Genomic DNA, 257,453 nt, shown 5'->3' with positions numbered 1-257,453 from the left:
CTTACGTTCTAGCATAATAAATTGAGGAGCACAGTTTGTATTCTAGGAAATTGATGCCTATTTCTAAAAATTGGCCATCTCAGCAGAGAGGATATAAACTGAATAAGATTGTCAATTTGACTGTCTCACTTTTGTGAAACATTCTTTGAAGACATGTTGGGGGATTATTTTTGTTTGCTTGTTTTTCTTCCCTCTTCAAAAGCTGGGAAAAAAAGATGATACATTGACAGAATATAGATTTGACAATCAATCAGCATTCAACCTAGATACTGCTATGGGATCTAATGTGATATGGTAATACATGAAATTATATGCATGTTATGCACTGTTACCTTATAAAGTGTGATAATTATATGTTATATGTAATACACATATAATATTTAATATAATGCATATTAATGTATATCATATATTATATAAAATAATACATTATTATTATAATATATGATATAATGTATAATGATTTGATATTTTAATACATAAAAGCAATTTCCTACTATCTCTCTTTTTTAGGTTGAGGTAAAACTGGTATATACCATTATGGAAGTTTCAGGCATACAATACCATGATTTGACGTTGGTGTTCATTACACACTGATCATCACCAAAAGTCTAGGTACTATTCATCACCATATACTTGACCCCCCTTTAGCCATTTTGCCTACCTCTCAATCCCCTTCCTCTCTGGTAATCACCAATCTGTTCTCTGGGTTTATGAGTATTATTTTGTTTGTTCATTCATTTCTGTTTTTGTTTTTTTAAATTCCACATATGAGTGAAATCATACAGTTTTTGTCTTTCACCTTCTGACTTATTTCACTTACCATAATACCTTCAGTGTCCATCCATGTTGTTGCAAATGGCAAGATTTCATTCTTTATTATGGCTGAGTAGTATTCCATTGTGTACATATACCACATCTTCTTTACCCATTCATCCAAAGATGGAGACCTAGGTTAACTATTTCCATATGTTGGCAATTGTAAATTATGCGACTATGAACATTGGAGTGCATATATCTTTTTTTGGGGGGGGGCTGCATTGTGTCTTTGTTGTTGCCTGAGGGCTTTCTCTGGTTGTGGTGAGCGGGGGCTACTCTTCATTGTGGTGCACGGGCTTCTCATTGCGGTGGCTTCTCTTGTTGCAGAGCACGGGCTCTAGGCACATGGGCTTCAGTAGTTGCAGCACACAGGCTCAGTAGTTGCGGCACGTGGCTCTAGGGCACTTGGGCTTCAGTAGTTGTGGGGATGGGATTAGTTGCTCCATGGCAGGCCAGGGCTCGAACCCATGTCCCCTGCACTGACAGGCGGATTCTTAACCACTGCGCCACCAGGGAAGGCCCTGGAGTGCATATATCCTTTTGAATTAGTGTTTTCTTATTCTTTGGATAAATACCCAGAAGTGAAATAGCTGGATTGTATGATTCCTACTACCTTCAAACATTTGGGGAGCGATAGAAAATAGTTGCACTAGTCAGAATTGGAGAGGCATATGGGTTGGCATTTGGATTATGTGAATGATCCAGAATTATCTTACGTATAGTCACTTGGCACTTTTGTCACTGTAGCAGACTGTGATTTTTTAAAGACAATTACAATAGTATCTCTTATCCACATGCTCTTCAAGACCCTTGCCACTACCCAAAATGTGTAAGTCTCTTCCCTGTGAACCTGGGAAAGCCATTGTGACTGTTTCAAGCAAAGTAAAGTCATAAACATGCCTTCCATCTCCACCTGTCTCCTTGGGATTCTCACTATTGGAGCAACAACTGTGCTATGAAGGGGCCCAAGAAAACCATGAAGGGACCCATGTGAAGAGGAATAGAGGCCCCTGGCCACAGGTGAGCTCCTAGCTGACAGCCAGCACCAACTTTTGACTGAACCACATTGAAACTGGACCCTCCAGCCTCGTGTCATGCCAGCCCAGCTGACACCACATGGAGAAGAGATGAACCACCTGGCTGAGCCCTTTCCAGTGTGCAGATATGTGAGCAAACTAAATGACTGTCGTCACTATGGTTTAGTAAGGTTTGTCATGGGGCATTAGATAACTGATGTAGTGACCTAAAAGTTACATTAGAACATGATTTTGGAAAATAGCTCTGCTTTAATCCCTGAAAGTGGTAGCCAGTGAATATGAAGGATTTAAGTATTTCCTATGCAGATAACATTATTGGAATCCCAATAATGTGACAGTGTTGAAGTGTTAAAGATTTGCAGCTGTATTTTAAAACCTCCACGGTGGAGCAGCTTCAAGATGGCGGAAGAGTAAGACGCGGAGATCACCTTCCTACTCACAAATAAAACAGAAATACATCTACACGTGGAACTGCTCCTATAGAACACCTACTGAACGCTGGCAGAAGACGTCAGACCTCCCAAAAGTCAAGAAACTCCCCACGTAGCTGGGTGGGGCAAAAGAAAAAAAGGAAAAACAGAGACAAAAGAATAGGGACAGGACACGCACCAGTGGGAGGGAGCTGTGAAGGAGGAAAGGTCTCCACAGGGGTGGAAAGGGGGTGGTGGAGGGGGAAGCTTCAGAGCCACGGAGGAGAGCACAGCCACAGAGATGCGGAGGGCAAAGCGGAGAGATTCCCGCACAGAGGATCGGTGCAGACCGGCACTCACCAGCCCGAGAGGCTCATCTGCTCACCCGCTGGGGCGGGGGTGCTGGGAGGTGAGGCTCGGGCTTCGGTCGGAGTGCAGGGAGAGGACTAGGGTTGGCGGCATGAAGACAGCCTGAAGGGGTTAGTGCGCCACAGCTGGCCGGGAGGGAGTCCGGGAAAAAGTCTGGAGCTGCCGAAGAGACAAGAGACTTTTTCTTGCCTCTTTGTTTCCTGGTGCGCGAGGAGAGGGGATTCATAGTGCCGCTTAAAGGAGCTCCACAGAAGGGCACGTGCCGCGGCTAACAGCGCGGTCCCCAGAGACGGGCATGAGACGCTAAGGCTGCTGCTGCCACCACCAAGAAGCCTGTGTGCGAGCACAGCTCACTATCCACGCTGCCCCTCCCGGGAGCCTGTGCAGCCCGCCACTGCCAGGGTCCCGGGATCCAAGAACAACTTCCCGGGGAGAACACCTCGGGCTGGTGCAACGTCACGCCGGCCTCTGCCACCACAGGCTCACCCCGCATCCGTACCCCTCCCTCCCCCCGGCCTGAGTGAGCCAGAGCCCCTGAATCAGCTGCTCCTTTAACCCCGTCCTGTCTGAGCGAAGAACAGATGCCCTCAGGCGACCTACATGCAGAGGCGGGGCCAAATCCAAAGCTAAACCCTGGGAGATGTGTGAACAAAGAAGAGAAAGGGAAATCTCTCCCAGCAGCCTCAGAAGGAGCGGATTAAATCTCCACAATCAACTTAATGTACATGCATCGGTGGAATACCTGAACAGACAACAAATCATCCCAAATTGAGGCAGTGGATTTTGGGAGCAACTATATATATATTTTTTCCTTTTTCTCTTTTTGTGAGTGTGTATGTGTATGCTTCTGTGTGTGATTTTGTCTGTATAGCTTTGCTTTTATAATTTGTCCTAGGGTTCTATCTATACTTTTATTATTATTATTATTATTACTTAAAAATTTTTTTCTTATGATTATTTTTAATAACTTTATTTGATTTTACTTTGTTTTATTTTATCTTCTTCTTTCTCTCTTTTTTTTCTCCCTTTTATTCTGAGCTGTGTGGATGACAGGCTCTTGGTGCTCCAACCAGGCGTCAGGGCTGTGCCACTGAGGTGGGAGAGCCAAGTTCAGGACACTGGTCCACAAGAGACCCCCAGCTCCATGTAATGTCAAACAGCAAAAACCTCCCAGAGATCTCCATCTCAGCGCCAAGACCCAGCTCCACTCAATGACCAGCAAGCTATAGTGCTGGACACCCTATGTCAAACAACTAGAAACACAGGAACACAACCCCATCCATTAGCACAGAGGCTGCCTAAAATCATTATAAGGCCAGAGACACCCCAAAACACACCACCAGACGTGGACCTGCCCACCAGAAAGACAAGATCCAGCCTCACCCACCAGAACACAGGCACCAGTCCCCTCCACCAGGAAGCCTACATAACGCACTGAACCAACCTTAGCCGCTGGGGACAGACACCAAAAACAACGGAAACTACGAACCTGCAGCCTGCAAAAAGGAGACCCCAAACACAGTAAGTTAAGCAAAAGGAGAAGATAGAGAAGCACACAGCAGATGAAAAAGCAAGGCAAAAACCCACCATACCTAACAAATGAAGAGGAAATAGGCAGTCTACCTGAAAAATAATTCACAATAGTGATAGTAAAGATGATCCAAAATCTTGGGAATAGAATGGAGAAAATACAGGAACCATTTAACAAGGACCTAGAAGAACTAAAGAGCAAACAAACAGTGATGAACAACACAATAAATGAAATTTAAAATTCTCAAGAAGGGATCAATAGCAGAATAAGTGAGGCAGAAGAACGAATAAGTGACCTGGAAGATAAAAGAATGGAAATAACTACTGCAGAGCAGAATAAAGAAAAAAGAATGAAAAGAATTGAGGACAGTCTCAGAGACCTCTCGGACAACATTAAATGCACCAACATTCCAATTATAGGGGTCCCAGAAGAAGAAGAGTAAAAGAAAGGGACTGAGAAAATATTTGAAGAGATTATAGTTGAAAACTTCCCTAATATGGGAAAGGAAATAGTTAGTCAAGTCCAGGAAGTACAAAGAGTCCCATACAGGATAAATCCAAGGAGAAACACGCCAAGACACATATTAATCAAACTGTCAAAAATTAAATACAAAGAAAACATATTAAAAGCTGCAAGGGAAAAACAACAAATAACACACAAGGGAATCCCCATAAGTATAACAGCTGATCTTTCAGCAGAAATTCTGCAAGCCAGAAGGGACTGGCAGGACATATTTAAAGTGATGAAGGAGAAAAACCTACAACCAAGATTACTCTAACCAGCAAGGATCTCATTCAGATTTGATGGAGAAATTAAAAGCTTTACAGACAAGCAAAAGCTGAGAGAGTTCAGCACCACCAAACCAGCTTTACAACAAATGCTAAAAAAAACTTCTCTAGGCAAGAAACACAAGAGAAGGAAAAGACCTACAATAACAAACCCAAAACAATTAAGAAAATGGGAATAGGAACATACATATCGATAATTACCTTAAATGTAAATGGACTAAATGCTCCCACCAAAAGAAACAGACTGGCTGAATGGATACAAAAACAAGACCCATGTATATGCTGTCTACAAGAGACGCACTTCAGACCTAGGGACACATACAGAATGAAAGTGAGGGGATGGAAAAAGATATTCCATGCAAATGGAAACCAAAAGAAAGCTGGAGTAGCAATTCTCATATCAGACAAAATAAACTTTAAAATAAAGACTATTAGAAGAGACAAAGAAGGACACTACATAATGATCAAGGGATCGATCCAAGAAGGAGATATAACAATTGTAAATATTTATGCACCAAACATAGGAGCACCTCAATACATATGGCAAATACTAACAGCCATAAAAGGGGAAATCGACACTAACACATTGATAGTAGGGGACTTTAACACCCCACTCTCACCAATGGACAGATCATCCAAAATGAAAATAAATAAGGAAACACAAGCTTTAAGTGATACATTAAACAAGATGGACTTAATTGATATTTATAGGACATTCCATCCAAAAACAACAGAATACACATTTTTCTCAAGTGCTCATGGAACATTCTCCAGGATAGATCATATCTTGGGTCACAAATCAAGCCTTGGTAAATTTAAGGAAATTGAAATTGTATCAAGTATCTTTTCCGACCACAGTGCTATGAGACTAGATATCAATTACAGGAAAAGAGCTGAAAAAATACAAACACATGGAGGCTAAACAATACACTACTTAGTAACGAAGTGATCACTGAAGAAATCAAAGAGGAAATAAAAAAATACCTAGAAACAAATGACAATGGAGACATGATGAACCAAAACCTATGGAAAGCAGCAAAAGCAGTTCTAAGAGGGAAGATTATAGCAATACAATCCTACCTTAAGAAACAGGAAACATCTCAAATAAACAAGCTAACCTTGCACCTAAAGCAATTAGAGAAAGAAGAACAAAAAAACCCCAAAGTTAGCAGAAGGAAAGAAATCATAAAGATCAGATCAGAAAAAAATGAAAAAGAAATGAAGGAAATGATAGCAAAGATCAATAAAACTAAAAGCTGGTTCTTTGAGAAGATAAACAAAATTGATAAACCATTAACCAGACTCATCAAGAAAAAAAGGGAGAGGACCCCGGAGGAAGATGGCGGAAGAGTAAGACGCGGAGATCACCTTCCTCCCCACAGATACATCAGAAATTCATCTACACGTGGAACAACTCCTACAGAACACCTACTGAACGCTGACAGAAGACCTCAGACCCCCCAAAAGGCAAGAAGCTCCCCACATACCTGGGTAGGGCAAAAGAAAAAAAGAATAAACAGAGACAATAGGATAGGGACGGGACCTGCACCAGTGGGAGGGAGCCGTGAAGGGGGGAAGGTTTCTACACACTACAAGCCCCTTCGCGGGCGGAGACTGTAGGTGGCGGAGGGGGAAAGCTTCGGAGTAGCGGAGGAGAGCACAGCAACAGGGGTGCGGAGGGCAAATCGGAGAGATTCTGGCACAGAGGACCGGTGCCCTCAGGCACACACCAGCCCGAGAGGCTTGTCTGCTCGGCCGCCGTGGCGGGCGGGGCTGGGAGCTGAGGCTCGGGTATCGGCTTTCAGTCGGAGCGCAGGGAGAGGACTGGGGCTGGCGGCAGGAAGAGAGCCTGAAGGGGTTAGTGCACCATGGCTAGCCCGGAGGGAGTCCGGGGAAAGGGTCTGGAGCTGCTGAAGAGGCAAGAGACTTTTTTCCCTTTTGTTTCCTGGTGCGCGAGGAGAGGGCATTAAGAGGGCTGCTTGGGGAAGCGCCGGAGACAGGCACGAGCCGCGGGTAAGGCACGGACCTCGGAGACGGGCGTGGGCCGCCGCCGCCGCCGCCGCCTGCCGCCGCCGCCCGCCGCCGCCGCGGCCGCCGCCGCCCGCCGCGGCCCGCCGCCGCCGCTGCTGCCGCCGCCGCGGGGCCTGTGTGCGAGCGCGGGTCACTGTCCGCCCCGCCTTCCGGGGGGCCTGTGCACCCCGCCACTGCCGGGGTCCCCGAGACCCGGGGACGGCTTTCCCGGGAAAGCGCACGGAGCGCCACGGGCTGCTGCAACGTACGCCGGCCTCTGCCGCCGCAGGCCCGCCCCACACTGCGCGCCCCTCCCTCCCCTCTGCCTGAGTGAGCCAGAGCCCCCGAATCAGCGGCTCCTTTAAACCCGTCCTGTCTGAGCGAAGAACGGACGCCCTCCGGCGACCTACGCGCAGAGGCGGGGCCAGGTCCAAGGCTGAGACCTGGGAGCTGTGAGAGCAGAGGCAGGGAAATCTCTCTGTGCAGCCTCGGAGGCAGCGGATTAAAGCTCCACGGTCCATTTGATGTGCCCTGCGTCTGTGGAGTGCATGAATGGACAGCGAATCATCCCAAACTGAGGAAGTGGACTTTGAGGACAAGATTTAAGACTTTCCCCCCTTTTCCTCTTTTTACAACGAATTATTCCAAATTAAGGAGGTGGACTTAGAGAGCAAGATTTCAGACTTCTCGCCCTTTTCCTCTTTTTACAACGAATTATCCCAAATTGAGGAGGTGGACTTGGAGAGCAAGATTTTTGATTTTTCCCCCTGCTCTCTTTTTGTGAATGTGTATGTGTAATCTTCTGTGTAAGATTCTCTCTGTATAGCTTTGCTTCCACCATATGTCTCAGGGTTCTATCGGTCCGGTTTTTTTTTTTTTCAATAATTACTTTCTAATTTTAATAACGCTACTATATTTCATACTTTATTCTATTTTACTTTACCTGCTCTTTCTTTTTTTCCTACTCTCCCTTCCTCCCTCCCTCCCTCCGCTCCTCCTTTCCTTCTTTCTTTTTCTTTCCTCCCTCCCACCCTTCTTCTTTCCACTTTCTTTTTCTTTCCTTCCTCCCTCCCTCCTGTCTTTCTTCCTTTCCTTCCTCCCTCCGTCCCTCCTTTCTTTCCTTCTTTCTTTCCATCCTTCCTCCCTCCCTCCCTCCTTTCTTTCTTCCTTCCTTCCTTCCTTCCTTCCTTTCTTCCCTTCTTCCTTTCTTTCCCTCTCTCTTTCTTTCTTCTACTAATTCTTTCTTTCTACTTTTTCTCCCTGTTACTCTGAGCCGGGTGGATGAAAGGCTCTTGGTGCTGCAGCCAGGAGCCAGTGCTGTGCCTCTGAAGTGGGAGAGCCAACTTCAGGACACGGGTCCACAACAGACCTCCCAGCTCCACATAATATCAAGCAGCAAAAATCTCCCAGAGATCTCCATCCCAACACCAGCACCCAGCTTCAGTCAACGACCAGCAAGCTACAGTGCGGGTCACCCTATGCCAAGCAACTAGCAAGGCAGGAACACAACCCCACCCATTAGCAGAGAGGCTACCTAAAAACATAATAAGGCCATAGGCACCCCAAAACACACCACCAGACGTGGACCTGTCCACCAGAAAGACAAGATCGAGCCTCAACCACCAGAGCACAGGAATTAGTCCCCCCCACCAGGAAGCCTACACAACCTACTGAAACAACCTTAGCCACTGGGGTCAGACACCAAAAACAACGGGAACTACGAATCTGCAGCCGGCAAAAAGGAGACCCCAAACACAGTAACATAAGCAAAATGAGAAGGCAGAAAAACACACAGCAGGTGAAGGAGCAAGATAAACACCTACCAGACCTAACAAATGAAGAGGTAATAGGCAGTCTACCTGAAAAAGAATTCAGAATAATGATAGTAAAGCTGATCCAAGATTCTATTTCCATGATCCATAATCTTGGAAATAGAATAGACAACATGCAAGAAACAGTTAACAAGGACCTAGAAGAACTAAAGATGAATCAAGCATCGATTAAAAACACAATAAATGAAATGAAAAATACTCTAGATGGGATCAATAGCAGAATAACTGAGGCAGAAGAACGGATAAGTGAGGTGGAAGATAAAATAGTGGAAATAACTGCTGCAGAGCAAAATAAAGAAAAAAGAATGAAAAGAACAGAGGACAGTCTCAGAGACCTCTGGGACAACATTAAACGCACCAACATTCGAATTATAGGGGTTCCAGAAGAAGAAGAGAAAAAGAAAGGGACTGAGAAAATATTTGAAGAGATTATAGTTGAAAACTTCCCCAATATGGGAAAGGAAATAGTTAATCAAGTCCAGGAGAAACAGAGAGTCCCATACAGAATAAATCCAAGGAGAAATACACCAAGACACATATTAATCAAACTGTCAAAAATTAAACACAAAGAAATCATATTAAAAGCAGCAAGGCAAAAACAACAAATAACACACAAGGGAATCCCCATCAGGTTAACAGCTGATCTCTCAGCAGAAACCCTACAAGCCAGAAGGGAGTGGCAGGATATAATTAAAGTGATGAAGGAGAGAAACCTGCAACCTAGATTACTCTACCCAGCAAGGATCTCATTCAGATTTGATGGAGAAATTAAAACCTTTGCAGACAAGCAAAAGCTGAGAGAGTTCAGCACCACCAAACCAGCTTTACAACAAATGCTAAAGGAACTTCTCTAGGCAAGAAACACAACAGAAGGAATATACCTACAATAACGAACCCAAAGCAATTAAGGAAATGGGAATAGGAACATACATATCAATAATTACCTTAAATGTAAATGGACTAAATGCTCCCACCAAAAGACACAGAGTGGCTGAATGGATACAAAAACAAGACCCATATATATGCTGTCTACAAGAGACCCACTTCAGACCTAGAGACACATACAGATTGAAAGTAAAGGGATGGAAAAAGATATTCCATGCAAATGGAAATCAAAAGAAAGCTGGAGTAGCAATTCTTATATCAGACAAAATAGACTTTAAAATAAAGACTATTAGAAGAGACAAGGAAGGACACTACATAACGATAAAGGGATTGATCCAAGAAGAAGATATAACAATTGTAAATATTTATGCACCCAACATAGGAGCACCTCATTACATAAGGCAAATACTAACAGCCATAAAAGGGGAAATCGACAGTAACACAATCATAGTAGGGGACTTTAACACCCCACTTTCACCAATGGACAGATCATCCAAAATGAAAATAAATAAGGAAACACAAGCTTTAAATGATACATTAAACGAGATGGACTTCGTTGATATTTATAGGACATTCCATCCAAAAACAACAGAATACACATTTTTCTCAAGTGCTCATGGAACATTCTCCAGGATAGATCATATCTTGGGTCACAAATCAAGCCTCGGTAATTTTAAGAAAATTGAAATTGTATCAAGTATCTTCTCCGACCACAATGCTATGAGACTAGACATCAATTACAGGAAAAGATGTGTAAAAAATACAAACACATGGAGGCTAAACAATACACTACTCAATAACGAAGTGATCACTGAAGAAATCAAAGAGGAAATTAAAAAATACCTAGAAACAAATGACAATGGAGACACGACGACCCAAAACCTATGGGACGCAGCAAAAGCAGTTCTAAGGGGGAAGTTTATAGCAATACAATCCCACCTTAAGAAACAGGAAGCATTTCGAGTAAACAACCTGACCCTGCACCTAAAGCAATTAGAGAAAGAAGAACAAAAATACCCCAAAGCTAGCAGAAGGAAAGAAATCATAAAGATCAGATCAGAAATAAATGAAAAAGAAATGAAGGAAACGATAGCAAAGATCAACCAAACTAAAAGCTGGTTCTTTGAGAAGATAAACAAAATTGACAAACCATTAGCCAGACTCATCAAGAAAAAAAGGGAGAAGACTCAAATCAATAGAATTAGAAATGAAAAAGGAGAAGTAACAACTGACACTGCAGAAATACAAAAGATTATGAGAGATTACTATAAGCAACTCTATTCCAATAAAATGGACAACCTGGAAGAAATGGACACATTCTTAGAAATGCACAACCTGCCAAGACTGACTCAGGAAGAAATAGAAAATATGAATAGACCAATCACAAGCACTGAAATTGAAACTGTGATTAAAAATCTTCCTACAAACAAAAGCCCAGGACCAGATGGCTTCACAGGTGAATTCTATCAAACATTTAGAGAAGAGCTAACACCTATCCTTCTCAAACTCTTCCAAAATATAGCAGAGGGAGGAACACTCCCAAACTCATTCTACGAGGCCGACATCACCTTGATACCAAAACCAGGCAAGGATGTCACAAAGAAAGAAAACTACAGGCCAATATCACTGATGAACATAGATGCAAAAATCCTCAACAAAATACTAGCAAACAGAATCCAAGAGCACATTAAAAGGATCATACACCATGATCAAGTGGGGTTTATCCCAGGAATGCAAGGATTCTTCAATATACGCAAATCAATCAATGTAATACACCATATTAACAAGTTGAAGGAGAAAAACCATATGATCATCTCAATAGATGCAGAGAAAGCTTTCGACAAAATTCAACACCCATTTATGATAAAAACCCTGCAGAAAGTAGGTATAGAGGGATCTTTCCTCAACATAATAAAGGCCATATATGACAAACCCACAGCCAACATTGTCCTCAATGGTGAAAAACTGAAACCATTTCCACTAAGATCAGGAACAAGACAAGGCTGCCCACTCTCACCACTCTTATTCAACATAGTTTTGGAAGTTTTAGCCACAGCAATCAGAGAAGAAAAGGAAATAAAAGGAATCCAAATTGGAAAAGAAGAAGTAAAGCTGTCACTGTTTGCAGATGACATGATACTATACATAGAGAATCCTAAAGATGCTACCGAAAAACTACTAGAGCTAATCAATGAATTTGGTAAAGTAGCAGGATATAAAATTAATGTACAGAAATCTCTGGCATTCCTGTACACTAATGATGAAAAATCTGAAAATGAAATCAAGAAAACACTCCCATTTACCATCGCAACAAAAAGAATAAAATATCTAGGAATAAACCTACCTAAGGAGACAAAAGACCTGTATGCAGAAAACTATAAGACACTGATGAAAGAAATTAAAGATGATACAAATAGATGGAGAGATATACCATGCTCCTGGATTGGAAGAATCAATATTGTGAAAATGACTCTACTACCGAAAGCAATCTACAGATTCAATGCAATCCCTATCAAACTACCAATGGCATTTTTCACAGAATTAGAACAAAAAATTTCAAAATTTGTTTGGAAAAACAAAAGACCCCGAATAGCTAAAGCAATCTTGAGAACGAAAAACGGAGCTGGAGGAATCAGGCTCCCTGACTTCAGACTATACTACAAAGCTACAGTAATTAAGACAGTCTGGTACTGGCATAAAAACAGAAAGATAGATCAGTGGATCAGGATAGAAAGCCCAGAGATAAACCCACGCACATATGGCCAACTTATCTTTGATAAAGGAGGCAGGAATGTACAGTGGAGAAAGGACAGCCTCTTCAATAAGTGGTGCTGGGAAAACTGGACAGGGACATGTAAAAGTTTGAGATTAGATCATTCCCTAGCACCATACACAAAAATAAGCTCAAAATGGATTAAAGACTTAAATGTAAGGCCAGAAACTATCAAACTCTTAGAGGAAAACATAGGTAGAACACTCTATGACATAAATCACAGCAAGATCCTTTTGGACCCACCTCCTAGAGAAATGGAAATAAAAACAAAGATAAACAAATGGGACCTAATGAAACTTCAAAGCTTTTGCACAGCAAAGGAAACCATAAAGAAGACCAAAAGACAACCCTCAGAATGGGAGAAAATATTTGCAAATGAAGCAACTGACAAAGGATTAATCTCCAAAATTTATAAACAGCTCATGCAGCTCAATAGCAAAAAAACAGACAACCCAATCCAAAAATGGGCAGAAGACTTAAATAGGCATTTCTCCAAAGAAGATATACAGACTGCCAACAAACACATGAAAGAATGCTCAACATCATTAATCATTAGAGAAATGCAAATCAAAACTACAATGAGATATCATCTCACACCAGTCAGAATGGCCATCATCAAGAAATCTAGAAACAATAAATGCTGGAGAGGGTGTGGAGAAAAGGGAACACTCTTGCACTGCTGGTGGGAATGTGAATTGGTACAGCCACTATGGAGAACAGTATGGAGGTTCCTTAAAAAACTACAAATAGAACTACCATATGACCCAGCAATCCCACTACTGGGCATATACCCTGAGCAAACCATAATTCAAAAAGAGACATGTACCAAAATGTTCATTGCAGCTCTATTCACAATAGCCCGGAGCTGGAAACAACCTAAGTGTCCATCATCGGATGAATGGGTAAAGAAGATGTGACACATATATGCAATGGAATATTACTCAGCCATAAAAAGAAACGAAATTGAGTTATTTGTAGTGAGGTGGATGGACCTAGAGTCTGTCATACAGAGTGAAGTAACTCAGAAAGAGAAAGACAAATACCATATGCTAACACATATATATGGAATCTAAGAAAAAAAAATGGTTCTGAAGAACCTAGGGGCAAGATGGGAATAAAGACACAGACCTACTAGAGAATGGACTTGAGGATATGGGGAGGGGGAAGGGTAAGCTGTCACAAAGTGAGAGAGTGGCATGGACATATATACACTACCAAACGTAAAATAGATAGCTAGTGGGAAGCAGCCGCATAGCCACAGGGAGATCAGCTCGGTGCTTTGTGACCACCTAGAGGGGTGGGATAGGGAGGGTGGGAAGGAGGGAGACACAAGAGGGAAGAGATATGGGAACACATGTATATGTATAACTGATTCACTTTGTTATAAAGCAGAAAGTAACACACCATTGTAAAGCAATTATACTCCAATCAACATGTTAAAAAAAAAGATCTGTATTGGGTCTTTTTTTCATAGCAAAATTTTATATAATCCAAACTTTCCACATAATTATTCAACTCGTTAATTGTGCATATATAAGTTTTTACAACGTTTCTAGCCTTTCTAACTTTCCATTCATTTTAACTGTGGAGAAAAATCAGCAAATATTAAGTTTTCTAGCATTTTCCCATACGTTCCATTCTTTTTCTAGATATCAGAACTAATCTTATTGTCCTTAAGGTTAGCTCAGGACTGGGCTGTGATCCCCTGACTTGTCTGGCCAAGAAAACTCCAAATTCATTGGTTACCTTTCAAAAGATCAACTGATGTTCCTGCTAACATTTAGGAGTCTGTTAGTCTCCTGAGTCAAACGGCATCCAACAGAGATAGAATTAACAGCAAACTTGATTTCTGAACCACAGCTTAATGCAAAAAAGAAAGTAAACAATTCCTAAGAATGTGAAGAAGCACAAGTCCTTCGAGTAAAGGCTTATCCATACGACATTTTCTTCAAAGTCAAATTCTAACCTGTAAAGAGATACATTACCATTGTCTAGCAAAGCTATAATTCCCAAATTACACTGGCCTTTAGAATATTCACATCAATAAACCTGAACACCATAACTGCTTGAATAATTCAATTGCTAACCTAATTATTATATTGATTAAATCATTTGTTTTGATTGATTCTAAGTAATTCCTTTTTAGAGAGTATGGATTTCTTTTGAAACAGTGGTGTAAGAGAAACATTAGATTATTTGCTGCCTGCAATCAAAAAGACATACAGTGTTTGCTAAACTTATTGTAATATGCTATAGTGATTGGTTAGTCAGATAGTTTTTTAATGTATTTATCCATCTTATTCATAAAATACATCTATTATCAGAATTTATTTTTTAATATTAGAAGCAGCAATGTTGCTCAAAAGTTTTAAAAAGTTGGAAAAGGGTTCCAAAGAACAACATAAATGGATCCTCATCTTTCTGAGTAGCTGGAAAATAAAGATTTTAATTACCTGGGGTACTGCATTGCCTCAAAGATCACTCTTATCTGTGACTCCAACTCAATGATTTATAATGCTGGAATATTTACTGGAGGTTAATACAATCAGCGCTGAAATTTCTTATAATGACTCCCCCTTTCCATTTAAAGTAATCTTTTAAATATAAATGTATAATATCCTCACATAAAGCTATAACCTACTAAATATAATTTTATAACTTATGAGTTAAATTTGATACTTTTATATTGCTTTAATGATTCAAGATCTTAGAAAATTTTAAGATCACTATTTTGAACATTGATTCTAATTGAACAAAATGGCATATGGAATATATATCATCTCTTTCAAATAACTATTGTGTTAATCTAGGTGCTCTGAGAAGCAGATGCCAAGACAGGGTTAAATAAGGAAATTACGGCCAGCGTAAAATGCTTGTGCTAAAAAACAATGGGGAGAGGTCAGATATGGTTGGGAGACAAGTCAGACCCTGATGCAAGTCTGATCCCAAATGAGGAAGAGAGAAGAAGATGGGAAGAAGGAAGGTTGGTTGGGACCTTGTAGACTTCACTACAGTCAATGGAAGGTTCAGCAAAGCTATGGGTGAGTCCTTGAACCAAAGTTGGCTGACATTGGGATGCTTTGTCTTTATTTCTTTCTCCCTTTCTTTCTCCCTTTCTTTCTCTCTTTCTTTCTTCCTTCCTTCCTTCCTTTCTTTCTTTCTTTCTTTCTTTCTTTCTTTCTTTCTTTTCCTTTCTTTCTTTCTTTCTTTTTCTATTATTTTTTAAAATTGAAGTGTAGTTGATTTATAATATTGTGTTAGTTTCAGGTGTACAGCAAAGTGATTCAGTTATATACGTATACATATTTTTTCTAATTATTTTCCATTATAGGTTATTACAAGATATTGAGTATAGTTCCCTATGCTATGCAGTTAATCCTTGTTGTTTCTCTATTTTATATATAGTGGTGTGTATCTTAATTCCATACTTGTAATTTACCCCTACCCCTCTCTTTCCCCTTTGGTAACCATAAGTTTTTTTTCTGTGCCTGTGAGTCTATTTCTATCTTGTAAATAAATTCATTTGTATTATTTTTTAGTTTCCACATATAAGTGATGTCATATAATATTTTTCTTTCTCTGTCTGGCTTACTTCACTTAGTGTGATAATCTCTAGCTTCATCCATGTTGCTACAAATGACATTATTTCATTCTTTTTTACAACTGAGTAATATTCCATTGTATATATGTACCACATCTTTATCCATTCATGTTTCAGTGGATGCTTAGGTTGCTCCCATGTCCTGGCTTTTGTAAATAGTGGTGCTATTAATATTGGAGTGCATATATCTTTTCGAATTACGGTTTTCATCTTTTCCAGATATCTACCCAGGAGCGGGATTGCTGGATCATATGGTAACTCTATTCTTAGTTTTTCAAGGAAACTCCCTACTGCTTTCCATAGCAGCTGCACAAATTTACATGGAATGCTTTGTCTTCTTGAGCTGGTCTGCCTTAGTATTGCTACTGCACCTACTCATTGTCTCGAAGTCACCTGTGAGATGCATGTCCTCAGCTCAGATACTGAGGTGAGTTTACAGTCCAATAGCTGGGACCTTCAGTTAATTACTTTCCCTACAGTAGGACATTTGTCAGGCACATTCCTGACACTGGTGGCTGACACAGCCACCAAATCGGCATCTCCAAGTCTGGCCTCTTTCCTGCTCCTAAATTGTGAACTGTCTACTGGAAAGCTCCATCTGAAAGACCTCTGACATCTCAAATTCAGTGATTCAGTGCATTCCAAAGTGAACATTTAGTGCTGTCCTAACTCATACCACCATTCTCCCAAGTACCAACAGCAAACTTTACCTCTTCTTTTCTTTGCCTTCCACATCCAAAAAACTAATGAATTCTCTCAATCCAACCTCTACCCTATTTTTCTTTCTCTTCTTTTTTCTGCAGGCTCCCAGTGTTACTGCTCAGGTTTAGACCTTCATCATATTTATGGTACATTATATGCACTGCTGGCCTCTCTACAGGTGTCCCCCACCTCCCAGAGCTCCTCTCTAATCCATTTAAAGTGCTGCTGCCAGGTTAATCTCTTTCAAAGGGCAGCTATTATACTATTTCCATTCTTAAAATAAAAACCCTTCAGAGATATCTGCACACCCATGTTCACTGCAGCATTATTCACAAGAGCCAAGATATGGAAGCAACCTAAGTGTCCATTAGCAGATGAATGGATAAAGAAGATGTGGAATATTAATCAGCCATGAGAAAGAAGGGAATCCTGCCAAGTGCAACAACATGGATGGACCTTGAGGACATTATGCTACGTGAAATGTCAGACAGAGAAAGATAAATACTGTATGATCTCACACATGCGGAACAGGAGAAAACTGAACTTGTAAAAACAGAGAGTAGAATGTTGGTTACCAGGGCCCAGGGGTAGGGAGATATTAAAGTGTACAAACCCAAAACAAGTAGATAAATAAATCCTGGCGATCTAATGCACAGCATAGTGATTATAGTCAACAATACTGTATTATAAACTTCAGCGTTGATAAGGGGCTAAATCTTAACTATTTTCAACACACAAAAAATAATAATAAGTATTTGACATGATAAAGGTGTTAACTAACATGATGGTGGTAATCATACTGCAATATATAAATTATCAAACCAACACACTGTACACCTCAAACTTACACGATGTTATATTTCAATTAAAGCTCAATGAACACAAAACAAAAACCCCTTAAATGGCTCCCAATTTCTTACAGAATGAACTTCTATACTCACAGCCTTTCATTCAGGGCCTCCATGATCTGGCTCCACGATCTAGCTTTTCAATATTTCCTCCTAAACTTCCTTTTATACACACTAATCATAGTCTTCCTGAGTTACAGCAGGGCCACAATTATACCCTGAACTTTCCTACCTTCATGAATTTTCCTCCTAGACTTGCTTTTATTTTCTCAGTAAGTCCTGTGTTGCTACAAAACCATCCATCACAGCCCAGCTGAAATGTTACTTCCTCTACAGATCTTTCCCCAAATCCCTTAACTGGAAGTGCTCTATTTGCTGACATTCGCTGGTATATAAAATATGCCTCCAGTTTGTAATGAAATTTGTGTTATGGGATGTGGGGATGAGTGCACATTATCAAACATGTATTGAAATTGATTTTGTGAGGAAAAATGTATTATTTGGTTCACGCAAATACCAATACTGTAATCCAGCAGGAAGGCATCAATTCTGGGTATGCAGAACTCTTAACCCTAAAAGATGGCAATTGCAAATTTCAAAAGAAATGCTTTGATTTCCTGGAATACTGGCATATAGCAGGCAGCCACACAGCAAGTTTACTGGTAACTGGAGATCACATAATGCAGTAGAGCAAATGCCACTACAGTATTTCAGCAAGTACTTTAACTAATACCAAGCCACAATATAAAGTAAATGTGGCTGAATTATTATACAGATAGCTGAAGTACATTTAGGAAAAAATCATTGATTATGAACCAGAACAAAAGATAAACCACAATAATGCAGCTGAACGAACTTCATTATCGTGTTTATACGTGAAATGTTTGTTGAATATTAGTACCTAGCAAAAAACAGTAAAAAAAGGAAATACATTCACTTGTACATGATATTACAGCAACACCATTACTGCATTTAGCTATGGCTTATGCTAGGAATAAATTTAAATATGTAATGTTTGGGGAATAACTGAGACACTATATTGGATCAGCCTGCAGTCTGTGGTTTTAAATTTTTGCTAAGAAAGATGGCAATAGGATGCAAATGCAAAAACGGTTGTTTTGTTTCCCTCTTCTGAACCCTCACAGCACAGCGCCAGGCATCTCTCGGTACATGGGTCCATTTCAACCTGCTACTGTATTTACACTGAACTCTACTGGACTAGGATTCTTGAGGGTAGGCTCTGTGCTAATTCAACTTTATATCTTCACAGTTATTTGCTCATGGATGAATGAAAGAAATGAGATCGCCTGATAGGTAGTCAGAAGAAATAGAAGGACAAGTAGAGGTTGATCAGACAGACGAGGGAGAAAAGGGAATCACAGGCTGAGAAGAGCACGTGGGGAAGGCCTCTTCGTGTGAGCAGGAAACTCAGTATATGGAGGTACCGTGAGAAAAGCAGCTGAACAAGTAGAAGCCGAATCACAAAATCTTCCCATGTCACACTGAAGAGTTTGGACTGTGTTCTTTAGGCCAAGGGAGATCGTACAAGGAAATGGAAAGATAAGATTTTTAGACAGATCTTTCTGGCAGAGCAGAGGTTGGCTGGGAGTGTGGGGAAGGGATAGACATGATGACAGTGGGGACAGGGAGACCAGTTAGGAGGAGGCTATTACAATATTTCAGACAAGACACGGTTAGGGTTTATCTTAAAGCCAAAGCAATGGGAATGAAGCAGTGGAAGGAATCTGATAAGTATCTAGAAGCTTTAAGCAAAGGGACTTTGTAATTGACTGTACACAGGCCGTGAAAGAGTGGGAGGATGAGTCTTAGATATTTGGTGGTGGTGCCATCCATGAGAGCAGTGTTTTAGGAAAGATAATTAATTCTGCTTTGGGACCTGAGTTGGGACTCATAAGCAAATCGAAGAAATGTGATTCAAGAGATAGCCCAGGACTTCCCTGGTGGCGCAGTGGTTGAGAGTCCGCCTGCCGATGCAGGGGACGCGGGTTCGTGCCCCAGTCCGGGAAGATCCCACATGCCGCAGAGCGGCTAGGCCTGTGAGCCATGGCCGCTGAGCCTGCGCGTCCGGAGCCTGTGCTCTGCAACGGGAGAGGCCACAACAGTGAGAGGCCTGCGTACCGCAAAAAAAAAAAAAAGAGATAGCCTGAGGGCTTCCCTGCTGGCGCAGTGGTTAAGAGTTCGCCTGCCGATGCAGGGAACACGGGTTCGTGCCCCGGTCTGGGAAGATCCCACGTGCCACGGAGTGGCTAGGCCCGTGAGCCATGGCCGCTGAGCCTGCACGTCCGGAGCCTGTGCTCCGCGGTGGGAGAGAGGCCACAACAGTGAGAGGGCCGCGTACTGCAAAAAAAAAAACAGATAGCTAGAGAGCCGAGAGAGCGCTGATTATTACATTGCACTTAACTGTGCTTTATCTTTCCATACCTTGGGCTATCATTCTTCCCTTCTAATCAGGCTTCCAGAATCTCTTAATATTCATATTCTGTATAGAAGATTGCTTTCAGAATCCTCTATTTTTTCCCATATGTAAGGCTCCTTGACCTGGTGTATGTTTCATGTATTTCACTTATCTTATAGAGCCCGTCCCCATCCCTTTTACCCCAACGATAAAATTTAGATTAAAACCTGGTAGGCCACTAGGTCATTCTAACAGGAGATTATTTTTCAACATATATTGAGAACACCTTGGATATTCCAGAATACTTCATGGGTAGCACTTTTCCTATATTTTTTTGTATCAAATCGTGAACCAGCATTTTTGGTGAGCATGAGTATAAAGCTTTATAAAATTGAATTTGTGAATTCCTAAGTACCAGTCAGAATCTCTGAAGATAGTATTTTCATAAGCAAAAGATGCCACCATGCTCCCTAAAAAAGAAAAAAAACAATGAACCTCTACATTTCTAAAGCAGTACATTATCTTTCACAACAGAGATTTATTTCTAAGGACAGGACTAGAGGTTTGGATAGCAAATTTAGTTGATGTTTAAAGTAAAAAAAGAAAGAAAGAAAGAAAGAAAATATTCTTACTTAACTGAATATTGACCTGTTTCTCCATTCAAAAGCAAATGTGGGAATTCCCTGGCAGTCTAGTGGTTAGGACTTGACACTTTCACTGCTGGGGCCCGGGGTTCAATCCCTGATTAGGGAACTAAGATTCTACAAGCAGTGCATCACACACACACACAAAAGCAAATGTGCCTGCAGAAAAAAGAGAAGTATTACATATGATAAACTCACAACCAACATAAAGCAGCTCACGGTCTCAAGAAATTTACTTTATCTTCTAAAGGATAAATTTATCTTTATGGGGGTCATACATTTTTTACATGAGTAAAAATTTCAGGAGATTGCACCCAATCCTGTCCCTTACCAGCACTAACTTGAAAAGTACCTTGTTCCTTATTCAAATTTGTTTCTAATGAAAAAGAACTCTTTTACAAGGCACCTTTCTGTAGTGCTCAAATATCAATCATAACCCTCCTGAAGTCATCATGCAACATGCTGAATCTTTCTTGCTTATTAAAGAGTAAAATTTAAATGCCCTCATTTCAGTCTTAATACTTGGGATCCTGAAATGGTCAAGATCACTTACAGGTTTCAAAACCCAAGGGGCTAAAATGGCCAACAAACATGTATGTGAGAATCATTGATTTTTACCAGTGACGTGAAATCACCTCTAGGCCACATAGTCTCGGATAGAACTAAATTGGTGCGTAATTTCTCTTAAAGCAGAAAGTGAGAAGCTTTCAGCTGCAGGAGAATTTCCAAATTTCAGACAACACAGACTTACATTGGAATGTATCCCAAGACCTTGGAACCGATACTCAAATTATCTATGACACATAGGCCAGAATTTAAGCACTTGAATTCTCAGCACAGATATCATCTTATGTAGATGACAAACAAATTCACAGCCGCCAAGTTTTATGATTCAGTCAGGAGATAATTTATTGAAACTTTCCGCATGATCTCAGTATCCTTGGACTTTACTGTGAAAAGCTGGGAAGTTGGAGAAATAGTAAGTGGTGGAATAATTTAAAATATGAAATATTAAAATTCTACTATTTTAAAAAAATATTTATTTATTTATTTACTTACTTATTTTGGCTGTGCAGGGTCTTAGATGGGGCATGCGGGATCTTCAATGCGGCATGTTTAGTTGCAGCCCATGGATTCTCAGTTGTGGCATACATGTGGGATCTAATTCCCCGACCAAGGATCGAACCCGGGCCCCCTGCATTGGGAGCGCTGAGTCTTACCCATTAGACCACCAGGGAATTCCCCCTAAAATTCTACCTTTCAAAAACCAGGATAATAACTTGAATTCTTTGAATTCCAATTCTGAGATGTGCAAGTAAAGTTTAGTGACTTTATTCTCTTGGTTTTCATTCCTGGGTAAGCACAGATGTCCAAAGGAGAGTTTGGCTACACTGTGTTTCCATAGACTATTGCATAGTATTTTTCACTTGTTCTGAATGGTGAACATTTTTTTCTTACAAACATTACTGGTCACTTTGACAATGATAGAAGAAATTCTCTATTTCAGAGGCTTGTTAGGAAAAGAAGTCCCACAAATGCTTAGCATCTTCTATGTTCCAGGCAATTTTACTGGCTATTTTCATTTTTGCTTAATTCAAATGACTCAGTTTCATTTTATGAAATTCATTTTATGAATTCAATTTATGTCAACTCTAAGTATGAGAAGTATATTAGTTTTCTATTGCTGTGTAACAAATTAAACAAATTATGACAAATACCACCCATTTATTAGCTTATTGTTGTGTCGAAGTCTGGACAGTCTGGGCATGGTGTGCCTGGATTCTCTGCTTAGAGTCTCGCATGGCTAAAATCAAGGTGTTGGCCAGGCTGTGTTCTCAACTGGATGTCATGATCCTTTTTCCAAGCAGAATTCAGTTCCTGTGGCTGTAGAAATGAGGCTTGCACTTCCTTGCTGGCTGTCAGGAGGGAGCTTCTCTTAGCTCATAGAGACCTCCTACATTCTTTGCCACGTGGCCCTCTCCTTCTTCAAAGCCACCAATGGAGAATCTCCCTTGTGTCGAATACTCCTCACATTTCAGATCTGTCAAGGACGGACCTAGTCCCTCTTTTAGCCTCACTTAATTAGGTTAGGCCAAACTTGGATAATCTCCCTATTTTAAGGTCACCTGATTTCAGATCTTAACTGCATCTGCAAAATCCCTTCACAATAGCACTTAGCTTAATGTTTGATTGAATAACTGGGGGAAGATGTGTGTACACCAGTGGGTAGGGAGTCTTGGGGACAATCTTAGAATTCTGCTTATCAGTCTCACAAGTCTGTAATCAAAATGTCAGCTAGGCTGTGCTCTCATCTGGAGGCTTGATTGGGGAAGTAAGTGCTTCCAAGTTGATTCAGGTTGTTGGCAGAATTCATATACTTGTAACTGTGTGATTGAAGACCTTGGATTTTTGTTGGTTGTTGGCTGACAGTCACTCACTGGTCCCAGCAGTGACCCACAGCTCCCTGCCATGTAACCATCTCCATAGGCAGTTCACAACATGGCTATTTGCTTCTTGAAGACCAGTAAGAGAGTATCTTTGTCTAGTCTACTAAGACAGAATTTTATATGATGTAATCTAATCATGGGAGTGACATCCTATTATCTTTGCCATATTCTTTTAGTTAGAGCAAGTTGCAGTTTCCATCCTGCAGTCAAAGGAAAGAAATTATACAAGGTTATATGACTCACTGAGGGTCACCTTACATTGTATCTGCCACAAATAGTCTGTGCTCAGAGCAACTTTGGAAGAAGTTCAGATCAAAGTGGCTTCCAGGTTTTTAGAGAACAGGGCCTTGCTGAATGTGCAGTAGTTGCCATCAGATGTAACCACATGGTTAAATGGGTATCCTGTTTTCAAACTCCAGACCTGATATCAGATTTTCTGTTTGAATCCCAGTTCTTCCATGGATTAACTGTGCAACTTTACCTCTCTGTGCCTCAGTTTCTTCCTCTACAAAACGAAGATGACAGTACACTGCCCCCCGCCCACGAAGGATCATTATGAGGATTAAGGAGACATCATTTAAAATGGATCCTGATATACAGTAAGTGCTCAGTAAGTATTAGACATTATTTTATATTCCTGCTCTCCCTCTGGATGATTATATTGCATCTTTCATTCATGAATTTATCTAAATCTATTCTTAAACCTATGTATTGTTCTTTTTTTGATCTTTATTTTTTTTAAACAGAACTTTCTTTTTTTTAATTTTTATTTTATTTGACTTTTTAAATGTTTGGCTGTATTGGGTCTTCATTTCTGTGCACAGGCTTTCTCTAGTTGTGGCGAATGGGGGCTACTCTTCATTGCGGTGCATGGGCTTCTCATTGCGGTGGCTTCTCTTGTTGCAGAGCATGGCCACTAGGTGGGCAGGCTTCAGTAGTTGTGGCTCGCAGGCTCAGTAGTTATGGCACACTGGCTTAGTTGCTCCACAGCATTCCCAGACCAGGAATCGAACCTGTATCCCCTGCATTGGCAGGCAGATTCTTAACAACTGTGCCACCAGGGAAGTCCCCTATGTATTGTTCTTGATATATCCTTATCCAGTCTTTTCAACTTTAAGAGTTCCTCTTTACTTCTTTTCATGCATTTGGTGAGGTAGTCCACATTCATTCTCTGTTCACATATTATGATGCTGATTATGCTTTCTCAAACACTTTTAATTTTCAAACTATTAATAAGTCTCTTGAGGGAAGTGAATCTTAATGTAAATTTCCTTTGACATATTTTAATTTTATGTGTCTTGTTCTTTAGATGAGATTCAGTGGTAGACTATGATTAAATGGTGATTAAATCTGGTGAGTGTTGGTCGTTAAAAAATATATATATATTATATACAGTTTGTAGTGCTGGGTGAGGAGATATATATGGGGGTGATCATTGATCACAAAAACAAACATCCTGGGAATTTACACAGTCTGTATGTTGGAGGGAAGCTGAATCAATTTTACTGAATTAAATTGAGTAGCACTAGTTCTGTGCTCAGCTCTACACCAAGCTCTATACAAGAACAAAAATGAGATAAACCTTGTTTTCTATTCTGAGGCTTACAGTGTTGCTAGGGAGACAAAGCTCATGCATATTAGACAGACATACTGTAAGATGGCATAGGATTACATTAAAATTAGATAGATGAGTATATGAGTATAAGTGATGTCAGATCTCAAAGGAGGGAGGATGGATTAGAGAGAGCTTGCTAGAGAGGCTTTGGATTATAAGTAGAATTTGGAGAGGTAGAAAGTAATGAAACACACCTTCAGGGATGGGAGATATTTTGAGCACTAGTTTGCCGTTAGAACTGACCCTTATCTCTTACAAGACAACAAGGAGAGCAGAATAGGGATTTATGTTAGGGAGAGAGCAGCAGAGCTTTTACTCTATCTAATCTTTATGAGGTGATCATTGCTCTTATTTTGTGACAGTAGACCTTAGGGTAATGGGAGTTAAAACACCTATTTGAAACATGAAAATGCCAAAATGTGAAGTGACATGCTCAATGTCATACTACAGGATGTTAAGGTAGGATTCAGTTGTCTAGTTTCTTTGTTCATTTGTTGTTTGAAACAGAAAACCCTACTGTGAATCTTTTCCATATTTTATAACTTAAAAAAAAAGGTGGCTAGCCTTGCATGTAATTGCAAATGAATACCAGAGACAACAAAACAGGGTATTAATTTCTCATCTAATTAAAAGATCTCATAAAGTATAAAATGCTTCATCTTGTCTTACAATTATGTAAGTTGAAAAAGTACTTTCCAGTCCACACTTTCTTTAGATTCCTACAGCAAATCTTTCAAAAGAAAGCATGGTTTATAGGTAGCTACTTTCTACTGTAATAACCTATCTAAAAAGTTATATTTCACTATATGTAATAGAAGAATGTAGTTTAAGTGGCTATTTATAAATTGCAATTGCACTAAACCATAAGGCAATATTATTCGTTGAGAAAGCTAGTAATTGAATGTTATTATCCAATTGTTTATGACCTTATCATTTTTCAGAGTCTCTCAGAAACCAGTTTTCTACAATGAGCTATTGGAGCAAGGAGAAAGACAGTTAGAAATTCCTATAAGCTGAAATCTACTTCTCCCAGCTATAAATTCTTTGTCTAGTAAATACTGGCTCATCTTGTGCTCATAAAGTAGGGCACTACACGTCTTGTCAGCTATTTTAGTACATCTTGAATGTGCTTCTTCTCTAACTGAAAAAAGATTTGTGCTCATAAATTCTCCCTGAACTCCTGAGAGCCCCAGTAAGCACTGCCTACAGAGAATCTATTCCAGTAGATAGACCTGGGATCAATATTAATTGTGACATTAAATAAACGGGTTTGATCTTCCCTTTTCAACACTCAAGACTACAAGTAATGCAATCTCAAAGAGAAAGAGCAGGAAAAATAGGCGTGGGAGTGGGGAATCCAGGTTTATGTCTTGTGCCAGAAAATAGGCTAATTGTCATTTGAAGTGTCTATCTATTTCTAAGTCAGGCAGCAAAGAGGAATGGAGCCTCCCAAATTCACTTTAAATGTAGCTAGAACCTGAGGGTTGCCTGGCTTTTTGTGTGTGTGTGTGCACTACCCAAGGGCACCTGCTAAGGGGGCAAGTGGGGTTAAATCCAGCTCTCAGTTGGTTTAGCAATCTATGTGCCTATGTGAGAATATACCTACTTGGATGAAGGGGGTGTCTTTTTCTCATTCACACAACTGCTCTTGTGTAGAGTGGCTGTGGCCCTACTAAATACCACCCCACTGGCCCACAAAGCAAATGCACTAACCATGCCTGGGGAATCTTGAACCACTGGGATAAATGTCTTCATTCTGCTTATTCTAGTTAAACATGTGCCTTCCTTTCTCTGTGTGAAGACCATGTTAAGAAGAAATTCTCAACTTATCCTGAAGACAACTTTCAACTCTCTTCAACAATGAAGAAAGGAAAAAATATTCCACCTTCATAAAAAGTTACTGCTTATGTTAATCCTCCCTTTCTGTGATGAAATTTTAAAAAATATTTAGCTCCGAGATAAAACAGAATGTCACTAGTTTCTTACGTGGATCTTTATCACCTGCCACCTGCTAAACAGTTCTATCATGGGACTTCCAAACATACTTTGTCATTCCATAGTTGACATTGGTTTTTTTTTAACCATCTTTATTGGAGTGTAATTCCTTTACAGTGGTGTGTTAGTTTCTGCTTTATAACAAAGTGAATCAGTTATACATATACATATATCCCCATATCTCTTCCCTCTTGCGTCTCCCTCCCTCCCACCCTCCCTATCCCACCCCTCTAGGTGGTCACAAAGCACTGAGCTGATCCCCCTGTGCGATGCAGCTGCTTCCCACTAGCTATCTATTTTACGTTTGGTAGTGTATATATGTCCGTGCTACTCTCTCACTTTGTCCCAGCTTACCCTTCCCCCTCCCCATATCCTCAAGTCCATTCTCTAGTAGGTCTGTGTCTTTATTCCCATCTTGCCCCTAGGTTCTTCATGACCATTTTTTTTTAGATTCCATATATACGTGTTAGCATATGGTATTTGTTCTTCTCTTTCTGACTTAATTTTGCTCTGTATGAGAGACTCTAGGTCCATCCACCTCACTACAAATAACTCAATTTCGTTCCTTTTTATGGCTGAGTAATATTCCATTGTATATATGTGCCACATCTTCTTTATCCATTCATCTGTCAGTGGACACTTAGGTTGCTTCCATGTCTGGGCTATTGTAAATAGAGCTGCAATGAACATTTTGGTACATGACTCTTTTTGAATTAGGGTTTTCTCAGGGTATATGCCCAGTAGTGGGATTGCTGGGTCATAAGGTAGCTCTATTTTTGGTTTTTTAAGGAACCTCCATACTGTTCTCCATAGTGGCTGTAATTTACATTCCCACCAACAGTGCAAGAGGATTCCCTTTTCTCCACACCCTCTCCAGCATTTATTGTTTGTAGATTTTTTGATGATGGACATTCTGACCAGTGTGAGATGGTATCTCATTGTAGTTTTGATTTGCGTTTCTCTATGATTAGTGATGTTTAGCATCCTTTCATGTGTTTGTTGGCAATCTGTATATCTTCTTTGGAGAAATGTCTATTTAGGTCTTCTGCCCATTTTTGGATTGGGTTTTTTGTTTTTTTGATATTGAGCTGCATGAGCTGCTTGTAAATTTTGAAGATTAATCCTCTGTCAGTTGCTTCATTTGCAAATATTTTCTCCCATTCTGAGGGTTGTCTTTTGATCTTGTTTATGGTTTCCTTTGCTGTGCAAAAGCTTTTAAATTTCATTATGTTCCATTTGTTTATTTTTGTTTTTATTTCCATTTGTCTAGGAGGTGGGTCAAAAAGGATCTTGCTGTGATTTATGTCATAGAGTGTTCTGCCTATGTTTTCCTCTAAGAGTTTGATAGTGTCTGGCCTTACATTTAGGTCCTTAATCCATGTTGAGTTTATTTTTGTGTATGGTGTTAGGGAGTGTTCTAATTTCATTCTTTTACATGTAGCTGCATAGATGACATTTTTATTCAAACTCGGAAAGCTCTCCTTTATCTTCATTGCCTTTCAAAATTCCCCTTCTCCTGTCATTCAAAGCTCAGGACAAATTCTACCTTATCCAAGGACCATTTCGTTTTCTCTCTTCTATGCTAGAATATTCCTCCACCTTATCTGTTCATCTCCATAACATACAATTGATTGATACAACCCAGGGCCCAGGCTATAGCAAAAGAGCACATAATTCAGAGCAAGTCAGCTTGGATGTAGTGGGTGCAGCATTGGCAGCCTCAGTAGGAGGAGAGATTAGGAGAAGAGACAAAGCTGGCAGCAGCAACAACATCAGAGAAATGCCATGGGGATGAGGAGATGAAGCGTGTATCATAAGGAACAGTGTTGCTTTAGTCTATTCTCTCAGCAGAGACTACTGCCATTAGAGGTACCCATAGGCCAATATGGAGAGTTCTTGCGTCCTCTGATACTGTCCAGGAGAGGATAAGAACTCAAGGAAACAGGAGGATAGCTTTCAACTGGGGGGTACTCATCCAGAGCCTCTTTATAGTGTGTGCCATTCTGTTACTCTGTTGCTCATAGCTCTCTGATTGTCTGGCCTCAGGCTGATGAATGAGGAATCATGTAAGATTCCAACACCGCCTACACCCTCAAATTGCCTTTGTGCAACTCTGCCACCCCCTCAAGCTTTATTTACTGCTTTACTTTATTTCCTGCTTTTTTTTTTAACTGCATGTTTACTTCCTTCTCCGTCTTTCCACTCTCCCTTTTATGGCATGATATTATTCCTTTTCTCTGATATTAGGATTAGTCCTTGAGTGTGGAAAATATTGGTCAAGTGGTCCTGCTTTGTGAGTAGAGTAGTAAGTACGCAGCTGGGAACCAAACAGGCCCAAGCACACCAAATTATCCTACCTACTCTCTTTGGAATATGCCCTTAGATGTTCTCTGGTGTCTCCGCTCATACAAGTCCAACCACCTTGACAAGTTTTCCCATCCTGTTGCCCTCTTAAAATCAAACCCATCCTTTAATATTCAAGTCAAATGCTAATTGTTTCTTAAAGTATTTCCTGAAATATAATATTTTACTTCCTCTTGGCATACATCTTACAGATTTAGAAACAACTTGAGGCTGGATGAGTGCATGGAAGGCCAGATGGATGAGAGCCAGGATGCCAGTTCCCAGACAGCAAGTAGGAATCTAAAGGTTGAGGAGATATCCAGACCACCTCCAGCATGTTAAAGCTAAGAATGGCGAGCAAGTGGGAAGGCAGGTCAGGATCCAAGAATTGAAGCCAAAATTTTGGATATAAGTAGAGCATTGGGGCCAATGTAAGGAATCTGTGGATGATCCAGGACTTTGGAAAAAAAAATATTTTGGAGTTCATATCTAGCTTTTGATGAAATGTTCTTACTTCCCAAAGAATTGGTGTTTGTGAGACAGTTCCAGAATTTTCTGTTCTTAGTTTGCTCTTCTCTTATAATGCTCACCACGCTGTACCCTGTACCTTGAAAGTGCTCATCTCCCTTACTAGCCTGTAAGCCTCTTGAGGGCAGACACTGTGGTTTACTCTTGTTCACCTCACCTGCATTGTCTAGTGACTACTTTTTACATAGAAATGTCAACAAATATCTCTTGAATTGTAGTTTTGAAGATGAATTGAATTTGTGGAGACTACTATGAATTTAATTTTACACATGTCGAGATTATGGCATTCAGAGGGAAATATCCAGCAATCAGCTGGAGTCGAAAGACTCGTTATATAGAAGTAGTGGATGTATGGACAGATATATTTGGGCGCTTTCCATATACGGATGAAAACCTAAGATGTGTGTGAAGAGATAAAAGGGCTCTAAATTGAAAACTGAATAGAGGAAGATACAAATTTATTTATCCAGCCAACATTTACTAACCTTTTAAGGTGTTCCAAGCACTTAGGTAGGCACGATTATACAAATATACTTAATGGAGTAAGATAGTCTCTACCATCAAGGATCTTCAGTCCTCCAGTGCTGGCAACATGCTAGTGAAGAGATGACTGTAAATATCAATATATTAAGTGGAGAAAGAAGAATACGCAAGAAAGTGCGTGTGACTAACAAGGATAAAAAAATGCTTTTAAAAATGAACACAAAAGACTATTTTATTTAGTTGTAATGAGATCATTGGTCATCTTCGAAAATTCTGCTTCAGAGCAGAAGTGAGGCAAATCTGTGTTAATGTTTGTCATACTTGTTATGTGATGACCTAAAAATACATATACATTTTAGTAAGTCCTGTATTGTTATTAGGTGCAACACCTCCTAGGAAAATTCACATATTTCCACTTTTTTTTTTCTTCAAAGGGCATTGTTTTTTCCACTAAATGTGACGATCTGAATAATCTAAATGTTTTAGTTGACCTTCATTTATAAACATAGGACTTAATTGGCCATATTAGTCCAAACCCCAAGGCTCCAGAATCCTATGTGAATGAATTGTTTGGAGAAAGACGAAAGAGTGGTGGTAAAAAGTGTAATGAGGTTACCCACATGGACCCAATTTACTCTCTTCATAATAATGTACTTTTCAGCTTCAATATATTTTTAGACATCTAAAGTAGATTATTCAGTAAGATCATTTCAAGGCAACCGCCATATTTAAAGATTTGAATTAAACATTGATGACCCATTTTGCTCACTGAAGTTTTGTTCCAGTGTTACTTGTGCCACTGCTGCTAGTTTACAGTTTCACATTGTTTGAAATAAAAAGGAAGTTCTCCATTTCAGCTAAAACAAATTCTACAACCTGTCACCAGGAAAAGAAAGTTGCCTTTCCCATAAATTACTAAATATTTAGAAAGGTGTGGAGCCCACATGCAAAAAGTGTTGCAACCTATTGAGAAGAATACAATGAGCCAGTTACAGAGACTTGATACCTGCCATGTGTTGCTCAGAGATTATGCATCACTGTGGATATGAAAGTACATAGCAGAGACTGGTATACCACATATGCCTTGCAAATGATAGTTCAAGTCCAAATTGTTTTATTTTTTAGTATATAACTGGATAAAGATTCTGCTGACAGGTATCATTAATCAGTGGTTATTTATTGATTGATAAATCAATTATAGATAGAACTGAGAGGATTATCCATGAGGTCTTAATGCCAGTAGCTTCAGAGGTTCTAAGACCAGTGTCTTCCTTAGGGTGAAGGGGAAAATTAAGTTGTTTATTTTCCCAAGGCTTCTTGATCTGGATTTCTGGTCTGGGTAAAATTAGTGGTGAGAGGTCTTTTTTCATTTCTTTGTTAATTGGTATTCACTATTTTCATAAAACACATTTAAAAAATATTAGAGACATGAAATTAAAATATGTGGTATATAATATACTTAAGATTTTGATGTTTTCCCTCAAATATCTATCATAACTGATTAGCACATGATTTGACAAATATTTAGAAATTATTAGCAGCATTTCTTAATGGAAATCTCACTAACTCCATTTTATTTGAATTTGAGCAGTAAACACCTAGCATGATCCTTTAATCAGGAATAAATAATAAATAAATAAATAATAATATATACATGTGATTTCACAAGTATATATCAACTATTTTAGTGCTCATAAATGAGGTTAATAGTAAGATAAAGCAAATTCAAATATTCATTAAGTAAGGGACTCATTTAACAAATCGAATGACCCCTCTTTGCTGGGTATTATTCTAAATGCTGGGAATAGAGCTGAGGAAGGGTCGGGAATTTTACTCAACTTTCAAGCTAATAAGCTAGCCTGTTATTGTGTCTGGATGCTGACAAGAGACATGAGACTCTTGGGTCAGAGATGAAGGACTATATTACTCATGGCACAGCAGGCAGCATGAGCTTTCTCTTTGCTTATGTCAGTTTCTCATGACCCCCAGTTTCCACAGGATGACACAGGCGGGCCTATGTGGTTGCCTACACAGGCGTTGGGTTGCATTACAGGAGAGGAACACTGTGCTTGGAGACTCCATGACTTTCAGAATGAACAAGTCTGTTCTTTGTCTGGAGGGAGGTGCTACCTCTTCCCTCACAAGTTACTTGCTACAAATATAACCCAGAAAAATGACCGAGGTAAAGACCAGTGAAGACCTGGTATTCTTGGCATACTTAGCAAGACTATGCAGGGACTCTTAGGGCCCATTAGCAGATTGCCTCTCCTAACAAATCCCTAGATCCTTGCCCTTACAGAGCTTATATTCTATTATTAGGCTTCTTAGTGGTTTAAGGGATTTCATCCTTGGCTGTTTTATTCCTTCTGAATTACTGTCAACATTACCTTGAAACTTGCACTTGGTCGTTTCCCCATTTTTACTCTTTATACACACTGTTGCTTCGTGTTCCATTGCTATTTATATCTTCCTTGTTAAGTCTCATGCATGAGTCAAATTTTGCCTATATCCTAGGAGCCACACTACTATCAAAGACTGGACTGAGTTCCTCAAGACATTTCCAGGCAATTTCCTCAAAGCCTCACTATCCATTCAGGGTATCTATCTTGGCGTAAAGCAATTGTTCCATGTAGGCCTGAAGCCTCAGGTCATTCAAAGTTTTGTCCAGGCCACCCTGAGCTGGGCCTCAAGACTCTGAGCCTCTCTGTCTGGTATGTCCAGCTAGCTGTTACATATTTGTGGTAGGAGAGAGAGGGCTGTCTGTCTACTTACTTTATCCCTTTATTTTTTCCTATTCTCAGCTCTGGTTCTTTATAGCATGATCGTACTCGGAAATTTTTCATTGAGTGGTTACTAGTGTTAGAAAGAAAAGATTTGTCTGCTTTACAGTTGCTCTGCTCTGAAGAATCTGAAACACTCAAGCCTACTTCCAAGAAGGAGTATAAGGAGGCCTAAATTCACCTCTGATCTCTCACGATGTAAACAGGGTGTTCTGGGGTAGAGCAGTAGTGCTGAGGGATAGAAAACAAGTGTGGCTTCTCAGAAGGGTGACTTGAAGATGCCCATATAAGGTTTATTCTCTATCTTCTAGTAAGATGGTATCATATAAAAATAAAGAAATATTTTGCACTATCCTCTGATGTCCAATGGTGTTCATTCTGGCAAAGTACTTCATCTGAATACTGTTCCAGATAGTGTTGGGTACAATAGACAGGTTACCCATCAGTACATCATAGTACATCATCCATCAGCACATCATAGTCTGGTGGTGACGAACATAGTTCAGAATGAGAAGAGAGGGAGAAAGATCAGAGAAAATAGAAGTGTCAGAGATTGTAGTTATGTGGGTAGACCTGTATTGTATGTTTAAATCAGCAACAGTTAATTTATATGTGTGACTTTGTATGTCTGTACATGACTCATGGTTTAAAGGTGGTTATGCATTGCAAGTATATCTATGTATACACACATGTACATGACTGAAATATCTAATTTATAGTATATTAGCTCCAAGATACTATCATGGTTTTAGAAAGCTGAAGCAGTCATTTCCTCACCAGTTTTATTATGTCATATAGAAATATATGTTCTGTGTGGGAGAGAAAAAAATGTTGTACAGGCAAAAGAATTTGTATGAGAAAGACAGAATATTTGAAAGAGACTTAAAATCTGTGACTAAATGAGAGAAGGAAATGACATTTCGAATACAATGCCCCTGTCAGGATATGCTAGAGAAAATTTATGTCACTGACAAGCCAAAGAAGGAGGCATTTGTATGCTACTGACGGTTGGTACAATATGTATGTGGAAATGAATTTAAGTGTGGGGAAAAAAAGGAAAAAAAAACTGAAAGAAAATAGACTATAGAGAAAGAACAACCAATCGAAACAAATGTTTAGCCATATGTAACGTTTCTTAAACATTATCGCTTAAGATTTTCAGTGATGGATCTGTGCTGACATGGTGTCTGAGATTTCAGACCAAGTACTCAGGTTCACTTTGGGTTAAAATCAATACCCCAGACTTGAGTCAAGAGCTCACCTCTATTGTGGCAACTCAGGTGTTAGCCTCATGGAGTATGAGAGTGTAAGTTGATCAGAAAGAAATCCTGGTTTCAGAATAGAATGGCAAAGTTATAAAGCCCCCATGGAGATGACGCTGCAGTCAGAATTGCAAATATTGGCTGAATAGATGGTTTGGGCACAGAGTTTCAAGCAAAGAATCTGGATAAGTGCTATTATGAGTTAACTATATCAAGGAAATCTAAAAATGTTTCTTAAAGTTGCAGGATGGGAATTAATGTTTATACTACCTTCCACAGATGCCCACTTTCTTAAGAAATTGATCTTTTTTGGTAGTTGTGGAGGAAATGAACCACCTCTGGGATTTATGTGACTGTGCAGCTTGCAGTGAAATAGGCTTTGAACCACTGGTAGGAGGAACTCCCTCCCAGAATCCAGAGACATTCAAGAGGGGTCAGAGAACTATGAGTCATGTTTGGCACATATGAAAAAGTGCTGCTAGGGAGGTGGGTTTGGGAGGCCAAGAAATTAGGGAGATTAAGTGAGAGCCTACCTATTCAGTGCTGGGGATTATTTGGCTAACACATACTGAGCTCAGGTAAGTTTTTCATAAATACTTGATGGATGAACTCATTGTTTCAGTCTAAGTATTTTGTATCCCTCATGAACTATGGAAACTAAACTGGATTTGGTATGTTAATGTCATTGCTATTTATGTATTATAACACTGAGCAAACAAGTGAGTAACTATTGTTAGTAAAATATCAAACTCTTTCTAATTGACAGGGATAGAAAGAAATATGAGAAATGACCCTGTCATTAAAGGCTCATACTTTGCGAGACAAGACATACCCATAAAGGGAGAACTAGTAAAGCAAGAAAATACCAGATTAGTTGTGACTACATTTGTTTCCTTACTCCCCAGAGACTTGGAAGGCAAAGCTTTAGCCCTGGGCTTCCCTGGTGGTGCAGTGGTTGAGAGTCCGCCTGCCGATGCAGGGGAGACGGGTTCGTGCCCTGGTCCGGGAAGATCCCACGTGCCGCAGAGCGTCTGGGCCCGTGAGCCATGGCCGCTGAGCCTGTGTGTCCGGAGCCTGCGCTCCGCGATGGGAGATGCCACAACAGTGAGAGGCCCGCGTACCGCAAAAAAAAAAAAAAAGCTTTAGCCCTTTGAGCTACTTTCTCTTTTTCTTTATCCCTCTTCTCTCATCCTTTTACCATACTCAACACTAAGTGTTGAGTTGAAAAATTTAGATCATTTGTAAGTTCCTATCATAATTTAATTTGTTTGAGAAACACAGTGTAGGCAGTAATTGTAGAAGGTGGTAGTTGCTGGGCCCTTTACAGAGAGAGTGGGACTCAGATAACTAGAAATATGTGGGAAGGATATTGCAGGAAGGAGGGAGAGTCTGAGTGGGCCACGTTTGAGGAATGAATGAGTAGATCTGTTTTGCTGAAATGGGTAGGACAGGATACTCTGGGAGAGAAAAAAATGTTGGAGGGATATGGGGCAGTCGGCAGATTGTAAAAGATCTTTAATAGGGACTAATATAACCTATAAGCAATGAAAAGTCAATGCAAGTTTGTACATATGTGTGTAATTTATACCACGTAGCATTTAAGAGGAATTCTGGACTGATGTATAGGATGGACTGAGGAAGTGAGGAGGTAAGAGGTAGACAGTCTATACAGTGGCCCTTACAAGGGCTAGAAATAAATGAATTAATCATCTTATTCAACTTACCCGTTTTCTGATAATGTGAGAGTGTGGTGTGTGTGTGTGTGTGTGTGTGTGTGTGTGTGTTGCGTGGAGGGCGAGGAAGTTTGGCACAGAGGTTCCCTTAGGTCACAAGCTAATTAATAGCAGAGACAGACTAGAACCCAAGTATCCTTACTCACAATTTAGGACTGTTTACGCCGTATCGTGGTTAGGAATCTGTTGCAGCATCCAGAGCTAACAAATGAATGCCTGAATTAGATACTGCCATTTGAAATTGAGATGAAAAAGACATTTGAGAGGAAGTGTAAAGTAAGAACCAGTGAAGACGTGATTGGTGATTGGACTGTGTATTTGTTTCCCATTGCTGCTCTAACAAATTACCACAGACCTGATGGTTTAGAAGAACACAAGTGTATTATCTTACCATTCTGGAAGGTCAGAAGTCTGAAATGGGTTACCCTGGACTAAAATCAAGATGTTGGCAGGGCTGAATTCCTTCTGGAGGCTCCAGGGGAGGATCTGTTTCCTTATCTTTTCCAGCTTCTAGACATTGCCTGCCTTTCTTGGCTTGTGGACTCTTTCCACCCTCAGAGCCAGAAATCACCTGTTGAATCTTTCTGAGGCTGCATCACTCTAACACTGACTCTTCTATCTCCATCTTCCACACCTAAAGGACTCCTGTATTACATTGGGCCCACCCATACAAATCGGTATGATCTCCTTATTTTACAGACAGCTGATTAGCAACCTTAATTCCATTTCCAACCCTAATTTCCCCTTGCTATGTAACGTAACATATTCACAGTTTCCAGGGATTAGGACATGAACATCTTTGGGAAGTGGGAGAGGGAGGTGCCATTATTCCACCCACCATAGATAGATTACATGAAGGTAAAAAATCAAGGATAATTCCAAGGTTTTGAACCTGGGAAACTGGAAAGACAATGATACCAATGACAGAAATAAGAATGCCAAGAGGGGAAACTGACATGTGGGCAAAGCATCTTGAGAAATGTTGAGTTTTAATTAATGACGCTATACTCAGAGGAAATTTCCCAACAGGCAATTATTGGGATCTCAGTGTCAGAAAAGTTGCTCTGTGGCTAGTGCTTATTACTAGTATGGTAAGACCATTTCCATGTTCTTAATTTTTCTATTTGTATATTTCAGTATATTCAATATTTTTTACCATAAACATTTAAACATAAGTGTATATGGAGTTTTAATGCACTATAGAAACTCATATTACGATTAATGTGTCTTACTATTTCAGAATTTGGTTATTTTGCCTTTAAAATAATTATTCCACATACACATAGTTTTATATTCTAAAAAAAACTGAAAACAAGGCTTTCTCATATCACCAGTATTTTAACAGAGTTCTATGCATCTTCAGAGGAAAATCTTTCTATCAATACATAGTAGGTACAATATTCAATATCCAGAGGCAATTTCCTTTGTAAGCCAAAATCATAGCAGCTGGTCATGATTCAAAATACTTTCAGATAGTTGCACATATCACTAACAGGTACCACTGTGAATTATTCCAAATAACATTCCAAAATCAGTGCCAACATCTTATCATTTTGAGAAATTTATTTCCTTAAGTATTTTCCTTCACAAGTTTATTCTGTAATTGGTCAAAACATTGCTGATAGGGTACCAAAAAATAACCAGATAGCAAGACTTATATGATATAGTAATTAAAACAGCATCATATTAACACAAGAAATGATAAATAGACCAAGGGGAAAGAATCAGTAAACCAGAAACAGCCAAAAATCTATACAGGGAACTTGATGTATAACAGTTATTAATCAGTTGAGGAAAGGGTTCTGGGATAAGTGCCCATTTAAGGAAAAGGTGAAAAATATTTCTCTACTTCACACAATACAAAAAAATCAATAAATTTCAGGTGGATTATATGGCAAGTGAAACATTAAAATGTTTAGAAAAAATGTAGCAGAATTTGTTCATGTCACTAAAAGCACCAGCCACAAGAATAGATTGTTAATTTTTTTAAGTAATTAATTAATTTATTTTTGGCTGCATTGGGTCTTCGTTGGTGCGCAGGCTTTCTCTAGTTGCGGCGAGCTGGGGCTACTCTTCGTTGCAGTGCACGGGCTTCTCATTGCGGTAACTTCTCTTGTTGCAGAGCTTGGGCTTTGGCACGTAGGCTTCAGTAGTTGTGGCACTCAGGCTCAGTAGTGTGGCTCGTGGGCTCTAGAGAGCAAGCTCAGTAGTTGTGGCGCACGGGCTTAGGTGCTCTGCGGCATGTGGGATCTTCCTGGACTAGGACTCAAACCCGTGTCCCCTGCATTGGCAGGTGGATTCTTAACCACTGTGCCACCAGGGAAGTCCCTAGATTGTTAAATTTAATAACATAAAAGTTGAAAATCTGCATCTGACAAAGATGTTATTTAAAAACTTGAAAAGCAAACCAAAATTGGGAAAGATGTTTGAAATACATATATTAACTAATAGACGATTACAATCCAAAATAGTGATACATGAAGAGTTCCTGCAAACCAGTATGAATATGATAAATAACCCAATAGGAAAATAAGCAACGGATAGGGAAAAAATATTACAGAAACAACACCCAAAATACAATAAACACAAAGATGCTCAATCACACCTGAATTCAAAAAAATAAAATTAAAATACAATGAGATATTATTTCACTATTATCACATTAGCAAAAATTTGAGGTGATTGACAACACCAAGAGATGGCCATGGTGAAAGGAATTAGTATCCTCAGACACTTCAGCAAGGATGTAAATTGATACAAATGCTTTGGAAATTATTTAAACTGACCATAACCTCTAACCCAGAAACTTTCAACTTCAAGTAGGTATACCTCTAGATAAACTTCGGTAAACACACCCATAAAAGCATGTTCAAGGATGGTTTCTCCAGTATTTTTTGTAGCAGTAAATATTTGGAAACAGCTTGAATTTTCATCACTAGAACAATGGGTAAATTAATTGTGCTATTTTAACACAGTGGAGTACTATACAGAATTTAAATGGATGAAGTAGGTCTATATGTTTACTGGACATTTACAAATTTTAAATACCATGCTAAGTAAAAAAAGTGAGGTTTGAAAGCTATTTTTTATTATACCATTGATGTAAAATGTCAGAAACATTCAAAACAGATTCATGTTTTATTTATGGATATGCACATAAGTCGTGAAATGATCAAAATCTGCATGGGAATGATGCTCACCAACTTCATGATAGTGGTTATTTCTGGGTAAGGTGGAAAATGTGAAGACCAAGGATTTCAATTTATTTTGTAGCCTTTTGTTTCTTAAAAAAATTTGGTGCAAAACAACATATTTAAAAATTTTAGAGAGGGCTTCCCTGGTGGCGCAGTGGTTGAGAGTCTGCCTGCCGATGCAGGGGACACGGGTTCGTGCCCCGGTCCGGGAAGATCCCACATGCCGCAGAGTGTCTAGGCCCGTGAGCCATGGCCGCTGGGCCTGCGCATCTGGAGCCTGTGCTCCGCAATGGGAGAGGCCACAACAGTGAGAGGCCCGCGTACTGCCAAAAAAAAAAAAGAAAAAAAAATTTTTGGAGATACCTGAATGGGTGTCTACTACATATTCTGTATGCAATATGTAGCGTTTTTTTCATTCTATGTATTTTCTAACAGTTTTGCTGAAATATAATTCACATACCATAATATATTCACCAATTTAAATCATGCAATTCAATGGTTTTTAGTATATTCACAGAGTTGCGCAATTGTCACCATAATAAATTTTTAGAACATTTCCATCACTCCAAAAAGAAACCATGAACCCATTAGTAGTCACTCCCCATTTCCTCCAAACCCTCCACAGCCCTAGGCAAGCACTAATCTTTTTTTTTGTCTCTGTAGATATGCCTATTTTGGACGTTTCATAGAAATGGAAATATATGTGATGTTTTGTGATTAGCTTCTTTCACGTAGCATAATGTTTTCAAGGCTCATCCATGTTGTAGCTTATATCAGTACTTCCTTTCTTTTTATGGTCAAATAATATTCCATTGTTTGGATATAGCATATTTTGTCTATCTATTCATCAGTTGATGGACATTTGGATTGTTTCACTTTTGGCCATTTTGAATAACGCTGCTATGAACATTTGTGTTCAAGTTCTTTTGTGGACATATGTTCACACTACCTAGAAGTGGAATAGCAGAGAGGCAAATGGGTGCTCTCCCTTAATCATTTAAAATAGATCATAAAGGGCTTCCCTGGTGGTGCAGTGGTTGAGAGTCCACCTGCCGATGCAGGGGACACGGGTTCGTGCCCCGGTCCGGGAAGATCCCACATGCCGCGGAGCGGCTGGGCCCGTGAGCCATGGCCGCTAAGCCTGCGCGTCCGGAGCCTGTGCTCCGCAGCGAGAGAGGCCACAACAGTGAGAGGCCCGCGTACCGCAAAAAAAAAAAAAAAAAAAAAAAAAAAAAAGATCATAAAATCTGGAACAGAAACTTCTAGCAAAACAGTTTGTTCCATAAATACATATTAAGTTAAAAAGCAAGTATTGATCTCTATTACAGACTGTTGTAATTCAATCATTTAAAATTTTAATGAAATTTGATCATTAGGTCAAGGATCAGATCAATACATTCTTCTACTCCATGAATAGGGTAACAGTGCCAGAAAATGACATAATGGTGAAAAACTTATTTACAAAGAGCTGTGAATTCATAGTGGGTATGCATTGGGAGAATTAATCAAATCTTTGTTTCCTGAAGTATTCTCATTCATTTCAAATACTGCACCTTGTTTAAGGGGAAAGTGTATCTTTTTTTTTTTTTTTTTTTCCCCAGTGAGAAAGGAGAATAAAAACAGTGTTCATGGTGGTGTGATGAATTGGGCGATTGGGATTGACATGTATACAGTGATGTGTATAAAATTGATGACTAATAAGAACCTGCTGTATAAAAATATATATATTATATTATTCAAGTCATCCAAAAAAAATTACATTATCTCGGTGTACAGTACTATATTAGAGATAATAGTTCCCACATCATTAAATATCGCTAGTGATGTAGCTAACACTAAAAATTCTAACAATGTGATCATAGGCTTCTTCGATGAAGAATCCAGCCTGGGATATAAATTCACTGAAATTATGATATGCTCGGGTAGGAGATTTTGCGAGCAAATGAGGCAACAGCTTTTGGAGGCATCTTCAAAAGATAGTACAAAAGGCCATTGGTGAGAAAGAACACATATTTCAACCCTCTTTGAATCCTGTGTATTAAAAATTTTAAATTAAAATGTATCTTAATGTCAGCATAATCAACAATAAAATTGTCTTCTTTCCATTTAATCCCCTCTCCCCCGCAACTAAAAGATTTGTTAGCAGGTCTTTGTTTTGCACATAGAACCTGTTACCAATTCCAAAGGGACCTAACAACTTTAGTAAAAAGGGAGTAATCCCATCATCATCAAAATACTTTGTCAGGTGTCCTCTTACATGTGGTACTCTACAGGAATTATACAAAGACCTTTTCTTAATAGTTTATAATATAAGCTATAACATAATAACAACTAGTAATTACTACTTATCAAGTGCCTATTATATACCACATGGTTTTAAATGCATTAGTCTCACAACACATCTGTTAGGTAGTGGTGTATGATGAAGAATTTGACTGGTCTTGGTCCCTGATTCCTAGAAGGAAGACTCCTCTGAATTTCCTGAGTGATAGGAGTTTCCTTGTTATTCATGATGGGCCTTTGGAGCACATCTGAGTTTATGCTAATCAAGTGACTCAGGAAGGGGGCTGTTCACAACAGAAAGACCAACCACGTGATGAAAGGGTTGGGGCTTTGAGCCATGTGATATCAGCCTGACCTACTGGGAAGGGGTGGGAGGGGTCTGGAGACTGAGCTCAATCGCGTGGCCAGTAATTCTATCAATCATGCCTATGTAATCAACTTCAATAAAAAACTCTGAAGCTCAAAAAAAATTAAACAAAAATAATGTTCATAGTGAGAAAATCTAATTAGTGAACACACAAAAAAAGACATAATTCCTTTAGGAGCTATGTTGAAAGAAATACATAATATATCTGTATTTTATACATTTGGACATGTCCTAAGCATCATCAATTTAATTCATATAATACATGAAAATATCAGTAATAACTTCAATGATTATAACTAAGGAAGGGAAAAAATTGTCAAATTTTTCTCTTTAAGTCTTTTTCTGCCCTCCTCACTAATTTCAATTTTGGTCAGACTTATTTGCAAATTTAAGGAAGAACCAGCCTCCAGCCTACATGACTTTCACAAAAGAAAGGGCACAGGCAAATCTCCTAGGACTAGAGCAGTGACTATGCATGACCAAGAGGATTACTGGCCATTCACTCACTCAACAAATATTATCACATCCTTCCATAGGCCAGGCACTCCAGACGCACAAGGTGTAAAAAAGAAGTAGATAAGTAAACAGATCATAACAATGCAGAGTGATAAATGCTAAAGTTTAATTCTCCATAGGGTTTTAAGGGGGGATAGGGGTACCAAAGCTGAAAGTCTTCTTAGAAAAGATGACCCTTTAAAAAAAATTTTTATTTGAGTACAGTTGATTTACAATGTTCTGCTAGTTTCAGGTGTACAGCAAAATGAATCAGTTTTATGTATACATATATCCACTCTTTTTAGGAAAAGATGACTCTTGAGCTGGGCCCCAAAGAATAAATTTCAGAGACAGAACCAGGTAAAGCATTTGGGGAAGTGAATTACACACAGAAACAGTATCATATGTCCAAATGCAAAAGAGAACAGCGCATTTGGAGAAATGCTCAGAATTCAGTATATTTGAACTTGTGGGCCTGTGTGTGGTGACAGAAGACTGGTAGGAGAGGACATTGGCAATGCAGCTGTTTAGGAATTGCCTTGCTTGTGCCATGCTAAGGAATCTGAGCTTCCTTTTGAGGACAGTAGGGAGGTACTAAAGGTCTTAAAGTAGGGCATTAATATGAGTAATGTGATTTAGAGGTCTAGGCCTCAACAGCCTATGACTAAAAATAAGATCATATTGACTTTCAATGATCAAATCATGTCCATCATAATGACAAGCATTTATATGGCATTGCCTCTGTGGCAGCTGCTGTTCTTGGTATGTACCGTTTATTCATCTGTTTAACCCAGGCTTCTCTATTTTGTGTCCACAGGGCTGCACCTGTTGCCTCTGACCTTCATGAGGTATCTGCCTTGCCAGGCAGAGCTGCCTTCTGTTCACTGCCTTTGCAACTCCAAGAATGAAGCACAACTTCTGCACAAATCCCACCTCTTGCCCCCCTTCTCTGATCAGGCAAACAGCTTGACTAAATCCATGTGCCAGGGGCAGGTCATCAATTTCCACCAAAACCGTTGCATATCTCCTTTTTTGGGAGACAGAGATCAACTGCTTTCTAGCCCAAGAGATAGGAAACCTCTCTCTTCTCACATCTTCAGCTGTCACTGATTCTCCAATTCTCAGTTATGGACATGGGATTTACTTAGTGAGTAGATGATTGACGCGGTGAATATGTAGCCCCTTCAGGGAGTACACCATTCCCAACTGCTGCTCTCATGATCCCAAGAGCATGGTCACAAAATTTAGCCTCATCCAACTACCACATTCACATACCACATTTAGCCTCGTCCAACTACCACAGTTAAAATGGAGTTGGATTCTGATGTGATTTCTAGTTTCTCCTCACTAAGGGACAAAAGAAACATGGTCAAACATGGTTAAAGAATTATTTCTGTTTTAGTGTAATAGGGAAGAGCTTGGGTTTCCAAGTCAGACTTTAAGACCTGGCTCTGTCACTTACTAGACTATGTGACTTTGATAATTTAATTAACTCCCCTAAGACAGGTTCTTCATCTGTAAAATGGGATAAACAATAATACCTACATTTAAGACTGTTGTGAGAATAGAATGAGATAAAACATATAGAGTTCCAGCACAGTGCCTGGCATACAATAATAAATAGTAGAAATTATTATTATTATTACTGTAGTTATTTATAATTTTGTTTCTTCCCTTTCTGCTGATTATTCTGTGTTTCACATTGTTCCACATTATTATTTTCCTAATATAAAAACTTTTATACAATAGCAAATAATTTTCAGTATCTTCTGCCTCTGTAATTGTTTAGAAAGTTACTTTCATTTGCTTTTTTCTAATCATGTCTTCTGAAAATTTTCTGGTTTTAATTATTACATAGGAAAGCATCTGATTCTACTTATTTAAACCTGACACACTGAACTTTCTTTTTATTGTGACTGGATTTCAAAGTGTTACTTCTTCTGGGTATCTAATTTTAAGTCTTTTCTCTCTCAAAGTAAAGTGTAGTACTCTCTCTTAACACAGTTTTAGAAATTAATAAGCATTCTATATTTAGCATAGTTTATCTTCACATTTTTCTTCCATTCATACTACACAGCTTAATTGGTAGGTTTTGTGGAGGGTTCTGCAGCCAGATGCTGCTGGTAATAAGTCATGGTTCTTCCTCTCAAAGAACTCATGCTTTTCTGCAGAAGATGGACATGCGAAGGATTATAGAAATACAATCTTTTAAGTGCCATAATAGAAGTTATGTTTGGTTTAGGCAAAATTGGTAGCACAATACATTTAGCAATAAACCACCTGCAGCAGAGATGGAGGGGTGAGGAAAGCTTCAAAGAGACGGTTATATTTACACAAGGTCTTGGCAAACAGAGACACTATAACTATGAAGAGAGGGAAGGAAAAATTCCATTTAAAAAGGTGTGTGTGTGTGCTTATGAAGGTATGGAAGCATGAAAAAATATGATGTCTCTTTCAGGAAACTGAATATTTGGGGGAATCAATGGAGAAAAATATAATAGAGAAGAAGGCAAGGGCCGTATCATGGAGGGCGTATTATATTTGATGACAGAGACTGGACTCCACTCTATAGGCAATGAAGGAAGATGTTTCAAGTATGATAGTCATGTGATCTTAGTTGTATTTTGAGGACAGTCATTCGGGCAGCAGTTCACAGGATGGTTTGGAGCGAAACTGGAGATAATTTGACCTGTAAGGAGACCTTTGCAATGATCTAGGAAAGAAATACAGGCCTGAAAGATGTTAGTGGTAAGGGGGATGAAAAGGATCTGGCAAACATGAGCATGTTTTCAGAAGAAGTTGATAGGACCTATTGACCTAGTGGATGTGGGTGAAAGGGAGCAACTGTCAATGATTTAGGAAGAAGGATGACATCCTGTAGGACATGTAGACAGAAATGCTGGCTTACAGGTGTGGAACTCAATAGAAAAGTTTGGGCTAGAAGTCAAAATATTAGGAGTTGTGATCAGGAAGTGTAGAATTATAACAGAAGAGAAACAGATGCAACACTCTGCAGACGTGACAGTCTCCAGGTGGAAAGAGGAGGGAGACTGCGGAAGACTGCAAAGAAGCTACTGGTTAGGTAATATAAAGCCTGTGGGAGAAAATAGCAGTATCATCACAGTTTTCAAGGAGGAAGTGGTCTTCTGATCGATAGCACTAGAAACTCTGAATAGCTTGTACTTGGAAGGAAAAACACTGCCAGTGCAAATACCTACTTTTTTTTTTTTTTTTTTTTTTTTTTTGCTGTACGCGGGCCTCTCACTGTTGTGGCCTCTCCCACTGTGGAGCACAGGCTCCGGACGCGCAGGCTCAGCAGCCACAGCTCACAGGCCCAGCCACTCCACGGCATGTGGGATCTTCCCGAACCAGGGCACGAACCCGTGTGCCCTGCATCGGCAGGCGGACTCTCAACCGCTGCGCCACCAGGGAAGCCCTAATCTAGACTTTTTTTTTTTTTTTTTTTTGTAGTACGCGGGCCTCTCACTGTTGTGGCCTCTCCCGTTGCGGAGCACAGGCTCCGGATGCGCAGGCCCAGCGGCCATGGCTCACGGGCCCAGCCGCTCTGCGGCATATGGGATCCTCCCAGACCGGGGCACGAACCCGTATCCCCTGCATCGGCAGGCGGACTCTCAACCGCTGCGCCACCAGGGAGGCCCTAGACTATTTTTAATGCCAAAAATTATGATAGTTTCTCTACTTAAACTCTGTTATATTTTTATTGTGGCTTTTATTTTCAAAACTGGTAATCTTCAGGGTTTGCCCATAATATATCATAAAGAATAGAGAATTTCCATGGGAATGAACCTTGAAAATAGAACCAAATCCTCTTTCCAGGCTATGGAGATTAAAAACGGGACATGTCTTTAATCTGGGTAGGGTTTGTGTGACTACTACAATGCAGCAGAAGTGATGTTATGACAACTGCTGGACCTAAGCCTTAAGATACGGACAGTTTCAGCTTTCTATTGGAATATTAGCCTCTGGAACACAATCGCCATGCTATGAAGAAGCCCAGACAGTCCCGTGTAGAGGCCCACATGGAGAACCTCATGCATAGAGGACCCAAAGTACCCAGCCAATAGCCCCAGTTGAGTTTGCAGCAGAGCTAGTACACTTGCCAGCTAAGTAAAGGAGTCATGTTGGAAGTGGATTCTGCCCCAGTTAAGCGACCCAAACTGATGCTGTGGTGGACAAAAGCAAAGCCCTGCCCAAACTGTAGACTCATGAGCAAAAAAATGATTATTGTTCTTTTAAGTTGCTACATTTTTGGTGGTCTGTTATGCAGTAATAGATGACTAGAATATAGCCTTAGAAATATCATAGTGTAAGTGAAGAAGATTCTGTAAATAAATATTTATATTGCCGTTTCAAAGACACATGATGTTAAAACAAATTCTTTTTGCTTTTTTTTAATGGTTAAAATAGTTCTCTCATACTACGCATAATAAGAGTAGAGTTACTACTTTTTTTTTGTTGTTTGTTTGTTTGTTTGTTTGTTTTTGCGGTACGCGGGCCTCTCACTGTTGTGGCCTCTCCCGTTGCGGAGCACAGGCTCCGGACGCGCAGGCTCAGCGGCCATGGCTCACGGGCCCAGCCGCTCCTCAGCATGTGGGATCTTCCTGGACTGGGGCATGAACCCGTGTCCCCTGCATCAGCAGGCGGACTCTCAACCACTGCGCCACCAGGGAAGCCCAGAGTTACTACTTTTAATGTTCGGACTGAATAAAGTGGAAAGCTGGAGCTCTGGCTAAATAGAAAAGGTATAAGAAATTAAAACACTGAATTCAGAGTACAACACTGGCAGATACAATGTTTCCAAATATGCTAGCTGTATTAATTTAATTCCACTGGCTATGTGCATTCTCTGACACTACAGTAATGGCTTGACATGGGCCAGTTTTCATTCTCAAGTTCCTAGTTGGAACCCACTAGGATCACAGGCTGGGCAAAATGACAAAGAAATTAAATATAACTTTACCTCAATGAATTACTATTTCCATCTAAACAATAGTTACTGTTTCTGGGCTACTAAAATAAGATTAATATACCTTTGATGGACAGGACTGTAGCCATCGTTGACAAATAGAAAACTATTGCAATAATTCTTTTAATTTTTAAATTAAAAACAGTAATTTAAAAATTCTATTATCCATGCAAATATATTGTTTATTTAAATTGGGGCCTTGAGAGATGGCGAGGAGGCAGTATATGTAGTTGTTTCTGTATGGTGACAACCCTATTCCCCTTCATGATTGATTGCTCTAGGGGAGGGTATGTGAACCAAGTCTGGCCAAAAAGACATGGGGAAAGTTAGCTGGGGATGTTTAGAAGAGATTTCCTTTCCTATTAACAGAGGCCCTTAAGGAGAATACCTCCTTTCTTACTGGTTTTAAACTTTTTTTGTGTGACTACATGATGCTAAAGAAAGTTCTTTAACCATCTTGCAATCACAAAATTGGCAGAGGGTAAAGATGGAAAGAACCCATGCTGTTTATGATTTTACTGAAAGTCTTCCTCTATTTTTGAACTGCCTACCTCCAGACTGCTTTTTGAGTGAAATAACTAAACGTCTCACTATTGCTTAAGTAAATTGTAATAGGATATTTTAATGCTTGCAGCCAAAAGCAATCCTAATCAATTCAGTAGTGCTATAAACAGCCTCCACTGTGTCTGAAAAATAGCTTGTATTTAAAAACTTTGATTATTGCTCCTATAAGTAAAATATAAGGTAAAATATAAAGATAAATATGTCAAAATCACCATTGATTCCCACTGGCTCTTCATAATCCTTCCTCACTCTGAAATCTCAAACTATTTTGTCCTTTTATTATTATTTTTTGACAACAATCACAAATGCTTTAAATTTGAATCATTTGTGCACATGATTTATATTGATTACAAGATTAAAATCTTTCTTTTGTACCACTAATTGCCTTATATCCAGTAGATACTCAACAACTACTTGTTGAATAAATTAATGATTACATCAGTGTATTTAAATTACATAAATATGCAAAAAGAAGACATCATAATTTCCAAGGAGGACTGTATTCTCAACATGTGTGTGTGCAACTTAGCAAAATGACACAATAATTAATAAATTTTCTGGTAGTTTTATTTCTGTTTACATTTTTGGACCCTACCTTTGACTAAATTCTAATTTTGACTTCAAGATGGAAGTTACATAAGAAAATTTAAAGGCATTTGTGTATCTCAACTAGGATTCTTCTTAGGAAATAGAGTAGAGGTCAGCCTAGTCCAGTGAAGTCTGATCAAAGATGGACAACCAGGAACCTTGGTTCCTGCCAAGGTGCTCCCCTAAGCTTCTATTCAGCTCAATTTAAGTTCACTGCTTTTGGTTACAATAATTGCAGAGACATTTTGACCACAAAATCATGATCAAATAATTCTAGACTCTTCCAGCTTTTCTATATTAGGGAAGAAGTGTTATCTAATATGCAAGTGTTCAGTCTCAAAATCTCAAGCATTGTGAAGCAATGAGATGCAAGATTGCTGAAGGGAAATCAGACTTTAGTACGGCTGAGGATAGCTGGGCATACAGATCCAGGCACATGGGCCCTGGGTGAGGGAAGAAGTGTCCACAGGACAAGCTTTTGGAGTTGGTTGGGATGGATAAAGTCAAAGGATGTGGGCACCAAAAGTTAGGTCTTGTGGGGAAAGGAAAGAAGAACTGAACATCAATTGTATTTTTAAAGTTTTCTTCAGGACCAGCCACAAGACAGGGAAATGGGAAAGAAAGAAATTGTATGGGTCATGTTTATCTCTCATTTTATTCAAAGAGCCTTCTTTGGAGCTAAATATTGCAACTTGCTACCTGTGTAAATTTGGATAGATTACTTCCCTCCCTTTCTGAGTTTCTGCTTCCTCAATTGTAAAGTGGGGAAAGCAATACTTACTTGAGTTCTTGAGAAGATTACGTGGAATATATATGGGGTGTGCGTGTGTGTGTGTGTGTGTGTGTGTGTGTGTTTGTAAAATTACTTAGCATAGTGCCTGGGACATAATACTCACCGACCCCACCCCTCTATGGAATGTTAGATTTATTCAGCAAATGGTAATTGAGTGCCTAGCAGCTGCTCTGCTTTTGGCACTGGTAATACAGATGTGGGCAAGATGAAGCCTACATTCTAGGGGCTGAATGAAAAGAAGTGTGGTTATTAGAAATGACTGACCAGCTTTAGCATCTAAAAACATACTTAAAATACAGGTCCTTGCTGTTAGAAACGTAAGTATAATATGAAATAAAGAAACATATAAAAGGTTGGCAAGTATTTATAAGGGAAAATACATACTAAATTTTAATACACAATTGATTTTTTCTGTGTAATTTAGAATTTCCTTTTAAAACATTTGCATTTCTGGATGGTAGTGGACACAAGAGTATGATCTCCTGGAGGATTTCATAAAGAAGGCAGAGGAAAAGTTGAATAGAACACAGAAATGGAAGGACAACATAGAGGATTTAGATCCAAACAGGGTTAGGAAAAACCACAGAGAGTGAAGTCAGTAGGTGTAATGAGGCAGAAAAAAGAAATATTGTATTGTTTGGCAGTCGATCATAAAAGAACAAAATAAAAGTAGTCTCTTTAAATTATGTAAATATTAAACAAACAAACAACAAGGCAGCAGCTGGAGGCTAACTAGGAAGAAATAGCCAAGGCAGAAGCTAAAGAAGGCTGAACAGTCGATAATATAAAATACTTTTTATGCAATTTAGGAGGTTATTTTTTTTAATCAGATCCAGTAAGATAAAATGTAAGCGGGACATGCATATATTTACCAGGAAATCTTTTATTGAAAGCTGGGGAATTGACAAAAGAGCATAAATAGTAGCACTAGTTGCATTCAGAAAAGTGGAAAGAATTTTCTATTCACATTCTAATCCCTTCCAAGAGACTATGTATATACCTGTCTGAATGCATATCTTAAAAAAATAAAAAATCTATAAAAGACCATTAATCTGAGGCCATATGTAAAATAGTTTGGTATTACAGATTCGTTAAGAGAAATATTTTTATTTTCATTTATGTCACAGACCTACATGTTTTCTTAGTAAATTAGTTTTTGAGCCAGAGCAGATCCAAAAGGCTGCAGTTGTTTAGAGCTTTCAAAACATCTGGGAAGTTATTCTGGCAAGTAGAGTCAAATCCATTAGCAAAGCAGATGTTTTCCACTGTGGCTGGAAAAGACAACTTTCTTATACGTACTGCATATGTTCCAAAATCCACTTCAAAAACAAGATTCCACCTTATAAAGGGTCTTGGGACCACAGTGGTCTCTTAGACTCTGCCAATAAAGGTATGGCCAAGGCCATTTAGGTGTTTGAAAGTCAGTAGTTTAGAATAATCTTTTTATCTCATGTTTCATAAAACAAGAGGAAAAAGTTATACAACTCTAAGTTGCTTCTCTAAGCCCTCATTTAAAAAGTTGGATTAAAACCAATGGGCAATCTCTGGCAGGACCCCTGGGAGCTAAAAGCAGGGAAGGACAAGAGGTCATGAGAGAGAACAGTGGCCTGAGAGTTGTTCTGGCCTTTCCTCCCAGAGAAAGTGAAAGGAAGCTTCTTCTCACTGACTCTTAGGAAAGAGTATCAGAAGCTCTAGGAGATGGGTCTTGTCAAACAGCCAGAAACTACTGTGCCCCAGGAATACAGGAAATTCGAAAACTCGTTTTGGGAAAAATTTTCCTTCTACAGATGCCTCTTACGTTCTCATATACAGATGAATTCTCACTATTAGATGGCATAAATCACGTGTTCTAGATATTTTTAGCCTTTGTAAAAATAGATATAAAAGTTTAATAGAGAGAAAGCATTTTGCATTGGCCTTTTGCAAATTAATTGTTTTTAGCTAAAAAGTTCCATATTCTTAGCCAATGCAATATTTTCCTGGTTTAGCAATTCAGTTTTACCTTATTTTTAATCAAGAACAAGCAGAAATAAGGAAAAATAGAATGAAGATATTACTTATTTTTTATTGTATCAAATAATGTGAGAATAATTCTTACAAAGAATAAGATGGAGGAACCCTTGCTGATTAAACTCATTAAATTGGTTTAAAATCATCAGCATTGTCAATATTTGAAAATTTTGCTTATATATAAAGAAAGAAGTACTTGGGTTGTCCCAGATCACTGCTGAGTATTCTAAACTATTTTATAATTTCAAAAGCACAGCCTGTAAAGATAAAGGGGGCAAATCATTATTTGGCTTCAGAGATATGGAGATTTCTGCTATTTCTAGAGAAAGGTTGCCTGCTGTCATGAAACATTTTAGGTCTCTTTATAATGAGGTGCTATCATGGTACTGGCTACAGTACTGACAAAGGTCCTTTATTTGCACTCTGTTCATCTTTGCTTGGTGCATACACCTGCCAAAATAAAGACTATTATGAATGATGGGATTTGGATTCAGGGAAATGTGAACAGAGTCAATTACTGATACTAGGCAGACATGTCTTATTTTCAACATCTTATTAATATTGTAACCTGCTTCACTTATGATATCATAGCCATCTCTGTTTACTCTCATTCCTGTCTGAAACTAGCTCATCAGGAATTTTAGAGAGAGAGCCTTTGAACCTGAAACACTTTAATTATCACCTTGCTCCGGGGAATTGAGAGCTAGAAAGATATCATGCTTTGGAGAGGAAAATAAAGATCTCTCTGTGAAGATTACTTGTGTTTGTCTAAGAGATAAATACTATTCATCCATTGTCTGGAGGGGTGCCCAGAATAGAAATGAGCAAAGAGCACAGATTAGCTAAGTGGATAGCTTTCTAATTCCTTTTGAGACATGTCTTCCAAGTAGCGCTTTACTTTGTTTGGAGTTCTGTGATTTTCCAAATTTGGGTATATATCAACTTTGGTAAGTGTGAAAACACATCCCAAAGCCAGAAAAGAAATGAGTTTTGTATTGCTATTTTCCATAGCCAATCTCTCCCCCATCTCATAGCCCTACTAGGAGATCGTTGAAAACTGACATTGTGTGGCTAGGAAAAGGAGCAACTAGAGATGGAAAAGTTGTTCAAAGGTGTGAAAAAGATAGGAATATGTGTCACTGAAGGACGTGTGCCAATAAAGGGCTCCATAAGGTAAGAATAGAGGGAAAAGGAGGGTCTAGTGTAATTTCTGGGATTGGTATGTGTCCACTCCACTTGGTCATAGAGGAGGAGGAAAGGAGAAGTTTAGGAAAGAGGAAAAGTGTCTCAAGGAATAGTTAGCAGGGAAAGAATCGCAGGAAACAACACTAATGATTAAACAGTTTAGGACATGTTGTGAAAGAAACATTATGGCTTGTCTATAACTGCCTGCACTTAAATTAATTTTTTCCTGTGCAAGGAGTGGTAGAGTACAAAAGGGAAAAGGCAATGGAGAAAAAGGATGTGAACCTAGATGACCCTGACTCTATCCTAACCTAAGGAAAGAAAGTAAAAATATGTTCTTGGGCCAAATCTAAAGACAAGAAAAACTTTAGCTTCCTCATAAAGACAGGCCGCATCACTGACTAGGATGCGAAAAGATGAAAAGCTCATGAATCATAAGGAAACTCAAATAAAGAGGTCCCTAGACTTCTATTTATATACCTCTTTAAAAGTGTATTAAATTATTTTTCCAACTAATGCTATCAAGTGAAATCTTCCATCTGGCTGCACTGAGAAAGAATTTCAAAGTTGTGGAATAATAGAATCAGAGCTGGAAGTAACCTGAGTGTCTTTTCAGCCAACCCCCTCATTTTTCTTTTAGCAATTCTGGGGTGTGATGTAAACAGACTGTAGCGAGTCCACATGCACCAGACTTGCTCATTAAAAACACAAGACGGCTTCTGACACTCCTGTGTTCCTTTCCAGCTACTATCTGTCCCTCTTTCTTCCTAGTGAACCGCCTTGCAGTAGCAGTCTACATTTGCCCTCTCTCCACTTCTTTGCCTTCCTTTCCCCTCCCCAGGCCACAGAGCTGCCCCTCCATTGAAACCATCCTCACTCAAGGCCCCTCACAAAACTCACTCTCCCATCTGTGCAAAGAGGGCTTCAGAGCGAGATGGCTGAACTTGAAATCTTGCTTCTGTCATTTACTTCCTGTGTAACCCTGGGCAGCTTCACCTCTCTGTGCCTCATTTTCTCATCTATAAAGAGGGGATAATCATCATCATCATCATATCCTCATCACCCCTGCTTCACGAGGTTGTTCTGAGAATTGAATGAGTCAAGCTGTGTGAACTGCTTAAAATGGTCTCTGGCATGTTATAATCCCTTAATAAAATAAATCTGAGTTCTTAGCTATCATTATTATTATTATTATTATTTTGGCTGCGTTGGGTCTTCATTGCTGCACGTGGGCTTTCTCTAGTTGCGGCGAGCGGCGCTACTCTTCGTTGCGGTGTGCGGGCTTCTCACGGTGGTGGCTTCTCTTGTTGCAAAGCACCGACTCTAGGAGCGCAGGCTTCACTAGTTGCAGCGTGCGGGCTCTAGAGCACGCCGGCTTCAGTAGTTGTGGCGCACGGGCTTAGCTGCTTCGAGGCATGTGGAATCTTCCACGACCAGGGATGGAACCCGTGTCCCCTGCATTGGCGGGCGGATTCTTTAACCACTGCACCACCGGGGAAGTCCCATTATCTTTCTTGATAGCTTTGTAGTCTTACTGTTAACCAGTTCCCTCCTTCCAAGCTTCCTTCCAACCCTCCCTCTTTCCTTCTTTCCCTACTTCCCTTTTTTTACAAGTATTTGTGTGTCTCTTTATCCTGTACCAGGACACTGGGGCTACAGTAATGAGCAAGACAGCACATGCTACTTCTCATGGGCTTAAACTCCTAGTTTTCCTCTTACCACTCTATTAGCTGCTTCTTAGTTTTCAGTGGACATTCCTTTTCCTCCCTCTGCCTCTCGACCTCTTAAATTATCCTTGAATTTCATCTTCTTATCCCAACATGTTTTCCTGAAGATAAAGGCATCCATCCATAAAGGCTATTCCAAACCTGTCTTCTGTCTTGACTTTACTCCTAGGTTAACCCTTCCAACCACATATTAGTTGTCTTCCCCTATTACAGAGAGACCTCAATCCCGAGATGTACAACCCAGGATAGATTATCTCCCCAGCGCAGCCTCCTTTCACCATTCCTGGTTTTACCGTGTGGTCAACGGCACCACCACCCATCTGGATACTTACATCGGGATCCTCTGCCTTCATCTACTTCCCCCACTTCAATCACATCACAATTCTACTTGCTTTGCAAGTGTGGTCTTCCTTCTCTATTCCCACTTTCTTCATTCAGGCCCTCTTTATTTTCCTCTTTGTAGAAGACCAGGCTTCTCAGTGATCTCTACTTCCTGTCTTCTGTTCCACCCATCTATGCTCACACATTTTCTAAGACAAAAACCTGATCATTAATTCAATCGTGTATTCATTCACTCATTTACTCACTTGCTCTCTCACTTATTTGCTTAATAACGTTGAATGAAAACTCACTGTGTGCTGAGCACAGATCATTTTATTTCTCTCTAAATTCCTCCCAAGGTGCCTTGACTCCTTTTAATTACCCTTGTGTCTCTGTACATGCTGAGTCCTCCCTGCCTCCGCACACACCTTGTTCCCTTGACAAGCCACGACATGCTCTTCATAACTCAACTCAAATTTCTCCTCATTCATTCATTTATTCATTCACTCATTCAACTCTGTCCAGTGCTGGGGATAGAGCAGTAAATACAACTGATAAATCCCTGCTCTCACAGAATTTACATGAGGGAAACAGACAATAAATAATTGGACAAGATGATTGCAGATTGTGATAAGAGCTGAGGACAAAAAAGACAAAGTCAGGCAATAGGGAGAAAGAGAGAGAAAGAGTTGAGTTTGCGTGTGTGTGCGTGTGTGTGTGTATGTGTATGTGTGTGTGTCTAGGGGGTACAGTTTTTTTTTTTAATTGAAGTATAGTCGATTTACAATGTTGTGTTTGTTTCAGGTGTACAGCAAAGTGATTCAGCTTTATATAATACATTTTTTTAGGTTCTTTTCCATTATAGGTTATTACAAGATATTGAATATAATTCCTTGTGCTATACAGTAGGTCCTTGTTGGTTATCCATTTTATATATAGTAGTGTGTGTATGTTAATGCCAAAGTCTTAATTTATCCTTCCCCTTGGGTGGTACAGTTTTAAATAGGGTGATTGGTCAGAGAAATCTTTTCCGATGAGGTAGCCTTTGAGCTGAGACCTGAATGAAGTGAGAGAGTGAGCCATGTCGATATCTGGAAAAAGAGCGTTAGGGGTCAGGGAACAGCCAGTGCTAGGGCTGCAGTGGAAGCAGGCCAGGGTGCTCGAGGAACAGCAAGGAGGTTGGAAGGTGGTCAGCAAAGGGCTGTCGAGTGAGTCCCTGTGATGCCTGCCTGATTTTGCACAGCAGAGTTGAGCGTTCATTTCTCTGCGGCTCAGATAGTGCTTGGTATTGCATTGTGCTGTTACAACATGGCATATGTTTGTCTCTATTTATTTCTGTCTGTTTAGTTGCTAATACTGCAAGCCCTCAAGGGTGGGGACCCTTCTGTACTCCTTTTTATATCCCCAAAGCCCATCCCTGTGCTTGGCAGGTGCTTGAAACTTCGCTGAATGAATGAATCAGAGGCCTTTAGATGCTTTCTTACTAGTGAGCCATCTGATTGGGTTTCTGGGTTCTTACTGCTTTCAATACTTTTCTTTCATCATGTCACTCTCTTAGCACCTGGTATTGATCTTTCACTTGCTTTGGCTACTTTCCTCCTGGAAACTTGAATCACGGACATTCCTGCACTGATTTCCAGTCATGACTCTCCACTCCTCCCCAGGTTTCTTTGTCTTGCAGTGATAAGTGTGCCTTGTGTGGGCAACACCAAGGAAGGGCTTTACATATTGGAGCTGTGGAAAGCTCACAGCAGGAGCACTAATAAATGAAGATAAATGTACAGAGTGGGGTCAGAATACAGAAGGACTTGCAAGTTGAGTAAAGAAGAAAAATACAGGCAAGTGACTGTGATGATTTAGAAATGTCACCCTGAGATCGTACTTTAAGGTTTTATAAATACCTTAATATTTATTGTCATCACTTATTTTTTGTGCAAGAGTAAATAAACTTTAGCCCTTAGCTTATTTGCGTATGACCAGAAGGTCATATATGCATATATTAGAATAGCATGCTTTCACAAGATGTCTATTTCTGAAAGTAGGTGACTTCTATAAAATGAGACATTGTATTTTTTTTTTTAGAACAGGAAGTTAGAGTTGCTTTTTTAAGGATAAAAATCTCAAAAATTGTGAATACAGGTGACAATCATTAGCAAACCAAAGCCTCTAACTTGTTGAAATAGGTGTCAAGAATGCAAGCAAAATGCACATATCATGAAATAACTCTAGCGCTCCTTCTGTATAATCTACTTACTCTGTTTCACACATGATTATAATAACTTGGTTATCTATTTTTTTCAGGTCACAGCCGATTAAACATAATAAATTATCTGGGCAGGAAGGTGGTAGAGGAAGTCACAGCAACAAAATGGATGGAAGGCACACAGGAGGCAGAAAGACATAAAGAAGCAGACATCAAGCCCTCAAAATGATAGCCATTTAGAGTCTCAAATGCAGGGCAAGCAAGGCAGTTACTCCTGTGGCACCATCATACAGGTGCATAACAGCTTTATCTGCAAGGTCAAATCAAAAGTTTTTTTTTTTTTTTTTTTGGTACGCGGGCCTCTCAGTGTTGTGGCTTCTCCCGTTGCGGAGCACAGGCTCTGGACGCACAGGCTCAGTGGCCATGGCTCACGGGCCCAGCCGCTCCTCGGCATGTGGGACCTTCCCGGACCGGGGCACGAACCTGCGTCCCCTGCATTGGCAGGCGGACTCTCAACCACTGCGCCACCAGGGAAGCCCCAAGTCAAAAGTTTTTTAAAAAGTTGTTTGTTTGTTTTTTCAAATTTCATTTGGTGACAAAGCCTGACCTGACTTGTGCTTGTCTGATAGCAAATCTAATCTGAGGGGCTATGAGGCTACTTATGAACTTCGTTCTAATTTGTGTGAATATGATTTGCTGCAGAAATCATGTGTTAATTACAGACCCTGCTGGGTTGCTATGAATACGTATGTGGTATAAGCATCACGTTACCTTCACAAGATGCAAACATCTGGTTGCAAGGGTTTGGATAAGGAATTGTGTACTTGTGTAGTACAACACTTAATGTGCACAATGATAACTATGGTTAGTAAGATAAACACTCTGCTTAATAAGAAAGTGTGGAAAATGCTTTGAAAGCTTTGCATTGAAAAAAAGTGTTCATTAAAGGAAAGGAAAGTGTATTCGGAAAGCCAACACACGTTTAGAGATTTGTGTGTGTGTGTGTGTGTGTGTGTGTGCTTGTGTGTATCCAAGTTCTTTAAGATGAAATTAGACTTGGAATCTGGGACATACTTTTGCTGTTGTCTTGCCAAAACTTGGATTTAAGCACTGTTATCAGGAAAATTATCTTTAAGGCTGCTGGAGTTTTCTTGAACACCAGGGCTATTGGAGTGAGAAAGCTAATGAGAGATGCGAATTTGCTTCTTAAAACCTTTAACTTTGTAATAGGAGTCCTCTTTTGTTTTGTTTTATTCCCTTCCCACCTCCCCCGCCCCAGGATTCTACTGTCAGTGGAGAAAAAAATTGGGGTGCCAACTTAAGGAAACAGAGTCTTCATTTGCAATTCCAATGAGGTCCCCAAGGGGAATTGTTAAATAGCCTGAGGGTATTTTAGCTCAGTAAACTAAAGATAGTTTAGACTTTAGGGATAGAAATTTTAAAACTCTAGTTGAATTCTACACGGAGTAAAGAATTCAGAAACACAAAATTCACAAAATATTACAATGTTAAATTTTCTCTGCCAAAAAATAATACAGGTCCATGGTTTTCAAATATTATAGAAGTATATTAACCGAAATAGTGAAAGGAACTCCTGCCTCCACCATCATCTCTTTCCCTATAAAAGAAACTGTTAAAATATGGCTTGTATTTCTCTAGCTGTTATTCTTTTTTTACATAAATTCATTCCCACATTTAAAATTAACCAGTTTCTGAGGTTTACTTTTCCCCATGGTTATTTTATTTTTCTCCTTTTATTTTCATCTGCTTTCCTGGTTAGGCACAAGTAGAAAAATAAAAAGCTTAGATTTGATTAGAAAAAGCTGTAAATAGTGAGATAACTGTATTCAAATGGCAAATTTCCAGTTCTGTGGAACGAGCAGTACAGTTATCTCAAAAAGATGAAACAAGTGATGTCTCTTCTGAATTTTAAAGACTATTCAGGGAGAATACTAGTAACTAGTTTTGTTACTAGTAAAGAAATGAGTAACAGGTGTGAGAATTAAATTTTCCTCAGCTGAGGTACCGAGGCATTAGAATTTCTGGAGGAAATAAGCCTTATTGTAAAAATCAACTTTCACATTTAAAATTAAGGACAGAGTACCTGTGGTCCTGCTCGGAAAGGAGTGTTTTATGTATTGAGCTCACCAGACATTCAAAGGTCAGGGATAATAGGCGATGAGACATTCTGATGACCTGTGTCCAGGTAAATAAGAGAACGGTAACTGGATCGCTTTCACCACAAATCAGAGTAACAACTGCCCTGTCCCTCCTCTGTCATTGTATGCAATTCAACAATCTTTCCCTCCGCAGGAGTAAGGAGTGTAATTAAGGTGAACACCTGTGACACACATTACATTATTCTTGCAATTTATCTATAAAGCCTCCCTGTTCCATTTCCCTTCCTGCCCCTCAGAAGTAACCACTATTCTTAATTTTATGATAAACATTCCTTTGTTTACATACTAGTTTTAGCAAATATATATGTGTTCCTAAATAATATATCATTTAGTTTTGCTTGTTCCTGAGCTTTGTAAAAAGGGCAACTTACTGCACATAATTTTCTGTGATCTTAGAAACTTTATGTTTCTAAGAGTAATTGATTCTGCTGAATGTGGTGGTTGCTTCCTCACATTCACTGCTATAGAATATTTCATGATCTGACTATATCAAAATTTATTTTTCTTTTTTTTTCAGTTTGAAGTATTTTAAAATTTTCATTCACAATTTCCTCTTTGATCCATGGTTATTTGGAAGCCTATTTCTAAATCCCACTTATTTAAGTGAATCTTTAAAAATTAAAAGGTACTGTTATTTAAATTTTAAGTTAAGTCTTAACAAAAAAAATTAGTCTGAAATATATTTCTAAATCTATTGCCTTGCAAGCAGAGATTACAAGGTCTAGATCAGGGATCAACAAACCCAGCCACCACCTGTTTTTCTACAGCTTGTGAGCTAAGAATGGTTGGCACGTTTTAAATGGTTAAAAAACACAAATATTTTGAGGTATGTATAAATTAAATAAAATTCAAATTCAGAGTGCCTAAATAAAGTTTTATTGAAATACAGCTATGGTCATTTGCTTAATTACAATCCGTGTTCCTGCAGGAGGAGAAGATAATTGAATTGCATAAGCATATTGACTATGACAGCTTTCAAGTTACAGGGGCAAACTTGAGTGGTTGCAATAGAGACCACTGACCTGCAAAGCTAAGGTATTTAATATCTAGTGCTTTACAGAAAAAGTTTTTCAACCCTCGGTCTAAATAATCCAAATTCTTTGAAATATGTTAAGGTACACTGGTGAATTTATGTAAATATTTCTTACGGGTTTGATGAGAATGTGTATTCTCTTATTGCTGTATGTCGATACTGTAATCTCTAAATATTGTATACCTATATATCTATGTCTATCTATGCACATGGAGTTGTCAATAACTTATCAATAGGTGAGAGAGTATTGAAGTAGCCCCACCATAATGGTGGATTTATCAATTTCTCCTTGTAGATTTGATCATTATGTGGTGCCCTTTCTATCCCCAATAATGCTTTTTTATCTTAAAGTCCATTGTGATTGTGTGATTTTAATGTAGCTACACCAGTCTTCTTTTCATTATTATATACCTGATATATCTTACGGTTTCCATGTCCTTATGTTTGTAAATAGCATATAGCTATGTTTTTAAAAACTACTATGACTCTGTCTTTTAGCTGTAGAGTTTAATCCATTTATGTTGTGATTACTTACATATTTGGATGTTTTTCCCTTTGGTCTTTCCTTTCTATTAGGCCCTCTTTTTCTACAATTCTTTCTTGTATTTTTAAAATTTTTCTTTGCACAGGGTAGATAGGTGGAGATACTGTTATGTTTATTTGTTTATTTCTTATTGCCTTTCTCTTCCTCTACTGTTTTGGAATTTCTGCATTCTGTGTCTATTCTTTCAGAGTCTTTAAGATACTGTAGAACATAACCACCAAAGCCATGTTCTCTGGAGCTAAGCTGTTTGAGTTCAAATTCCAACTTTGTCACACAGTAGTTAGATGACTTATGGCTCATGTTTTTGTGTTTTTTATCCTCATGTATAAAATGGAGACTGTCAGAAGATTGTTGTAAGAATGTAAATGAGTTGATACATATACAGCATTTAAACATTGTAAATATCATATGGGTAGTTTCTCTTGAAATTCTATCTTCAATGCTTTTCTTACAGACATTTAAAATTAATACTTTAACCCCTTCAAAACAATACAAGGACTGCAGAACAGTTTCACTCTGATCATCCTCCAGCTGATTTATGTTATTGCCCAATATTTTAATTGTGTTTTTTAACCCCACAAATTTGACATTATTATTATTATTATTATTATTATTATTATTATTTACAGACCAATTTTCTTCAGATTACCCCAAATGTTTATCAATTTATTTGCTCACCATTTTTTCCTTGCATCTCAGTATTTCTTATTGGGTCACTTCCTTCATCCAAAGGTGTGTTTTAGGAGTTTGTCTAGTGAAGGTGGTAAAAAGCAAAGCTTTTATTTTTCTAAAAATGTCTTATTTCCATTTTTGTTCTGGAAATATAATTTTTCTGGACACAAAATTATAGGTTGACAGGTTTTTTTTTCAACATTTAGAAGATATTCTAGTGTCTTCTAGCTGCCATTATTGCTGTTGAAAATTCTTTGGTCTACTTGTTTTTCTTCTCGCAATGCTTTTTTTGTGTGTGTGTGGTATACGGGCCTCTCACTGTTGTGGCCTCTCCCGTTGCGGAGCACAGGCTCCGGACACGTAGGCTCAGCGTCATGGCTCACGGGCCCAGCCGCTCAGTGGCATGTGGGATCTTCCCGGACCGGGGCATGAACCCATGTCCCTTGCATCAGCAGGCGGACTCTCAATCACTGCACCACCAGAGAAGCCCTCACAATGCTTTTAATATGGCCTTTTCCTCTGGTGTTTTGCAATTTCATTCTCATGTATCTTGGTTTGGTTTTCTTTTCATGTATATTATTTGATACATATATATGTTGTTCTTTCTCTTTCTGGTTTTCTTTTTAGGTATTCTACTTGATACGTGTACATACCAGTATTTCCTCTCTTGGTGGATTCATGTCTTATATTAATCTTGAAATACTGTCAGGTATATACTATAATCTATATCTAATCTAAGAGAGTATAAACAGTCTCTTCACCTCTAGCCTCTAACCTATTCTTTTTGGTATCTTATTCTGGGATTCTGATTAGATAAATGTTACATCTTCACATTCTATCTTCCATAACTCTTTAAAAAAATTATTTATTTATTTTTGGCTTCATCGGGTCTTGGTTGCTGTGCACGGGCTTTCTCTAGTTGCAGCGAGCGGGGGCTACTTTTCATTGTGTTGTGGTGTGGTGCATGGGCTTCTCATTGAGGTGGCTTCTCTTGTTGTGGAGCACGGGCTCTAGGCACGTGGGCTCAGTAGTTGTGACTCACGGGCTCCAGAGCGCGGGCTCAGTAGTTGTGGCGCACGGGCTTAGTTGCTCTGCAGCATGTGGGATCTTCCTGGACCAGGGTTGGAACCCGTGTACCCTGCATTGGCAGGTGGATTCTTAACCACTGTGCCACCAGGGAAGTCCCCAAAATGTGATTTATCCTCGTTAATATTCCACATGAGCTTGAGAAGAATGTGTATTCTGCTGATTTCAGCTATGTCCTTACTGATTTTCTACCTACTGGATCTACCCATTTCTGACAGAGGGATGTTGTCATTTACTTGTTTTTGACTAATAAAGTTCCTTGTAGATAAGTAGGGGTTACACTTGGAAAGACTCTTTGTTAAAAATATTTCACTTCCCTCCATGCTTCAAAATTTTCACACGTCTACTTATATGGTATATAACAAATAAAGCATTTTCACATTCAAAGAATAAGCAAAGTGAATTTGCTACACCCAAATAGAGGTAAAGAACCATAACAAACAAGAAATATAGATATCAATTACAAGATAAGAAGCAAGCTCAAGCAGTTTCTAAAGTGAGAGCAAAAATAATAATCGAGCAATTTGGCCTGTTTCTTCAGCAAGGCTGAATAAGAATGTCAGCTGTAGCCAAAATGAAATTAAGCATATCTCAACTTCAAGATATGCTTAAAATATTTAGATTAGATCATAAAAATAGTAATATTCTTTTTTTTTTTTTTTTTTTTTTGCAGTACGCGGGCCTCTCACTGCTGTGGCCTCTCCCGTTGCGGAGCACAGGCTCTGGACGCGCAGGCTCAGCGGCCATGGCTCACGGGCCCAGCAGCTCCGCGGCACATGGGATCTTCCCAGACCGGGGCACGGCAGGTGGACTCTCAACCACTGCGCCACCAGGGAAGCCCAGTAATATTTTTAACTACAGTAAACATTATCTAACTTATCCATAGGTACATTTTGCATTACTTGGCTTTAAGACTGCCTACAAAGATAAACACAGCAGTCCCTAAATGATACTCACACATCATACTGAGAGATTGGAGTAGAGACGGTGTTTGAAAAATACATTTGATTCTTGGGAAGTTTACATATAGTTCTCGGTCTTCAGGTTACATTTAGCCATCATCATTTCTTCATATTTTCTGTATCTAGCCTTTACACCCAGGTATAGATTTTACCTGTTTCTCAAGTTTTGCTAGTGTACTTTGTATTTGGGAGACCCCATTCACTCCATGTATCTACCTTCATTCTGTTCAACATCATTTTCATCTCCCATACCAACATTAGCAAATGAAACCTTCAAGAAGGAAAAACTTGTATAAGGCAACACAATAAACAGGGGAGTTGGACATCAATTCTCAGCAAAAGTGTAAAAAGATGAACATTGGTTCTAAACACTTAGAAAAGTAATGGAGATCATTGATACCAAAAGTGGTTCATTTTTCAAAAGGTCCTGTTTATTTTTTTTTAAGAGTTACTTGAACTTGTAGATGTAGGAATGCTAGAGACAGTGAATTTTCATTTCAGCAGAGCATGTAGAAAACCTTTTATGAAATCCTTCCACATGTGCTATGAAATCCTTCTTGGTTATAGCATTGTTGCATGAACTAAAGTGCTTGATCTTGAAAAGTATTCGTTCATAAATGTATTATTATCTCAGAGGTCATTTTTGGTGGTGGGCTGCAAGGCTCTTTGTAAGCCTGTTTTATGTTTTTCTGTTTTTAACTGTTTTTCTCTCTTTTTTTTTATTAGACTTAGGTGGAAACAAAGAAGGCATGTCATTAAATTTACAGATGTTATAAATTGAAAGTGATCACTAATAATATTTTAAAATCTGAAATTATGTCCTAAAACAAACAAGATGAAATTTAATATGGTTTAAAGGTAAAAATTAGGTTTAAACATTAAATTATGGAAGTACAGACTATGTAAGGTGAAAGATATGGTTTAATTGTAGTCTATGTGAAATTCACTTGGATATTTGATCTGACTCTCTGTAATATGCTTGCTAAAAAACCTAATGCAAGTTCGGGATGCATTATTGTCAGGGTATGCTTGGATCAAAGAGGCTGATCCCTGTGTGACTCGGTTCTCAGCCCACTATATTTGAATGTTGTGTTCTCTTCCGAGTGTACAGTTTAAGGAGAAAAGTGAAAAATCAAAGCACATTCAAAGCAGGGTATGGAATGTGGTTATGAGGGCTCACCATTGCATTTGAAGAACAATGAAAGGTTCTAGAGTTTTGAAGAAGAGGAAAATATGAGAAGATCTGTTAGTTACTTAATAGTTAGTTGGTTCAAATATTTCAAGGCTTGCAATGTCTATAAGAAATGAGATTAATTTTGTGTGGCTCTTTGTGGCAGAGCCAGCACCAGTGGTGTAAGTTAAGGGAAGTTGCTTTGATGTTCACAAATCAAATGACACAAACTTTAGAGTTAAGCAACCCTGGATTTTAATTCTGGCATCAGCATTGGCTTTGGCAAAAGGAATGAAACTTCTGAGCTTCATTTTCCTGCTAAATAGTTATAACAAGGCTCATCTCATTTTAAGGATTAGAAATAATAATATAAAAATGGCTTAGTTCCTGGCACAGGTACTCAAAGAAAAATTATAATTATACATAATATTGATAAAAATAGAGATTTCCAACAATGGAAAAGTTTAAGTGGTTGATGGTGTAGTGGAAACATTGGAGAGAGGATTTCTACTTAAGATAGCAGAGTAAGGTCTGTTCCAACTTTTAGGATAATGGTTTTATTTCCCATCTTGGTTTGAAATCTCTCTTTCCCCTGACTGCGCTTCTCCCTTGCTTCACAAAACAAGCAGGTCCAATCTACTTTCACCAAGTTTATTTTATAGACTTTCATTGATTTCTGAGAGTCAAGTGACCTTAAAGAAGTTAGAAAGGAGGGGGTTATAGCTATGACAAAGCTGGAGTTTCAAGAAGTAGCAAATGCAATGTCACAGATGGAAGGACTTCTCACTTAGTGGCTCCGGGGGCTACTGGGGGGAGAAGAAGGTTATAAAGGTTGGTTAGGTCACGAGAGGCATTATGTGAAAGAAGCCTCCACTACTTCAAACCACATCAGGCTCTTGGCAAGAGCTGCGAGAAAAATAGGATCCAAGGCAGGCGTGTGATGCGGGTCTGGGCTTGCTGCTTGCAGCTAAGGACCGGTAGTTTGGAGACTCCCCGGGACCGAATGGAGGCCCTTGAGTGCCACCAGTTTACGGCATGAGTTTGAGGAGATTAAAAAAAAAAAAAACGGAAGCGACAAAAGGGGAAAAATAGGGTCCCAGCAGGAAGACCAAGGCTGGAGGGTCTTTGGGTGCTGCAGGTTTACTGCTCGCAGGTTAGTGGCCACTAATTGCACACTAAGACCCGGGGCGCTGTAACTGGCTTGCTCCCTCCGCCAGGAGCATCCACTCTTGTCCGGGGCAAACCTCTCCTCGCGCTCTACTCCTCACGCCTCCCAGCTGCTAGTGAGTCCTGCTAGGGCACTTCTGGAAACCCGTCGTCGGCTCAGAACTTCGGTCCGACTTTGATCGCGGCCTTGATAACTCAGCGCGTTGCCCTGCCCTCTCTCCTACCTTCCCTCTCCCGCCCACCCGGCCCCGCCGGCCAGTTCTCCTCCAGCGCTGTGGTCGACCAGATGCTCCGCGCCTCGGCTGCCGCCAAGACCCGGAGAGCGGAGCGGCTCCCGGCCGCGCGGCGCGCGCTCGCTGGCTCGCTCCCCGAGATGCACTGGGCATGCGCGGCGCGCGGCCGGCTTGGGCGAGCGGGTGAGCGGGCGGGCAGCTCCAGAGTTCCCCGGCGGCGGCGGCGGCGGCGGCGGGCCAGGCGTTCTAGCCGAGCGCGAGGCCGGCGCTGAGCTCGCCCCAGAGACCGCGTCTCCTCTACTGGACGCAGACGGCGGCTGGGCGGCTCGCGGAGGATTGGGAGGGCGCGGTCCGGGTCGGGGGCTTTCTCCCGGCCGCCTCCCGCCGGGTGTGGGTTCGAGACTCCTCCGGGGAAGCCGCGGCCCCGAGGGCAGATCCGAGGTAAGAGCCCCTCGGCGAAAGGCGCCCGCTGGGGTCCGGCGGCTCGGACTCTCCCTCGATTTTCAAAATCCGCCTTTGTGTGCCGGGATGGAGTGATGCCAGGCGCCGCGTCCGCCTTCATTCACTTTGACTGCTTTCAACTGGTGTCGGGAGCCAGGTGTGCGAGGGCGCCGAAGTGTGTTCGCGGGCGGGTCCCGGGGCGCCCGGAGCCGGTGCCGACCCTCGGTCGCCCGCCGCGCCCGGGGCTCCTGCATGGTGGGCAGAGAAGATGCACACCGTCCCTGTCATATTTCCCGGTAACCTGAGCTTCCGCAGATACACCTGCGCTTCTCTGGTCGGTGGGGCGACTCCAGAACGAGTATTCTTCTCCTGGCTTGTCTTAGACTTGGGGTTTCGAGAGCTACCCTCCCCACCCCCAAATGGGTGGGGGGAGTCTTTTCCAATTGACACTTTGCACCAAGGTCCCACCATCGTATACCCCCTCAAATTTTGAGAGAGCTTGTTGTTTGTGCATAGTTGTCCCTCTTAATTCCTGGTGACTTTCCTTTCGTGGCGGGCTCCACTCCTTTCACTCACCATTTTACTTTTGGGGAGACAGCCCTTCTGGTGTCTTTGTCAGTGAATGCCTTCGGAGTGGATTTCCAAGACCCTGCCTGCTCCTCCTATGCTCTCACTTTCTACTTTCCTTTCCAGGACTACCTGTATGCAGAATCTTGGCACAGATTCTTCCCTTCCTTTGCACTGTTTCTCAAATCCTTCTTTCCCCGTAGTACCCGTTGCATCGCTGGACTCTCTTTGGGGGTAGGATGCTGTATTAGGTATTAGGAATTGAAATCCATAGACGTCAAGAGCGGTAGAGCATTAGGAATTGGAATCCACCTTTACAAAACGTATTTCAATGACACGTTTTCTCGCTTTAATTTTTAAGGTTTCAGTTCTCGTCTCAGATAATAAGAGGAATAGCTAATGTCTTAAGAGTTCAGATAAAACTTGGTTTCAGAGGCATGTGACTAGTTTGATTTTGGCTTTTTTTTGGGGGGGGAGATAGAAGAATTAGGATTCCCAGAAGGCTTCTTTATATACATATATCAAAGTAACTGTGTTGTGTATGGCTTCTAATTTATTTCCATTGAAAGGATATCATTCTTCTACAGCGACTTGGGTTTTGGAAAGTGTGAACTAGTAATTTAGATCATGTGGTCATTGAAAATGAAAGTCAATGTCATCCTTTCTCACCTAGTATAGATTTTCTAGGAATTGGAGTTTTCTGGACATATTACTATAGTTCTTTCTTAAGTTGCTGGTGTGGAAAATTTTTGGTCATGGGTTCACATTTTTAATTACCAATTTGAAAAATAACCCCCTTTATAGACTTGCCACATAAAGGGTAGGGTAGAATGTATCACAAATGTAATAACATTTTATAGAATGCCTTTAGTGCAGAATTCAGAGATTAATACTTTAAAAAATTCCCCAAGTCATTCTCTTCACAGCAGAAAAAAAGAAGGAAAGGTAACTTGCTTTTAATTCCACTGCTGTGAGATAACCACTGTTCACAATATTTGATACATTCTGTTTGTAATCTTTATTTTTCTCTCACTTTCCAGTGTCATTGACTATCATTATATAGTAATTTTCAGCCTTTTGTTAATACCAGGGGAATACTTTAAGTTGTATTCAGAGTGAAGATTCTCAAAATGGCTTATTCTTGTTTGTTCCCTATTGGGAATCTAATGCTGAATTTTGACCACTTTGCTTGCTTCTGATCAAATGTAAAGATTTCATTTTGTTTTTATCTCTAGCTTTTCCTGCTTTCAATTTTTAAATCTATGCTGATACTTTTTTTTTTTTTTTTCTGTATGTGGGCCTCTCACTGTTGTGGCCTCTCCCATTGCGGAGCACAGGCTCTGGACGCGCAGGCCCAGTGGCCATGGCTCACAGACCCAGCCGCTCCGCGGCACGTGGGATCCTCCCGGGCCGGGGCACGAACCCCTGTCCCCTGCATCAGCAGGCGGACTCTCAACCACTGCGCCACCAGGGAGGCCCCTATGCTGATACTTTTTAGTTTGCTAGACTTTGCCTGTTTTGGATGCTGTTCACAGTTTTGAGAAGTACTGGTCAGGTATTTTGTTGAATGCCCTCTATAGGCATTCCTCTAATATTGTTCTCATCAGACTGAGGTTTTGGGTTTTTGAGGGGAAGATCACAGAGGTAAAGTGCTACTTTTATCACATAATATAAAGGGTACATACTATCCAACATGATTTATCACTGTTGATATTTATCTTGATCACCTGGCTGCAGTAGTATTAGTTTTCTGCACTGAAAACTTACTCTTTTTCTTTCTTTTAATGCTTTTTCTTAGAAGGAAGTCACTGTGAACAGCCCATACTTAAGGAGTGGAGAGTTATGCTTCTCCTCCTTGAGGGTGGAGTATTTATATAAGTTTTTGGGAATTCTTTTGAATGGCAGATTTGTCTCTTTTCCCCATTTATTAATTTACTCAATCATTTGCTTATATTGGTCTGGCCTCGTGTATATATATATTTATACTTTGGGTTATAATCCAATACTACTTTGTTTTGTTCCTCAAATTGTTTCAGCTTTGGCCATTGGGAGCTCTTTCAGTTGGTTCCTGTCCTCCTTTGACATATCTCCATTAATGTAAGTTTTTTAAAAGATCACTTCCTTACTTTCTAGCATTAAAAGATGCTCCAGTATTATCTTGTATATTTCCATTTCCTGCCGCAGCCCTAGAATCAGCCAGAAAGAACCTGGTTCATCTTCTTGGGAAATGGTGTTGGAAGCCAAGAAAGATCTGGGTTCTAGGTATTCTTGTTGCTACTGAGGGGTCATTACTTCTAGGCCCTCTCATCTGACAGCAGGAAATACATATGTGTGTATACAAACCCCTGTATGTACTCTTACAGGGGTACATGTTTCTTTTTGTAACCATGTGTATCTATTTTAAGGTAAATATGAGTTCATACGGTTGTCTCTTACTCTACCTAATCCATTACCACCTATATCATCCTGGATTCCTCCCCTTGCTTATCTGTAAGCTCATTCTAATAGGGAGAAGAAACCTGGCTTCCACCACCTGCCATCCATTTACTTAATTGTTCAAACCCATTATATGTGTATAGTGGTATCAAAATTGTTAACCTGTGCTCCCTTTACAAAGAGAGGGAACAGCTTTATCAACTAGAGTACATTGCTTATGTGCAGTACATTTTATAGATTTTTAGATTATATAGATTTTTAGATTTTATAGATTCCAGGTAGTCTTACAGATTCCATTCCTTTTCCTCCTATTCCTTTCATGAGGTTGTTGCACACATGTATGATACAGGTAGATACTTTTGTCACAATCTACATTCTATTTTGGGATCCCCAGACCTTCTACATGATTTTTTTAAAATTTGCATATATTGTTTCACTCTTTGTCCTGTGACTTTCTGTGAGTTTTGACAAATGAGCAATTTCATATATCTATTATCATACAGAATAATTTCAACAGATTATTAAATCTTCTGTGTTTCACATATCACTCCCTTAACCCCCTTCCCCTGGCAACCCCTGATTTTTTTACAGTCTCTATAGCTTTGCCTTTTCTGGACATCATATAACTAGAATCATATAGTCTTCTCTGATTGGCTTCTTTCACTTAGCAATGTGCATTGAAGGTTCATTCATGTTTTCTTGTAGTTTGATAGCTCATTTCTTTTTATCATGTAATAATATTGCATTGTATGGATGTATCACAGTTTCTGTATCTATTCATCTATTGAAGGATATCTTACTTGCCTCTGGTTTTTGGCCACTATGAGTAAAGCTGCAATGAAAATTCATGGGTAAATTTTTATATGGACATAAATTTCTAGATCAGTTGGGTAAATACCTAGGAACATGATTGCTGGATCATATGGTAAGATTCTGGTAGGCTTTGTAACATACTGCCAGTCTGTTTTCCAGAGTGGCTGTACCATTTTGCATTCCCACCAACAGTGAATGCAAGCTCCTGTTGCTCCTCATCCTTGCCAACATTTGGTATTGTCAGTTTTTTGGATTTTATCCATTCTAATAAGTATATAGTAATATCTGATTGCTTTAATTTACCCTTTCCCTAATGACTTTTAATGTTAACCATCTTTTCATATGCTATTTTCCATTTCTTTGGTGAGATGTCTGTTCTGAACTTTTGCCCATTTTTAATAGGGTTGTCTGTTTTCCTATTTTTGAGTTTTGAGAATTCTTTATATACTTTTGGTACAAGCACTTTATCAGATATTTGTTTTGCAAATATATTTTTCCAGTCTGGCTTGTCTTTTTGTTCTCTTAACAGTGTCTTTACACAGCAAATGTTTTTAATTTTAATGAAGGCCGACTTATAAATTTCGTGGATAAGCTTTTGGTGTTGTATTTAAAAACTCATTTTCAGACTCTAGACCACCTAGATTTTACCCTGCTTTCCTACCCCTAGAAGTTTTTTAGTTTTACATTTATATCCGTGACCCATTTGAGTTATTTTTTGTGAAAAGTGTACAAAAAGACACTTTTCACTTTCTGTGAAAAGGTAAGTGTCTAGATTCACTTTTTTGTCCATGGACTTTGAGTTGTACCAGTAGCAAATTAATGATTTTTAAGTCAAGTAGATTATATATTAGGTTTAGGATGGAAAGGAAAGTGTTTTTATTTGATTTTTTTACATGTTTTGTGAAATTGCTTAAAAGAAACAGTTGAGAAATGATTTGGAAATCAAAATGTAATACTGCATAGACTATATGCCGAGATTGATTCCTGGACATCGTATATAATTCATTTCCTTCTTCCTCACTAAATCAGAGATTCTTCTTTGTGGAAAATAGAATTGTTAATACAGAGTAACATATGTCAGTTATTTCAGATCTAATCATAGAAGTAATTAATAAAGCTTTATTTTTCACAAAAAAGATCTGAAATAAGAGGTTTGCAGGGTGTGTGCTGAGAAGAGGCAGATGATATACACCCCATATAGAAACTTGAGACTTAACTGGTTTTTAATCTTATCCCATACCACTCCTCTTGCCTTTTTTCAAGTGGCTTTTTTTCAAGTACCTTTCTTTTGGTCAACACTTTGTGTTGTTGATATTGGGGCCAGAAGGATAGTTAAATTACAATTAGAACCAATACCCTTCAGGAAGCATCTAGAGAGATCAGACATCATAAAACTAGCATCTTTGGTATGGGAGGCATTACATACATTATCTCTTTTAACTCTTACAAGAGCTCTTTAAGGCAGGTCCCCTTATTTCCATATTACAGGTAAGAAATAGGCTCAGAAAGATAAAATGACTTGTCTATGGTCCACATGGGGAGAGAGGGACAGTGTTGGGATGGAAATCCTGATCTTTCTGACTCCAAAACCCATGTTCTTTTCGCTTTGCTATGCTATCTCTAGTAAATGAAAAAGTGCTAGGATAGTATCAATATGTCTTTGATTTTATTCTTTTCTTTAACATTGTACATTACTTAAATGACTACTGATCTAATCGAGAATGGCTCAGAAGATTGTGTTTTTGAGATCCATGGAGATTCTTTTAACTTTTTTTTTCTGTTGACTGATCTACATCCCACTGACCCAGAGGTATGAGGTATTGGAACATGTTTATAAAGAATGGAGTTCCTTTAAAGAGAGGAAGTTGTGGAGGATTAGGAAAAATAGAACAAACAATGGTAGCATGAGCTAGTTGTTTATCCCTTTGCCTCTCTGAATTACAAGTTTCTTGAGGGCAGGGAATTGAGTCTCAATGATCTTTAAGCACAGCACATCACATGTGCTATGCACTCACAAACTGTTTGCTGGATGAAATCAGCACTAAATATACTTTTTACAGAAGTTTGTTTAGAATGTTTAGAAGGGGATGAATTTTTCTTCACACAGGAAGTTGAACGTAATTACATTTCATTTATTCATTCATTCATCATTTATTGAGCATTTGTTGAGTATCTGTTCTGTGCCAGACACTGGAAACACAGAGGCGAATAAGACAGGATCTCTGCTTTCTGTGATCAGGGAACCCAGAGAATGGAGGCAACCAGACAACCATTTCAGTAGAGTTTGGAGCTAAATGGAGTATGTATTAAACAAACAAATAAGCAATGGACTTTGCAATCAGAGAGACCTTCTCTGCCTTAGTTTTCTTATCTAAGAAGTGGAAACAATCGCAGTACCTACTTGACACAGTTTTTGGGAGTAGGTTAAGTGAACAAGAGAAAAAATGTGCACGTTTATCTTTATATCTCAGTGCATAGGAGAAGGGGGAGGCTCACGGTGGTTGAGGGAGTCCGAAAAGTCTTTACTGGGGATGTGACCCTTGACTATTTTTAAAATAAATTTATTTATGCATTTACTTTTGGCTGCGTTGGGTCTTTGTTGCTGCATGCGGGCTTTCTTTAGTTGCAGTGAGCGGGGGCTACTCTTCGTTGCGGTGCGTGGGCTTCTCATTGAGGTGGCTTCTCGTTGCAGAGCACGGGCTCCAGGCGCACGGGCTTCAGTAGTTGTGGCTCGCAGGCTCAGTAGTTGTGGCGCATGGGCTTACTTGCTCTGCGGCATGTGGGATCTTCCCAGACCAGGGATCAAACCAGTGTCTCCTGAATTGGCAGGCGGATTCTCAACCACTGAGCCACCAGGGAAGCCCTGACCCTTGACTTTTATAGGATAAATTTTTGAGGTCAAGAATGAGAGTATGAGGTGGGACACCAGGGCATTCCACGCAAGATAAATAAATGTGACGTGTGCAGAATGGGTGGGCATGAGGGGAGTGGTGGGGAATTCTGCGTCTTTTCACAGACGGAGCCTCCAGGATTATTAGAAAGAACTGAATAAGCAGTTATTTTTCATTTTTATAAGTAATAATACAATAGTCTTTACATTGGAGTAGGAGAGAATAAAGGTACCAAACCTGTTTGAAGAATTGCACGAATCCCTTCCACTAATCATGTGACTTTCTGAATGTAGTCCTTTATGTAGCAGGTAAATTCTTGTGTTCTTTTTCAGTCCTGTGGCACTCAAGTGATTTTATTAAGAAAGAGCACTTGTGTGTTTGGGTGAAATCAGAGGTCCTCTCTCAAACCATATTTTTTTAAAAGTTTAATTTTTTTAAAATTGAAGTATAGTTGATTTACAAAGTTGTGTTAGTTTCTGTGTATAGCAAAGTGATTCAGTTATATATACATATATATGTGTGTGTGTGTATATATATATATATATATATATATATGTGTATGTATACTTTTCCATCATGGTTTATGGAACCATTCTTATATTTAGTAGCATGGAAACATAAGAATCTAATATCCCACAAAGGCAGGATCTAGTCCTATTTGAGCCAATCCAGAATTCTAAGAACCATGAATGGTTTCTCAACAGAACCTGAAACATAATACTTAGGAACGTTCTAAAATAATCTGTTAAGTGAATGAATTATGTGCTTGATAAGAGGTCAGAATTTTGTGGTTGAAAATTGTGTTTTTAATATAAGGAGAAAAAAAGGGGGAAAAAGATCAATAGAAGGAAGAGAAGTTTATATTTAAGTAGAGGGAAAAAGACATTTTCAAAGTCCTCTATTGAAGACTGTTGACATGAATTTCATTTTATTTAGAAGATCCTTTATTAGCACCATTAGAGTATTACTTCTCTATCACCATTAGAATATTATTCCTTATCCTAGAAATACATGCATATTATTGATATATTTATTGGTTTAATGCAACAATGGAATGTTTCCAGTGTCTGAAATATAATGTTTGTGATCATTAAACACTATAATTTTTTTCTGTGGATTCTAATATTTATAATGTTTTGTAATATTGTAATTGTTTCTAATATTTTTCATTAGAAAATAAATGTTTAAAAAAGTATAAGCAGCAAAACAAATCCATAAAGAAAAATATGGATGAAATTTGTCACTTTTTAGATGACATTGAACACAATTTAATTTTCTACAATAATTTTGACATTTGAAGTTAATGGTAATCATAGACATGAACATATAATAAGATGGTTTTAAGTTTGTTGACTTTTCAATTTTAAGAAAGATATACTTGTGATGAAAGAGAAAGAAGATACATTTAACTTTCATATGTGGAAGAAAACAGAACATTATTGTAGCTATATAGATTTTTTCCCCCAAATAAGCATGCTAATCTTGTGTGTGTGTGTGTGTGTGTGTGTGTGTGTGTGTAATCTCCAGTTTCTCTTTCCAGTATGTTTTAAAAACTTTAACTGTTCTATGAACAACTGTATATTGGGATTTAGAATTATTACTTTTTAATTCAGAAATATTAATTTAGAAACCCTATCTTTAGGTTGATTTGTCTTATTATTTTAGTGTATTTATCTACATTATTAGAACTTCTGATGTAAAGTCTGTTGAGTTTGTGTACTGTGGCTAGGTTATATATTTTTTACATTTCAGGATCCTTTTAGTCGAGAGAGAACATTAATTTTGTTGGTAGTTCTTTTATTTAGCTCTTTTGTGGGGCCTTGTTAGACTCTGAATAATTTAAAAGCAATGGAATCCTTTCTGTGATAAAAATCTAGTCATTAGGCCAAATCTTGTAGCATTATTCACATGATACTCATGCATGTAAAGGTGTGGAATTAATATGTATGCCTGAAGGATGTATATTAAAGAGGGTGTTTTTTTAATTATTGAGGAAAATAACCCTCTAAAGATTTTAATTTGCATGAATTCACAGATTTGCTTAAAGTCTTCTCTCTTCTGTTTTTAAGTGAATGATCCATGAGAGTCAACCCTGAACAATAATGTGTAAAGAATAATATAAAAACATTTATAACTTCATTTAAATTTAGGAATAATTAGTTCTCTATTTTTTTGTACAATAGTATATTTGCTATCTTTATAGAATTATAGGAGAAATTAAGGGTTTAAAGTACCATTTCTTCTTTTTCTGTTATTTTACATTTTCATATATTTCTTATGCAAATGACTGAAATAAAAGTTTCAGCACCATTTATTAAAACATCTATGCACTTCACCGTATTTCACATTTTTCACCTTAATCCTCAAGATTTTCCATGGTCTCATGAAGGAAATAGTCTTATAAAAATCTTGAAGCAGATAAATGACCATGTGGGTTTTCCCTTGACACCCCTTTTCCATCCTGCTTCCCTCCTTCCTGCTTTACCCCATCCTCCAGCCCCAGCGTTCGACTTCTTTTTTCAGTGCCCAAATGACGTTAGCTGAAAAATGTATCTTTCATAACTTTGCTATCTTTCCAGCTACAATTTGAACTCTTTCTCACTGCCTGGTGAGATCTCAGCCATGGAGAGTGAAATCTGAATAAAGGAGACATTCATGGTGGTTATGACATTGAAGGTTAAGTTTAGGCTGCTGGAGAGCTTGAAACAAAGGAGTGATTGAAGCCCTCATCACCTTCATCTTACTTGGGTAGTAAGTAAATTATTTTGGAAGTAAAGTCTCATTATGAAGATAATGAAATCTTGTCCAGACTAAATACATTCACAGTGACTGACTTTAGCTGGAATGCATCTTAGCACCATTCAGTTTTTGTACAAATTAGAAAAGATCCACCATAGTTTTGTGTGTATATTAGAATATATGCTAGTGCCTTTTTTTTTTTTAACATTTTGTTTTGTAGGAGCCCCTTAACACTGTGGGAATTTTAGAATTTGAATTCAAATATTTGTCAAGTAAATTTGTATAATATAAAATTTATATGGAATAGTCCATGGTCTTCTAAAGGGTCTTCAAATAGGAATAAACGTTTTCTCATCTTGGGACTTCCCTGGTGGCCCGTGGTTAAGACTGCGCCGTTCCACTCCAGGGGGCACGGGTTGGATCCCTGGGGAGGGAACTAAGATCCCGCACGTGCAGCACGGTGGGGGAGTTTCCTCATCTTGCCTCCAAAGCCTCCCCTCCCACACCTTACCTATATCTGTTACCTAGAGTTATTTCCATTTTCTCTCTTTCCCAGGCAGTTGGAATATTTGAAGTACGATTTTTGTGAGCTATCACTGTACTACAGAGTAGAAGGCCTGAGAATATGGTATAATTTAGCCCAGTGGCTACCGATTATATATTGTGTCATATTTATGGTTTTCAAAGGCATTTATATGATTAACCTAAAAGATTCCAAACTAAAAGATTCCAGACTAATGGATTCAGTGGTAAAATGATCGGAAAAACTAGTGGTGGTAGAATCTGATAGATAATAGAAATAGTTTGGCAGTAACAAAAGTAGAAATGCTAAAATTTCCCAAGAATCTGTAGGCTGTTTTTACCACCACTGTGCTGTTCATGAACTACATATGGGGAACTTTGATTATATATACTGTAAAGAACAATGTACTGTTTGTTAGAGTATATGTTAACTATTTATTCAGTAAATAAACATAAAATAAAGTTGGGTTCTGAACTGTCCCTGTTCTTGCAAGATTTAACAGCCAGATCTTTCTGGCTAACACTGATTTTATTAGGCTAATGCAGACATTCATTGGATTTTGGATATTAGGTGTAATGTAACAAATGCTTGCTGTCCATGGAGGTGGTTTAGTTCTGTGATCCTGAGAGAGTGGATATAAATTTGTGGGTAAGCTTTTAAGATGAGGTAGCTGATCTAAACCTGCTGGGTTTTTCTCCCTTCTGAAGGAGCACGGGAGTGTGTAGAATTTTGCAAGGAGTTGATTTGAGAACTTGGCTTAATTTTAAAGGCAAAAGACACTAATTAATTTTTATTTTTCTCCTGAAAGAACTTTTAAAAGCTTCTAGCTGTGATTACCTTAGCTTCCTATTTCCCCCTTATTCTTACTAAGTTTCTGTTACTGCTGTCAGCTATAGCAATCACTGGGAAGGATAATACTGGGGTAAAATTTCCTTTAAAAGGAAAATTATGGAAGAGGGGTGTGTACAATATGCATGTGTACAAAATGCATATTGAATACAATAAAGTACATACTGAAAGGTCTTTTGTATGTGAGGGTGAGTTTTGTTAGTTGTTGTGGTGATAGATCTTGTTTGATTCATTTCAGTATTCTCCAGTGATCCTTTTGTGATATACATATACGAGATAGTTAAGTGAGATTAAGGATTTGGCTAAACCATTAGCAGGCACATTGGCTTAATTCAACGCAATCTAGTTTCTTGATCAAACAGTTCTGGACATATTCAGCTTTATTTAATAGAAAATAATTTTGTTTCATTTAGTGAAAGTTATCTGTCAATAAAGAAATATTTAAAAAGTGCCTGTATTACTAAATAATAATAATTACTGTAATTAATAAGACAGACAAGGTTGCTATCCTTACTGAGTCCACAATGTCAGAAACCTAGATTAGAAGAAGCATAAAAAACTTAAAAGAAGCATCAGATTCTAGGTAAATGGTCAAAAATGTGGAAAATAAAGAATAACCTTTCTGGCTTCTTCCTCCCTCCCGTCCTTCTTCTCTTTCCTTTTCCTTCCCTCTTTTTCATTTCTAAGAGAGTGAAGATACTCACATTTTGTATTATATTTTTCAACACATCCTGATTTTGTGGATTTATAAAATAACTCCATTTCCAAATTATGTATGATTTTACAGTCATTCCTCAGAAGAACATTTGTTATTTGTAAACAGCTGTGGGAAAAATTATGGTATACCAGAACTCCCTTTGAAAGATTTTCAACTGTTAAGGTCAACTTAAGATCAGAACAGACAAGTATGGTTTGTATTAGCTTTATAGACACTACTCAGTATTTTTTTTCTTGGAAATGTTTAGGAATGAAGAAGGCATTATTCATAAAATGAAGTCATACTAAAGACCTCAGGCTGGTTGTAAAGTGGTAAACTTTAGAGATGGGGAAATATGTGTTATCATGAATTTGGAATGTGTGTAACTTTAAGACCGTCATCTGAAGCAACACTGCCTTTGTATTTGACTTGCAAGAAAGAAAGATGGGGACTCCTCCTCCTCTAGTGGAGCCCAGTACTTCCTAACACACCTCTCAAATTACACACCGCGGAAATGATCCCCACAATGTGTTTGGCTCATGTGTTTCTCGTTAGCGACTATGAATGAAAGATTCATAGCTATCTATTTCAAAAAACATCTTTATTTGCATTACAAAGAGCTTGCTTGGAACAGGATCAAGAATTGTTTTTAAATTGTAAGTCAGCATGTATGGGTTGGGCCATGCTTGACACTGGACCTTAAAAAAAATAATTTCTGTGCACAAAGGTTCTGAATAAATATTTATCAGACCATCAATTACTACGTTGACTGTAGAAGGATAAGAGTACCTGAGTTTTCCCACATTCTTAGTGATTTGGATCAAATATTTTTGTAGCTATTATAGAAGGCCCTGCTAACCTTTCCCTTATCTTTCCTACGGGGTGGTATATGACAGGATCACAGAAAGGAGTAGGAAGTCATACAAACTTGCCAGACAGATAATTAGAGTCCCCGTGGCAACCTTGTGATGTGATTTTCCAAGCCCTGTCTACCTCACTGGAGAGTTATAGCTGTATACTCTTAGCTTAAAGAACTCTTGGCTTGTATACAAGTTGGAGGGTTGGAAAGAAGGAGGGAAGGGTAGATATATAAATCCATTTCTGCGGTTTTGCCAAATCTGTAATATAGAAGCACTTTTGTTCTAAAAGGAAACTTAATTCATTATTTCCTCATTTTGGCTATTCCTCCTTATATGTTAACAAATCACTACCAAACAAATCACTACCAGAGGAGCTTATCTTTTTTTTTAATTGATGGCATACTAAAAGTTAGTTATTTTTGAACTCTTCTCCTTAAAGGAAAAGGTAAAATGTGAATGTGTTGGTTAGACGTGGTGGAATCATTTCCATGCTTTTCTTTTGTCGTAAATTAGTTTGTGCATTTCTGGTAGCAGTTCCTCAACTATCCAAATAAAATGAGGCTGTTTTTCTCTCACTAGGCAAATATTTATGAATACATGAAGTTTGTTATGTGATATTAAAGTCACATAAGACTTCCAGCCTTCATTCTACATTTCCTAAGTTGTTACTGCAAAAATGAGAATTTTAGATATCAATATGAGTCAGTTTTGTTTGGTTATACACTGACTTCTAATTGCCCTCTTGCCTCTATTTATGCTCACTAGATATGGATAGGAACTTCTTTTACTCACAGCATGTATATAGTTCACATCATATGCTGTGTTGAAATATCTTGTATGGAGATTATTTGCTGGAATGATAAAACTGATGCAGACGTATGTCAGCTATACTTATTTAAATCACACTATTATTGTTTGACAAATACTTGTGCCTAAATACTTATTTGCTTCTACCATATCATGTCTCTCTTCCCGCTCCTAACATTTTCTTACCTCTCTCTAGCATTTCTTGAAGGGGCTCATAAACCCAGTTCTAAAATATTTCATGCATCTCCCTTTAACAGGTAATTGGTCCCATGCCTATCTTTAATCCCAAACTGCACTGAGGTATCTCATTCATTTTCCTTCTTCCTCTGAGGATGATTGAAGTTCTTTAACCTCATGACTGCCTTCTAATTTTCAACTTAGACCAAATGGTAGTCAGAGAATCATTAATAATGAAAATTAATAACATTGGAATGTAATTTTAATAATTTAGGCCTCTCTAGTTTATAAAGTGTATTATGGAGTCAGTTTAAACTGTTGTTCTTCTCTCATATGTATGTGTCTGAGTCAGAGTGTTTATATAGTAAGCTCTTGGAGTGCATGTGTCTCTTGGTGTGGTATTATGCATAGCTAGAAACTATTCTCTTCATGGCCTCTTGCTGCTGCCTTTCTGTCTTGTTCCCAGCTAAGATTCTTGACAAGAAGCTTATACCCGTTGTTTCCTCTTCCTCCCTTTTCCTACATTAGTCAGCCCACTTTAGTCTGGTGCCTAAGCTCATGTCTCTAGGTTATTTGTAATCTTCTAAAGGCCAAACCAAAAGGAAAACATTTAGTTTTTATCATACTTGGTCTTGCTGTAGCTGTTAGAGGTCATGGATTGTGCTTTGTTCACTACTGAATTTTTTATCACCTAGAGTTTCTAGTACTCTGTAGGTTGTCTATTTGCTGAATGAATATATGTTTGCAATGATCAGTGTTTTGTCTTGGTTTTTCCCAAAGAATGTTCTCTTCCTTTGGCTCCCATGGTGCCTTTCTTTCCTGCTTTCCTTTGTTACCCATCTGCACTTAGATATTAATTCAGAAGCTCAGCTCCTTGGAGTTTAATAGGTATCTAAAAGTTGTTCCAAAGTGGTAATCTTCTCAAGTAAGTTCTAGCATCATCTGTTGGTAGCAGGGAGAGCCAGCACTGTTTTGGGGGACAGGGGGTGTTTCTCAGTTCATGGTTTTGTTCATAATCTAGGTACTCACAAGTTGAGAAGTTTCTGAATTTTCTGGGATTCTTTTCTCAGCCTTCATCTAATTTCATGTTTCATTATCTTCCAAGGTGACTTCAGTCACTCACATTGTTTCAACTAGAACATTGACTCTCAGTTCTTTATCTCCTCTGATTGCTGTTCTCCTGAGCTCTGGCCGTTTAGTTCTGGCTGTACCTGAATGTTGCACAGGCACCTTGGCCTTCACATAGCCCCAAATACATTGTTGCCTTTTTCCTAACCCAGCTTCCTTCTATTCTTTTCCTGTTTCTCTAAATGGAGCCACTGTTACCCAAATGATAACATCAGGGGTCTGTGAATCTTTCTGGGCTCTTTGCTCTGCCTTAACCATCACTCTGTGCCACCTTTAAGTGATCAGTCACCAAATCCTGTTGATTCCTATTACAAAATGGGTGACAGGGCACTCCCTTCTTCCCTATCCCGACAGCTAATCATATTTTTATGTTGTTTAAAACTCCTCATTGTTTCCCCATATGTTCGTTACATAGTCCAGGTCCCCCTCGTATAGCACACAATGAAGGCTCTGTGACACAGCTCCTGCTTTCCTTCCAGGCCTCCCGCTTTGATTGCTGAGCCCCACCAATGCCCTAACAACTGCAGTTCCTGGAATATACTCAGCTTCACTCTTCCATGACTTTGCACACCCTGTTTCCTCTGCCTGGGTTCCCTCTCTGTCATCCTCATCAGCTTGTCTGTATCATTTTAGATCTGGCCTAAAGATCACTTTCCCAGAAAAAAAGTCCTTTCTTTGTGCCGGGGTAGTATCCTATACTTACTTTAAAGTAGTAATTATGTTGTGTTTTATGGTTTATTTACTTGTTTTTCTCTCCAGCCAGTCTGAACACTTACAGGTGGAGGATGTGTCAGAATAATCTTTGTCTTTTTTGTGCCTTAGCACAATGCTGGATGCACAGTATGTACTCAGTTTTTGTTTTAATACATATTCAATGAATAAATGCATAAAATGCTTTTAGGTGTTAGTGAGATTCTCTTCTACGTGTAAACAAAGTGTGATGGAAAAGCTGAGCAGGATTCATTTACTCACTATTTGACCATTTTACCTGCTTTCTTTCCCAGGGTGTTCTGCAGGTGAAATTGTGAGGAAGACAGTTTGTTTACAGTATCATTCTATTTCCCTTTCTCTTGTCCTTAGTCCATTTATTGCACCATAGATGCCTCAAGGTTGTCCTCCAGCTGCCCAAGACATGTCGCTGTGACCATTTTTCTACCCTTGTGAAATTTACCGTTCAAGTTATGTCTGGCTGGAGAGCCTGTAATTTATAGATAAAATGCTGGGATTAGACCAGTATGGAAAATTTTAATATTGAACCTTTTGCTTCTTTCTTATGCATCCTTCATAATCTCCCTTTCAATGAAAAGAAGACCTATAGTATTTGCCAGTGAGAGATCAGTACCCAACCAAAACAGCTATCTGGAGGTGACTTATTTTGTATCTTAGTTACTTAAGAAATATCAGTTAGTTAAGAAAAAGTAGCCTGTGAGTAATCAAAGTAGATGATAAAGAATATTAAAATATTAGATATATGAGAAATTTAGAGATTGTATAGTACAGCTATCTCACTTTATTGATGAAGAAAGTGAAACCATGACATGTCAAATGATTTTTCCTAAGTCACACAACTAATTTATTGCAGAATTAGTCCTGAAATCTAAGCACCTTAAGCCTTCATATGACTGTACTGCCATAAGCCTGATGCTCTCTTGAATTTGGTCAGGAAGGTGAAAATTCATTTATTCAAAATATTTACCAGCTGTCTTTTTTTTTTAAACTAGATATAGTGCCAGGCACTGGGGATACAGATGGTAATAAGGTGGCCCTCCATGGCTGGAACTAAATCATGGAGTGAGGAGGCATTAAAAGTTATTAAAATGATGTAAATGGTAAGCCAATCTACTTAAGTCACCGGTATAATACTTGGCCTATATTTAAAATCTTTATCAAACTTTTAGAAAAAACTTGCTTAGCTTTTTTTTCCAATCCCAGAGCAAAAAGGAAGAAAGAAATTAAAAGGTGATGATGAGGTTCTAGAAGGGTATATAAACAATAATGTGAAGCTGATAAGCTGGGAAGAAAGAGAAATATATATACACACACACACACATTATATAATATATACTTATATATATATTATATCAGGCAAAAGAGCCCAACTCATTGCAGACTAAGAAGTGTTTATGGGTCTGAGCAGAGCGTCAGTGGCTGAGTGTCCCTTGGGCTACGGAAGAATGATGTCATCACATGGGGGAATGAGAGTTTTCTCCCCACAAAGAGTACCTATTTTGACTATCACCCATGGACAGTAGTGCCCTTGTGGAAGTCTGGTAGTCCAGCAGAGAAGTTCCAGCATACCATTTTGAGGAAAAAAAAAGTCTGAGTTGCACGCATTGAAGAGGGTAACGGGAACAGTTTTACTTTACGTGCATCACCCCTCCCCGAAGGTGGCACAGTTCAGTGCCAGCAGGGACCTTCTTGGCCCATGATTTCTTCCACAGGGGAAAGTGAGAGTGTGTGAGTGCCCAGTGCCCACAATGCTCTGTGTGCCTCATCCACACACAACTCCGTACTCCACCCTGTGGCCAGTTACCTGTGTGTGCCCCTGAAGCAACGAGAGGGGACCTTTGTAGAAGTCAGTGAGCCCAGGGCTGGAAAGCCAGCCTGACTGTGTAGAATTGGGAGAGACCGTACAAGCTTGAGCATTCAATACTGCCCTAGGGAAAGCAAAGGGGAGGCTGTCAGCACTTGACTTGGGTTTGCAGGATCCATAGAAGGCATGCAGTCTTAAGAATTCCCTCATAAAAGGGAACAAGAAGTGTGAAACAGTCCAGTATATAGAAAAGATTTGAGGGAGTCCCCTGGTGGTCCAGTGGTAAAGAATCCGCCTTCCAGTGCAGGGAATGCTGGTTCAATCCCTGGTCATGGAATTAAAATCCCATATGTCACGGGGCAACTAAGCTCGTGTGCCACAACTCTTGAGCTCATGCGCCTCAACTAGAGAGACTGCACGCCACAAACAACAGAGCCCATGCGCTCTGGAGCCCACGCACCTTGGAACCTGCATGCCACAACTAGTGAAAAGAAAACCTGCACGCCACAACTAGAGAGAAGCCCACACGCCACAACAAAAGATCCCACATGCCTCAGCAAAGATCCTGTATGCCACAACTAAGACCTGATGCAGCCATAAAATAAATAAATAAATACATAAATTTAAAAAATAAGTTAAAAAAAATAGTGTTTAAAAAAAAAAAGATTTGAGAAAGCCTCAGCATTCCTAACAGGGCTCCAGAAGATTTTCTCTCCTGAAACCAGTCAGTAAGACTGAAGGAGGTGACTGCTTCTTCAGATATAAAGACAGCAATGCAAGACTCCAAGGAACAGGAAAAAAATCAAGGAAAAAATTATACCACCATAGGAACACAATAATTTTCCAGTAACTGACCCACTCTCCTCCTGCCAAATGGAGATCTGCAGTTTTTTCCCAGTAAAAGAATTCAAAATAGTTATTTTAAGGAAGCTCAGGGACCTACAAGAAAACACAGAAAAGCAATTCAGTGAAATTTTTAAAAATCGATACATGAACAAAAGGAGAAGTTTAACAGAGAGACAGAGATCTTAAAAAAAGAATCAAATAGAAATTCTGGAGCTGAAGAATATGATGAATGAAATGAAAAAAAAATTGCATTAGAGGGCATCAGTGTCAGACTGGATCAAGCAAAAGAAAGAATCTGTGAAGTAGAAGACAGATTATTTCAAATTATCCCTTTGGAGGAGTACAAAAAAAAAGAAAACAGAATGAAAAATAGTGAATAAAGCCTATGTGAACTATGGAATACCATTAGGAGAAACAACCTACTTATTGAAGTTCCAGAAGGAGAAGAGAGGGAGAAAGGGGCAGAAAGCTTATTTAAAGAAATAATGGTTGAGAATTTACCAAATATGGGGAGAAAATTGGGCATCTAAATTCATGAAGTTCATAATTTCCCCCCAGATTTCAACTCCAAATGATTTACTCTAGTACATACTATAATAAAATTGTTTAAAATCAAAGACAAAGAGAATTTAAAAAGCAGCAAGAGAAAAACCTTCCTTAGATAGGAGGGAACCTCCATAAAACTATATCAGTGGGTTTCTCAGCAGAAACCTTGAAGGCCAGGAGAGAGTGAGATGATATATTCAAAGGGCTGAAAGGAAAAAACTGCCAGCCAAGAGTATTTTATGTAGTGGAGTTGTCCTTCAGAAACAGAGATAAAGACTTTCCCAGACAAACGAAAGCTGAGGGAATTCACCCATTATACCTGCCTGATGGGAAAGGCTGAAAGTTCTTCAAGCTGAAAATGAAAGGACCCTAATTAGTAAACATATGAAACATATGGCAATATAAACACAATGGTAAAGATAACTATATAGTCATATTCAGAATACTTTAATACTGTATTATAGTAGTGTGTTAAACAGTTAACTCTAGTATAAAGGTAAAGGACAAAAGTATTAAAAATAACTATAGCTGCAATAATTTGTTAATGGATACGCACTACAAAAAAGAGGTAAATTGTGCATCAAAAACAAAATGTGTAACCACATTGGAAAAGTCATTTATGTGGAAAAGCTGCATAACTGAAATGGATTGAAGGGTGATCTGTTATATATCATTTATGATTTGAGAAGCTGTTATTTGTTTATTTATGTGTATACATACACAGTTTTGAAGAGTAGTAACTTTGAAAAAGCTTTCTTGTCCAATGCCAGAGTTAGGGTCTGGTTTATTGTAGAGACTCTATAACGGTATTGACTGAATATTGAAGAAAAGTCTTATGCTTGAAATTATTTTCCCCAAACATTATCAACGTGTTATGTTCACAGTTGAGTTTGCAGAAATTTATTTAATCCTCTGTAGCGCTGAGTTATAGTGGCTAAAGTTTTCTATTTTTGTAATTGGAACAAGAGTCATAAAATCCATCTGGGAACCTGAGAAACATATCCTACCCTTGTTGCTAAAACCTTTTGAATAATATTCTCTCTAGCCTTTCTCATGTGCTTAAACAATCTATTTTTCTCCCCTAGAGAGGGATTTTCATCTCTCTTTTTCCTTTGCTGATTCAGGGGTAGAAGAACTTCTCTTGCCAAAAGAAGATACTGTTTTCTATATGGTAAAATGATTAAGTTGGTTTATCTCATTTTAGCTCTCCTGATCTTAAATTGTGTTTATGCAACTTAAGTTTGTGTTGTATGAATATTTTTTGCAGCATCCTAACTATTTCCCAAAGTCTCTCTGTGCTGATAAATTGATTCCTTCTTCAGATCATCTAAAGTGACCTGGCTGAAATTAAAAAAGAGTTAGAGACTGGTGGTAAAATGTTCTGAAATTAAAGCAAGAAGGTAAAAAGCATTAAGGACAAAAGCTTGCTGAGCCAGATTTCATGGGATAGTTTTGCTCTTGCTGGTGACAAAGTACTATTGTGGGTTTCTGGGACTCGGACTTGCATTTTGGTTCATGTCCAAAAGTCCAGCTCCTTTGTTTTGACAGGGAGTTGATCTGAATCCACATCTCTCTAGAGAGCAAAGCTTGTCCACCCAGAGTGCTAGCCCTGTACTTGTTCCAACCCTCACTTGGCCTTTGGGCAAAGCTTACTCTTATGTTCAGTGGCTTATTGCCTGGAATTCAAAAGGAAAGTTATGATTGGATGACCCTTAAGTTTTGTGTTACCTTGTCAGTTGAAGGACTTGTATATGACAGGCATGTTTTCTCTAATTCATTTCCAAAAGTTTAGAGGAAAAAGAAAGGACAAAATAGTGATGGAATTTGGGATCACTTCCTTATGATATCTCATTTAAGGTCATGATTAAATTATACAAGATATGTTCCTTTCCCTCTTTGTATTTTGAAATTAGCTCTCAATACTGGTACAAATAATTCTTACAGTGAGTAAGCTTCAGAAATAATTCAATGCCATGGAGAATTTCTAGCACATTAGAAGAACACATCTTTGACCCCTCCTCCTTTGCCTGCCATATCCAATTGGTTGCCAACTCCTGCTACTTTCACATTAAAGTTAATCCTTGCCTCTGCCTTGTCTGCCCTACATTCACTATTTTAGGGCTACTTAAATGTTTTCTTAAGCTATTACCTCCTAAACGGTCTCTACATTTGCTTCCATCCTATTTCAATTCATTCTAATCGCTACTTCCAGTTCAGTTTCGCTAAAGCCGAGCTCAGATTATGTCAGGCCAGTCCTTAAAGAACTTCCAACAGAAGATTCAGCCTAGGCCCTCCATAACCTGGTTACTTCCTTTCATTTTTACTTTAGTCTTACTTCTCTCTTTCCTTATAAATGACTGGTTAGCCAAAGTGAAGTACTATGCACTTGCCCCTGAATTCTTCAGTCTCTCCCATTTCTCTACCCTTAGTATCTCTCTCCCTCTTTACTTGGAATGTCTTTTGCCCTTATCTTCATATGCAAATCTATTCTATCTTTTGGCAAATTTATTCTGCGCCATTCTGGAATAATCTTTACCTTCCCAGATAAACCCTCCCCCTACTGCCCCTGCAACCCTCCAAGTTGTTTTCTCAGGATCTCTTTGGCACTTACTTCTATTGTGTACTGTAACTTATATACATATGGCTTACCTGCCAACGGGTATACCTTCTCCCTATCTGACTCCATAGACTCCATATCTGATTTTTACTTCTGGCTGGACCACAAGGCCTAGAGCGGTGATTTTTATGTGTGATAAAAGCTTACTATATATGTTTGTTAAATGGTGAAATAAATGAATCTCTGTCCTGTATATTCCATCGTGAGTTTTATATCAACAGCACCTCAACTCCTAAATCTGAAAAGGAAAGTTATAATACTGGCCACAGTTTTTACTGAGCCTACATTGAAATACTCTGAAAAAGTTTAATCACGGAGACCATCAGAATGTACTCTGTCATTTAGGATAAAACCTCTGGCAAACACGCCTCTTTTTCAAGTTCTCAGTTTTCAAATATGGGCTATGATTATTCCATTTAAACATCTCACAGATTTAATAAGTGAGCCATTGTGTTAAAGTTTTATAACTTACTCCATGAAGAAACTGAACTCTTGAAGTAAAAGGCCAGCAGAGGTGAGAGTATTTCGATTTGACACTTTCTTTTCTATCCGTTCCTGTCATTAGAGAACAGTTTTCAAGGTTTTGTGTAAAATGCCAACCTATGAGTAAGACAACGAGATCTTTCAGATACTTTTACTAACCAAACCTTCCTGAAAAAGACCTCAAAAGCAACCCTTCAGCATGTTGTTTTTAGCAAGCTCTGTGATAATTGTGAATATTTTTAATAGTATGAATAATGCTATCCATTCTTTTCGTTTTTTTTTCTAATTTATTTTGCACAGTTTTCTTTGGTAAAATGAATTGGGTTCACTAGTGCTTGTTAGAGTATTATTTACTAAGTGATTCTCAATCCAGGTTTTTATAATGAATAAAGTCCAATTAAGAATATGAAAATTACAAATAATTATGACAGTGGAACTATTTTGGGTATTATTCAGACGCTGAAAGTAAAACAAGTGTATTGCAACAAACATTTGAAAAATAAAGAAACATGGCTTTGGTCAGAATGCTCAGGAAATTTTTGTACTGTGTTCAATTTATCTTGCTCTGTACTCAGATTCTGGTGGATGCTAGCATTAGACAAAGGACTGAAAATATGGTTACTATTTAGGGATGTGCATTGTTTGAGAAGAAATTCAACCGAATCTTTAACATTCTCATGACATGTGTGGAATAATTTTATAGAGACTGTTTTAATTTATAAATGCATCTTATGTGTTAATGTCTTAAAATTATTTTGCTTTCCGGATATGATACTTAAGATATTTCTGTGGAAATGTTTTATTCTAATTTTTGTGTTCAGTGGCGTCTTATACTATATTTGTTTAAATGTTGAAAGTTGATTGATAACCACAATGGTTTGCTTGTTTTACTTAAAAGCTTGAAGAATTCTCTTAAATATTTCCATGAAAGTATATTTTTCATTTATTTCTTCCTTATATGTATATACCAAGTGTGACATTTATTTTAATGAGTCTGTCAATAAAATATATAGAAGTAGAATTGCTATTTTGTGTTGTTAATGATGGAAAAATGACTTGTCATAATGTGCCTGACTGTCTCTCTTATTTTGCATGCTTTTTGATAAGCATACATCAGTTTATTTTGCTAACATCATTCTATAGAAAGAGAACTCCTTTTAGCGGTAAGTTCATGCAGTCTTGATTAATGGAACATAAAGTGAGATCTTATGGGGTGACAAAGAGAGACATTGGTTTAACTTGGGGGCATATGGAAATAAATGGGATATCTCTTCACAAAGAATTTAAATATCTTACAGAGAACTCTTTGCCACTGCAATTGTGAATAAGTGTACTTGTGCCTAGTTTTTATTTTGATATTTTAAATGCTCAGATGATTTTAATTTCATCTATAAAACAAAAGTGTAGTCTGCTTAAAATATTATGTGTATAGAAAATGGTTTTGATCCCTTTAGTTTTTCCCTATTTCTTTTTCCTACAGAATCAAAAGGTGTGTAAACCTGGAAAACCTGCAAAGAGTGCCAGACCACCTCCTTTTGTCTTTTTTTCACATTGTATCATATTTTCCCTGGTGTCATTGTTAATATGACTTCAAGAGAAGCTGTCACTATTGTTTAATGTTAGCCATCCACCTATAAGGTCTAGCAAAGAGAGTTTTTTCCTGTGTGGTTGTGTGTGGAGAGCTAAATCACTACTATGATGGAAAGAGATTGTATTTGCTTAATATTAACATTAAAAAATTTTTTTCTCTGATAATTTTAAAGTATTAAGAACCCAACCTTAAAGTGGTATTCTTTAATTAATATTTGGTAAACACAGCATACCCAAGTTAGTACGACCTGCTGGGCAACTGTATTACCTCTGCTCTTAAAATTCCGTCTTCCCCTATTTTCCCAGGATTATTCAGAAGTTACTTGTATAATTCAGAACAGTCTTAAAAAATGGATATCTCCAAGACTCCTTCTAACTCTAATATTTTACAAGGCGTTGATTTTAATTTAGGTCAGTTCTTGACTTCAACAGAAGAGTAGTATGATTCTAGTTTTTAAGGTAATACTTATAATTTATTTATATCATCCTAAATTGAGTGGAGAGCTTTATTTGTAAAATAACAAGCAACAGATATCCAGCTTTTGTTCTCTGGGGAAAGATAATTCTATCACGCATTTTTTGCACTTGAAATGCTTTTACTTTGTGAAAGCCACTTGGGAAAATAGATTTCCAGACAGCTTGAAACTGACAAACGGGTATTTTGACAGGTATTCCTGGAAGGAGAGCTATAGCCCCCAACCACTTCAATTTCCTTATTATAACAGCTATGTTTAGCAGAGAACAAGACATCACAGTTTGAAACAAGTATTTAGTTTTGGGGAAGGTGGGTGAGTATAAAACTTTAAAGAAATGTATTTGAAAAATAGGGCACTTCGTTCCCTGTTATGAAGAATAGAGAAGCTAACAATGTTGGTATAAAGTACTTTCTTATGGCCTAGGACTGACCTGATATTGTGAACTTCAGTGTCTTCCATTCAGCAGGATGTCCCTAAAGGAGGCACCACTCTTCTCTGCCGTTTAATGGCTTTGTCCTGTGTACAGTCTGTGGCTTTAGAAAAGAAAGCTTCAAAATAAATTCTATAGCAGAAACAAATTTAGTTTTTGTTTCTTCGCATAAAATACCATTGGTGAGCAGTATTCACCAGACCTCAATAGAACCAGTCTGTTTCTATAAAATTACTTTGTGAAAAAAGTAGACCTGACTGCTCTTGATTCTATTCATATTTCATTCTCCTTCTACTTTGTAAACTTCTCATTAGCCTGTCTATATGGTAAACCATACTCTTTGGGTTTTCCTTGACCATATAAACACACTGTTAGTTTTTGAATGCAATATAAGAGGCAATCATACAGTCTCTTGTTCTTCACCCAAAATATTGGCTGCTGTCAATTATTTTTCTCCATCATCATCACCTTTGCCACTGTTGATTTGTAATCAATATATGTATTTAAAAACCAGAGATTACTATTTGACTGGTTTGTAGCATTTGTGAAAAGTATAAATCTGAATATCTTAAAATGTGAACTGGTGTTTAGAGTTAGAGGAAATGTTATGAATAGTTAAAGAATTTAACTAATTCCATTTGGTGGTAATGATTGAATAGTTTTGCCTGTTTCATAGAATCAAGCTAGATATATGTCTGCATGACCTCAGGAAGTCTTATTTCATAAGTTTAAGCCAATTAAAATCAATTGCATGTAGCTTTTAACTAGGACAAGGGTCTCATGGTCATTGTCACGTTCTTTTTATTTTTTTAAATTGAAGTATAGTTGATTTACAATATTATATTAGTGTCAGGTGTACAACATATTCAATATTTTTACAGTTTATATTTCATTAAATGTTATTCCAAGATAATGGCTGTTATTCCCTGTCATGTGCAATATATCCTTGTTGCTTATCTACTTTATACAAAGTCGTTTGTATCTTAGTCCCCTACCCCTAACCTGCCCCTTCCCACTTCCCTCTCCTCACTGATGACCGCTAGTTTGTTTTCTATATCTGTGAGTCTGTTTCTGTTTTGTAAATAAGTTCATTTATCTCTTTTTTTTTTTTTTTTTTTTTTGCGGTACGCGGGCCTCTCACCGCTGTGGCCCCTCCCGCTGCAGAGCACAGGCTTCGGACGCACAGGCTCAGGGGCCATGGCCCACGGGCCCAGCCGCTCCACGGCATGCGGGACCCTCCCGGACTGGGGCACGAACCCGTGTCCCCTGCATTGGCAAGCAGACCCCCAACCACTGCACCACCAGGGAAGCCCCATTTGTATCATTTTAGATTCCACATATAGCTGATATCATATGATGTTTGTCTTTCTCTGTCTGACTTCACTTAATATGATAATCTCTAGGTCCATTCACATTGCTGCAAATGTCAGAATTTCATTCTTTTTTATGACTGAGTAATATTCCTCTGTGTGTGTGTGTGTGTGTGTGTGTGTGTGTGTGTGTGTGTGTGTGTCTATACACACCGCATCTTCTTTATCCATTTGTCTGTTGATGGACACTTGGGTTGTTTCTATTTCTTGGCTATTGTTAATAGTGCTGCTATTAACATTAGGGTGCATGGATCTTTTCAAATTAGTGTTTTCATTTTCTTCTGATATAAACCCAGAAGTGGAATTGCTGGATCATATATGTTAGTTCTATTTTTAGTTTTATGAGGAACTTCCATGCTGTTTTCCATAGTGACCTACCAATTTACATTCCCACCAACGGAGTACAAGTGTTCCCTTTTCTCCACTTCCTTGCCAACATTTGTTACTTGTAGACTTTTTGATGACAGTAATTCTGACAGGTGTGAGGTGATATCTTATTGTGGTTTTGATTTGTATTTCTCTAATAATTAGCGATGTTGAGCATTTTTTCATGTGCTTGTTAGCCATCTGTATGTCTTCTTTGGAAAAATGTCTATTCAGGTTGTCTGCCTATTTTTTGATTGTGTTATTTATTATCTTTTTTTTGATATTGTGTTGTATGGACTGTTTATATATTTGGGCATTAACCCCTTGTCGGTCGTATCATTTGTAAATATTTTCTCCAATTTCATTGGTTGTCTTTTTTTTTTTTTTTTTTTTTTTTTTTTTTTTTGCTGTACGCGGGCCTCTCACTGCTGTGGCCTCTCCCGTTGCGGAGCACAGGCTCCGGACACACAGGCTCCGCGGCCATGGCTCGCGGGCCCAGCCGCTGCGCGGCACATGGGATCCTCCGGGATAGGGGCACGAACCCCTGTCCCCTGCATCGGCAGGCGGACTCTCAACCACTGCGCCACCAGGGAAGCCCCATTGGTTGTCTTTTTGTTTTGTTGATGGTTTCCTTTGCTGTGCAGAAGCTGTGAAATTTAATTAGGTCCCATTTGGGTTTTTTTGTTTGTTTGTTTGTTTTTTGCTTTTATTTCTTTTGCCTTAGGAGACAGATCCAAAAAATATTGCTATGATTTATGTCAAAGAGTGTTCTGCCTATGTTCTCATCTAGGAGTTTTATGGCTTTAGGCCTTACATGTAGGTCTTTAATCCATTTTGAGTTTATTTTTGTATATGGTGTGAGGAAATGTTCTAATCTCATTGATTTATATGTAGCTGTCCAGTTTTCCCAGCACCAGTTATTGAAGAGACTGTCTTTTCTCCATTGTGTATTCTTGCTTCCTTTGTTGTAGATTAATTGACCCTAAGTGAATGGGTTCATTTCTGGGCTCTTTATTCTGTTCCATTGCTCTATGTGTCTGTTTTTGTGCCAGTACCATGCTGTTTTGATTACTGTAGCTTTGCAGTATAGTCTGAAGTCAGGGAGGGTGATACCTCCAGCTTTGTTCTTTTTTCTCGATTGTTTTGGAAATTTGGGGTCTTTTTTCATTCCATATGAATTTTAGGATTATTTGTTCTAGTTCTTTGAAAAATGTCCTGAGCATTTTAATAGGGATTGCATTAAATCTGTAGATTGCTTTGGGTGGTGTGGCCATTTTAACAATATTAATTATTCCAATCCAAGAGCATCATCACATTCTTTTCTTCTTTAACTTTTTTTTTAACACTGAAACAAATAACTGAAGCGTATTCATTTCTCTGTTATGCCTTTTCTCTGCATGTAGATATATATATATCTAAAACCAAAATACTCTTTCCTTATAGAAGGCTTGTAATTCCTTGAACTCCCTGTAGACAGGGAAAATCACTTGTTTTTAATACTAATTACCTCACTTCTTGCTTTTCTGAAGAAATTTGTTTCTTCAATTTTTGTAGGCCTCCTGTTATTTATTTCTTCCTTCCCCACCCCCAATAATTTTCATGTCTCATACATTTTTTCTAATAATTAAAAAACTAAAACAACCATTTTTTTCTTACTGAAAGCTGATTGAAGGGTGTAATTTTCTAATCCTTTATTCTCTCTTTCTTTTTGTAGAGGGGGTTCTGTTTTTTTCCTCCTTTTTTTTCTTTCTCTTTTTCCTCAGGAAGAGGTTTTTTCACTCTTGTTAACACTTGACTGCTCTAACATCTGTTTGAGATGGATGTAGAAATCAGCAGTTGATATGGGCTTAAGACAAGTCTGGAGTCATACCCAGGTCCCCAGGAAGTATTTGTTCATGAGACGTTTACTTGTATTCTATAGTTTATTGTATTCTGATAACTTTTAAAGTGAAGCAATACATTACTAAGCATTAATCTTCAGAGGAAAAGCTTATTTTAGTTCATCTAGGTATTCTTTCCTGTTCCTATTGTTAAGGAAAGTCTGGCTGACAGAGTTTTGATTTATGAATTGAAAAAGCTTTAAAATCTTAAAAATCATATCTGCTTTGTTTTTTCTTTTTTCCCCTCTGGGAATTCTAAATTGGCTGTGACCCCATAACTTAAAGAGCTCCTAAGCTTAATTATAACCTGATTGGTATCACTAAATATGGCTTAACCTCAGTTTACAGAAAAGGATGTTTCTGACTTAATATGAAATAATTTAATGGAGAATGATTAATGGTCTTCTCTTTTTGGAGAATTTTTTAAGAGAATAATATTGTACTTGGCATTGATGATGCTTAGTTATAATGGTTGTAGATAGTACTTATTTTTCACTGAGTTATTTATAATAGAACCTCATTCCCTAGAAAGTATGAAACCTTATACCTCAAGATGAGAACTTAGAGGAAGAAGAGGTCAAGATTTAGTCAGATTATCCACACTGAAATGTTTTCTCTAGGATCTAGTACCTTAGAATTACTGACATCATACTTGGGTATTCATTGAAAAGTGGTAAATTGATAAAGTATAATTTCTTGCTTCTGAAGTTCGGATATTACTTTATGCAGTTGAAGATTTACCAAGCCCAGAAAATATAATCCTTATGACTTGCAATCATAGACTTATACAGAGAAAAGGTCTTCAAAGGTTTTACAGTTGGTTTTACAGTTTATGTAAAATCAATCCTTGGTCCTAATAGTTGTCTGATATTTGGCCTCTTTCCTACTGATCCTGGGATATTTTAAAATTTGGTTTTGCCTTGAACCTTGTTGTTTTGAACAGAAAATCTCTTAACCTTTCATCTAGCTACTTTTGATTTTTCTGATAAAATATTTTTTATACTCTAGCTTTGTACAAATACTCTGCTGAGTGTTGTGAATAAAAAAATGAGTAAGTCATGGTTTGTTTTCACAGTAGCAAGAAATCTACTTGGGAGATAAATAATTTTAGTATACACTAGTAAAAAATTGTGGGGACACACATAAGTGGAGGAGGCCTGGGATAGGTATGCACTGTGTGTGAAATGAGTCTGGAATTTGTGACTTTGAAGTCTAAACTGGACAGTTGGCATTATGGTATGGAAGAACTACACTAAAATTTGATTCCATGCTGAAATGGGATGGAGAAAAGAGGTTGCTATGTAGTATGTGCCTATATATCCTGGTGAGTTTATCTTTCTTCTAGTTTTATCATCTAGTTGAGAGCTGTGTAATTCCCCTTACAAATACTGTTTAAAGTTTACAGTTTCTGAGTATTTTCCATTAAGGAACAGAGGCCCCTTTTTGTGAAGTCAGCACAATCACTGTGGTACAGGATGGTAGGTTGCCTTGTGTGTCAACTCTGCTCCTTCCCCAGAGATCCATTGCTGGGAGACTAAGGCAGTGGTCAGGCTGTTTCTGCATCCTCCAGTCTCTCTCATCTGCACGGTCTCTCCACTTAGTCTGGAACTGATCCAGATGTGCCATCCTTTAGGTTGTTAAATATTGTATCCCATCTTTCACTGCCTTGCCTTTTTTTATTATCGACTTGGAAAGTTTACTCTCTGAACCTGGTCAGATATCACTACCGGATGTTATTAGCATACACACCCATTTTCCCTTCTGTCCAGGTATGATTATGACCTGATTCTTAAAAAAATAAAATCCTATCTTTCTATTTTAAAATATAACATAAGCCTATATCAGAAACAACTAACCATAATTTTCATAGTGAAAACACAATTGGAATTCTGTTTTCCCTCCTGAAATTTAAAAAAGACTGAGAGTTTTTTTTAGTATATAAAGGTTTAACTTGTTGATGCTGGTATATTTCTTAATTGGTAAATATTAAATTCAATAGAACTTCATTATGTTTCTTTATTGCCAAAAATCAGTTCTGTGTTGAATCAGATTGTGAAAATATAGCTAATTGCTACATTAAAAGCATGATATAACTTTATTTGGTGAGAAATAATTCTGCTTTCCAATTGAATTAACAGATGTTCCTTTTTAAACTTAATTAGTTAATCAACTAATTGGGACAGTTTTGGTACATTATAGCACTCTGTTTACTGTGAAAATGTATGGGGTATAAAATACCAAGTCATAAAATATGAAACCATAAGCTAATTTTAATAATATAGTTTATATAAGAAGTATAATAGGTATTAGAGGAGGAGAATTTAATTCCCTTACATCTTTTTATTAGAAAATTTTTAAATCTATAGCAAAGTTGAAGAGTACAATGAACACGCATATATGCTTCATCCAAATTTACCAATTTTGAGCACTTTACCACATTTTTTGTTTTGTTTTGGGGTTTTTTTTTGCGGTATGCGGGCCTCTCACTGCTGTGGCCTCTCCCATTGCGGAGCACAGGCTCCGGATGCGCAGGCTCAGCGGCCATGGCTCATGGGCCCAGCCGCTCCGCGGCATGTGGGATCTTCCCAGACTGGGGCACGAACTCGTGTCCCCTGCATCGGCAGGCGGACTCTCAACCATTACGCCACCAGGGAAGCCCTACTTTACCACATTTGAATTTACTTTTTTCCCCTCTTCCTCCCACCATATATATGTTTTTTGTGTGTGAATGTATATGTACATATATTCTCTCTCTGTGTAGATATATATACATGTTTTATATACACACACACACACACACACACACACATTAATGCTCTTCCCCCCTCTTTCATGGTAAATTGTAGTCATCAAGATATTTCATCACTGATTATGTATCTCCTAAGATTAAGATCAAGGACATTCTCCTACATAACCAAAATATCATTTTTATACTAAAATTTTTAACACTGATTCAATGTTATCATCAACTGTGTAGTCCATTTAAAATTTTTCCAGCTGCCTCGCATAGCATTTTTGTTTGTCTTCTGTTTGAGCTAGGAACTATCAAGGCAGATTTATTGCATTTGGTATGCTGTCTCTTCAGGACAGGCCTCCTCTGATCTGTACCTGGTGGCAACTAGCTACATCTGACTATTTAAATACCTTTCTTTCTTTATTTTAATGATCATTGCAACAAGGTTAGTTAACATCCATCACTTCACATAGGTATAACTTTTATTTTGTGGTGAGATCTTTTTTTCTTTTTTCTTTTTTGGCCACACAGCGCATCTTGTGGAGTCTTAGTTCCTCGACCAGGAACCAAACCTGGACCCTCGGCAGTGAAAGTGCAGAGTCACAAACACTGGACTGCCAGGGAATTCCGTATTTAAATTGAAATAGATGAAAATTGAATAAAATTTAAAATTTAGTTCCTCAGTCACACTGGCTACATTTCAAGTGCTCAGTAGCCATGTGTGGCTAATAGCTACTCTGTTGTACAGCACACCTAGACAATATTTTCATCATCACAGAAAATTCTATTGGACAGATCTAGGACATGCCCCATCTCTCTCTCTCTCTCTCTCTCTCTCTCTCTCTCTCTCTCTTTTTAACATCTTTTTTGGAGTATAATTGCTTTACATTGTTGCGTTAGTTTCTGCTGTATAACAAAGTGAATCAGCTATATGTGTGCATATATCCCATATCCCTTCCCTCTTGCATCTCCTTCCCACCCTCCCTATCCCACCCCTCTAGGTGGTCACACAGCACCGAGCTGATCTCCTTGGGCTATGCGGCTGCTTCCCACTAGCTATCTATTTTACATTTGGTAGTGTATATATGTCAATGCCACTCTCTCACTTTGTCACAGCTTACCTTTCCCCTCCCCGTGTCCTCAAGTCCATTCTCTACGTCTGCATCTTTATTCCTGTCCTGCCCCTAGGTTCTTCAGAAACACTTATTTTTTTTTGTTTCATTCCATATATATGTGTTAGCATATGATATTTGTTTTTCTCTTTCTGACTTACTTAACTCTGTATGACAGACTCTAGGTCCATCCACCTCACTACAAATAACTCAATTTCGTTTCTTTTTATGGCTGAGTAATATTCCATTGTGTATATGTGCCACATCTTCTTTATCCATTCATCTGTTGATGGACACTTAGGTTGCTTCCATGTCCTGACTATTGTAAATAGAGCTATGATGAACATTGTGGTACATGACTCTTTTTGAATTATGGTTTTCTCAGGGTAAATGCCCAGTAGTGGGATTGCTGGGTCGTATGGTAGTTCTATTTTTAGATTTTTAAGGAACCTCCAAACTGTTCTCCATAGTGACTGTATCAATTTACATTCCCACCAACAGTGCAAGAGGGTTCCCTTTTCTCCACACCCTCTCCAGCATTTATTGTTTGTAGATTTTTTGATGATGGCCATTCTGACTGGTGTAAGTTGATACATCGTTGTAGTTTTGATTTGCATTTCTCTAATGATTAGTGATGTTGAACATCCTTTCATGTGTTTGTTGGCAATCTGTATATCTTCTTTGGAGAAATGTCTATTTAGGTCTTCTGACATTTTGGGATTGGGTTGTTTGTTTTTTGATATTGAGCTGCATGAGCTACTTGTAAATTTTGGAAATTAATCCTTTGTCCATTGCTTCATTTCCAAATATTTTCTCCCATTCTGAGGGTTGTCTTTTTGTCTTGTTTATGGTTTCCTTTGCTGTGCAAAAGCTTTTAAGTTTCATTAGGTTCCATTTGTTTATTTTTGTTTTTATTTCCATTTCTCTAGGAGGTGGATCAAATAGTGTTTTGCTGTGATTTATGTCATAGAGTGTTCTGCCTAGGTTTTCCTCGAAGAGTTTTGTAGTGTCTGATGTTACATTTAGGTCTTTAATACATTTTCAGTTTATTTTTGTGTGTGGTGTTAGGGAGTGTTCTAATTTTACATGTAGCTGTCCAGTTTTCCCAGTCCCACTTATTAAAGAGGCTGTCTTTTCTCTGTTGCATATTCTTGCCTCCTTTATCAAAAATAAGGTGACCATATGTGTGTAGGTTTATCTCTGGGCTTTCTGTCTGTTCCATTGATCTATATTCCTGTTTTTGTGCCAGTACCATACTGTCTTGATTACTGTAGCTTTGTAGTATAGTCTGAAGTCAGGGAGCCTGATGCCTCCAGCTCCATTTTTCTTTCTCAAGATTGCTTTGGCTTTTCGGGGTCTTTTGTGTTTCCATACAAATTGTGAAATTTTTTGTTCTAGTTCTGTGAAAAGTGCCATTGGTAATTTGATAGGGATTGCATTGAATCTGTAGATTGCTTTGGGTAGTATAGTCATTTTCGCAGTGTTGATTCTTCCAATCCATGAACATGGTATATCTCTCCATCTGTTTGTGTCATCTTTCTTTCATCAGTGTCTTATAGTTTCCTGCATACAGGTCTTTTGTCTCCTTAGGTAGGTTTATTCCTAGGTATTTTATTCTTTTTGTTGCAGTGGTAAATGGGAGTGTTTCCTTAATTTCTCTTTCATATTTTTCATCATTAGTATAGGAATGCAAGAGATTTCTGTGCATTAATTTTGTATCCTGCTACTCTAACAAATTCATTGATTAGCTCTAGTAGTTTTCTGGTAGCATCTTTAGGATTCTCTATGTATAGTATCATGTCATCTGCAAACAGTGACAGCTTTACTTCTTCTTTTCCAATTTGGATTCCTTTTATTTCCTTTTCTTCTCTGATTGCTGTGGCTAAAACTTCCAAAACTAAGTTGAATAAGAGTGGTGAGAGTGGGCAACCTTGTCTTTTTCCTGATCTTAGTGGAAATGGTTTCAGGTTTTCACAGTTGAGAACGATGTTGGCTGTGGGTTTCTCATATATGGCCTTTATTATGTTGAGGTAAGTTCCCTCTATGCCTACATTCTGGAGAGTTTTTATCATACATGGGTGCTGAATTTTGTCGAAAGCTTTTTCTGCATCTAATGAGATGATCGTTTGGTTTTTCTCCTTCAATTTGTTAGTATGATGTATCACGTTGATTGATTTACATATATTAAAGAATCCTTGCATTCCTGGGATGAACCCCACTTGATCATAGTGTGTGAAACTTTTAATGTGCTGTTGGATTCTGTTTGCTAGTATTTTGTTGACGATTTTGCATCTATGTTCATCAGTGATATTGGCCTGTAGTTTTCTTTCTTTGTGACATCTTTGTCTGGTTTTGGTATCAGAGTGATGGTGGCCTCGTAGAATGAGTTTGGGAGTGTTCCTCCCTCTGCTATATTTTGGAAGAGTTTGAGAAGGATAGGTGTTAGCTCTTCTCTAAATGTTTGATAGAATTCGCCTGTGAAGTCATCTGGTCCTGGGCTTCTGTTTGTTGGAAGATTGTTAATCACAGTTTCAATTTCAGTGCTTGTGATTGGTCTGTTCATATTTTCTATTTCTCTCTGGTTCAGTCTCGGTAGGTTGTGCTTTTCTAAGAATTTGTCCATTTTTTCCAGGTTGTCCATTTTATTGGCATAGAGTTGCTTGCAGTAATCTCTCATGATCCTTTGTATTTCTGCAGTGTCAGTCGTTACTTCTCCTTTTTCATTTCTAATTCTATTGATTTGAGTCTTCTCCCTTTTTTTCTTGATAAGTGTGGCTAATGGTTTATCAATTTTGTTTATCTTCTCAAAGAACCACCTTTTAGTTTTATTGATCTTTTCTATCATTCCCTTCATTTCTGTTTCATTTATTTCTGATCTGATCTTTATGATTTCTTTCCTTCTGCTAATTTTGGGGTTTTTTTGTTCTTCCCTTTCTAATTGCTTTAGGTGTAAGGTTAGGTTGTTTATTTGAGATATTTGTTGTTTCTTAATGTAGGAGTGTATTGCTATAAATTTCCCTCTTAGAATTGCTTTTGCTGCATCCCGTAAGTTTTAGGCCGTCGTGTTTTCATTGTCATTTGTTTCTAGGTATTTTTTGATTTCCTCTTTGATTTCTTCAGTGATCTCTTGGTTATTAAGTAGTGTGTTGTTTAGTCTCCATATGTTTGTATTTTTTACAGATTTTTTTTCTGTAATCGATATCTAGTCTCACAGTGTTGTGGTCGCAAAAGATACTTGATATGATTTCAATTTTCTTAAATTTACCAAGACTTGTTTTTTGACCCAAGATATGATCTATCCTGGAGAATGTTCCATGAGCACTTGAGAAGAAAGTGTACTCTGTTGTTTTTGGATGGAATGTCCTATAAATATCAATTAATTCCATCTTGTTTACTGTGTCATTTAAATCTTGTGTTTCCTTGTTTATTTTCATTTTGGTTGATCTGTCCATTGATGAAAGTGGGGTGGTAAAGTTCCATACTATGATTCTGTTACTGTCAATTTCCCCTTTTATGGCTGTTAGCATTTGTGTTATGTATTGAGGTGCTCCTATTTTGGGTGCATAAATATTTACAATTGTTATATCTTTTTCTTGGATTGATCCCTTGATCATTATATAGTGTCCTTCTTTGTCACTTGTAATAGTCTTTATTTTAAAGTCTATTTTGTCTGATATTAGAATTGCTACTCCAGCTTTCTTTTGATTTCCATTTGCATGGAATATCTTTTTCCATCCTCTCACTTTCAGTCTGTATGTGTCCCTAGGTCTGAAGTAGGTCTCTTGTTGACAGCATATATAGGGGTTTTGTTTTGTATCCATTCAGCCTGTCTGTGTCTTTTGGTTGGAGCATTTAATCCATTTACATTTAAGGTAATTATCAATATATATGTTCCTATTCCCATTTTCTTAATTGTTTTGGTTTTATTATTGTAGGTCTTTTCCTTGTCTTGTGTTTCCTGCCTAGAGAAGTTCCTTTAGCATTTGTTGTAAAGCTGGTTTGGTGGTACTGAATTCTCTTTGCTTTTGCTTGTCTGTTAAGCTTTTAATTTCTCCGTCAAATCTGAATGAGATCCTTGTTGGGTAGAGTAATCTTGGTTGTAGGTTTTTCCCTTTCATCACTTTAAATATATCCTGCCACTCCCTTCTGGCTTGCAGAATTTCTGCGGAAAGATCAGCTGTTAACCTTATGGGGATTCCCTTGTTTTTTTTTTTGTTGCTTTTCCTTTGCCGCTTAAAAATTTTTTTCTTTGTATTTAATTCTTGCGAGTTTGATTAATATGTGTCTTGACAGGTTTCTACTTGGATTTATCCTGTATGGGACTCTCTGTGCTTCCTGGACTTGATTGACTATTTCCTTTCCCATATTAGGGAAGTTTTCAACTATAATCTCTTCAAATATTTTCTCAGTCCCTTTCTTTTTCTGTTCTTCTTCTGGGACCTGTATAATTGGAATGTTGGTGCGTTTAATGTTGTCCCAGAGGTCTCTGAGACTGTCCTCAATCTTTTCATTCTTTTTTCTTTATTCTGATCTACGGTAATTATTTCCACTGTTTTATCTTCCAGGTCACTTATTCATTCTGGCTTAGTTATTCTGCTATTGATTCCTTCTAGAGAATTTTTAATTTCACTAATTATATTGTTCATCATTGTTTGTTTGCTCTTTAGTTTTTCTAGGTCCTTGTTAAAATGTTTCTTGTATTTTCTCCATTCTATTTCCAAGATAGTCATCTTGACTATGATTACTCTGAATTGTTTTTCAGGTAGACTGCCTGTTTCCTCTTCATTTGTTTGGTCTGGTGGGTTTTTACTTTGCTTCTTCATCTGCTGTGTGTGTATTTCTCTGTCTTCTCATTTTGCTTAACTTATTGTGTTTGTTGTCTCCTTTTCACAGGCTGCAGGTTCATAGTTCCCATTGTTTTTGGTTTCTGCCCCCAGTGGGTAAGGTTGGTTCAGTGAGTTGTGTAGGCAGTCTCTCTGCTAATGGTGGAGTTTTGTTCCTGTCTGCTAGTTGTTTGGCATATGGTGTCCAGCACTGTATCTTGCTGGTTGTTGAGTGGAGCTGGGTCTTAGTGTTGAGATGATGATCTCTGGGAGAGCATTTGCTGTTTGATATTACATGGAGCTGGGAGGTCTCTGGTGGACCAATGTCCTCAACTCGGCTCTCCCACCTCAGAGGCACAGGCCTGACACCTGGCTGGAGCACCAAGACCCTGTCATCCACATGACTCAGAATAAAAGGGAGAAATAAATAAATAAATAAATAATAAATAAATAGAGTTATTAAAATGAAAAATAATTATTAAAAATTAAAAAATTTTTTAAAGTAATAAAAAGAAAGAAAGAAGAGAGCAACCAAACCAGAAAACAAATACACCAATGATAACAAGTGCTAAAAACCATAGTAAGATAAACATAAAAATCAGAAAAAAATCTGTTGTAAGTAGCAGATCCCAAGTCTACAGTTGCTCCCAAAGTCCACTTCCTCAATTTGGAATGATTCGTTGTCTATTCAGGTATTCCACAGATGCACGGTACATCATGTTGATTGTGGAGATTTAATCCGCTGCTCCTGAGGCTGCTGGGAGAGATTTCCATTTCTCTTATTTGTTTGCACTGCCCCTGGGTTTCAGCTTTGGATTTGGCACCGCCTCTGCATGTAGGTTGCTGTCTGGTGTCCGTTTTTTGCCCAGACAGGACGGGGTTAAAGTAGCGGCTGAATAGGGGGCTCTGGCTCACTCAGGCCGGGGGGAGGGATGGGGTAAAGAATGCGGGGTGAGCCTGCGGTGGCAGCAGAGGCCCGTGTGATGTTGCACCAGCCTGAGGCGTGCTGTGTGTTCTCCTGGGGATGTTGTCCCTGGATCACGGGACCGTGGCAGTGGCGTGCTGCACAGGCTCCCAGGAGGGGAGATGTGTACAGTGACCTGTGCTCGCACACAGGCTTCTTGGTGGCTGCAGCAACAGCAGCAGCGTTAGCATTTCATGCCTGTCTCTGTTGTCTGCGCTGATAGCCGCAGCTCACCTCCATCTCTGGAGCTCGCTTAGGCGGTGCTCTGAATCTCCTCTCCTCACGCACTCTGAAATAATGGTCTCTTGCCCATTAGGCAGTTCCGGACTTTTTCCCTGACTCCCCTCCAGCTAGCTGTGGAGCACTAACCCCCTTCAGGCTGTGTTCATGCAGCCAACCCCAGTCCTCGCCCTGGAATCCGACCTCCAAAGCCGGAGCCTCAGCTCCCAGCCCCCACCCACCCCGGTGGGAGAGCAGACAAGCCTCTCGGGCTGGTGAGTGCTGGTTGGCACTGATCCTCTGTGCGGGAATCTCTCTGCTTTGCCCTCCGCACCCTGTCGCTGTGCTCTCCTCCGTGGCTCGGAAGCTTCCCTCCCACCCCCTTTCTCCGCCAGTGAAGGGGCTTCCTAGTGTGTGGAAACTTCTCCTCCTTCACAGCTCCCTCCGAGAGGTGCAGGTCCCGTCCCTATCCTTTTGTCTCTGTTTATTCTTTTTTCTTCCGCCCTACCCAGGTACGTGGGGAGTTCCTTGCCTTTTGGGAGGTCTGAGGTCTTCTGCCAGCGTTCAAGTAGGTGTTCTGTAGGAGCTGTTCCACATGTAGCTGTATTTTTGATGTATTTGTGGGGAGGAATGCGATCTCCACATGTTACTCCTCCACCATCTTGAAGGCCTCCCCCCATCTCATTTTATCTTTCATGAAATATTTTGTGGGAGCATTGAGGCACATTGTCTGTTGAATGTTCCACACTGGGAATTCATCTTGGTTATTTCCTAGTGATCAGATTCAGGTTGTGGCAGACTGTTTCTTCCAAAAAATAGCTGCACGAATATATTTATGTGACTGACATTCCTCCAATTGAGAGGTGGAGTCTCAGTCCCCTCCCCTTGGCTGTGGGCAAGGACTGGTAACAGCCATCCACTGAAGTGAGGTGGAGGTCATGCCGTATGGCTTAAGGTTCACTCAGTCACTCCTGGGATGCTTCCCTTTGGACCTCACCTGCCAAATTCTGAGGAAACCCAGGCCCTGTGGAGATGTGACAGCATCAGCTGAGGCCTCAGCTGACGGCCAGACATGCGAGTGAATGGGCCTTCGGATTATTCCTGTCTTCTAGCTGGGCCCCTTGGCGTGGTGGAGTAGGGAGGGAGCCGTGGTCCGTCTAAATTCCTGATGCACAGAAACCGAGAGAGCTAATAAATTACTATTATTCTTTCAAGCTGCTAAGTTTGGGGAATTTGTACTCAGCAATAGGTAACTAGTATGCAGGTTAAACAGTTTTGGCAAGTGATGGTGTGCATTTCCTAATCATCACATCACATTAGGAGGTATGTAGTCTCAGTGGCACCTTATTGGTGATGTCTGATCACTTGGCTAAGGTGGTGACCCTCATATCGCCGGATCATAAGTACCTTTTCCCTTTTGTAATTAGTAAGTAACTGAGAGAAAGTTTAATTTTGCAAAGGATATAAGCTTCCAGCAAGTTCCTTCTCAGCACCTTGTACATCATTATTTTGAGTAAATTGAGAAAGTTGAGGCAATCTTATGAACCATTTTGCTTCATTTTCTCATTTTGGAGCCTCACTTAATAAATGTTATTAGGTTTCCATTAGAGGTACTGCCTTGAGTCTAGGGACACAGAAATATTTGAGATGTGATTTTTACTGCCTTGGCACTTACGGATGAAAACTAACATGACTGGAATGCAGAGGGGTTGCTTGGGTGTTACTGAATTTGTATTCCAAGATGATTTGACTGAAAGATTACAATGATGTCATTATGGTAACTGTATACTCTGGTCTAAGACTGGTCAGTGGTGCTTTCTGAATTATACTTTTCTCAGTTAGAATTAAAGTTAAAACCAGGTTGTTTTAAGGTGTACTTTTATATTAAAAGTTCTATGAGTCCTGTATTTTAGGGATTTGAATGTCTTTTTCTGAATATATAAATATTTGTATTTTAAAATATAATTCTACCTTGGCCCAAACTTCTTATTAAATAACTTAGTAAATAACTAATACTGAGCTAAATGAATGTTTATGAGTTGAAGATTATAATGATATCATACTGTCATATGATATTTTAAAAATATGGGGTATAATGGATTAAAGAACTGTGGTAGCATCTAGCATCTAACCTAGTGCCCCAAATGGTTGTTGATTGAGTTCTGTAAATATGAACCATGCTTTACAATTCCTGTTACCTGATTATGAAGATAGTACATGTAAATCAACTATATAGGGATTTAAAAGTTTGTTCTCCCAATAAGAATATGTAGGTTTTTTTGTTGTTTGTTTATTTATTTTGTTCTGAGACTTAATATTTGAAGCACTTTTTGGGCATTTGGTTTGGTTTGATAATTGCAAATTTACCTAGATTTTTCTGTCCCAAATTTTATTTAAAGTTCTTGGTGGACGTATAATTTAAGACAAGTTAGAAGAAATAAGTCCCACACTTTAAAATCCTGGAATCATAACTGAGTTTCTAATAGATAAGTAATATGAAAAAAGTACTAAATGTGCCAAACTATATATTGTATAATCAGTTATAGATGTGGTTATTGAAATGGTATTATACTTCCCCCAAAGAATGACTTCATCCCTCTATATGTTATGAAAACGAAGTAAAAATTTTAAAACTTTCTCAGCAAATTCTCACTGCAAATCTGTGATGTTGGGATTTCCTTGGGGTAAAAACACTTTCTGTAAGCCCTGCAGTAAGTATTTATTTCTGCTATTTATTGCTTTAATCATCCTTTTTTTTTTTTTTAAAGGAATTTTGCCTTTTTAAAAAAGTTTTTATTTATTTATGGCTGTGTTGGCTCTTCGTTTCTGTGCGAGGGCTTTCTCTAGTTGCGGCAAGTGGGGACCACTCCTCATCGCGGTGCGTGGGCCTCTCACTATTGCGGCCTCTCTTGTTGCGGAGCACAGGCTCCAGACGCGCAGGCTCAGTAATTGTGGCTCACGGAGCTAGTTGCTCCGCGGCATGTGGGATCTTCCCAGAGCAGGGCTCGAACCTGTGTCCCCTGCATTGGCAGGCAGATTCTCAACCACTGCGCCACCAGGGAAGCCCTGCTTTAATCATCTTAGTATATACTTATGGGTCTACTTAGAATATTTCATTGTTGTCTCTCTGGTGAAGCAGTGTTGGTTAGACTACGTTGCTAATGTCATCAAGTTCATGATATTTAATTACCCCGTGGGCTATAGAGTTTCACCTGCTACTTTCTCTCAATATTTAGCAACATTTTCTTCCATGTAACTTTGGTTACAGGAAAAATTCCACGAGAGAGTAAACGGATCAATCAGCAATTTGGAAAAGTAAATCAGAATACAACTCTGGCTGCTTCCGGATCATGTGAAAATATATGAGTAATGCTATCTAGCTGGGGAAAGAGCAATCAAAAAATAAATGAGTTCAGCAAAATATAAAACTCTGAGAGGCCCGCAGTGTTAAGAAGCGTTTAACTCTGGAAGTGTGAGATAAGTGTGAAAGAATATGAGGCTATTTAAGAAATGGAGCAAAACTGCAGAGGGAAGAGTCATCGGAGGGACAGGGAAGGAGTATTATTAGGATAGACCTGGTCTCTGGCAGACTGGAAAGGAGGGGCAGGGACAGGAAGCAAGTTAAATTTTGAAGGGGTGTGGGGTTGGGTGCTTAGGAAAGAGATTAGTTTAAGGCTCTGCTGAGCGGGAAACCCATAGACTGAGACCCCACTGCTGCAGGTGGTTTCAAGATGAAGACTTTGAAGTATCAAGGAGGAAGGGCTTGTTTTCCAAAATCTTGAGACAGAAGGTGTTGGCTGGCAGACTCTGAAAATGCCTACTTGTGAGTGATGCCGTCCACGTGTACCTTTGATAGACGGCATCTCTCGAAGCTGTTCTCCTGACCTCTTTGCCCCCTAGGATCAAGCAGACTTGACCTCTGGACAGCTTTCTGGCTATGCCCGTATCAGGCCAGTGCGGTATTTGGATCGAGGGGATAGTAAAGGAGAGGAACTCATTCCAAGGGCTTAGGCTTCCGAGGGGGAGCTGCACTCCGTCCCGTCAGACCTGGGAGAGGTGGAGTAGAAAGTGGCCGAGAGGCAGATTGCCCGGTATCGTCACATCACAGCATCACGGGACAGGCTGCTCAGCCAGCCTACATCCCTGTCTCTTAACACTTGGGGGAAAAAATAGTTAATATTGTTGCTTGTAGAGAGTTTTTTTGGCGGGCGTGGGGTGGGTGCTTTCCTTCACATATTTCATTCACATTTTTAAGCTAAATCTTGTAGACAGTTTGCTTGGAAAACGTGGGGCTGAGTGTTCAGGGAAAGGCATCATAATTTTCAGTTATAGAAGAAGGGTTTGAGAGTTATTTGGATGTCTTTATCGCTGCTAGCATACATGACTGTTAACTCTGTTCACCCAGGATCTTAAGATGAATAGCTACTCGCTTATTTCTCATTTACTACCAAGCCATGCCAACTACTATATCCCCAAATCAGCTACTAAATAAAGCAAGACTATGTTATTATGTGGCTCATCCTCCTTGAGTGTTTCTCCCCCTGTATTTCTGATTCATGGTGCTGTGGTGGGAAGAGATTCAGGATTTCCATTCCTGCTTTTCCCTTTCCTGCCAAGCTCATGACCCCTGCCAACTCCATCCTTTCCTTCATCTGTCTGCAATTTCGGTTTGGGTTCTGGACTCTTTAGGAGTTTGTAGAATAGGAGTCATTGAAACTCTCTTTTTCCAAATGGGGCAAGTGCCTTAATTGAGGTCAGGCCAACACCTACTGTGACAGAGTTTTCCCCTCATCCTCCTGGCACAAGGAGAGAATTCATAGAGTAGAAGAATGGTGTGAAACTGTGTATCCAAACAGTGTCCACTGGGATAAAGCTAATGCCCAGTTGGAGGCACAACACAGCGGCTCTCTTGCCAAGCTCTGTTGTTCTGCTTGGTCCCAAGCCAGATGGCAACCTGGTGGGTGAACCATTGGCCCTGGCCTTTCCCCAGCCCCCCTCAGGTCTAGGATAAAATGCCCAGCTGTCCCTTTCCTTGCAGGAGTTACTTTGTGGAAACAGTAACTGTTCTCACTGTTACTTAATATTTACATCATTTTGTTTAACTCTGTAACTGCTATACTACCAATCTGATTTTAACTGGTAGTATGAAAGCTTTAAATTGTTTGCTAAAGTTCAAGAATGGAATCCATTTAGCACCAGGCTGTTTAAGTATTAAAAGAGCTTCTGGAGTGAGCATTGTAGAGGAAGTGAGAGGATTTGAATTAGATTGAACTAGTGTAGTTCATGTAGTATATACAGTTATTTTGATCACTAGAAATACTTCTACTGATGTTTGTATTAATTAAATAGTTTTAGTACCTTTTATCTTTTAGCCATTTTCTAACATCTGTAAGACAGAGATGAGCATCCAAAGTCTTGCTCAAGTGGAAATATATCCACTGCATCTTATGGTACTTATGCTTTTGTGTCTGGATTATATTATAGTATTAAGTGTGCCTTATCTCAATAATGGTCGTAGCATCTATAGCTGCTATGATTTGTTTTCAATCCTCAAATAGAGTTGGAAGTATATGAAGCAATCAAGAAGGAATTCCAGAGAAGAAACAAAGACCTGGTCATTTCACAGAGCTTCATCTGTGTAGATCCTCCATTTTGGTACTAACTTTGCTTTCTTTGATTATGATGCATTGTTAGTACCATTCTTACAGTTGCATTTTAAAAATATTTTTGAAAGTAACAAAAAAGCCCAAGAACTTTATTGATAATATTTCTGAGGCACGTAAATGTTTCTAGACAAAGCTAAATTACTTTGGTAGACTGGGAGGAAAGCACTTTTTCCTGCTAGCCCAGGCTGGGGTCTCTCGTTCACCACTGGATTTGCAGCTCAAGGAAATATCCTGATTTCCTGAGGATCCAGTTACAGCCTGAGTCACATTTCTGTAAGACATTAATGCTATAAATAAATATGATTATCCTACAAATGCCCCTTCCACCATAATGTAACCGAAATTATGCAACTAATATTGTTGATGTCATTAGAAAAGTAACGATTGCCTTGCCTTCCTCATAGGATTTTATGAAATGAAATGAGATAGATCAAAAGTATTTTTTAAGATGCTAAGGGATCAATAAATACAAGACATTATGATTATGATTATTGATGTTATTACAGTTAATTTTCTGTTACTTTCATCACTACCAACATCAGCATTATTAACATCTTCACTCTTGGAGCATAATTTCTCAGCCCCATCTTCTTTACTTCGTAATTAACTTATCAGGAAAGGGAAGGTAATTTAGAATTTATAATTAGAGGCTTTTCTTAGAGAGAATCTGAGATTCAATATAATGATGTTTTTGACTCTGGGCCACTAAATTTCTTTTTTCCCTCAAGCTTTATGGAGATATAATTTAAAAATAAAATTGTATATATTTAAAATGTACAGTGTGGTGGTTCAATATACATATGTGTTGTGAAATGATTACCACAGTCAAGTTAATTAACATATACATCACCTTACATAGTTATCTTTTTTTTTTTTTTCCTGTGGTGAGGATACTTCAGATCTACTCTCTTAGCAAATTTCAAGTATACAAGACAGTATTTTAAAGTCTAGTCACTGTGCTGTACATTGGATCCCCAGAACCTATTCATCTGATAACTGAAAGTGTGTATGTACCCTTTGACCAACATCTCCCCGTTGTCCCTCTGCCCAGCCCCGGGCATCCATCATTCTAGTTGCTGGTTCTATAAGTCTGACTATTTTAGATTCCATATATAAGTGAGATCATACAGTATTTGTCATTCTGTTTCTGGCTTATTTCACTTAGCACAGTGTCCTCCAAGTTCATCCTTGTTGTTGCAAATGGAAGGATTTTCTTCTTTCCACTGGTTGAATAATATTCGTGTGTGTGTTTGGGCATGCATGTATGTGTGTATCTCATATCTTCTTTATCAATTCATCCATTGATGGGCACTTGTTTTTTCCATATCTTGGCTATTGGGGATAATGCTACAATGAAAGTAGGAGTCCAGATATCTCTTTGAGATACTGATTTTATTTCCGTTGGTTATATACTCAGAAGTGAGATTGCTGGATTGTACGGTAGTTCATTTTTAATTTTTTGAGGAACATCCATACTGTTTTACATAATTGTTGTACTAATATGCATTTCCATGGACAGTGTGTAAGGCTTATGTTTTCTCTACCCCTTTACCAACACTTGTTATCTCTTTTTTTGTTGTTGTTGGTACGCGGGCCTCTCACCGCTGTGGCCTCTCCCGTTGCGGAACACAGGCTCCGTACGCGCAGGCTCAGTGGCCATGGCTCACGGGCCCAGCCGCTCCACGGCATGTGGGATCCTCCTGGACCGGGGCACGAACCCGTGTTCCCTGCATCGGCAGGCGGACTCTCAACCACTGCGCCACCAGGGAAGCCCTGTTATCTCTTTTTGATGATAGCCATCCTAACAGGTGTGAGGTGATATCTTACTGTAGTTTTGATCTGTATTTCCCTGATGATTAGTGACAATGAGCATCTTTTCATGTGTTCCTTGGCCATTTGTACGTCTTCTTTGGAAAAATGTCTATTCAAGTCCTTTGCTCATTTTAAAATCTGGTTATTTATTTTTTGCTCATATATGAGTTCCTCATATATTTTGGATATTAGCCCATTGCTAGATATATGGTTTGCAAAGATAAATTTTTAAACATTCCATTTCTGGGAGTACTTGACCTCTGCTTAAAGGTTCAGCCCAGTCCAGAGGGGACAGCTCCATCCTTGGAAAAATTTTAAGAGCCCTGATTACATACATACATATTAGCTTCTTACTTGATGTCAAGCACCACTGCTGCTGGTTTTGTATTAACTTTGTGCCTCACACGGGTAACTGGGTTTCTGTCTTGTTTGTATGATGAAATCCTCAACTGCACCCCAGGCCTAGTCACTGATTTCCCACGTTGACTCTTTGTCTTGGCCTTAAAAACCTGCCCAGAATCCCTTAATGCTCTTTGATTTCCTAAATTTAGCTGACCCTCGCCCCTCCCCCCGACATATTCCAAATTTAAATCTTGCCTGAGTCTCAGTTTATTCACCAGCAGTTTAGTTAACATCTATCAATCATGTTGTCTGAACTATGGTGTAAATGGAATTTGGTAAGACTAGTGCTAACAGGAAGGGAAATTATTGAGAGGTTATAGAGGAGAGAGGGGAAATGACGTGACCATGGCATAAAAATATAAAGGGACAGGTACACATTTCTTCATTCGCAAGGTTATGCACTTTGTAAACACAAGAAATCTTGTCCATTTGTTTACTGCTATATCGCTAGTGTCTGAAATGTGCCCAGCATTTAACCCATCAAGTAAGTATTTGTTGAATGGGTGTTTGGAAGACACGCTGAATTGACTGGTTTGACTAAAAGGCACTTGAAGGTGAGCTTTTAAGGACTGGGAGCGTTGTAGCCTTGTTTATTGCCATAGCTTCGTATATTTTTGCTGAATGAGTAAGGATGGGGATTAGGGGAGTGGAGGCTGGAAGGCTGAACTTGATAATGTGGAATCTCAAATGCTGAGACAAGGATTTGGTTCTTATATGACAAGGAAAGAAGCAGAGTTCTAGATCTTATTGCTTACTTTTTCTGTCTAATGTAATAGCTTTGTTCTCTAAGTGTACTCTTATTTGATCTGAAGGGTTCAGGAAGAAAATCCTCTTGATACCAAGGAAAAGAAGGGATATTTTTATATAAGATGCTCTTTTTTTTTGAGTTAAAATCCAATATCTGAATAGATGGTATGGTTCTAAAACATCTTTTAAAAGTTGCTTGTGTGGGGCTTCCCTGGTGGCTCAGTGGTTGCGAGTCCGCCTGCCGATGCAGGGGACACGGGTTCGTGCCCCGGTCCGGGAAGATCCCACATGTCGTGGAGAGGCTGGGCCCGTGAGCCATGGCCGCTGAGCCTGCGCGTCCAGAGCCTGTGCTCCGCAACGGGAGAGGCCACAGCAGTGAGAGGCCCGCGTACCGCAAAAAAATAAAAAATAAAAAAAAAAAGAAAGGTTGCTTGTATGGATAGCCAACATGTTTATATACCTCAATAGCAGAAGTATATTTTTATTCAGTATCCTGTGAATAATTGCTGTGGTTTCAAGTACTCAACAAAGTAAGGAAAGGCATCCACTGTTCTCATTCTTGCTGGCCTCTTTTGACATCCTGTGGTGTTAAGTAGTTATTCACTGTTTGAGTTCCTTGGATCTGGATGCCAGAGTGTCAGATTCACCTCTTCATCTACCATTATCTCTGGATTCTGACATGGACTGTTTTAGGCCATAAGGATATATACTTTTCAAACACTGCTACTCTGGGGAAGTGAAACCTATTCAGATGATAAACCAAATGATCAAATGGAGGAGGAGAGTTTATTTTAATAGGAACACTTAGAGGAATTTCATATGGAGGTTTTATCTTCATTGAGTGCTTGGACTGCTGCTTATCAGATCAAATTACCCCTGATTGTGATAAAGAATTTCATGTATAGATAGGAGATTTCACGTGTGTGTGTGTGTGTGTGTGTGTGTGTCTACCATAGGACAGAGTGTAAAGCCAGGCTTGCTAATCAAGGGCAATTGCTTCTGCCAGCTATGAATAAAATGGAGTTGGAATTAAGGCAGGGCCATGGCAAACACACACTGAGCACCAGAGTGGCAGGTGTGTCCTCTACAGGGTGGGAGATCATTGTGATTCTTGGCTCCCTGTTTTATCTTTATCCAAGCACCCAGCAGGTTCAGGAAGATAGCATCCAATTCTCCGGGCAGTCGTTCTCAGCAGGAGGAAACAGGAAAGTTATCATTTGAAGTTGTGGACGTAGGGGACAAAAGGCAGGTGGCTTGAGGCTTGAGGTTTCTGCAATGTCAATATCATATGGTAAGAGATTCATTTTTCTTAGGTGAATTATTGTAGTCAGTCTAGATTTCGTTTACATAAGAAACTGATTCTTTTTAGGCCCGCTGGTATATGGAGGCACAATTCTAATTTCCTAACCAATCTTGGAAAACCTAGAGAGTAAAGAGGAAAGTAACCATTCATAGTCTCAACATACAGAGATAATCACTTAATATTTTCGTATCTGATTTTAATGATGAACAATACGCTATATGTTGTTTTGATGAAGATAATTTGACTTCCCACCATTACCACTGTCATGATTGTTGTCATCGTCATCATCAAATATTTATTATTAATTCTTCACAATGATCAAGGCAAGTTCCAGAAAGAGCGGAGACGATAAATAAATGGAAGATGTGGTTTCTTCTTTTAAGGAGATAATTTTCTATTTAGGACTGAACATACGTCCTGGAAACATAAAACTATAGTATAGGATTTACTCATTTGACAGTTGTTTATTGAGCTCCCTTAGGTGCTAGGCACTGTACTCATTGTTTGAGAAATAGTGTTTAGTCGGATGTAGTTTATGTCCTTGAATTTACTGACCAGGGGAGTTGATAAACAAGCAGGAAGAATTTCAATAACTTATGTGAAGTGTCAGTGAAGTGCCACAGACAGCAAGTGCTGTAGGAAGATATTGTATTAACAGATACATTGAATAACATGTTGGACAGTATTAGAAACCAGAATAAAAACATTCTGTTAAGTTCTTATTTCTTATGCTGTCCTTCAGTGAGAGCCTAGGGCATAACCTTAAATAGTCAAGTAGTAAATGTGTTATGGCAACAAAGAAGGTAATACGGTGAGGTACATTGCATTCTGTTCTTCCAAAAAACACAAGGATGGAGATTGAGAAATTGTGTTAAATGGGCCTTAAATTCTCTCTAGTATCAATTTAGTATTTATTTTGTTAGGAGTTTAACATTAGCACTGACAAGTGCCTAAAGTGCTGATGTTTTGTGTGGATTGAAGACAAGACCGTATGTTTTATACTCTAGATTGCCAGGTGTCAAGGTTAGTATTTCACTGTGAAATCTGGGAAGCCTGATCTTCATTTGTTTTTTGTCTAGGCAGTGGATGTTTCCACCTCTGCAAGGAGGGAACTTGAATGAAAGAGAAAAAGCTTAGGTCCATTATGCCTTGGATATTTTGTCTTCACCTGGCAGAAAACTTGTTGCAGAATAGAAGTTTATATCCAGTTATTCCATTTTAAACCAACTTGTTATATTTTATTTTCTTTATATCTGATGAAAGAAATGAGAACTTACTTGTTTATACCTTATTTGAGTTGTTCAGAGTGAAAAACACCAAGAGAGCTGTGGAATTTCTCTCCTGGGAGATCTTTCAGGAAAAGTGTTCAGACACTTAACTGCCTGAAATTTTTTGTGTAGAGTTTTGTGTATCCTACTTTAAAAAAGCAAGATGTCTAAAAACCCAGGCTTAGGAAATTGATGTCATTAAGGATAATTTTTCTCTTACTAATCCTACTCACTTTTGTTTTCCTACTAGGTGTATTTATTTGATAATAAACAAATACATCTGTGAGCATTTGACTTAAGAATATTGTTACATAATATCTTAATTTGTATTTGTGAAGCATTTTGCAGTTTTCAGAACACTTTTACATTATTATAACATTTGAACCTCAGAGATGTTATATAGTAGATGAGGCTGGTATTATGGTTATCCCCATTTTGCTGATGAGGAATCTGAGGATGACAAGTGATGGGACTTGCCCGTGACTATGAGCTATTAAGTGGTGGGGTTTGGCCCAAGCCTTTTGCTAGTAAATTCTTTGCTCTTTTTAGTATATATATGAGACACTAATTTTTTTTCTTAAATGAGTATTCTGTTTTATGTCAGAATCAGGTTAATACAGATCCTGAAGAACTGGATGATATCTTTGGGCCATTGATTTCTTTTTTTCTGGAAACTGAATGACCACTGAGGGAAGTGAAAATATGTTTGGGGCTCCTCCCAAGTTATTATTTCATCAGTTTCTTACCAATGCAGCCTGGTAGATGGTAATTCGGAGTTCTCAGGTCCGTTCACAAAAATAATTTAACTTGTCAAGTGACTGAATTGATATTATTGGAACTAACTTGCTGCTCGTTAAATAACAGGTCAGATGTTAAAAACAGATTGAGTTTCTAGGAAACAGGGAGTGAGTTTGTTAATGTACTAAGATTAAGAACTTTCACATTACCACATCAGCTATATACAGTATCCACTTCAGGTGAGCATTGATAAATTAGATTTTACACTTTGGAGAACCAAAATAAAATCAGATCATTAACTATTGAGTCCTTACACTGAAGCCACAGCTTATGTAGGTTAAGTTTTAGAGTTAACAGGGCCAATTGTGTACAGCGAATAAAATCCCTAGGAAGAAAAAGAGGATATGTTATTGAGGGTTACTAGGTTAGGCTTTATGTATTGAGATAATTTTACCTCATAGTTCTAGTTTAGGAAGTTAATTTTTTTTCTGAATATTTACTACATACATAATACGTGGTGACTATTGAGAATTTGCTAATGTCAGACAAGGACAAAGAAAAAGATAATTCCTTGTAACCCTTCTGTTTGAGAACATCTTTGGCGAGAGGAGAGGGTGAAGTCATTTTAGAAGAAGGAATTAGTCAGTAGAGCACTAGAATGACTGACATAATTTAGGGGCATGAGAAGGTAGCTGGGAGTCAGAGAATATGCCTTGGGGGAGAGCTGTAGATGAAATTCATTAGCTCAATTATGGCAGATCATGAATTCCAGGATAAAAGGTTTGTTATTCTCAAAGTAAGGGATTGCAGAACTCTTCTAGCCCAGGAGTCATGTTTTCCAGGTAAGGAAACCAAGTTGAGTTACTTAAATTAGTGAGTGGAGGAATTGGGGCTGGAACCCAGGCTTCTTGATTATTAAGCTAATGTTGTTTCTATTAAACGATCTCATGGGTTGCCACTGTGGGTTTTGGGACAGAGGACAGCAGAGTAGAAGCAGTGCTTTTTAAGAGTACATTTTCTCCGTCTTAGAAAAAGGGTTAGATGGGGAGGTTATTTGAAGTAGGAAGACCAGTTAAGCTTATTTTGATCATGAGGTGATGCTGAGTGGATGGTGGAAGAGTTAGTGATGACTAGAGTCTTAAGCTGGGTGATGAGGAGAAAGGAAGTGCCCTTAAAGTAAATGAGGATATTTGAAGAGTAACCTTGTTTTGTGGGGAAGATCAGGGTCAGTGTTGAATAAGTTAGGCCATCAAGGAGAAATGTATTGTGAGGTAGACAAGAATATGGGGCTGATATTATAGATGTTAAATTATATTTCACAGATAATGAGGACTGACCAGTAGGATAGCATGTATTACAGGACTAATCTCTTCACACAGTACAACTAAGGGCAAGTTAATTCCAGGAAATCTCCCTAGGGCTGTTGCTTCAAGAAAAAAATAACTTACCTATTAGACAAGTCACTGAATGACAGATCTGGTGTGGGCAGGCTCACCTCAAAAAGACCTTTACTCGCCCAATTGTATGATGCTTCTTTTTTTTCCTATAAAAGTATTAGTTGGATATGCCACCCCATGTAAAAACTACGTGTTACAGAAAATGGTTTTACCCTTCAGCCATTGCTAGAGTGGCTTTGTGATATTTTATGATGTGATTACATTTTTTGTCGTGATTGTCATTCAGTTTAATAACGTTTAGTTTTATTTGGGTAAAGTATTTGCCCTGGTCATTCATCACTTGTTTTTAAACTTCTATACATCAGTGAAACCAAATATGACAGCTGTTGATGTTTCCAAGAGGTGGTGAACCTGAGCTATTATCTATATGGTTCATGAAAATTTTAAAGATGAGGCTAATGTCTTTGTTTACCTTCTCTTTGTGTATTTCTAAGGATCTCTAAGGTCTTTCCACATATTTATTAACTTTATCAATTACTAACCAGTTTACTTAAATTCTTGGTCCTAGATGGTCCCATAACCTATGTTCTAGCATTTATCACACTATGTTGTCATTATCTGCCTAGGTTTGAAACCAAGCTTCATGCTTAGTAGCTGCAAGTTATTAAAATTGTCCATGTTTCCACTTTCTCATCTCTAAGATAGTACAGTATTTTCCTTACCTCATGGGCTTGTTGTGAGAATTAAATCATCAAATATGTCAGGCAGTTAAGAAAGAGCCTGGCACATAACACGCTCTCAGATGTTAGCTGTTGCTACTGTTACTGATCTGTTTCACTGTCTCTCCTGTTCATGGTTCATTCTTATCTGCCCTGGACCTCGAAGTGTCTGCTTTCAAGGGACATAGGGAAGGGGGCATGGGAAGATGTCCCAGGGTATCTCCTGGGGGGAATCAGGAAGAAGCCAGTTCTTTGTTCGCAGGTGCTATTTCCATTCTTGCTCAGTTCCACTCCAGGTGAAAGCTTCTTTTTCCTTAGTCACTTAAGACTTAATGTTACTGATCCTCATATGGTGCTGTAAAGAAAACAGTTGGCTGATCTAGGTTGGGAGTGGCTAATAGTTTCCCAGTAGCTTTTACACTTTAAAAAAATATGTGCAAACCAAACACCTCTCTCCTGATGGTAGTATTTCTGTTGCCATCACAAAGTGAAGGACAGGAAAGCCTACATCATTTGTAGGGCCCAGAGCAAAATGAAAAGAGGGTGTCCAGCTTGGGTGGGGAAGTCAATCCCCCTTTCTCCTGGGCTGCCGCCCAAGATGCAGATGGTCGACCTCCAAGTGGTTGCACGCAGATTTGCTTGGTACCTTCATTGGGGGTGGGCCAGAGGACCCCATGAGTCACCCAGCTAATAGGCTGTGGTGCTGCCAGCTGAGGATGTGGATGGCCAGTGACTCCCGTTCCTGCCTACCTGCAACCCAGTGATTGGCCCTGGTAAGGAGGTGTTAGGAGGTGGGACCACACGTGAGCCGAGGCTCTGAGCCAAGCCTCATGGTCCTGTTGAGCTCCATGTACCAAACACAGATTCAAAGATGCCATTATTGGGCTTCCCTGGTGGCCCAGTGGTTGAGAGTCCATCTGCCGATGAAGGGGACACGCGTTCGTGCCCTGGTCTGGGAGGATCCCACATGCCGCGGAGCGGCTCGGCCCGTGAGCCATGGCCGCTGAGCCTGTGCGTCCGGAGCCTGTGCTCCGCAACGGGAGAGGCCACAACAGTGAGGGGCCCGCGTACCGCAAAAAAAAAAAAAAAAAAAGATACCATTATTAAGAATTCAAGACAGTTATACCAGAACAAGATCCTGGCCCTTTCTGTATGAGACCTTGTGTACCTGTTCTGGTTGCTTGTCCATGAAGGCTGCCCAGGCGAAGAACAGTTTTTTCCCGTATACCTTTCTGGGTGGGGTGCCCTCAATAGGCAGTTCAGTTCTGCCTGGGAATCTAAGCCTGAGGACAGCTTGCCCTGGTTGTTCATTTTCTTGGCTGCTGTTCCGTTTGAAAGTGCAGGGTCTCTAAAAGCACTGTTTTTAAAAAAGAATGTTACTTTTTTCCTATCAATGCCAGTCCACATAGATGTGCTCAGCTGAATGGTCTTGGACAACATGATGCATTAACTGTTTTTTCCATCATTTGGCTGCAAGGGAGGTGTTTCTTTTTTTCTTTTTCTTTTTTTACTTTTATTGAAATATAGTTGATTTACAATGTTGTATTAGTTTCTGGTGTATAGCAAAGTGGTTCAGTTTGTGTGTGTATGTATATAGATATTATTTTTCATATTCTTTCTCATTATGACTTATTACAAGATATTGAATATAGTTCCCTGTGCTATACAGTAGGATCTTGTTGATCTATTTTATATATAGTAGTTTGTATCTGCTAATCCAAACTCCTAATTTATCCCCTCTTCTTCCTTTTTAGTAACTGTAAGTTTGTTTTCTATGTCTCTGAGTCTGTTTCTGTTTTGTAAATAAGTTCATTCGTATTGTATTTTAGATTCCACATATAAGTAATGTCATATGATATTTGTCGTTCTCTTTATGACTTGCTTCACTTAGTATGATAATCTCTAGGTCCAGCCATATTACTGCAGATATCATTATTTCATTCTTTTTTATGGCTGAGTAATATTCCATTGTAATATATGTACCACATCTTCTTTATCCATTCATCTGTCCATGGCCATTCAGGTTGCCTCCATGTTTTGGCTATTATGAATAGTGCTACTATGAACATTAGGGTGCGTGTATCTTTTCAAATTAGAGTTTTGTCTGGATATATGCCCAGGAGTGGGATTGCTGGATCATATGGCAACTCTATTTTTAGTTTTTTAAGGAACCTCCATACTGTTCTCCATAGTGGCTGTACCAATTTACATTCCCACCAACAGTGTAGGAGGGTTCCTTTTTCGCCACACCCTCTCCAGCATTTATTATTTGTAGACTTTTTGATGATAAGGGAGGTATTATTTCTATTTTACATCCCTGGGAACTGAGGCTCAGAATGGTTCATCAGTACCTTTGCCAAAGACATGCAGTAATTGGCAAAGCTGAGATTTAAACTTGGGAAAGACTGTCTTATTCATTAGCCTATAGCTTCTACTGGCTCTAATGAAAGTTTTAGTGTCAGGTCTACAGGACACCTACATTCTGTGGGGAGCTTTGTGCCTGAGGACCTTCTCGTTTAATGAATTGGTATATATATTTGTAAGTGCTCTGTAGCTTTTAAGCTCTATGTAAATTTTAGTCATTAGTTGGGATATTCTTTGTGCACTAAGATTCTGCATCTGTCAGTTTGATTTTTTTTTTCCTAGTCTTTTGTTCACAAGATTTCTTGACTGCTCAGATTTTTTTCTTTGAGCATGATTTCCATTCTCAAGTCTGTCTGCCTTCATCTCAGAGCTTCTGTTAGTTAGTGTTCTCTGTATGGATGGGTCCGTCTGTGTCAGAGAACGTAAGAGGAAAAAATGAAGGACTCCCAAGGGAAGCTAATGTAGCTTTTTAAAAGCTCATTAAAAAAACATCTCAAGTGACCTCAAAGGAATTTTACATCCTTTTTCAAAAAGCTTTGTTTACTAGTAGCCTTCTGTTCAGAGGACTCGGTGTTGAGAATATGGGCTGTAGTCAGACTGACCGGGCTCAAGTTCTGTCTCTGCTCTGTAACCTTGGGACTTTGAACATGTTTTATAATCTCTAAGCCTTGGCCTCTTTACCTGTAAAACGGGAGTAATACTGATACTTACTCCCAGGTTATTGTACAGATCACATGAACTGAGGTACGTGCTGTGTTTAGTGTGGTATCTGGCATGTAGAGTGCTGTGTTAGCTGGTAGTATAGCTTGAAGGTGAGGCTTGGAAGAGTAACCCAGGGAGAGAGTCTGTGCTGAATTAGAGCAGATGTGCCCTGCATGGACTAAGGGGGAAAGATAAGACCACAACTGAATGTCTCTTAAGGTCCTAGTCCCAGGTTTGGTGGACTCAGCTCCATCACAGAGTGTAACTGTGGGGAACTTAATGATTTGATCCAGAAGTCCTTGGAGTGAAGGTACATATACTCATAGGTGGATTCAAAAAACATTTATTAAGCACCTGTTACTGCCAGGCACTATGCAGGTGCTGGTGATACAAAAAGAGGATAAGTTTGCATCTGTTTCTTTGGAATTCATATTCCAACTAGGGAACAAATATGTAAACAAATGACTGATATAGCACGATGTGTTTAAGGTACATGCAGAATGCCCTAGGCCATCCAGAAAGTTGGAAGGAAGCCATTCTTTGTTGAGACTTTATTTTCAGAAGTAAGAATTTTCTTATAGTAGAAGCATTATCAGTAAGTCTAATGATTTATTTTGACATTTTTAGCGTAGATTGATCCTTCAAACACCAAACATATTTAAAATGTAACTTTACTTTGGCTGTTTAACTGAAAGCATCCTATATTTAAACTTTTTAACCATTTTATTTATTCAAAATCTTCACAACTTAGATAAACAGAAGTTATAGGCAAATTCTTGTTGTCTGCTGATTACATAGAGACACTATAGCTTCAATATATAAAAGGGTTTCTCAGCCCATCAGAGTGGATGTGTTTTCCAAATGACAATTTACACCCATTGGAAATATTGTTGGCATGTGGGGAGAAATAGGTCTGTTAGCTGGCATAACATAATATTAACTAGCAGAATAATTATTAGATGTTGACAATTAGAATATTAGTTACTGTGTATTAAACATTAACAGGAATAAATATATATGTATTTCTGAAGTGTATACAAAAGATTTAAATATATTACATATATTGTATATACAGCAATTCAAATTAATATATCACAGCATCATATAGAAGAAACTGATTTCCTTATTTTACAGATGAAGGAATTTGAACTTACTTGAAATTATATAAAACTACTAAGTGATAGAACAAAAATTGTATTTCAGAGCCTTTGTTCTTTTCACCTTCTTTATGTTGAATACAACTGTTTCTCACTTAACGGGATTCATAATACGTAAATTACAAATGCATTACCCAAACCTGAAAAATTTGAACCCAAATCTGTGCTACCATTCTAACTCATCATGAGTCTTCCTAGTGCCAGTTGAAGTGAACAAAAAACTTTGGAAGTAAAAAAATCTAATGTAGCAATTTGCTTATATTTTTAAACAGTTGTTATTTTTCCAGTTCCAAAAAAGTTGCTATTTTCAATGTACTGGCATAAAGAGTTTGGCCATAACTTACAAACAAAACAACATTTTCGGTAAGGAATTGAGACAGATATCTTCTAGTTGACATATTAGTGTTATTATCTAGTCAAAACTTTTTTTTTTCTTATAGGAACATGCAGTTAAGTTTTAAATTGTTCTTAAAAGTACTTTTGTTATAATACTTGAGGTCTATTGTAGTACTTGAGGCACCATTTTTTGAGGTACTAAATTTCTCAGATTAAAAATCTTTTGTACTGTGGAAAATTTCAAATATACAAAGTAGACAGAATAGTATAACCAGCCCTTATATAGCCATGATGTAGCTTCAACAGCTATTAACTCACGGCTAATCTTGTTTCATCCATCTCCCCATTTTCTTCCTTCCCTTGTAAAGCAAAGCAGATTTTAGATGCACTGTTTCATTTGTAAATCTTTCAGTATGTTATTCTAAAACATAAAACACTTTTCAAAAGCCATAACTATACTTTATCATATCATTATCATACCTAAAACTAAAAGTTAACAGTTCTTTAATATTATTAAATATTCAGTTAATGTTTAGTTTGCCAGTGTTTTCATAAAAGTGTCCTTTTTACATTTTGTTTGAATCAGGGTCCAGATAATGCCCTTAGGATTGGTTAATGTACAGATGTTCCTATCCATCTTTTTTCCTCCTTGTAATTTATTTCTTGAAGAAACCAGATTATTTGCCCTGTAGAATTTCCCACAGCTAGATATTGCTGATTATATCTCTGTGGTGTGGCTTAACATGTCCCTCTGTCCTGTATATTTTTAATAAAGTGATAGAAGGATCTAGAAGCTTAATTTTTTTTTGGGGGGGCACATCGTGAGGCATGTGGGATCTTAGTTACTGGGCCAGGGATCGAACCCACGCCCCCTGCAATGGAAGCATGGAGTCTTAACCACTGGACCACCAGGGAAGTCCAAGAGGATTAATCAAATTAAGATTCTTCTTCCTTTTTTCTTTCTCTCCTCTTCTTTCCTTCTTCCCTTCATTCTCTCCATCCTTCTTCCAACTGCCTACTGTATGAGTAGTATGTCTTTTTCCCTCAAGAGACATATGATGTGTAGTTGTTTTTCTTTGTTTGATGCTAGCACATGTTAAGCCTACATGCTTTGACTTTTAGGAGTTGCAAAGTATGATATTTTAATTCTTTTATCTCAGTTTATTATCTGGAATACTTCTCTAAAGACTTCCCCTCATCTACTATTTGTTTAGCCAGTTGTACAGTTTGTATAAGAAAGTTTGGATAAATGCCTGATTCTTTCTTGGTTTCTGAGTTTTTAATGTTAAGAGTCACGGGGAGGGCTTCCCTGGTGGCGCAGTGGTTGAGAGTCCGCCTGCCGATGCAGGGGACACGGGTTCGTGCCCCGGTCCGGGAAGATCCCACATGCGGCGGAGCGGCTGGGCCCGTGAGCCATGGCCGCTGAGCCTGCGCGTCCGGAGCCTGTGCTCCGCAACGGCAGAGGCCACAGCAATGAGAGGCCCACGTACCGCAAAAAAAAAAAAAAAAAAAAAAAAAAAAAGTCACGGGGAAAATTTTGACATATTCACAAAAAGCTCCTGGAGAATATAGAATAAGTATAGAACCACATTCTAAACATGTATTGATAAACTAGCAAAAATGGAAAATAATTGGTTTTGAAGGAATATGGAACAGCTTTAATGAGAAAAACTTAAAAAAATAAAAGTCAATGCGTGATGCTTTGAGGAGTGTACCTCCTCTAAGACAGTAACGTCATTAGACATTTAACCCTTAGGTACACGGTGGTGAAGAGCATGAGCGCCGAGTCAGACTTCCTGTCTTCAGACTGTGGTTCTTCACTTACCACTATAACTTTGGGCAGGTTAAAGTCTGTGTGCCTCCGTTTTCTCATCTGTTAGATCAGGATAAGAGTGGAACCTCTCTCATAGGGTTGTTGTTGAGGATTGAATGAGTTCATACATATTAGCAGAGCCTGGAACTTAGTAGGTTCTCAATAAATGTTAAGTGTTGCTATTGTCATTATGCTTCTTTGTAATTATATCAGAAACAAGGGAGGAAGCTTCTGATGCTTATTTTTATCCATGTTAGAGTCTTTTTTTGTTTGTTTGTTTTTTTGTTTTGCGGTACGCGGGCCTCTCACGGCTGTGGCCTCTCCCGTTGCGGAGCACAGGCTCTGGACGCGCAGGCTCAGCGGCCATGGCTCACGGGCCCAGCCGCTCCACGGCATGTGGGATCTTCCGGACTGGGGCACGAACCCATGTCCCCTGCATCGGCAGGAGGACTCTCAACTGCTGCACCACCAGGGAAGCCCTAGAGTCTTAATTTTAATATATATTTTTTCTTACCCATTTCATATGCTCCAGCCTTCTTAAAGTTACATTTGTAACTTCTACTGAACTGTCAAGGCATTGTACATCAAGCAGCTGGTAACATCAGAAAAAGAGGCAACCAGACATTATATGTCTCTTGCTTATACCTCTATTTTACAGCTAAGTTACTTTAAAGTTTATTTATGTACTTGATGGTGTTTTCCATTGAACTGTGAATTTTTTGAGGGAGAGACTTACTTTATACTGTTGTGTATGATATAGTGCTTGGTATTAGTTATGAGGTCTACATCCCTAATATTTATTTCATTAACTGTACTAACATTTCATTTATCAGGTTTGCCTAGTAATGTGCTTTTCTTTTTTTTTTAATTGAGGTATAATTGACATGTAACATATTAGTTTCAGGTGTACAACATAATGATTCAATATTTGTATATATTGCAAAGTGATCACCGCAGTTATTCTAGTTATATCTGTCACCATAGTTACAAATTTTTTTCTTGCGATGAGAACTTGATAACCTTTAAGACCTACTCTCTTAGCAATTTTCAAGTATACAAAATAGTGCTATCAATTGTAGTTGTCATGCTGTATATTACATCCTCATGACTTATTTATTTTATAGATGGAAGTTTGTACCTTTTGACCCCCTTTGACTCGCTTTACCTATTTTGTTCATCCCCCGCCCCCCCACCTCTGGCAACCACCAATCTGTTCTCTACAAGCTTTTTTTTCCCCCTAGATTTCACATGTAAGTGAGATCATATGGTATTTATCTATCTGTCTTTCTCTCTTTGACTTATTTCACTTAGCATGGTGCCCTTAAGGTCCATCAATATTGCTGTAGATGGCAAGCTTTCATTCTTTTATTATGGCTGGATAATATAGACACACACACACACACACACACACCGTGTTTTCTTTATCTCTTTATTGATAGACACTTAGGTTGCTTCCCTATCTTGGCTATTGTAAATAATGCTGCAATGAAGATGGGGGTGCATATATCCTTTCTAGTTAATATTTTTGTTTTCTTCAGATAAATACCCAGGAGTGGAATTGCTGGATCATATGGTACTAGTTATATTTTTAGTTGTTTGAGGAACCTCCATACTGTTTTCCATAGCAGCTACACCAATTTATATTCCCACGAACAGTGCACAAGGGTTCCCTTTTCTCCACATCCTCACCAACACTTGTTATTTGTTGTAGTTTTGATAATAACCAATCTAACAGATGTGAGGTAATATCTCATTGTGTTTTTGATTTGCATTTCCATGATGATAGTGATGTTGAGTATCTTTTCATGTATCTGTTGTCCAGCCGTGTATCTTCTTTGGAAAAATGCCCAGATCTTCTGCCCATTTTTAAATTGGATTTCTTGTTTTTGCTATTGAGTTGTATAAGTTCTTTGTATATTTTGGATATTAACCCCTTATCAGGTATATGATTTGCAAATATTTTCTCCCATTCAGTAGGTGGCCTTTTCACTTTGTTGATGTGCAGAAGCTTTTTAGTTTGTTGCAGTTCCACTTGTTTAGTTTTGCTTTTGTTTCTTTTGCTTTTGGTGTCAATTCCAAAAAATTATAGTCAAGACTGATGTCAAGGAGCATACCACCTATGTTTTCTTCTAAGAGTTTTATGATCTTAGATCTTAGATTCAGGTCTTTAATCCATTTGGAGTTATTTTTTGTGTGTGGTGTAAGATAGTGATCTAGTTTTATACTTTTGCATGTGGCTGTCCATTTTTCCCAACACCACTTATTGAAGAGACTATTGTTACCCCATTATATATTCTTGGCTCTTTTGTCATCAATTAATTGTCCATGTATGGGTGTGTTTATTTCTGGGCTCTCGATTCATTCCAGTGATCTATGTGTCTGTTTTTATTCTAATACCATACTGTTTTGATCACTATGACTATGTAATATAATTTGAAATCAGGAGCATGATGACTCCAGCTCTGTTCTTTCTCAAGATGACTTTGGCTCTTCAGGGTCTTTCATGGTTCCATACACATTATAGGATTGTTTGTTCTATTTCTGTGAAAAATGCCGTTGGAATTTTGATGGCGATTGTATCAAATCTGTAGATTGCTTTGGGTAGTATGGATATTTTAACAATATTAATTTTTCTAATCCATGACCACAGAATATCTTTCCATTTATTCATATATTTTAATTTCTTTCATTAATGTCTTGTAGTTTTCAGTGTACAAATTTTTCACCCCCTTGGTTAAATTTATTCCTAGGTATTTTATTCTTTTTGATGAAATTGTAAAAGGAATTATTTTCTTAATTTCTCTCTCTGATAGTTCATTTTTAGTGTATAGAAACACAACAGGTTTTTGTGTATTGGTTTTGGATCCTGCAACTTCACTGAATTCATTTATTAGTTCTACCAGTTTTTTGGTGTTGTCTTTAGGGTTTTCTATATATAATATCATGTCATCTGTAAATAGCGACAGTTTTACTTCTCTCATTCCAGTTTAGATGCCTTTTTTCTTTTTTTTTTTCCTCCTAATTCCTTTGGCTAGAACTTTTAATACTATGTTGAATAAAAATGGTGAGAGTGAGCATCTTTGTCTTATTCCTGATCTTAGATGAAAAGCTTTCAGCCTTTCATCATTGAATATGATGTTAGCTGTGGGCTTATCAGATGTGGTATTTACATTCCCTCTATACCCACTTGTTGAGAGTGTTTTTCCTATTGTAAATAGATATAATATTCTTTTCAAATTCACAAACAAGTGAATTTCCTAGCTATCTAACTACATGAGTTAAAGCATAATTCTTTAAATATTAGGATTTTATTTGTTTATCTTTAAACTGTTAGGATGGCAGTTTTTCTTACAAGCATCAAGTACTCTCCAGCCTTATTAAATGGAATGTAATTCATGACTATGCATACTATTTATTTGGGTTGTAATACAGTGTATCTTTGGACACTGTTGATATATGCATGGTTATATGGTTCTATGTCAGATATTCTCAGGATGTTTTATAAATTTTTTCTTCACACCTTATGTTTATTTTTCTCTTGTTATTAAAACCTAGCATTTTCTTTCTGATATCCTTTCTTTCTGCAACTTTTGGCAATCTTAGCCCCCCAAATTCAAATTTAATGCTTCTGAGCAGTAGTTCTAACCTGCTGTGGATTGATTTGATTACTGACTTCATTAGAACTTTTTTAAAAATAAGATTTAAAAAGATCCAAACTGAGCTTGAGGGCATCTTTGCAGAGTAAAATTCAGAAGTTTAGCACATAGACTATGTGGAATCTATTTAACTAGCCTTGTAACTTTTAAATTTACTTCTTGACATTGCTGAGGTGTCATATATGTGTGGCCTCTAGGCAATTAAGATTTTATTATGTTAGGATCTGAATAGAAGAATGGAATGCTGATCTTCAGTATTTCCATTCTGTTGACTTACAGAGTTGGGATTCAAATTCAGATCTCCTGTACTCCAGAGTCCATTTTCATTGCTGTTAAACTCTTGTGACAAAGAAGTCAACACTGTTAATTATTACATAATTTCTTCTTTCAGGTTATGTTATTAGTGATAGTTTTTGATTTAAAACATGAACTCTTTGTCCTTGTCTTATTATTGGCATTTTTCTCTATTCTAGGTTTAAAAATTTTTTTCACACATATGCATTCTATAAACATCTAATAGATAGGTACATATTTAAAATGTACTTTACAATATTGTAAGTTACATAGATGTAGGTCATTTAATAGCATGCACTTTTAATATGGGTCTATTTAAAATACCCTGGGTACTATGTTTATTTGTAGGCCTTGATCTGAATATACAAGTCCAACTACATGTAGGAAATAGTTAAATATGCCTATTCTACTTAACAGTTTGTAAAATGCTAGAAACTATTACAAAGATGCAAAATAAAGTACCTTTGAGGCATTTGGGGTTAAACGTGGATTCAAGTCCTAGTTTAAGTCTTAGAATCTTATTTTGTCCAATACTTCCCAGAGTGACTGCAAGGACTAGATCAAATAGCATGTTAATGTGCCTGTCACAATATGTGATTCTTCCTGGTCTCTTGCCTCTTTATCTTTTCCATCCATATAATTTTGAATCTAGATAAAAAGAGAACACAAAGTATAAGTAAAAGAGAACAAAGTGTATTTATTAAGAAAAAGCAACTATTGTTTGCATGCTGTGCTTAAAAATGAGTGGTATTTTACTTTTATTCATTTACTTTTATGTGAAGGTCTTCTCTAATATAGCACTTATTGGACTGAAATGGAAACGTAAGAATTGGAGCATATTTTCATTTTTGTGGTGAGTTCGTTTGTAGATCAATTAGTATATTTAAAGCATTCTGCTCTTTCTTAGAAAATTTTGTCATTTGCATTTACTCAGAGACATATTACAATTATCCATGAAATGCTGTTAGTGTGGAGTGGTGGTGAAAGCCCCAGGCTGTATGAAGCTCCCGCACAGCTGGCTCTGCTGCACGTACCCTCTGTGTTGAATTCTTTGTGTCAGTTTGCCGATTTTAAAATGGGAGTGATATGGCTATTGGCTCTGGTACCTTCCACATTACATACTGTGAGAATAAAGTGAGATCGTGGGGGCTTCCCTGGTGGCACAGTGGTTGAGAGTCTGCGTGCCGGTGCAAGGGACACGGGTTCGAGCCCTGGTCTGGGAGGATCCTACATGCCGTGGAGCGGCTGGGCCCAGGAGCCACAACTGCTGAGCCTGCGCGTCTGGAGCCTGTGCTCCGCAACAAGAGAGGCTGAGATAGTGAGAGGCCCACGCATGGCGGTGAGGAGTGGCCCCCGCTCACCGCAACTAGAGAGGGCCCTCGCGCAGAAACAAAGACCCAACACAGCCAGAAATGAATAAATTAAAAAAAAATTGAGATTGTGGATATGAAAGTTTTAATTAAAAAAAAGTAAGATACAGGCATTAATATTCTGTCACAGTGAATTAAATGGGAATTAACAGTTTACTTGGAGAGAATCTTTTTAAGTATAAACATTTTGAATGTAATTGTAGCCTAATAACACCGAGATAGTGGTAATTATAGCAAGACAGGGCCATCTTATGTATCGTTTCTAAAAAAACTGGCAAGCACAAAAGGAGAAGAGGAAAGTAAGAGGATGTAGAAGTGGTGGAGGAAAGAACACAAAATAAAATGAAACAAATTAGATGATCTTGAAATCACTGGAGTTTCTAGAACTATAAATTTCTTTACTTATTAGGAAATATTAGAAGGGATTATTAATCTATGAGTTACTAAAAATGTATTTTTCATTAAAAACCTGTTTATATTTAGAGTATCTTTATATTCAGAATTTTACATTCTTGGTGTGGAAAAATGATCTACATCTGATTTTTCCCTTCTCTAGAATTTTAGCCATTCATCTATATGGCTTGGTGTCTGTGTCTGAAGCTTGGTAAAACTCAGTGTTTCTTCTAACTCCGTCAGTTTTTTTTTTTTTTTGCGGTACGCAGGCCTCTCACTGTGTGGCCTCTCCCATTGCAGAGCACAGGCTCCGGATGCGCAGGCTCAGCAGCCATGGCTCACAGGCCCAGCCGCTCCACGGCATGTGGGATCTTCCTGGACTGGGGCACGAACCTGCATCCCCTACATTGGCAGGCGGACTCTCAACCACTGTGCCACCAGGGAAGCCCTGTTTGGTTTTCTTTTTAACTTCCTTTATTTCTCTTGTTGTTCTTCAGCCTACAATTACACGCCATGGTCTGTCTCTGTTTGGGCTGAGATTTTTTTCACATATCCTCTTATTCTTGGTCTCCCAAAATGTATACCTAGGTTTTTTAAAGGTGCCTGGATACTATTTAGTAAATGTGATGACTGTATTTCTTTCCAGTAACTATGTTCTGAGGGTATTTTCCTACGTCTTAGAAGAGAAATACTGGTGGGGTGGTAGTAAAATGACTATCTTCACATACGCTGTTATGCAGGTATTATCACATTCTAGTGTGGTGGTCGGTACTCTGTAGCTAGATGATTTGGTCTTTTGTCTAATGTTGCAGCTGCTGTGTCTTAGTCTAGAGGAAAATTATATTTTCCTTGCACACTTTACTTATTATTCAGCTCCTTGCGAAGTGACTGAAGGGGCTGATGTGTTCAGAGCCTTTCACAATGATTAGTGACCTGTCCTTTAATCTTTAGAGCTAGTGCTACAGTTTTAATTCTTCTTCAGCCACTTTAATCTCTAATTGATTGCTTGGCTGAGTCATCTGGCAACTACTTCTGTGTTCTCTTTATGCAATGGCAAATCACATGCTTTTGTATCTTCAAAAGAAATGTTGGTTTCTTACTTACTAAATAATTGGCTTATTTTGTTTTGCTTATAAGTCATGTCTTTGGTTTCCCCAAAAGTAATGGACCAGTCCAAAGAAACATAGTTGTAAGGCTTTTACCAATTTTTTAAAAATTTAGATAGTGAGTGTAGGATGTAGCAGAAGGCCTGTGTTCATAGTCTTCACCATCTAATTAATACTTGTCAAATTTTGGGCATGTATCTGCTCTGAGCCTCAACCTTCAGAGTTATAAAATGGGTACATCATTACCTTTATAGAATTTTTGCAATTAAATGAGCTAGCATATAGAGAGTGTCTAGCACAGCACAGAGCACAAATAGGTGCTTAGGCAATTATTGTCATTTCTGATATCTTCTCCTCCTTGTTGTCATTATTGTCATGATTATAGAATGCAGCCTTGTAAAGGTCTCTTGTTTTGGTAGATCACCTTGAGAATTGTGTGCGGTTTGGAGTTCTTTGTTGCACTATTCATCTTTGTTAGGGTGAGAAAGTCCAGGCTTACAGATAGGTAAACATATCTGACTGGGGTTACCACAGAATTATGGAAATGGGTTAATTGGTCACTAACGAGCTCTTTCTGGCAGTAGTGTTAGAATGTTATGAAATACACAGTTTAACTTCAGACTTAACTACTCTCAGATGCAGACAGCTATTTAAACTATTTACCTTTGCAAAAGCAACACTGAAAAAAGTAATAACCACTTTAAAAAATCCACCTTTTCAGAGTGTTTCCATTTTGTGGATATGATGAAAAAATTCTACCATGAAATCAGATTTTAAAGAACAGACATATATACAGTGATGAATCATCAGCTTCCTTTTGCCTGCAAACAGGCACACTTTACTTTTTGTCTCTCAGTTCAGAGTTTGAATGTACAAGCTGTAGAGGTTAGATAACAGCACGTGGAGTAACTTCTTGCTGTCAGTTTGGGGATAATTGAAACTACTGACATGTCAAACTGAATGAAATCTTTTTTTTTTTGCAAAAATACTGGAAAACATGTTTCTATTCAGAAAATACTCTAGCTCTGAATCTTTAGTGTGAAGTTCACATGAGGTGAAAAAGGCTGAGTGAAACATTTAAAATGGTGAAAATCTTATTTTAACGTTTTATACTCTGAATTTAATTCTTCAAAATACTTTGAAAAGGCAGTAAATATTTCCAGGAGGACAAGGATTCTGTGTAGGGAATTTAATTCAATCAGTGAAAAAACTTGGGTAACAGTTGCCCAGAACATTTTGATTATTCTATCCAAAAAGAATTTATTTCCGTAGCACATAAAGACATGCCTGTAGGGTAGTACTATAAGATATATTATTGACTGAACTTTTTGCCTGGGATGCATTTCTGAAATGAGTAAATGGAGTATTTTAAATGTCATGTGGAAGCTTGTCACATGTGAATCCATTTTTAAAGTAGTATTTAACATCTGAAAAATCTTCTGTGCTATTGGAGATTTTCTTATTTCCATGTAGATTAGGGAGGTCATTCAGCTTGTCTCCATTTTTCATGGTTATATGGGAAGTGCAGTTATTTTCTGAGGAGAGTGAGGGAAAAGAGGAGCTGTATTATAGCTTGAAGATATGGTTATTTTGGGGAATATGTGGTGGAACCAAAAAGAAAGAAAGCGTTGATGAGCAGCAGTCAGAGACCAACTAACACTGACATAAATTTATAGGGTGCCTGATGGTCAAGTTTGTAATTCTCCTTAGCAACACAGGGAGCAAATGTAGCAAAGGTTGAGTAGTAGGAGGTCAGTGTAAAGGTAAGGCCCCTGCCCTCAAAAAGTTGTTTCAGGGCTTCCCTGGTGGCTCAGTGGTTGAGAGTCTGCCTGCCGATGCAGGGGACACGGTTTCGTGCCCCGGTCCGGGAGGATCCCACATGCCGCGGAGCGGTTGGACCCGTGAGCCATGGCCACTGAGCCTGCGCGTCCGGAGCCTGTGCTCCGCAACGGGAGAGGCCACAGCAGTGAGAGGCCCCCATACCGCAAAAAAAAAAAAAAAAAAAGTTGTTTCATATGCAAATTAGAATGATCTATCTTAAAGCCCCTTAATTTCTAAGCTCCCTGCAGATATGAACAGTCTAGTTCTAGGGTATCTTCCTGAATCCTTATCACAAATGGGGATTTGTCACAAGTACCCTTGCCTTGAAGGAAATGTTAAAAGAAATATGATTTCTAAATATTCCAGTCTGTGGCTTATCTTTTTGTTTTCTTAGTTGTGTTTTAGCACATTTTTATTGGTTTGAATATTTTGCTACCAAAGCTTGATATCAAAATATATTGTGCTTTGAATATTTCTGGAAATAGTATCTCTGAAAAGACCATTTTCAGTTAAACTTATTCAAAATTTCAGATATGTAATGTTCTTTTGTATTCAAAGTAAGTCACAAAGCATAAACTTTGGACTTTATTTTCTTGCAAAAGATATATGCTGTCCTTAGGTAAATATAGTGGTGTTAGGAGTAATGCCTGACCTTTCAAATTCAATTAATGACTCAACACCTGGGAGAATGTTCCTGATTATTGTTGCTGTGTTTTTGTAACATTCTCTGAGGTTCTTTGTCAAAAGAAACAGATTACCTTTCTATGCATTGGGAGTCAATGTTACTAAAGGGGCCATTTCTGTAGTTACTTTAAGGTTCATCTCTTGGACTGTTATTAGTTTGGCACAGGACACTGTATAAATTATATACATGTATACACTCCCAAATCTCTTCCTGGTTTGAAACTGGAATCTATGAATTGGCTTCTGTGTCTGTTTTAAGAGTTATTACCATGGTGATGAATAGCCTGTTTAGTTTTACGGCTGGCATGATTCTTCCAGCTTGGGTCACCTGTGTTTTCTTACTACCAGTTGCCCACACTTTGGGCAGCAGTTACATTTCCATCATTAAAAAGCAAGTAGTTAGAAGGCAAAACTAGTGATTTAGTAGAATTCGCTGCATCAATGCTTTTAATCTGTTGATTATTTCCTTTCAGTGCTAAGTAGCAGGAGCTTACTCCTTTCACACTGCTTCAAACCTTCCCTTTGCAATTGGAGCTGGTGGGGAATCATTACCCTGTACTGCAGTTGTGAATTTGTTGTCATTTGTTGAAGCATTATGGGGGAGGGTGAAGAAAACTGACAAAAACGTCTTGATAAAGGAAGCTTGACTTATCCATTCTTGATTTTAACAAGTCAACATTTCAAGTATGTTGCTTTACTATATTTATGTAAGCTGTGGCAATGGGTCAGCTGTCAACCTTAAACCTGTCTGTATCTACAAATGTTAAAAGAAATATTAAGGTTTTTCAGTTACATTTAAAATGTAACGTAAGAATGAGGAGGGATGAACACAAGTGAAACAATGAATTCGAGATAATAAAATGAGCTGTTGATTTGGAGATATATATTATATGCCAAATGGTCAGACTGGATATGATGAGAGCTTCCTATGTGGCATTGATGCTCTATACCAAGCCCAACTCTATACAGTCCTAGATGTTTAGAAATTAAATCAACCAGGAAAACAATCAGAACCCCAGATGCCACAGGCCTTGTGAGAAATTTAAACAGTAAAAGTGTAGTTACTTGTGTATCACTCAGATTTAAGTAAACAACTAATATAATTTCCAGATTGGAATGATTTAAAAGAGCTAGTGAATTTCAAACCCTGAGAAAATACTACTTACTGAAAAGATCCATATAAAAATCTTAAAATCCATGTAAGCGACATATGTAATATGTACCTATTATACCATAGCAGCCAAATTTTAAAATAGAATTATGGCTGATTTGAATTAATTTTTATATCTCAAGATATAGAAAACATTTGATAAAATTGAGTAATATTCAGAAAAGCTACCTTATTCTTCCTGAATCTTAGTCTTCTCTAGAATGCTGAAGTCATTTAAGGGAGATTTTTGGGTGGCATTTGAAACATACCATATATGTAAAATGCACAGTTTATCCTGGGAGTCTGAGGTGAGGATTGGATTTTGACATCAAGCTCTGGAAGTTCATAAGCCTTAGGGATTGACTGACTGACTGACTCAGGGGTGATATTTTGATTTTATATTAAGAAGCCATAAACATTTTCTGTATGTCAATGAATACTACAATACTCAAAGTCATTAAGAAATAAAGAAAGAGTGACAACAGGCATCTTCACGTAAATGAAGTGATGCTTTAGTACCAGCATAGTCAATGTATTGGTTATCTTGAAACTTAATTCTGTTTTTGCAGTAAAAATTAAGCTGTGTCCTCTTTGGGATGGAAGAGGTAGCATTAGGTTAATGTGTAAGCTTTATCTTCTGAAGTACAAAATGACCTTAACTTGGGAGTTGGTCAAAAACCACTTCTGGTTTTAGATTAAATATAATTAGAATAATCTAGGCAGGTATAAAGAAAGGATTACAACGTGCATCAGATTTATAAAAAGATAAACAAATGTGGTTTTTAGTTTAGGGATCATGTCTGATATTATTATTGAGAGTACAGAAAGACCTAATCTGCCTTTTTTTTTTTAAGGTATAGATATAGAATAGGGTCTACATTATGTTTTGTAAGTTACAGTTTGACATTGAAAACATATATTTAAATTGTATGTTTATTTTGGTCTAGGGGAAAAATCTTATGCATGTTTATGCCTTATACACACAATTTTTAAAGATCCATGCTGACAACGGACAGAATGAATCCTGTTGGTCTAAAAGAAAAAATGGTGAAAAATCAGCAAGAAAATTTTGAAAAAGTTATACAGAAATGGTTTTAAAGAGAGATGAATATCACTGCTAAACTAAAAGATGTGTGAAAAAATTTTCTTCTGTCAAATTGGAATAGATTTTTAAAACAAGTGATGCGGTAGTGTTTTGGTGAGAGTGTGGGAGAATAGAAAAAAACCTTATAAACTACTGGTAAGAGTGTAAGTATAATGTCTGTGGAGCATAGGGGAGGAAAATGTTTTCCTTAACCCTCTCAGGGTCCCTGGCTGGACCTGCAAATTAAACTGACAAAGACAAGTTAACAGGAGAAAAGCACACACATTTATTTAGTGAAAGTTGTATGTGACACGGAGCCTTCATAAGGAAATGAAGAAATAGTTAGATCTGAGTGTTTTTATGCTGGGTTTTATGAAGAGTGGACAGCTGTGCGGGAATATGATAGATTAAAGAGTATGAGATAAGTGTAGGGAAGTAGGGGGGATTTAACAAGGCCTGTGTGTTCGGATTGTTCTGTGTCCCTTTGTCTTCAGAGATAAGGATGCTTCTTTTCTCTGGGTATAGGAAGGGCACTTCTCACACGAGGGTTTGAGGCCCTGTTTCAGGAGAGAAAATCTTGGTGAAGATCAGGTGACCTTCCTGCTTCTGCTATTTCCTCAAACTCCTTCACCTTAAAATATTCAGTATGCCAAGGTGCCATATTTTGGGGGTAGTGTGTCCTGAACCCTGTCATTCATTCTGAAACTTCCCCAAGAACTTTCACAGTCTAGAAACTGAGTTAGTTGTAGATTGTCCGATAACCCATTAAAACAGTCTCTGAGTCCTGAACATTTCCATGGAGACAAAAGAAAAAACAGGTTTATGGTTAGAACAAACCATGAACTTAGTTTTTGAGTCCAGAGGGAAATCAGTCGTCGCGATCATTTCTAGACGTTGGACTCAAAGAATCTTCAGATGGAGTGAGAGCAAGCAGTAGCAATCTGGAAGATTTTCCTGGTTCATAGTTTGTCCCTGGTGATGTCATCAGGTGTTCTGGTGAACTTTCTGAGGGGCCCACATGGCAACAGGCAGGAAGGTTGTCCATACGTGTGTTATTGTGGTGATTTCTCTGAAGTTCACGTCAAGTTGTCCAGCTGCAGCTTGCCGGACTTTGGGAAAGAGACAGTTTTAATTTTTAGTGATTCCAAGTCAGAAGGGTGGGAGAAAAATTGGACGCACCAGTTTGGAGAGTTGTAGCTAGGTATTGGAGGATCCTAGAAGAATTCAGGATCCAGTCCAGTTTACAGGGAGATAACAAAACCTCAAAGACAATGAACAAGGCAAGAATTTAATAACCACAAGGGTGTGCTGTAGTTTTCCATTGAAACATAATTTTTGTTTCTATTGACACTCCTATTTCTATCAAAGATATTCTAAGTAAGACTAATTTGTTTGCAGAATAAGTCTATTCTCATTAAACTTGGCCCGATTATTTACATCAGTCCAGCAAGAATAGTGATTGACTATATATGCTCTTTTTTTTTTTTTGCGGTACGCGGGCCTCTCACTGTTGTGGCCTCTCCCGTTGCAGAGCACAGGCTCCGGACGCGCAGGCTCAGCAGCCATGGCTCACGGGGCCCAGCCGCTCCGCGGCATGTGGAATCTTCCCGGACCGGGGCACGAACCCGTGTCCCCTGCATCGGCAGGCGGACTCTCAACCACTGCGCCACCAGGGAAGCCATATATGCTCTTTTTAAGTCTGCTTTGCTGGAACCACTTCTAATAAGGAATCTCAGATTGGGCTTTTAAAATCTTTTCAGAATTAGGAAACCAAGCCAATGACTCACCCTCAGCTTTTGCCTGTAATACTTAAAGACTTGGGTGAATTACACTCTTCTCGAGGTCCCCAAAATATCCCGAGGTTCCTGGGTCTTCCAGGAAGTGACCTTCCTTACTCACCTGTTATGCAGGAACCTTATAAGCAAGGTACCAGGCTGGTTTTTGAAGGGGAGCTTTATACATACATTGGCTCCTTTAAATTAAACCTTAGTTCCTTAAAGCTGTCTGGTCATATCTGATTCTGTGCACATCATTCTCAGACATGACATTCCAGTCCAAGCCTTGCTAATATAGCCAATGTTTACGATTGTGTCCTGTTACAAGGAGAACAGATGCTTGTTGAACTTATGCAAATAACTATATTGCCTTGAAAATAAGAACACTCACGGAAGGTTTTCTAATTCTGGAGGGATCAGGTAGGGAGAAGAGATAATTGCTTCAATTCTGTTAACAAAGGTGTAATTTACCAGATTGCTGTGAATTATAGGTAGTTTAAGAGTCAAGAGAAAAAGATTTCTTTACATCTGGAAGATGTAACATTAAAGAACCAGCAATGCTTCAAACAAAAGTCATAAAAATTATAATCATCCACATCAGTTCATTCAGTCCCGTGTTCTGCTTCATCTTTGGTTAGCAGTTCTATGAATCCATCAGCTTCTTCATTAGTTCTGGAAATTCTTACACAGTCCAGTGGCATGGTCTCAAAGTATTCAAGTTATGCCATTATGGAGTGTTCTCACAGTAGCTGATTGTAAAAACTTTCAGGGAAGAATCAGAGTAAAACAATAACTGTCTGTGAATCACAAAAGACTTAAAAACAGTCATGGTTAAAGTTCTTATGAGAGTTCATTTGATAAGGAAATTTAGTTATTTCTGTGGCATACAGCAATTTAAGATAATGGGCAAATTATTGACAAGTATTGACACATTTCTATGAACTTCACACAATTTCTGGAATACTTTCACTAATAGGATATATCCATACACATAGAACCTATGAGGGTTTATCGTCACGTCTTATTTTACAGTCCTTCCCATGTCATTTAAATTCCAAATAAACCTAATTATTTTAACACCTCTCTTTTATAAGATAAGAGACAAATCCTTTGAGATTTTCCAGGAACCCTCTGGGAAACTTCAAAATTAGTTTGAGGTCTAAAAAACTTCGGGATTTTTGTGATAAATATCAAATAGGATCACAGATCATTATGAAATACCTATTTAACCAAAGTGAAAAGAAGATTTTAAAGGCAAATACAGAAGGTTGCATAGCTGTGAACAAAATTTAGGTCTTTTAATATTGAGGACACTCAGCTTTCTTAAATAATTAGTGACCTGATAAAGATATTGTGAAGCGCAGGAAATTATTCTAAGATATAACGTCTTGATTTCTGAGGCATATTACTTAAAAAGGTAAAGAAAACTCAGAGAAGTAGTGACGTTTTTTAAGCTATCATTTATTCCTGACAGTTAATCAGGCACTGTGCTGTGCTCTTTACATGCATTATTTCATTCAGCCTCTATGAAGAAGATTCTGTTATTTTCACTTCATAGACAAGCAAAAAAGACTTAGTGAAGTAATTTGGCCAAGGTCATACAGCTGTGAGTAACAGGGCTTACCTGTTTTGCACATAAAGTCAAGTTCTTTATATTCTATTGCCTATACTAATGATTTGTTTAAGGTCATGTAATACTAAATTGTAGAGCCAGGGGAAAAAATTAAGGTTGTAGGTTTCAAATCCATGGCTCTTTTGACCACAACGTGCTACTCTTTTTAAAATTTATATTGAAGTATGGTTAATTTACAATGTTGTGTTAGTTACAGCAAAGTGATTCAGTTATACACATATATATACACACACACACACATATATATGTATTCTTTTTCAGATTCTTTTCCATTACAGTTTATCACAAGATATTGAATATAGTTCCCTGTACTATACAGTAGGACCTTGTTGTTCATCCATTTTATATATAGTAGTTTTGTCTGCTGATACCAAACTTCTAATTTATTTACCCATCCCCCAGCATGCTACTCTTTTTTTTTTTTTAAAGACACCAATTGTACTTGAACATTTGTTATTTTTTTTTAAATTTATTTATTTATTTTGGGCTGTGTTGGGTCTTCGTTTCTGTGCGAGGGCTTTCTCTAGTTGTGGCAAGTGGGGGCCACTCTTCATCGTGGTGCTCGGGCCTCTCACTATCGCGGCCTCTCTTGTTGCAGAGCACAGGCTCCAGACGCGCAGGCTCAGTACAGCATGCTACTCTTGACATAGGTTTATTTAGTCTATTTTCCATAGCCCCATGTCAGGAATATGGGGGAATTAGAGACCAGTGTTAGAGCCATCATTAAAAGGTCTTGAAACTGCAAACTAAAGAAAGATTAAGAATTGGTTTGGAGAATCAACATTTTATCGACTGAAAATAAGTGACCCTTAGTATTTTGCCCAACCAGGGTAACCCTTGATTGTATTAGCACTTTTCCGCCGAAGGCCATAACTAAATTCTGCTGACTGGGCAAACTCTAGTCCAATGATCTTCGAAGAAGTTAAATCACTTTTAAACTGATATAGCCTCCTGCATTCGGCTTCGGTGTTTGCTGCAGGGGTTTTTCTTTCCATGACTGCAGCTCTCTGTGCCACTGGCAAGGCTTGTCTGATTTAAGCCCCGTCTGCCACCCCTATTTATTGGTAACATACATGCTTCAAGGATCATTTGATGTGCAAATTTAATCGCAGATTTTATTTTCGAAGGATGACATAGGCTATATCATTTTAACGGCTATTTACACAGCTTTCTCTAAACTGCTGCTCTGAAAACAGGCGTTTCATTCTGTTTATTGTGATGCTGCCTGATTTAATTTATCAAGGCTAGTTGCTCAGTATTAGCTTGTTAAAATATATATAGGATGATTCTGTGCAGTATTTCAGAGGGTACATGCTTTGAAATGAAACGGGCATTTCTCCTGAGTTTTTGGTAAGACACTACCTTATCAGCATTCAGTTATTTTCAGTATTTGCTGGTTTGCCCCCTCCCTTTCACCCTCCCTCCCTTTCTTCCCGGTTCTATAGCACATGATTATAGTTAGGAGAGGTTAAGTTATGTTATCTAGCTAATGTGATAATTTCCTGACTGTTACAGAGTTAAGGTAAAAGTACTCTGGGAAGGATTGGTACTCTTATTAGTAAATGTCTTTTTCTTTCCAAATGGCACTTAAGAATCCCAAGGTACCCATGATTTTAATAGGCTAAAGTAGCCCTATCATTCTTTTAGACTTTAACTTTTTGTGGAAAGCATAGGTTTGGGGGATGATGTTATAAGTTTAAAAAAATGCTGTTTTACAAGGAACATCCTATCAGTTCTTTTGATATGGCTTCACGCAGCCAGTTATGTGGAATGCCAGCACCATCTGAGCCAGGTGAAATGAGGAAGCTCTAAGTGATATCTTAATAATGATGGGAAATATTGGTACTGCATGCCAAAAGCCTCCATTTTCCCTGCCTCTCAGAAATTCTTTGTATCTATTGTGTTTCGGCGGAGTGTGTATTTAAATGGGAATTTTTCAGCAGAAATTGGAGGTTCTGTATAGTGTTTCTTTGTAATTTCTGAGGTGAATTTATAGATGTCCTCATGCAAACTAATATTTTTCCTCATTTATCATTAGGTTTTCTGACTATTTGGTAATTTTATTTTTTTCTGAAAACTTAACCGTTTTATGTTGAAAAGAGTAAAACTGCCAATGGCTGTGTTTTAGCCCAAATCTAATTAAGTAGATTTTCTATTTTTAAATTTGAATTAGGTAAGTGTTCTAGAATAGATGTGAATGAGAGTTTACAAATTGGTCTCATTGATCTCCTTTTACAGGTGAGGAAATGGAGCCGGAGGGAGGTTAAGTTACTTGCCCAGGTACAGAGCTATTCAGTGGCAGACCTGGGGTATAAACACAAGCCTTCGGTTTCCCAATGCTGAGGTCTTCACACTTCCCAACTTCTCTTTGGTTATAGGACATGAATAGAAACGAGAAATCACTTTTTTCTTTTGTTTTCACCATGTTTTTTTTCAAAATTTTGTTGGCTTTTTGATTGAAATTGCCAAATAAAAGTGTGACTTATTGGAACTCTACAGTGATTTCTAGGTTGAAAATGACATTTAAAATCCATAATCAAATAAGTTTGTGTGATGTTTCCCAAATATATAACTAAACTTTGCCAATTTAAGGCAAAACTACCATTTTATTCACTTATATACAATTACATTATTTTGCAGTAATAATGAGTTCATTTTTCTTAAATCAGTACTTTCCTAACATAATAAGAGACAAGCCATCTGTAGACTTAAAATTGAATTATGATCTCACTCTTCTAAATAACTTATGCGAAGAATGAGTATTGTTCATCCTATTGTTTGTATTTATTCACCCCAAGAAGCGACCATTTATATGTTTCTGCTCTTTTTATGTTTCCTACCTTTAACCCAGATTCTATGTCCAAACAATGGCTCTAAACCTGTAGTGACTCATTTGATCTTTTTTTATTTGAACAAATTGGTTCTTCCTCTCATTCACATGCCATGCATGTTTGCCCTTTTGTATGCCTATAAAATGTTAGTAATTTGACATGATTCTCCCCCAATATGAATTATATTGCACTGTCATTCCTCTTCCAGATAAGTTGTTACAGCATTTGGTTGGTCATTCTACCCATATGAATTCAGCTCCCTTAGCTTGTATGTAATTGAGATTTGACATATACAATTTAGCATTTAGAAACCTCTTTTGGATTCTCTCATATTTGTAGCACATTAGTTTCTTACTTCCATTAAAAAAAGGTTTTAAAGTTAGAAGGAGAAGAAGGGTTGGCTTAGACCCAGCAGACTGTGATTCTTAGGAGAGGAAGGAATGAAAGACAAATTGAGGAACTGAGAGTGCAGTTCTGCTTAGGTTTCCAAGATGAGTGGATTGTGACAGTGTTGATCCATTCTGCTTGGCTGTCCTAACAATTTTTGTAAATGACTTCATGTCTTTTTGGATCCGGTGGGCTTAGTTTGATAGGTTTTGCTATAACTTATCTTGTCTGCCTCTATATTCATGGTTACAAAGTGTGGAATGTAGGCCAAGGTTACCAGTAGAGGTGTGTGTGTGTGTGTGTGTGTGTGTGTGTGTGCATGTGCGCACGCAATTTCCAGCTTCCTTCAGTAGTCATGGAAAAATGTACAGCAATCAGATCTATTACATTCCAAATATATAATATTTCTCATGACTGCTTCTGGTATGCTGCCCTATATTAGAAGGGTAAGGGAATCAACAAATACCCACGAGGCTTGCTTAGATTTGTCCCATGTCATTGGCGTTCTGAGTGTGTATATGAATATTGTTTTAGTCCATGCAGTTTTTTTATTAGTATTCTGGATAATCATTAGTCATATACCAGCCTGTACCAGATTAGCCTTTTATAAAACTATCATTAACATCTTTACCGATGATTCAGAACTAAAAGACATATCAGAATTATATTACTGGGGACAAATCTAAGCAAGGCTCATGGGTTTTTGTCGATTCTCTCCCCTTTCTAAGATAGGGCAGCTCACCAGAAGTAGACATGAAAAATATGTATTTGGAACGTTATAGGTTTGGTTGCTGCACATTTTCCCATGACTATTAAAGAAAGCTAGAAATCGTATACACACACACACACACACACATACATCACTGCTGGTAACCTTGTTTTAGCAGGGTATTAAATGTGCCTGTTCACTTGCTATTGGGAAAGTAAATGTCTTAAAAGAATAAATGGGCCTGTTTCTAAGCAGCAACAGTTTTGGCATTTAGCAGATCCACTGCCTAAAAGCTTTATCTTCAAAATGACAGGGGCTAGAATTGGAATACCCCGTAAGATCCTTTTTGACTGTCAAGTTCAGAGATACACTGATATGTTGGGTTGGAATTTTTGTGATTATATTGTTCATTTTGAAAAAGGGTTTCCCTTCTACTATCAAAGAAAGAGATTACATTAGTACTTTCTGCTGTTCTCCTGGCTGGTTTCAAGGCTTTCTTATTCTTTTCACTTCCTTGACAGCACTGCTCCATATCCTGCCCCCCCACCCCTTTATTTTTTCTGATGCTCTTCTGTTGTAGTCTGAGTTCCCCAGGATGCAGACTCTGAGGTGGAAATTAGTGCCCTGGAAGTTTCGTAGAAAGTGCTGTTGAGATCAACTGCTGTGGAGTGGAAGGAAGAAACCAGCACTGGGGAGAGGAGAAGTTAGGCTGCCCTGTAGTCTTGGTGGAGATTTGACCCCCTAGAAGCTCTAAAACTGGGATGGTGCTTCACCATTGTCTCCAGCTAGAGAGAGGGGGGCAAGCCTTTATATTCCCCATGTCAGCCAGTCTTTGGATGTGGGCTGCCCTGGGAGGGGAGCATGAACTTGCAAGGGGAGACTTCAGCCAAGGCCATTCTGAAGAGAGCTGATAGCTGAGGCCCGTATGCCGGCAGTACTACAGCAGCTGGGGAAGAAATCCTTCAGTTGTGAAGGGGGATCTGGGTAGTACATCACAGTTTCCACTCCATCTTTTTTGCAAGGGTGCTGGAGGTTTCCCAATGGCTTGGAATTTCCAGGAATGAGGAGTTGTAGGGCAGAGTGGCCAGGAGGTTGAAAAGTGACAGAGAAGAAAAGTTGGTGTGAGTAGGTTGTGTCAGATCATTGAGTTCTGGCATTGATCAGTGCTTTTCTAAACAAGCTTAAAAATCCTACCTATTTATAGTGATGCTATTCCCTTTTTAAGTTACAGAATTCTGATGAAAACTCTTGGGTTCTTTATGCAGAGGAATGTGCATATCTATATGCATATAAATTCTGTTTGATTGTTGTAAACCTGCTTGTTTTTTCAGTTCCCTATTTATAGGCTTTTTTTTCTTCTTCCATCTCTTAATAATTATGCTTTTTTGGCATCTGCATACTAAAACATTAGTTGAGTTCGAAATTTTCTGTTTGAGGTATTTGTTAATGCTCAATCACAGTAAATCATTTTCTCATGTATTTTGTAATTTCTAAATTATAAGGTCATTTTCAGTGAGGATTCTCTTGTGCTTTCGTTTTGGTTTAGTTTTTCTAGCTTGTGGAAATCCATCGTGGCCTTGTTTATGGAGTGTTACTTTAAAGTATTTTTATGTTTGTTTATTTCACATACTCCAGGGATATCACAAGCCCAGGACCCATTTTTTTCCTTAATTTCTTAAGCTTGGAGATTCTCATACAAATAAGATTCAGACTTCAGAACTGTTGTGACACAGGCTTAGGGTTTTAATTTCTGGTTGTAAGCGTTTCCCCTGCCCTCTCACCCAGATTCTCAGAGACAAGTTCCACTGAAGTCTTACTAAGACAACGGGTGGATTTGTCCTGTCCCCCTCACCAGTTTTTAATTGTGATCGCAGCCCTTTGACGATGGCTCCAGTTTTATGGAAGCACCTCAGAGCCAACTTTATGCCCAACTTGTGTGCCCAAGATCTCTTATTCTGTCCCTATATGGGCATCAGGGTTGCTACACATGGTTGGACAGGTTGTATCCTGTGTTGAAGAAAAGCCGGGCCAGAAATTTAGCCTAACTCTGCTCTCCTGAGAGAGAACTTTCTTCTGATCCCATTCCTTCAGGGGGCATCTCCTTACCAATTTCAATTAGACCTAAGAGCTATAAGAGAATCCAGTGATTCTTCCTGGCAGCTACAGCTGGCAATATTTGCTTTTGTGCTTACTACCACTTTGGCCATTGGTCCTAGCTTTGGTTTGGCACCAGGGGGTTTTTCTTTACTGCAAGTGGAACTGTGTATTTAATTTTTAAAATGTGTTACTCTTTCTCATCTTTTCTGTGTTGTTTATTTATGGTGGAAAGTCTTCTTCATTCGCTCAGTTGACCGTATTGTGGCACCTGGAATTCCCACAAGTTACTTATTAACCTCTATTCCTCAGATATCACCTGTTTAAAATGGGAGTAATAATAGCCCACCTGTATGGCGTTAGTTTAAATTTAGAGCACCTAGTAATTTCCTCATCAGTATTTGTACCATTTAAAGCTTTACCACTTCAGGGAAGACTTGGAAATATAGTAGTGGCTGTGTTTACTTACTTAACAAGAAGAGGAAGTCTTAGTTAACGCCCTGGAGAAACCAGAGAAACTTTGTTCAGTAGCACAATGTCGAAACTGAAGCTCCGAGCCCCACCCTTTCTGATGTTGATGTGCCAAAGGTCACTTGGCACCAAAAGTGAACTGAGAGGAATGTCCTCTCAGTATTGCCTGGAGGATCGCTAGGAGGAACTCTGCCTGGATTTTGAGGGTAGGTAAGTCTGAGTTTGTGAATGTTCTCTTTGCTAAGGAGGGCTCTCAAAGGCATAATTATCATGGAGTATATTTGTAGACCTTGAAACATGTGGTAATGCTTTTAGTCCCAATAAGCCCTTTGACAATATTGTAAATTCCCATTTGGAATTCCAAGTGGATTCTGAACTTGGTGAAATTGGTACTCCAGGTGCCACAGGGTCCTGCCTCCTGGCTTCTTGCTTACAGAGATGGGGATATACAGGATTTCCTCCCCTTAGGTCATGATGTTTAAGAGACTAATTCCCCGCCCCCCACCGCAATTATAGCTAAGAAGAAATCTGTTGACTGTTAACAGTTGGGAAAGCACAGATATATCATGTTTTCTTAAAATTGCTTTAAAATTAATCTGGTATGCAAAATACTGTGATTATCCTATAAATATTAACTGCTTTGGATTGTTATACACCGTTAGCTGTACTACGAAAATGTGCTTATTACCAAGTTCAGTTTTCTTAGGTTATTATTGGCTTTGAGTCCACAGACTTAACACTGACAAATTTCTGTGTAAACATTTTGCTTGGGACCAAAAAAAGTAGTGAATATGTGTATTTAAAGTTTTTTTTTTTTTTTAAAATCCATGTATATTAATGGATCTTGTAAATGTTTAAATAGTCAATTAATGGAATTTTTCAAAAACCAACTCTTTCCAAAAATCCATATTTTTTTATAAAACTCTTTCATAACACACCATAATTTTATATGTAGCATGTTTTAAATAAAAAAAATGGAGCTTAATGGAAAATATATATAATTCTTAATACATAGAGGTCTACTATTTTTGTAGTTTTTATCGATTTGCTTGTTACATTAAATATTCAGGGGGAGCCTTTTTATTCTCTTACTAATAATTAAGTGCAAGTATAAATTAAGATTTATGCTACAGAAAAACAAAGGAGAGCTAATAATAGTGTATCACAATGTAGTACATAACAAAAATAAATAACTGATTACCTCACTGTTTTGGTGCTGGTAAATGTAATGCCTTCTTGAGTTCGGGTACCATGGTTATGGCTGTATTGATCCTTTTGGAAATGGATTCTTGGCTATGTTCATTTTCCTGTAATGTGTCTATTATTTATTGAGACTCTCTACACCATAGGAGTATTATCAGTTCACACAAGTTTGAACTACTTATACAAGCATTGTTTGCAGCTTTTTGTCAGCTAAAAAAAATGAGGTTCCTTGAGATGTTTATGGATCCATTGATTTTTACCCTTGCTACAAAGCTTTTGTCAGTTTTACAGGCCAAAATTCCAAGGCAAATGTCAGAATCACTTTTAGTACAAATCTCATACATACTCTGGGAATCATACTCTGGGAATGGTATGTAAAATATTTTGTCTTTTGACACACCTATTCTCACCTTAAGAAGGATATCCCTGTACCTACTGTACCTAGAGTGTTTTAAAGGAGGTTTTTGGTTTTCAGAAGCTAAACTTGGAAACAGTTTCTTCAATTTAAGTAAACTGCATATAAGAGGAAATGACTCTGGAGAGGATAAGATGTTTAGACTCATTTTCTATGTAAATAATTCTGAAATAAATTGTGTAAAGAGGTCTCCTTTTTGGTTTATTTTTCAGTGAAATCATGTGTCATTAGTTCATCAAGGTAGGTATGAAATTTACTTAAGGGAACTGCCTTGGAGTTTTAAGGGACTCCAAGTCAGCTCATTATATTTTAGATTTTTAAATAATAGCTTAGTTGAATTGCATAAAATTTTTGTGCAGGTGATATAATGAGGTAGATTATCGTACATTCTTTTGGTCATTTACGCTGTAGGATAGTTCTAATTTAATTAAACCATTAAGGATTCTTTAAAACTTCTTTTTTATTTTAGAGTTGAGGTTTGTGTATGTTTTTAACTGTTTAATTTGACATGTGGATACCTAAAACGATATTTTCAGCTATATGAAAAATTATACTTCTTATTTTAGTTAAAATTTATGGGCTTTGTGTACAGAATCTTCTGTATACAATATACTAACTAAGTTTGGGAATTTGACTAGCTGAAACTTGCGGTAGTTTTAATTCTCAATGTATTTTCTAAAATTTTAAAGAAACCTATAAAATATTGTCTCTCTGTACTTGGTAACGTAAAATCTCAGTTGAAATACGTGTATGTTTCTTAAACTTGCTGTAGATCTCACATGAACATTTGTCCAAGAATGCCTTGCTTGTAGGAACATTGGTATACAGTTTCTTGAATCTTAAAAATACATTGTGTCAGATGTTTAGATGTAACTCAGAACCATATTATTTAACTTCACTATTTATATGATCCTAATGGTCAGATTTAAATATCTGACAATATTATTATTACTGTAGGTTGCATTGCATTCTTTGTCTTCCTTCATTGTTTCTAAAAAATACTTTTCCTTCATTTTGTAGGTAATTTTTCTTTTTTTTTCCCACCTTTTTATACAATTTGCCAGACCAAATGACACAGTTAGTATCCATTAAGTAGAGCATGAATATCAATCTTGGACACAAAGCCTGGGATTGTAGTTGGGGAAGCCTTCCTGCTGCTCTGGCTTGGTGTCCAAAGACTCTGAATGAAGTCTCTTAACTTATTCAGGATCTCTGAAAGCCCTTTGGGCTCCCCATTGCCCATTCATAGCTGATGTTGCACTCTTCTGGTTAAAAGTTGTCTGTGGCTTTCCCATTTCCCATCATATCAGATTCAAAGTGCAGTACGTAACTTATCACTTGTCATGTATCTTAATTTACGGCCTATACTTCTTTTTTTTTTTTTTTCAATTTTTATTTTTTACTTTGGCCACACCATGCAGCATGCGGGATCTTAGTTCCCTGACCAGGGATCTGTGCCCCCTGCAGTGGAAGCACAGATTCTTAACCACTGGATCGCCAGGGAAGTCCCTGGCCTACACTTCTTGATCTTTATGCTTTACACCTCCATGTCCTGCTTTTTCCTTCACTCATGCCACAATAAGAAAGTCTCTCCCTCATATGCAAAATTTGCCTCGTCCTTAAGGTCTACTAATCAGGCCCATTAAATTTCTCCTGGTCCCCTCTTCCAACATTGAAACTAATCTGTTTTGTACTTGCTGTATTTTCTTAAGGTGCTTCATGTTCTGTCTTGTGTTACCGTTATTTTTACACGTGTTGTAATATTTTACGCCTCCTACGTAGCATAGCCTAACTTTGAGTGATCTGCTGAGCCGCGTCTCTGTCTCTTACTATGATGGGTTGGATGTGGTTTCGTCTTATATCTCCTATGTTTCCATGTATTTAGTAGATGCTCATTGTAAATATTTGGCAACTGAATAAATGTCATGCCATGGCAGTGAGTAATTGACTACCAGGCATTTTATTCCTCTGTTGGAATGGATGTTTGGGGATAGGACATCATCTCCCCAGCAGGGAAAGCTGTAGAAACAATCAAAGATGCAGTTTAAAAATGATTTAGATTATGTGTAGTACTTTAATACTGACAAGGAAAGAACAGCTTTTTCTAGGTAAAGCCTTTGGGCTGATAGGAAATTGAAGGGGTAACACAGACTTTGGAAATAGTGACTATGGTACTGAGTCAGAGAATGTTTTTCAGGAGTTCACAGTTCAGGGATAAATACAGTCAGTTCTGCTATCGTGCTTGTTTTGAAAATGAGAATTTATTCCTACATTATTAATATTAGGGAACAATTTGAGTAGAATGTAAATTTCACATTTGTTATGTGTGATTTTATTTTATTTTCACCTAGCTGGTGAACACAGGCCTTTTCACCTAGCTGAACTGAGCCACAGAGGAATAGACAAAATGCACATGCAAAAAATGCACATGCGCACACCTCAGACGCCTTCCAGCTCCCTGACTTCACTGCATATCATGAATCACAACCACCCATATCTCGTTTGCATAACTTTCCCTCCAGTTTCAGATAACCCTTTTTCTACCACTGCACAATAACTCACAAGCTGCAAACCTTGGACACGCCATTCCACAAGCACACTTCAAGTCTTTTGCAAGGTAAGATGCTCTATTTATTATAGTTTTTATTTATTTTTTTAACCATTTAACGTATGAAAAACTGTTCTAGGGTCTTTACTAGGCTCTTTTCTTTTTTATATGTGTCACTGACAGCTGTGTTTTCCCCTAAGTCCTGGGCTTTTCATGACGCGATTTTGCATAGCATCATGATTTCTCAGGAACATATTATTCCACATTATAACAGAACTGACTGTACTAATTGATAACATAGAGCATGTGAACTGACAGTTCTCTCTCTGTCTTTCTTTCATTCATTTCTACCCTCCCTCTCCCCGCTCTCTGAATGGTGAGAGACACTAAAAAAAAAAAAGAAAAAAAATCATCCCTGGGCTTCCCTGGTGGCACAGTGGTTGAGTCCGCCTGCCAGTGCAGGGGACACGGGTTTGTGCCCCGGTCCGGGAAGATCCCACATGCCGCGGAGCGGCTGGGCTCGTGAGCCATGGCCGCTGAGCCTGCGCGTCCGGAGCCTGTGCTCCGCAACGGGAGAGGCCACAACAGTGAGAGGCCCGCGTACCGCAAAAAAAAAAAAAAAAAAAAAAAAAAAAAAATCCCTGTAAGAGGAACACAGTGCAACAGAGAAAAATGCCAGAGAATTTGTTTAGCCAGTGTCATAGAAAAAGGGCATAAAATTAGCTGTGGAATAAATAGATATGCTTAGAAGCATGTAGAGACTGAACCTAAAAGACTAGGCACCAGTGGCTTACCCTTAAATAATAATAATTAACATTTTGTGAGCCTTTACTATGTGCCTGGCACTATGATAAGTGCTTGGCATGGATTAGGGCATGTAATCCTCACAAAACCCTATAAAGTAGATGTTATTACTGTCTTTATTTTACAGATGAAGAAAGTGAGGCTTACAGGGGTTAATTAACTTGCCCAAGGTTGATAATTCATAAACATAAATGGCAGAGCCAGACCTTGAATCACATCTGACGTCTGAACCGGAGATCTCAGTGGTCTCTTAGAGTACTTTGTAGATTATAGATAAATAACTTCCACCTGTATTATTTCCTCTGCCCTCACCTGTGTCTGATTGGCACCACAGGCCGTCTTTTTACCCCTGTGATAGATGAAAAAACAAAGGTGCTCAGGCTAAGAAATGCACAGTTTGTCAGACGCAGAACAATAACAACTAGTTCTGATACCAAATTCAGAGTTTTTTCCATTGGGATTATACGTGAAAAGGGAGAAAAATTGGACAGTTAGAGATCAGGTGAGCTGAACTAGGGAAGGGAAGAAGAAATGATTGTTTTGGAAGTTAGGGGGAAACAAGTGAATTTATAACAGTATATCAGAATTGGAAGGACAGAGCCTGATGGAGCATGGGCAGTAGGGAACCTCTAACTCTATGGTGTAAGAAGCCTAATCAGATTCTCATCAAGGAGCTCAACCTAGCACCAATTTCAACTCAGGATTACAAGGAGAGAAACCCGAGGTCATGAACATAAATTGGTTATGCTATAAATCCAGATTAGTAGTAGCCTCAAAATGAAAAAAAAAAAAAAAAAGAGGAAGAAGAGAGGTGACAATAGAGGAAAGCTTCAAAAGGCTTTATTGGCACTTCTTTTACAACATGTGATGTGTCTTTTTTTCTTTAGGTCGTCAGTTACTGTATAGCACCTTGCATATAAACAAGTGTTTAATTAGTGTTTGTTAAACTGAAGGTTTGATAAATAGTCGAGAGAGCAATTTTTCAGTCAAGTGTTAAGAGCCTAATATTATACAGGTAAGAGGATAAGGAAGGATTGATTAGCATCTGTGAATTTAAAGCAGGGGGCTAGCAAACTGTGCCTAGTCTGGTTTTCTACAAGCCAAGAACGGTTTTTACATTTTTAGTAGATTATTAAAAACAAAAACAAAGAACATTGACAGAGACCATATGTGGCCCACAAACCCCAAATATTTACAACCGGGCTCTTAACAGAAGCCTGCCCTGAAGTATATAGCCCATAAAGCAGAAAAAGTTAGACTTGTTTCCTTTTAGGAAATCAGATTAGGTAATGGGAACTGGTATTATATTTCATAGAGGGCTACATTTTCAAACGTGGACCTTTTCTTTTTTCCCCACATGTAGGCAGGAATTAATATTTATTTAGTATGATATTTTGCTTGGGACTTTGTATACTTTATTTCTCATACCCTTGAAAGATTTTATAACTACTTTACAAATGAGGAAACCAGGCTCATAGAAGCTAAGTAAGCCTCCACATTTATTAAGTAGTGGGATTCATATTTGTCTGGGTTTCTCCAGATAAGAATATGGTAGAAAAACTTTATTTGTAAAAATTGAGTATGGTCTACTCAAAATTCTGGCTTGAAAACATCTAGATATCAGATATAGACATTTGTATTCATTTTAGCCAGTATCTGAAATATTTAAAAAAACACAAGTTGTACACACAAAAAATAGAATTGGTTGGAGAATTGTGTAATTTTATTATAAAAATTGCATTTGAAGGGAGGTTTTTGGATAAATTGTGTAGAGCTATAGAGAAAATTTAAAGAACAGAAAATTCAAGCCCCATATTAAAAACTTAAAATAATATTCACCTAAAAGAAAGATGAGACTTAAAATATTCTCAATATAAAGTACAAAATAGGAAAGTGTATTCTGCATCAATAGAGAGTATACCAGGTAGCAGTTTATCTTTGCAAAACAGATTATTAAACAAATATTGGCTCATATGTCTAATTGTAAAGTTTTATGAAGAAAATTTCAGGGTGCAATGAAAACATGCAATGAGGGATCTCATACAGATTGGAGGGGTCAGAGGAATAGTTCCCCAGGAGGTCATTTAAACTGAGATACAGGATTTAGGCAGCCAAAGACAAAGAGGATAATTATTCCAGACAGAGTGTGATAGGCCTTGAGGATGGAAAGAGCTTGGTGTATTCAAGGGATGATCACAGAAGGCCATTGTATCTCCTAATGACTCTGAGAAGAGGAATTATATCTGTTTGTTCATCATTGTCTATCCAGCCTCAGACGTACCTGCTGGCACACAGTAAGCTATCACCAAGATTTACTGAATGAACAAAGACTGAATAGACATTTTGCTGGGAAATTCATGGTATAATTGTGAGCACAGAGATTGCCTGGGTGAAGCCTACTCCCCTCCTCTCTGAAGCTCACCTAATTACATTAAACTTCTCAGATTGTTGGTAATCCCAGGTTACTCTAGGCCACTGGCAGCCCAGCTTTCCCAAAACTTCTTAACAGCTGTCAGAGTATCTGAATGGAGCTAGACCTGGAGAAAGTCTGAACAGAAAAGGCAGGAAAAAGGAATGTAGACCGCTTCAGCTACATCTGATCCTGAGGAGGAAAAGTGAATTGGCATTATTACAATGCCAAGACTGAATCTGAGATAGAATGAATACAGCTACTTTTCTAAAAATAACCAGCTGAGGGGAGAGGGTGTTCTGTACTAGAACAAATGATCCCAGGTTCTCTGAGTGATCACTGGGTGACCAAGTAACACATGATAATCGGGCTTAGAGGTTTGATTAAGAAGTTGAATACTGAAATGCTTCCTATTTTTGGAGCTTGATTCTTCAAAATCAAATCTGAGCTTCTAAATTGAGATAATTTCACTTACAGGTTGGATGCATTGAGGAATTTATAAAGTAGAAAGAGAAGGAGAGAGAGTTGCATATTTCCCAAGTGGGTGAAATAAAGTTATAATAGACTTAGAAGGACTGTTTTACAAGATATTTACCATAAGATGGAGGTGAAATAGGGGTTTACAACAATTAAGGAAAGAGAAGGTCACTTTAGGTGGGAAAGAGAATGGGAATTGGAGACAGAGGAAAGAAAATATTTCAAGGTTATTCTGAAATGTTAGTTTTTGAGTTAAAAAAAAGAGCCATAAGTGGTGAAAACAATACATGTACAGCTGATTATACAAGAATTTAATAATAAACTTGTCTGTGCTTTGTTTAAGCTTAAACTTTAGTGAACTTCAGTTGACAGTATGGGATTTGGGGGGTTTAATGTGAGGTTTGAGGAATTTCATACTGGATATCAAAAGTCTATTTCCTTACAAAAAGAGAAATATTGGCTAGCAGATAAGGTAAATACTTGCTAAGAGTTGTGAGTTTTGTTTTGATCAGTGAGGAAAACAGACACCCCCTGCCCCCTAAAGAATGTTTTTCAAAGGTATGTTAGGAGGGGGATTGGTGGTACTGACTTGTGGAAAACTCTTTGTTGTTTATTTTAAACAGAATGTTTCTTAAGTATTAAAATGACTGAGTTAGATACTGTCAGTGTTACTCGGCTTATTTTCAGGGACTTAACTCCTGAAGTTAGCAGTTGATTTGCCATAAGACATCAAGTTAATGATAACTTTCTTAAAGTTACAGACATGTTTCTTATCCATTTTAAATGAGTCAACTTTTGTTAATATCATTTTGTAATTCCTTTTGATATTTGGTGTGGAACTTAATAATGGACTAATTAATTATAAAAGCAAACTAAATCTTATCACTTTAAAAGTTTGACCATTGAAGCCATCTTATTGAATATGTCTATATTATATATATATATATATATAATTTAAGTATAATATAAATAGTATATATATATATATATATATATATATATATATATATTTACCCCCTTAGGAATACTGATGTATTTTATTTTGTTCAGGGGATGTTCTCCTCAAAGTTTGTATGCATGTTAGATTATATGAATGCTTACTTAAAAAGTGAAAAATGCAGAGGAATTTTAAAAAAATTCTTTGAGCCATTTCATAAGTCAAATTATCCTTTTGTAAAAGAGCATATCTATTCCAAATCATTTTCTATGTTAAAATAATTTTATATATACATTGCCTTAGTTTATCCCATTAGTATACTGTGAGATTGGTGTGTAGGGGGTGGGACATAGAGTCCTACTTCATTTGAGTAATGAGAAAATTAAGGGTCACTGAGAAATGGTGTTTGTAAGAGGGGCTGCCAGGTAAGGTTAGAGCTGGACAAGAAATCAATAGTTGGTGAAACTGGACCAGTTCTCTTTTTTTTTCCCCCCAACACACAGTTCAATTTATTGCTTTTGTAAATTAAGGATTGTGTTTCTTGATCTTTATTAAAGTAGAATATATGATAATCTAATTTACCTCAAATCAAAATATGTATATATACACATGTGTATGTATATATTTATATGATCACACACATATACACACAAAGCATTGTAAGGATGGTTTTTTTTTCTTAATTAGTTTCTGCTTTATAACAAAGTGAATCAGTCATACATATACATCTGTTCCCACATCCCTTCCCTCATGCATCTCCCTCCCTCCCACCCTCCCCATCCCACCCCTCCAGGCGGTCACAAAGCACCGAGCTGATCTCCCTGTGTGTAAGGATGGTTTTAATTCGTGTGTGTGTGTGTGTGTGTGTGTGTGTGTGTTTGCCACAGAAACCCCTGATGTCCTGGTGCATCCTCCATTACAGAGGCAGCTGCAGTAAGATCTAGCATTATAGGCCAGGCAGCCATACCTAATGGCCTCACAGACATGCAGCGGTTTATTCCTTCCTCATTTACTTTTTTTATTATCATGGTAAAATATATATAACATACAATTTACTATTTAAATCATCTGTGGTGTAAATTCATGGGCATCAAGTACCTTCACATTGTTGTGCAACTGTCAGTACCATCCATCTTCAGAACTTTTATATCTTCACAGACGGTTCCATACTCATTAGAGGATAACTACTCATCACCCCCTGTACCCCGCCAGCCCCTGGCAACTGCCATTCTCCTTTCTATCTCCATGAATTTCACTACTCTAGGTACGTCATATAAGTAGAATCATACAGTATTTGACCTTTGGTGACTGGCTTATTTTACTTGGCTTAACGGCCTCAAGCTTCATCCGTTGTTGTAGCATGTATTAGAATTTCCTTCCTTTTAAAGGCTAAATAATATTCCACTGTATATATACACCACATTTTACTTATCCATTCATCCGTCGATGTACACTTGGCTTGCTTCCACCCTTTGGCTGTTGTGAATAATGCCGCTTTGACTGTGAGTGTACAAGTATCTGTTTGAGTTCCTGCTTTCAGTTCTGGGTCTACACCCAAAGGTGGAATTGCTGGAACATATGGTAATTCTGTGTTTAATTTTTTGAGCAACTGCCATATCGTTTTCCGCAATGGCCACACCATTAAAGGAATGTTTTAAATGAAAAGTAAAAACCAATCTTCAATTCTCTTAAGTATCTGTTTTTTTTTTTTTTTTTTTTGCCACGCTGCGTGGCTTGTGGGATGTCAGTTCCCCAACCAGGGATTGAACCTGGGCCCACAGTAGTGAAAGCCTGGGATCCTAACCACTAAGTCACCAGGGAACTCCCAGTCTCTGAATTTTTTTTTTTTTTTTTTTTTTTTTTTTTTTGCGGTACACGGGCCTCTCACTGTTGTGGCCTCTCCCATTGCAGAGCACAGGCTCCGGACATGCAGGCTCAGCGGCCATGGCTCACAGGCCCAGCCGCTCCGCGGCACATGGGATCTTCCCAGACTGGGGCACGAACCCGTGTCCCCTGCATCGGCAGGCAGACTCTCAACCACTGCGCCACCAGGGAAGCCCTGAATTTTTAAAATGAACTTTTCTAAAGTAGGATGAATATAGCTCCCTTGGGCTTCTTATGTAACTAATAACTCTAGAAAATGTGAGCTGTGTCCTTATAGGTTATTGATAGGCACATTTTAAATTAGTTAAACCGGGGTCCCCAACCTCCCTGTTAGGAACCGGGTCACACAGCAGGAGGTGAGCAGCGGGAGAGTTAGCGGAGCTTCATCTGCCGCTCCCCACCGCTCCCCACCGCTCCCCATCGCTCCCCATCGCTCACATTACCGCCTGACCTTCCCTCCCCCATCCCCCATCCATGGAAGAATTAATTGTCTTCCACGAAACCAGTCCCTGGTGCCAGAAAGGTTGGGGACCGCTGAGTTACACTATCTTCCTACTTCTCCTTGGGGAATTCAGAAGTCTGAAGACATTATGAGAATGACATAGGTAAGTCTTAATTTTTCCAAAAAAAAAAAAAAAATATATATATATATATATATATATATATATATATATATATGTAGAGCAGAATACAATTGGGGAGATTCCCATAGGAATGAAAGAAACAGATAAAATTATCTCAAAATTAGTTAACCTTGCTTCTTAATCTAGTCTACCCTCCAGAATGCCCCCATAGTGATTTTATTAAAATTAGTCTTGAGAATGGACTTGAGGATATGGGGAGGGGGAAGGGTGGGCTGTGACAAGGCGAAAGAGAGGCATGGACGTGTATACACTACCAAACGTAAGGTAGATAGATAGTGGGAAGCAGCCGCAGAGCACAGGGAGATCAGCTCGGTGCTTTGTGACCGCCTGGAGGGGTGGGATGGGGAGGGTGGGAGGGAGGGAGATGCATGAGGGAAGGGATGTGGGAACAGATGTATATGTATGACTGATTCACTTTGTTATAAAGCAGAAACTAATTAAAAAAATAAATAAATAAACTTAAAAAAAAAAAAAATTAGTAGTAAGACAGTTACTGCCTCCACTGGTTTGCTGCTTCCATAAAGACTGAGTCTAAATTCCTTTACATGATCTACCAGGCCCCTCACAACCTCGTGTCAAGCTCTTCTCTGCCACATCATCTTTCATATACCCTGTATTGCAGCCACACTCAATATCTCCCTCTTCCCTAAAAACCATGCCCTTCCACGTACCATGCTTTGCATATGCCTGGAATGTCCTCTCCTACCCGTACATGTGCTGATTGACACACTCCTGTGTCTTTCAACACCTGGTTTTACTGTCTCCTCCCAGATGAAACCTACTGACAGCTGCCTTAGGTTGATGGTTTCACAGTATTGTATATTTTTTATAACACGACAGTAGCATTTACTAAGTTGCATTGTAATTATCTCTTTGCATATGTCTCGCTCAACTAAGTGCTCCTCAAGGAGAGAAACCATGGCGTTTCTTATATGCCTTCATGTAAAGCACAACCCCTGGAAGGTGTAGACAGAAAATACTGAGTGAATTTCTTACGTGGTTTTGCTCGCTGTATAGAATGTCTGCCTCTAATAAGTAATCATTCCATCTATAAGCTGGAATTCCTTTCATAATTTCAGCAATTATTAATAACTGAATATATCTTTTCATATGTAAAAGTATCAAGCAGGCAAATTTTTTCTTCAGTAGTTTGCTACTGCTCCATTTCTGGGCAGATTTCTTACATTTCTGGGCATACTGACTTCAATGGTAATGTTCTCACATTACCCTAGATTTCTCCTCTCTTAGGAGAAAGTATCTGATAAGTTATACTTAAGTGTTAATGACATAATACATTATTACTCCCACAAGTGTTTGTAGTTTAAACATGGTTCCTAGGAATGAAAATGCTTAATTCAAAAGAATAAATTTCCAGTGGTAGGAATTTCATTCACTGTATCCCTTGGGTAAATGGTATCATGTAAGGAAGCAGGAGGACTCTGTCTTGCCCCTCAAATCCCACTAAGCATGCAGGCTTCCAGAAGCACCCCTGAATCTTCAGCACCTCCAGAGTGGTATTAACACTGGAAATATATTTCCTGAGGCTGCTGCTTTAAGGGCCTCACCCTTCTGGGATAAATTTCCCCTTCTTATATTTCCCCTTTATAATCTGAAGGTCAGGGTGGTGTGACTCTTTTCAAAGTGCTTATTCTTCCTCCTTAGCTAAGTAGGAATTTCTTTTTCAAATGTTTAGAAATAGAAATAGGCAGTCATTTAATATTTAAGCTAGTTTCTATGAGTCAGTTATAGATATGAGGAAACACTTATTAGCTGACGTGGCATATTAAATGATGATCTTTCTACTGGAAGCAAAATACTGCGAGAGTCAGAAATTTGAATTCTTTCCAGTCTAGATTACTCAAAAGGAAGCAAACAGCAAGATTCAGTTTAATTGCTTGTTATTTTGAAGAAGGAAATGTTATGTGTATTTTTCTCCCCCAAGGACTGTGTCCAGGGCAGTATCATTTTGGTGTTTTTGCAGTTCTGTGAGATGTTTCCAATGCTTTAGAACTAAAAAACAAGTGAGGCTGACATAAATGTATCTGGACCAGTGGGATGTTTCAAAGCTTATCTAAGTAATTGTTCTTCTAGACTGAAGACTTGGTATTACTGGTACCCAAATCCTACTGATATAATGGTAACATAGAAGGACATACATAGATTTCAGCATGGATTGTGTAAATGTGAAATGTTTATACAGTTGTATATGTGTGTAATTATATGTGTGTGTGTGTTGTGTGTGATTAAGTGTTTTTAAGTTTTGGCAAACATTCTAATGGGCAGGGGTGTCACACACAGAGCACAGAAACTGGGAGTTTGGGCTCTTATATTGGTCTGCCTGGGTTTGGGGTTTTAACATGTACTCACTGTGTGATACTGGGCAAGGTGCTTTATTGTGCTGTGCCCCAGTTTCCTCATCTGTAGAATAGAGATAATAATAGTACCTACCTCTTAGAGGAGTTGTGGTTATCAAATAAATTAATGCATGCCAAGAATTTATAACAAAGTTTAGCCCATATAAGCACTTAGTAAGTGTTACCTATTGTTTTTGTAAATTTTTATTAAATACTGGCCACACAGGTGATTCAGAGAAGAGAAAGTAATTACTATGAAGAAAAATGATTGTTTTTAAGCCAAAGACATTAGTTAATTTTGTGAATTAAAATCATAATATTTCTTCATCATTAAGAGATTATGGTATAGGGACTTCCCTGATGGTTCAGTGGTTAAGACTCCACGCTTCCACTGCAAGGGGTGTGGGTTCGATCCCTGGTCAGGGAACTAAGATCCCACACGCCGCATGGCGTGGCCAAAAAAAAAAAAAGAGAGAGAGAGAGAGATTATGGTATAAAGAGGGATATGTGTACGTAGTTAGTGGTTTATTCATTATAATATAACTTGGATTATTCATTTCTGACTGTATTTAAAGTCTTCCCTTTCATGACCAGATAATATATGTTTATGGAATGGTCTCCACTTTGAAACCTGTTTGGCTTTGGAAAATATATGTCTTTTGTCCATTTTGTGTCAGACTTCAATTTTGTCTAATCAGTGTTTGAAAGAAATGGCACTTTATATCCTTCCTTCCAAGAAGAACATTGGGTGTTTCAGGAAGTGGTCTTGGTGAGTCAGAGGATAATACTTTTTCCTCTGAGTCAGTTCTGAACCTCCTTGATATAAACAGGTGTACTTTTACCAAAACTTCTGCTTTTCAGATCAGATGTTAAAATCATAATTTATACATGCCCACACCAACAGCGGTACTTTCATTGGTATTTCCACTCAACATTGAGGGTCTTATCTAACTGTGATTGTAGAAATTCTGCTAAATAAATTCTTTAACAAAATTTTAGTTCAATTCTGTACTTCTAAATTTGTTTCTATTTTGCATCAACTTTTCTTTAAACAGGAGTCATTTGTGTCAGGTGGTCATTTATGTCAATCATAGAGGAAATTTATGTTGGTAATAATATCCACTTGGGTCACTAAAATTCTATGTGTCTTCTTTTAGTACATATATATAAACTCTCCGTAGCACATGTTTAGTACTGGAGTCATTTTGCCAAAGACTGTACGAGTTTGCCACACCCCAGATCAAGGTCAGATTTACCAAGGAATAAATCACAGAGGTCCTTCCTAGCTACACTAAAAATGTTAAACATGATAAATAATTGCCAAATGACTAGCTGTTGCTAATGTTGAATTGGTCAGGGAAAACTTTAAGAAAGGAGTTGGGATTGAGGAATTGAGCAATTGCTGGATGGTTGATATAAAGTAGTGGGTGGGGTGTTTAGTTTAAGAGCAGAAGCCTGCAGGTGAGCCAGTGCAAGAAATGCTCAGAAGAGTGCATGGTGCGAAAGGCTGTGGGAATGTGGAAGCCCGGAGAGATTGCTGAGGGCAAACTCTTGTGGGTCTTGAATGGTAAACTAAGGAATTTTCTTTTTGCATGTGTGCGAATGTAACTGGTAACATTCTTTATGCTGATTCTCATGTATTTCTCTTGTGTCATATTTGATTGACTGCAACTGGATTTTACTTCAGTGGATTTCATTTTTTAGAACCAGTATTTAAAGAAAAGATCTCCGTCTCTATTTTCTCCAGAATACAGTTCTTCAGGAAACTAAAGGAGCTGATAGATAGATGTAGATACAGATATAGATACAGATCTCTAGGGACCTGTTGCCTTTGCATGTCATCCTTATAACAATCTTATTCTCATTTTACAGATGAGTAAACAGAGGCTCAGAGAGGATAAGGACTTGTCCAAGGTCACAGAGAGATGGTAGAATGAGGATTTACATTCAGGGGTGCCTATCTTCATAGCATGTTCTTTTTACTATTCCACAATACCACAATGAAAGCATTAGAATATACTCAGTAAGTTTTTATTATTTCCTGCGGCTCTGATAAAAAGCACCCCCAAAGCATTTTCCTTCTTGGTAGAAGCATTGCTATTATTTTTTTAGGAATAGGAAAGTGGTCTTTGGATGCTAGGAAATTGCTCCTGGGCAAGCTTGCTCACCCGTTCTCTTGGGGAGCAGCAGTTGGACCATCTTTATCTTCTACAGTAGATTATTGTCATTTGAGCCTCTATAAGGTTTTCAAGGGCCATCAAATATGCTTAGGAATTATTTGTGGGTAGAGGTGATCCATGCTGTTGATCCTTTGTCCACTTATATTAGTAGATGGACAGTTGGTCATTTTTCTTTTTTTTTTTTCAGTCTTAAGCATTTGAGCCTTGGTGAGTTGGAGTCTTTGATTTTCTGTCTTGGCACATACAGTTATTACTAGAGCATGCCACTTAGCTTCATCCTATTTCCTTCATGGCAGGGGAGCAGCCACGTGGCTCTTGGCAAAACTAGCCCTCCCTGAGGTGACAACAGTGGCAGTTGAGATTAAGCACCACTCTGTAAACACTGAGTCTAATAGCTCATAAAATGCAAAGACTTTTTTAAAAAAAAAATTCCTTTTTAGCATCCCGGAATGAAATAGTTCAGTTCTTAGGAGAGCAGGGAAATTCATCTTATTCTTCATGGCTAACTAGTTTGTATGCTACTGTGTGCTGCTATGTGCTATTTCCAGGGCTTCTTAGCAGCTAAATTGTAAAAAAAAAAAAAAAAAAAGAAAAAAAAAGGACAACATTCCTGATGTCACATGCTTTCTTCGTTGGCAGGCTTGGAGTTTATGAAGGTAGAGTTCAGCCGGTCCTCAAAGTTACTTATGTAAGGACCACCCCCATCAATGCGAAAACAGGATGCTTTTCGGCTCTGCTGTGTTCTGTCAAATGGTCTGTGTAGGTAAATTTGTATGACAGGAAACAGGTCACTGAGTTGATGTGCTAGCTTTTGTCACTGATGTCATGGCGCTAATGACATGGGAGCTGCAGAGAACTCTTAGAGATACCCTAGTTTTCAGCTTAATCGGTACTGATTAGGAACTGATGAGTTTATGTGACATGTCCAAGGGCACAGAGTTAGGAATAGTATTAGCAAAGCAAGGAATAGTGTGGACTTTGGTGTTCAGTGTTCTTTCTAATCTCAGGACAAATCTAAATCAAGTTGACACTTAGGGTGTTCCAGTTGGAAGTCCAGGAGTGGTATCTCCTCACACTCACAGGAAGAATGGTTGGGCTTTGGCAGGACAGATGTCCACCGTTGGAGAGGGGATGGAATTGGAGAGGCGAGAGGATATAGTTAGATGAGGATTTATTTTCAACTCCATTTGGGGATGATAAGGAAGGTGGCTGGTAATAATAGAGGGCAGGATGGAGAGGCAAGAGGATGGATGGGGGTGGCTTAGAGGGATTTGGGAGAGCGTCCACACTGCCTGCCCTTTTCCTTGAGTAGCTCTTGTTAGAAGCTAGTGATGCTAGATGGTAACTCTTCAACTAGTTAAGATATTTCCTACTAAGTTTTTCTTGCTTTTAGAGCATTGTTTCATTCTTCTTAGTAAGAAGGTTTGAAATAAATATCTTAGTTTGATCGAGTAAAAAAATAATTATGAGCCTAATTTTTTCACTCATTGAATACGCATTTAGTGAGAACTTACTGCTTGTTATGAGCTATGCTTAGCACTTGGTATTCAAGAAAATTATTTAGCCCCTGCCCTCAAGGGGTCTACACAGTTGTGTACAAACAAGAAAATAGGAAGTTGCAATGCAGGGTGATAAGTACATCTCAGTGTTGGACTCAAGCCTTATGGGAACACATGAGAGAGGCATGTAGCCTACTGTAGGGGACTCACGGAGAGCCTCCCAAGACTAAACTTTGAGTCGGAGCTGGCCAGGTAAAGGTGGCAGGGAGGTTTGGGGAGTGAAAGTTTATTCCAGATAGAGGATGTAACTTGAAGGCAAGAGTCTGCAAAGTAGTTCAGTACAGCTGGTGCATAGCTGCCAGTGTGAGCCTGTGGAGGGATGCGGGTGCTGGGAGGGAGCAGGGGAGGGGGCAGGAAGGCAGAGCTTGTGAGAAAAGAAGCCTGACAGTGTAAAGGGTCAAATCCTCAAAGAGTGCTATGCTATGCATTTGAATTGGCTACCTGCGGGGTGGTGGGGATCTCTTGACTGGATTTAAGTAGAAGAATGATAAAACAAAAAAATTTAAGTTTTAGAAGGCAGTAGTATTAGATTGGTTCAAATTATATCTACAAAAGCTTCTAAAACGATTCCAGTTTAGATCATCAAAAGACCAAGAGATCATTTAAAATCCTGACACTCTTCAAAAGTAGATTTTTACTGCTCACATAGCACAAAGCTAGGGAGTTTAAAAACTACTTAGAGATAACACCAAATATAAGAAAATATATGTTACCAGAAACAATCACATGTCTCCCTTGGAGTGTAATATATTAAAACTATTAGAAGAGGTTGCTGAGTTGTTTTTTTTTCCTTGTGGAAAATATTTAATAAGTAAATATGAAAACAATTCTTTTTTTTTAAAAAATTTATTTATTTATTTATTTATTTATGGCTGTGTTGGGTTTTTGTTTCTGTGCGAGGGCTTTCTCTAGTTGTGGCAAGCGGGGGCCACTCTTCATCACGGTGTGCGGGCCTCTCACTATCGCGGCCTCTCTTGTTGCGGAGCACAGGCTCCAGACGCGCAGGCTCAGTAGCTGTGGCTCACGGGCTTAGTTGCTCCGCGGCATGTGGGATCTTCCCAGACCAGGGCTCGAACCCGTGTCCCCTGCATTAGCAGGCAGATTCTCAACCACTGCGCCACCAGGGAAGCCCTGAAAACAATTCTTAAAAAGTCACAGCACAGCCACGTGGTAAGTCATTTATAGCCATTTAGATTAGGTTATTATTAGGAGTTTTAATAAGCTAGGAAAAAGCTTACAATTTATTTTTATTTTTTTGAATTTTATTTTATTATTTTTTATATAGCAGGTTCTTATTAGTCTTCTATTTTATACATATTAGTGTATATATGTCAATCAGGAGGTTGCTGAGTTTAAGCTATGCTGACACTTAGCAGCTTGAGGAAAAGTGTTAACTCTTTTCCCATCAAATTTGGTAAAACTAAGTAAGATTGTTAGAAAAAGCAGCACATGTTTTTAAGTTGATTTGTTGAAGTTCATGAGAGGTGTTTCCCACAGAAGTTTGAGGAAAAGTGCCCACTATGTATCATTATGTTTAATAGAGGTAAAATGGAATATCTCTACAGTTTCATAAGGCTTCTTGGGGTAGTTTTTGGTATCTATCTTTCATAATAATTTATATGTCCCCATGTTTGTAAAAATATATGTTGCCTCAAAGTTGGATCTAAAAGTCAGTTCTAGTTATATTGATTGCAATTATACAATTGGAAATACGTTCCCATAGAGAAATACTCTGTAATAGGCATAGACTTTGCTGAACAAAAGTTAAGGTGATGTTATGCCCTGTTAGAATCTTGTGATCATTTTGAAATTCTAGGGTGCATTGTTTTTTTTTTTCTTTTTATTTTTTTGTGTTTTTTGTTGTTGTTTGTTTGTTTTGTTTTTTTTTCTTTTTTTAGGGTGCATTGTTTTAATCCTGGTACTGTCTTTGCCTTTGTCTTGATACTATTTCTAATAGTCCTGACTATCTCCTTCCTTTACTTCATAAATATCCAGAATCCAGTCCTTTTCTTTCTTCTTTATAAGTAAACTAGACTGTCAGTTCTTTTCTATACAAATGTATGCACTATCATTTGTAATAAATTTATAGCAAAAGAAGAAAATCCCTTTAGTTCTATTTAGATGCTATGTGAATTTGGGTGAAAAACAACTGTCTAACCATTATTTTCCTCTCCGTGGCAGAATGGTTGGATTTTATTCTATATCTACTAATTAGCTTTAAAATTTTTTTGAACTGAAGTTTAGTTGATTTACAAAGTTTCAGGTGTACAGCAAAGTGATTCAGTTATATATCTTTTTTCTTTTTCAGATTCTTTTCTATTATAGGTTATTACAAGATATTGAACATAGTTCCCTGTGCTATACAGTAGATCTTTGTTGTTTATCTATTTTATATATAGTAGTGTGTATCTGTTAATCCCAATCTCCCAATTTATCCCTCCCTCCTGTTTCCCCCCCTTGGTAACCATAAGTTTTTCTACATCTGTGAGTCTATTTCTGTTTTGTAAATAAGTTATTTGTATCATTTGTTTAAGATTCCACGTATAACTACATATTAGCTTTTTGACATTGGCATGATATTAAACCTAGCTTAACTCGTGTACTGTGAGCGTAGTAACGGTTCCTACCTCATGAGTTTAATGTGACAATTAAAAGAAAATGAATAGATGTAAAGCACTTAGAGTTGTGCCTGGCACATAGTGCTATCTAAATGTTAACTGCTACTGATGCCCCTCCTCATCTTTCTCCTCCTCCTATCACTACTATTAGCAGTCATAGCAGTAGTAGTTTAGTTCTTGTAATGCACTGATTTTACAAAATCATTTGGCTTAGAAAGGGGGACAGTGATTATGCTAGCTAAATGATACCTAGTTTATTTACTAAAGAGCTGGAATGAATTTGGGGGCTATTTAGAAATATTAAACTTGTTCTTGTAATGAGCAATACATTTTAATGAAATCCAGTCATGCTCCGCCTTGTCTGTTCTACCTAACTCTGCCTATGGGCCATTTTCCCAGTTGCTTAGAGTTGGAAACTATGGGAATGGAAAGAAAGAAATGCAAATGTGGCATTACCAGCCCTTGTGATAATTCCCTCTTCAAATTTCCACTTCCTTCAGACCTCAAATAGCCTACTTACCCAAACAGATCTATCTTAACTTCCCAAACAAAAATCCGTACAGTATGATCCAGGAACATGACGGTTTGGAGTGATTCTTCCTTCCCTGGCTGACCCAAACACTTTTTTCACTTAATAATTCACTATAGCGAGTTGTGTTTGCTCTGTTTCAATTGCAGGTGCTCAAATCCAGGAATATAATACCTGGAAAATAATTTTTTTGGGGGGTTTATAAATTGACACTGGCCCAAAAGTGGACATGTTGCTATAAACAAATCCCATTTCTGCCCAAGTGGGAATAGTAGTTCATTTGTTTCTCTCTCATTTCCCAGGCTCTTCAACTTGAAGTACCTTCAATTAGCATTTTATAGATTTTACTGCTTTAGTTTTTGTGATTCTTCTTCTCTATTCTCTTTTATTTTATTTCGTTTAAATTCAGATTGTTATCTGGAATAGGATTTAAAACAACATTCTTGGGCTTCCCTGGTGGCGCAGTGGTTGAGAGTCCGCCTGCCAATGCAGGGGACACGGGTTCGTGCCCCGGTCCAGGAAGATCCCAGATGTCGCGGAGCGGCTAGGCCCATGAGCCATGGCCGCTGAGCCTGCACGTCCAGAGCCTGTGCTCCGCAATGGGAGAGGCCACAATGGTGAGAGACCCGCGAACACCACCCCCCCAAAAAAAAAAAACATTCTTGTTCAGGATTATTTTTGCATAGATTTGCCAACAGGGCACTGTTTCTGTGCATCAGTCTTGAAACATTGAAAGCACTTTCAAAAAACTACATAAATTCTTTGTTTCAAAGTTTCACTAATTATCCTAGGTTTTAAGTGAGGAAATCCTGAAATAACATTTCAGAATGAATCTCTCAGTCCCATACTTTTCAGAAGTTCATAGGTAGGTTTGACTCAGTCTGACTTTATATCCTCATAAATACTGTCTTTTCTATTCTTTTTCTTCTAAGCAATTGACAAATGTTGTAATATTATATTTATTATTTTACTTATTTCATGCTGGCTACCCCACTAGATCGTTAGCAGCATGAAGATAGGAACCATGTATATTTCGTTAATTGTGCACCCAGGGTCTAGAGCTATCCTGTCTAATATGGTAGCCATTGGCTATATGTAGCTATTTGCATTTAAATTAATTTAAATCTAGAAGAATGCAGATTTCAGTTCCTCAGTGGCACTAGCCACACTTCAGGTGTTCAACACTTGTGCTCAGCTACTGTATTGAACAGTGATGATATTGTACTTTTTCAGCAAAGCTGGAAGTTTTATTTGGCAGGGCTTATCCAGAGCCCTGATAACTATGGAATGGTTACATAGTATATCCTTGTGAACAAGTGAATGAATGAATGAATGAGTACTGCTGTTGGCTCGTGCCAATTAACACTGGATGAAGCTTGTTTGAGTAATCATTTACAGAGGTCATTTTGATTTTTAATTCATCAGTGTTGACATACCCCCAGCCAACTTCAAAATACTGGATTTATCATTAGTTAAAGGAAAGTATACAACAGTGGTTAAAAGCATGACTAGTGGTCAAATCTTAGACATGCTACGTAGGTATCATGACCAAGTTACCTTTACTTGTAACTTTTGTTAAGTCCCAGATTCCCCATTAAAATGGGGATAATAAGCTCTTATAACCTCATAAGGTGGTAAGAATTAAGTAAGATAATGTACAAATAGTGATTGGCACAGTGGCTGACACATTAAAATGCTTAATGAATGAACATTATTATTATTATTTTTTACAATAGTGAACAGAAATATGTCTAAATTTACCCCAGTTAATGGATAATTTCGGGGTTGATTATAAGGAACTTTACTGCTAATTTTGAAAACACCCATTGTTATAATTTGGCAGACATTTTTCAAAAGTAGTACTATCCACAATCAAAGCTTATACTTATTATCTTTTAAATGTGAAATTTCATAGCCTTGATTTAAAAAATTTTCCCATCGGACTTAATTTTTTTCTTCCTTTAATTTTTATGACTATGTAAATATCTAACCTGTCAAGAAAAGAAAGCTTCACACTACTTTTATAGGCAACTTGAATTTTAAAACTAATGCACAGATATCTCTGACTTTTATTTTGGGGTAGCTCACAAAGAATTTGTTTCCCAGATATATTTATTAAAAAGGGCTTCTCTTTGGAAAAAAATATTTAAAAATCCATTTAATTAAAATGAATAAATTAGTGGTTATTTACCTAAGGATGAATTTCAGGTTTCATTTAGGAACCTAACTCTGTTGTGCATTTAAAGCTATGATGTAATTTCTGGAAAAACAGTTAAAGCATTTTTCATTAACTATAATGCCTGAGTTAGCTAGAGATATTGCCCACTTTTACATATTATAATGTTTTTCCTTTCCTGGAATTTGAAAGCAGCATTTGTTGTTATAAAAATAGGCGGTTAAACATACACTACCAAAATATCAGCTGACATTATGTAAAGTAAATCTCCTTCACTTTTTGTGCTTTCACTCTGGCTGTTATGGTACTTTTATTTTTAGTATAAACTCGTACTCATATTTCTCAGCCACCTTAACCTCTCAAGTTTATATTACAAGGTGACTTGAATTTTTCTCCTGAGTTTTTCATTAACAGATATTTGTCAGTGTTTAGACAATGAAAATACGTTAGAGAAAGAAGCAGATTAAGCACATACATATATTCCAGTCTCTCCAAAAAATAAATAACTAAATAAATGACAATGAAGGGATTTTAAAAATGCAGAAAGTCAGTGAGACCAAGGAACTCTGGAAAGTCCAGGGATGATTGTAACTAACCTACACATCCTGAGAAGCTGAAACCCAAGCTGCTAGGGAGAGACACTGAGGTTCACTTCAGAGCCTCAGAAAGGCTCAACAATGAGGGTGAGGCTGAAACAGGAGGGTGAGTGTGTTTAAATAGAGCTTAGATCCCAAATGCCTCCCCACTCTCCAGCAGGATGAAGTTTATTCCATGGAGAATGTGAAGTAGAGAACTCTCAAGTGGGAGATACCAAGGCATATATGGAGGTGGGAGGATTAAGGGAAAAACTTACTAAGCAGTGAGACACCCTCAGGGTACTTCTACTCCTCCCCAAATTTTGGCAGTCAGATATGTATTCTCCAGGGATGAAATTGGAAGATGCTTCTTTGAAGAATCTGATCTATCTGTTCAGAAGACCTGTAGGTACTGATGGTTGGGGAGGTCTCCCAGTGGAACAGCCCAGCCAGATTGCTCTGTAGTGAAGCTCATCTGTTGAGAAGACCCACCCATTGACACAGACTTTCCAGTCAGCTATATAGTGCTCTATCTTCAAGGTGAGGAGCGACCAATGATCACCAGATATTTGAAGAAATCCAGAGACCAAAACAAACCTGGAGAAAACAAGGAAGTTGCCAGAAATAGAGATGATGATGGGAGAAAAAAAATTTTAAATACAATCATTATTCTCAGAAACATCCAAGAGTACATTGCAGTTAGGAAATAAGAACAGGTGCTATGAGAAAAGAAACATTTAGGGCATAAAAATGTACTTCTGGAAATTGAAAATTGATAGAGGACATGGAAAAATTAAAAAGTATTTTGAAGTTAAAGTTGAGGAAGCCACTCAAAAAGTAGAACAAAAATAACAGGAAATGGAAAACAAAAGAGAAGAGACAAGAAAATTAGACACTCAGGCCAAGAGGTCCTATTCTGAATAACAGACTTTTTTAGAAAAAAGAAAATTTAAAAAAAATGTTGTAAATAAACTATCAAAGAAATAAGTCAAGAAAATTTCCTAGAATTTAAGGACAATAATTTTCAAATTTGAAAAGGCTTATTGAGTTTCTAAAATATTGAATTTTTAAAAAACTCCTACACTGATGTAGTCACGAAATATCAAAACATCAGGGGAGAAAATTGACGATCCCCAAACTCCAGAATTGCAGAAAGAAAATAAAATAGTCCCTTACAAAATACTGAGAAACAGAATGGCACCTGACATCTCGGGAAAAACACTGAAAACAAGAACAATGCCTTCAAGATTACAAGGCAAAAATAATTTCCATTTTGGAATTTGAAACCAAGACAAACTATTGATCATCTATGAAAGTATTATAAACATGTCTTCAGTTATATAAAGCTTCAGAAATTATTTTTCTCATCATACTCTTTGTCACGAAGCTCCAGAAGTATGTGCTTTTCCAAGATAAGAAAGTAAAAATAGGAAAGGGAGAGACTCGGGATCCAGGAAACAAGGATCTAAGATAGGAGAAAGATGAAGGTAATGAACAAGAAGATGTTGGATTTGGGTACCACGACAAAAGCTGTGCAGGAGGCTTAGAGAGTCATCGATTCCGACTGTGACAGGAATATATAGAGATCAGAGAGAGATGCCCGCAGAAAGATAAAAATGATGGAATAGATGGTGTTTAAATGTACTGAAAGGAGACACTTCTGGTGGAGAGTAAAGGGATGAAATTAATAAAATTACATAGAACTAAGGGTCGAAGGTAAAATAATTATTAACTCTAATAAAGAGAAAAGGTTGTACAAAAAAGGAAATTTAACCCTAGCCTACTGTGAATGGCAATTGCACAGACACAATGCACTAAACTTCGGTCTAACCAAATTTGATATAAATGTAATGTTGCCTTCTGTGATGTGCATTCTCACTCTATCTCCAGCTTCATCCCTCATTACTTCCTACTTCTTAAGTTATTCTAAGTAACTCTGAACTGCTGGTGGTTTCCTAACTGTATGAAGTTGTTTCTTGTCTTTGCTCTTCCCTTTTCTCTTCTGGCTTACCTGGCTCATGCATCAAAACCTGAAGGAAGGCTTTTAGGAACTGAATACCCTCCCCTTCCCAGCAGGAGGTGCCCACCTTGCCTTCTGCCTGTCTACTTGCCACATTGTACTATAAACATACATTTCTAAAGGTCTTTATCTTGCCTTCTTTGATTCAGTCCTTCTTTGAGGGAGATTTTGCTCTGGAGACCCACCCCTACTCTAGCTTCTCCTGAACTTTATACAATGCTGTCCTTACATTGTCTGTAATATGCTCATTTCCTAAATACACTTTTTCTTTCTTTCTTTTCCCTAAAATTTCCTTGTAAGATGGGCAAGTTTTCAAGGAAGTTTTTGTTAGTCATAGGTCTTCTGTGAGTTGGATGGGGTGCCAGGGATTTGTTTTCTTAGTAAAAGTATCTACTGACAATCAGTTATTTTTATATTCAGCCAAATGTAGATGATTACTGGAATTGGCTTTGTTTTTGGGCTATTCTTGGTTGCATCACTTTCTAACAGTGTATTAGCACTGCCTCTATTTCTGAAGATAAATGAAAAACAGTATTTTGAAAGGAGTGCATTTTTATATTTGTCAACAAAATATTGAGCTGTATTGAATAATAGGAATAAGAAGCAGTTAAGAATGATTTGAGAATTTTACCTTATCTGCCTAGTCATGAACTTTCCATGGGCTTATAACGTTATGTATATTGAACTTGGTACACTCTGATACCTAAAGCTGTACACAAGGTATTCTATTAGAGCAAAATACCTGTCCCTGTGTAACCATTATGCTGGTATTTGGATCTGTGAAACCATATCTTGATAAAACAGATCAAACAAATTGAAATAATGAATAGTCTTTGATAAGATATGAGACCTCTATGACTTTTTATCAAAATAATCAATGTTTGAGTGGTATGGCAGGCAGGGAGAGATGAAGTTGAGATGAGAAGTAGCATCTTTTTTTTTTTTGCGGTATGCGGGCCTCTCACTGTTGTGGCCTCTCCCGTTGCGGAGCACAGGCTCCGGACGTGCAGGCTCAGCGGCCATGGCTCACGGGCCTTGCCGCTCTGCAGCATGTGGGATCTTCCCCGACTAGGGCACGAACCCGTGACCCTTGCATCATCAGGCGGACTCTCAACCACTGCCCCACCAGGGAAGCCCAGAAGTAGCATCTTTTTATAAAATATGTGAGAAGCAGTTTGGGAGTGATGTAAGCATGTACATTATAATGCATCAGAAAGCTTGATTTAACCTTCATTTGTATAGAATTGCATTTCTTAAAAAAAAATAGTCCTGTATCGTTTAACAATTAAGCATTTTTATTTCTAATAACCTTAGGGAGATGTATTTATGTTTTGGAAAAGTAGGATGCATTCAGCATAACAGTTGCTTAAAGGTGACATTTCCCACTTTGTGTGTTGTGACCATTTCTAAAATTATGTTGTACAGTTTGTAAACCATTGGCCCTCTTAAGGAGCTGTACTGAAAATTCAGAGTGAATCACCTGCCATGTTTAGTTTATTGTTTAACATCCATTGCTCTAGGTAATACCGAGGAAGGTAATCATGTGGCAACAGGGTAGTTAAATATTAAAATGTTATAACTTATCCGTAGGTTAGAACTATTCTTACTGTACCTGTAAGGTTTTTGATTTACTATTTTTAGGGGCCATTTAATACATCATAATGAAATTTGAATCCAAGAGTTTCGATTTCATTAAAGATAATTTTAGAACATATTTTTCTATCTCTCCACCCAGCTGGGTTACGTCAGGCCCAGATAACGCTTTGTTTGCCTTTGTAAGATATATTGACCTGTACTAATTTAACATATGGCACTACTATGGATGAAGGACGTTTAGCAATAAAAATATATCATATGAGATCCTAATTCCTCAGTGGCTTTTGTTTTGCATTAGTCAATGGCACAAAGTTTAATTTTGGAAACTTTGCACCAAGGTTCATAGAATATCAGTGAATACTAACCCTCAAGGTTGATTTACAAAAAGTAGAGACTTGAAAAAAAATTACTGGGGGTGGGGTAAAAATTACTGAGATGGTCTTCTCGACTTATTTTTCCAAAATGTTCTTCTGTGAATTCTGCTCAATTGAGAAATGAATTGACAGAAAAAGTTATACTTGTATTTTTATCCTGAGAGAAAATGTCCACAGTGAATATTCTCCTACCTCTTCTTGAGAATCTGTGTCCAACAACTTTTTGCTTCTGGGAGGATTTGAACTTCTTAGATAATGTTTACTTTTTAAAGTTCTGATCATCTTTTGGTGGTGGTAGCTAGGGTTTTTGTTAAGGGCTGGGATCTCTCTCATGCCCTGATTTCACTTTCTTTCTTCCTTTCCATCTTTCTTTCTTTCTTTCCTTCTCTCCTTTCTTTCTTCTTCTTTTTTTTTTTTTCTGTGGTACACGGACCTCTCACTGTTGTGGCCTCTCCCGTTGCGGAGCACAGGCTCCGGACACACAGGCCCAGCAGCCATGGCTCACGGGCCCAGCCGCTCCGTGGCACGTGGGATCCTCCCGGACCGGGGCATGAACCCGTGTCCCCTGCATCGGCAGGCAGACTCTCAACCACTGCGCCATGAGGGAAGACCCTCTTTCTTTCTTCTTTCTTCCTTTCTTTCCCTCTCTCCCTCCCTCCCTCCCTTCCTTCCTTCCTTCCTTCCTTCCTTTCTTTCTTTTTTAGTGGTATTCTATGCCCAGCACAGAACTAAAGCTAACTCAGATCTTGTCTGAACCAACTGAAACAGGAGTTTTACAGGCAATGAATCATCAAGAGTTTTTATTTGGTGAATCTGAACTGTCCTTTTTTGTTTCTCCATTTTTTCAGTTCAATATAAAAAAAACAGAATAAATAAATAAATGGTGGTGAATATACAAATCTCCCATGTAGAAGAATTCCAAATAATTTGTGCAAATACTCCTTCCTCAAGGAGGTGGAGTAGAACTCTCCACCCCTTAAATGTGGGGTGCATATAATGACCTCCTTCCCAAGAGGCCTGTAGAGTGGTGGTGAGGAAAGTCACTTTATAGTGGGGAAACCTGACAAATGCTGCTTCAGTCAAGGACCAAGGTCAGCATAAATGATGTAGAGTCATGTTAACAGCATGTAGTCTTGTTGTGATGTGATGAGAATGGCATATATCTCTGTGGTCTTCCTTTCCAAAACCTGTAACCCCATTCTAATCATGAGAAAAACATCAGGTAAACCCCGATGGAGAGACATCCTGCAGAATGTCAAAATGCATCACTCCTCAGAAAACTGACAGGGTCATTACTGCAGATTGAATTGTGTCCCTCCAAAAGATATGTTCATATCCTACTGCCCTGTACCTATGAATGTGACCTTATTTATTTATTTTTATTAAAAAATTTTAAATTGAAGTATAGTTGATTTACAGTGTTGTGTTAGTTTCAGGTGTACAGTAAAGTGATTCAGTTATACATATTTTTTTCAGATTGTTTTCCCTTATAGGTTATTCCAAATATTGAGTATAAATTCTCTGTGCTATACAGTAGGACCTTGCTGGTTATCTATTTTTTTAAAACATCTTTATTGGAGTATAATTGCTTTGCAATGGTGTGTTAGTTTCTGCTTTATAACAAAGTGAATCAGCTATACATATACATTTATATATAGTAGTGTGTTTAACATAAATTTATTATGTCTGTGGGTCTATTTCTGTTTTGTATATAAGTTCATTTATATCTTTTTTTTAGATTCCACATATCAGCGATATCATCATATTTGTCTTTGTCTGTCTTACTTCACTTAGTATGATAATCTCTAGGTCCATCCATGTTGCTGCAAATGACATTATTTTGTTCTTTTTTTATGGCTGAGTAATATTCCATTGTATAAATATACCACATCTTATTTATCCATTCATCTGTCAGTGGACATTTAGGTTGCTTCCATGTCTTGGCCATTGTAAATAGTTCTGCAGCGAACATTGGGGTATATGTATGTTTTCAAATTATGGTTTTCTCTGGATATATGCCCAGGAGCAGGATTGCTGGATCATATGGTAGCTCTATTTTTTGTTTTTTAAGGAACCTCCATAGTGTTCTCCATAGTGGCTGTACCAATTTAGAATGTGACCTCACTTAGATAGAGTCTTTGCAGAGGAACCAAGTTATGATGAGGTCATATTGGATTGAGGTAGACTCTAACCCACTGACTGGTGTCCCTATAAAAAGAAGGAAATTTGGACCCAGAGAGACACCCAGGGGAGGCTGTATAGAGACAGAGGCAGAGATTGGAGTGATACATCTACAAGCCAAGGAAAGCCAAAGATTAGCAGCAGCCATCAGAAGCTAGAGGACACAAGGAAGGATTCCTCTGCTATAACCTTCACAGAGAACTTAGCTCTGCCGACACCTTGATTTAGGACTACCAGCCTCTAGAACTGTGAGAGAATAAATTTCTGTTGTTTTAAGCCCCCAGTTTGTGATAATTTATTATTGCAGTGCTTTCAGTCATCAAAAGCAAGGAAAGTCTGAGAAATGGTCACAGTCTAGAGGAGCCTAGTGAGACATGAGGACTAAATGTAATGTGGTATTATGGATAGGACCCTGGAAAAGAAAAAAAAAACATTAGGTAAAAAAACTGAGGAACTCTGAATAAAGTATTGGCTTTAGTTGTTAATAAAATATTGATATTGGTTCATTGTGACAAATATACCATATTAATATAAGATACTAACAATAAGGGATTGGGGTATACAAGAACTTTCTGTGCTGGCTTTACAACTTTTCTGTAAATCTAAAATGATTCAGAAATTTAAAAGTTTATTATAAAAAATTTTTTTAAAAAAAGAACTTAGCTGCAGTTTCAATTATTCCTCAGTGCACACGATGTAGTGAGTTACAATCTCTTTAAGAGATGGCAGTAGTGAGAAGGCACTTGGACCTCCTGTAGCTGATCAATTGCATCACAGGGTGCTTTTGAGTCAAAAACTTCCACTGATAAAGTATATGCTCCTTTAAAAGTCAGTTTATTGTGGCATTTTTCACAGAACTAATAATTTTTTTTTTCTGACCCCTAACTTTTAGAGGCTCTGTTAGGAGTTATAGCTTTAGTTCCTCCCCTCTTTAGCATTTTTTTTAACATCTTTATTGGAGTATAATTACTTTACAATGTTGTGTTAGTTTCTGCTGTATAACAAAGTGAATCAACTATATGTATACATATATCCCCATATCCCCTCCCTCTTGTGTCTCCCTCCCATCCTCCCTATTCCACCCCTCTAGGTGGTCACAAAGCACTGAGCTGATCTCCCTGTACGATGCAGCTGCTTCCCACTAGCTATTTTACATTTGGTAGTGTATATAGAGGTTTTTTTTTTACAACTTTATTGGAGTATAATTGCTTCACAATGGTGTATTAGTTTCTGCTTTATAACAAAGTGAATCAGTTATACATGTACATCTGTTCCCATATCCCTTCCCTCATGCGTCTCCCTCCCTCCTACCCTCTCTATCCCACCCCTCCAGGAGGTTACAAAGCACCGATTTGGTCTCCCTGTGCTATGCGGCTGCTTCCCACTAGCTATCTACCTTACGTTTGGTAGTGTATATATGTCCATGCCTCCCTCTCGCTTGAACAAATAATTTTAAAATTTGTGTGGAAACGCAAAAGACCCTGAATAGCCAAAGCAATCTTAAGAAAGAAAAACAGAGCTGGACACATCAGGCTCCCTGACTTAAGACTATACTACAAAGCTACAGTCATCAAAACTGTATGGTACTGGCACAAAAAAAGAAATATAGATCAATAGAATAGGATAGAAAGCCCAGAAATAAACCTATGGTCAGTTAATCTATGACAAAGGAGGCAAGCATATACAACAGAGAAAAAACAGTCTCTTCAATAAGTGGTGCTGGGAAAACTGGACAGCTATATGTAAAAGAATGAAATTAGAACATTCTCTAACACCATACACAAAAATAAACTCAAAATGGATTAAAGACCTAAATGGAAAACCAGATACTATAATAACACTAGAGGAAAACATAGGCACAACACTCTGACATAAATCTCAGCAATATCTTTTTGGATCCGTCTCCTAGAGTAATGGAAATAAAAACAGAACAAAACAAAAGTCAGTTTATTGTAGCAACCATTATATAAGACTGGCTGTAAGTCCACTGTTAATCATGGCAATAATACAATGTGGGAGGTATACATTTTGATAGAAGGTTTTATTCAAGCCTGTATAGGGAAGGTAAATGTAAATAAGTACATCATACACAAATAAGTATATGGAGATTTCAGTTAAAATTCCTCATATCACTTGTGAAATTTCATGGAAACCTTGCTAAGAAATAGTTCAAGATCTGATCCAACCACCATCTTTTCCCTACACTCAACCCCAGGGTATGGTTCCATGGGATAGGGGCCCTGGTAATAGACAGAAGTTGAGAAAATTTTTTTCATTCTGAATTTCTTTCCCTTTTCTACCATAGTTTTATTTTTTGTTGGAAAATTCCAGCTAAATTAGAGGCTTACTTTCTCCTGCCCCCCCTTTAATATATATTTAATCATAATGGAAGAAATACAAATGATTCAGATAAATTTACAGGTATCACATAGGGATGAAACACTCAAAAGACCTTTTATATTTAGAAACTGTCTCAACTATGATAAAAAAAAATTAACCCAAGAAAGTAAGACAAGTAAATACTTAGATATTCAACCAGTGAAAAATTATGACTCAAAGCTAGATTCAGCTTAACTAATCATTTTCAATATTATAATTAATAGTTTTTAATATGTGGGGTTTTTAGATCTGATGACATTTTTTCACATTTTTCAGTGAACAGTATATTTATGAAGCAATAAAGCCATTCCATAAAAGTGGCACTATTGCCATTGTAATATCCCTTTCCATAAAGTAAATCTTCTTCCCTTTCAAAATTAGCATTTTTTGTTCTAAGAAAAATTGTTGACTAAAATAAAGAATATCATTGAAACACTCAAGAGTGAAAAGAACTGAAAACTTTTAGAGAGTATACAATGGTCAAACTAGCAGTGTAACTTACTGCAAAGAAAATTGGATATAAGTCAGCCAGATCAGAATTGGAATCCTGGTTCTAATTCTAGCTGCTTGTGTTACCCCTTGGGTAAATGACAACTTTTTTGAGGCTGTCATTTCACTTACAAAATAACTACCTCAAAAGGTTATTCTAAGAATGGAATGAGGTGAAGTTTGTAAAATGCCATGTGATGTGGGGGCTCATTGAATGTTGTTTTCTTTTCTCTTTTTTGTTCTCTGCCTCTGATTATATTCAAGAAACAGGACATCACTCTTCAGTCATTCATGATAGTAGACTTTTTGTTTTTTTTGAGGTGATGGGTATGTTTATTACCTTGATGGTAGTGATGGTATAACAAGTGTATGCATATGTCCAAATTCATCAAAATGTATACATTAAAGATGTGCAATTTTTGGTATATAAAATTATACCTTAATAAAGCTGGGGAAGATTTTTAAATAGAAGTTCTAAAAAACAAAAAAATCCAAACTAGATGATTTTTTAAAATTTCAGAATAACACACACATGGCACCTAGTCTCTTTAGCTCAATTTCTTCATATATAAAATGGAAAATAGTACTTCCTTCAAAAATGAATGTGAAGATTAAATAAGGTAACGGATAGAAAACATTTAGCACAATACTTGGTACAGGGTAAACAGTCGATGAATAGCAGTTGTGCTTTTTAAAATTAGCACAGTTTCCCAAATCAGTACAGTATTAACAATGCTTTGAACTGAGATATTAGTCATTTCCTGTGTTTAACATCCAAGCAGTGTATATGCACTGATGATGTCATCAGTGTAACAAGAATTAGAGGGAAATACTCAAATAGTACTAATAGGGTATAAATGATTCTTCTCTGTACTAGGCCTTCCTATCAAATCTATCACAATATTACACATATAATTATGGCTAAAGTGTTTCTTTTTAGTTGTTTATTAAATTTTTTTTATGCAAACCTTCAATTTTTATTTTTTTAATTTTTAAATTTTTTATTTTATTATTCAAACAGAAAGTCACAAAAATTATAGTCATCCTCATCAGTTCACTCAGTCCCATGTAATTAATTTTTTTTCATCTTGATCTATCATTAGCACTTTTATGAATTCATCAGTTTTCCATTAGAGTTCTGAAAATGCTTATTCATTCAGTTCAGCAGTATAGTCAATTACCAGAGACCTGTATTTGTCAGTCTTTTCCATGAATTCCTTGAAGTTGAAACCTTTTATAGGAACATTTTTGCAAAAGAATCAAAGTACACCAAGAACTGTCTGTAAATGACAAAAGACTTAAAATGACCACGGTTAAAGATTTGATGAAAGTTCATGATAATGCAATTGAGAAGGAAATTTAGTTATTTCTGAGATATACATTTTAAAATAATAACTAGAATTATGATTTATAACATTATACCAGAACATATAAGATTTTTAGGAATTTCATGTAATGTCTGAAATGTTTATATTAACATATTTCCATACAAATAACCCAAAGAAAATTTAGTATTAGTTATTTTTCTTAATTTTTTAATTTAATTTAATTTATTTTTTTATACAGCAGGTTCTTATTAGTCATCAATTTTATACACATCAGTGTATACATGTCAATCCCAATTGCACAATTAATCACACCACCATCCCCACCCCCCTATGGCTTTCCCCCCTTGGTGTCCATACGTTTGTTCTCTGCATATGTGTCTCAACTTCTGCCCTGCAAACCGGTTCATGTGTACCATTTTTCTAGGTTCCACATACATGCATTAATATACGATATTTGTTTTTCTCTTTCTGACTTATTTCACTCTATATGACAGTCTCTAGATCCATCCGCGTCTCAACAAATAACCCAGTTTTGTTCCTTTTTATGGCTGAGTAATATTCCATTGTATATATGTACCACAACTTCTTTATCCATTCGTCTGTCAGTGGGCATTTAGGTTGCTTCCATGACCTGGCTGTTGTAAATAGTGCTGCAATGAACATTGGGGTGCATGTGTCTTTTTGAATTATGGTTTTCTCTGGGTATATGCCCAGTAGTGGGATTGCTGGATCATATGATAGTTCTATTTTTAGTTTTTTAAGGAACCTCCATACTGTTCTCCATAGTGACTGCATCAATTTACATTCCCACCAACAGTGCAAGAGGGTTCCCTTTTCCCCACACCATCTCCAGCATTTGTTGTTTGTAGATTTTCTGATGATGCCCGTTCTAACTGGTGTGGGGTGATACCTCATTGTAGTTTTGATTTGCATTTCTCTAATAATTAGTGATGTTGAGCAGCTTTTCATGTGCTTCTTGGCCATCTGTATGTCATCTTTGGAGAAGTGTCTATTTAGGTCTTCAGCACATTTTTGGATTGGGTTTTTTTTTTAATATTGAGCTGCATCAACTGTTTATATATTTTGGAGATTAATTCTTTGTCCGTTGATTCATTTGCAAATATTTTCTCTCATTCTCAGGGTTGTCTTTTCGTCTTGTTTTTGATTTCCTTTGCTGTGCAAAAGCTTTGAAGTTTCATTAGGTCCCATTTGTTAATTTTTGTTTTTATTTCCATTACTCTAGGAGGTGGATCAAAAAAGATCTTGCTGTGATTAATGTCAAAGAGTGTTCTTCCTATATTTTCCTCTAAGAGTTTTATACTGTCCGGTCTAACATTTAGCTCTCAAATCCATTTTGAGTTTATTTTTGTGTATGGTGTTAGGGAGTATTCTAATTTCATTCTTTTACATGTAGCTGTCCAGTTTTTCCAGTACCACTTATTGAAGAGATTGTCTTTTCTCCATTGTATGTCCTGGCCTCCTTTGTCATAGATTAGTTGATCATAGATGCCTGGGGTTATCTCTGGGCTTTCTATCTTGTTCCATTGATCTATGTTTCTGTTTTTGTGCCAGTACCATATTGTCTTTAGTACTGTAGCTGTGTAGAGTAGTCTGAAGTCAGGGAGTCTGATTCCTCCCACTCCATTTTTTTCCCCTCAAGATTGCTTTGGCTATTCGGGGTCTTTTGTGTCTCCATAAAAATTTTAAGATTTTTTGTTCTAGTTCCATAAAAAATGCCATTGGTAATTTGATAGGGATTGCATTGAATCGGTAGATTGCTTTGTGTAGTATAGTCATTTTCACAATATTGATTCTTCCAATCCAAGAACATGGTATATCTCTCCGTCTGTTGGTATTATCTTTAATTTCTTTCACCAGTGTCTTACAGTTTTCTGCATACAGGTCTTTTGTCTCCCTAGGTAGGTTTATTCCTAGGTATTTTATTCTTTTCATTGGAATGTTAAATGGGAGTGTTTCCTTAATTTCTCTTTCAGATTTTTCATCATTAGTATATAGGAATGCAAGAGATTTCTGTGCATTAGTTTTGTATCTAGCTACTTTACCTAATTCATTGATTAGCTCGAGTAGTTTTCTGGTGGCATTTTTAGGATTCTCTATGTATAGTATCATCATCTGCAAACAGTGACAGTTTTACTTCTTTTTTTCCAATTTGTATTCCTTTTATTTCTTTTCTTCTCTGATTGCTGTGGCTAGGACTTCCAAAAACTATGTTGAATAATAGTCGTGAGAGTGGACATACTTGTCTTGTTCCTGATCTTAGAGGAAATGCTTTCAGTTTTTCACCATTGAGAATGATGTTTTCTGTGGGTTTGTCGTATATGGCCTTTACTATGTTGAGATAGGTTCCCTGTATGCCCACTTTCTGGAGAGTTTTTATCATAAATGGGTGTTGAATTTTGTCAAAAGTTTTTTCTGCATCTATTGATATGATCATATGGTTTTTATTCTTCAATTTGTTAATATGGTGTATCACATTGATTGATTTGCGTATATTTAAGAATCCTTGCATCTCTGGGATAAATCCCACTTGATCATGGTGTATGATCCTTTTAATGTGTTGTTGCTTTCTGTTTGCTAGCATTTTGTTGAGGATTTTTGCATCTATATTCATCCGTGATATTGGTCTGTAATTTTCTTTTTTTGTAGTATCTTTGTCTGGTTTTGGTATCAGGGTGATGGTGGCCTCATAGAATGAGTTTAGGAGTGTTCTTTCCTCTACACTTTTTTGGAAGAGTTTGAGAAGGATGAGTGTTAGCTTTTCTCTAAATGTTTGTTAGAATTCACCTGTGAAGCCATCTGGTCCTGGAGTTCTGTTTGTTGGAAGATTTTTAATCACAGTTTCAATTTCATTACTTGTGATTGGTCTGTTCATATTTTCTATTTCTTCCTGGTTCAGTCTTGGAAGGTTACACCTTTCTAAGAATTTGTCCATTTCTTCCAGGTTGTCCATTTTATTGGCATAGAGTTGCTTGTAGTAGTCTCTTAGGACACTTTGTATTTTTGTGGTGTCTGTTGTAACTTCTCCTTTTTCATTTCTAATTTTATTGATTTGAGTCCTCTCTCTCTTTTTCTTGATGAGTCTGGCTAATGGTTTATCAATTTTGTTTATCTTCTCAAAGAACCAGCTTTTAATTTTTTTTTTTTTTTTTGCGGTACGCGGGCCTCTCACTGTTGTGGCGTCTCCCATTGCGGAGCACAACCTCCGGACGTGCAGGCTCAGTGGCTATGGCTCACGGTCCCAGCCTCTCTGTGGCATGTGGGATCTTCCCAGACTAGGGCACGAACTGGTGTCCCCTGCATTGGCAGGCGGACTCTCAACCACTGCGCCACAAGGGAAGCCCCCAGCTTTTAGTCTTATTGATCTTTGCTATAGTTTTCCTTGTTGCTATTTCATTTATTTCTGCTCTGATCTTTATGACTTCTTTCCTTCTGGTAACTTTGGCTTTTGTTTGTTCTTCTTTCTCTAGTTCCTTTAGGTGTAAGGTTAGATTGTTTATTTGAGATTTTTCTTATTTCTTGTGGTAGGCTTGTATAGCTATAAACTTCCCTCTTAGAACTGCTTTTGCTGCATTGCATAGGTTTTGGATCATCGTGTTTTCATTGTCATTTGTCTCTAGGTATTTTTTGATTTCCTCTCTTATTTCTTCAGTGATCTCTTGGTTATTTAGTAACGTATGGTTTAGTCTCCATGTGTTTGTGTTTTTTTCCCTGTAACACATTTCTAATCTCATAGCGTTGTGGTCGGAAAAGATGCTTGATATGATTTCAATTTTTTTAAATTTACTGAGGCTTGATTTGTGACCCAAGATGTGATCTAACCTGGAGAATGTTCCGTGCGCACTTGAGAAGAAAGTGTAATCTGCTGTTTTTGGATGGAATGTCCTATAAATATCAATTAAATCCATCTGGTCTATTGTGTTATATAAAGCTTGTGTTTCCTTATTTATTTTCATTTTGGATTATCTGTCCATTGGTGTAAGTGAGGTTTAAAGTCCCCCACTATTATTGTGTTACTGTCGATTTCCTGTTTTATAGCTGTTAGCATTGCCTTATGTATTGAGGTGCTCCTATGTTGGATGCATATATATTTATAATTGTTATATCTTCTTCTTGGATTGATCCCTTTATCGTTATTTAGTGTCCTTCCTTGTCTCTTGTAACAGTCTTTATTTTAAAGTCCATTTTTTTCTGATATTAGGATTGCTACTCCAGCTTTCTTTTGATTTCCATTTGCATGGAATATCTTTTTCCATCCCCTCACTTTCAGTCTGTATGTGTTCCTAGGTCTGAAGTGGGTCTCTTGTAGACAGCCTATATATGTGTCTTGTTTTTGTATCCATTCAGCAAGCCTGTGTCTCGGTTGGAGCATTTCATCCAGTCACGTTTAAGGTAATTATCAATATGTATGTTCCTATAACCATTTTCTTAATTGTTTTGTTTTTGTTTTTGTAGGTCCTTTTCTTCTCCTGTGTTTCCCACTTAGAGAAGTTCCTTTAGCATTTGTTGTAGAGCTGGTTTGGTGGTGCTGAATTCTCTTAGCTTTTGCTTGTCTATAAAGCTTTTGATTTCTCCATTGTATCTGAATGAGATCCTTGCCAGGTAGAGTAATCTTGGTTCTAGGTTCTTCCCTTTCATCACTTTAAGTATATCATGCCACTGCCTTCTGGCTTGTAGATTTTCTGCTGAGAGATCAGCTAGTAACCTTATGGGAGTTCCCTTGTATGTTATTTGTCATTTTTCCCTTTCTGCTTTCAATAATTTTTCTTTGTCTTTTATTTTTGCCAATTTGATTACTATGTATCTCGGCGTGTTGCTCCCTGGGTTTATCCTATATGGGACTCACTGTGCTTCCTGGACTTGGGTGGCTATTTCCTTTCCCATGTTAAGGAAGTTTTCGACTATAATCTCTTCAAATATTTTCTCTGGTCCTTTCTCTCTCTCTTCTCCTTCTGGGAACCCCTATAATGCGAATGTTGTTGCATTTAATGTTGTTCCATAGGTCTCTTGGGCTGTCTTCATTTCTTTTCATTCTTTTTTCTTTATTGTGTTCCACAGCAGTGAATTCCACCATTCTGTCTTCTGGGTCACTTATCCGTTCTTCTGCCTCAGTTATTCTGCTATTGATTCCTTCTAGTGTAGTTTTCATTTTAGTTATTATATTGTTCATCTCTGTTTGTTTGTTCTTTAATTCTTCTAGGTCTATGTTAAACATTTCTTGCATCTTCTCGATCTTTGCCTCCATTATTTTTCTGAGGTTCTGAATTATCTTCATTATCATTATTCTAAATTCCTTTTCTGGAAGGTTGCCTACCTCCGCTTCATTTAATTGTTTTTCCAGGGTTTTACGTTTTTCCTTCATCTGGTACACAGCCCTCTGCCTTTTCATCTTATCTATCTTTCTGTGAATGTGGTTTTTGTTCCACAGACTGCAGGATTGTAGTGTTTCTTCTGCTTATTAAATTTTAGTAATAGGGCTTCCCTGGTGGTGCAGTGGTTGAGAGTCCCCCTGCCAATGCAGGGGACGCGGGTTCGTGCCCCGGTCCGGGAAGATCCCACGTGCCGTGGAGTGGCTGGGCCCGTGAGCCATGGCCGCTAGGCCTGTGCGTCTGGAGCCTGTGCTCCACAACGAGAGAGGCCACAACAGTGAGAGGCCCGCGTACCCCCCCCAAAAAAAATTTAGTAACAAATATTTTTCTTCAGCTAATTGTTAAACCAACAACATTCTGAACTGAACATATATTTCCCCCCAAATTATGAGCTAACCTATAAACAGCCAAAGATTTTTCTCAGAATTATTAAAAAAAGAGGAATCAAGTTAATTATTTTAAGTGATTACATGGTATTGTGCCTTTAAGCCACAGAATTACTCTTTCTACAGAGATATTGGTCTTGAGAAAATTTTGTGCTTCCATGTGGCCTAGAAATTATTGTGACACCTTCACAATTGTTAACTACTATTGTCATCATCATTATTATTTCTGTTATCATAACAATTCAGTGTTATTAGTTTCCTAAGTTTATTCAGATTTGTTTAATTTGCGAAACAGATTAAATATGGTTTCTGAAGATAAATTTCTGGTGTTAATTTAAAAAGTTGTTTTCTTGTGAAAAGTAAAAGGATTGTGTAAATGAATACCGTCTTGAAAAAAAAGGTGTATCCAAGTGTATATATAGGATGTCAAATGTGCTTTGAAAGAAGGAAATAAGAAAATGGAAGGGAGGGAGGGAGGAAGGAAGGAAGGGAGGAAGGAAGGAAAACTAGATACAGGAAAAAAGACTGGAGGAAATTGACAGGACTGTTAAATGGTTATTTTTATTTATTTATTTATTTTAATGTCTTTATTGGAGTATAATTGCTTTACAATGGTTTGTTAGTTTCTGCTTTATAACATAGTAAATCAGCTATACATTTACATATATCCCCATATCTCCTCCCTCTTGCGTCTCCCTCCCACCCTCCCTATACCACCCCTCTAGGTGGTCACAAAGCACCAAGCTGATCTCCCTGTGCTCTGTGGCTGCTTCCCACTAGCTATCTATTTTACATTTGGTAGTGTATATATGTCCATGCCACTCTCTCACTTTGTCCCAGCTTACCCTTCCCCCTCCCCATGTCCTCAAGTCCATTCTCTACGTCGGCGTCTTTATTCCTGTCCTGCCCCTAGGTTCTTCAGAACCTTTTTTTTTTTTTTTTTAGATTGCGTATATATGTGTTAGCATACGGTATTTGTTTTTCTCTTTCTGACTTCACTCTATATGACAGACTCTAGGTCCATCCACCTCATTACAAATAACTCAATTTCATTTATTTTTATGGCTGAGTAATATTATATTGTATATATGTGCCACACCTTCTTTATCCATTCATCTGTCGATGGACACTTAGGTAGCTTCCGTGTCCTGGCTATTGTAAATAAAGCTGCAATGAACATTGTGGTACATGACTCTTTTTGAATTATGGTTTTCTCAGGGTATACTCCCAGTAGTGGGATTGCTGGGTCATATGATAGTTCTATTTTTAGTTCTTTAAGGAGCCTCTAATGGTTATCTTTAAATGATAGGGCTCTGGGTGATATTTTTCCCCTCTGTACTTTTTTTGTATTTTGTGCTTTTCCATATTTTTCAAGTTTTTTAATTTTATGAGCTTATATTACTTTCATAATGAAACATTAAACAAAGTAACATTTCATAAAACTGACAATGATGAGTTTGAGTGGAATATAGAATTATGTTTTTGTAGTTAGAGGGTTCAGAACTATATTTAAAATTTGTCTTTCTTATATTTGCTTACAATTTTAGTATATTAATGTTAAGTGCCAATTTGATCTTTCTTTATATGTTCATCTGTACTTCTGGAGCCTGAGCTCTTTGAGGGTGGAGATCTTTATACTTCTAGCATCATCCTGGAAGTGACACATATTTTGTTGAATGAAAAACTTTAAAACTGAGATGTCTCAACCTTTTTAATGCCTTCAATCCATGTACCTTTCTTTTTTCAGAACATTAAAGTCACAATGAATGGTCATATTTCTAATCATCCCAGTGGTTTTGGAATGTATCCAACTCAAATGAAGTAAGTTGGAAATTTTATATTTAATTTCTTGGTTTTTTAAATTTGATTTGGTGGTTTTAACTGTTTTGTATTTTCAATGAAAAGATCTCTTTCATTTCTTTATGTAGTTCATTCCTCAATATATAATTTCTTTCTAACACTAAGATATGTTATTGTTAAAAGTTTACTGTGTCTCATAAGAAAAAGATGATTAAGTAATATCAACCCCAATGATAGTGATCTAATAGAAGACATTTTGTTCTGGTGTTTTATGTATTATTGCTTTCCATAGTTGCATACATACTCTACTTCATAGCTTTCACTTTCTCTGGAGCATTCTTTTATTTATTTATTTATTTATTTATCTTATTTATGGCTTGTTGGGTCTTCGTTTCTGTGCAAGGGCTTTCTCTAGTTGCAGCGAGTGGGGGCCACTCTTCATCGCGGTGCGCGGGCCTCACTATCGCAGCCTCTCTTGTTGCGGAGCACAGGCTCCAGACGTGCAGGCTCAGTAATTGTGGCTCACCGGGCCCAGTTGCTCCGCGGCATGTGGGATCTTCCCAGAGCAGGGCTCGAACCCATCTCCCCTGCATTGGCAGGCAGATTCTCAACCACTGTGCCACCAGGGAAGCCCCCTGGAGCATTCTTTTTTTGTTATTTGTAAAGTATTTGCATTTGAGGAAAGTTAAATGTCATCTAGTCCAGTCTCTCAAGATATTTACCATTGTGTAAAATAAAAAGAGACAAGTCCCTATGACTTTAGATATAATTTGAAATCACCGCCCTGACTTAAGTGGCCATTGCCTTATATATTGTGGTTAATATTGTTGTTATTTTATATTGGCCATCATGGTATAGAGTGCATTATTTTTCACAACCACGTTATTCACATTTTTCAGAACCAGGTTGTTCACATTGCTTCACCTTCCTCTTTACAAAGATGATTGCAAATCCCTTGGTGTTGGTCAGTAAGATACACCAGGGGAGTATGTCAAGTACTATCTTCATCTTGTCCATCAATTTATTCAAGCCAGAAAGTTTTGCCACACCCTCAATTTTTTTCCTTTTTCTTATAACAAATATCCATTTAATCATGAGTTTATTATTATTTCTTCTATTAAGGAACTCTTGATTCTATCCCAAGCTATTCTTTCTCTTCTAACTTTATTTGTGGCCTTTATCTCCTACCTGAATTTTTGCAGCACCTTTCCATCTGGTTACCTTGCCATTAATTCCTGGATTATCTTTCTTAAAAAGTTGTTTGGATCATGTTACTTCCCTGTATAAAGATATTTACTCCATCTAGAGAATAGAAGTTTAAGCCTTAAGCCCTCTATTTGCCTTCCCTACTTCTCGAGTCATTCATCTCTTCCAAGCACATCCCACTAGATGCTTTTCCCCGCGGGCATCATGCTAGTTCTTGAACCAGATCTACATGCTTTTTCCTCACTTAATTCTCCACCTGCCTCTAGAGCTGCTTTCCATTTTTTAGATTCTGTTTAAATGCCAGTGAAGCCTTCTTGGGCATCCTTATAAAAAATTTAGTCCTTATTTGATATTATATCTATTAGTTTGACCCAGATGTCACATTCTGTTGTAACCATTTTACTTGTTTTATTTTATTTTTATTTATTTATTTATCTTTTTTAAAACTTTTTTTTTACTTGTTTTATTAACAGTACCCTCCCCCTGCCCCGCCTTACCCCTCATTCTTCTAGATTTTAGGGCTTAATAAATGTTTACTGAATAAATTTTAAAAATTCAAATAATATGTTTACTTCACATAACAGCAACAGTAAGCTAGAAGTACCTGGTAAAGCTGGTCAAATTTAACGATAATGTGTTATTTTCATTAACTGCATTTTAAGTATTTGTGAAGGTAGTGTCTATTTCATTACAGTTTAAGTGATTGAGAACTTTTTATGATTGGATCACTGCTCACAACTCAATTTAGTATGGCAAACTTAAATTCTTCTAAGGCAGCTTCAACCTTATTGAATCTCCTTGGCTGCAGTTCTGACTTGATGCTTGAGAGGAGGTTGCCATTTGTACCAGCCTCCATCCACGGTGGATCAGGATCCAATAGCCTATTTCTTGACTGGATCAGTATCTGGCTCTTTTTTACAGAGCCGGTTGTATAAACTCTATATGTTCTTTAAAAACACATGGTGATTGTGGTTCACTGGAATTTTTATTTGTAGTTTTGACATTTTATTGCTTACTTTGGACTTTAACTCAGCACGATGAGCTTTTCTTTTTTTTTTTTTTTTGCAGTGGCTACGGATCATCACCTACCTTTTCCATGGACAGAGAACACAGTTCAAGAACAAGTGCAAAGGCTCTCTATGGTATGTTTGTGTATTTAATGGGGTATAATTCTATTTCTAACTGCTTACTTTTTATGAATGACTTGTTCAAAGCCGTAGCTTGAACCCATGCCTTGTTTATATTATTGGGAATGAAGTAGTGATTGATAGACAAGGATTATTTTAAAAATAATTTTTACAGAAGCTACCAAAGCCGTTAATCTCTGCTGGCTGTCATACAATTTAGAACTACAGATGAAATGTATTCAGTACTTTCTAAGGAGTCTTTTTGCACGGTACCAGTACCTTAGGTGGATTTTCCCATCTAATTATGTCTGATATGTTTGTTTAAGTAGTATTACAGTATGACCAACAGCCCTTATATAATTTCTTTCAGATCCTTCTCTAATTTCCATTGTCCTCCCTCTGTTGTCTCACTTATAAATACTGTTTTTTTTTTAAGCTTCAAATATAAAATAGAAGTCAATACTACAAGGAAGTTAAGGACCCCTGAAATATACCACATATGTTCAGGAAGGCATTTGCTTTCACAGGGTCTGCATGTCCTTTTATTATTATGCAACCATAAAGAATGAGACTAGTATTGTGGTTAAGAGCAAAGACACAGGAGCCAGACGCCCTGGGTGCAAATCCAGTTATTCGCTGAGCAAATTATTTTACCTGTCTGTCCCTCATTTTGCTTGTGTGTATAATGGAAATATTTTGTAGGGTTGACAGGAGAATTTAATGAGTTAGTACATGTAAAATGCTTTGAATAGTGTCTGGCAAGCAAAAAACACTGTATATATTTGCTATTATTGTTATTATCTACTATAGGAACCAATAGCATTTTCGAAATTTGAAATTCTTTTCTTTTTACATCACCTAGAGCTACAGTATCTTGGTTGTGGTAAGAATGACTCATTCTAAAGTTTTGTGATTCTTTCTCTGCCTATATATCCAGTGACTAGACTTTAGGACTCAAATTATACACTCATAAAATGAGTTTTATACCGTAATAGATACATTTTCTTATGGCCTTATCAATTGGATTGGTTGGTTTCAGTTCTCTTGAGTTTGATATTCTTACCATGGCCTAGTCATTATGGACTGTATATCTAGAGAATATATTCAACAAATACTTATTTTGTGATTAGTATGTGCCCAGCACAGGGCTGGTAACATATGGTCCTTGACCTTAAGGGACTTGCACTCTACAGAATGACTTGAAGAAACTGAAAAGGGAAAAACTTTTTTTGTTTTTGCAAAGATAATCAATTCCTTTAGTCTTTCATTTCTAGACAGAAAGTTATTACGTGTTTCTGTGTGCTTGGCCATGATCTTCACAGTCTCTGTTTCCATGTCCTTTGATTCATTTCAAAGATGAATAGGAGATGGTCATTGCTTGTGCACTGTCTTGGTGAGGTAGACTCGTGCATGTATTGTTATAATAAAGTGCTGGATAAGCTTGGATGGCAATGTGTATGAGGTGCAGATGGAGGATGTGGGCAAGGTCAGCTCTTCTATGTGAGCAGGGCAGGTAGGCAGGAGGGATTTCATAGAGGAATTCAGCTTTGAAATTCTCCAGGCATTTGTGGGGCTGGAGGGTGCTGTAAAGAGCTGTATGAACCCTTTTAAACTAGACTATAAGCTCTCTGAGGGTGGGCCACATTTGCCTTGTTTACTTCAGGATTCCCTAAGCTTAGCACAGTGGCTAATGTATAACTTATGCTCAGTAAATACCTGTAGAATGAATATAATGCATCAATGAGTTGCAAACAGTTAAGTGTTAACTGGAGGGTTCAAGGTGGTGCACCGGGAAATAAGATGGGAAAAATAAACACGGACGACTTTGGGAAAAATCACACTAAGGCATTTTGACATTGTTTTCAGGGAATGGCCACTGAGGTGTTTTAACTGGGGGAATCATAGGTCATATCTGTCTTGTATCACTCTGGTAGCAGTTGAGCATGGATTTGGTGAGCATGGATGGAAGTAGGTGAATCAGAGACCTAAATATAATGTAGGTAAGTCAGATATCTAAATAATAGCCCGAAGATTTTTGTTAAGGAGAAAGAGTATTAATCATCTCACAAATACCATAGATCCAAAAGTCTGTTTTCAGAAAGCTGAGAAAGGAATAAGGAATAAAAAGTAGTACTCACCTGCAAATGTTAATGTTTATTTTGTGTTGGGAGCAATTTCATAAAATCATAGCTCCAGTGATTGAATCTTTAGCTTTTAAGCAGTAAATTTTTATTTCTCCCCTTTTATGTATAAAGCAAGCCGAGGCTCCTTTTTAAGGTGAGGTAATTTGTCAAAGTCACAAAACTTTAAAAATCTCGATGGTAAGAAAATATAACAGTTAATCTTGTGTAGTGTGAGGCCAGTGAACAGCATATTGGTAAAACAGAGGACATAAATAGAGGGATGGAAAGGGGCAAATGCAAGAGACGTTTATACAGACGAAAGAACACTCAGCAGTGTATTAGGCTTACAAGTCAGAGGGTTTTAAGTCCCTTGAAGTTGCAGGTAATGTTTCATTCCTCCTTGTAGCTGATACTCACCTCTCTCTCCCGGCTCGCTGTCCACAAACACACACACACAGTATGCCTTCTCTCCGACAGGCTCCCAATAAATGCCTATGGAATGAATGGTCAGATGCATGAATGACAGTGGAGAAACATGTCCAGGTTTTGAAAAAACCTTTGCCATGAACAAATTCTATTTGAAGTTTTAACTATATTTAGTTAACATTGGGAGTGTTTAGCCTCCCAATCTGTGTAGTTTTAACTTCTTTTTGTAACTAGAAAGTTGCTAAAGGAGAGATTTGTAATGTCATTTACTGTGTCACAGTGTATGCATTTTCTTGAAGATTTCTCCTTTCACAATGATTAAACCAGTTGAATAAATCCTTCAAGAATTCATTTGTTTTCATGGCTGGTACATGGACCTCTCTGGGATATGAAGGTATTACTTAGTGCACTGCAACATGGGTTTCACGGTAATGACCACTGTTTTTTATACACCGACCACAGGCTAGTTACTGTATCAGGAGTTTCATGCAACTTGGTCTTTTTATGAGAACACTTTTCAGTCTGACACCATAATGTGCCATCCAGATTGCTTCAGGATGACTCTCAGAGAGGCATGGGTTTGGGAGGCCAAACGATCTGTGGCTGAATCATGGCACTTTCTACCAAAGGGCTGCCATTTTGAGCAAATGGTTTAACCTATTGGTCCCAGTTTCCTCAACTACAAAATAGAAATGATAATAATATTGTGGTAAGTTTATATGAAAAAATAGAAGTAATGAGCCTATCATGGCAGTGAGGAAGGGCATAGGAGAGTCACTTTTTGTTCTGGGCCCTCAGATTCATCAAGGCTCTCAAATTTAATAGTTTACTGTTACCTCCAAATGATGTTTTACATCTAATCACAGTGATACTTTGACAGGATCAAGGGGTAATCTTCATCATATGTTTTTAAGCTTACATTCCAGATATCCCTAGAAATTTTTTTTTATAAATCCTGTAAATGCAAACTACACAATTATGACAATCAGTTAGCTTCCTTTAGATATGTGTTAATTTATTCAAGGAAAATGGTTAAAATGTGCTGCAGTTTTAATAACCTTATACTGTCCTTTCTTTATTATTGTACAAGAAATGTCAAAGCCAGCATGTCAGAGGCTCTGCGTCACTAAAGTCCCTGACCACATAAATAGGAAATACGTATTAATTTCTCTCTTCTACAGTTTCTTTCTTTTCTTACCTCATGACAGTGACATTTCATCTGGCTGCTGTTAATCAGGGAATTGAAAATGTTATGCATTTTTTTCCGGCTAACCTGCTTGTCAGTGTCTTTAAGCTTTAAAATTGCTTTTAAGGGAAATGCTTGTAAAAAGTACTAAAACATTCCCTTCTGTTGGGGCGTGGCTCCTGTAATCTCTTGTCCATGACTCAGAGGGTCAGTGGTGTGCACACGAGCTTATGTACTGCCATGTGCTCAGAGGCTGCATTCCTTACCTTTACACCAGATCATTCAGAATCTTTTCCCTTTGGAGTATTTGAGGCTGTTTTTTTCTATGTGTCTGGGTCCCAAGCAGCTTTAATAACCCCATATGAACTTTTCCCTGTTGGTAACATGCCTGCTTCTAACATTGCTTCTGATATGTGTGGGCTGAGAAACTAATAGGAAATCTTGTGAGTAGTATACATAGGTTCTGAGTGGGGAATTGAGAGTCCTCCCACTTATGCATTAAAATGTGCAAATTTTAGTATTAAACATTGTGACATCTCTGTCTGCCACTCAGAGGGCTTATTTTATTTAAGTGTGGATTCTTTGCTGTGTGCTGAGCAGCTGAACTTCCTAGAAAAATAATTTTCCTTTAAATTAGATATTGCTGGATTTGGAATATGACCATTTACCATAAATAATCAGCTGTTTAAAGTCATCCTGTCTCCAGAAAAATGTAAGTTTCACAGAATTATCATTTAGTAATACTTTATTGTCATGACCAACATTTATAGTATTGTTGGGAGGCCAGGTAGTGAAAGATAAACATGACAGACAGGCACTCTCTCGAGTTTCATTTTACCTTAAGTTTGAACGTTTTTGTGATGCTAGCAAGTAGGAAAATATATTTGTTTTTTTCCTGCTTTTCTTTGTTCTTCTCAGGGAGGTACTGGTAAGAAGTGAGCATAAGTAATCTATAAACTATACAGTTCATTCTGTGTAATTGACTTGACTGTAAACTTTCCTGTATTTTTACATAGTGCTTGACTCAACTTTTTCAGAGCAGTATTCCTGAATATACCACTTTTCTTAATAGATATCTACCCCACGTATTTTTCTTTTTGGATTTATCTTTCTTTTTCTTTCTGTCTCCTGATCTTGGTTCGGAACTAGGCTCTCTGTTTACTTGTCCTAACTGAAGCTCAGGCCAACTCTTATACATTCAGGTGGCACTGAAGGGTTAAAACCCACTTCTCTTATCTCCATACTCATTACTTACAAGGTGTGATTTACTTGGAAAAAATAAATATTCTAAGAAAAAACTTTTTGAAATTCTTAAGAAGTAAAAGGCCCTTGATTATATACTCTCAGGAGGTTGGGCGATGGTAGAGTCAAAATTCTGCTTCATAGAGTATGTCAGTGCATGTGACTCAAAAAGACAGTTTGGCAATTTTTCCACCTTAGCTGAAAGTTTTAAAGCTTCTTTTCTCCTCGGGGATAAGCTATTTTAATGACTTGTTGGACTGGCCAATACAATTAATTCTTAAATAATGTAGTTTTGTAAAAATGACCTTGATTTTAAAAAGTTATCTTGTTCAGATACTGATTTGTCAATCTGTGATTATAGTTGCCTAGATAACGAGAGCTTATAATTTTTACTCAGTGCTTCTTACTGATTCCCACTAAGCCACCTCTCTTCTATGGAGATTATACACTAAAATAGTGAGAAAGGAATTCTCCTTTACTGTGGTTGAAAGTTTTATAAGTGTAAAGTAATATGAACTGTAGCCCATTGTTTTATTTAGGGAGAGGACTACTCGGCAGCTGCTTTTATGTTACATTTTTTTCTTTTTAACTATCAAATCCTTACTTTCAAAGAGCACTTTGTTTTCAGAGAAAGAGAAAATAACAATTTTCTGAATGTTAGCTGTTTCACATCTTGCTTTCTTATGCATAAACAGCAATATAGGCAAACGAGAATTAAGTTTAAATGCCGAGACCTGCATATTGTTATAGTTGTCATTGTACTCATTGAAGAGTTAGATGAAACCTAATTTTTTAAAATTAAGACTTTGTTGGGGTCAGTTTTAGGTTCACAGCAAAACTGAGGAGAAGGTACAGAGATTTCCCATATGCCTACACAGCCTAGCCTCCTCCGCTGTCACCAGCCCCCCCTCAGAGTGGTACATCTGGTACAACTGATGAACCTACCGTGATATATCATAATCATCCAAAGTTCATTGAAACCTAAGTTTAAGTTCCTGATCCGGAAGTAGAATATCAGTTTTCGCAGCAGCGTATCAACTCAAGAATGCTAAAATGATGTGTAAAGGATTTTCGTCTTTGGTGACTGAATTCTTCCATCTTTTGGGGTTTGTATATTGTGGTCCATGGGATAAAAGCTATTGGGAAAAACAGTGAAACACAATCAGTGGTACTGTAACCAAGTAAAATTTGTTCCTGGCTCTAATTGATTCAGAGAGAGAGACTATTTGGCCGTGATTTATGCTCTTAATTTGGAAAGAAAAAAATTTCAACTTAAGTAGATAAGATATGGTAGATGAGTTGCCACTTGCACAGATTTTGGGACAGTAGCTTCCAACCTTGGCTGCATGTTAGAATTGCCTGGAGAGCTTTTCCAAATCCCAGGGCCCAGATTGCATCCTGGGCCAATAACATTAGAATCCTGCTGGGTGTGGGGGGCGTGGGGAGTGCAGTATTTTTTTTTAAAGTTCATTCTAATGTGCAGCCAAGGTTGAGAACCATTGTTAGAGAAAGTGGTGAACGTCAGGAGAGACTTTATTTTGAGTATCATGGAGACTTTATTTAGGTTTTTCACACAGTTTTAAGGCTTTGGGTGAGATTTTTCAGGCTTAGGAGCATAATAATTCCTATTTACAGCTGTACTTGAGAATACATATGATTTTCATAAAAAATAAATGTACTATAATTGCCTTTTAGGAGCCTTCTTTCAAAATTTCCTATTAAAATGTTAATAGTAACTTTTATTTATTCATTGACTTAAATCACTGAAACTACTAGTTTATTTATAAATCCATTTTATGGCATTTATACACTTTTAGGATTTTTAAAGGTAATTTCTTGTAACACATACATCTTATTTATTGTGTAACATGAGAGAGAAAGAGCTTAGGAATTCCTAAAATGGATCCTTGATTTGGAAAATTAGAAATGGCACCATATCTTTTAGGCAATCAGAGTAATCAGTTAACATAATGCTGTTTATGAATACTATCAAATAGTGTTTTTCTATTTTTGTAAAGCACGTTTCTGTGGGATTGAGAAACTATGTGTTAGGAAATTTGGGGGAACAAAGTCTTACTATTTCATAATGAGAATATTTAATTACAAAACATAATACTTTTGACCTTCAACTGTGTTTGCCAATCACTTATCTAAAAGACTCAGAAAAGCATTTGAACATCCTGGGGTTGCCATATCAAAATTGGAGACCATGGCAAGCACTGCCATTTCTTTTAGTGTCCTTAGATCAGACCAGAGGAAACAGAACTACCCTCAGGTTCTGAGTTGGCCGTGGAGAATTTTGTTAGAATACGATGAATCAGTGATTCTGAAATATTGATTATTTCTAAAAGTGCTTTTCTCAGATATGTCCCTGAGTTATACACTGTATTTTAAAAGTTATAATGGTTTTCCCAAGAAAAATTATCCATTTGTTAATATCTTACATTGATTAATCCTCAGCTAATAATCAGAAAAATTATGGTTCACTTTTAAAAATATGTAAATTAAGGTTTATGTTTCGTCATAACAGAATAGAAAAATTTAGGTGAAACCAGATGTTTCTTTTTGGTCACATTGTTTTGGTAGGACCAGATGGATCATACTTCTTCAGATCATCATCCAAACAGAAAAAGAAAGGTAGCAGATACTGAATTTTGTAGTGTGTCTGTTTTTATTAAGTAACTTTAATGCTGCAAAAGCAAAAATAGAATATATTGGAATAATATCATAGTGATATAAGGCATATTTATATTTTCATGTAAGCATTGAGATAAATGTAAATGAAAAGACATTACTTTTATCAAAGTTTAAAAAAATTCTATGTGTTAACATTCTTAGTCTGTATATGTGCTTTATATTTTTGTACTTGCTCTGCTTTTATGTTCAGCAGAACTTTTCAGCTTCTGTTGTTTTAGGAAAATCTAAAAGTCTCTATACTACCTGAAAGAAACAGGTTTATATTTGGGGGAAAAAATGGTTATTAGGAAAGCTAAGGTGTGTGTGAGAGACAGAGAGAGAAAGAGATAGAGACAGAGAGACAGATAGAGAATTTTAGTACTGTAGGAGTCTTGAAGTTTGATCTTATTTAACCCTTGTATTTTACAATAAGGGTGCTGAGATCCAGAGTTTTGCCAAATTCAATCTCCTACTTAATGACAGAGCCAAAGTGAGAATCAAAACTCTTCTGGTTCCCACTTAGAGTTCTTTTTCACCATAACATGCTGCTTTAGAAAAAATAGGGCAACCGCAAATTTACAAATAATCAAGTTGCTTGATTAGAAAGCAGCAAATACAAAATATTGCCTTCACATATTTTATTTTGGTTTTGCAGCATTTTACAAAAGAAAAACAAAGGTTGCTTTTTGCTTTTTGCATAGTTGGTGCAGAAACTTTCTACCTAACTTTCTTATTTTTTCTAACAGCTTATATCTACAATTCTGAGTGTCACATTTGTGTGTCCTGTAGATGTGTGAAAATTGTTAGAGTTTAATGGCAGTGAGTATGATTGACTCTCCTCTAACACTCTCCATGGTGTGGATGTGGTGAAACATGTTCCTTGCAGTGTTTATTATTTTAATAACGTAGTCTAACTCATATAATACAGCATCTGTGACAGTATTTGCAGTTCCATTTTGTTCTCAGTGCATTAAAAGATGAAATTTACAAGCCAGTTTTTATCTTTTTGCCAAAGAAGAGGTCCCTGATTAATAAAATCTTTACACAAAATAACTTTTTCTTACAACATTAATAATCTTGTTAACCTTTGGGATTCTGAACTCTTATGTTGGGTCAAATTGTTCTTGCATATAATGTAAGCTTTCTCATGACTTTTTCATTTAATGTGAATGATGAGTATTTTCAGATACACCACACAGTAGTGACTTATACTACTGTACTACTGTACTTATATATGAGATAGACTAGTTTTAGAGATGGCCACGAGACACTGATGTATGAACATCAGCCTATTCATGGGTAAATAATGGCTTTTTAAACTTCTTTTCCAGAACAAAGGAAGAATTATGCACGGGATAGTGTCAGCAGCGTGTCAGATATATCCCAATACCATGTTGAAGTAAGATGCTTTGATGTTTGCTAACTTTAGAATGAAGCTTGAGGGACATAAAAATTGGTAGTAAAATCAGAGTTATGTTTTATTTCATTTCTATGATGTTATAAATTTTGTTGACCTTTTTTCTTTCAAATTTTTATAAAGCAGATGTTAAATATAAAAGTATCTTGTTAACCTGTTTTCATAGAGAATACATTAAAATGATAACTACTCATTTATCATTGTCAGCCTTATTTTGGTTAAAAACAGGACCAAGACTTCTATTTTGTATTATGGAATCTTCTTGAAATAAGCCTTGACAGTTTCAGTGGATGGTTTAGTTTTTACTTTTAGTTTTGTCTAAAGTCATTACTAGTTCTTTTTAAGCAATGGTTTTCTTTTTTTAGTTTTTCCTCTATTGCTGTCTTTTAAGATATTTGCTCTTAATTGGAATCTACTTGGGTGGACATTTGCTTATTATAATGGAAAATATTTAAGTAGGAAGTAATTTTTAAATTGCCCTTATTTTCAAGTTTCTACCTCCTCAAGCATGCTTAATTACATTTAAACAGTTTTGTTTCAGTAGAGTGAAAAGTTTGACAGTTGTCACAGACTAGAATTGCTGTTGCTGCTGTCGGTTACCAACGTCTGTAGTTTTCAAGCTGCCTTGTAGATTGCCTTCTATTGTTCAGCATTTAAATAACCAAAATGGAATAAAATGGATTAAATAAAGATAATGTTATTTAGTCTGTTTAGAGTTTGTTTTTGTCATGTTTATGTAGCTCCACAAGGCTCAGTATTAAACAGATTTAGATATTTTATGATTCAAGGCATCATTTCCTCTATTCAACAAAAACCTGTTTGACCTTATTATCCCAATAAGGTAACCATGAAGGTCTCGAGTACTTTGTATTTGTCTCTCCCCTCTCTACTAGCTGACTTCAGTTAGTTTAACTTTGCTATTTTTTTTGAAAATGTTTACTAAGAGATTGTGTGTATTATGTTTTTTTCTTTTTGCCAATCATAAGCACTTGACTACCTTTGTTCTGGATCGGAAAGATGCTATGATAACTGTTGACGATGGAATAAGGAAGCTGAAATTGCTTGATGCCAAGGGCAAAGTGTGGACTCAAGATATGATTCTTCAAGTGGACGAGAGAGCTGTGAGCCTGATTGATTTAGAATCAAAGGCAAGTTGGAAATATTTATACTATTTTATTTTCAAGAAAGTCCACAAATACTTATGTTTACAATTAGGTCAGGCTGTTTGAAAATGGGTAAAAATTTAGCAACGTAAAATATTCTTGTCAGTTATTTTGAAGAAAAAATGTCATACTTTATGTACTTTATGCATGTGAAATCATGTTTTTAAACTAGACATAGAGGGATACAATGTTTTTTAACCATGTATGATGAGATGGAGGAAGTGAGGAAAAAATGCATAGTGCTAAAATAAGGCCCCTGGGGACTTCCCTGGTGGCACAGTGGTTAAGAATCCACCTGCCAATGCAGGGGACACGGGTTCGATCCCTGGCCCGGGAAGATCCCGCAGGCTGCAGAGCAACTAAGCCCCATGCGCCACAACTACTGAGCCTGTGCTCTAGAGCCCATGTGCCACAACTACTGAGCCTGCGTGCCACAACTACTGAAGCCCGTGTGTCTAGAGCCCATGCTCCGCAGCAATAGAGCCCATCGCAATGAGAAGCCCACACACTGCAACGAAAAGTAGCCCCCGCTCGCTGCAACTAGAGAAAGCCCATGTGCAGTAATGAGGACCCAATTCAGCCAAAAGTAAATAAATAAAAATAAATAAATTTTTAAAAAAGAAACAATTGCGCTGATACTAAAAAAATAAAATAAATAAAATAAAATAAGGCCCCTGTAGGGCACTATTCTTTATGATACTTACTAATTACATGCTAGGCCAAACCATATCCCAGTGATATGGTTTGAACCCCAGTGAGTGAATTGGGATAAAAAGGTTTGTGTGTATGTACATTAACTTCCACCAGGCCAACACTGGGCACCTTTCTTTTACACAGCTACTCAGGTAAGATGCTGGAGCTCTTTAAAAAGCCCTTTCTGAGTTCCATCATCTAATAGGCATTTGAGTTGCTAAGATAAAGACAACAACTCTTTGTTGTCTGATAGGAGTCGGGGTAAAATTTGCCCTTTCTTTCATCTCATTCATTGAATTCTGTGAGAGAATAACAACCGAGAGCTTCTCTAATCCTCACAGTTTCAAGTAATTGTAGAGGAGGGATATTATTTAATTTACTTTTGCAAAGAAAGAAAAGTTATCTCTCTAGTATGGCTCAGAAATTTCATTCTAATTTAATGGAACCTGCATTTTTTGTTTCACCTTTTCTGGGTCCCAGGGAGTCAGGACTTAGAATAAATTTATGGTGTGATGTCTATGTGCTGTCTGTAATAAAATTTATTGTTATTTTTTATGTTCTAGTTATCAGGGATACTGTATTTTGTTTACTTAAAAAAACCCTACAATTTCTCCCGTCAATTCCATCATGACACCACTCGCTATTTGTGTAAGGCCACTAGTGTTAGGATAAGCACCTTAAATATATCTCATTAAATAATATTCACTTTCACAAGACCAAATATCTAATCATTTTGAAGAATGTATTTTTTAGTAAGATTCTTCTGACCATGCTGTTTGACATTTTTGGCTGGAAAAGCTTACATAGTGAGTTTTTTCATCTGAGAGATTCACTGAAATAAAAAGTGTACAAATGATGTGTTATTCTCAGCCTAACATTTTTGATCACTGAAGGTAGAAACTAAGAGTATGACTGTACAGTGTTCAAGTAAAACAAACAAAACAAACAAACAAAAAACCCAAAACTACATAGCCACAGGGAAAAGAATACCAGGTAATATGGTGAATAATTTTGGAAAGAGGCCTCAGTTTACCTATTCTGCTCTTAAAGGCATCATCTCTAGCCCAATCTTAGGAAATCAGTAATGCTAATTTCAGTATTTCATCTGTTTATTAAGAACACAACTACATTCCTTTGTTAAATATTTCCATTTTTGTTGCTCTTTCACCAGGCTTGTATCTTTGCTGCCTACTTGTACCTAATCATCCTCCAAATTTACCGTGTTTACTAACATCCATTGTCAATGTGATTTGCATACTTTAAAAATTATTGGTACGATGCCTAGAGCTCTTTGTGGGATAGATTTTATATAGCTAATGAAAAATAAGGCAAGTTATATTTTTACTTTGTAGAATGAACTGGAGAATTTTCCTTTGAACACAATCCAGCACTGCCAAGCTGTGATGCACTCCTGTAACTATGATTCAGTTCTTGCCCTCGTGTGCAAAGAGTCAACTCAGAACAAGCCCGATCTTCATCTTTTCCAGTGTGATGAGATTAAGGTAAAAGAATGGTGAATTTTCTTTCCCTTTAAGCACATGTTGCAGCAGCTTTTGATCATCTACTTCAATCACATGGCTAGTAGGTACTAGATTTTTAGTTTCTTAGGATTTTGTAAGGAAAACAAATACCTCGGTATCTTCACTAGGGTTTCCAGGCTAAGTAAGTAAAGAGGAGATAGAATAGTATTAAAAAAAAGAAATCAGATGCATTCTGTTTATTAAAACAAAGGTGTGAATTAAATTCTTCACTCAGGGACTTGGACTTATAATTAAAGATTGATTCTTCAAAAATCATTCTTCATGGACAATAAATAATCATGCCATCCTATTTTATTCTGCACTAATCACATAGCATGGATTATTGTAATGAAACACTTGGACATTTTCCATGATATCGATTTAAGGTTCACTGTTTAATTATGTGACTTGAATAATTGCTCAAGATATGTAATCCCCTAGTGAAAATGTGAAAATAGTTGAGCATAGTTACCAGTAATAATATGCCATACGCTGAAGATTTGTATTTCAAAGTACACTGTAATTTTCAAATGATTATAATTTGTGATGCTTTATTGGACATTAGAATTTATCTTCAAACTTGAATCTTTATTTCATGAGTTGATTTCTCTAAAAGGGAAATCATTTTTGGTTGAGTTGATTGGTGCTTCGCCAAAGCAGTGTTTTATCACTGTGACTGCATATTATCACATATACAGGCAGTTTTTATCTTATAAAGAAATGCCGGGAGATTAACATGAAGTGTCACTTGATCTTTTCTGTAATTCTTTGACATTAAAATATGATAGGTAAATTAAGATTGACTATGAATTGTGTATTTTATAATTTTCTTTTTATTTCAATTTATGTCATAAATGACTTTCTAAAAATCTTACTTGAAAAGAATTGTGGCAGTAGATAATTTGTATACGTAATGTTCATCAAACTTTTATATAGTGCCTTTTGAAAGTCATAAAGTGTATTAAGAATTTTGCAAGGTTAGATTTATTAACTCAGTAAGGATTAAGATGAATATTTTGCTCTGAAAATATAGTAAAATTTAATTCAAACATTTTAAAAACAGAGAACTATGCTAAAAGACATTTTAAATCTGGTGTTTGCTTCAGTGCTCTAAAATTCCTCCCTGGAAACTAAGAGTTATTGGGCTGAGTGAAGTTTCTGGCTTTCAGTTTTGAGGATAAAAGGTTTGCTTTATTTGACAGGGCATGAGGATACTGATGGGTCCAAAACAGATTTACTGAATGCTGTTTTGTCCTCATTAAAAGTCAAGGACCACTACACAGCTATATGTATTTACCCATTGGTGCACATATGAGATGGATTTTTTTCCTTGCCCCATTAAAAATATAAATGCAATGAAATATGTGGTTTCTTTTACATGAGCCATCTTGCAACATCAGTTTTGTGTTTTAAAGTTTCTTTATCAGGGCACTTTACACAATACTCCTGCTCACCTCTGTAGTAAATTTTTTCTTAGAAATATGATGGCCAACCCCACACCCTGCCCATAGGAAATTCAGGATGCCTAGGCATCTTCAGTTTTATTTTCCCACATAATAGAAAGCCTTTGAAATGATGTTTGTAATGTCTTCCTGAAACTAGGATGTTCTTATGGAAGTGAAGCTGGACTAGGATGCATTAACACTCTCATTTAATAGCCGTGTGACCTAGGCCAAGTCATCATATAAGTATTCCTCAGTTTTATTAATTATAAAACAAGAAGAACAGATTATATGATCTTTAAGTATCTTTCAGTTCTAAAATTTTATGATTACCTTGGCTTATGGTAAAAGAGTATAATATATATGTATGTATGTATGCATATATGTATTTGAGAAAAACATACGTAATTACAGAGAACAAGCAGACACAAAATAGAAGATAAATACATCCCAGGAAGAACCTAATATACAGTAATAATCACTGGCTAAATAAACTTCAGAACCAAACAAAATAAATTTCTTAGCTGCTAATCTCTTATTGGTTCCCAAGAAAACCAAATTAAATGTTCAAGGGTTATTGTTGGAAAAGGATTGGAAAAGTCAAACCATTTAGAGAAAGTTAATTTTTATTAACGTGCAATGACAAAATAAAGGGGTTATCACAAAGGTGACAACCTAGTGTTGGGGTCCACCCCGTGACGATGTGGGTTCGTCTTAAACTGGGAGTAGCACTGCTGCAACTGAGTGGTTTCCACCGGTTAACAGGGGCCCAGTGGATGGGGAGGATGGGGGAGAGGAGGGATGCTGCTCCGCATGCTGGTACTTAGGATTCCTTCACTTCTTCCCACGCAGAGGTATTAACCCATTACATTTTCAGCATGTGTTTATACTTTCAGCATATGCAAATCCTTTTTCTCTTTGCCTTTATTCAAGTATAGCTTTAAAAAAAAAAAACTAAAGGAATCTGGATTAAATAATCTTTAAAAAGTCCTTCAGTTTTCCAATCCTGTCATTACAGATTTCACTTAAAAAACTGGAAGAGTTATGTTTCGAAAGCAGATTAAAAAAAAAAAAAAGGGCTTCTTTGCATCAAGACTTTTTTTGTTTCAGACAGGGAACATAATCCCTTTTTCTGTTTTAACCTACATATCAAGACAAAAAATAATCCATAAGCCCCCAGGTAACTTGTCTTTCATTGCAGGCGAACCTAATTAGTGAAGATATTGAAAGTGCAATCAGCGACAGTAAAGGAGGGAAACAGAAGAGGCGGCCTGATGTCCTGAGGTAAAAACGTTAAAAGAAATTAAGGGCTAGAATTGGTGTGTGTTTAAGTCTTTTTTTTCCTCTAAAAATTAAAAAAAATGTATTTTCAGTGAAGGTATATTATATTTTGCAGATTACAGTCTGTAATCTCAACTCATTTGCTCTCACAAGTTTGTCGGTGTATGTGTGTGTGCCTTTTCTCTCCGTGATTCTGGTCTTTCTCTGATATGGCTCCTTCTACTTGTGTTGTCACAGAGACCCATGAACCAATGTGTGGCATTTTAAGGCAAGGTAGCCAAAGGGACTATAAATAGATGTTAGGTCTCTAGTTGGTTAACAGCCTTTGCAAATCATTGGAGACCCAGAAAAAATGTTAAACCTGGTTTTCAGCTGATTTGAAAATGTCCTATATTTTTATATTTCATATACGTTTATAAATATACATAACATGGCATGGTTAGGAAATCCTTGTTTTTCTACCCCTTGACATAGTTCTTCTTGAGGTTGAAGAACTAATACCATAAAATTGAGAGAACTGATGTATTGTAGAAATAGAGGTGGTAAACATTCAGTTTGTTTTCATCTGTTTTTAGGATGATTTCCAAAGCAGACCCTGGTATACCGCCTCCACCCAGAGCTCCCGCCCCTGTGCCACCTGGGACTGTGACCCAGGTGGATGTTAGAAGTCGGGTGGCAGCCTGGTCCGCATTGGCAGCTGACCAAGGGGACTGTGAGTATTTCCAGGAATTGGTACTTATTTATCATTTACTTTGAGTTGTGACCTAGTTCTTGTTTTCAAAATCTGATGCTGATTTCTGAGCTGAAACTTGAGATTAGTTTTGTAAAAATAAATCTTTCGTAAAGGAAAGTTAAGCCTTGGGCACTGTAAGATTATTGTCTCTGAGAGTTCAGACCAGTCTTTTAATAAATATGGGGTTAGGAGTAGACTCTTTTCTTTCTAAAGCAGTCAAAGAGAGAAAGTTTGACTCAACTAACAATTAAAAGAATGGTAATATTATATATACCAAACAGGAGATGATCAATATTTTTTTAAGATAATACTTCAAGTTCTTTCCATTATTATTATCTTACCACTGTCCTCTTTTGGACAAACTGTTTGTGGTGACAAGGACAGGATGTCAGGGCAGGGGTAGGGTGACGGAAAAGGGCTAAAATGCATTCACCATCGGGTAAACTTGCCCAATGGACCCTATGTCTGTACCATCATTTTACCATGACATTCTTCTTTAAAAACAAATAATCATGGCAAAGAACATAGTGTAACCTTTTATATGACAGAATGTTTTACTAAGTCTGAAATTTTTATAACTGGAAAATACCTTAAAATATGTTTGGTCCAATCTCTTCATTTTAAGGGTGAATAAATTGTGATCCAGTGAGTCTGAATTTGATGGAGACCATAGCCTCATTCTTTTGCCTCCTCGTTCAATGCAACTTCTTAAATCTCTTATCCTTTATCTAATAAAGGCTTATTCATGAGAATCTAACAGTGTAGTTAACCTACAGAACTTGATTACCAAAATGAGTGATACTGGACTGTACTTTGAGTCTGGTGAGTCAAAATTTGGGCTCTGGAGCAACACAGGGATCTACCTGTGAGACCTTGTGAAGTTATGCCTTACTTGCAGAATGGGGATAATAATTCCTATGTTGCTGTGAGTCTGAAAGCAAATAATGTCTGTAATAGTACCTGGAACAGTATAGTAGACATTCATTTTTGCCAAATTGAGTTCATTTTGTTTTTCAATTTCTTTCCATTTTATTTAGATTCCCCTGTTCTTAACGTTATTTTCACTTTACATATAAACCCAGCTAACAGATGAAAGAAAGAAATATTTGAAGCATCTGCTTTTCAAAAATAAAGTAACAGAATTATTATTTACTGTAATTTTATAGCAGTTTCTGTCTTTAGGAATTATATACATTTCTATCAATCCACTTTGTGTTTACAGTTTTATGTTTAAAAACTAAACGGGAGTTTACAGTGTTTTCTACTTCTTGTGTCCTTACAATAGTTTTGCTATTGTTACTGTTTTGTAGAGGGGATGTAGGTTTTATTTTGAGAGAAGTCAAAATGGTTTTTCTTGAAGTTGAGGAAGGATAAGACATCTTAAGTTTTCAGACATTCTGAATAAACCTGTAAAAACATCTGTAAAACCTAATATAATTTACAACAACAACAATTTATTCCCAGGAGTTTCTGAGCCCTCATTCGATTTTGTCTGAAATACTCTGTGCAGTCTCATCTATTTAAATTACAGTTAGATAAAGTTTTCAGAACTTCTGATTTACTACTAGGTCAAACAGAACACACCACTTACCACGTGAGGTTCTGTCAGGCTCCAGGCCAGTGTGCAGTTGGAAAGTCCTCCAAGAGGAGTATCCCTCTGGTCCCTCTGAAGGCTCCAGCTGACTCAGGCTGGACAACTCCTTCTTTGGACCCTTAATGTAGCTCTACCCCTGACTCCAGAATAGACCTCTGTAGAATAGTGGCAGTGGGATGCTAGTAGTGCCGCAGATGATGAAAAATTCGAGAAATACTGCATCTCTCTCCCTGTGTCCTCCAAATGATATTTTGAGACCTATTGGAGTTTCTAATAGCTGTAGTTCAGCTTCAACTTACTGCTCTGTGGAGTGCACTAAAACCAAGACAGCGGCTAACCATGTGTAAAACAGCAGCTAACTGGCAAGATTTCTTATGTTGAAATTTCACTGATTAAGTTTCATAAGACTGAGCAATTTCTTCCCTTTTTTTGGGCAAGTATTCCATGTAAGAGTAAAGTTAGGCATAGAGGAGGCATAGCAGTTTTCAATATTTTTTGCAGTTCTCTGTATTGAACATCATGAGTCATGATGATTCATCATGAGTCATGACGATCCATCATGAGCTGTATTTCCATTAGTGATGATACAGTTTTTCTGTTTCATCCATCCATTTTTCTTTCATTTCATCTACTGAGAAATCTTTGAATGAGTATCTGTGTTTAGTGGAAGTGTTAACGGACCTGTACCAGGACGGAGTTCATGATAATGATCATGATTAACATCATGGTCTAGCCAACTGAGCTAATGTAACACCTCAAGACTTTGGTTCTTTAATTTGCAAATTCTTGTAGGTATTTCTACTTATAAAGTTTATGGCTTAAAATGATAATGAACCCAACATTGTGAGCTTTAAGCTTAATTAGACTACAATTTTAGAAGCACTTTACTATCAGAACCCCCAAAGCTTTACTGTTGTCATGATGTTAGATGGTATGAAAATTAGGAGCTTTAGAACTTAGAACTTAGTCGGCCCATTTTAGGAAGTAGGTGCTTAGTGTGGGTTTATATTTTTTTCTTGTGTAGGAATTAAAGGGTACTAAGTCAGGGTTGGTTCCACTGGCAGCTGACTTTGGAAAGAGAGAGAATAGAGGGGAAATTACAGTGTAAATCAATCCCATACAAATGGAAAGCCAGTACTGCAGCTCTGCCAAGTGTGGTAGCAAGGATGCATGTCAGAGGTGATGGGCATAGCTTTGATTTTTGTACCCAGTGGAGTTGTTTCCTTTTGCAAATGATGCTCTTTTCTAGCCAATTTGCATGTTTGATTATCTATATTGGTATCACTTAAGCAACAGGTTGAAAGATATATGATTCTCTTTTCTTTAGTTGAGAAACAAAGGCATTATTATCAGCAGGAAGAAACACCTGAGATGATGACAGCTCGCATTGACAGAGATGTGGTAAGTGAAATAGTCATCTTTATATCATTGGCTTTTTTTTAAGAGGAAAAATTATTAACAGGGAAAATTAAGTTGATTTAAATAAAGGTATTTTGTGGAAACTATATTTTCTCTTTCCAGTGGTGGTTATGCCCTTTGAATTATTTTTTTAAACTATTTTTGCCTTTATGCCAATATTTAATTAGTAGACTAAGGCTGTGATAGAACTAGAATATCAACTGGTTTGCAAAGGAATTTAAGCTGAATTATCAAGATTTCAGGGGTTTTTCTTTTCTCATAGTTTGTAACCCATGATTGAAATATCTTCTAAATTTGTCTTCCTGACATTTACTCTAAAATATTTTATAATGCCTGAAAGATAAAAGTTATGTGGCATTTCTTAAGGGTAGGTAAGTACATTTTAATGCTTTATAAAGGATAAGGCTATATTTATTTTTATTTCTCCATAGTAATTTCCTTTCAGAATGACAATGTCCTGTGACATAATCATAAAATATGACATCAGCATAATTACTTTTTATACTCTACTTATGTTCTCAGCTTATTTGGAAACAAATATTTAGAGGAATTTGAAGTTTGGAATTTAATTTTTACATCACAGTATTACATGTTAATACTTAAAACTTTATTTAATACTTAAAAGCTTATTTAATCGCAGTTTTTACTCTTTAGTTAAAAGAATGTCAAGTTTCACACATAAAAGAGAAAGTCAAGTAAGACTATAGTATGTATAATATAATATGTATACTATAATATACAATATAGTATAATCAAAGTTGATCTCATGATCTCTGAAAGCATAGTGCATCATTAATTCTGTTTTACCCAGAAGAAATGCTTATTAATGCCTATTATTGCAGATTATCTATGTGTTTATTAGGTTATCATAACACTCTAGAGCCCTTTAATTCCATGAAATAACATTGTCAGTGCTTTACTGGAAAATTTATTAGAAAAACAGAAATGCTCAGTGCTGTTCTAACAAACTGTTTCTTGGAAATTTTCCCCCTAACTTTATGTGGGCGAACACAATGAAAAAATCAGAGTAATTGAAAATAATTAATAATCTGAATCGATATTGTGAATGCTTTTGTTATGGTATTGAAAATAGAACAAAATTAAGCTAAAGAAAAATGTAAGTGTAAGACTTTAGCCACAGGTATATTTAGTTCAAAACTTTTCTTAGAATTAGTGATAAACCTGAAATTTGCATGTGGGAGGTGTTCCTTTTTCTTTTCTTTCTTTCTTTTTTTTTTTAACTTTCTGATTTCCTTCACAGTGTACAGCTAAGGCAAAAATAGTTTTCTTTTGTTTTATATTTTATTCTGTAATTTCTAATTCCAGCAAATCTTAAACCACATTTTGGATGACATTGAATTTTTTATCACAAAACTCCAAAAAGCAGCTGAAGCATTTTCTGAGCTTTCTAAAAGGAAGAAAACTAAGAAAGGTAAAAAGAAAGGACCAGGAGGTAAGTTGGATTTTCTTAACCTTCTAAAGACCATTCAGAATGCCAGTGCTAGGCAGAGTTTCTGCCCTTCTGAGCTGTTCAATAAGACTCCATTGACCAGGGACCAAGGTCCCTTTTCTGGTTTTGAGATAGCACCAGTGATGTAGGCAGAGATTAAGATGAGCCTGGGGAAGAGTCCATTTGATCCCAAGTTGGCTACAGTAAAGAAAGACTCTAGGACACTTTACCTAAATTACAGAGACTCTGAGATTCAGTAGTGACCATCTGTCTATAGTTTTCATTAGTCATCATAAAAGTAATGTCTGTTAAAGAAAGTCATAGCACCATTCTTCCCATATTTGAATTTATTTAATTGTAAATGTAGAACCTCATTATTTTGTTAAATAAAAGGATTGACTTTTCTCATTAAAATAGTTTAAAATGTCAGTGGATTTTAATTTCTTATCACAAAACACCAAACAGTACATTCAGGTCACCTACAAGCAGTTTTTAAGTATGCTGTGGTTCAGCTATTTAAAATGACCTCAAAATGTATAAAATTATAATTATGGAACAAAATGGTATAGATTGAAATATATAAGGGAATAGTAAATTAATATTCCTTTTATTTCACATGACTTCCAAATCTTTGTCTAGCTCTGTCTATATCATAAGCATATGACCTGTAGACTTGTTTTCTAGATGGATGTATGTGGATATACCTCACCTCCATACATTCTGAAATCAAGTATTACTGCTTTCTGATGTCTCAAACCACTTACTCCTCTTGTACTGTTTACGAAGGGTATACTATCTTCTTGGTCATCCAGATTCAAAGCCATTTGAATGGCTTTCAAAAACTCAAAGATTTTTTTATGAGTCCATTCTCTAGCTTATAACCAACATTGATTTTATTTTTTTGGCCCCTTGTACCCAGTTTTTTCCCTTTTCATTTTTATAACTAGCACTGCTTCAAGATGCCTCATTTTTTACCCAGCTTTCTAAGCAACCCTCAAGGCTTTAGTCTTCCATTCTGTGAGGACAATCTTCTTAAAGCTCGAAGTTGGTCACTTCATTCTTCTGCTGGAAAGCATGTTAATCCCATGTTCTATTGATATAAGTCAAACTCTGGCGGTTGAGGTCTGGCAGTCAAGGTCATTCACAATCTAACCTTGATCTGCTTTTCCATTCTCATGTTTCCTTGCTTTTATGTTTGTTGTTTCATGTACATGCAATTTCCTTTTTCCATGTCTTTGCTAATGCGTTTTTATCCAACCATGATGTTTTTCTTACCAAATTGCCCTGGAACAAACTTTTCAAATCCCATCTTAAAAGCTGCTTTCCCCATGAAACATCTTTAAGAATACATTTCCCCATCTGTAGTCTCTTTCTAAGCTATCAGTTGACATATCTCTGTTACTTATCTGATTCATGTCTTCTATAGATTTTAAGGCCTTTAAGAGTAGGGCTTGTAACTTATACATTTGTATAGTCTTCACGGTGGTAAGCACAATGATTGGTACATAGAAGGGCTACAATATAAATTTATGGAATTGATGAGTAATCTGGTAGTGTCTAAGGGTAGAGGAATCCATTTCAAATGTTGGATCACCTTGATTTGTTACAGTCAGACTATGAGATGTGGGAGGGTAACTAGGTAGAATGATATCTGATGTGATCATCAAATTTTACAAACATAAATGTGTTTTTTAATTTTTTTCATTGAATGAGTTTTCTTGGAACTTTGCTCTCATCTACCCCTCCTCCCATTTATTTCTTTAGAGGGTGTTTTAACACTGAGGGCAAAACCTCCACCTCCTGACTTATTTATTGACTGTTTCCAAAAGTTTAAACATGGATTTAACCTTCTGGTAAGTTTTATTTATTTATATACAATTAAGAGAAACAAATGGAAGAGATCAAAGTCTAGCCAGGATGTACCTGATCAAATTAAGAGATTAAATTGTTGTTATAGATTTTTTTGTATGTGTGTTTTGATTTGCCTTTAATTAGAAGAGCAGATTGCAAAAATCTGTATATCTAAGAAATTTAATCAGAAAAGAATGACTCCAGTCTTTTAAAATGAATTTCTCCTAATCTAACTCATGCTTGCTAATTAAGATACAAAAAAGTGAAACTAGTAGTAAAAACATCTTCTTTCAGTCTATGTTGAACCTTTTTGAATGTCTGCCTTTGGCTCGATTACATCATAGTAATGGGTTTGCCTGATTTTTTAATGTTACAGGCCAAATTGAAGTCTCACATCCAGAATCCTAGTGCTGCAGATTTGGTTCATTTTTTATTTACTCCATTAAATATGGTAAGATTTTATTAATTTAAGAAAGTAATTATTCTTAGCATGTTTTCAATCCCACGTGTCTGTCTAGATTATCTAGACAGTCTTTCTTCATTGCCTTGCATGGGTACTGTTTCTTTTGCCATCTGTTGTGAACACTGAGGATGTGAAATTTGAGAGTTGAAAAGAACCTTAGAAATCATCTAGTCCAAACACCTTATTTTATAGCTGAGGAAACTGATGTCTCTGATAGAGCTAGGGAAATGAAAAGAAATAAAGATTTATTGGATACTAGTGTTCCAGTATATACTAGTATGTAATATAAATGGCTTGAACAATATAGAAAATTTTCTCTTTCTCACAAAATAAGCTAGGTGTGAGGAGTCCAATGCTGGATGGATGTCTTTGCTCCGTGAAGTTACTCAGAGGTCCAGATTTCTTTCAGTGAGGTGTTCCTCCATCTCCTGAGCTATCTCTGGTTCAATCACTTATTCATTCATTCATTTGTTCAACAAATATTAACTGAGAGCCTGCTATGTGCTTGGCATAGGAACAAAACACTTAAATTCTTATCGGGACTTATGTTGTAGTGTGGAGGGGCAGTCAATAACCTAAATAATATATAAATAATTCACCCAAAATAAATGCTATGTGGAAAAATACAGCAGAGAAGGAGAACAGGGAGTGCTGTGTGTGTGTGTGTGTGTTATGGAGTATTATACTTTTTGAATAGGGTTGGTTAAGGGAATGACTTACTGAGAAGGTATCATTTGAGTAAATGAAGTGAGGAATGAGTCATGTGGGTTTCTGAAGGAAGAGAATTCCAGACAGAGAACAGCTAATGCAGATGCACTGAGATGGTAACATACAAGTCATGTTCTTGGAAGAAATAGGTACCATGACTTGAATAGAATGAGGGGGGAGATCTCAACTAGAGGGAGATGAGGTCAGCAAACAGGGGGACATATCTTATTGGTCTTTATAGGTGATTGTGAAACCTTTGACACTTTGGGAGGGGTTTCAGCAGAAAAGGACTGCTCTGGCTGCAATGTTTAGAAATTTGAGGGAAGAAGGGACTGAGCTGGCTATGGAAATAATCCAGATGGGAGATTATGTTGTTTGGACCACGTAACATTGTAGGTAGTGAGATTTCATTCTGGTTATATTTTTTTTAATTTTTAATTTTATTTATTTACTTTCTTAATTCTTTTCTCTTTTCTTTGGCTGCATTGGGTCTTCGTTGCTGTGTGCGCACTTTCTCTAGTTGCAGCGACGGGGGCTACTCTTTGTTGCGCTGCATGGGCTTCTCATTGCAGTGGCTTCTCTTGTTGCAGAGCATGGGCCCTAGAGCATGTGGGCTTCAGTAGTTGTGGCACACGGGCTCAGTAGTTGTGGCTCACGGTCTCTAGAGAGCAGGCTCAGTAGTTATGGCGCACGGGCTTAGTTGCTCTGCGGCATGTGGGATCTTCCCAGACAAGGGATTGAACCCGTGTCCCCTGCATTGGCAGGTGGATTCTTAACCACTGTGCCACCAGGGAAGTCCCTCATTCTGGTTATTAAACAGAAGCAACATGATTTGCTGGTAGGTTGGAAGTGTTGTGTGAGGGTCCAGGATATCTCCAAAGTTTTGGCTTAAGACTGGAAGGATGGACTAATTATTAACTGAGATGGCGAAGACTGTGGGTAAGACAGGTTTGGGCCAGAAGGTAAGGAATTCACTTCAGACAATGTCAAAAGTGACTTATATCCAGATGGAGAAACTTGCATTGGTAGTTGAATGTATGAATTTGGAGTTCAGTGGAGAAATCAAGCCTAGAGTTATAAATCCCCTGCATGCAAAGCCAAGAAATTGGATGATGTCACCAAAAGAGTGATGATAAATAAAGAAGAACGAGGGCTGATGGAGCCTTAGGTAATTTCAGTGATTGGAGAGTGAGAAGAACCAGCAAAGAAGAGTGAGAAGAAGCAGGAAGTCAGGAGAAGCAAAACAGGAATATCATGGTAGGTATTCTGTAAGCCAAACGAAGAAACTGTTTCCAAGAGGAGGAATTGAGATACTCTGTCAGGCATTTCTGTGGTGGAAGCTGACTTACCTCCATGTCCTTGTAACATTAGTACAAAGGCAAAGAATTGTCTTTAAGGAGGTGACTCCAAACTTAGACAATTTCTGCTATTATCCAGTTGGTGGGAACTTCCTCATATGGCCATCCCTAACACCAAAGGCATGTAGTCTCCACCAGAGTGGCTATGCATCCATCTAAAATGTAGGGGCTTCTCTTTCTAGAAGGGAGAAGAAGAAAATGGATATTAGAGGGACAATTATCAGTCTTTGGGAGGCCCATGTGTGCCAGGTCTAGTGATATGTACATAATACAGATTTCCCCCTGGAAAACTCCCTTCTTGCACATGTGTTTTTTTACATAAGGTATAATTTTTGAAGATAACAAAATGGTGCATTGGGAACAATTCCTTTTGTGAAGGAGCTGGATGTTTCCATGAGTTTGTCCAGCAAAAGGTTATACCACTTGTCTCATAGGCCGGGATCCAAGATATACATTTTCATTTTCTAGATTTTCAGTACCCAGGTATGCTCTTTTCTTATACGTTTAATGAAATAGGTACAGTAATATACTTCCCTTCCCATTTTCTATTTCTTATATTTGCAAACGGTCTAATAGTGGTTTCTCCAAGCTAACATATACCACCATCTTGTCCACAGGACAGCTGGGAGAATTAGCTGAAATAACATTTGAGTGCAAAAAGAAAAGTGCTGGGATTTGGGAAAAGCACGGCAACAGAAAGCAGATGGAACAGCTGTTGGCCTTACACACTGACAGATTCCAAAAGAGCCTGGGCTACAAATCACCCTTTTCTACAGTCCCACAAGACCACGTATTTGATAGGTCATTCCTCCTTTTGTGGAGAGGGCAAGTGAGAGAGGAATGGAAAGAAGGCAGAATCTCTTTCTTTTAAATACTTCTCGGAGGACAGAGTTTCCTATTTGATGGGCTAAGACAGGGATGTGTGGAGTGGTGTTTTTTTTTGTTTTTTTTTTGCGGTACGTGGGCCTCTCACTGTTGTGGCCTATCCCGTTGCGGAGCACAGGCTCCGGACGCGCAGGCTCAGCGGCCATGGCTCACAGGCCTAGCCGCTCCGCGGCATGTGGAATCTTCCCGGACCAGGGCACGAACCCGTGTCCCCTGCATCGGCAGGCGGACTGTCAACCACTGCGCCACCAGGGAAGCCCATGTGGAGTGGTTTTGAATGGTTCATCCTGTCAAAAGAGCAAATAATTGCTTTGTAGAATAATAATAGCAGTAATGATAATTGTTAGTAGTGTGATTATTTCCATGATTTTTTTAAAGGGTAAGAATGGTAACTGTGAAGCAGATAAATTTTACTAATTTGATATAGAGCATATGAAGACCATGGTCATTGAGTTCTTTAATCTTTATAAAAAATAGAGCAAATTCAATCATTTCTCATAGGTTTTGCTTGATTATCAGAAAAAAATGAGACAAAGAATCCAAGTAACAGAAAGGGATAAATCTCATCCTTCTTTCCCCAAGGGTAACTAGACAAGACCTGAAGTAGAATATGAAATGAATATTGCTTACAAACATAGGAAAGTACGTAACCTTAGCAGCATGGATGTCAGAACTGGGTGATAAGCAATTGGAAGGTGAAAGTCCGAGCCTACATCAATAATTTATGAATGCTTCCGCACGTTGTTGCTATAAATAGAGTATCCGATTTCTACTTGTTTAGTTATTGTTGAATAATTGTTGCTTTTTAAGCTCTTTTAAAAATTAGATCAAGGCCATCTATATGCAAAGAAAGTGATGCTAGCTCATTAACAAAATTTTTATTCTTCAACACATGTGATACTATCTTAGTTTGAGTGTTAGGAAGTATTGTTTAGAAAGTTTTTGCCACCTCTTCTCATTCCTTTCACAAGTCTTTCACAGATCATAAGTAGATATCTAGACATTACACAGAGTAGAACTATAAAATAGCGAGACTGGTTTCCCTAACATGCAAAAACTAGTCTTTGTGATCAGGCTATGGATCTGAAAACATTGCTTTATTTTATATTTTCTTTTCTCAAAAATGACCCCTTATTAATGGTCTCCCAAACATAGTACTTCTATTGCTTCTTTTAGTGTTCTGTCTGCGGAGTCCCAGACATTTCACTTGGACAAGAGAGATGGAAAGGAACATTAATTCAGGGCCTGCTACCAGTCAGACAAAATTTAGTGTCTTTAAACCTTGTGAGTCCTTCCCTGTATCCTCAGCATCTCCATGCAAGCGTACCCACAGCACACACGCAGACTTATTTGCCTACTTACATTTTTCAGAGGGAACTATGGCCCACAGCCTTTTATTTACTTTCCTTTGTTCCATTCCCTATTCCCACTGTTAAACCAAAGGTCTTTAATATTTCTTTACTTCTTTACTATCCCTCTCAGTTATTCCTGCCTATTTGTTAGAGCTTATAGGGCTTGGACGTTAAAAAAAAAAAATCACTATGCCAGGCTTTCAGGGTAGGTTTTGTTCTCAAATGAGCGTCTACCCACCTCCTTTATCCTTCATCTTTTCTTTCACTTATTCTCCTTCATTCCCCTAACCCTGTGTCTTCTGCAGTTCAAAGTCAGATAAGTTTTGGTACAAATTCTCAAGGGAGGAGAACTGAAAAATACGGCCCAAGTTACAATGGCATGTGTAGCTGATATGCATGCTTGAGGACCCCAGGGTGCCTCAGAGTTACACTGGGCTTCTCAGTGTAAGGGCTTCTCAGAAGAGGTGTTACCGGGGGAGAGTTCTATTTAAAATGATGAGGAAGGGCCTTCTGGGGGCTGGGACACAGCATGTGCGTAGACACAAAGGAATAAAACAGCACAGCAGGCTCAGCACACCTGGATGACTGGAGAGAAATTGACTCTTGGGCTGGAGCCATTCAAAAAAAAAAAATCTCTTTATTCTTATGCCGTATCTCTGGGAAGGTGAGATTTTTATAAAAGGGCTCTGGTTTCTGCTCTAGGAGATTACCATTCCTTAACCAGGAAATAGCCCCTGAGTAATAAAATTGGAGCAGTTTTCAGACATTTACTTATCGTCATTTTGCTTATCAGAGAGTTGCACCTGTTTATTTGTTTTTGCTAATCATTAAGTTATCTCTTTTAAATCAGGGCAATTTTCTAGAATTAAATTCTGGAAAGAAATACCATAGATTCAGAGGACCACTTCTCATCTTTTCTCTCACCTTTCTCTCTGGATCCTTTATTTTTGTACATCTTTATAGGCACAGCCATAGACTTAACTCGAGCCTTGTTTCTCCCTGAAGTACTCATTTCTGGAACCATATTTTTCAAGTTTGACATAATAGATTTTCCAGTAGAAATACATATATTATTTTTAAGGCAGCGATCGTTAAACCACCTGACTTAGAATTCTCTGGATAGCCATTAGTACTTTCCAGGGAAAGTACAGTCATATGAAGCCAATAGATAGATCCTATGAAAGTTGTTAAACTATTAACTTTTCATTTTAGATTATTAGGCACCATTGGGCTGGAAAGATTGATCTGGATGAAGATTTAACTTGAGTATATAAAAACTGCTTGTTTTTATCATGAGTTTTTTATCTACACATTTTGAAAATGTACAAATAATCATCATCTTCTTGTTAAAAAATGATTTGTTGCCATTTTAGGTTGTGCAGGCAACAGGAGGTCCTGAACTAGCCAGTTCAGTACTCAGCCCCCTACTGACTAAGGACACAATCGATTTCTTGAGTTACACTGTCAATGTCGATGAGAGGCAGCTGTGGGTGTCATTGGGAGACTCGTGGATGAAAGCCAGGTAAACATATATGAGTCTAGCATTGAATACCTATAATACTTTAAGTATTGTTCTTTGTTTAGTACATGAATCTACTGAGAAATTTATTTAACCTTCTATGTATGAAGGAGTAGGTGTTGTAGATGAAAAAGGCTAAACCCTTAAAAAGCTGGAGGTCTAGTGGAGAACATAGAAGCGTGCAGTGTAAGGTACGATGAGTACTAGGTGTGACTCATAAATAAACTGCCGTCACTTGGCAAGATGGAGCCGTCAGGAAGAGGGTTTAGAGAAGAGGGTGCTTAGCTTTCAAAGAAGAGCTGGCATTTAAAATCAACAGATAATAACACTAGTAGGTATATGTGTATAAACAAGGGTGTACATATAGTGTTTGCTAGGCACTCTTCCATGTACTTTACATAGGTTCCATTTTTATGCTATTTTACAGGTGAGGGAACTGGGGCAAAGAGAGGTTAAGTAATTTGCCCAAAGCCACACAACTCGTAAGCGACAGACCTGGGATTTGAATCCAGGCAACCTGGCCCTGAAATAGATGTTTGTAATTATTTTGCTCAGCTGCCTTTCAGCAGGATGAGTAGGATTTCCACAAATATGTAGCAGGGAAAGGGCCTGCTCAGTAGAGAGAGCAGCATGAGTGAAGCCATGAAGCAAAAAGTCAAGAGGATGGAGCGTGAATGTGGGTTTAGCCGGAGTATAGACTTTGGGTAGTGGGGGATTGTGGAGAATGGGGAACAGAGGAATAGTGATGAATGAGGTGTACAAAGATGAGCAGGGCTGGGTTCAGGCTCCCAGTGCCACGCTAAGGAGCTGGAGTATGGTTCTGTAGGCTGCGGAGAACCAATAGCTTTGTGAATGGGAGTGCGACACAACCAGACCTTCGAAAGATCAGTCTGGTCATTGAGTCTAATAAGGACATGGACAAAAGTTACTAGAGGCATGAGGCCCCTTGGGATGATAATGCAATAGTAGAGGTTCCTTATTAATCAGCATTCCCTGGGACTAGAACCATGGTGCTAGGAATGGAAAAGAGGAGGGGATAATTTTAAGAATTGTATCTCATCAGTAAGGTGACTGTGGAAAAGAAATCACTAACAATTGCAGGATTCAACTTTGCTGAGCCAAGCAAGTTATAAAAATATTTCTCATTTCATTATATGTGATTAAATAATTTCTGCTTTCCTCATTTATTTGAATCTTTTTATTTCTCTCACTACTTAGAGTAAATCATTCGGTATGGTCACTTGGAAGTTTGTCTTCGTAATGCTTTTAGGCTAGCCTGAAAGTAACGGACCAATTCATATTTTTTTCTGCTGTTCTTCTATTGAAATATATATAAACCATTCCCACTTATATTTTGGACTTTGGCAACTGCTTGTGTTGGAATATGGTTTACACATGGAGTGGTTTACCAAGCAGAAGATTCTTTAAGAGCACTGCATTTGTTGCTTTTTTGATTGAAAATGTTATCTAAATTTATTTCTGCATATTATTTATATATTAATGTAGCATATTGTATCATATTTATATATCATACTATCTAAAAACTGGTTAAATAGATTTCTTAAATCTATTAGATTTATGTAGATTATGATTTTATGGTAAGCCTAGGTAGGGATCTTTTCATTTTTTTTTCAATAAACGCTATTAAATTTATCAGATCTCATAGTACTAAAATAGTTCAGGATTTTTAATTTCTTTGTCTTGGGTCCTACCTCAGAATGAGAAAATTAATGACTATTAGGAAAGCTACATCAAAAGGAACTCATATTGTTAGCCCTTGACATGAGAAAATGGTCATTTCAGATCCTAATTATTTAGAATATTAGGAAGTGAATATACCAACTTAAAAACTCATAAAGATAAAAAAGAATCATAAAGGAACATAATAACCTGAATCATTTCATCACAGTAGAAGTATAACCTGAAGAATTAAATCATGTGTGAAAGATAATACAACATATTTTAGCAGAATTTAATAATGTCTCTCCCAGTTATTTTTGTGGTTCATGAGTGATTAGGAGCTTATAGGAATAAGTCTCAGAGTTACTAAGTAATGAATGGGTCATGATTATATTACAGATTAATACTAACTTGATTTTACTGATGAAAACCTAGCTGATCCATTTAATTTATAAAATCAGTAATGTGCTTCCTTTTAGGAGACTTCATAACTTAAAAGATCATGAGCCTTAAGAATATTGTCTGCTGTTTGTCCTTTGAAAAATACATCTCATATCAGGAGGCTTCATGATGATGGGAGAGGAGTGAAGGGAAAGATGAGGATCAGAAACTACTTGACGCTTAGAGAAGTTTATGTCCTAAGTACTTACCAGACTTCTAGCTTCACATTCCTTTCTCAAATTGTCCGAGATGTATATTTATGTTAAAAGGTTGAATTAATGGAGAATTGAGGCAATGTAGCGAAAGCAGATCATAAAGTAGAATTCAGACTTCCTTTCATTTTATCAGCATCGAATACTAGCATAAACATGTTTACTTTCTCTGTTTGGATAGAAAGAGGGCAGACTAGGTGTGAATTGCTTTTGTTGTTATTTTTGGTTTTTTGTGGCTAGCCTTACTGAAGATGGTTTTTAGCATGGAGGTGTTTCTTAATTTTGCCGCTCGTATGTCTTAATGTCCTTCTGCAGAGCAGAGTGGCCAAAAGAACAGTTTATCCCACCCTACGTCCCACGGTTCCGCAGTGGTTGGGAGCCCCCCATGCTGAACTTCATGGGAGCATCAGTGGAGCCGGATCTCTATCAACTGCCTGAGTCTGTGGCAGACGCAGCAGAACATCATCGCAAGCAAGAAACAAAAAGATTATCCACAGAGGTAGTCTTTCAATATCATCTTTTGTGGGAAGTGCAATAATCTGTGTGTTCTCTTGTAATTCTGATTGTGAGTTCTCACTTTACTGATCTGAAGATTGTTCTCAAATCAATGACTAGATGTCCTGCTGCTCTTAGGTATCTCTCACCTCTTTGTCATGGTGACGGTTGCTCTGTTTCCCTGTGAAGCCCAAACCCAGCCCGTATCACACCTCACAGCCTGCCAGCTCTCCTCCTTGAGCCCTGGTGATCCCGTCCTTTGGACTGTGTACTTTCCCTGCTTATCAGGAAATTGCCCCACTGCTGCTTGGCCTCTTCTTTCTATTTTCCTCTCCTATCATCAGACCCTCAAGACAGTTCCTTGACCCAGGACCTTTAAGCCCCTCCCAAGCAGCTCTTTCCTGAATGTCCCATTTCTTTCTTTCTTTTATTTTTTGGCCTCGTTCTAAACCTCCCAAAGTCCTATCAGCCTGGCTAGAAGGCCAAAGCTTCTCCTGGACTCCAGTCCCAGGTCCAAATGATGATTTATAACACTATTACATCCTGAGGAGATCATAAAATATAGTGTATCTTTTATGATCTTTAGTAAGCTTTAGATTATGATTTATTTGGGGAGCAAATCGAGGGATTGAAATTGGGTATGATTATCTCTTCACATTCCTTAAAAATGATTTTTCCATGACAGTTCTTGTTCTGACAGAAAAGAAAATTAAGCACTACCTAAAGCTGAACCAAACTAAGAAGGATGATCCGAACCCAAGGAGTTAGATGAATGAGGTCTAGTTTGAAGAAGCAACAGAAAATTAATGACTAGGTCCTCCTTGAAGTCCTGTTCATTTCCTTTATTTAATTCCTTAGATTAATCTTCTCCGATCCCTGTGGGTATTTACAATGTGGCAAATATGATATCAAGGAATGAATTAGGAAACTAGAGTATATCGTCACTTTTAGGGAGAAACATTTATATAAATTAAATTTCTTAAAATCGTTTCTTTCAGCAATAGCCATAGTGTTATAGAAGATTGCTTAAATTCTGAAACTTTAAAAATAAAGCAAATATACTTCTCTGAAAGTAATATTTTTCTACTGTAATTTTTTTTTCCTCTGGCTGCATATAATGGTACGGGTGGATTCTGTAACTGCGCTTCCCTCTGATTGAGTGATTAAGAAAGTGACCTCACAGTTCTGGGTGCAGGTTAGCAGACCTATGTCCCTAGCTGTATTTTATAGTTCAGACCTCATCACAATAAATTTTCCTTCCTCGTAAAGGGCAACTTTTCTAGAGTAAAAAAATGTAATCAAACATGAAATTATGATACACTTGCTGTTGCTATTGTTACAGCTGAGTACTTTCAAATCATAGAAATTTCTAGTTTACAGTCCTCATATCTTAAATAAGAAAATATATCCACTTTATAATGTATGCCTCAGAAATTCATTTTTGTGAGTTCTTTTTCAATTTGTTTATTTAAAGAGAAAATAATGTGTTCTGGCTTCCAGTGTAAAAGTTTGTCTACTCTCAGAGAATAAGTAACTTTAAAAGAAGAATTATTGAGAATGCTTCTTCGTAATGAGTTATCATTTTCCTGTTGTAAACTATTGTCCATTTTATGGCTTAAGCACTTATTCAGAGGTTTGAAAAAAATGAATTGAAAAGCACCTGCTACCAGTTCTATGGGATTTTATACCTTAAGATTTTGTTGGAAAAGAGACCAAAGTAATGGTGACTTAAAAATGTGTAACATGCAATCATCCCCAGAAGAGAGTTTTTTTATACTTTATTGCACCTATAATAAATACATTCAGAACAGGACTTGAGTGATTCAGGATCTGGTGGCATAGGTGACAAGGCATGACAAATATGGGTGGCAGTACTCAGCTTCTTTCTTCCTCTGAAGCAGCAGCTGCCCTGAGCACTGTTGCGTAGTCATCACAGTTAGTCACTTGTCATCATTTCTCTCCTCCCTTCTGATACTCCCAGTCACTCTCAGGACCCGGTGACTTCATACTGTCCGACCTCACTGTTATGTTCAGAGCCAGGCAGAAGGCGTGGGTGATTCTGTTTTCCTCAACTCCTCCCTTTTATAACAGCATTTAACAGAAAAAAAAATGGCCTGATCATGTAGTACCTCTGGTCTCTCGTAGGGAAGTGATAAACTGAATTAATTAAGACATTTGTTCTTTATTATATTTTTTAATTCCAGCTTTATGGAGGTGTAATTGACAAATAAAAATGTAAGATATTTAAAGTGTGTATCATAATGATTTGATATATGTATACACTGTGAGAGGACTCCCCCGCATCTAGCTAAATAACACATCCATCTCCTCACATATTTATCTGTTGTTGTTGAGAACATTTAAGTTCCACTCTCTTCGAAAATTTTAATTATACAATACGGTGTCATCAACTATAGTCACCACATTTTTATTAGATCCTTAGACCTTATTCATTTATAGCTGAAAGTTTGTACCCTTTTACCAACCTCTCTCTCTGTCCCCCACCCCCAGCTCTGGCAACCACTTTTCTACTCTCTGTTTCTATGAGCTTGACTCTTTTTTTTTTTTACATTCCACATATAAGGGATATCATGTGGTTTTGTCTTTCTTATTTCACTTAGTATAATGTGCTCAAGATTTATCCATGTTGTCATAAATGTCAGGATTTTCTTCCTTCTCATGGCTGAATAATATTCCATTGTATATACATACATACCACATCTTACTTATCCACTCATCTGTGATGGACACTTAGGTTGTTTCCATATCTTGGCTATTGTGAATAATGCTGTAGTGAACCTTGGGGTTCAGAATTCTCTTTGAGATCCTAGTTTCATTTTCTTCAGTATTATACCCAGTAGTGGGACTGCTGAATCATATGGTAGTTCTATTTTTAATTTTTTGAGAAACTTCCATACTGTTTTCATAGTGGCTTCACCAATTTACATTCCCACCAACAGGGCACAGGGGTTCCCTTTTCTCCACATCCTTGTCAATGTTTGTTCTCTCTTGTCTTTTTGACAATAGCTATTATCAGGTATGAGGTGATATCTCAGTGTGGTTTTGATTTGCATCTCCCTGATGATTAGTGATGCTAAGCACCCTTACATATACCTGTTGACCATTTATTTGTATGTCTTTGGAAAAATGTCTTTTTAGTTCCTCTGCCCATTTCTTAACTGGATTATTTGCTTTTTGCTATTGAGTTGTATGTGTTCTCTATATATTTTGGATATTAACCTCTTATCAGATATATGATCAGGTATATGATTTCTCCCATGCTATAGATTGCCTTTTCACTTTGTTGCTGGTTTAAGCTAAGGTATTTAAATGGTAAAAGTTGTTTATCTGTATTTGTATGTTAAGTGCAGAATCCTGATATATATTCCACAGGAGTAATAATATAATGTGGATACTTTGACATCAATAGCAGTCCATTGGAGACACCTCACCTACACTGTCTGTGGATGAACTCAGCCCTACTCCTGCCAACTTTGTCATTTGAATTAACTACAGTAAATGTGCATTCAGAACTTTTCTAAAACATTCTCAATTTCAAATATTTTGTCCCAGTGAATCCATAAACAATTGAAATAGCCAAGGAATTCCAACGCTTTAGGGTCTGTTGTGCATCCACCATACTTCATTTTACATAAGGAAACAATACAAAATTCATAGATGAACTTTTGTGGTTTGTTTCTTTGTTTTTGCCCCATAGCTTTAAAGCCATGCTGCTTAATGGGACCCATAGATTTCGGTTCTCCCTCCTGGTAGCCCATTAGGCTCATGCCTGCGTTGTGTTAACTGCAAAAAGAAGTGACTCCAGCTTTGTCTTATTCTGGACTATTGACTGTCAAAATCAATGTGTTTTTGCGTTTCTGTGTTTTCCTTAACAGTAAATCTGATAATAGTGCTGCCATTTAAAAAAAAATAAAAGATAGTGTCCATGTACATTTAAAAAATGAGAATAATGAGAGAGGGTGGTATAATTTTAACACATAGAGTTCAGATGATTTTCATGTGATAGTATTTACTTTGCTAGAGTGGTAAAGGTCTGTTTCTTTTTTTTTTTTTTTTAAAGGTCTGTTTCTTAAACATAGAAAGCAAAAGTTAAGGGTTTTATTGTTGCTGTTTTTAAACCAGTTTTATATTATACAAGCTGTTAAAGTCTGCCTAATACCAAAATCACCTATTACTGAAATTCCAGAGGAAAGAATTTATTGCTTTTATACAATAAAAGCATTGGATATTTCCTGAATTAATATTTAGTCTTTGCACTAATTACTTTTCTTATTATAAATAGGTCTTTGACAAAACCCCTCATTTCATAATTTATTAACATATAATGGTCAATCACTTGAAAATGAAACTGACCGCAGTGTAGTGGAGGGTTCTTGTTAATTGACGTCAGTGCTCATTCAAATAGTATTGGTGATCCTTTCATCTTTCCTCCTCTGTCTTTCAGCACTCCAGTGTATCAGAGTATCCTCCAGCTGATGGGTACACAGTATTCAATAACATTTATGGAAGAGGGCCCCATCTGGACCAAGGGGAAGCCGCTGTTGCTTTTAAGCCAACTCCTCATCGCCATGTAGATAGGTAACATTTCATGGGCATCATTTGGAGCGCTGTGGATGATTATCTCTGGTTTAGTGCAAATAGAGGTGCTAGTGTCTGCACTGTTCACTACTTCTTTGAGCTTTCCATCTATTAATTGTTTGTTAACGTTTCAGTTGTTCCTTTACAGAGCTGGCTTTGATGAGCAAAGTCTCCAGTCTATAATTCTAACTTAGTGCAAATGCCATTGGATGACTTTCCATTTTTTAAAAGATGCCTCTGACAGAATCTGTGAATTAAGAAGAATTGTTTTGAAACTCTCTAGTTTGTACCAGATGGTCTCTAAGGATCTTTCCAGCTCTGTAACTTTTAAAGGAAATAATTTCCATCTTTATCTCCCCCAATAAAAACAAACAAAACTTCCTTTAGATAGAAGTATTTAAACTAAGTATAAACTGAATATTTAAACAGAATCAATGCCTTATTTGCCATTTTTACCATTTGATTTTTTATATTCACTTTCCAGTTTTACATTTCATTTATTTTCCCATATTTTTCTCTCTCCAAAAATTCAATATAGGCAAAAATGGAGAATTGAGATGGGGAAGAAATAAATTGAATTGAAATAGGGTCACTTTTTCAATCTTGTTTTCAGTGTAAACTGCATGTGAGGTTTACATAGAGGCCAACCCATACACATAAGAGAAAGAAAAAAGGTGAAATATTGATAACAAGGATATGGGAGAATGATCATTAAGATGAAGTGGGGTAAAGAGCTTGTCCTACCCAACTTTGAGGTACTTTCCTACCTCAAAGCCTGTCTTACTATGAGTGTTACATGCCCTTCATTTCTCTTCAGTATATTCTTTTCTTAATAGAATCTAAAAAGGGTGGGATTTAAAATTTTGGTTTTTTGTCAGGAATGATAACAGAGGTAATACTTAAGTAAAATAATGTGGAAATTATACAGTTATTATTCTAAGGGCACCAGTAACGTATTAAATTCAGTACAAAGAAAAGTCGGCAATGAATAATACATTATGAAAATGCCAACATATGAAAGAAGTTTGAATTGTAGATTCAATTTTTAGGAGATACAGGTGAAAATCAGTTCTGAAGTTTAAAAATTATTTCATGGCAATTCTTCTTGAGAAACTTGTTCCTCATCCTAGTACTTTCTTTTTCCTTTTGTTCTGTCTTAGCTGTCAGTATTCTAGAAATTATTTCAGATTAGTGAAGGAAATTCCATGAAGGGATATTCAAGTATATAGATCTTAAGACTGTCAATATTTAGCCAGAGAAATAATTTTTTTAAAAGGAGTAAATTGTATATCTCAGTTGCCTTTATGGGTCCAATTTCTCCCCTGAGCTATTATAATAGGAGCTGGATAGTTTAATAGACACCTGGATCATTGATGTTGCTAAGAAAATTTGTCATAATTATTGAAAAAACTGTCTGAAAGTTCTGGTCTGATATGTAATACAGAGGTTTGGAATTTGTTTTTACAGTAATTATTATTCATCTTAAACTCTATTACATGCCAGGAATGCAGTAAATACCATATGAAGTATATTCACTCTTACAATGTCATTTAGGGAAACCACCTATTGAATTTAGCACCCTCACCTTTGATGGATTATAGTTTACTGCTATTCAAAAGCAATTCATGTTTTAGAGAAGTCTCAGATTATTGCCATCTCTGTGTCCACTCTGTATCAGGTGGGTATCTATAACTCCAAATCAGAAACAGAGACCATGCATTTTGATAGATTCTAGATCTCTTAAGAAACTTTCTCTTAAGAAACTTTGGTACATCTGAAAAATTACAAAGTGTGATTTTCAGATTGATAACTATGGTCAGTGTCATACTCACATTTAATCTATAGAGGGCAAGAAACTATAAACCATAAATATTTGTAAATTCTAAAGCACTTTGCAAGTGCATGCTGGGCAGTCACTTCTGAGACATGCAAGATAGCAAAGACTTCAATGAGAACTACAGTCAACTTTTCTTTTAACCAACCCATTGACTCATATACACAGTGGCAGAGAGTTATTCTTCCCTTTGCTAAACAGTACAGTCATCTCTCTGTTATCAGCAGTGATTTGGAGAGAAGAACATGAGGGAGGAGAGAAAGATAGAAAACTGAAGTTACGACTGTTTTGCTAACCTTTGGAGTGATTGAGACACGTTTATCCCCCTCAAATGAAATTTGAATGGAATGTGATCATATAAAACTAGAGATAGGGGTAGGAAATCCATGGAACACAGTTTAAAATTTATCATTATTAATAATATATAATAATTATTTGGCCATAATTTCACTTTTTCCACATTTTCTTAGTTTTTTAATATACCCAAAATTGCCAATATGGTTTACAGGCTATGATTTTCCTTTGCTCCTGTTTCTCTTCTCCTGGAGTTACTATCCAAAAGGTAGCAGATTACCTATGATGACAAGATATACTGTGCCCACAACTGTCCTGCAGGCCCCTCTGTGACTCAGTATTCCAGACGATCTTGGTGGGCAGCAAGCAGAATGGCCACTTGACAGAGGAAGGATGACCAAACATCATTAGTGCCTTCCTGCTTTTTCTCTTACAGAGGAAATGTGGGGATGTAAATGGAGGAGAAGATTAGGGAGTAAAATTAGTTAAAAAATAATTAAAGTTATTATTTCATTATTGGAATGAAGAGTATATTATTACGTTGTTGATATACCAGGTTTTATTATATTATATAAAAGTATTTTAAAATTATGTTGTTAAATCTATTGATGGTCATTTAACGATTAAAAGAAATATTTTGTTTTTAAATAAAGTTTTCTTTTTTTAAAAAAATACACCTGTTCTTACTTTTAAAATAAGTTTATAGTGAATTAATTAATTAACAAATTAACTAAGAAGTGTTATTGCTCTTGTACTTAATCCATACCTTCCTTTGCAATTTGGATAACTGGACAGAGCTTTCCTGAATATTGACACTTAGTCATAATTTCTTCATATATATTTGGTTAATGAATTGAAGACATTGCTTGAATTAGTGAAACCAACATATAATTTAAATTACCACTTTGGACATTATCTTTAGTCTCCTTTAATTTTATGAAAAATGGTAACATTGACCATTATCCTGGTTCTTTCATGGTAGAAATGCTGGTTAACAAAGCAATATGCAGTATTTTGGATATTAGGTTTAATGGACAAAGAATTCATAGATTTGCATTCTAGATTTGGCTTAGCACTAACTAGCTTTGTAATTTTGCATTATTTATTTTTACTCTAGCCATAGTTTGTTCATTTTAATGGTAAAATCTCCAAAATATAATAAAATTAAGTACTCATATTCTTATACTCTATAAAATATAATAAAATTAACTACTATCTAAATAACTTGTCCAAATGGTTTCTGGTAGGCATTGGCTTGCCTTAGTGTTTTACTTCTGCTTTCAGCCTTTAGGAAAAGCTAGCAGAGTGATTATCTTTTTTCTTTCTTTTTGTAGAAATTATGATCTACAACCCAAGAAATATGCCAAATCCAGGTATGACTTTGTGGCAAGGAACCACAGTGAGCTCTCAGTTCAAAAGGATGATATTTTAGAGGTAATAGAATTTTACCTTTTTTATACTCTTAATAAAGTAGATTTATTGTATTCCTTTTCTGGTATATATCTAAACCTTCCTCAAAGAAATGTTGAGGTCAAGAAATTATTCTTCAGTGTTATTTTGTTTTACCAAGGATACACAGCATATTATAGACACCTATATCTATTTAGGCGGGGTTGCTGCTTTATCTGTTTTTTGTTTCTTTGGGGGGTGGGGTTGGATTTCTTGGCTTACTTTGCCCTCTTCCTTCTTCTGGCCTTTATTCATTCTGGAATCAAGGCTGGTTATCCCTTCAGATGTAGATGCACCATAATATTTTAATAAAAGAAAACCTTTCCTCCTTCCTATTTTAGTACCCTTGCACGAATGTAATCAGCAGTGAGTGTGCTAATGGTTTTGGGAATAATCTACCATGACTCTCCAATTTCTTTCTTCAGTTATAACTGAGACTTCATCTTCTTTAATATATAATATGGCATAGTTACAATAGTAAAAAAAATGTTTTTATACCTTTCCTCTCTATTCTAAGGATGGAGACAATAGACCTTTTCCAAGTAACTCATCTTAAGTACTTCAAATACCGCAAATAGCTAAGCATTCTTGGGAGGTAATATGGACCTTGGGTAGAGTGGTACCAAAGCTGTTCTATACCAGTAATTGTAATTCTTAGTGTAATTCCTGACAGTCATTTAACCCACAGTATGTTGATGCTGAGTCAGCGTATGAAAAGTGAAAACATTTTCTTGGTCTAGGAATAAAAATCGAACTTCCTTCATAGTTCGGTTTGGGTACAGAAATGCCACCTTTATTTTCTTGCATGATGACAGATCCTTGATGATAGGAAGCAATGGTGGAAAGTTCGAAATGCAAGTGGAGATTCTGGATTTGTGCCAAACAACATTTTGGATATCGTGAGACCTCCAGAGTCTGGATTGGGGCGTGCTGATCCACCTTACACGCATACCATACAGGTAATTACAATTTTTGAGCAAAATTTAACTTTTTCGAATTTTCAAATTCATCTTTCCTAAATAGGACTTAAATACTTTTTATGTATTAGTCATTTTGAGATTTAATTGATTGTATAATTTATACCTTTTTCCTAAGGCAATGGGGGGACAGTGGCTAGGGACATAAGGAAGAATTATACATATTTTTTTATGATGTACTTCTTCAGGAAATTGCTCAAAATGTTTATCTCAGTGACTGTTCCTCTGAATGCTATTTTCTTCTACCCTATACTATTTTTGACATTTGGGGAAATAGTATTTCTGCCTCTTTACTCTTACCCAGAGCCCTCCTACCCAAGGGGCCTGATAGAGGATGGCACTGAGACAGTGGCTGGAGTGTCTACCAGTTCATCTTCACCAGCCTTTGCTCTCATCCTCTATATAGACTTTGATTATAGCCTGTTTGCTTTCAACTTTCCAACTACCGAATCCTAATCCTTTTTTAAAAACTGCCTTCACATGGTAGACCCTCCACCCAAGTTTCAGCGCCATTATCTTTCTTCAGATGTGGTAATCACAAGAGACCAGGGCCGTCACCATGTGCTTTTGAATCTGTGACAGGATCTCTAGAATCACACCCGCCAGCAGAGACAGAATGGATGGACTGTCCGTCCCATGCTTAGCTTCTGAACCTGTGGTAGCTACTTTCTCATGCCCCCAGGAAAATTCTTTTCATTTTCAGAATCTTGAGCAAAAGATCACACCTGACCCCATAATAATGTCATAAATTTGCGCAGAAGCTGAAACTGCATAGAATATGCAGGGAGATAGTGAAATTTCATGCCTAGGCTTAGTAAAATGCAGACTGTCCAAACCTAGAACTGTGGTCACGTGCTGCTGTGACCATTCTGTAAGGACTTCTGCCTCCTCACGGCATTCAAGCCCAGTGCAGGCCCTGCACTTATCCAGAGAGACTTCTGGCCTTATTAGAATTCGAGAATCAAGGAAACATTTAAAATAAAGGATTGATGTACAATTTATAGATCTTGATAACTTAAAGCGGTGGCAGTGGGAATTCTGTTTGCTGTGCTTATGTTTGGGCTGACCTGATGTGCATATATATTATGTACTTATGTTATGTTCATCATTTGTCATTAGCTATTGATGCCAAAGAAGGAGTTTGAGTTATTCAAGGTATGGTCTACTCCATTTCCCATGGATTTTTGAAGTGAATTTTCTAACTTAGACTTAATACCTTTTACTTTCCTAACTAAGTTCTTTCTTTTCTGATTTTTGTGATGTGGTTACCTGACATAATATAGGCTTCTGTCTGGTTTGTAAATACCAATTCTTTGTGTTCTTTCCTATAGAGGTTTTCGCTGAATGCCTTAAGCAGTGTTAAAGAGTGTATGCCTAAACCAGTGATGGAGTGCATACCCTTTGAGCTATATGAACTGTTTTTAATATTTAACTCATGATAAACAGTGAGAAGGACTATTTACAAAGGATATCCCTAGCTGTTGTATGTGAGCAGAAGCCCAGATTTTATATATAAAATGTTAGAAACACTTAGCCAACTTTGTTTTTATTTGTGTGCATGGTTGCTAGGAATGGCAAACTCCCATAAAATAAGATACCTAAAACTTGCAAATACTAATGTGAATTCTAAGTATTCTCCCCACGTGAGATTTCCTAGGGAATTTAACCTCTCTTACCTTTCCTGTTTACTGTTCAGTCTTGTTTTTTTTTTTCTTCAATTTAGATTCCCGGCTTGGGCCATAAGTTGACTTTTCTGTTTAAAAGTTTCTTCTGTGTAAAGCTGAACCAAAACTATTAATACATATCATAGGTAGAGTACTTTTTGAGAACATAAAATTATTTCTCCTTTCTTGAACAGAGCCTCAGCTTATATTTTTGTCAACTTTGGCAAAACCAATAAATTTTTTAAGTGCTCACAAGTTTCAGGAGTTTGTTTGGCTACTTTATGTAAATAAAAGGTTGTAGGGATTGCTTGTTCGGGCTGTTTCCTTTTAAACGTTTCAACACTATCTGACTGTCTGCTGAAATTTTCTGGATACAGCTTTAAATGCAGTGATGTACGTAGAAATGTTTGTAGAAGCTGTGTGTGTGTGTGTGTGTGTGTGTTTAGGTTGAAAGCTCTACTTTTAAAAGGTATTAAAAACAATCTGCTTTTTAACACCTCCTGAAATATTTGGTCTCAGCCCAACAAAACCACCAAAATCTTGTAAAATTTTAATAAGCAAGCTTGAGAATCTGCTATCTGTTATCTGGCATAAATATGACTCTAAAAGGATTCCTATTCTCAAAGCATTTATAACACACCCAGAAAAAAATGACTAGATAGAATAAGATGAAAAAAAATCACTCTCAGAAATATATGCCAATTATTTTATATCTCTACAACAGCATTACCAGACACTTTTATCTAAAATATCTAAAGAAAAATCCTGTGGCTTATTTCAGAATGACAGTAATGATACCACCATATTTCTATAGATTCAGGTAATCCTAACACCCTAATCTCATAGAACTCCACTGGATTACAAACATATCAAAAGCGATTCTTTGTCTGATTTACCTTTTCATTCATTCATCCCACAAATATTTATTGAGTGCCAGCATCTCGCACTTGATGAAAAGAAAGACAGAAATCCTAGGACTGAGCAGTTCCTCCATTAAAGCCTGCCTCCCAGAATCAAATATCCAGGCCATCTGCCCTGGCTTTGCCCCTCCCTTTGTGTTTGTGTATCAGGAGCAGTGACCCTCTCTCTGCTCAGAAGTGGCTGACACTTTCCGCCCTGTCTCGTCCATCCAATGACATGAAAACTTTACAGAAGTTTAAAGAAACTTCTCACAAAAACATTTTGGATCCCTGTACTGTACTACAGAAGGATGCTCAGACTGTATGCCACGTCCTTTAAGGGCTTCACAAATACCAGTATATTTAATTCCTACAGCAACCTTGTGAAGTAGGCACGTTTTATATATGAGGGAAATTAGGTACAGAGAAGTACCTTGCCCACGGTCACACGGCCGCATGAAGCCAGAGTGGGGTCCCAGGACTCTGGAATCAGAACCTATGCTCTGATATGCTCGACTGTCATGGGGAATAGTGCTTAGAAAAGAGGCACTAAATTCCTTAACTTGGAATATCTGGTTTTCTTTAATTTACAATAATCTTTTGATGTTCCCAACTGCCTGCCCTTTGTTACAAAGCTTCTATATAACCTGGCTTCCCCACTTGCCTCCTACGAGCAGTTCTCTTAGGGTTACTTGAGATGCTGCCTCCCAGGCTTGAAGTCCTAAAAATTCCTGCTGAATAAAACATAACTCTCAAAAAAAAAAAAAGACTGATATCCCATTTTGTACAGACATATAGTTTTTCACCGTATGAATGCTTAAAGTGACACTTTCTTAGAATAGGTTTACCTGCACTGTACTGTGATGAAAATTGATCTGATCAGTCATCACCCTTGGAATTGGATTTTTGCTTTATGCCTCCATCACTTGGGTTTCATTAATTCTTTCATTTTTTTAATCATTTAAGAAAATAATCCAAACTATGTAATTCACGTAGAAAGTAGGCTTTTTTGGAATGGTGGGCATAAGGGAATTAGATGTGAATGATTTCCACGTAGCATCTACAAGTCACCAAATTTTAAAAAGCCACAGACTTAGGACTGTTAGTTTCATACACTTGCATCTCCTATAAATAAAAATGTAGAAATAATGGCAGTTGCTGGGGGAAGGGCACAAGAGCAGCCCTTGCCTGCAGTTCACACACTGTTGGCTAGAGATTCTCTGCTGTTGGCAGGGATGCTCATACCTGGCACCAGTCACCAATAGGTGTTGAGTTGCCACCCAATGTCCCTGCGAGTCCAGGCTATTTAATATCCTCACACTTGGAGTGATTTTTTTACAGCTCAGTCAAGACTACCGTTCCCACCGAAACTGTTTTTCACCAGGGTTTCAGGAAAGTTTTAAAAATGAAGGGGAGGGAGGTAATAAAGAATTTTCAAAAGATGTGGAACATAAAAAAAATAGATTGGTTGAAACCACAGGGACAAGGAAGTAAATGTTTATGAGAGATTATGGAGAAATGAAGATAAATGACATATCTTTTGATGAAGATTCTGTTATAGAACATTCCAGGACTTTAGAGTACTTTTGCTGGGCAACACATGGACATCCAGGGTGCTTCCTGCCCACCTGGAAACTACCTGCCACATCAAGTTTCCTGATATGTCTTTTGACTTGATTCCCTGACCTCTAGCACTTTGACTGTTCATCTACCAGAATCACCCTTTTGCCAACGTAGATTCCCATGTCGTACACCAAGAGCAGAAACCAATCCCTGCCCTTATATTGTTTCCAATATCCTCAGAGGCTTGACTAAAGAACTCTTTTATTTATTATTAATTATGAAGTCCACATGCTTATTATTATTATAGATATGCTTACTCTACAATATGCAAATAATTTTGAATATCTGGTCATTATGGTCCTGTAAATTCAACAGAAGGTTTCCCCATCTGCTCTGTTTCCTAGCAAGAGATACTAGATATTGTGGAAACAGCTCCAGTCTACGTCCTGGTGCATGAGGATTCTAGTCCTGGCTCTGCCACTGACTAGCTGTATGACCTTAAAGAAAGCGTTTTCATTTTCTCTGCTCCAATTTGCTGAGCTGTGAAATGGAAGGGGCCAAGTTTCATGATCTCCACAATCCAGTCTAGATATAAAATTTTGTTCTTTTCTATATACATGTTAAAGTAGCCCTAAGTTAAAAGTGGAAATGTTTTCTTCAGGTGAATAGTAGACCACTAGCACTACTAATTTTAGCTCCTGTTATGAATGCTCTGTTTTTCAAGCTCAATCCAGATATTCAGATACTGCTGGACAGAGAGGACAATTTTACTAAAGATGTCTTTATTTTCATTCCAGCAGACCAACTTCCTGATAATATTCCATTCTTAAAAAAATTTTTTAAGTTAATCTTAGAACACTCTATTCATCTATTAATTAGAGGCATGGTCTTTAGACAGGGATGGTTACTTTTTATTCTGTTTCACGTGTTGACATTTTTCCAAATATTTCTTGCAATAATTTGAATAATACCTACTATCTCTCTCTTTCCATATATATATAAATTACTGCCCAAAAGCCATATTACAGAATTATAAAATTTTCTGTTTGTTTAACTGCTTACAAGTTCAACTAAAGTTCACTAAAACACACCATGATATATATTTCCTTTTGTAAATCAGCTTAAGAGTTAGTCTTACATTAAATGTACTCTAATTGTATTCTTTATAAGCTATAAGAATAAGATGAACCTTTATCTTAATACTTTTAAAACACAGTACTCATACACAAATATCTACTGAAATACTCTACATGGTTTATACTGTAGTGTGAGCCTATATAATTAGTTTTCCATGGATAGATAGTGGTGGAAATTAATTATATATTTACAAGCTCCTTCCCTGGTTGATTTGTTGCGAGGTACTCTTACTGTCAAAAAGTAATTTGCTCACGGTTTCTGATATTTGATGTAAAGTATAATTGATATTATTTTAGTTCCATCTCCTATGTTAAATCTTCTCATTTGATGTGATTTGCTCCATTTTCCTAATAGCAATTACTTGGCGAGCTGTCAGAGGTAACCCACATTTGTTCCCTCAAGGCACTTCTTTTTAATGTAATTTTTTGGATTCAATCTCTGGACTTAACACCCTCCAAACGTTCCAGCTGTGCCTAGTTTTCACTGCAGAGTGCCAAAGAGACTAAATTTAGAGGAAAAAATATGTAGATTCCATTTTTAAGAACAGTTCAATTTTACTGGCTTTGTTAGGCTTGCTTGCATAAATTCCCTTCTGAAGCAGTATCTTGCATGAATCAGGAGCTTACCTACACATCTCTTTCTTTAATCCTTGAGGATTTCTACTCAGCTTTAGTGGCTAAAGAAAAGTGACTCATTTGGACTTAATTATCAACAGAAAAGTACGTTTTCCACAGGGTCTAGTAATTCTGACTTCTTTCAGAAAAAGCAAAAAAACAAAGAGATTTTGTTTTAAGCAGAACTTTATATTTGCGAGAGATAAAAGGCAAGAGTTAGGAAGTGACAGTGATCGTACAAAAGTACAGCCACACCAAGGCGACCCATCATCCCAGTTTGCTCACAGCTGGGGGGTTTGGAGGGATGTGGGACTCTTGGTTCTGACACTCGGAGAGTCCCAGGCAAACTGGGAACAGTCGGTTAAGATTTCTTTTTGGATTTGGAGATTCAGCACCCTTCGTTCAGCAGAAGAAAGTTTGGGGTGGACTTCTGCTCTCCAAGACTTGCCATCAGTCGAGGGGCCATCAGTTCTCTACCTTCAGCCTGATATAACCAAGAGACAGTAATAGCAAAGGGAGAAGGGCAGTAACTGGGTGGTAAGTAAAAGGGAGTAAAAGGGAGAAGGTAGCAGGGGACAGAGCAAAGTGATTTCACGAGCCAGTCCTGATTCTCTTTCCTCCACATGGAGGATGACATCAGTTTCCATGGAAAAGCCACCTTGGTTTCTGTTTCAGAACAGGTTATAATGATTTGAGGAAGGCCCTTCCCCCACCTTTTCATTCCAGGGGTTGGAAGCATGGGGCAGGAAGGAGGACCAAGAAAAAGGGGAAAATATGCAAGTAAATAAAATTATGACCTAATTCATGAAAAATTTTCCTATGGTTTCTCTGTATATTATATGAATATTTAAGTCTGTAGTTCTCATAGGTTATACTGATAAAGTTGCATCATATAGCAATGACAGATGGGTGAAACAAGGCACAGAAGATTTGGCGAGCCTGTCTGCAGGCCTGATTGTGACAATACCACAGGTTTTCAGTTTTTCACAGTATTATTTGATGGCTAGCAAAACACTAGCTGTTCTTGTTTTTCTGAAAGCAAAAAATGTGCATCATATCATGGAATGCAGAGCTGATAGCATTTTTTGTTTTGTTTAAGCTTTAAAAGCAGTAATTTAAACTCTGACACTTTTGAAATCCTAATGTGAGAATTCACTAACTCTTCGTGAAATTATGTGCCGAGGACATTCTTGTTAAGGGTACATTGCATATACATTGATGACTTTGGTGTGTGCTAAGTATTACATTTTGGTGATGTTTGCTGTATTTTGATTGCTTGAAATATTTTATTGGCCCAAATATAGGAACATTGTTTTGTGGATGATAATAATAATAATATAATACACTCGATTATTGAATATATTAGAAATGTTTCCAGGCCTTGAATTGCAGAGGGGTCAGCAATATCTGTTTCTCTCCCATCTAACTCCATGGCTTGCTCTGTGAATTTAACCCCTACTCATCCCCTTCCTCTTTGCTTCTCTCCTTCTCCCTCCCATCCCCCTCCAAGAAATAGCAGCACATAAACTCTTCTTTCAGTCCTTCTCCCATCCTTGCTTCGTACCCTCCCACCTTCCCTACCCACTGGCGGGTGAGCGGTGGCTTTTAAAGAGACAGCAGAGAACCAGGGCTGCTCCCCCCTCTGGTTTCCACAGGTGTTACTACTCATTTGCTGTGAAGGTGCCTTTGAGGGTGGTGTGTTGTTTTTTAGGCAAGAATTACAAAGTGATGTGTGTGCGTGGTGTGTATTTTGATGTTTTTGATCTCTGTGGAAATTGGGAAGGCCTCTTTTAAAATCAATATGACCTTATATTTGGGCCAATTTAGAAATTAAATGTAAATACTCTTCTAGCCAAAGGACCAGATTACCAAAAGGCCTGCTTTTTGTATTTCATCTACTAATCCTGAATTTTAGAATAATTAAAATTGTGCCAGTGCAGTAACTAAACTTTACCTAAATTATAAGTCACTGCTCTGTGTCTTTGATTCTATACAAAAATTTTGCCTTTTGAGAATTTGGAACTTATTTTATTTCTGTTATTAAGATTATTTTGTTTAAAGTTTTAACTGTTGTGTGTAGTTTAATAGGGAAGATGCACAAATAATATTTTACAATAGCCGAAATCATGGTTAAAAAATTACTGAAAGTTATTGTATATTCTACCTTTTTTTTTAATACAAATCCCCCTGTGGACTTTTTTCCTAATAATATGCTTTTGAGGTGTAGTCATAAACATTTTTTACGTAGTTAGGGGGTTGCTTTATTCCCATAATAAAAAATCCAGAGGGAGGCACATACCAGGTAGTTTCACATAATGAAAAGTCCAGGATCCTCTTAACTTTTTCTTTTTCTAAGAATTTTTCTCTTTAACTTTATTTACATGTTGTATTATGTAGACAAATTTCCTAATTTTTAATCACTTTTTATTTCTAGGTCACACCTAGATAACTTGGTCACAATTCATTATTTTTGTTTTTATTTATTTATTTATTTTTATTAACTTTTTATTTTATATTGGAGTACAGTTGATTAGCAATGTTGTGTTAGTTTCAGGTGTACATCAAAATGATTCAGTTATACATATACATGTATCTATTCTTTTTCCAGTTCTTTGACATTGTCATAGAACAATTTCATAGTCATAAACATTTAATTAAAGACCATACCATTACCCTCACCACATTCCTATTTTAACAAGGAAACTTTCTAAATTTAATAAATTAGCATTAAGATGATGGCAGAAAGGGATATGGCTTGAAAAAATTAACAATACTTTTAAATTACTTGTTTATTTTAAAGCATACTCCTTTTATCTACTGAAATATTACCCCTCTTCTTAACAAATTACTTGGAAACAGAATTAAACACTTTTGAATATAATATACATTTAAAATAGGGAGTAACTAATGTTTCTGTTATTGATATTTAGGCTTCTAGTGCAGTTAGAAGTTCTTATTAACGGAAACTATAAAATAATCAGAAATCTTTTGACCTACTCTGATCTTGTGTGATTCCAGGTTCAAATTTAGTTTTCTTGACATTTATTACTATTATCAGTACTAATGTTTGCTATTGGTGTATCCTTTTTGATTGTGAACAAATGCGTAGAATATTTAAAAAATAATTTTAAATAATTATCACATCAGGTAGGATTGGAGGGCTGTGCATGTCTGTCTATACATACATATATATGTATGTATATATATTAACACACACAGATTTGCTATGGATTTGCAAGGAAGTTTACAAATAAATAGCCAACAGGGTCCTGTCAAAGTATAAGTTGTTTTCCTAGCCTAGGTTTATATTTTCACATTTCCAAATTAATGATTTGTCTTTTTATAGAAACAAAGGATGGAGTATGGTCCAAGAGCAACGGACATTCCCTCTGCTCCATCGCCTCCTCCAACACCAGCTCCTGTTCCTGTTCCCCTCCCACCTTCTGCTTCAGCACCTGTTCCTGTGTCAAAGGTCCCAGCAAATGTAACCCGTCAGAACAGCAGCTCCAGTGACAGTGGTGGCAGTATTGTGCGAGATAGCCAACGACAAAAACAAGTTCCTGTTGACCGTAAGTTTCCTAGGGAGGCAAAAAATATACAGTTTCTCCTGGGAATTAAAAGCACTCTAAGTAAAAATTGTTTATTATTGTTTCTGCTGGTAATAAATATTATTAAATATACATAATAGTCCTTGCACGGTACTTCATAGATTGCAGAGATTTTCACCTCATCTCTCATCCTCCAAGTAATTCTGAGAAACAGGAAGTTCTGTCTACTCTCTAATATGTGTATTTCTACATAGTCCAATATATTGTGGAGATTGAATACAGACTCCGGAGCCAGACGTGCTTGAGTTTGTATAGTGAAATATCACTTGCTGGCCATGAGACTGTCAAGAATTTAATGATCCTCTGTATGCTTTAATATCTGAAAAAGGAGGGGATAGTGATATCTACTTCATAGGATAATTGTGAGGATTTCATGAAATAATGCATATAAAGCATTTAGACCAGTCGTTCTCAGCCAGGGGTGATTTTACCCCCTTCCCCTGGGGACATTTGGTATTTATCTGGAGACATATTTTGATCACAGTTGGGTAGATGCTACTGGCATCTATTATAATAGGTAGAAGTTAGGGATGTAGTTAGCAACATCCTAAGATGAACGGGACAGCTTCCCTCTCCCCCGCCCACACACACACAACAGAATCATCTGACCCAAAATATCGATGGTACTGAGGCTGAAAAAGCCTGATTGATTTTAACCAATATGACACATTATAAGCAGTTAGTAAATATTTACTCTTATCGTCATCAGTATCACCATCATAGTTTTCCTGCTTCTCTTCCTGGTATTTGCCATATATATATATATATATATATATATATATATATATATATATAGAGAGAGAGAGAGAGAGAGAGAGAGAGAGAGAGAGAGAGAGAGAGAGAGTGTGTCTATATACACACACAATCACACTAGCTTAATATAGTCAACCTGCCAATAGCACTTTCAAATTTGCCCTCCAAATTCAGAATTTTAGACTTCAACTTCATACTTTCATAAATTGAAGTTTTATTTTTCATGCGAGTGGTTAAATCTGAAAACCAGATTTAAATAAGTTAAAACAAAAGACCCTATGGCCAACTTCGGATTATCCTTGTTAGTACTTGGGAACAGCAGGGTGGATAATTTGAAAACTGAAGATAATTCTAAGATAACTTTTATTTTGTTTTATCTTGTAGCATATGGCTTGTCTGTTTAGTCTTCAAATTATGTTTTTTAAAGTATTATAAAATTACTTTGCTTTATCGATACTTGATACATAAAAATTCTTGGAAGACTAGAGCCAGGAAGATATTTCCTTAATATTATAAAAGTATATAAAGTGTATGTGTGTGTAAAGGATATTTTTCATTTTCTCAAATGGCTTCTCCTAGGGCTCAGTTCTGGGTTCTTTTCTCATATAAACATACTTTTACTGTAGCTGATGACTCTTATTTTCATTTCTTTCAATACTGTTTATACTGTTGGAAAAGGAGTGACTTGAAAATTTGTCTTCATATCAAATCTCATCTCTGACATCCAGATACAAGTTTTTTTATTTTTTATTTTATTTTTTAAAATACATCTTTATTGGAGTTTAATTGCTTCACAATACTGTGTTAGTTTCTGTTGCACAACAAAGAAAATCAGCCATATGCATACACATGTCTCCATATCCCCTCCCTCTTGAGCCTCCCTCCCATCCTCCCTATCCCACCCCTCTAGGTCATCGCAAAGCACAGAGCTGATCTCCCTGTGCTGTGCTGCTGCTTCCCACCAACCAACTATTTTACATTCGGTCGTGTATGTATGTCCATGCTACTCTCTCTTCGCCCCAGCTTCACCCTCCCACCCCATGTCATCAAGTCCATTCTCTATATCTACCTCTTTATTCCTGCCCTGCAACTAGGTTCATCTGTACCATTTTTTTTTTTAGAGTCCATATATATGTGTTAGCATATGGTATTTGTTTTTCTCTTTCTGACTTACTTCACTCTGTATGACAGACTCTAAGTCCATCCACCTCACTACAAATAACTCAATTTCATCTCTTTTTTATGGCTGAGTAATATTCCATTGTATATATGTGCAACATCTTCATCCATTCATCTGTCAATGGACATCTAGGTTGGTTCCATGTCCTGGCTATTGTAAATAGTGCTGCACTGAACATTGTGGTATGTCTCTTTTTGAATTATGGTTTTCTCAGGCTATATGCCCAGTAGTGGGATTGCTGGGTTGTATGGTAGTTCTATTTTTAGTTTTTAAAGGAACCTCCATACTGTTTTCCATAGTGGTTGTATCAATTTACATTCCCACCAACAGTGTAGGAGTGTTCCCTTTTCACCACACCCTTTCCGGCATTTATTGTTTCTAGCTTTTTTGATAATGGCCATTCTGACTGGCGTGAGGTGATACCTCATTGTAGCTTTGATTTGCATTTCTCTAATAATTAGTGATGTTGAGCATCTTTTCATGTGCCTCTTGGCCATCTGTAGGTCTCCCTTGGTGAAACGTCTATTTAGGTCTTCCGCCCATTTTTTAACTGGATTTTTTTTTAGATATTGAGCTCCATGAGCTGTTTGTATATTTTGGAGATCAATCCTTTGTCTGTTGTTTCACTTGCAAATATTTTCTCCCATTCTGAGGGTTGTCTTTTTGTCTTATTTATGGTTTACTTTGCTGTGCAAAAGCTTTTAAGTTTAATTAAGTCCCATTTATTTATTTTTGTTTTTATTTCCATTACTCTAGGAGTTGGGTCAAAAAAGATCTTGCTGTGGTTTATGTCAGAGTGTTTTTCGTTTGTTTTCCTCTAGAAGTTTTATAGTGTCTGGTCATACATTTAAGTCTTTAATCCATTTGGAGTTTATTTTTGTGTATGGTGTTAGGTAGTGTTCTAATTTCATTCTTTTACATGTAGCTGTCCAGTTTTCCGAACACCACTTATTGAAGAGGCTGTCTTTTCTCCATTGTATGTTCTTGCCTCCTTTCTCATAAATTAGGTGCCCATATGTGTGTGGGCTAATCTCTGGGCATTCTATCCTGTATCACTGATCTATATTCCTGTTTTTGTGCCAGTACCATTCTGTCTTGATTACTGTAGCTTTGTAGTATAGTTTGAAGTTGGGGAGCCTGATTCTTCCAACTCCGTTTTTCTTTCTCAAGATTGCTTTGGCTATTTGGGTTCTTTTGTGTTTCCATACAAACTGTAAGATTTTTTGTTCTAATTCTGTGAAGAATGCCATTGGTAGTCTGATAGGGATTGCATTGAATCTGTAGATTGCTTTGGGTAGTATAGTCATTTTCACAATATTGATTCTTCCAATCCAAGAACGTGGTATATTTCTCCATCTGTTTATGTCATCTTTGATTTCTTTCATCAGTATTCTGTAGTTTTCTGAGTACAAGTCTTTCACCTCCTTAGGCAGGTTTATTCCTAGGTATTTTATTCTTTTTGTTGCAACAGTAAATGGGAGTATTTCCTTAATTTCTCTTTCTGATTTTTCATTGTTGGTGTATAGGAATGCCATGGATTTCTATGCATTAATTTTGTATCCTGCAACCTTACCAAATTCACTGATTAGTTCTACTAGTTTTCTAGTGGCATCTTTAGGATTTTCTATGTATAGTATCATGTCATCTGCAAACAGTGACAGTTTTACTTCTTCATTTCCAATTTGTATTCCTTTTATTTCTTTTTCTTCTATGATTGCTCTGGCTAGGACTTCCAAAACTATGTTGAATAAGAGTGGCGAGAGTGGACATCCTTGTCTTTTTCCTGAACCTAGTAGAAATGCTTTCAGTTTTTCACCATTGAGAATGATGCTCACTGTGGGTTTGTCATATATGGCCTTTACTATGTTGAGGTAGGTTCCCTCTATGCCCATTTTCTGGAGAGTTTTTGTCATAAATCAGTGCTGAATTTTGTCAAAAGCTTTTTCTGCATCTATTGAGGTGATCATATGGTTTTTATTCCCTAATTTGTTAATGTAGTGTATCACACTGAATGATTTGCCTATTTTGAAGAATCCTTGCATCCCTGGGATAAATCCCACTTGATCATGGTGTTTGATCCTTTTATTGTGCTGTTGGATTTTGTTTGCTAGTATTTTGTTGAGGATTTTTGCATATGTGTTCATCAGTGATATTGGTCTATGATTTTCTTTTTTGTGATATCTTTTTTCTGGTTTTGGTATCAGGGTGATGGTGCCTTCGTAGAATGAGTTTGGGAGTGTTCCTTCCTCTGCAATTTTTTGGAAGAGTTTGAGAAGGATAGGTGTTAGCTCTTCTCTAAGTGTTTGATAGAATTCACCTGTGAAGCCATCTGGACCTGGACTTTTGTTTGTTGGAAGATTTTTAATTACGGTTTCAATTTCATTACTTGTGATAGGTCCGTTTATATTTCTAATTCTTCCTGGTTCAGTCTTGGAGAATTGTACCTTTCCAAGAATTTGTCCACTTCTTCGTGGTTGTCCATTTTATTGGCATATAGTTGTTTGTAATAGTCCCTTATAATCCTTTGTATTTCTGCAGTGTCAGTTGTGATTTCTCCATTTTCATTTCTAATTTTATTGATTTGCATCCTCTCCCTTTTTTTCTTGATGAATCTGGCTGAGGGTTTATCAATTTTGTTTATCTTCTCAAAGAACTAGCTTTTAGTTTTATTGATCTTTGCTATTGTTTTCTTCATTTCTATTTCATTTCTTTCTGCTCTGATCTTTATGATTTCTTTCCTTCTACAGAATTTGGGTTTTCTTTTTTCTTCTTTCTCTAGTTGTTTTAAGTGTAGGGTTAGATTGTTTATTTGAGGTTTTTCTTGTTTCTTGAGGTGAGATTGAATTGCTATAACCTTTCCTCTTGGAACTGCTTTTGCTGTGTCCCATAGGTTTTGGGTTGGCATGTTTTCATTGTCATTTGTTTCTATGTATATTTTGATTTCTTCAGTGATCTCTTGGTTATTTAGTAGCACACTGTTTAGCATCCATGTGTTTGTATTTTTGCAGGGTTTTTTTCCTGTAATTGATTTCCAATCTCATATCATTGTGGTCAGAAAAGATGCTTGATATGATTTCAATATTCTTAAATTTACTGAGGCTTGGTTTGTGACCCAAGATGTGATCTATCCTGGAGATGTTCCGTGCGCACTTGAGAAGAAAGTGTATTCTGCCACTCTGGGTGGAATGTTCTATAAATATCAATTAAATCTATCTGGTCTGTTGTGTCATTTAAAGCTTGTGTTTCCATATTTATTTTCTGTTTGGATGATCTGTCCATTGGTGTAAGTGGGATATTAAAGTCCCCTACTCTTATTGTGTTACTGTCGATTTCTCCTTTCATGGTTGTTAGCATTTGCCTTATGTATTGTGGTGGTCCTATGTTGGGTGCATAAACATTTATAATTGTTATATCTTCTTGGATTGATCCTTTGATTATTATGTAGTGTCCCTCCTTATCTCTTGTTACAGTCTTTATTTTAAAGTCTATTTTATCTGATACAAGTATTGCTACTCCAGCTTTCTTTTGATTTCCATTTGCATGGAATATCTTTTTCCATCCCTTCACTTTCAGTCTGTATGTGTCCCTAGGTCTGAAGTGGGTCTCTTGTAGACAGCATACACATAGGTCTTGTTTTTGTATCCATTCAGCCAGTCTGTGTCTTCTGGTTGGGGCATTTACATTCAGGGTTACTACTGATATGTATGTTCCTATTACCATTTTCTTAATTGTTTTGGGTTTGTTTTTGTGGGTCTTTTTCTTCTCTGTGTTTCCCGCTTAGAGAAGTTTCTTTAGCATTTGTTGTTAAGCTGGTTTGGTGGTGCTGAATTCTCTTAGCTTTTGTTTGTCTGAAAAGCTTTTGACTTCTCCATGGAATCTGAATGAGATCCTTGCTGGGTAGAGTAATCTTGGTTATAGGTTTTTCTCTTTCATCGCTTTAAGTATATCCTGCCACTCCCTCTTGCCTGCAGAGTTTCCGCTGAAAAGTCAGCTGACAACCTTATGGGGATTCCTTTGTATGTTATTTTTTGTTTTTCCCTTGCTGCTTTTAATATTTTTTCTTTGAATTTAATTTTTGTTAGTTTGATTGATATGTGTCTTGGTGTGTTTTTCCTAGGGTTTATCCTGTATGGGACTCTCCATGCTTCCTGGACTTGGGTGACTATTTCCTTTCCCATGTTAGAGAAGTTTTTGACTATAATCTCTTCAAATATTTTCTCAGACAATTTCTTTTTCTCTTCTTCCTCTGGAACCCCTATAATTTGAATGTTGGTGTGTTTAGTGTTGTCCCAGAGGTCTCTGAGACTGTCTTCAATTCTTTTCATTCTTTTTTCTTTATTCTGCTCCTTGGCAGTTATTTCGACCATTTTGTCTTGCAACTCACTTACTTATTCTTCTGCCTCTGTTATTCTGTTATTGATTCTTTCTAGTGTATTTTTCATTTCAGTTACTGTGTTGTTCATCTCTGTTTGTTCTTTAGTTCTTCAAGATCTTTGTTAAACATTTCTTGTATTTGGTCAATTCATGCTTCCATTCTATTTCCAAGATTCTGGATCATCTTATCTATCATTACTCTGAATTCTTTTTCAGGTAGATTACCTATTTCCTCTTCATTTATTTGGTCTTGTAGGTTTTTACCTTGCTCCATCATCTGTGACATATTTTTTTTGCCATCTCATTTTTTTTTTTATGTGTATGATTGTATTCCTGTTTTACTGGTCGTTTGGCCTGAGGCTTCCAACACTGGAGTTTGTAGGTTATTGGGTTGAGCTGAGTCTTGGTGCTGAGATGAGGAACTCTGTGAGACCTCACTCCGATGAATATTCCCTGGGGTCTGAGGTTCTCTGTTAGTCCAGTGGTTCAGACTTGGAGCTCCCACTGCAGGAGCTCCCCCTAACCCCAGGCTCGCAAATCAAGATCCTGCAAGCCACGTGGGGTGGTAAAAAAAAAAAAGAGAGAGAGAGAAAAAAATAAAAAAGTAAAAAATAAAATCAGACTAGGAAACTAACAGATATGTTAGAAAGAATGTAAAAATAAAAATATAGATGAATCAACAACCAGAATGTACATCAGTCCAACAATAGTAAAAAAGAGGAGGAGGGAAAGGAAAACAAAGGGGGAGGATGGAAAGACCTTGGCTGTGGAGGGCGGGGCCTAAGCAAGGGTGAGGTTTTGTTGGTGGGTGGGGCCAATGCTCAGGACCCACAGGGCTGGAAAAGGCCCTGAGGGCTGTTGGGGGTGGGGATTAGGCTCAAGGAACAGAAGGGGCCCAGGCGTGCCCCCCACCCCAGTCTCAGAGGGTGGGGGACCTCACCTGGGAGCCTAGTAGGCTTCCTGGGCTCGAGTGGGTGGGGCAAATGCCCTCCTCTCCTCTGCTGCTCCTCCGGTGTGGGTTCTGGGAGGGTCTCTCCCGCCTGCCTCTCCTGATCTCCCTGGCCTCCCTCCTATGCCCCCAAGGACCCACGTGGCCTGGAGGGGGATTTGGAGGGCGAGGGATTGGCCTGGGAGCTCAGCAGGCTCCCAGTGCCCGACTGTGCAGGGCAATCACCCTCCACTTCTCTCCCACTGCTCCCTGAGGACTCCTCCCACCTGCCTCTCCTGTTCTCCCCTTGGCCTCTTTCCTATGCCCCCAAGGACCCACGTGACCTGGAAAGGGCAGGGGACTAGGCTGGGAGCTCAGCAGGCCTCCTGTGCCCGAGTCCAGATACAAGTTTTGAACTATTAACTATAAGCTGAGATTGGAACTTAAGATTCAAGTTCTCATCTCAGTAAATCATAGCCCTAACTCTTCAGTTGTGGTCACTCTTGATTTAAAAAAAATTAAAAAGAAGACACTGAAACTATTACTATTTAATTGTTCTAGAAATTCTGGTTAAATGCAATAAGCACAAACCTACTTTTATACATTACTTTCTCAGCTGAAGTATAGCCAATTTAAATTACCTTCTTATCCATATCTTGACCTTACCAAAGAACTAATGGAAAACTGAAGTTTTGGAAAAATGATTAGCTCTTTCTGTGTGGCAAAAACAACTATGCCTGTGCATGTGTGTGTATGAGAGTGTGTGTGCATAAATAGAATTGGCAACTAAATTTTAAAATATTTTTGTGTATTTTTTGAAAAGATGTTTTTATTTTTTTCAGACACGAAAGACATAGTTTTAAGATGAGAAAGTTCTGTAAATGTTTTTATTGATTTCCCTAAGGAAAATTTTCCTCTCAGAAACTTTCTTCATTCTTCCCACAAGTTTATAACATCTCCCTTCTTTGTTACGTCAGCGCGGTAATCTTTGACACAGTGGCACTCTTTTTCCAGGCCTGGGATCAGGGTTCATAGGCATCCAGGCCCAGTTTTGGAACAGTCTGTGGGCTGGGACAGTTTGTTCTTTGTCCTAGTCTAAGAAACTAATAATAACCTAATGGGAAAGAGGCATGGTTAGAATACTTCAAAGATAGAGAACCCTCCTGATAATTGTGACTCATCATTTTCAAGTCTGTTTTTCATAAGTCAAAGGGTGACACTGGTATGTAAAACATAAACATATGTCCCCAAATTTACACATGTACTTGTTTCCTTAAACTAATAAAATTTTGCATTTACTTATGTAATGTTCCTTTTAAAGATAGCTCAGAAGTATAGTTTGACATTAAATATAGTCCCTTTTGTAAAACAAATATTTTCTTGATAGCTTTCTTTCTTGAGCACTTTTTTGAAGATCATTTCTACTGAATGAATATTGGGGCTTCTCAACAGTCTTTTTAGAACCAAATAGACATGCTTCTTTATTGGTAACCAGGTCTCTTTCAAAATATACCTTTTGTGGTATTTGCATTCTCTGCTTATGGCCTAGACTTCTGGTAAGAATAAAATGGAAGGAGCTGTAAATTGAATACTCACCCATAAAAATGTTACCAAATAGCTATGAACAAGGAAAAAAAGTCAACAGGCCTATTTTTTAAATGTCACAAGTAGCAAGAACCCGGTTCCTTTTCTGAAGTGTTTACTGCGTTTATTCAAACTAGCTGCTTGGAGTCCTGTGTCATATAAGCTATTCAGTTTGACTTGTCATAAGATTCAAAAAGGTTCTCTTCATCACTTTTGAAGATATCAATGCTTCAGTTGTTTTGCATGTCTTCCATTTCCTTTGAAATGGTAGTCCTTTTATATGAGTTTAATCTTTGGTAATCAGAAGTGTTGTTTTAGAAGGAGGTGTAAAGTTAGTCTGGTGTGTTGTTATGTGCTAGAACATTGCAAATGGAAACCAAAGCCAGGAACACATTAGAAGAGGTTTTTATATTCCCTGGAAAGAGGTTATGCTGCGGACTGGAAATGATCGCACAGTGGCTAAGTCAACAGATAAGGAGATAACTATTTTAGTGTGGTGATACTTTTTCTTTTGTATTTCTTTGAGATGTACTCCTATGTTGTATGGCAGTGTGACTGCATTGTACTGATTTAAAAGAGTTAACTAATGAAATGCATGTCCTGTATTACTTAAATGTAACAATCACTAATATTCCCTCTTACTCTCGTTAGCCCCCTCATCCTCCCTCCTTTCCTCCCTTGCCTTCTCTTATTTCTCTTTCTTTTGACTTCTTTCTTTTTCAAAAGGTTTCCTGAGTCCTTGAGGCATTAAAAAAAATTAGGCTGAAATAACACTATTTGATTATTTCACACTTTCATTTATTTCCCAGGGGCACCAAACACTTTCTAAAAATACTTTCCCTGAAAAAAAAATCAGAACAATGGTCACAAAAGCTTCCTTAGTGACCAGGTCACGGTCACTTGCCAAGTTAGTTAATTGGATTACTATATCAGTTCTTTGCACTTAATTCTTGAAGGTGATATACAAATAATGTATCTGTGTGTGTGTGTGTGTGTGTGTGTGTGTCTGACTCACATTTTAAATGCTTCACTTTATCTGTTATATTGAGAAGAGGATGAAGAGTGAAGAGTGGGGTCATGGAGAGTAGAAGCAGAGAGACCTGTAAATAGGCTGGTGGCTCAGATCAGGCTGCTAATAGAAAAAAGTGGAGTGAAGTGATTGGGGTGTGTGGTGTATTCTAGTGGTAGGACCAACAGGATTTGCCGACGGATTGGATATAATCGAGGGCAAAGGGGAGTCAGGCATACCTACATGGTATTTCGTTGGGGGAACTGGAAAAATAGAATTACCAAGTTGGGAAGTCTAGCATAAATGTAAGCTTCAGGAAGATGAGTAATTCAGATTTGAACATGTTATGTTTGAGATAGCTAATAGACATCCAATGAATATATCAAATAGACAATTGATGTATATTGGTCTAGAGTCCTGAGGACCAGTCTGGACTAGAGAAATAATTTGGGTAGTCATCAGCTTTTAAATGGCATTTAAAACCAGGAGACCAGGCACAACAATCATTGATGGAGTGAGTCCAGACAGAGAAGAGGTCCAAGGACTGTGTCCTGGAGAGTTGGGGAGATGAGATGAGCATCTGAGAAAAGGATGCTGAGGAGAGGCCAGTAAGACAGGAGGAAAATCAGAGAGTGTGGTGTCCTGAAGGCCATAAGAAGAAAGTGTTTCAAGGAGGGAGCGCCTTCTTCAAATGTTATTGATAGATTAAATGAGGAAACGACTGGGAATCAACCATTGGAGTTTAGCAAAATGGCATGGAGGGATGGGGCCAAAAGCCTATTCGCAGCGAATTTAAGAGGAAATTGGAGAATTGGGAATTGGAGTCACCTGGTATAGACAGCTTCTCATGGAGTTTTGCTAAAAGGGGAGCAGAGAAATGGGCAGTAGCTGGCAGGGGATGTGGGGTTAAGAAAGGGCTTATTTAAACATGAGAGAAATAAAATAGTAGCATGCTTGTAAGCAGATGAAATGATTCAGTAAAAGAGGAAAACTGATAACATGGGAGAAGCAGGGGGGAAATTACTGTCAAAGTATTCAAACAGACAGAGGACATGGAGTCTAGTGCACACGTAGAGGGGCTGGCCTGAGGAGAGTGGAAACAGTTCATCTATAATGTAATAGACGGAAGGCTGGCAGAGTGTACAGGGAAAGTGCTGGTGGTAAGGAGAGCTGCTAGGGGAACTTAGGGAGGTTTTCTTTTAACTTCTTTATTTTACTCAGAAATTATGCAAGTGAGATCATCAGCTCAGGGAGAGGACTGAGGACTGGGAACTGGAGGTTTGCAGAAGGAAGAAGATAGGAAATACTTGTCTGACCATGGACACTTATACGGTCCCAGGCAGGATTTCTCAACCTGAGCCCTGTGGACGTTTGGGGCTAGATAATTCTCTGATGTAGCAATGTGACCTGTGTGCATTGAGAATGTTTTGTGCATCCCGGGCCTCTACCCACTGCATGACTGTAGCTTCCTTCCCCCTTGCCCCCTGTTTGTGACATCCCAAAGTATCTCTAGCCATTGCCAGATGTACCCTGTGGTTAAAATTTCCCCCAGTTGAAAGCCACTGGCCTCAGGAAATGTAGTATGAATGTCACAGAGCATTAACAGCCCAGTGGAGGTTCATGATCATGAATTTAACGTGAGCTCACTCAACATTGTTGTGTTCTATTCGGTGTGCAGGTGCAGCACAGAATAAACAGAAAGTGAGATTTAACAAGGGTGGGGGGCTTGCCAGATGAATACAATGAAGAAAGAAGAGACAGGGAGTGATTTTAATAATTGATCACAGAGTTTATACTTGGTGGGGATGAAAGGAAAGATGGTAGGAGTACTAGATCATAAGTCCTGTTGGGGTCAAAGGATTCTTGGCATTGGGGTTCTAGAGAGAGCAACAACTGTTAGGGCTTTCAAAACTAACCTCCTCTGTGTTGGTATCTAGGAAGGAAATCTCAGATGGAGGAAGTGCAGGATGAACTCATCCACAGACTGACCATTGGTCGGAGCGCCGCCCAGAAGAAGTTCCACGTGCCACGGCAGAATGTGCCAGTTGTCAATATCACTTATGACTCCACCCCAGAGGACGTGAAGACATGGTTGCAGTCAAAGGGGTTCAACCCTGTGTAAGTCTCTCTGGGGATACTTTACAGTTCTGTGTGTATAACTTGCAGTGTTTTCAATTTGATCACTAAGATGTCACAAGTGACTCTTAGAAAATGTGAGAACCCGAACTGCATCTGTTTCCATGCTCAGGAAATGACTCTAGCCATTTATAGCTAAAAAAAAAAAAAAAAAAAAAAATGGGAGGAAGCAGAAATAACTATCATTTGATGGCACCCCATTTTCTAGATGGTGGTGTCTGTTCATCATTGGTCCCTCAAGCAGTCTCTTGGCAGCTTTGAGGCTGGTGGCTGTCTTTCTCCCTCAGAGGGTCACACAGGATAGGACTGTAGTCTTACCTAGACTCCCCAGACCACAGAGGACATAGAGCAGAACCTTTTCTCCTGCTGCAGCATAGAGATCCCAGGCAAAGAAAAAATAGGTGACGTTACTTATTGTAGGTTATAATCTAATAGAGCTTTCCTTTAGGAAAACCACAGTGAAGTTTCTATTTGTCTATAATTAAAAACTTGTAAACGTTTTCTTGTGTATTTGGTAAACATATTTGAATATATGTATTTGAACTATTTGACTAATACATATTCAAGAGCACTTGACACATTATAAACTCACCCAGTGTGACTGAAAAAATGAGGTACACTGGTTAGTCAATTGCCTGGCTACTAGAAAGTTATCCATTCCTTCTATGAAACACCAAATTTCAAGAAATTGCCAATACACAGTAAAGATAATAAACCCAGTTGACTCTTTTTTGACACTTCATGATCAATGATCTTATATAGCCTCAGGGTCATTATCATGACCATCCCCTGTCATTGCCCTAAGCACTCTAGTACCATTTATGAGTTCCAGTGTATGGAACACCTAGAGAAGAGAGGTTGTAACAGGACCAGAATCTTTCTTTTGTTTTATCCAGACAGTATTTTATTTATTTATTTATTTATTTTTAATTATTATTATTATTATTATTATTATTATTATTATTATTATTTTTTGCGGTACACGGGCCTCTCACTGTTGTGGCCTCTCCTGTTGTGGAGCACAGGCTCCGGATGCGCAGGCTCAGCAGCCATGGCTCACGGGCCCAGCCGCTCCGCGGCGTGTGGGATCTTCCCGGACCGGGGCACGAACCCGTGTCCCCTGCATCGGCAGGCGGACTCTCAACCACTGCGCCACCAGGGAAGCCCTATTTTTAATTAATTTTTATTGAAGTATAGTTGATTTACAATGTTCTGATAATTTCTGCTATACAGCAAAGTAGCTCATTTATACACCTGTATGCATTCTTTTTTATGTTCTTTTCCATTATGGTTCAGCCCAGGATATTGTCTGTAGTTCCCTGTGTTATACAGTAGGACCTTGTTGTTTATCCATCCTCTATATAATAGTTTGCATCTGCTCACCCCAAACTCCCAGTCCATCCCTCCCCCTTGGCAACCACAAATCCAGACAGTATTTTTAATGCTCTATTTCCCTCTTTTCCTTCTTTTGTTTTTTCAGAACTGTCAATAGTCTTGGAGTATTAAATGGTGCACAACTTTTCTCTCTCAATAAAGATGAACTGAGAACCGTCTGCCCTGAAGGGGCCAGAGTCTTTAGCCAAATTACTGTACAGAAAGCTGCATTAGAGGTATGACTTCTCAACCTAAGGTGGTGTTTTTCTGCATTAGTCAAGAGTATGGACTGCAATTTGAAAGCTCTGGAAACAATATTTATGTCCATATAGGTCGCTTTCTTTGCCTTTCATGCAGAGCTGAATTCAACTTGATTCAGCTTTAGTAATCTGTCACTGGGGACCATTAGCGACCATTTTCAGGGAGATTAATTTGTTATAAGTGCTCCTATAACATGAAGCTTGAGCTTCATATACTTTTGGATATCTAATGAAAAGCCTAATGTTCTCATTTTACATGCACTACTTCTGTAGGAATTTTATTTACTCATTTACTTCGGGTGAGTAAATGACTTAAGAGGCCAGAACTCTTTTACCTGTCCTTTATATTTAGTTTGGAGATTCTAGCAGGTTAGAGGTTATAAAGTCTTAAAACAGTGGCTGTGTGCCTTAGGCCTGCTTATACATATAAATAATCAGAGGGAAAATATTAGGTAGGGATCGTTGAAAACAGCGGGCCCTGAAGAGTAATTCTTTAGTTATAGTTGTTTCTATGAAAGAAAAAGAGTAAATGTTTTCTAGATTGGATATACTTAAGGTTTCAATATCCTACTCTAATTAACGTGGGCTGTGTAAGGGTAGTAGTTTCTAACTGTTACATCTCACAGCTCTTAATAGCTTTCATGAAAATTAAACTTAGACTCCAATGAAAGGGTATATAGGCTTTGGCGTGAAATCAATACGTAATTATCTCTAGCAGGTTTATTGTATAAATTCAACAGTTAAATAACTCAGTAAAATAGCTTCGTGCATACAACCCTGTAACCATTCTCACTTAGGAGAAATTATATTTCCCTTTGAAATTTTTCCTACGACATTCATCTTGGTTGATTCTATATCAGGCTTTTTGTATATTGAATGTAAGTCAGAATTATATCTTTTCTGAGGCAGTTTTGGTACCATTATACCTTCTAATTTTGTTGAGAATGTATAAATTCCTCCTTAAGGGTTATAATAGAAAGTTCCATATTCCTAACATTTCTGAATTCCTTCAGTCCAGACTCCCTATCACTGTCATTTCCCCTGACTTCCCATGTCATCCTGGCCTATTGCTCCTGTTCCTCTGGATGTGAATTAAGGCAGAGACTTCCTACCTGAGGTTCTTCGTCTTCCCCAGGCACCTTCCCATCATGCCCTTCTCTTGCATCTAGTTCATGGTTCATATTACTCACCTGTGTTGCCAGAGATTTCTGTAGATGAGAGAGGAATAAGGAGCGTGCATAGGGATTGTAGGTCAGGTTTGGAAAGGACAAAAGCCAACAAGATGTCAGAAGGTCAGAACCCTTTGGTATGAGGAAATGTGGTGTCTTGTGAGCCCAGTCTTTGGGCCTGATTTAGAATCCCCTAAGGTAGATAGATGAGTATCTTACTTGACCTAAAGGACATTCTTTGATAATTTACCATCTTTTTGTTCTTCTTATACGATCTCTTCTTCCCCCAGGGAATCTAGAGCATTCCACATGCATTACTGATTTATCTTTAACAGGTTCAAGTGAAAGCCATGGTGAATGAATTGCCTTCAGACAGTATTAGTGAAAATGTGATGTTAGTAAAGTCTAGAATCCTCACTTATATGAAGAGCAGCCTTCAGTTTTCCCCTTAGAGACATGAGAAGAAAAACACAAAGAACTTTTAGCCTAAGCCATTTCATTACATGATTTGCAGCCTCACAAACCAGTAACCATCTTGTCTGAACCATGTTTGTTTTTCAGGATAACAACGGCAGCTCTGAGTTGCAAGAAATCATGCGAAGACGACAGGAAAAAATCAGTGCTGCTGCTAGCGATTCAGGAGTGGAATCTTTTGATGAGGGAAGCAGTCACTAAGTAGTTTTTAAACTCCATTATTCTTGGCATTATTCCAACGTGCTTTGTTTTAAGAAGCCATGAAGGGAATGTCAGATTCTTATTTCTTGGTATACAGAATTTATCGCCATAAAGAAACAATGAAAACATGAGTAAGCAGAGAACTTGCTCCTGGGCCCGTGATTTTTATTAAAATGAAAAAATGTTAAACAGAACTTCTCACCTTGGGAATATTTTGCCTACTTTACCAAGGTGAGGTTTCCGTTATTGGATTAATTATTTCATCCCCATCTCAATGCCTAAGCAGACTTTTTTTTTTTTTTTTTGACAGCGGTGAGTTTATTTATTGCAACAAAACAGAGATATTGCCCATGATTCAAAATCTAAACAATTTCAGTTTTGCCTGTGACTATGGTAGGTATCATCCAGGGTGTAGCTGACTTTAGGCTAGCCCCTGCTTACTTAGGTCTCTTCTTCAACATACTCAATAATAGGATGTTTAGATTTATTTAAAGTTCTTAATGCCAACAGTTTTTTAAAAAGATTAAAACATTTAATGAACTGTAAAATACAACAAGGCCTTGGACATACAAATAGAAACCTTTGGAGCATTCCCGAGACATTTTATCTGTCGTGGCTCTGTTGATCACAATTCCTTGTATAGCTTGTATTTTGATTCAGTTTATATTCTGCTTATTATCTATACTGTGTTCTTATATATGAGAAAGCACAAGTGTAAAAGAGGTCATATACATTCAAAATCTGTCACAGGAAATAGCCTGCATTGGTGTGTGTTACAGTATTCTGCTTAAGGAAGGCCTCAGTTCTGAATATTGATATAAGTAGTTAAGAGCAAATTGGGGTCATTTTATGAGTTTATCTGTGTCAAGTTTTTCTGGTAATAAGAAATAATATACACATACTTTAATCCTGTGAAAGATTCTAGGTAGAGAAAAGAAAGAGACTTAACCTTCAACAAATGTTATTTTTGAAAACATGATTTTTGTCATTAAATGTTATATTATTTCACATATATAAAACAGATGTTATGTAAGAATGTTGTATATTTTAACATAAATCCATTTAGAGAGATTATCTAGATTCATTAATTTTCATAGTGCCTTTTTCACATGAGTCAGCTGGAAAGTCTACAATAAACAGTATTTGCCGTACATTAATAAATGGCTTCTGTCTCGTTGGCAAAAGGGACCTTTGGTGTGTAGAGTGGGGATCAGGGTTGCATGGAATGGGAAAAACAGAGGCCCACGCTCTTCTTTTTTTTTTTTTTTTAACTGATTTCCAGTGGAGTTCTGAGTGGGTAGAAACTTCTCTAGAATACTTTCTTCAGTTGTTTCTCTTCTTTCCACCTCTCCTATTTCATCATCTTTTCTTTTACCATCTAGTAAAAACAAACTTACACACCATTTGTGATTACAGAGTGCTTCCACATAAACGCTTTGTTAGAGATCTACAATAATCTGTGAGTTGTATTTTATAGATGAGGAGGCTTAGCGTCCTAAAGGCTAACTTTCCCCAAATCATGAGGGATATGAGAATCTCTTGTCTTCCATTTCTCAGTCTCTCCATAATGTCGTCCCTTGGACAAAGTGAGGCAAAAAAGAGAATAATAATTATTGTAGATCCTTCCCATTTCATAAGCACTGAGGCACATTTATAACTTAGCCCTTATTGAAACTCTCTGAGAATGTAGGTATAAGACAAAAGAAATTAGCATGGAAAAGTTAAAATAACCTGTGTGTAATATAGCATATCTGACATGAAAAGAATTGGTATCATTTATAAGTATGTCTTTATGCTATAAAATTCCAAAGGAAAATATCACCAAGGTAGTAATTGCAGGAAGTAGTTACCTCCCTCTGGAATGTGGAGACCAAGAGAAGACTTGGGATTAATGGGATTTAAAAGCTTGAGGGAGAGTTTGGATCCAGACATCTGAGGAGTTAGGCCACTGGGATGAGAAGTTTGGAGGAAAGACGCCACAACTGGTAAACCTCGGAGAAGGGGGCACAGCCTAACTGGTGCTGTTGCCTCGGGAATTCAGAAAAGAATTCAGCGGAAGAAATAGTTCAGCAAATCCATGGAGCAGGGACAGTGAATTTTCTTTTCAGTTATTGTATTTTATCAGTTCTAGAATTTACATTTAGTTCTTTTATATAGCATCCATTTCTCTGCTGAGACTTTCTGTCTGCTCACTCACTAAAAGAATATTTCCCTTTAATTCTTTGAGCAGCTTTCCTTTTTTCCCATAACAAAGAAAGGCTGCTTTATAATCTACCTGCTAAACCCAACATTTGGGCCATCTCAGGCTCAGTTTCTATTGATTGCTTTTTTCTCCCCCACTATGGGTCCTATTTTCCTATTTCTTTGCATGTGTAGTAGTTTTTTATTATATATACTTGACATTGTAAATGACATGTTTTAGATATTTTAGAATATGTTATCTTCCTTGGAAGAATGTTTATTCTTATTCCAGCAATCAGCTGTGTATTGGCTGATCACTTTGAGCTTGTATAGCTTTGGTTTTATGCTTTGCTAGGGTGAATTATGGCAAGTTCAGTGTGTTTTACAAGATCTTCTAATTTGATGGGACTCGATCTACAAACTATCTCTTCTCTGAAAATCTTGTCAGGACTTGATTTCAGGCTTTGTCTGTAGCTATCGAGAGTAGTTTTCAGGGCTTCCCTGGCGGCGCAGTGGTTGAGAGTCCGTCTGCCGATGCAGGGGACACGGGTTCGTGCCCCGGTCCGGGAAGATCCCACATGCCGCGGAGGGGCTGGGCCCATGAGCCAGGGCCGCTGAGCCTGCGCATCCGGAGCCTGTGCTCTGCAACGGGAGGGGCCACAACAGTGAGAGGCCCACGTACCGCAAAAAAAAAAAAAAAAAAAAAGAGTAGTTTTCACAGTGGAGTCTTTACTTCTAAGGCATGCCCTTTTTGGGGGGATGAATTCCCAGGATATTTTACATCTCAGCTGGATACCCAAGGAGTTAAACAGCTCTCTTCACTTTTCCTGGGCTGAACCTCTGATGTCTCCCAGCGCAGTGA

General features: G+C 37.7%; 1 protein-coding gene across 5 annotated transcripts; it reads left to right on the top strand.

Annotated features, from left to right (window-relative positions):
* The first annotated feature begins 65,776 nt into the window (after positions 1-65,776).
* Positions 65,777-255,573, top strand: EPS8 (EGFR pathway substrate 8, signaling adaptor). 5 transcript variants are annotated; one of them, XM_081247971.1, is made up of 23 exons: positions 65,777-66,057; positions 68,661-68,721; positions 186,616-186,689; positions 188,943-189,016; positions 196,565-196,615; positions 197,986-198,053; positions 199,058-199,219; positions 201,280-201,429; positions 204,091-204,173; positions 204,746-204,882; positions 207,825-207,898; positions 209,243-209,369; positions 211,131-211,219; positions 211,594-211,668; positions 217,357-217,505; positions 220,151-220,334; positions 224,796-224,929; positions 228,392-228,491; positions 229,322-229,465; positions 238,707-238,929; positions 250,734-250,914; positions 252,413-252,542; positions 254,297-255,573. In XM_081247971.1, exons 3-23 carry the CDS (start codon positions 186,631-186,633, stop codon positions 254,408-254,410), a joined length of 2,508 nt encoding a protein of 835 aa, XP_081104097.1. In that variant the 5' UTR covers positions 65,777-66,057; positions 68,661-68,721; positions 186,616-186,630; the 3' UTR covers positions 254,411-255,573. The 5 variants fall into 5 exon arrangements, with proteins under 5 accessions (XP_081104097.1, XP_081104096.1, XP_081104100.1 ...); XM_081247970.1 differs by lacking the exon at positions 68,661-68,721; XM_081247973.1 differs by lacking the exons at positions 65,777-66,057; positions 68,661-68,721 and adding an exon at positions 145,600-145,621.
* The last annotated feature ends 1,880 nt before the right edge of the window (positions 255,574-257,453 follow it).

The sequence above is a fragment of the Mesoplodon bidens genome, assembly GCF_964165515.1.
Source record: "Mesoplodon bidens genome assembly, chromosome: 11".
Classification (NCBI taxonomy): Eukaryota; Metazoa; Chordata; class Mammalia; order Artiodactyla; family Ziphiidae; genus Mesoplodon; species Mesoplodon bidens.
This window is presented reverse-complemented; position numbering and strand designations above follow the sequence as displayed.

Excerpts from the sequence above, each read along its gene's own strand:
- EPS8 (XM_081247970.1), top strand. The coding sequence starts at position 186,631 with ATGAATGGTCATATTTCTAATCATCCCAGTGGTTTTGGAATGTATCCA. Across the intron at positions 204,883-207,824 it reads GGCAGCTGACCAAGGGGACT|TTGAGAAACAAAGGCATTAT; the intron begins GTGAGTATTTCC and ends TCTTTTCTTTAG. Across the intron at positions 229,466-238,706 it reads CTTACACGCATACCATACAG|AAACAAAGGATGGAGTATGG; the intron begins GTAATTACAATT and ends GTCTTTTTATAG.